The following is a 243,793-nucleotide window of genomic DNA, read 5'->3' on the forward strand; positions in this document are numbered from 1 at the left end:
ATGAAAATGATGGCCATGGTAGCAAAATCCAATTAAAAACATTTAAAAAAATATATTTTGCCAAAGAAAATACCAAAGTGTTTGACAAATATCAAGACATGAAAAAGAGCATGGTTAGATCATGAATTACAACTATGCAATGTGAGGCATGTGAAAGTCAAGCATTCAAAGAAGAGCCACATGTTAGGAGGCTTATTAGACCATGAATTTGGTTACACTGTGAAGTCAATGATCATCCTGGGTGCATAAGTTTCTCTCTCTCTCCCCCTCATTATAACAGAGACAACTTAAAAGATGCTCTCCAATAACAGGATTTCAGTGTCTTTAATTACTCATCTACACCAATGATTTTAGATCAAGCACAGGCAAAATATAAATTGCAGTAACATCTACAGATGGTGTGAACGTTTTAAAAAATAATACAAAGTTCATTCATAGTGCACAAGTAAAAACAAGGCTAAATTTTAAATATTTAAACACAAAGCCATGATTATTCAAAAGGTAAGCATATTTATAAGCACATTTCTATACTGCTGAAGTTCCGGAAACTATAGCACATACCAGCTTAGAGAACCAAAACTGGAAAAAAAAACCCCACAAAACTTTGATCCCCTTTATTGGAAAACTAAAACGTATTTCTTTTAGCACATAAATACATCTAAAATAAATAAAAATAAAATTATTGACTGGTTAAGGGATTTACCTTTTAAACCTACACTCTGAATCTTAATATATGCAAAATTCCCAAATTATAAGGTCAGGAAATACCACTCTCTGCAATGTTCCCTTCTCATTATTACACTATTCATTTGTATCTGGAGGCTAAATAATTTGTGGGAAGGAGTGTGTCAGAGTAAAGCCTGGAAAGAGGGGATAATACAGAGAAAAGAGGACATAATTAAGCAGCTAAGAAAGGCTGACTGCTCCGCTTGTAACTACAGCTCAGCTGAACTATGGTTCAACCGTGAAGCTGCAGGAACCGCTCATTTCCTATCATTCACTGCCTACATAGCTTGATTTCTTAAATTGATACCTGGATCGAGTAAATTTTAAATCTATTTATAGTTTTTCAGTCTTCAGTACAGAGCTTTGTTCATTCTATTCCTTGCAAATTCTGTGGTGAAAAACAAAACGATTCCTGGTCTCATTAGAATTTAACTTTTGTATATTGAATTTGTTTCTATTTGTTACATTTTAATACTTTTGCATAGTGATTTGTTTACATTTGAATCATTTGTGATTTTTGAACTACTGACACAACACAGTTTACTGTTTACTGTTGAGAATCTGAGGGTTTTTTTTTCTTTTAAAACATCCAATTTTAAGAAATGGCTAGCTTTTGGGTGGGGAGGGAAGCATGCTTAGCGTGAGATCAGCCATAAAGGAAAACAATATATAATCCATGAAAGAAGTCATATTACCAAGTAGGACAGGTAAATGTCTGGACTCTAAAATAGGATTTTTAATAACATTTTATTATTTATATATTTAAATCACAAATACTGATCTCAAAGAAATGGTGACATCTCCTTTAACCACCCCTTCTTAAATTTATAGAAAGAGTTGCAATAAAAGCACTGACTTAACATCAGCCTTTTGCTTGGGGGAAATCTGTAGAAACACAGCGGAGTGCATTTTTCCCTATCCATAGCTCATAGAAATAAACACGGTCCTTTTCCTTTTTTTAGAAATACATTTGTAGTTTTAAAGTTGCTGTGTTTTACAACTGCAAAAATATTAATTACTACCTGAATGATGTCTGCTTCAGTGAGGGTGTTAACCCACTGGCCAGCACTAGTTGGAGGGAGTTAACCAGTACGGTCACCTCTTAACCTCTGTACAGAGCATCAGGGCACTCTGTTCCCTCTCCATTCACCCAACCACTCATCACTGTCCCTAGGTCTGAAGGATACAGAAATGTTCTCGATGACTCAGCTCCCAAATAAAATACATTGCTACTCTCTGCTTAAAACTGCATCTACATCCTATCAAACCATATACAGCAACTAATTCCTGAATCGTCACTCAAATATTTTGTGCTGACCTTTACCCTTGCACATTGTGTCAGATCTTGACAGAGACCACAATAAAGAAGGTACTGATGTTAAACTTTAAAAAATGTGGGAACTGTTACCAAAACATAATTCCAAGAAAGTTAAAGATTAAGTAGACTGTAAAATAAAAACTGTCACAAAATGGACACTTTTATTAGAATACTAGAGGTGTAATGAAATGGCAGCAAGAAGCAGAGTTAAATGGCAAAGACATTGAGAGTCAAAAATGGCCTATTTCTTTGCTTTAAAGTCCTTTAGCCATTACAAAACATTTATTTAAAAAAAACATGAAAATGATATGAGGATATTACCATAATTGAACTGCAATGAATTAAACTTTATATTTTTCTTTAACATCCAGAGAAGGGAACGGTCAACATAATTCTAATTGTTGAAATAATTTCCATTTAAAACACAGTTTTATGAAAGAAGGCTTTTCCTGAGGCCTCAATGAAATGTTTGACAATAGTCTAAATGAATTAGTCAATTGATTATTCTTAATCTTCGCCATCAAAATCCAACAGCTCTGTCAACAGGTAAAAACACAAACAAAAAAACAGTTAACAAGAAAGCCTAGCTCAAGTATAAAACATCCAAAATGAATGAATTCAAATGGATAGACAGAGTATAAAAACATCAACTGAATCAAACAGCTAAGTTGCTACTGACTTAGCTTCTACGGCAACTTCTAAGCTGTCAATGAAGGGTTGAAATCTTTCACTGAATGTACACAGAATTGTATAAATTAACCTATTTGAAGAATTTTTCTGTTAACTCACTTTCATTCAAGTAAATCTAAACTGAACTATCCTGGTCGAATAGGTTCTGTACACAGAACATTGCAGATACAGACAACAACTCAGCAGGTTACCATCATTTTATATACAATTGATAGCCTTTAGAAAATTGCCATAAGTTTTATTTCAAAACACCTAACATTCTTTCTCTGGAAAAGAAATTACATCGAGTAACGTGGGCTAAAGAGTTAGTTGAACTCGTGCCACTAGAAATGAAACAACACGCAGGAGTGCAAGTTTCTTATCTTCAAGGACAGCCTAATGGCCACACCACTTAAATTATCCCAATTTGTCACTTAAGTACAATATAACAGAATGTTAATGGCATTTCCACTGTTCTTCCATTCAAAAGGCAGCTGACTGTTAAAGTGCCTCTAACACACATAAATTATTTTTATTCCATGACTTTATTTTATGTTTAGAAAGGGCAGAATAGCAGAAGAAAAAAAAAGGCAAGACAAAAGAGTTTTGAGTTTTCTTTCTTCAGGTGTATGCTGAGGTGATTATATGATGAGCAGGATTCTGTAAAAACAAACAGAATTTTCATTGGTAAATTTAGGTCTGGGGAGACAAATGTAAAATTTCTAAGTAAATTTTACTATTGTATGATCTTAAAAATACTGAAGCTTAACTGGCTAATTTGCTAGCTTTATTAAATTTGAAATATCCACCTGAACAATAAAAGTTTCATCAAATATGATGTATGAATCAAAAAATATTGGAATTCATCTTCAGCAAGTATCAGTTATTCAAAATGATCAGGCTGAGTAACTACATGCATCTCAAAACTCAGAGAGGAATACAAATTCCTTAAAATGCCTGGCAACTTTTATTAAATGGTCAAAATGAAGCAAGGCTACAGTTTTGCTAGATTTATTCCTTTACTTTTTTTTCCTAGCCTCGCCTGTGGCATCTGAGATCAGTTCCCCAACCAGGGAACCTATTGAACTTGGCTCCCTGCATTGGGAGTCCAGTCTTAACCACTGGACCACCAGGAAGTCCCAGATTTACTCCTTTAAGTGGATTTGCAGGATAAAAAATAGATCATCTGTCCATCTCACAGATAAACATAACACTTCACAGAGCCATGAATCCCAAGGGGTGGGAAGTGCCCTAGAGAGCAGGGACAAGCAGGGAACAAAAAAAGCTGGGACTGTTTTCCAGTACACAACCTGCCTCGCAGGACTGTCTTGGCCTTCACCTGGGACAGACACTTTGGCAGAAAAAGGCATGTTCCTGGCAGCAACAATTACTCCAGATGTCACACTGACCAGCTTAGGTAGGTGACACTGACCTGGCTGGCTCTGGGCTTCCTTATTTCATTAAGAGATGGAAATGCACCTGATATTTTTAATTGGGTTTCTGTGAATTCCACCCCCCCAAAAAACTATATTTGTAAACAAAAGTATCAAGCAAACTCTGATGCTTATGAAGAGAATCTCCAAATCCAGAAGATTCTCAAATGTTTCTTACATTAACTACTGATAGTAAGGAACTATGACAGTGAGGAAGACCTCATAACATTTCATGGTTTTAAAAGAAAATTTTCATACACTGAAACTGTATAAAAACGTTTATGAGCATAGACACTTAAAAACACTGTATTATTTTTGGCCTTTGTGAAAGATGATTAATATTTAGTTTCTAGGCACATTTTTGTATACATCCATATACCTGTCCTAGCTTATGAAAGAGAAACAAACAAAGTAACAAAGCATTATTCTAAAGCTTTTTACTCCTTCCTCTCTCATTCATTGCTGGTGTACTGTTTTGTGTGATGCTGGTCTGAGCTGTGCTTCCTTTTTCTAGCTTGCTTTCTCAAATATATTGCCTCGACAGTACACGAAAGTAGGGAGTCTGATTTAAGGGCCTTTTCTGAACACAGTGCAGCTAGGGAGAAAAACTTTCACATTTCTACTCTGTTTATTTCTGTGTTGCAAGCTGTCTACAGAGCAAGGACTCACATATAAAATAATTAAATATTTTAAATAAGTGAAAAGGTCTTAATTATAGCATTTTCCCTTTCTCAACTTCTTCAATAAAAGACTTCCTAATTATATTTTTTCAGCAATAATTAGCAATTAACTTTGCTATTAAGGGAAGTCTTCAAAAATAATATTTTATTAGGCACTGCTTATAATGCCACACTACAGAATTAGACAAGAGCCCATACATTCAGTAGAGTCCTAAATTCTACAGCTGTCGAGTTATTTTAAATTGAAAAAGTTTATTTAAATGTTTTTAAATACTGAAAATAAGATTAAGAACAATTATTAAAACTTTTAGTCAACCCAGTTTGCAAGTGAACATATATGTGATTATTCATTGAATATGAACAATGAGAAAATGAGTGCAACAGTTCAATTCTTTATAAACAGAAAATCTATGAGCCACTAGCATATCATGAAATAGTTTAGCTTTGTTCACCTTTTTCTGTTCAAAATGAGTTCTAGAGGATATTTTTAGTTCAACCACAAGGCGATTTTATTCAAAGGAACATCATACACAAAAGCTGTAGAATCTAGTTTTAGAAATTTCTGCTTTTTAAATTATTTAATTACATTAAGATTATTATTAAGGAGTAAGCAGGATATAGTTAAGTAGAATGATAAACTATTAAAGTAAGTTTTAAATATAAATTTTGTGTTTAGTCAGTACCAATGCAATAAGAGGGTTTTTTTTACTCACTTATTACAATTTATTTTTCCTGATGAAGAGCTTCAATAAATGCATCAAGTTTTTCTTGAATTTCTCTAACTTTTTCTGTAGATATAAAAAGATAACAAATTAATTAAAAACAAATTTATTTCTTGACGGCAATGGTTTGGGATACTTGAACTACTCAGGAAAAGGGGAAACATTACCTTCACATGACATACCATCTGATATCCAGATGAAGTTCAAACAGATTATAGCACTACCCCTTCTAATAATTTTTTGGAAAGGGAAGGAGTGTAAGGGACAGATCCTTTTGAGAATCTAATAAATGTTGCAGATTCTTACACAGAAAAAGGCAAATATAGATATAGATACACATACAATTATGTGTAGAATTTTAAGAAGTTGTTAAGATTCTCTGGGGTCTAACCAAGGACTCACAGTTAGCATTATCTGGAACAGAGGAAAATATAACATAATGAAACCAATTTTTTAAAATTAGAAGAGAATACAGGTGAGTATATAACTGGCCTTCAACTAGGAAATGACTTTCTAGGTGTGAAGTAATAGGAAGAGTTACAAAGATTAACCAATATGACCACATTAAAATGTACATTTTATATGTCAAAATGTCCTAACACTGAAAGACAAAAAAGAAACTACAGGAAGCACCTTCAACAAAAATGAAAAAGGCAATAACACTTAAAAAAAAAATGTACTTTTCTTTCTGTGAATGAAGAAAGTTAAGTTTTAAAACACCAGAGCCAGTGAAGACAGATTTACATTATTTTATTTGATTTCAGGTTTTCACTTTAGGTGTTCAAATAAAATCTACACATTTTCCCTGAAATCTAAAAATTTCCTTCAAAATGTATTCACATGGAATGCCAATCTCCTAATATTAAAAGCAGGAAGAGTCATGACTTATTCTACTTCACTACTAACTTAATCATGTAGCTCCTATTTTAAAACAGGTTAGGCATGCTATTGAACTGTGGTGCTGGAGAAGACTCTTGGGAATCCCTTAAACAACAAGGAGATCAAACCAGTCAATCCTAAAGGAAATCAACCATGAATATTCATTAGAAGGACTGATGACTGAAGCTGAAGCTCTAATACTTTGGCCACCTGATGTGATTCATTAGCAAAGACCCTGATGCTAGGAAAGATTGAGGACAAAAAGAGAAGGGGGCAACAAAGGATGAGATGGTTGGATGGCATCACTGACTCAATGGATGTGAGTTTGAGCAAACTCCAGGAGATAGTGAAGGACAGGGAAGCTTGGTGTGCTGCAGTCCATGGGGTCACAAAGAGTCAGACATGACTTAGTGACTGAATAACAATAGTCAGCATGATAACAAGTACTTTTATCCTGTTAACATAATACGTTACTGAGAATTATCAATTTAAGTGAAATGACTGGTTCAAAGTCGGTGACCTAAAGGCAAAGCTGCAAAGCCTTCTACCTGCTATTCTTACTCTTAACGATGTTTATATTCTTTTTTTCAGCTTTCCTTTATTTTTTAAAAACTGAAATATATTTGATTTACAACATTTACATCTTTTACATTTAAAAATAATCTGCAGTCAAATATATAAGTATCCTTTTTTTTTTAATCAATGAGATAGCATTTGTGATGAGTAGCCAATAAAAAGAACTGTTCTTTTGGTAAATTCTTGTTAGCACTGCAGGAACTCAGCATAGCCCACCAGAGTTGTATATAAAGAATGCAATGTCTTCATTTTCTTCTTCCAGTAATTTAGAACTTCTAATTCTTGGTACTAGACTGAGATGAATACACACCAAAAAGAGCCAGGGCAGAGGGGTCCCCTATTCTTTTAAACAAATTATTTACTGAGCAGATACGTTACAGTTGAATATAAGCAAGAATTCCTTGCTTCTATCTAAAAAAATCAGATTCTTGGAAATTTAGTTTGTACTTTTTGTAGTCTGTTTTTTTGGTGGGGTTTTTTGTTATCTAGCAGTCAAACCAGTAAACACCCTTCCTTTCACAAAATAAGGCCACATTTTTATTTTAAAAATTATTTCATATAGTTACTTAGGAACAGTTCACCTATCTTCTTCACTGAACATTTACAGAGTTTCAGATACTATAGCTCGGTTGACAACTTTCTTTAGAGGAGGCTGAGAAATAGGGGGAAAAAAGTTTTCTAAATTTACATCTCATAGAATTTTGGAAATGGATGAGGTCTTTAAAAAATCATCTAGCTTAAAGAGCACAAAACATGGAAATCTCAAACAAGTCTTCAGAGCCTTAGCAGCTCTCTGAACACTGTACTGAGAACTACTTCTACATGGGAAAACTGTACTGTATGAAGGAAGTAAATCGCAATCTATCTGCTCCATCATCTGAGTAAAATCAGGCAGCTGAAAGGCCAGCTCTAGCCGTCCTTCGCCCTGTCGATGACCTCTACGCTCAGCTGGACGGACAGACTGCTGTGAGTGTGTGTCACAAGACTGCTCACAGCAAGGTCCACTTGTACTGACAGAGACCAAGAGCCTCTCCGATGCGTGCGTCTGACTGTGGAATCTGAATCAAATTCAAATTCTTCCAAAATTCAAGATAAGTGATGTTTCTCATAAAGTTTTTTTTTTTTTTTAACTATATATGAAAACCACAGAATAAAAAATTACCAATTTTCCCTTTAAAAAGTTGTTTTTACAAAATATTTGACCACTGGAACATCAAGACACTGTACCTCTATGCCCTAAAACCTCAAGAACACCACAAAGAACACTAGGAAGTAACTAGGAAATAATGGGAGGAGACGAGAGAGAAGGGGAAGGAGGTAAAAGTAAAAAGAAAAAAGAATAACTGTGATAAATGTTTCCTTTTAATACTAAATTGGAAAACTCATTCATTTGTTCCTTCACTTACATAATGTACTTACTGAAGTGACATGGGGGCATATGATACCCTGCCTTTACGAATTCCTTGCTTACCTTCTATCTCTCTCTAAGTCTGTAAGTGTCTACTATGTTTTGTGTGATTTCAGATCCCACATTTCATTTGGTCCTCATATAACCCCACACGTTTCACTGCCAAAGACGAGGCTATTAAGCCTGGAGAGTTAGCCTTGTCCACAGTTCTCCAATTCAGAGACACATACTAGATCTACTATCATATGCAGACTCTAAATGGTAACAAAACAAATGCTATTATTGCAAGTGTATTTGTTGCAAGTTTTTCCTTCTGTGAAACAAGGTATTTTGATGATAAAAATAGGGAATAAGATAGTTACTGAGCACCTCTTAAGTAATTCTGTGTCTAGGAATGTCTTAGAAATGTATATTATGTTATCATAATATGAATATTATGATGAGTATTATTACTTCTTCCTCTTGAGATTAGATCTATACACATTTGGAGAGACCCTTGGAGAACAATATTAGAGCAGGAAACTGGACCAAAAAAGCTCAGCGTCTTCAGTGTCTACAACAATGTCTGACTTACTATACATACTCAATAAATATTTGATAAATGAAGTTACCACAAGTATGGCATGGAGAATGATGGCTACAGGTTATCAAGAAGTGGGAAAGAAGCACTTATGTTTCCAGGATGTTATGCTACGATCACAAGAGCTAGAGCAAGTCTGGGAACAAGAGGCAGGGCACACGTTGACAATGAAGATCAAGGAAAGCTGGTGGGCTCCCAACAACAAGGAACAGAGAATACTCAGGTCTTAGAACACAACAGCAACTGGTGGGGGAGTGGAGGGAGGGCTTAATTATTACACCTTACTTAAGAAGGCTAAAATATGATGACTATATAAGCACACACAAGCATGATTTCAAGCTTTGCAAGGAAGTTATATTACAAATAATAAGCAACATTATTTTCCGTATTTGAATTTTAAATTCTGATGTAAAGTTCCAACAATGTCTTGTATCTGGCTGCACAGAAAACTGAGTTATGCATAAAAATCAAGTTGGAATGTTAGCAACTAACACTTTCCACTTTCTGATCCTTCAAATTAATGTCTCACTATTACAGTGTTTTCAAATCCCCAAATCTTAACGGTATTTAATTTATCAACATTAGAACTTACTTTCCCATGGAAAAATGTGTATATATTAGCAAGGCTAATTATAGAGCAAACTCCTTTTTCTATTAAATATTTGCATTAAATATTTACATAGCTAGAGAATTCTTATAAATTTGTGATTTACTTGATAAACTAAACCAACTCAGGAAGAGATTAACAAACTGCTATTTCTGTACACTGAAACAGCCAATTCCACATGTAGTGAATACTGAGTCTACTTTCCATTTATCCAATGTTTACTTAAAAGATGAACAATTTCAAACATCAATTCATTGTGCTTCTTGATTGAGTCATGAATATTCCCATAATCCCCAACTCATAAACCATCAGTCTCTGAATGAAGTTCCTTCTCTTTTTTCTTTTCTTTAGATGACTTGACACCCATTCATGTTTAGGGTCTCTTTATCTCTACATGAAATGATACCACTACTCTCATTTTCTTTTTAAGTCTTCTGATACTTGCTCTAAAAGTCTCAAAAACACACTAATCTGTAATTAGGTTTTGAATACACTGTGAATCCAAAAGGCCAAACCCGGGAGAAGGTTCACTTCAGTGGTTAATAACAGTTTAGAACAGGAACAAAGAATCACACACAAAACACTACCACATGAACCGAAATAAACCTTTTACAACTTTTGATGTGTTTAGAGAAAGCACAGAGAAATGAGCTGCAAACTTATGGATGCAGTGTATTTTATACAAGCACACATCCAAAGATCCAAATGTTCCTTAAGAGAACTGTTTCATAACATGCTGCATGCATATTTTCTACCAAGCTTGGGGACACCTTGTAGGTGAAATTTTGCTATAAAAAGCTATTCATTAAGGGACTGAAAATTAAAGGAACACTTATTATGTTACATATGCTGTTCCTGAACAGGCTTGCTTTTTATTAGACAATTACACTGTAAGTGCTCTTTAGAAATTCAGTGTTTAAAGGAATCATTTAGGGAAACAAGGAAAGAACACCAACCAAAAGCAAGTGACTCGAGACCAGATTCAAGATTCTCAAAACTACAGTCAAAATCTTAGACTTAGCACCAGAAAACGTGTACACCTTTGACAGCTGAAAGGAAGGGCCAAAGAGATACAGAGTCAAAGATACACATTTAAATCTAACACTTATCTTCTGAGTCCTGGCCCTCTCGTTTTTTTTCTCTTCCCTACAAATAGGTATGATTATTTTTAAACATACTCATTAATGAAGACAAACACTAGACTTGTTTGTTACAGAAGAGGGAGGTGTCATCTCCTATGTCCTGGGGAAAGCTGTTTGAGACTGGGACAGTAATTTCAAAGCTGAGTGAGGTCCAGACTTCCAGGGGTCTGTGAGGTAGAAATAGAGTTCTCTGGGTTATTTCTATTGCTTCAAAAGTTCAAATGGAAATCTTTGTTTGGGCTAGAATTACATCTACTCTTGTAACAATTATTTGTTTGGCTTATTAAGAGATATAATTGCAATTCTATGTTTCAAATTAAAAATAAAAGCATATTATAGACAAATCTTATAAAACATGGACTTCACAAAATGAAGTATACAAAAATCAAACGAGTGTCTGACAAAAAACAATGTTAGGAATCCTTGGCCAAATGCTAATAATCAATAGGGTAGTTATTTCATATGATTTTTATAAAAATGAGACCATACTGTACTAACAGGCATATGATAATGTGATCAGGAGAACTAAGTTTCTAGTCCTGGCTTTACCTTTAACCTTACTATTGTGGACAAATCACAGTCCTGGTTTCTTTATCTATAATATGTCTTAAAAAATTCAAAGTCCATTATTATTGTACTTTAAAACTTAGGACTGAAATGTACTATTCTGATGTTATTAATAACTGCACCTTTTAAAACTTATTAATGGTCTTTTGTTCTTTAGTATCTTTTTATCTGATATTAAGCTACTAGCAAAAACTGCAACCACAAATGATAATATTTTTCTCAAAGGACTGCAGAGTTCATTTTAGAAAGATTCATTTTACACTGTCTCCGCCCCGCCCGCACCCAGGAATAGGACTGCTTATATGAATTATCTACTTACAAAGAAGTCTGTCATTTAAAATCACTCAGCAAGTGCTACACTTGCTGTGTAATAGATGCCCATGAATATTCATTCATTGTTCACTCATTTATTGACAGGTGAGTGATCTGAGTTAACCAATACTTAATTTAAACATTAAAGATTATTTTAGGGACTTTCCTGGTGGTCCGGTGGCTAAGACTCCATGCTCCCAATGCAGGGGACCCAGGTTCGATCCCTGGTCAGGGAACTAGATCCCACATGCTGCAATTAAGAGTTCACAAGCCACAACTAGGACCCAGTGCAGCCAAACAAACAAATAATTTTTTTTTTTAAAAAGATGATTTTAGAAGTTTAGAAGTTTATTTCAGACCCCAAAACAATATGATTTAGAAAGAAAGCTGCCATAAGGAAAGTCAGTGAAATAAATTATAATTTATGTTTTGTTTCACTGACTACACTGAAGCCTTTGACTGTACAGACCACAACGAACTGTGGAAAATTCTTAAAAGAGATGGGAAGTATCAGACCATCTCACCTGTCTCCTGAGAAACCTGTATGCGGATCAAGAAGCAACAGTTAGAATCAGACATGGAACAATTAACTAAGTGATTCAAAACTGGGAAAGGAGTAATGACAAGGGTATATATTGTCACCCTGCTTTTTCAACTTACATGTAGAGTACATCATATGAAATGCTGAGCTGGATGAAGCTCAAGCTGGAATCAATATTGCTGGGAGAAATATCAACAACTCAGATATGTAGATGATACCACTCTAATGGCATAAAGTGAAGAGGAACTAAAGAGCCTCTTGATGAGGGTGAAAGAGAATAGAAAAAGCTGGCTTAAAACTCAACATTCAGAAAACTAAGATCATGGCATCTGGTCCCATCACTTCATGGCAAATAGATGGGGAAAAAGTGGAAACAGTGGCAGACAGTGGCAGATTTTATTTTCTTGGGCTCTAAAATCATTGTGGATGATGACTGCAGCCATGAAATGAAAAGATGCTTGCTCCTTGGAAGAAAAGCTATGACAGACCTAGGCAGCGTATTAAAAAGCAGAGACATCACTTTGCCAACAGGTCTGTTTAGTCAAAGCTATGGTTTTTCGAGTAGTCACGTATAGATGTGAGAGATGATCCATAAAGATCGAGTAATGAAGAATTGATGCTTTTGAATTGTTGAGAGTCTCCTGTGCTGCCAGGAGATCAAACCGCCAATCCTAAATGAAATCAACCCTGAATATTCATTGGAAGGACTGATGCTGAAGCTCCAATACTCTGGCCACTTGATGTGAACAGCCAACTCAATGGGAAATATCCTGATGCCAGGAAAGACAGAAGGCAGGAGGCGAAGGTGGTGGCAGAGGAGGAGATGGTTAGAGAGCATCAATGACTCAATGAACATGAACCTCAGCAAACTCAAGGAGACACTGGAGGACAGAGGAGCCGGCGAAGACAGAGGAGCCTGGCATGCTACAGTCATGGGGATTGCAAAGAGCTGGATATGACTTAGTGACAGAACAACAACAACATTCCTTCACCACAACCCAGTGTCAGTTGATTGGCTTTGCTGTACATAGGGCTAGGGGTTCAGCAACACCAGTCGGAAGCTCCAGACTAAATCGACAGCTTGTTTATAGCAAAGTATGCAGAACCCTCGAGAGCAGCAACCCCATTCTAAGCTGCACATCACTGCATTGCCTGGATTTTCTCTTCCCTTCCACCCTTTTAATTTAAGTATTCTTACCTTTTTCACAGCGTAGATCGTCATAAGCTGCATCAAATTGTTTCAGGAATAAGGTAGGGAATTAGTAAACTAAGAAGCTAGTTTGTAGAAGATACACCACAGGCAGCTGATTTATACAATATACTATAATACTCTAAAAATGATCTTTTTATACCAGCAGCACTTTTAAAATCAGTAATTTAAGAACATTTTTGGGAAACAATATTATCACATTTAACCTTCTATGAACAATCTCTACATGAGAGAAAAAATATTTTCATTTCTGCTCAATTCTCAGAAAACTCAAAGATACAAATATCTATACTTAAAGTCATTATTTTCAGCAATAGAAGAAAATCATACATTTCTATATGATTCATGATCATTTTTTAAAAGTTAGATTCTACCATAAGATTATAATCATCTCCTGTGAGTTATTTCATTCTCTATCTAGTACATAAAATATTCCATATTCATACAACTATCAACTCAAAATTATGATGAAAAAATATTTAGAAGTTATTTTATATGCTAACTCATTAACAATACATTGATTTTTTTCCCTCAAGAAAGCTTAAATAAATACAGTATTTCAAAGTAAATAATTTCTTTTTTTCCCCCACAAGAAAGCCTAAAAATCAATACAATTTAACAACTATGATATAGGTAATTAATTGGGAAGACTAAAAAAGCACTAGCCTTATGACCAGTAAGATATTCAGTCTCAAACAATTAAGAAAGTATAAAAATAATTCATCATTTCTTTCTTTCCTATTTTCTTTATTCTTAAAAGTATATCTTACTCTGAATTTTGTTAGGAGAGACACTGAAACATTTTAAGAAAAGGAAAACCACCCAGGCAGCTCTTAAAGAGACAGGACATCATTTATCACTTGCAAAGACAGATTTATAAGAAGAGGGCCCCTTCTGTTCCTTTAAGACTGCCAAACAGATGGGAAGTGAATGGACAGTCAATGGGACAAGAAAACACATGGGAGGTGCTGCTCTATGTATGTTCCCAGCGTAAGAAAGAGGTCAAGATTGTAACTGCATGACTGGATCCTGGAAAGGGTCTTTCTTCAAGCTGTTACAAAGACAAACGCTGTTCCTCATCCTGCTGTCAAACTGTTATAAATATTGGTTTGTCAAAAGACCTTCAGTTCTGAAGGTTTAAAAGGGAGGAGTAACAGATGAATGAATCATGAGAATGATTCTTAAACAGTCAGCTCATTAATGTAATTTTAAAAGTAAAAGAAAAAAATACAAGGGAGAATGCAATTCTGATTTATGAACCAAACTAAAGTTTGTAGAAAGTATGGAATTAAAACTTGTAGACTTTAATAAAATTAAGAATTAAGTGAGATGAAAAACAAAAATGAAATATAATTTTATCTCTTAAATAAAATGTTGCATTAGAACAAAGTATTATTAATTTTATCACAAGGAGAACTAACAGGCATTCGTGTGTTTTTTTTAGGCTGATTACATAAGTTTTCAGTTATTTCTCACTATAACCCTATAAAGAGGTATCATTACTGACACTGGTTTCATAAGTCAGAATAAGGCTCAAAGACACAAAAATAACGTCAGAATTAATTTCATGCATTCACTAACTTAGAAAATCACCTTTAAATTATAATCATAATTTCTTCTACAGAAAAGGAAAAATCATAAAATTGAAAAAGCAATAAGCATGCATAGATTTATATGCCTGAGTTATCTTTTTTGAAGAATGAAATCATTACATGTCTTTAGGAGACAAACTTATTGTTCTATAGTTAGTGATTAGTTTAACTAGAAGAGCAGGGTCTGAAACCAACACACTGAAAATAATATAAAAAAGAAAGCCAAACTATATGAACTTGGTTATATACAGTCACCCACTAGCACAATCCCAGACTAAAGATGAAGAACAGAATCCCAAAACAAATCTAAAAAGATACTATCTCTAATACATGTTGTTAGTCCCAGCTTTGCCATAAATATTTTTGTGCTTGGCTAAACCATTTTCCTCAATGAACATCAATTTTCCCATTTGAACAATGGGGATAATAACTTATAAGCCTTATATGGCTTTACAAGGCAAACCTAAGAAACTGTAAAGTGTAAAGCGCTGTACACATTTAAGGGAAATATACAGAGTTCCAAGCAGGATTTGACTGGGATTCCAAAGTACCTAATGATGCAGCTACTCAAGAATACTTTCTTTTCCTAAAGCTTGCCTGGCTCATTGCTTTCTTGATTGTCAGCAGTCTCAGTGAGAATAAAAGGTTACAAAGTTAAGAAGAGAGTGGATGGTTTAAAGTAGAGGTAGCAGCCAAACATTCAAATCTTTTCCTGTTTGAAAGAAAATCATGAATTGACCCCACAGTTTTAAGAAGCGAAGCTTCAAGCATCTCTGAAGGAAGGGGAGACACAGTGAAGGCACAAGCATGTACAGGGAGTGCCAGGGTCCTAAATACAGATGGAGATTGACTTTAAAACAGTAATTTTTAATACATGTTTTGGTATAAGATAGCCTCTGGAATACCTCCTCTATTTAAAGTAATGAGCATCATAGTTTTTATTTTTACTAATGCTCCTTATTCCTCTCAAAGAATCTTTTTGAAGTAAGTTTATATGAAGAAAAGAAAAAGAAATTTAGCCTACTCTGATAGATGAGAAACCAGAAATAGGAGCAATGACAACAAACTGAAGACTCAGGGTATAGGTGGAAGCTAATCCAAGATCTCTTCATGAAAAATGTGTTCCAGATATGTGACACAAATTATAGCCCTAAGATCATATTAAAAACTTTATTAGAATACAGAGCTACAGTGGTTATTTCTGGGCAGTGGCAATAGCTTAAAAAGTTCTGCCATCTATATTTTCTAATTTTACACAATGCATATGCACTAGTTCTGTGATTTAAAAAAAGAAGAAAACAAAAACACCCCAAATTCTGACAGTTGTACTGGGTGAAAACAGGTACATATGACTCAGAACTGGCACCATGCAGTGGTGCCAATAAAGAGAGAGACTAAATAAGACTTGAATTCCTTGACCCAGAAAAAAAGATCTAACTTACAGCACTAAAACTAAAGGAACAGACTGAAAGAATTCTTAAGAGGAATTAAAAGAGACCATTTTCATACACCAGCTAACCAAGAAGCAGACAAAATCTGTTATCTTTAATAGGCTGCACAAGCTTAAAAACTTCACTAGTTCAACAGGAAAGGTTTCAGTTCATTCACAGATGACAGATCCATGAAGGAAATGAGAAGAATTCAACGTGAATTTCCCACCACAAAGGGTGATACTTTAATGATCACTTATTATGCAGCCCCATGAAATGTCTGTTGGTGTCACAATCACCAAGAGGTTATTTGGGAAGGTATCAGTCACTCTTAAGATTTATCATATCACAAACACAAATCACAGCTTTATCATTTCTATGAACATGACAGTTAAGAATATGAAATTTCTAAGGTAATTCTGAATTATGCTCATTTGGGCAAAGAGGCAGTAAAGGAATGTATAAAATGGTAAAGAAATTAAAATTCTTTTCGCCCTTAATGCACACACCCCCACACAACTATTCTGAGAACCCTATTTCATAAAGATAACCAGTTCAGTATCCATCAATTTGTCCTTCAAGACAATTTTTGAAAAAGATTATTCATATCTGCTTAATTTTATTTTTTAATATACTGTTACACATGTCGATGGATTGTTTCACAGTTCGATTTAGTTTTCAATGATTAGATTCCATTTTTCTCTCCATCTCAGAATGGAGAGAATAGTACAAAAGACATAATTAAAAAATAAAATAAATCAAAGTTTAATCCCAAATATAAAGATATTATTTCATTCTAAACTCTCACTGAAGGAGTGGTAAGCATTAATAACAAGGGGGAAAACAGCCTAATTTCTAGTTTTAAATATGAGCACTGGCTTTTTTATACATATTAATATATACACAAACACATAACACAGTAACACATAAATAGAATCCACTTTAAAATGATAACCAAAATTCAATTCATAAATTACTGAAGAGTCCTTTCTATCCTTATTCTGACTTTTATCAGTTAAAAATGTGGCTTTTAAGCAAAATGAACATACTTGCTAGTAAAGCATGGAGTACCAGTAGCCTGTTTAAGATTTTACAGAAGTAAATATCCTTTTAATCTTGTACCAATTTATCAATATCCTTCAATGCTGTCCTTAAAAGATAGACTTAGTGCATGAAAAATGTGCTTGATTCTAAAAGCCCCATTTTGAGTCTAAATTTTCTCATCAATAATCTGGAAAGCACACAATTTGGACTCATCGTGTGGAATCATGCCTGTAAATAACTACTTCTCTTAACACAGAGGACTCTCCCCGAGGATTACTTTCTTCTTTGTGTCAACTCACACACTCTCTCTCTCCCCCTTTTTTGGGCTATAACACAAAGGCAGACTCTACTTCACCTCTGCAGACTCAAGGTAAAAATAACTCTTCACTCTCTTTCTTAGCTGCTTTGTCAATTTCATTTTACCAGGAAAAATATTTCACGAAGGCAGAATTTAGAAACTCAACCACTTTTACCCTGAGAAGATGCCTGAATGACCTCAAACACTGATAACACAGGAAGCAGTTATTTATTCTGCAGTGAAGAAAAAAATTCCAATCTTTCCATTTTTCAAATATATTCACATCTACTAACCATTCCAAAAACTACTAAATATCAGAGAGAATAAAAATACTCCAATTGACTTAAGATTTCCTAATAAACACACACAAAAATGAAAACGCTTCAGTGAATTGGGTGGGCCAGTGATTAGGACATCACAGGTGACCTAGAAAGCAGGGGTTTTGTTAGGGATGAAAGCTAGATCACAAAATGTGAGCAAAGGAATGTGTGGATACAGAGCTGAATGCAGGAAATGTGAGCTGTTCCACAAGAGAAATGAGATGGCAGTTTCCTGGCAACACAGAGGAAAGAAAGCTTCCTTAGGATGAGAAAGCTTCCTTAGGATGAGAAAGCCTCCTTTTCTCTCTCTTTTAAGTTAAGAGAAGTGGGCTAATGAAGAATCGGTATTGAAGCAACATGACTCAACATTCAGCAAACATATACAATGTATGATTTACAAAGTAAGGCGAAATTAGGAAAGAAGCATATCACTTGGGCAGAAGAGATCATACATAACAGACATGAACAAAACTCTCTTAAATTGGTTATTTTGGTTGATCTACAGTTGTCTATAGTGGGAAGCCTGCCTTATGCTCAATTAAACAACACTGGCAGTACCTCAGTAAGGTTTCTAACCACTAAAGGAAGGTTAAAAAGCAGAGAGGAGGAAAACAGTAGTTCAGGACCAAGAGATAATAATGACATAGAAGAAGGAACAGTGAGAGATATTAGAAAAAGAGAGACAAAGGGAAAAAGACTGCTTAGAAACATGCTGGAAGCCAGCAGAGATGAGACACCAGTATTGAGGTTCTGTAATTGTTGGCCAAAACTCGCAATAACAGTATTTATATATAAATGATGCCACAAGGATTGTCTAGGTACCTAGAATTCTACAACTCAATACTATCCTCTTGTCCTTTAAATCAAATCCCTTCAAAATTAATTTTCTTTGGTTATGTTTACAGAAAAAATGGACATGCTACTACAGATGATAGTTCAAAAAATAAATTTTCAGTAGTCACATGCTTTGTCACAATCTACCAGAAGAAGATACATGATAATTCCACCCCAGTTACTAATTTGGCAGATTGTACTGCTGTAAACACGAAGAACTCTCTAGAGTACTGGTTTGAGGGCATGGCATGAGTAGCTGTTGTGATGCATGGCAAGAACCACCTACGGAGACTTGGCAAATTATCGCACGCCAGAGCCCTGGCTCTGGGAAAGGTAGTTTAAACATGACTTCCCTTTTCTACAGTTTTAAGTTTCAGATTCTGAGTATAGTCTTTCAAGGATAATTTTTAGTTTCACATTGCTGTGTGGCCGCTATTTTCATCCACAAAGGCCCTCAAAGATTCTGTAGGTATGGCAGAAGTTTAGGAATGTGGAGGAACCAATGAAAATTAAATTCAAGAGGTACCTATTTCTTTTTTCTAAATGAAGAACAACAAAATTATTCTTGCTGAAGCTTTTCTCATCTTGATATTTTCTGACTACTTTTTACCCAAGTTTTAACATGGTGTGAAGAAACTTAACTCTTTTAAATTAGAATTATATTTTAGAGATAATGAAGGTACTTCTTAAACTGGAACAGCTAAGAAGCATTTCTCTTCCAATTTTAGCTTTTAAATGTAGCACTGGATCATTCTGCTGTTGCTCCCTTTTTATGTAATTTATAAAATTAAATTATAAAGCCACTAGTATACTAATCATGAACAAAGTTTTCATTAAAAAAATAATTTGTTACTATCTGATAGCTCAGAGAAAAAAAGAAATTTCCATCTGTCATCTATATGTCTAAGTTTTTAGCATCAAAACTGAATCTCCTGCACACTAAGATACAAAACTTGTATCTTTACTCCATTCTAATTATCAAGAGAAAGCACAGAAAGGATAAGAGGAGAATGGGAAAGTGAGGAGATACAAAGACGAGCCCCACCAGCATTGTATACTCCCCAAGAGAAACAAACTTTAGGATTCAAGAAACAATTGCTGGCTGTCTGGGAGATGCTCAGGCATCGAACAATAAAGAACAGTCAACAGAGGCAAGAGGCCGAGCACGCTGCTGCGACTGCTACTCTAATCCCCAGAGCTCTAGTAAAAAGGCCAGCTGTTGCCACCTCGCGTAGGGAGTCAGCAGAGCAAATTAACTACAGGAGAGAAAAGCTGCAGATATTGGAAAATTCTAATTTACCAGCCTCTTTAATCTATGCTGTTTTTAACATTAAGGGCATCAAAATTATCATTAAAATAAGCCTGTGCAATGGTAGCCCAAGTAAAAAGTTTATGACTGTTTTCATATTTCGTTAGTAAATGAGATGTAAATATGAAATATTTGGCTTTGACTGAAGCATATCTTCTCTTCATGTAAAATACAAGAAATATGAAGAAATATACTGAAGCTTATTATAAAACATCTCAACACTCCCAGACAAGCTCAACAAAAAAGTTCAACTAAGAATAACAGCCATTATGCTCAAGTAAAGATTCTGTATCTGTTACAGTCAGATCTTAAGTCTCTAAGAAGTACAATCACACCGGATTGAAAAGCTGTGTCTAGATTTTGGGCAACTTAGATACTACGTACCTCTGGCGGAATCTGATCGAGTGCACTTAGAGACAGGTCTACAAGTCATATAAGGAAAACGAACTTCCTTCAATGTTTACTGGTGCCGTGCACACTTTAGTGTTCTCCTACCCAGACTCCTTCCTAATTCTCTAAAGGTTTCACACTGTTTGAAAGTTTAAGCTGCGATGCTTTTGTACTACAGGAAGTACACAGGATGGTAATGATCATGAGCATTAACTAGTATGTACATCTTTCTGACCCACTCCATGAGGGACACTCTAAACTATGGAAGCTTCCAAATATACAAGACCGTTTCATATAATTATATTGTCTAATGCCTTGGGGTTTTTTTTCTCCCCTCAAAAAAACAGTTCAGCATAGTAGTTAAACCTGAGCTCAAATCCTGGCTTTACCACTATGTGGTTGTTTTTAGGACTCTATTTCTTTATTATATATAAATGAGAAAAAATGACTTACTGAGAATATGAAAATGTGTTTTAAACACATAACCTAGTATCTGGCATAGGAAATGTATTTAAATATTAATTCATTTTCACAAGCAGAATCAAGTTCTGATACAAAAATGAAAAGGAATTGATTCTAAAATAAGGAGAGGAAAATCTAAACGACTGCTAATACCCCTTTAATTATTGGGTATCAGTGATTCTTTGATTATGTACACAAAGAATGAAAAGTATAACTCAGACTTTAGTGAATAAGAGTTGAAAAAGAAACCTAAGCTCTAAACTCCTTGCAACTGATATCAAGGTCCAAAAACTCACAATAATCTAGTTAACTGTTGATACGATATTCATAGAGCAAATAACAAAAGAATCCCATGCTGTACTGATGAAACTCAGTTTAGCAACACTATCAGCAGCTGTTACCAGTGCCCAGACACTGAAGTTTCTGGGCTGGAGTGGAAAATAAATTCTGAAGAAATCTATGAGGTTTTAGCAATATTATTTTATATAATGACAATCATAAAATAGATCTTATAAATCATAAACAGATTATAGAAAAATTCTGAATTGAGCTATATAACATGCTGATTTTTCCCTCTCCAAAGAAGGCATTTTAAAATTGCAGTCTATTTCAATAAATAGATAGGACACATTATTAAAAATTATGCAGGGAATCCAAATGGATTTTATCTAAATTAATGTTGTACTTGAATATTTATAAAAAAGAAATCCTGAGAAAATATTCACTACAAAATCAAAAGAATTTCATCAGTTTCACAGTGGATACCGGGCAGTTGCGAATATGAGTAAACATTGCAAAAAAGGGATTAAGGTGGAAAGATCAGTTATGTATTTTATTAAATTGTCCATAAGGTGACCCAGTCTTTCAACATCTTCACAGATGATGTTTTCAAAAGCCTCATTTTCTCTAAATTATTTTCATATGACCCCTGATCCTGTATCAGGATATATCCTTTTTAATCCTTTTTTCAGACTTAGGAAAGTTTTAAGAATACCACAAAGAGTATAATTTTCCTGAATCATTTACTGTCATTATGCCTCACAAGCCCCAACTGTATTGTGTGTTAGCAACAAATAAGATTATTTCCCTAAATAATCTCAATCTAACAATCAAAGTTTTAAAATTGATAATATTGACATATGACTACCATGTAACCCTCAGATCCCCACCAACTGTCCCATTAACATCCTTCAGAGCAAAAAGATTCAGTTCAGGATCACATACATTGTATTTTGTTTTCCTGTTCTTGGTCTCCCTCAAGCTGGAACAGTTCCTCAGTCTTCCCTTGTCACTCATGATCTTGACACACTTAGAGATTACAGGCCAGCTATTTTATAGACTGTGCTTTAACTTGGGTTTTCCTGATGTACCTTCATGATTGAATTTAAGTTATACATCTTTGGTGAGAAAATCACAGAAGTGACATTGGGTTCTTCTCACTGAATTCTCTAAGGTATCACATAGTTCTGATCTGACCATTACTGATAATATTATTTTAACCGCTTGATTACGGTGGTTATTACCAGTCTTTGCCACACATACAGTTACTCTTTTTTCCTTACACCGTGCTTCTTTACTTTGATGCCCAAATTGTCCTAGTGTTGGCTAGCAGGAATCTCTGCATGTTGGCTTCTGCATGTTATCTTGCTGACATGTCCCTATCATCCTTCAACTACTTCCTTACTTTCTACAGCCTCAGGATGCCCCAGGGTCCTCCCGACCTTTCCCTGTTCCACCAATGGAATCCACTGTGCTTCTAGAGTCTGGGTTCCTTGTACGACTCCTCAACCGATGAGCCTCCTGAGACTAGAAGAGGCAAATTCTTCTCTCATCTTTCTAATTCTAGTTTTGTGGCTTCATTTCAATATTGAACGTGGCATCTCTTCTTAAAATGAAAGAACATCACAGCACTTTTTATGTAATCATCTTAAAGTATAATCAGTTGCTGAACCTCCAAAGTAAAGTGGTGAAATGATTTGAAAATGGGCAAGCTTAAGACTGGCAAAATACATGATGCATCAAACTTGTACCAATTTCCATAATATTTCATCCTGTACCCATTTCAAATTGTAAAAAGCAAAACAAAACAGAAGCCCTATCTGCTTCCCTATCTCTAAATTTCATTAACCAACTTAACATACTCTAATTGAATATGCTATACTAGGAACTTTGATCTGTATAATACAGTAGTAACCATTAAACTCTGAAAGTTTTCTGGCTGAAAGTATCCATGACCATATTCCCAAGTGTTAGACTGAAGATAAACAGTAAGGAAAAGGTACTCTCAAGATTCTTTTTCAACTAATGGACAAAGTCATGTCTCATCTTCTTTAGTGTGACTGATAAGGCTGAGTCACTGGTCAAACACTTGCTTCCAAGGAAATTATTTGGTACAGAAACATGATGATAATTATATATTTATACACACACACAAAAGTGGTAAGTCATTTCAAGGGAGTCATGAGTACTTTTTCAGGAAAAACAGCAGGAAAACATAAGAATTGGCTTGACAGTACACAAATTTGTGTTAGCAATATGCTTTCTTTAAATAATCAAATTGGGAGTGAAAAGGGATGGGGTTGCACAAGACTCTATTAAAGGGACTTCCCTGGTGGTCCAGTGGCTAAGACTCCAAGCTCCCAATGCAGGGGGCCTAGGTTACACTGGTCAGGTAACTAGATCCCACATTCTCCAACTAAAAGTTTGCATGCCCCAACTAAAGAGCCCATGTGCTGCAGCTAAGATGCAGCACAGCCAAGTAAATAAATATTTTTTAAAAAGAAGACTATTCTAAAACTTGAGAAAAGGCACATCATTCTAATCACTTAAAAAGGCATATTTCAGGTAAAACACATGGAAGTACTTCACTGTCTGATAACTATTTCTTGAGAGATACAAAAGAAATAGGTCTGCATACTTTGTGAAACTGATACATCTCTTCCTGAACAGTACTAATTCAGCATAAAATTATGAACCAGGAACTTACAAATGTTTTTTGAACCAATTTCCCTAACAATCCTATATAAAAAAAGAACTACTGTAGTACCACTCTTTCAAAGGAAGTTAAGGCTGTGGGAGATAGCCTGCCTAAGATGGGTGAGACAGAGGATGAGATGGTTCGATGGCATCACTGACTCAATGGACATGAGTTTGAGCAAACTGCAGGAGATAGTGAAGGACAGGGAAGCCTGGCTTGCTGCAGTCCATGGGGTTACAAAGAGTCAGAGTACATGGTAGTTCAGATTTAAGTACATGGTAATTCAGATTTAAGTATAGACCTGTGAGTTAGCACAAACTTAACTATATTGCCAAAGTGGCGCGAAAATTGAAAGAAGAGCAACAGGAGATGGAAACAAAAGTTAAAGTGAGATATGTTTCAAAGAAAGATTACCTAAAGAAAAGAAGGAAAAGGCAAGGAGAAAGGAATAAGAAGCCGAGGTAAGCTGGGAGGAGAGAGGAGAGGACAAACAGTGGAGAAGAACACACGCTCCAGCACAGGGCGGAAGACAGGAAAACTCTGCCTGGTTTTTCTTGGATGTTCTGGGGATTGTGCTGTAGTGCTACATATCAGCTTAAAAACTGTTTTCAGATTTGAGTAACTGCTTTCTGTTGAGCATGTGCTATCTTTTGGACATCAGAAAAATAGATAGTAAAACTAAGTATACACTGAAAGGAAAAACTACTGTTTCATGAAGCTGAAATAAGGGAAACTTGTTACAAGGTTAACGCAAACAGTAGCACTGACCACTAGTATTTTTATTTAATAATATAAATCTTTCACTGATTTCCTTTCCAGAAGTATCTAAGTAAATCTTAACATGAAATCCAAACAGCTTAAAGTGAGGGATTCCCTAGCACCCAGGAAAGAACCCCGACGCCTACAGCCTGAAAACAAAGTGACAAAGTGACGAACAAGGCCCAGCGAGACTGGGGGCTGAGGGTAGGGAGCCATATCGTCCTGGTGTATGGGTTAAAGCCAGACCAGGTTTAAGAGGCATTCACATGGGGGTGTGGTGACCTGCCCAGGAGTGAGGAGAGGATCCATGGAGGAGGGTAGGCAGGCAGTGCAAAGTGCCAAAGCACAGACAGACAAAAACGGTGTCTCTACAAAAGGACGGTCGGGACTCAGGTGAGGAAGGTCCTTGTGTAGTCGGATAGGGAGGAGGAAAGACGCCTGGCGGTGTCAGAGCATGCGATCAGTTAGAAGGACTCCCTGAGGAAGGGCATCCTGGCACAGAATGTCACAACTGAGATGAGGGGGAAGGGTATTAACACAGGGGGAGGAACTGTGGTGATGGCCTGGAGTCAGGTGAAGAGAACCTGAGCTGGGCGAGGACATTTGAGCAATGAAGGGGACAGTGACAAGTTTAGTGGCATGTAAGAGGACTGATCAGAGTAAGTAAATATATTAAGGACACTAAGAGCCAGATTTCTCATCATCAGAAAAAGGAATTATAAACACGGAAAAGGGGAGATTTCTCTGGCTGGTCCAGTGGTTAAGAATCTGCCTTCCAAGGCAGGGCATGTAGGTCTGTTCCCCAGCTGGGGAACTAAGATCTCATGTGCTGTGGGGCAACTAAGCCTCCATGGCACAACTGCTGAGCCCGCAAGCCAGAGCAAAAGGTCTTGCATGCCCATGTGCGACAACTAAGACCTGATACAGCCAAATAAATAAATAAATATTTTTTTAATTACAGAAAAAGAGAAAATTAGAATGAGCTCAGTATTTGATTAGGAATACAGTTATAAATATGTGTATATATACACACACACAAATATGCACACATATGCATATTTGTTCCCTTGCTCCATTGAGCACTTCTGGGAACAGTGATATTTCAGTAACAATAAACATTATCTAGCTCCCAGCTCTTGATTTCTAAAGGCTGTGCTGTGCTTAGTTGCTCAGCTGTATCTGGCTCTTTGTGATTTCTAAATATCATTCTACAAAAAAGGGAAGCTGGGTCAGGGAAAATAAGAGATGCATATGAAGTACCTTGTGATACGGAAGGACACTGTAACGACAACAGGTGAAACCTGAATGGAGTCTAAAAATTAGATGTAGTAATTTATCCTTGTTATTAAAATCTTGATTTTGACGGCTGCTAGGAGAAAATCCTTGTTTCTAAAATGTCTACATCAAAATACTTGGAACGGATGGAACTTTAGGACAGCAACTTTCAAACAGTTCAAGGGAAAAAAGCTTTTTGCATACACTCTTCTGTAAGTTTAAAATGAAATGGAGAAATAAATGGACGTGGGGAAGGTGAAAGGAAAAGGCAGTGAGATGGAGGGAAGGCAGGATTACTTACTGAGGTCTTCGGCCAGTTGAACTCGTTTGCCAGTAAGCAATTTTACCTTCTTCTCACTGTCTTCAGCAAAATCTTCCAATACCTCTTTAACATTTTTCTCTAATCGCCTGACTGTTTAAAGCAAATAAAGGAACACAAGAAGCACCATTTTTATGAACGTACAAGAATGACAAAGTTAACAATACATATGGAGAGCAAGTTCTTATTTTTCTCATCATAGTAAATCTATTGGTAAGTTCAGACTTCTCAGTTATAGGGAGAATCTCTACCTGATATACAGTACTTTATATATTCTCAGAGACAGTCTTATTCTTAACCCCTATTACTTTCACGGAAGTACAGATTCCCCCAAATCCTAAGTGATGTTTAGCACCCCTTTCATAACAGAGTTTTTGGGTACTAAAGACTCCTGGTATGTTTATTTCCCATATTTCTCAATTATGATTTTATTTGCATTAATATTTTAAAGGCAAATTATTTTTGTTTTTTTTTAATAAATCTAATTTTCAGGAAGTATTTTGGCATCCTTTTTAAAATGAACATTACTGTTTTTTGATGTCAAATTAGAAAGCGGTGCCTCTGTGGCTTACCTTCAGTGTTTGTAAGTTGCTGTCTTAAAGTATTTGCGGTGATAGCAAGCATACGCTGTATTCGCCAAAACAGGACAACATCATTGCATTCCAACTGAAATATGAGGTGGTTAAGATTACCAGATGCAATTTAAAAATGAAAACCACAATCATGAACCCATACAACTACTAATGTCAGTACCTACAGCTTATGATTCAATAAAAATATTCAGATTTACCTAATATACATATTCCTCTTATAGAGAGAACCTAGTGATTTTTTTTCTGTATAGGATCTATGAAGTTCTGCATGATTTTGGGTTTTATCTGCTGCACAGCTACATAGTTTTGATTTCAATGACAAAGCAAAGTAAACTTGGGAGGTAGAGCATTTCATTATGTTCTATACAAGTAGAAGTCCACAAAATATATCCTTAATTAGCATTTTGTTTCAGCTAACAATCACATTATTTTAAATATGTCCTCAGGCTAACCTCTTTTCTTTGAATGTGCACTCAAGCCATTTTTGAAATTCACTTGCAAATGAAAATAAATTAGTGATATTTTTAAAAAGAAGCTTATCCTCTGGGTGAGGAGTAAAAGAGGGATAGGGATTAAGAAGTACTAACAACTGTGTATAAAATAAATAAACTACAGAATATATTGTACAGCACAGGGAAAACATTGCAGTATTTTATAACAACTTTAAACGGAACATAATCTTAGAAATACTGAATCCCTATCCTGTGTACCTGAAACTAATATAATCTTGTAAAATCAACCATACTTCAAAAAAAAGCTAGCATGCTGCTTCTCAACAGAGGGAGACATAAAGCTTATTCTATACAGAGAGGTCTTTCCAACAACTGTGTGTTAGCTGCATCTGTGCTTAGTTGCTCAGTTGTGTCTGACTCTTTGTGGCCCCATGGACTGTAGCCCGCCAAGCTCCTGTCCGTGGATTTTCCAGGCAAGAATACTGGAGTGGGTTGTCATTTCCTCCTCTAGGGGATATTCCCAATGCAGGGATCGAACCCGTGTCTCCTGTGACTCTCGCATTGTAGGCAGATTCCGTACCACTGAGCCACTGGGGAAGCCACATTCCAACAATTAAAATGATGAAAAAAACTTGTCAATTTTTACATTGTCACATTTAAACAAAAATTTTCTTTTAAGCCGCTCAAAAGAAAAACATTTTATGGATCTCAAATAGGACTGCTGATTAACAGAGCTCTCTCAGTATACTCTGAAAAGCATTTCTGCTTGCATGAAAATGTTCAAATACATTAGTCTACTGCCACCTAGGGGCTTCCCTAGGTCCATGGAGTCGCAGTCAGATAACTGAACAACACGCACACTACCACCTAGGGGTTACTCAGTAAAATGTGACATTAAACTGTGCAATTGTCCATTTTAAGAACTTTATACAGTTCTTTAAAGAATTAAAGCAAAATTTTCATGATATAAAGAAAGAATTATAATATGGAGAAAAAGAATGATAAAAATGTATTACATGATTATTTCCACTATGAAATGGATGATTATGTTATAAATATACACACATACAACATGTGTAGAAAGAACTGACTAAAATTACTTCTAAGTAGAAGGCAATGGCACCCCACTCCAGTACTCTTGCCTGGAAAATCCCATGGATGGAGGAGCCTGGTGGGCTACAGTCCATGGGGTCGCTAAGAGTCGGACACGACTGAGCGACTTCACTTTCACTTTTCACTTTCATGCACTGGAGAAGGAAATGGCAACCCGCTCCAGTGTTCTTGCCTGGAGAATCCCAGGGGCGGCGGAGCCTGGTGGGCTGCCATCTATGGGGTCACACAGAGTCGGACACGACTGAAGCGACTTAGCAGCAAGGGGATTATAGGCTTCCCTCATAGCTCAGTTGGTAAAGAAACTGCCTGCAGTGTAGGAGACCTGGGTTTGATCCCTGGGTTGGGAAGATCCCCTGGGGAAGGGAAAGGCTACCGACGCCAATACTCTGGCCTAGAGAATTCCATGGACAAAGAGTGGGATACAACTGAGCAACTTTCACTTTCAAGGGGATTATAAATTATTATTTACTTTTGTATGTTTTACATTTACTTATTCCATTTACTTTCCAAAATGGAAAAGTATATCTTTCTAACATAAAGTTAACGGTTAAAAAAAAGTCTTTCAAAAGTAGCATAGTGCCTATTATACACAGTTTTATAAGCACTGGAATGATAGCATGTAAAATGCAATTACTACCAAAGTGGCAAGTATCTTTGAAAAAAATATGAGTTAAGCTATTCTTTCTAAATAATGCATACTTTTTTTCTCAGAAGATCAAAAGACTTTAATGCTAAACCTCAAGAAAGGTTACTTTCAAGCACTTAAACAACTATCACTAAAAAACATTTCTCCTTGCTTTAGGAAACCTTACCTCAGAATCAACAAAATGCCTCTGGTAATAATAGAAGCCTCTTCGACAAAGGTTACAATGGTTTAGAGCTGTTTTTAAGAAATGTCTTCTATAAACTTGGTGCCAAGTATCCTTAATCTAAAATAAAAACAAAGAAAACCAAGGCCAAAAAGTTACTGTATACCCTCCAGATTGATTAAACCCATTTTGAAAAGTCATATACAAAGTTTATTTATAAAAAATTAAAAACAGCAATGTTGTTATTCTGTCAACTGTTTATATCCATTAAAAAATTTGTTTCAAGATAAAGATTAGATTACTACTAATCTGACTCCTTAACAGTCTTTGTATTTCAAAATTCTGTACTGTTTCTAACAAGCATTATTATTAATAATCCAGTAGAGTAGACAGGGTGGGGATTATCTTCCCCTAGTTAGAATTAAGGTGTCTGAGGCAAACGAGGTTGTGAGCCTTGACTGAGGTCAGGACTAGACTAGCAAGCTGGTCTTAGACCATGTCCATCAACCCAACGAGATTTCCTTTCTCATTATTAAATATCGTTACCTCAGCAACATGACCCCCATCGTTTTATTACTATATAGTCTGTCAGAGCGTTCAAGGTTCTCTCACACTACTGTCTTTTCTTGAGCACAACGATAATGTTAAGAAAGTAAACAAGCATCACCAACACCATCTGGTGGTTGGGAAGGGGGCTGAGAGTGTGTACCAACTGTTAGAGGCAGTAGTACTAGCTAATGGAGTGGAAATGTACCAGAAGTCACATCTCTTGACATCTCGCCCATCTAGATTACAGTACTTTGTTCCGTGAACATAGTTTCTCTTGGGGAAAAAACTGCTATTTTCTTACTCACAGAAAGTAATTAAGATATATAGCCAATCCACATCCTAAGATATGGACAGAGTCCCTCCTACAGTTCAAAAGTATCCAACCAAACACAATTTATTGTTAGTGAGAGCTAGGACTAATGTGGATAAATTACATTTATATTCAACTAATAACTGTGTGTAATCACTAGCTTTAACTTCACTTTCAATTTATAAACAATGAGATATATAACAGCTTTATCTGTTTCTTTTCATCAGTTTTCTTGTTCTGATCTCTGGTTAATTTTTTAAATAAGTATACTCTCTTCTCAAGTACAGAAACATAAGCAAATACTTTCAAAAAGAATCTATGTGTGGCTCTGAAATTTCTTAAATGATTATTTTACCCACTAAAGTCCTCTTCTAAAGGGAATTCACTTGAGCTAATATTAAAATGAAGTCGATCCTTTACACCCTAACTAGGGAACATAGATCCAGAAACACAATTGCTTTTCAAAGACTTTCTCCAAATAAGCATCATAAAAGTAAGCAAAAAAGTACTAAACTATAATTATACAGCCTCATATTTATTTTAAAAAAGGAAAAAGAGATAGAACTCAAAGACATTATCCAATTTACTCATACACATTAAGTATGATTAAAACACGTGACTGAAAAAACATACATATAAATGAACTATATTTAAGCAAAAATTTTATTTTGTAATCTGAGCCAGTGTAATGTGGTGTAGAGATCTGAATGTGTTTCATCCCCTTTTGCCAGAACTAACTGCTAAATTTGCCCAGATACTTCCCTTTTCTAGGTCTCAGGTTCCCCATTTACAAACTAAAGCATTACACTTAAAAAAATAATACTGAGAACAAAATTTCAAATTATTTCCACACTCAAAATCACTGAGTTCTTTTTGTCAGCAAAAGTACCCATGATCAAAATCTAATTAAGCACTTAAGTATCTAGGTAATATATCAGAAGTAATAACATTTTACTATAAGAAATAAAGACTTAGGAAGCAAACTCATGCTTTTCAGAAACGTTTATTACCAAGCTTGGGTCTACTTCCACTCCTCGTGCTTCAAGGTTCTTTCGGACTGTAGTTATCTCATCACTCGCAAGGTAAGCTGGGTGCTCCTCATTACACTTCAGCATCTTCTCCAGTTCATTCTTGGTTTCATTGTGGACACACTTTGAAACATTTAAAAGAGGTCTGTGTGTATTAGATAGTTCATGATTTGGCATAATTATAAAAACAGAGTCCCAATTTTAATATATATATTACTTTGGCAAGACTGGTGACACACGCTCAATCGTAACAAACAAGGAAGACCAGAACGGCACGGCTTACGAATGCAAAACCACCTGGACGTATGAAGGGCCACAGGGGTAAGGGGATTAGCCCTATTTACAGTATTTTACTTTGGCTGAAGTGTTTCACTGTCCAAATTACAGAACCAGACACCTTACTATGCACTTCCTTTCCTGACCTTAGGGTATGAGTTCAATCTAGGAAAAAGTACCCTGTATACATGGGAAGAGATAATGTTCTATGAATGCCTTATATCTAAGAACTGGATGACTATAAGGCCCTGTGCCTGTTGACATAGTCCTTTTCTGATAAATTAAATATAAAATTCATAGTTTTATTTTTTTAAAGTCTTTTCATTAAAAATCATTATTAGACTGCTTCTGTGAGGTATCTATCATTCTTAAATTCACTTCCAGTCTCTCCTTAACAATTATATTGCTTATAATCTCTTCACCAAATGAGGAAAACACACACACTAGTGATAACTTTGAAAGCAAAACTAGCATATGGTGTCAAAGTAACTTTATAATTTCAGTTTTCCACCCTTTCCAAGTTGCATGGTACAGGAAACTAGCTTCAAATTCACAAATTACACGAAACAAGTTACTACCATAGCATCTTGCCCGTAAGAATAACACTTAAACACAAAGAAATGGCTTGTAAATGAAACTACTAAATAGTATTCTCTGAAAACATGACACATTAAAAGACATTTAATAAAGAGAAATTTCACTGTTTTCTTAAACTTCTGCTATCTGGTCTGAGAGAGGAAGGAAATCTCTAATCATGACATCCTCCCACTCTTCCCGCCCTGTTTCACTTCCACTTGTCCCCATCACACTGAGTGCCCAGGAGACTACTACTCTCCCGTCTATCCTGACCAAGATTTCCATTAGTTTAGCTCAAAGTGAGACTGCTTCAAAGGAATGGATTTCCCCCACCCCACCAGATTAAGTAAAAGTAACAATACAAAAGTAAAAAATAATTTTCAGAACATGGATTTCTCCTCTTCAACACAGGACAATCTTAAGTTTCTTTTCCTAAGTCCTGCCAATTCAAAAAGAAATGAAACTGTTACACAGCTATCTAAATTTGCAGTATGAGACTTTAGGAATATTCTCAATCTCTTCTAGAATCTGTTTCTCACTAAAACCTCCAGGTACGAAGCCTAGACCAGTGGTTTTCAACTGGGAGTAGGAGGGTTAGAGAGACTAGAGGAGAACTTAATTTGGTGAGTCTGACAAGCTTTGTTTTGAAAGAGAAAACAAAACATTCATATACAAACACCTCCCCTGTGATTCTCCTGTCACTCCCCTCTCCAAAGTATGGCCTCCATTCATCTATGGATCTTATGCACGCTGCCCTGAAACCCTGGAAGAAAGTTTCCTCTACAGATCCTTGCTTTGACCTTAAAACTACTGGGTTGGCCAAAAGGTTTGTTCAGGTTTTTCCTGTTGTTGTTTTTTTATGGACAAACCTGAAGGAACTTTTTGGTCAATCCAGTAATTCCCCTGTTTCTCATTAAGGGATTCCCTTTAAGTTCAAGTTCCTGAGAAAGTAACATTTAACCAGGAACCATTCCTCTCTGAGAATGTTGGCTAAAGCATATTTACAACTAGTTGCTGAAGTAAGTTCTGCCATCATTGGTTGTTCTAGACCTAATTAAGCCTAACTAAGCCTTAAGGGTCAGACATCATTTTCCTTGGAGTTTATCTGCCTTACACCAGTTCTTTCTAATCAATGTCTCTTCTTGTCTCAAAGTCAGAAACCTCTGATGGATATCCTTGAAATTCTTTTTTGAAAGACTGCCTCCCCGCAGCCCATCTGGCGAGCAGAAGTAAGTAATGTACTCTGAACACAGGGAAGTGAGTGAGTGAGTGAAGCTGCTCAGTCGTGTCTGACTCTTTGCGACCCCATGGACTGTAGCCAGCCCGGCTCCTCCAGCCATGGGATATTTCAGGCAAGTATACTGGAGTGGGTTGCCATTTCCTTCTCCTGGGGAACACAGGCAAGACCCAAGAGTAATTCTGTCAACTTCATCAGCTTCTCTTCCTTCTCTTCATGACTCATTTTCCCAAAAAAATCAAATTAGAAAGAAAAAGAAAGGAGGAAGACTGTCCCCTCACTATTTTAAGACAACTGGGACTCAACATAGTCAGCTTATGAAACAAGAAATGCGTAAAACCAGAAAAAGTAATAGGGTGCTGATCATATAATTAATATACATAATTCTTTTTAAAATGAAAACAAAAAATAAAGAAAAAAATATGTGATATATCATTTGGTAATCTTTCATTCTCTTTATCTGCTCTTTCAGTATTTCCACATTTGATGGTCTCATTTTGCTAATTATATGGATTCAAAAGGAAGAAAGGAAATGAATTGTATGCCACCTCTTTTTCTTATCCATTACTTTCTTCATCTATGTATTTTGATTCTATAATCTATTTACAATCTTAATTTTAGGAAAAGAAACCATAACAAGGAAGGAATAAAAATGGGTAGAGGGAAGATTTTAATGACTACACATTTTCCTTCTATTTATTCACTTATAAAGTTACTTATATTTGCCTTATCATTTTGTTAAAGTGCTCATTAAGTGTTTATAAAATGAATGAATTATGTAATTCTACTTTTTGTCTAAACTTTTATACTTATTTTGTGAACACAGGAGCAAAAATGCAAAATAAAATAACTTGAATAGACAACAGAAAATTTCAGTGATAACAGAATAAAAAAGTTGTATCTTTTATTCTAATCACATTTATTCTATATCCTCTGAAATCTTTTATCATTTTTTTGGTCTGTTTAAACCTGACTATTTTACCTCAAACACTTCAAATGAACAAAATAATCAATCACTCTTTTTAATCGCAGCTACCTCACTTTTCAAAAAACTTTCTTTTGTAGTTTATTGTTTATTCTAAAGATTTATTAGATTTTAGAAAGGCTGATATAAAATATTTGAAATTATTAAGTTTGGTCTAGAGGCATTGAGAGATTATATTTTAATGCCTGAATTAAAATGCTAAAGATTTGTTTGTTTTTACCTGTTCTTGAGTTCGGTTCTTCCAGTATAACCACCTCTTTTTCCAATCTGGACCTACCATATTTTCAATTGCATTTTCAGCTAGAAAAATAAAAAAAATAAATTGATCACTTACCAGGCACATAACATGTAACTATCTTGTTTATTAACTACTTCAAAACACTGTGTCAATACAGTAGTTGGAATAAAGAAAAAAATGATATGATTGATATGGTGCATATAGAAGCTAAAGAATTTTATACGTTTATAATCTATGAAAACTATAATTGCTTAAGAAGTTTCCATAAGTATAGTAGCAAATACTAAAACAGTCTGAATTACAGCTTTTTAGAATATAACTACACATAAACATGTGTCCACGTTAACATTTTAGTAGTTACAAGCAGTTGACTGAAAAACTGCACAAATAATATTCAACTAGAGTAGTATTGACAAAGAACTTGAGATGTTAAAATTTTTTTAACCAATGTTCACTAAAGTTAGATGACTTTCCACTGAGAATACTAAGAATTTAATAATCCACATTCCTACTTACTATCCTTGAGACGAGCCTGAAGAGCCTCTTCCATAAAATAAATAGCTGCATCCCACTGCTGTTTATCCGATATGGATCGATCTTCTAAAGCATTGTGTTGAATAACCCTCTGAAATAACAAAGAAAAACAACTACTTTGATTTATGTCTTGTCATCTTAGTAACTTTTTTCTAACCAACAGCTCAGCAAATATCCAAACTAAGAGATGTATCTACAATAACGTAAAAGTATGTCCCTCCCATGCAAATGCAGAGGGCCCCATTATCTGCCTGCGTCAGCGTCCTGTATACTTCAAGTTACACCCTAGAATCCTGGTACTCAGGAGCTAATGGTTCAGATCATATCTACTGCTTCTTTTTGCCGTATGCCCTATGTGTTAGCATTTTAGGAAAAGAAGAAAAAAAGCATAAACATTATCTCACTGTTACTAACAGTGGAAAATATAATGGAAGGAGGCTTAAAAGATCTACACAATCTTAAGTAAATGTGAGCTACTTATTATAAAAAATTGGTTTTCAAATCTTATACTTTTAAAATTAATGGATGAATGAAAATGGCACCATTCTCTCTCAGAAAACCAATTTTATTAAGATGCTTAACAAGAATAAACATGGCTTTCAAATATGAAGACAAACATTTCTTAAAAAAAACAAAACAAAACACACATTATAATTAGGATTGGCCCACAGTAAGATATGCATTTCCAGAAAACAGAGCAACCTTACCAACAGTTCCTCTCATAACTGAGCAGAAGTCAAACTAGTGAAGGTTTGACTATGGTGATGAGAACATTTTACATAACAAAAGATTTATCAGGTGATGAAGGTCAGGAGCCAGGCCTTTCTTTGTAACTAAGACAGAGTGAGGGCATGTATCCCAGCTTTGCCAGTGACAATAATAGATATGCTTAAGAATGAAATAAAATAATGTTTACAAAATACACAGCCGAGCTTCTGGTACCATGTAAGCATCCAACACATTATGATTTTAGGAGTCTTAACATTTTGACTCAGTTCCACTCAAACACCAATGCATCTAATTCCTTTTGTTATCACTGAGGGTAAAATGAGAAGCAGCTATCTATAGCTCAGGCCCATGCAAATTTTGTGGAAGTTTATAGAAACCTGTTTACTTCAAGGTTTGATATTTTTTTCCTGAAATGATAGCCAAGGAAGAAATAGCAGAGGGTGATTTCAGAAGGGCAGAGAAATGTCAAAAGGCCGATTGCATTCTATAAATCTATTTCTTCCCTTCATTATTTTCAGTATTTTCAACTCAGAATCTAATTTAAACTCATATAAAAATAGTCTCCTATCAAAGAATATCAATTTGAGAAATCATACAAAAATGAGACTGGCACCCTAATATACAAATGACATACCAAGCTGTCCTCTGCAAAATCATTCCACTTGTGACGTTTGATACTTTCTTCCTTAACAGCCTCTTTGAGTTTATCAAATATGTCATCATGTTCTTTTCCTTTTGGTTCTGTCATGAAGCGGGAAAATTCTTCTTGTAGGGTCTCCCAAGCTACCTAGAATGATTTAAAAGAAAAAAGCTGTATTTATATTCATACTTTCATTTAATGTGTAACAGGAAAAATAAACACATGAATATAAGCCAGGTAGCTGTGATAAATCAGTCTATCAGAAAATGCATATGAAATCACATTTTTAAAAAAAGATAGCAAATATAAACTCTGCCCTAAAGACCTCATACTAGTAGCTGGTGGGATAGATTTGGCCCACTGATATGTTTTGCTACAACACATATATGGCCTCCTCAATTTAAAAAAATTAGTACTAACATTTAAAAACTGAGAGACTTCATTTAAAATCTGTTCCCAGTCTCACTTGAACTGTCTAGCAACACTGGGCCCCACGTTGTACACACCTCTGCCCGCTGGAGCAGAGAAAGCATTCAGCCCCCATCAGCCACCAGACTCAGTTCACTTACTTATTTACTTCACTCTCTACAACATCTGAGTTTGCCTGCCTCTTTCATACTGTAAAAAGTTTTAAATTTCTTAATGATTTTGTCTTTTTCACATCTTTTCCCTTATGCAAATGTATGAAGCAATGTGTCAACACTTTCAAACAAAGGTGAGTACTATTGAGTTTTGTACTGTTGCTAACTCCCAATGATCTGAACAGTGAAACGAGAGCACGGTGTCAAAAGCAATTAAGAACTAAACCTACTTAGTACTACGTGGGCTAGTTACTGTTGTACTTAATGTTCTGCCCTCTTCATTTTAAACATGAAGAAAGTATGGCATAAAGAAGGTAACTGTCCAAGAATACAGAGTGAGGTATTAAAATCTGTTTCCTGACCTTAAACAGGTTCACATCTTTCTACCACACCTAGGTGTGACGGGAGAAAGTAGCAAAAGAGAGTCACTTGCCATTTTTATGACTGCTTCCACTGCTTGAACCTTAGGATATGAAAATACGCTATCATGGGACATGGCCCATGTCAGGGCCAGTTGTGAGAAGATGTGGCAGCAGCTCTCTAATTACTTTAGGGGGAAATGTGCTGAGACCAAGGGTTAGGAACACCTGAAGGCAGAATGGCTGCAAGAGTTCTTAGAAAAAGAGACTTGAGGAAATTGAGAGCAGAGATAAAGCAGCAAAGACTAGCAGGATAGGAAAGGGTAAAGTACACTTGAGTTAGTAGATACTGACATTTTGTTTCTAGTAAGTATGAAAAACAAAATTATTTTTTACATGGATTCTAATTTTGTGAGCAACTTCACACAGAGGCAGAGGACACACTGACTCTGATCTACAACAATCACTCTTGAGAGTAACGTGCGTGGCAAGATCAATTTGGATGATGGTGGTCATCACTGTAAAGCAGCTGGCATTTACTGAGTCATTACCATGGACCACACATTGTCTATGTATTCTACATATGTTAACTCTTGACTCCTTATAACAATGTTTTATGTAGGCCACATTTTCACCCTTATTTTAGGGATGAGAAAACAGAAACATTACTAAGCAAATAGCCCAAAGATTGCACAGTGGTAGAACCAAGGTACACAGATATCAGAAATGCATTTTCTCTACAAGGAAAATGTAACTTTCTTATATTCCTCATCTAACCTTTTGGCAGGTTCTTAACTAAGGACACTATTTAATTAAAATTGAACCCTGCAGAAAACAAAGTTAAACATTTTCCTTATGGCATATCTAACCACAGAAGTTAAAAATATTTCACATTCAAGCAAATTTTGCTGGTTTTGTTAAATGCCACCTTTGGAAGGAGAAACAATACCCTCACACCAACACCATAGCAATTAGCAAAATTTTTCAATAGTGGTAACTGAGAGCAGCATTAAGGTTAATCCCAACACAGAGATCAGGAATAAAGAATAAAAGGAGCTTAAGATGCAAAGGAACTATAGAGGCTGTGATGGGAATAAATCATAAAATTCACAGCTCCTACTCTCTTCAGATAATGCTTCTTACCCATTTAATTAAATTATATCCTAACCTCGACTGCTTTATTAGGAAGCTGCTTATCAGTCCACTGTTTAAGCTTGATATCTACTGTTGTGTTAAAAGTCCCAGAATTCATGGTCTGTGCAGCTGGAAGATAGATGTTTTCAATCACATGAGTTGATACTCTTTCCCACAAAGACTGCTGAAGGATTTCCTCCCTGAAATTGAAAAAAAAAAGTTCCAAGAACATCAAATTCAAACATAATATCAAGTTTTTATAAACAGCTTCACTGAAGAATCATTAAAGTTATCATTAACTTACAATAAGTTGCATATATTTAAAGTTCTGACATACATACATGTCTGTGCATCACAGTAATCGAGATAATGAACATTTTCATCTTCTGCAAAAGTTGCAACCACTAGATTTACTTTCTGTCACTACAGATTGTATTTTCTACAGCTTAATGTAAATGCAATCATATACCATGTACTCTTATTTCATCTGTCTTCTTGCATCAGCATAATTATTTTGAGATGTATCCATAACATTGTGTATATTAGTATTTCACTTCCTTTTTTGCTGGGTAATAGATGGTTGGATGGCATCACCGACTCAATGGTCATGGGTTTGGGTGGACTCCGGGAGGCCTGGCGTGCTGTGGTTCATGGGGTCGCAAAGAGTCAGACACGGCTGAGCAACTGAACTGAATATTCCATTACACGAGTCTGTTTACTTATTCACCTTCTGATGAACATTTGGGTTGTTACCAGTTGTCGGTTATCACAAATAAAGCTGCTATGACCATTCACGTATCAATACAAGTTTGTGTAAGACATAGGCTATTATTCCTCTTGGGCAAATAGCTAGGAGTGGAATGTCTGGATCATACAGTAATTATATATTTAACTCTAAAAGATACTGTCAAACCACTTTCCAAACTGCCGGAACCACTCTACCTTCCCAGCAGAGGAGTATGAAAGTCCTACACACTCTACATCTTGCCAACATTTGGTATCATTAGTCACTGTAATGGGTGCACAGTGGCATCTCAGTATGGCTTTAATTTGCACTTCCCCAATGACTAGTAATTCTAAGTACCTTTTCATGTACTCATTTACCTAATATTAATACGCACTTTATATGTGTTGGCTGTGAAGCGGAGTCCAAGACTGTACACTTCTTGGCACAATTTTAATAATTTATCAGCACAGAGCACAGAGATGTTACGGTATCTTGCTAGGTAAAACTGCTCAACATTTCATGATAATATAAAGGATGAATGATCAAGCTGAAAATTGTATCTTAAAAGACATCTTACAAGAACACAGTTCTCTAAATAGAAAAAAGAAAATTATTTTAATCAAGAAAAAATTTGTAATCTCTAGAAAATATTTATTCAAATTCTCCAAAATTAATCTCTACTGTAAAATAGTCCAACAACATAAAAAAACACCCTGCTTATCAAGTGATCAGTTTTAAAAGTAATCTCACCTTTTAGGATACAGTTACAAAGCTCAGGGTAACAGAAACACCCTCTTCTGTCCAAAAGCCAAACTGTACTTTTCTTGGTTGGACACTCTCTACTGTGCAAGTTGACTCATATTCGCTCAACATTTTGTGTAACATTAAGTCTATTGGGTCAATGAGCTTAGCTGCAGGTTTTCCTTTGCTAATTTTCAGGTGTTTTTTCCATTACCACCAGGAAACAAAAGTATGCAAGGTAGGACCAAACAGGTGAAGAAGATGAAAATGTATATATACATCCAGTTGTAAAATAAGTAAGTCACAGGGATATAATATACAGCATGAAGAATATGACCAATAATAAGGTAGCAACTTTGCATAGGGACAGATGGTTACTAGACTTACAGTGACTGTTCCATTATGTATGCAAATGTCAAATCACTATGTGGTACACTGAAACTAACATAATACTGTACATCAACTACATTTCAATAAAAACAGAAGGGAGGGAGAAAGGAGACATAGAGACAGAGTGTGAGGAGAGGATGTACACTGAGGGTCAGAAGGATAAAGTCCATTTAGTCATGGCGATAATGACAGATAACAGGAGAATTTTAAGAGCAAGATGGAAGAAAAGAAGCTTATCAGGGTCATCTATTCAGGCAACTTTAAACACGAACTCAAGACTTCTGAAAGATGAACAAAAAGTCAGGAGTCAGCCTCTGACCACGAAGGCCTTTCGCTGCTCCTGCTGCAGTCTGTAACAAGAGTCCACAACCCATACACCTTTTCAAGGAGATCGTAACGAAATTCCAGACCACCAAATTCTGACAAAACTTAGGTAACTTTTTGCAAAGGACCCTCAATGATTATCTTCAAATTCTGCTGCTTGAAGCTCCTCATTAGCTGAACGTGCTTCAGTGTCAGGAAGAGGAAGCTATGTTCTCCCAATCCCACAACCTCTCTTCCAAATCATTAGTCCTCAGCTTACATTGGCCAATTCCCCAGTGAATGTTCTGGGTAACTGTAGGCTTCTTCTCTACTCTAAGTTTTGCAATCATCCAGGGATTTGATTCAGTTCAGTTTAGCCGCTCAGTCGTGTCTGACCCTTTGCGACCCCATGTACCACTAAAACACAAAATACAGTTACCATTATAGTTCTATTTATTACCCTCTTTATCTCCCAAACTTTACCTATATATTCTTTCTTGTAATTAAAAAATTTTTTCTTTCTTCTTTTAAAGCATAGGACTTACTCCATAAAATAATTTAAAATCAATACAGAAAAAGAAGTCCTTCATAATTTCTCTTTCACTGAAAGTAAAGGTGTTAGTCACTCAATCGTGTCTGCCTCTTTGTGACCCCATGGACTGCAGCCCATCAGGGCCCACTGCCCATGGAATTCTCCAGGCAAGAATACTGGAGTGGGTTGCCATGCCCTCCTCCAGGGAATTTTCCCAACCCAGGGATCAAACCCTGGTCTCCTACACTCAAGGCAGATTCTTTACAATCTAAGCCACCAGATGATCACTATTCACAGCTTCATTTATCATTTAAAAAATTTAATGCCTACATTACTATTTGTGTGTTGATGCAGGTGATATTACACATACTGTTTAATTAATATAGTATAAAGCTGTATAGTACATGGGTTTCCATGTTAACATCCTCTATTTTTCAATGGCTACAGAGCAATCCGCTCTATGGATAAATGAAATATTATGTAATTCCAAATAAAAACCTAGTTTTCCATTTTTTTTACACTTATACTATCACTTCTATCCTCTAGGTAGCCTCTCAAGTATCTCAAAAATGTAATCTCTTCTCCATCTGCACAACTACTATTCAAGTCACTATGCTCATCTAGACTATCTCCTATTCAAGTCACTATTCTCTTCTCATCTAGACTATCTCAATAGCCAACTGTCTCCTTGCTCATTTTTTTCCACTTGTATTCCACTCCCCCTACTACAAAAATCTTTCTGAAATGCAAATCTGACCTCAACTCTTCACTGGCTCTCACTGCTTGTAGGATAAATTCCAACTTTCTGAACATGGTTTCCAAGGCCCTTAATCATCTGTATTTTGTTTATACCTACATTTATTTCATCTTCTGCCTCTTGCTTCTTCTACGCTAAAACTATAAGTAACTGCCTTAAGTTACCTTGTCACTTTTCTTGCTCTCATCTCTTGGCCTCTGAAATATTCTGGTCACTGGCTTACCTAGCACCTATATATTCTTTAAATCTCATTATAAGAACATTTTTTGATTATTTACACCTGAGTTAGGGTGCTTATCTATGCATTCCTATTTTCCTTTCATTCTTTTAACTTCAACAAAATAAGCTTAATACTTCTCACCAAAAAATGTATGCACACCATGCTATCATTTTTTAAGTGTATTTCTATAAATCCAGCCAGCTATCCTTCTAAATAAGGATAAGTATCTCCTGCTAGTGTACATAAGCAACTCCTAATGATCAAGTGAAGTATACTATGTGAAAATGCTGAGAGTGTATTTCTCATTATAATGAATCATAAGTCAAATGTAAACTGCCAATAACTTTCTTAAAATATAACTGAAGTACAGTAGACAAAAAACTTGTAAGAGTGCTTCTGGATCACCAAATACAGATCAGTCTTCTGACTCAAATAATAATAAACATTATAAAGGTGTATCCTAAAATGTCACATAAGACATTGAGCAGCAGAAAGATACTACCTAATACAATATAAACTATGTCACAAAAATAAAACATTTTGGGTGCAATGCAGTTGATATCAATGTGGTATGAACAGCCAAGATTAGGACCTGCTATTTTGATCAATGTGGGGAAAAAAAGGGGTGGTGAAGAAAAGATCCAGCAACTCAAAGAATAAATCTCTAGCAACCAGATGTCCTACACTTCTCTCCTTGCTGGCTCAATAGGCAATCTGACAATATAGTTTTCTTGTGCCTCCACAATTCACTTTGCCACCCATGCGTTTATCTTCTAGGCTCACTTAAGTGTAGGTATACTTTGATTTCAAACCTCCTCTGTCCAAACAAAACTAACCATTCCATTTGATGATGCCAGAAATTTACAAAGGCACATTTTTCTCCATAAATAGTATTAGTTATTATAATTTTACAAATCACTTTTTTTGTATATTATCCTCATACAATCTAGTAAGGTCAATAGTATTATTCATTCTGAATGTATATAAGTATATGTTTACATACAGACACACACACATATCTATCTCTGGCAAACTTCAAAAGCTGGATGACCTACAGAAAAGCATTGCTGTTCAATTGCTAAGTCGTGTCTGACTCTTTTGCGACCCCGTGGACTATAGCCTTCCAGGCTCTTCTGTCCATGGAATTTCCCAGTTAAGAATACTGGAGTGGGTTGCCATTTCTTCTCTAGGGGATCTTCCCAACCCAAGGGTGGAACTCGTATCTCCAATAAAGACAACAAATTTGTTGTGTGTGTGTTGTGCACTTTCCTGATGGCTCAGATTAATCAACAAATATAGGTAAGATCAGAATTCTTTTTCGGACAAGGAGAAGAGATTAAAAATAGGCAAATTTTGATTACTTTGAGAAAATAGATTTTACTTTAAAATAAAAATCAAATTTTGATTACTTTAAGAGATTACTGAGGAAGAAAGGGCACCAACATAGGGAAAGTAGCACAGAATATAAACTTCAGGAATGGATACTACTGTCTACGTTCAATTTTGATAATCACCAACTGAGCATATAAAAGTTACAGAAAAAAAATATTTATAATAAATGGCAGTAAAGACAGTTCTACTCTGAGGTTAATAAATTCTTAAAATACTACAGATTTTATTATGAAGGTAATTTTTATATGTTATTTATTAATTAAAATACAGATTATAAAAACTTAAAGGATATTTATAGATAGTTTGCTTGAGATACATGGACCCTAGTTGTTTGGTTACAGTGCCATTCCAACATATTGACATAAAACATAAATTGAAGATGACAGTTGGCCTTAAAAGCAATATGCATGAGTATTTTTCAAGAGTACATTTATTTGCTATTTTTAAAACATCTCAAATAGGATTTATTTTCAAATGTGATTTGCACAAAACACATTAGACACATATTACAAAAGCACCAGTGTTCTTATGTATATGTGAGAATTTTAAAATAATATACTCTTCTCCTTTTACAAATCAATTTTCTCTGTAGTTTTGTTCTTTATGTGTGATCAAACAAGAACAACTAGTTTTTGACAGTTTTTGACAGACTGATACTTAGCTAAAAACACGATATAACATAGCTTTTACCTAAATGATTTTACAGAAATCAAAATAATGTATTTTTTAAGTATAAGTAAGGAAAAATCTAAGATGAATTAAGATTTCAAAAGAGCATGGAGAAAGCAATCTTTCAGAATATCTCTTCTCAGAGGTACTTAATAAATACCTAATTCATTATACTTAAAATATTTAGTTGGTTAGACTAAAATAGAGGTTTTACTTTATAAAGACATTTTTATGTTCTTGCCTGTTTACTAAGTGCTTGGGGGATGAGCCAAGGCTACAATAAATCTCTGGCTTATGAATCTAAATGTTAGTATTCCATTATAACTCACATAGTAAAGTCTTTGAGAAAAGGTCAAATACTCACCAATGTTTTGGGGTAACCTGGCTCAGACTGATAACTTCATCGAGGATTTCATTTTTAGCTTTTTCAAATAGTTCATTCTAGGCAACATAGATAAAAGTAAGTAAGATTTTCGTAAGACAGTCAATGTGCCCTGCCATGATTTTCAGAGATAACTAAAAGGAAAGCCTGTGACAGGCTACTGGTTGGGCTTAGGTTTGAAGCATCCATGACCTGCAAGTAATGCTCTTCTCATCTAGACTCTTTTTAGGAATGCCAATAACCAGATAAGGACACAAAAACTGACACAAATGCCTACCTTATTCACTCAATTCTGAATGTAGCTTTTCATGTAACATTTGTTTAGGTAAGTTTTTCATTTAATATTATGTGACAGCTGTCAACACATATTAATTTAATATAGTAGTGACAGTATCTGATGTTGTTTTACAACTGATGGCATTTTAAAATAAAGGAAAACCAATACTTAAGTCCTATTAACTTAGAGTATAAATAGTAAAAAGGTTAAAAAGCTGACGCACTATTTTTAAAAGTTTATATTACATAAACATGTTAATTTATAAGACCTTGAAAGAACAGTCTTCAACTTCTCAGAAAAAATTTTTTAAATACTTGTTTGCATATGCTAGAATCCCTAATTGATTTTTAGTATTATGTAATAAATGATTTAAATTATTATAGAAGTGACAACTGTTCCTCCAAATGTATTCCTGTAACTCTAAAATTAGTAATCATGGTTAAAAACAATTTAGCCTACCAGATTTTATTCATCAACTTAAATTCTGTTGGAGCACAATATTAAATTAGACACACACAAGATCCATAAGGCACACAAATATTACCCGGTCAAGTTCTCGCAGGCGAGGATAGTTATTCTTCCACTCAGTTTCGAGGTTAAAACGAGTTGCTGAGGAAGAAGGAAAGATGCTCAGGTTTGAGGAATCTCCTTCGTTCCAGTCACAGTGCTTAAAGGCTATCTCACATATCTGGTATATTAACTGAATTTCTGAATGTGCACTGATAGCTCCTGAGTACTCTGGGCTCTCAACATCTGCTGCTGCTGCTAAGCTGCTTTAGTCGTGTCCGACTCTGTGCGACCCCACAGATGGCAGCCCACGAGGCTCCTCCATCCCTGGGATTCTCCAGGCAAGAATACTGGAGTGGGCTGCCATTTCCCTCTCCAATGCATGCATGATGCTAAGTTGCTTCAGTCATGTCCGACTCTGTGCAACCCAATGGACAGCAGTCCACCAGGCTCCTCTGTCCATGGGATTCTCTAGGCAAGAATACTGGAGTGGTTTGCCATGTCCTTCTCCGTCTCAATATCTCAGAATCTGCATTATTGCAACAGTTTTCCAAAGTAATCCTTTTGACTTTAGTTTTTCCATTTTCAGTCCACAGATCACACAGCTGCTAAGAGCATGGGACTCTGAAGTCAAGTCACCAACTTAACTCTGATTTTGAACTCCATTCAAATCCCAGGTCTATTATCTGTTACTGTGTGATGCTGGGTGTGTTATTACTTAGGCAAGTTATTCTCTGTCTCAGTCTGCTCTTTGGTAAAATGAGAATAATACAAGATTGCTGAGGGACTAATGGGATAAATAGGCAGGATTTCCTAATGAGAAACCGGAAGGAGGGTATACTCTTGCCAAATGAAACTATGGAAGCAAGCCAAACCATGGAAAAGGAAGGCCTGGAATTCAGGAACCAGTACAATATACCTGAAAGTACACTGGCTGCTCTGCCTCCCAACACATTTCCTCTCATTCCTCTAACAAGGTGGAATCTGAGTTCTCTATAGTTTTCTAGGCTCTTTCTCTCAAACACTACTGCAAACTTTCTGTTTAAACTTTGTAATGTGCTCCTAGCAATTGTTCCTCTGAAAGGAAAAATCCTGGTCTCATACAACTGAAGATTGGTATTTTTCCATTTCCCATATACTATTATAGTAAATGAATGAAAAGCAACTGTTAAAGGAAGTCAAGAATCTGATGGATGCCTAAGTCTGTCAGGTAATAAAATACATAAATTTGAGAGCTCATTTTAAAAACCAACGTACCTTTGAAACTGTCAGCCTGCTGTTCAACTGACTCTCGTACCATTTTCCAAAAGCAGTCTGATACAGCAAGGCTTAGATTTCTTGTAGTCACCTGGTGTGCCTTTAGCATGCTTGTCCTACAAAACAATAACCAGAATTCAAGTATATTAAAGTAGCAGAAAGGACAATACTATCACCAAGTTTGAGAATGTGCTTGTTATAACCTAATGAGAACAACTACTTAATTGCTTTATACTAGGGCTGTCCAATGAACTTTCCACGATAAAGTAATCTATATCTGTGCTGTCCAATACAGCAGCTACTAGTCACATAGGTTACTGATGCCTTGAAATGTGTGACTAGTGTGACTGAGAAACTCCAGTGTTCCTTTAATGTTAATTAATCTGAATTCAAACAAGCACACAGGGTTAGTGACTACTGTAATCAATAGCTTAGTTATTGTTATTGTTTAGTCGCTAAGTAGTGTCCAACTCTTTGAGACTTCATTTACTGGAGCCCACCAGGTTCCTCCATTGAATTCTGCAGGCAAGAATACTAGAGTGGGTTGCCATTTCCCTCTCCAGGGAATCTTCCTGACCCAGGGATTGAACCCATATCCCTGCTTGGCATGCAGAATTCCTTACCACTGAGCCACCAGGCAAGCCCTAGCATAGTTCTACCCCCATCCCAAAAGATAATTCTCAAGATTATGGGTGAAAGGACTGCCTTGACTTACTATACTAATATAGAGGAAAACACACTCTTCCAGCTCAAGATTCTCTACATGTTACAATGTTTTAAAATTCAGCTTCTCTTTAGCATTTCCTTTTTGCTTTTCTGTTAGTATCTTATTTTCTGTTAACATCTGTTAGTATCTATTTAAGGACATCCCTTTGACACTGCCGCCTCTCACTCCCAACTTTCCCCAATACTCTAAAAGAAATCTGGACAAGTATTTAAAAATGAGTGTTGATTTTTTAAAAAACCACCTTGTAAGTAAAACAACTTAAGAGGTACTGGTGGTGTCTCCGGTGCCCATATGCCAAGGGGCAGTTGATTACGACACAATGTTTTGTACTATGTGATCAACTGCCCCCAACTTTGTCACAGTAGTCTGAGGACTTGCTTACTAGGGACAGATCACTATTTGAGAATTCATCTCTGGAAAGTCAACGTCAAACTGATAGCTATAAGAGAAACTTTTAAATTGAAAACAGCTGAAGTTACTCCCTCACTATCAATTCTTTAAATATTTCACCAAGATACTTACTTTAGGAGTTTTGAATTCTGAAAAAATTCTTCTTCATAGTCTCTTATAGCTTCAATGCTTTCAGAGCTGTTTCCTAGTGAAAGATGGTGGTAAAGTTCTCACTAAGTTCATTTTTATTATTTGAAATAAACAAAAAACTGTAATGATCCATCTTTGCATACCTTTTCCTGTTACAACAGCAAAATAACCTAGAGCTTTCATTGGGAAGAGTTTTCCTTCAATTATCTGCTGAATCTATTTTTAAAAGTAGGAAAAAATAAACATGACATGTGAGTTTACATAATTTCAAAGCATAATATGCTATTTAGAAAGCAAATTTAACAATGCTGTATATGTATATGTTTAGGTAAATGTATGTCTGTACAAGTGCTGAAATGTATTTCAAATGCTATTTGAGGAAAAAATAAAACATTTAATTTCGTTATATTAAAAATGTATTATTAAAACATAAGCACCAAAATTAGAACTTGGAATGATATACAGTGGCTTAGGGTCAGGCCTTAGTTTGAATTTCTGCTCTGGCACTAACTAGGTATGTAGCCTTAAGTAAGTTCCTTAACTTTTCAAAATGGTAGTTGTAAAGAGTATATGATATTTAACACAGTGCCAGGCATGCAGACATAATCAGTAAACAGAAGCTACTATTATTATTTCCCCAATATCTACATTCTAACAAAGTTGGATGGCCTTTATTTAATTAACTCTGAAAAAAACAAATTTGGATCCATTGGTCCTTAACTCTTTTGGGTCAAATCTCTTTTTCTAAATGTAGTAAAAACTGCAGACTCTGTCCCCAGAAAAATAAACATTTGCACAGATTTATCATTCACACACAATATAAAAGAATTCCTACTTCCAGAAACTCATTCAGATAAATATTGAGGTAAGAATCCCTCCTCTAAGATAAGTAACATTCTTAAGCTAATGCTAAATCTTTAGTGTAAAAAGGAAAGACTGATATAAGCTTCAACTGTATTCAAAGGAATACAAGCTCATTACCCTAAAGAAGAGAAGAAAATGAAAGAAAAGATGGGAAATGGGAAGGAAGCACAGAAGTTTGCTTCTACTTCACTTTCCCCCTTCTCCATATCAGGACCAACACTGCCATGGCAGGCCTTCTCCTTGAAAACAGGGCAAAGCTAAGGTCATGGAGACTGCAGAAAAGAGTTAACACAGCAGGCTTGAGACTGCTGTCCTCAGAAAGGCCTGCTTGTCCTTGGCTGGCATCTGTGAACTTAACTGGTAAACAATCCCCTACATTGATACAGAACTTTCCCTAAGTAACAGTGGCTTATTGTGCAATCAATGTGGTTTATGAACATCTGCTTTCCTTTGGGCGTCTGGAATTTTGGTATTTGTGGGTGCCTATGTGACCAAGCCTCAGTAAAAACCTTAGGTGCTGAGTCTCTAGTTAGTACCTCGTTGCTGGAGGCTTAAGCATTTCCTGTGTGACTCTACTGGGAAAGAACTCCTGGAAAATTGAGCCTGGTTTCCTTCAGACATCATCTCTTGCATCTTCTTCTTAGGTATAAGTATGACTGTGTACTGAGTCCTGTGAGTCTTTCCAATCAGTGAACCTAGGGGTGGTCTCTCTTGGGAATCCTTACCACAGAGGCATAGTCCCACAAATTTTCAGATTTGTGATAAAAAGAGAAGCTCTAAACAGAAGCACAAGGGATGGCTACTTATATTTTAAGCTCTTGTTCTATGGGGGATGAAGTTATAATAACAACAATGGATGATAGCCACAATTTACGTAACACTATCATGCTAAGCTCAACCACTTTACAACAAACATTTAACTCAATAAATCTTCATAAGCTATGAGATGTGCTTGTGCTTAGTTGCTCAGGTGTGTCAGACTCTCTATGACCCCCACAGACTACAGCCCGCCAGGCTCCTCTGTTCATGGGATTCTCCAGGAAAGAATATTAGAGTGGGTTGCCATTCCCTTCTCCAGGGGATCATCCCAACCCAGGGATGGAACTCAGGTCTCCTGTGCTGCAGAATTTTAGTACCATTAATATTTTCATTTCCAACAGGTGACAAAGCCTAAAGCACTGAAAAAGTGAAATAACTTACCCAATGTTACATAGGAACAGCAGAGCAGATGGGAAACTAAAGCAATCTGGCTTAGTTTGTACACTTTCACCCACTTTTACATTATGCCTTCACAATTAAGAACAGAGCATGCCCTAGTAAAACTTGCACACAATGGTACCTTGGAACAAAATTCTTTCCTTGTTAAGGGAGGAGGAGAAAATGGACACGGAACACCATGCATAGATGTCACGTGTGTGTGTTTCCGTGTATGCTCAGGGGCTAAGTCGTCTGACTCTTTGTGACCTCATGTACTGTAGCCCACCAGGCTCCTCTTGTCCATGGAAGTTTTCAGGCAAGAATCCTTCAGGGGATCTTCACAACCTAGGAATTGAACCCGTGTCTCCTGCATTGGCAGGTGGATTCTTTATCACTGAGCTACCTGGGAAGCTCATATAGAAGTCACAAGAATATCAGAAATGAAAATGACCCTAGAGATAAACTAGCCTAATAGACTAGATTGTGCACTTCCTAGATGCAGAACAAATTAACAAGATTTGCCCAAGGACATGTAGCCAGCTGTTGGGAGAGCATGGATAAGAATGCTGAGCCTAGACACCCCATCCAATGCCCTCTTTATTATGAAAATCTGCCACACGCTCCTTAATCAGTTAAGAAAGGTAATGTTTATCTGAATAAAAAATTTAAAAATTTAAAACAAAGAACATAAGTAATGTCCAGAAGGAATCTAAACTATCACTAGTTTTACACTAATTTATGAATATTAACTAATGTTAAAAAATACTGCAATGAGGTTAATGACTATGTCAGCCTACAAAACTTAGAGTAAGCAACATTAGTTTTAAGAATTTGAATCAAACTAGTTATAACTGTAGAATTACACTTAAACCTCAATTCTGCACTTACATAATTTACTATAACTTTACAATACTTTGCTTTTTTAATGAAAACCCAGAAAAATCCCATTACTACTTTTATTTCACAAGGAAATCTTTTTCCCCCCAATCCGTTTCTGTCATAACTAAAGCTTGCATAAAGAATTTGCCCTCACCCTGCTTGGACTAGTCACATTTTTCTCTGCCAGGTCTACTTTGGTCAAAACAAATATTGTCCTTCTTCCATGAGGATCCATTTGACTGACCAAGTCTGTAACAATGCTGCGTTCAGCATCCACAGATCCATCTGAAAATAAATTGAAAAATGACACTGTAATGGCTACAAAGTGGGTTTTAAAAACTTCAAGAAGCTACATCTTGTGTCTACACTATAGTAAAATCATCTTTCTTAATATTTTATCTTAGTTGTGAAAAGAAATTCTAGCCAATAAGAATTTCTATGATGCCTACACAGTGAAATTCATCAAAATATCACCAACTTCAATTCTACTTACTAATAAAATGAACAGGAGGAGAAAATAAACATTTATTTTATATTTTTATGTAAAGTGAAGTTGCTCAGTCGTGTCCAGCTCTTTGTGACCCCATGGACAGTAGCCTACCAGGCTCCTCTGTCCATAGGATTTTCCAGACAAGAGAACTGGAGTGGATTGCCATTTCCTTCTCCAGGGGATCTTCCTGACCCAGGGATCGAACCCAGGTCTTCCGTGTTGTAGGCAGACACTTTACCATCTGAGCCACCAGGGAAGCCCATGTTTATGCAACACATATGTAAAACAAACCTTCATTGCTAAATAAGGAAGAATACTAGTGCAATTAAAATCTTTGAATAAGATTTACCTTGAATACATAGTATGATGGCATTAGGGTTCTGCATGTAAGCTTTGCTGATACTGAAAATAGTTTCCTTTGTGTCAGGAGCCATGCCTGATGTCACAGTCTTGAAGAAAAAGGTTTTAAAGGTCATTATAGATGTCTGCCACAACAGAATAAGATAAGATACATGTTTTGTATACACTTACATTAATCACACCTGGTAGGTCAACAAGCACCATCCTCTGTAGTCCAGGACCTTTTACATTTAAGGATATGGTCTGTTCAGGGAAAAGAAAATCCAAAAGCCAAAAAACTGAGAGGCAGCTTGTTAGGAATTTTTTTGTTGACACATATCCTGAAAATTCTTTATCTCATTCATTTAGATATGTGGTTCAGAAAAAAAGTTATGCTTTTTCTGATCATGGGAGTAACTATTTCATAAAACTTTCCTACAAAATGAAACATTCTTTGGAATATTAAAAAAAAAAAAAGACTATCTTTGAACTGCTTCAATCTAAATATCAATGCTAATATCATGATTTTAAATAATAAAACACTGGATTTTCATAAAACATGGTTGAAATGAATTGCAGCCCTTACCTCAGGGCTAACAGTACAGCCTTCTTTCACATTTTTCCGCATTCGGAGTTCTATTTCATGTCTTAATGCTGCAAGCTGTCAATGGAAAAACAACAAAATCCTAAAAAGATTGTCAGTTAAATATTCTATTTAGTTATCTTTTATAAGTTTATACAGATTATAAAAAATTACACATATAAACCTCATACAAAACCTACTTACATCTTCCTCTTTAGTAAGATCAAACTCCCGAGAACTATCTTTAAATAAGGCCACGTGATGAGGGCCTTCACTGAGAGTCACCTGAAATTAACAGAAAATTGAGAAGACTGCATTTACAATTTCTATTAATTCCCACAGTACTTACATGGTTCCATTTCCTAGTCAATGTTATACAGAGAACCAAGCACAAAACCATCAATCTCAAAACTTAAAAAAATAAAAGGAAATTTTGCATTTCACGTCAACGGGTAAATTTAGGTAACAATTCATTTCTTTAACATCTATTTATTGAGAGTTAAATGTGTCAGAGGTTGTAGGTCTTCTCCATCTCCACTCACTCCCTAGGCGATCTCATCCATTAGGGAGTTAACTACCACTTTTAGATGCTTGATTATGACTCCTCCATTTCTATCTCTAGTCCAGATCGCCCTCCAAACTTGCATATCCAGCTGCTGCTTTGTTAACATCCCACAGGCAAGCCGCACACTCCTGATCTTTGTTCTTGTCTGAGGGGTGACTTCTACTAGTTTCTACACTAGGAATAATTCCAAACACTACATATCAATTATTTTTTTTGTCAAAATTCTTCATTTCAACACAATGGACAAACTTCGTTAAAGTGATTACTTCCCTGAAGAACTTCGTTTGGCCTTTTTCTTTTAACCGAAGTATGGTTAACAAACAATATTGTGTTAGTTTTGGTGTACAAAATAGTGATTCAACATTTAAACACATTAGAAAATGACCACCACAATAAGTCTATTAACCCAGAGGGCCTATTTTCTTACCTTAACTGGAGAACGTGTCATCATCTCCCCAGATCCTCTAGGAAATATTCGTGCTTGAGCAATCATTTCCAGCACACTAGTTTTTCCAGCACTTTGATCTCCAACCACAACAACCTTACCACAAAATAAATACCACATACTCAAATTAGTCTTTAAAAACTGTCCAGTTAAATGATTTTAAAATATCCAAAAAAAAATGATAGTTTATACATGGATGTGTACTGAAAATAAACAGTAAAACATTAATTGGATCCATTATTTCTAGCCAAATTTTTATTACTAATGCTAAACTACTAGTTTTAAAACCAGATTAACATTACTATTGTGTAAATCTCTTCCATAGTTAACTCTTTGCAAAGACATTTTCAATTCTGTGAGGTTATATTTCTCCTATGTACCTAATTTTATCTACCAATCAGGAATTTTAATATCATGGACATCATGCATATATAATGCCAAATATCTGAAAGCCCTCCTTCATTATGCATAAATATAAGTAAACTAATGGACCAAAATAGTCAAACAACATTCGATGCTTGAGACATCACCTAGAACACATGAATATTATAGAGAAAATTTTGTCTTTGTCTATGTATACACACACACATAACTTTTTAAAAACTAACGTGCTTTTCTGCTAATGGGCAACTTCACTGTGTACCAATTTTTCACTTACCCTTGGCAGATGATCTTGTGTATTATAACTGGCATCATAATCAGACAGAACATCAAGAACTTCAGAATACATATCAATCAAAGATTTCTACAAAATTCAAAAAATCAATATTATAAAATACAGAAAACATTTTTAGAAACCCACAGATGTGTCAGGATAAAAAAGCTGATAAATTCTAAGAGTTCCCATAATTATATTCTGAGTAAATGTTAAAACAGTACAGAATAAAATTCTTCTTATCCAATTTATTTCAAGAGACACTGAATTAACACAGTATGTTATTTCAGGATTTCCTAATCTTCCAATTACACACTAAAAGAGGGAAGTTACTGTTTAATATTGAAGAGCTAGGGACTTCCCTGGTGGTCCAGTGGCTAAGACTCCCAGCTCCCAATGCTAGGTGCCCTGGTTCGATCCCAGAGCCGGGAACTAGGTCCCACATGCCCACAACTAAAAATTTGCACACCACAACGAAATATCCTTCATGCTGCAACTTAAGAGCAACTAAGGATCCCACATGCTAAAACTAAGGACCTGGGGCAGACAAATAAATGAGTACTAAAAGAAAAAAATACTGAAGAGCTAATGTTAACTGCCCAACAAAGAAAGACCATGAACACTCAAAAGGTCCAATAAGCCAGGTACCAACTGAAAGGAATGTTTGGTGCATGCGTCAGAGAGGAAGAGAGAGACTGAAGAAAGAGTAGAGTAGAGAAAGAATCACCATGATTATTGTTAAATCGGTAGGAGCGAGCAGTGCATAGTGATACTTGGGCAGACTAAGACGTGAGAGCACCAGGAGCAGACACCCTGTGTTGTTCTCCCAGTAAAACCAGGGTCAAGCAAGTTTTCTGGAAAATAACGAACTTCAAGTATTTGAGGAATGACTGAACATGCAAACAGGCCTGGGGAAAAGGCTGCTACCAAGCATTTAATAATTAAAGGTAAGTTTTAATACCAAAGTAGCAACAAAATGAGGGCCTAAGTTCCTTTCATCTCCTAACACCTAAAAGTAATTAAAAGGAAAGCAACTATTATCCCTTCAACCTAAAGATAAACAACAAACTTTTCAAATCTTCATTACTATTTCACTTAAAGAGAGAAAATACAATTGCTCAGGTAAATTCTCTATATTTATTAACACTTGGATGTGACTTTCCAACTGCCATATATTGCTTATAAATAAAGTCACGCTAGTATTATGCAGTTGCAATTTGGAGTCAGAACTACTAACACATGTTGGTTAAACCAGGACTGCATATCCTTGGATCCTGGCCACAAAATGTACGTGTCATGATGTATTGCAGTTTTGCTTCATATACATTCTGTTTATTTAAATGACATTTAAGTTAAAAAAAGAATTACTTCAATTTAATGTAGCACATACAGGTAGGTTTAGTGGGGAATAATAGTATTTAATTTACTGATAATGGTAATTATCAATGTGCTGATAACAATACCAGCATTGTTTTTTCAAAAATTCTTTAAAATGCCTAAGGAACCTTCCAGAAGAAAATGTTAACTATTGTAAAACTGAAGAAAATGGGCTCTTCATGCAGTGGCACTACAAGTAAGGCAATAAAGATAGGACATATGTAATTTTCTATTAACTTACTGATTTTACAGCTGCAGAAATGAAGTAAGCCTAGAAGTAAAGTGTTAGTCACTCAGTCGTGTCCAGCTCTTTCCAACCCCATGGACTGTAGCCTGCCAGGCTCCTCTCTCCATGGAGTTCTCCAGGCAAGAATATTGGAGTGGGTTGTCATTCCCTTCTCCAGGGGAACTTCCCCACCCAGGGATTGAACCCAGGTATCCTGCATTGCAGGCAGATTCTTTACCACCTAAGCCACTGGGGAAGTTTCAAATTTTCAGAAAAAAATAAACAGACTCATTGACTCACAAGCATGAAGAATTTATGGATCTAGTAAAAAACCAAATGTTTGGAGACTGTAGTTTATGAAGTCTTTAACAGAAGAGGAGACCTCCCTTTCCCCCAAGGACATAAGATTAGAAAGAAAAGGATGATAGAACCCTTTGCAGTTCCTTAAAAACTGGTATTGATGAACACACAACGTGAAATGGCAGGGTTTTGAGAGCTAACAAGTTAAGACACACTTAAAATACCTTAAGCTTTCTATGATGGATGCCTTTGTCATCTTTCTGTAATACTAATTTTCTCAATTCTTTGTTCTCCTTTTCTAGCCGTTCCAAGATTCTCTGGTACTTTAACTGCAACACAGTAATACAAGTAACTTCATAAGAAACCAATCGGTTAAAAAATAACATTAAGTATAAATTAAAATCTTCCTTGATCCTGAAGCACTTAAAATGAATTATTTCATTTAAAATCATCTATGAGAATGTTGAACAAAATAATGATGAATATTATCTAAAACAATGAACTTTATAGTCTTCTGTTATAATCGGCATCTTATTGGAAAATTCTTTGCTGTTTATGTTGCAGAAATTAATAAAAATACTAACAATAAAAGGAGTTGAAAAGGCAAGCTCTTAAGTATACTCCATGAAGCACTATTTCCTGCATCAAAATTTTAAATCTTCAGTTTAGGCACATTTGACAAAAATTCAAATTTTCGTTATGCTCCTATATTATTAAAATGGAATAAAATAAAAATAGCTAACGGTACCTGACCATGTGTTACATGACAGGCCCTTTACTCAGTGTTTCACCTGTATTAACTCCTTTAACGCTTCATGTGAGACTAAGGTTATACAGGTTGGGAATCAGAGGTTAGAGACGCTCAGGAGCCTATCCAAGGTCACATGGTTTTGAATACAGGTCTGAGTTGAGGGCCCAAACTCTTTTCAGTTTTGGTAGGTTCCTATGGCCAGAGATTACACATTAATTTTTAAAATATTGACATAAGAACAATTTAAAAGACTAATACGTTTATAAGCTTTTTTGTCAAATTAGATGCTTGGCTACACACTGTTCTCCAATAAATGAGATCCTTTTCTAACTGGTCTTCTCTGTTTATACTCGATTCTATAAACATTAACCATCTTCAGAAAATCATTAAGAATTATGCTTTCTTACAACCAACTGGATTTTTAAAAAGTTTATTTTCAATTGGAGGACAATTACTTTACAATATTGTGCTGGTTTCTGCCATACATCAACATGGTGATTGGTATACACATATCCCCTCCCTCCACAACCTTCCTCCCCATCCCACCAACTGGATGTTTTTGTCCAATTTTACAGTAACATGTCTTTTGTTAATGGAAAGAAAGAAATGGAAAATTTTCTTGGAAAATATGTTAGGCTGTTACAATCTTCCAAGCACAAAGTAAATAACAAGAGATCATGGCTTTATCCTCAGAGAATGTCCAACTAAAGATAAATTTAAGAAATTATACAGTATGAGACAGGTAGAACTACAGGCTAGTTTATATTATAAATATATTTTTACAGAACTTATTCATTTATATTCAGTAACAGTACACACAACAAACTTCTGGTAATTATCTAAGAATTAGACCTATGCTGTCTAATAAAGACGGTAGCCACTGGCCACATATGGATACTTAGCACTTGAAATGTGGCTAGTCTGCACTAAGGTGTGTGTTAAGAATAACAAACATCAGATTTCTGTAATTCAGTAAAAATGCATAAATACCACATTAATATTTTCATACTGACTAGATCTATAACTATTTTAGATCTGCTGCTGCTGCTGCTGCTAAGTCGCTTCAGCCGTGTCTGACTCTGTGCGACCCCATAGACGGCAGCCCACCAGGCTCCCCAGTCCCTGGGATTCTCCAGGCAAGAACACTGCAGTGGGCTGCCATTTCCTTCTCCAATGCATGAAAGTGAAACATCAGAGTGAAGTTGCTCAGTCATGTCCGACTCTTAGCGACCTCATGGACTACAGCCTACCAGGCTCCTCCATCCATGGGATTTTCCCGGCAAAAGTACTGGAGTGGGGTGCCACTGCCTTCTCACTTTGTTAAATATATTATTAACATTAAAATTCTACCTATTTATTTTTACCCTTATTTTAATGCAAAAATTTTTAAGTACACATGGCTTGCATTTTATTTCAACTGGACACTATTAATATAGGTAATGCCATTATTATATCATGAATTCTCCATAAAGTACTTTCATCAATGCCTAGCACCTTCCAACAAATGGAAGGATTGATATCAATAGGTATATACGGTGGTAGGATTTCTACTGGTTCACTTGGTAAATACGGAATCAATTATGGGGTCTACATTTTCTGGGGCTGGAAACACTCTTTGGTATATGTCAGTCTGCAGGCTTCCTGCAGAGATGTGCTACTGGGCCATCCTGCAAAGTTCTAGGCCAGTAATTCTCAAGAACTCATCAACAACACTTGAAGGTTTTTAAAAGAACAAAGACTGCTAAGTTCCATATCCAGAGTTTCTGAGTCAGTGGATTTGGGATGGGACCGATAATCTGCATTTCCAACAAGTTCCCAAAGAGTATTACTGATGCTAATGCTCCAGAGATCACATTCTGAGGCCAGTGAGTCTTAATCTCTGGCTGCAGACTATAATCACCCAGCTGTGAAGCCATAACAATGTTAGGGCTGCTCAGAGCACCCTTGATTCTAACATATAGTTGAGTATAAGAATCAATACATAGATATTAAGAAAACCTGAGACTCAATATACACTGGTTCCTAATTTCATTTAAATTGCTTTGTCATACTTTTCCCTAAAAAGCGACCCATTGAGTCTTTTTAATTTAAACTTAATTACCACATATCATTGCATCTACAGAGAATAATTAATGATAGAGTGGATAACGTGACAATTTTTCACGAGAATGTTCTCTACTCAATTACATTGCACAGAACAAGTCTTTAAAATAATAATTGTATCATCAACTATAAGAGAATAACTCTTTAAAGTAGTGTCAGAAATATTAATACCTTTGGAAAGATTACTATCTGATTGGCTTTGGACTTTAGAGAACTGTGATAGATTCCACCCCAATTTCTTTTAACTGTTACTCTAACTAGCCAGTCAATGTAAAAATGCAAGCACAGGTTTACACAAGGACAAGTCACTTTCCCCAGTCTTCTCTGCCACAGTCTTCCTCAAAAATTAATAGCATAAGATTCACTCAACAATAGGTTTTACACATAAATGAGTTAATTAAACTTATCAAGTTCCTTCATTATTCCTTGTTTCTCAATTAGCTTTTGCACTTATGGGGGCATCTATTGATAAGGTTCTATCATTAAATCACTACAAACTTTGCTCAGTTAAAAAGATAAATTTCCACATCACCAAATTTAGAGTACAAGACAAACTCTTTGGTTCTTTTTACCCGACTATGAATTACATTAGTATTACCTGAGTATGCAGAAGCTCTTCTTGAAGTTGGTCAATTTTCTCTTTGTCTGACACCTAAATATTTAAAATAAAATTTTTTTATTTGAGTATAATTATGTTTATACAGAATATACAGTAAGTTAACTTTTAAAATAAACCATTTGAAGAGTAAAAACTATATACTTTATATGGATATTTAATCAAAGGAAATTTTAAATCAAATGCTTATTTAAGAAAGTAATCTTATTCATCAACAAAAACAGCTCATGAAAAGTTTATATAAATGAAAACCTTAAAAAGAAATCATCTTCCTATTGCCATTCTAGTAATTTCTTATGACTGGCTTGTTAGAAAAATAAGAGATCGACACATACATTTACTACGTCCTTGGCAGGCTGTTTTGTACTCAAGCACAGGGACTTGGATGCTTGAGAAATAAGGCACTGAAATCCTTACAATAATGTTTTCAGAAGTCAGACGCGTTATAATGTACAGCTACTGAAAAAATTCATTGGTCATAGTGTATCTTTTAAGCAAATACTTATCCATTTTCATTCCATAAGCAGGAAAGTGTTTAATATATGCAAAGAACAACTGTATTTTCAGAACTTTAAGTGGAGCCAGATACTTGTTTTTAAATTTAGTTCCACTGCAAGATCTTCTAACCCATAATAAAATGAATGCAGAGGCAGTGAAGTTGAGTACAGCAAACAAAATTGATTTGAAAATAAAGTAGGATAAAATCCACAGGTATTGGGGAAACTACTCCTAATTATTACTAATGCTAATAGTTCTAAGATAAGATATTCAAACTAAAGAACTTTATTCTATGAAAAGTAATCACAACTCTAAATATAAAACACAATAATCAATTGCAATTAAAATGATGTCATTTATGACAAATCCATATAACTGCTTTGACTCCTTAGTGAGATGCCAAAGTTGCCATTCTCAATCTTAAAATAATTATCTAATTTCTGTACTCAAAATTTTTAAACATGATTTTATTCCACAGGAGACAAAAATCAAGTTAAAACGCAGGTAAATCTTTATTCATCCTGATTTCACCGGCTACTTAAGCAGCCAAGACTTCATGGTAGCAAACATATATGAAAATATTCTAAATGATCTGCTTATTGAAGTGGACATTAATAACTCTTATCCATGCAATAAAATGTTATTTTGAGATTTTAATTCCTATTTCCAAATGCTTTCTCAAAACTCCCCCCAAACTTCTTTTAAATAAAAATGACAATACTTACTAGAAATGATAGGTACATAATCCATAATTGCTTTTTCCTAAAAAGCCTATGTCTAAAAATTTCAAATTTTATTTTGCAAATTAGAAAAATGCAACATAAAACAAACTTTGTATTACTGCTTCTCACTCCAGTACAGCAAGCAGCAACTTGTGGATAGAAGCATTTTTCATTTGACTATGTGTTTGTGTAAAATGGACAAGAATTATTAATCATCTCCTAAAATGTGAGAAAACAAGCATGTTGAGGAGCCCACAATCCAAAGAACAAAATCCTGAAGGCCAATGAAGAAATAAATTCCATATTTTGATCATATGGCATGACATCACACTGTAATAATGTGATCGCAAAAATTGTTATGCAGATTATAATCCCAATTCATCTGGAAAGTTACTCTGATTTACTGTTCCATTAAATATTCATCCAACTGAAGTTAAGTCGTATGAAATGTATAAACAGCATTAGTATAGGATGTGAATACTTAATGATATCATGCAATATAATCTAAGTTACAGTAGAAAATCCAATATATCTCTACAACTGGGGCAATAATTGAGAAAGCAATATAATTACACAAAACAGAATGTTTATACAAGCCAAGGACTATAAAGGACTAACCTTGACAATCTGGTAAAATAAAAAAGACATATAACGAACTAAAATGATATAAGGTTATTAGAATATTACAAACACAATTTTTATGCTAATATTAGTATTTAGTAACAATGACTTAGGATTTTTATAAATTTGTATTTTTAGGAGTATTTAAATTTATCATGTGCCCTTCTGGGCTGACTGTTAGGAATAACTCATGCACAGTTTCACCAATACACTTCCTATCTGCTTAACGTTAAATTAAAAGGTTAATACTATATTATATAAAAGGTTGATGATGAGTCAAGAATTAGATCTAGGATTTTACAGGAAACAAGATTAAAACCTTCAGGTTCACAAAATAAATCTTAAAGATTAGTGATAAGATACTTTGACATATTTTAAGAGAATAATACATGCTATTGTTAGTCTATCACTTATTTGAAGTCTTAACTAGCAACCTGGGATATATTTTATTTCGATGCACTTTACTAGCAAAATTCAGCTACTTACAGTAAGTCCTTGTCTTATGGTTTAATGTATTTAGTTTTCATTATGAAATTAGTTCAAAACTCACCCTGACAGAAATGGGTATCAATAGTCTTGAAACCAGAGCTTTCCTACAATTCCAGGGCTGTAAAACTGATGGAGAAAGAGCGGAACCCTCTGCAGAAACAAGCTAAAGCTGAAAGAGAAAAACCTTTACTAGCTCCTAACAAAAGCAAGCCTGATTTTTAAATTTTAAGTATCTCTTCCTACTAAGCAATTGTAGCCATTCTGAAATATGGAAATGTATAAGACTCGCAAACATTTCTACGTATGCGTACATACATATTCACAGGAGGCAAATCTACCAAGGGCAGTTTTAATCTACCATCTCTGCATGAGCTCCTCTGCTTGGATGATACAGGGAAAATCTACTAGCTGCTACCAATAAGATATAAATAGGGACTTCCCTGGAGGTCCAGCGGTTAAGATCCTTGGAGAGGGTGCGGGTTTGATCCCTGGTCAGGGAGCTAAGATCTCACATGCTGCACAGTAGTACCAAAAAATAAAAGCAAGCATTAAAAAAAAAAAAAAGAAGGCCTACTAATATTTTCAAAACGTAGTAGGAAAGAATCATCAAAAAATGACAAAAAGTAGCTGCGGTTTTGTACCTCAAGTAAACCTCAAATGCCTGGAAAGATAAAAGTCTCATCAAATTAGCACTTTGGTCATTATGACAACATAAGGCTGAAGTCACCAGTGTACTAACTATAAGGGGAACAGAGGGAAGATACAGTAAGGAAATCATCTTTAAGGACAGTAAAAGAATGATACTATTATAGAGGTGCACAAATTGTTTTTCGTCTCATTTACTTTCACACAAGGTAAGTGGGCAGGAACAAGCCCCGTTTTGTGCCCTTCTAAGTATATCTTAATAAACAAAATAGACAGAGGTACAGCCCTGTCAGTAGCTCTTTCACAAATATGGAGAGTGAGGAATAAAAGAGGAGTTATACATGGATTATCCAATAAATATTAGGATGAGGAAGGATAACTCTAGGTCTGAAAAAAGGCCCCAAATGAACATTAACCCTTGGCAGTGTAGAAAATAAACAGTATTCACTATTGTTTTCATTTAAACTGTCAGATTCAATAGGATATTAATAATCTTAAACTGTATTAGAATCTTAAAATAGCAGATCTATGGGGCTCACTGTAAATTATTTTACCATTAAGAAAAAAACAAGATCTACTGGTCTTGAAAACAAGAGCTATATTCATATTTCTAACTAACACACCAAAACATAACAGTTTCTTTCCCTCTTTTGTAATGAAGGACAGAAGCTGAGCCTGAGCATTCCAGCTTGTTAGTATACTTAAGTGGTACTCTGTGATTTACACTAAGTCCTCCTGTGATTTAACACATGTAGGAAAATAATTTGTTTCTATTTCCATCTATATTATTCATTTACTGAAGGCTAAATGACATATAGCAGTTGATTTCACAGCCATGGAATTGAGAAAAGCCAGGAAGCTACACTGACAGAATAAATTATGATTAGTACTGTGCTAACCACCACCAAATGTGACAGGGTTAGCCAGCAGGATCATTTCACTAATTATCTGTAATATTGGTTGATTTCACTATCAGAATGTACAGGAAACTAATTATATGACCAGATCATTTTCCTTAAGAATTGTACCTAACTGTAAACACTTTTCTAATATATGTAACTAGCTGATGTCAAGATCTTACAATAAAATTTTTAAAATCATTTTAAACACTTCATTTGACTCTAGTCTCTCTAGGACATTAACCTGCGGATCTACATTATAGGATCATCTAAAGCCAAAGCATTGTTTTTAAGGATTTCTTGGTGACACCTATAAGCAAATATTTGTACAGTGTTACACTGAGTTTTATTAGAATCTGTCCTTTAGTGACCAGAATTATATCAAATTTCCAATGTTCAGTTTTTCAGTGGACAAGGTGAAAATCTGTGCTGACTTTGTTAATAAATGTCAAAAGTCTTATTAAAAGTTAATCAAAGTATTTAAGAATAAGAGTCCAAAAGTTAGGTCAAAATAGCTTTCTTTTGTAGGAAACAAGAATTCTATGCTGAATCATTTTAACTAAAAACCATTTCATTCTTTAATTTAACATGGTCATTCACAGTAACCCTTTTCAATTTAGAAGTGAAAACTTAGAGAATAGACAAGTTGGCCACAGATTTAGGGTGACTCAATAACTGGGCCAAGTACACTGCAATTCACAATTATCTAAGTACAAGTCCATGAACCCTCACAGATAATTTAATTTTCAGAAAATAAATTACTATGTTTAATATTTTGGGTTTGTTTGCATACTCAAGAAAGTTGCATATCTGTATTATCTTTCATATTTTTATCTTGTCAAAACTAATTTCTCAAAATTGTAGTCCATGAATGGATTAAGGTGACATGATATTGGTAGAAATGGCTGATTAGTGTAAGCAAATCAGTAGCCCCTTAAACCATCCATCACCTTGCGCTTCTGTTGGGCATAGCTCGTGCTATATTGGCCAGCAGCTCTGCGTGCTTCCTCTTCATGCTCTTGAATTTGCTGTTGTAAGAGAATGAGCTCACCAAGCAGACCCTGCCATGAGTTTACAGCCAGGAGAAGAGGAAAATTGGGGAGAACAATGTTAAACCAAAGGGTACAAGAAAGGAACAGGTGTAAGTTAGGGAGGAATGGATAGCTTGTAACAAAAATGGAAACTCAGTTATGTACCTTTAGAGCCACTATATAACTGGGCTCTGTACCACATTTCCACTTTTCCCCTCAGTAAAATTATGTCTCAAATATAAAACACCATAGTCTAAAAAGTGAAAAGGAAAATGCAGTAAGTGACTGTTTGCTGAATAAAATGAGCCAGATATAATATCAACATACAGTAAAACCTAGACTAACTGGAATGCTCAAGGAAGGTGGCACTACAGTTAACTAAATGAGTAACAAGAACACTGAGAAAACAAATACTTTCACCCTTAATTTTGAACTGCCAATATGAACCAGTGTATGTTCCTGACTTGATACGTAGGGGGCAAAAAAAAGCCCAAACTGATTTTTCATTTGTTGATATACAGGCCTGAATCTAATTCTCAACTGCTAAGCTTCTTAAGACTAAATGGAGAATACATAATAGCTTAATTACTTATTAAATCATTACTTTTAAGTAAATATTTTTCCTTAACATCTAATGTCTTCAGCTAAAGATCCCTTAAGGGACTTCCCTGGTGGTCTAGTGGTTAAGACTCTGCCTGCTTCTATTGCAGGGGGCACGGGTTCAATCCCTGGTCTGGAAACTGAGATTCTGCATGCCATGTGGCATGGCCAAAAAGTAAATAAATCAATAAATATCTCTGAAAACTTAGTTTTGAGCATCAAGTTAATCAAGGTTTTACATTAATTCATAATTTTACATGCCTACACACGTAATCTTATTTGATTAAAATTTAAGAGTTTTTTAAATTAAAAAATGTTTGAGGTACTATTTTAGTTTTATACAACAACAAATAAGAACTGTGACTGAATTTTCACTTTTTATGAGCTGTTAAGTAAAAACGGCCTGTGAGAATATAACCAAGGGTACATTAATTACTAAAGCACAAGTTCCATTAAAGAACATAATTAAAATATGGAGATAATACAATTGTTACAGAAACAATAAAGAAAAAAAAAAACTCAGTTTGGACCTATGTACAAAGTAATCACCATTTCTATGCTAAAATGTCATTCCATTTATAATAATGAAATGTTCATCTAATGCACTGCATTCACTTGTGGAATGAAACTAAAATACATGTCATTTTCTATACAGCGTTTTTAACTGCTGGTCTATTAGATAATCAACCTCAAGCAATGTAGGAGAAGTAACAATTGGGAATTGACAATGCTACGAACCTTATATTTTCTCAATTAGAAACCCTAAAAAGGTAAAGTTGCAATGAAGTCACCCTTTAATCTTCATAAGAATAGTTTACCTGGGAGAACAATGGGCTCAATTTTTACCAAGTCATAAAAATTAAAAGTTAGGAAAATTAACACTCATTTAAATAATCTAAGTTAGGAGTTTCAAATAGCCTCAGAACTTTATAAATAACTGCCAAAAATATTTTATTTTTTTTAATATAATCATAAAGCTTCTTAAAATGAAATACTGATTAATGTTACATTTACATTTTAACTAGCAGACCCACCCGGAAGCTTAATAAGTTAGTTTACAGAATCCAAACATTTATATAAATAAAAATATTTAGCAGAAAAGAAATAAATACAAAAAGAAAAGCTGTATTATATAGTACAGCACTTTAAGGAAAATATTAACAAACAATTAAGGGAATTTTTACCTTGATTCTTAGGTTTAACACATTAAGCTGTACCAATATAATGAACCTGGTTAACTTACTATAAATCAAAGGATTAAACTAGTTGATATTTCTGCATGACAAGAGAACATCAAAGTGGCAAGTAACATAACTGAAATTTCGACATCTGTTTCCAAATTCAATAGTACAAAATATACTTATAAAAAACTGCAGTTATCTTTTAGATATATTTTTTAAATAAACATTTTTATGGTCATTGATAAATCTAAAAGAAATGCAATGTCAACTCACTAGCCTCATCATTCGCATAACTTTTTACGTCCTTTTCTTTCATTTCATGTATTCCTGCTTTTCGTCAGGCAAAAGAAATTACTCAGCTCATTTTTATTCAGTCATTTATCATAATAGTTTGTACTCATCCAAGTGTTTAGATTTCTCAAAATAGCTGTCTTTTAAAGAAGGCATCCCATGTTGGCTTACACATTAATGTGCCTGTGCTTTAATTAACATAATTCCCATTATTATAGTTTATAAAATGCCAAAGCAGTATGAAAATATTCCACACTTCTAAACTGTGCTGGTCTCTCACGCACAGGTTTCTTATTTATTGATAACTTAAACACCCCTCTCTAATCCATTGCTTACATGTATATACAAACTGTATGGTAAATACTCTAACATGTATTAAAGTATAAGAAAAACATCCTCTTTCTAGTGACACCTCACTTTCCTTCCAAGTCTGTTACTGAAGCACTGATATGTGAAGGTAGTTGAAATTAACTGTTACCTCCTGAAAAAAGTAGGAAGAAAACAAGAATTAGACACAGAAAAAAACTATTTACACTATACTATACAACTAAAAATGGCTACTTTTATTTTAGGCATCACATCTCACTTATCTAAGCACTGCTGGGCTAGCTTTTAAAGCCAAGGCCATGTTGAATAAGGAGGAAGAAAAATGTGTGTGCCTCCTGTGTCAGATACATCCTTATATGAACAAAACACTTAATAAATATTTTCCCAAGGTCAGACATTTTTCTCTCAAGCAACAGCACATACTTTTAAATGACATATATTAAAAACGCAGTACTTGTGGCCTATAACAATAGTCACTGTAAACGACCCCAGGTGATACACTCTCGAAACATTTCTTGGTTACTGTCAGTTTGACACCGCTGCTCTCACGGTCCCATACTGCATGTACAACGTTCTCGGGTTTTTAAAAAAGCATAGCATCAGACCAAGAAAACCAACTCCAAAAACCAAGACATAACTGAAAGTGCTGAAAGACCTCTGAAAGTTGATGGTTGTTATTTTTTAAAACCTCGAAATTATGACTCATTTTTATGTGAATACATTTAAAATACTATATTTTGCTAATTCCCTGGCTGCCCAGTAGTTAGGACTTGGAGCTGTCACTGCTAAGGCCCTAGGTTTGATCCTTGGTGGTCAGAGAGCTAAAATCCTGTAAGCCACAAGGCATGGCCAAAAAAATAAAAATACTGTATCTTTAACAGTATTCTAAACATCAACAGCAGAGGAGGGTCTACACCTTGTTTGTTTTTATACCTAGCACATAGAATAAGGTCTTGACGCTTCAGGTGTGTTACGGCCAGCACCTAGGTTAGGGCTCGGCACATGTGTGTTGCAAAAATACACAAAGTTTATAGCATAAAATCCAAACTGGGTTGTCTAAAACTTGCTTACTCTGTAAATAAGCTAAACATCAAGCCTACAATCCATTTTCCCCACTTATCACAATTCCCAGAACATACTCAACAAGAAATAAGAAAAGAAGAAATTAATCAAATAATATTAATATGCTGTTAACTCATGCAACAATTCAAAATATAACATAATATCATCATATTAATATTTATTGACTTTTATTATGTGCCAGATCTTGTGCTGAAGGGCTTTACGAAATGCCCACACTAACCATTATCAGGTAACATGCCCCTTATTATTGAAGGGGAAACCAAAAACTTGGAGAAACTAAGGAACTTATCCAAGGTCATACACCTCAGAAAACCAGAAGGGCAGGGTCTGAATACAGGCAGTGTGACTCCAACGTCTGCACCTGACAGCATCCTGTGAGCTCTACAGTCTCACTATTTTCAGTGTCTGACCCTTCAGGTTCAATCTACATGTAAATAAGGAAAATGGTAAAACTACAACACTTCAGAGGACATGTGTAAATTACCCTTTAAGGAAGGAGCTGGCAAACTATAGTGGGCTGCCTGAGCCCATAGGGCTTGCAAACCTAAAATATTTTCAATCTGGACCTCTAAGAAAAAGCTTGTCAACTTCTGTTTTATTAGTTTGGGGTCCAGAAAACAACTTTTGTGAAAGTAAAAACTTCTCCCCGTTCCACTTAAAAAATATTTCTAGGCACTAATCTACTTTTCAAAGTTTGAATAATTCTGCTATTAGCTATAAAGATCTATTTTCCTATTTTTCTCCTTCCTGCTGCTGCTAAGTCGCTTCAGTTGTATCCAACTCTGTGCGGGTCTGGCAGCCCACCGGGCTCCCCCGTTCCTGGGATTCTACAGTCAAGAACACTGGAGTGGGTTGCCATTTCCTTCTCCAGCGCATAAAAGGGAAAAAGTGAAAGTGAAGTCGCTTGTCCGACTCTTCGCGACCCCAGGGACTGCAGCCCACCAGGCTCCTCCGCCCATGGGATTTTCCAGGCGAGAATACTGGAGTGGGGCGCCATCGCCTTCTCCTTTCTCCCTCCTAGTAATATATAATTCTTCTCAAGATATTCAGAGCCAATCAAAATATGTTTAATATTGGAGATCAGAAGAAAATAAGTCTTTCTACTTAAATTATTTAACTTGCCCCAATTCAGAAACACCATATCCTATTTTACTGTTTGGACAATTTCTACAAATGATAATTTTTAAAGATGGACAAATCAGTCTATTACCAATAGTTTTTATCAAAATTACAATTTCTACCAAATCCCCTTTTTTCCAAATTATTACACCTAAAGACAGTGTTATGTACACAGTATATATTAAATGTAAAAAAAACATAAAAATGCAATATGCTATCATTAAGGAATAAAATAAGTATCTAATCACGTACAGTTGCTAGTTGTTAGCTGTTCAGCAAACTTAAGCTTCCTGAATCTGTGGCTTCTTGATGGTGCTGGTTCTGAGAATTTCATTTTGCCACAGTTTACATCATTTGTTGCATGAGGATTTCCAGAAATGTAAATCCCACTTAAGCAATACTGCTTTGTTACAATTCAGAAATCCAAGTACATGTGCTCCTTCACATTCTTATTCTCCTCAATAGTTGTTCAAATATTGAAGCCCAAGAGAAATTTACAGGTAATCAGAGCAAAAAGACACATAAAAATCTGGGCCCACTCTTGTTAGCATTAGCCAAATTTACTTACTTTAAATTAGCCTTTTACCGAGTTAAATAAATTGACAAGATGTTTTTTTTCAGAGTTCAGCAATATCCTAGGTGCTTTGAGAACAGAGATTTTGTGACAGAAATAGCCCATTAAATACTAAGAATGGAACCCAGAGTAAATAGTGTTTCATCTGTCTAATGTCTTAAATGTTAAGAGTATAATTATTGGGACTAAAATGGTTACAGAAGGCTTCATAAAGCTGAACTTTGAGGATGAGGAAAAATTAGGCAGAGAAAAGGGAAGAGAAGTGGGCAAGTTTTACTTACAAAATAAGTAAAGCCACACAAATAAGAATTACAGTAACATGTGGAAAGGAAGAACATTACTCTTTAATGATTATTTTTAAAATGGTAACAACACTTTGATTTGGACTTCAAGTATTTTCTATAAATATAAATGTACTTATAACCTTCAAAATAATATTTACTACTTCTGTGAAATGTTTATGACCAATCAGAAACATGATAGAACAAAAGCACAGATAATGTCTCATTTAACAAATTTTCACTAGAACACATCAATGTTAATGAATCTAAAAAGAGGAGATACACTATGTGGTCCCGTTACTATACATATTATGACTGAATACAGAAATCTGGGGATTTACAAATCAGGTGAGTCCATTAATTCACTAAAGAAGGCTTGCTACTCCAATTCTGAATTTGCCTTCAAATCTCCAGGTCTCAAAAACATTATTAAGTTCACACTAAGGGCTCTTTCCAGTATTTCTCTATATTGGACACAAGTTTAAAATTTTCTGATTAAAAGCATTTACTAAAATGTAGTTTCAGTACTTTCCCACTTTTATTTATCAAAAATACATAAAGAACTTTTGATCGACATAACTACTGTCCACAAACTGAATAGATATAAACCCAGGCAAAATCAAAGAAATCTGATTGATGTTTAGTTAACCTGTGCAGCATTATGTGGAAATAAATGCTTTTTGACTTTCTGAAGACCTCAATTACAATTTTTCAGAACACCTAAAGTCTAACAACTCCAGACTGGGAACAACAGGTAATCTGTCTATTTTGTTTTCATTCTGTTGACTCAAGTCAATTGACCTCTATGTTCCTGCAACTCCCTGTCACTTTCACTTAAGCTGACTTACAAAGGCTCCTAACTGTCCTTCTACTCACCAGTATTTTTCCAGATGTGTTCTCTTATTAAAAAGAACAAGTTTTTCTTTTTAGTTCCATTCATAGAAATGTGTTTTATTACATTAAAAAATATCCAATTCACATTTACATTTCTAAGATAAGTCCAGCTAGAAACTTTGGTATAAACCAGTCGATCATTAAGCTAAGTCATGACCATTATTTTAAATCTTGAGGCTCTCAAACACCAGACTAAACCAACCAAAAAGGCACCACCTGAACTCTGGCTACCATCCTGCTGCTGCTGCTAAGTCGCTTCAGTCGTGTCCGACTCTGTGTGACCCCAAAGACGGCAGCCCACCAGGCTCCCCTGTCCCTGGGATTCTCCAGGCAAGAACACTGGAGTGGGTTGCCTGGCTACAATCCTACCACCTCTGATTATTGCCCAAATTTTCAAATTTGATGTTTTAGAGTAATTTCAAGGAGGCTTCTGCTAAGGTCTCCCTTTCCATGGTTACATTCAACCATCCATTTACAGACAAGTTTCTTACAATCCATGTATCTGCATCTTGTCTGCGTAGTTCATTATTTTCAAACATCACAGGTACACACTTAAGCCTTGAAAAAATGCTGCATATTAATAAAATTCAAAACCACCAGTTGAGGCTGACAATACTTTCTCTATATAGTAAATATTTATACTACATTTAATACTATTTGATTTAACCTATGAAAATGGCTTAATTAGAACTTGATGTAATATTTATAACAAATAGTTAGAAATAACTGATGAGTTTTTAATGGAAAGATAATCACCATAAATTATGGAAAAATTTAAAAGAAATAGTCTACTGCAGTATTTATCTTCAAGCAAAGTGAATTATAAAATAAAGCAATAAATTTGCTCTCATGTCTACTGTATAAAATAAAATCTGTAAATATAAATAAATTTTCAGAGATTAGTTCTCTTGTTTCTTCTATACTGCGGAGCTTCTGACCATTTATCAATTACTACTACTCATTTATCACTTTAGCAGGATTATAAGGGAATTATCTGTCAGGTCCAAAACAGGCAGGATTCTCAGGAACCAAAACAATCATAGGCCATGTCAGAAAAGAACAGAGATGCAGACCTCGCCTAACTGATCTAGGCAACAAGAAATCTTGGCACTTGAAAATCATACTACCAAAAAAAAAAAAAAAAAGAAAATCATACTACCATCTCTGTAACAGAGGTTCCTTCTCTTCATATACATTCGTTTCTCTCTGTACATTAAATCTACCTGCATCAAGGGTCAAGCCTTTGGCTCAAAAAAAAGTTGATCATCATAGGCTAATTTCTATTCAGATTTTTCTTCCCAGTAGCATGCATAGTCAAGGGTGTCCCTGGTCAAAATAACACCAAGGGTAAAGGAAATGGAAAAGGATATAAAAAATGATCAAGTTTAAAAAATACACACACACACATATACACACATCTTGAAAAATGTTTTCTCCAAAAGATCAAGTTAAAATAGAAAAAAAAAAATCTTTTGAAATATAATTGACACGTGGAATATCACATAAGAAGTTCAAAGCTGAAGGATAAGAAACCAGATGGAAATCTACACAAAGGAATTATTTTCTTCCTGCTTCCCCCAAAAGCCGTGAAATTATTTACCTCAATGCATTAAAACCACAATAACCTTCATTATTTGTTAAATGTTTGCACTTTAAACATTCATAGAGTATTTTCCAGATATCTATTTATCTAGGTATTATTTTGAAAAAAGCTTTCAAGGAATCACTTATATCACAATTTTGAAAAGATGAAAAAAGGGAAGATTAAGACAATATCAGGCTAACACGAATACAAATACACAACAATGCATGTTATTCTATATCAGCAAATCTCCTAAAACTTTATATGGATTTTAAAGCATGTATGGAAATTAGCATATCCTAAATAACTCCACACATAATTTTGTTGACTACCAATGTAATAGAAATCTATATCCCCCAGTAACAAACTTGGTATTTCCTTAAGATTTCCCCTAAGTATATAACATGAAACATTGGTATCTAGAAGATATTTCCTGGAAAAAAGGGTTTTGTTGGTAAATATATTTAGAAAACTACATATTTTGATGAATCTCTTATAGCTTCACAGTGCACATGCATGTATCAGGTCTGAGAAATCCCAGAGAAAAGAAGCCTGCTTGTTTTATTTACACCAGTTTTCCCCCACACATATTTAACAACAAAACCTTTTGTTGCAAAAACCCTGGAAACTAATAATTCTCAAATATATTTGAGGGAAACCGGATTATCCAATTATATTTCCAGAACTGTTGCATAAATGCCTTGCATTTTGTACCAAGAATAATAACAATACCTCCATTGGATAATTTTATGTTTGCTTCTCAGATGTTACCATTTTAAAATCTCCCAGGGTAGGTAAAAATTTAAAAAAATCTTTCAAGACTATCTATGTGAAGAGTGCTCCTTTATACTTACCTTTCTGTATCGCTTGTCACTTTCAGATCCGGGATCTGTTGCTCTAAAGGCCGTTTCTCCAGGTGAACCTTAAAGATAAATATTCAGTCTTATAAATTCTCCAGTGAAGCCAAGAATCTAAACTAAATTCCATATCATATTTAGTCAGTTGAAAGCTAAGTGGATTTTTAGAGCAAAAATCATTTTGGAAAGCTATTCTTATTTTAAGAAACAAAGTGGTAACCTAAGAAAAAAAATTTTCAAAACAATTACAGGACCTGTTTAACTGATTTTTAAAAATGTCACTGTAAAGTACAATTAAAAAATAAGAATCTTTGGTAAGATTATTTTACACAAGAATACTTACAGTTCGGCCATACACTACTGCCATTAAGAGACCACATACAGTAAAAAAAAAAAAAGTAAAAATGTCAACTGGGACCAGACAGATGAGACAAACTAAAATGGCTTTGTTTCAGTTATGAGAAACAACCAGATCTGGTTCAAGAAAATAGTTTCATTAAGTAAACTTTCTTTTTAACAGTTTTAATCTTATAATATAGATACATACTTAGGAATTTTAATTTTATCACAAAATAATTATTTTATTATTTCCACCTAAATTTAGGATAATGAATTTGCCCAATATAATTCTGACATTTTAAAATTCAGCACAAGCAGCATTATAAATTTGGTCTGTAATTTTATTTGCAACTAGTTTATTAGAAGCATTTAAAAGACATGTTAAGATCAGCAAAAATATCTGTTTACACACCTAACAAGAGAAGTAGGTCAGAAGCTTCTATGACTTCACTAACCAATTTGTGACCTGTGAAAAATCAGCAAAAGGGGAAATAGAAATGTAAAATTTATCAGAAATGAGCAAACAAAGATGTCTGAGACCTCAGATTTATATTATGGTAGGGCAGAATTGGGCAAATACACCAGGATTGACCTTAGTAAATTCTACTTATAATGGTCCATTATGATTAAATGTTTTAAAATCGGCTCTAATCAATTATGAAAAGCAAACACACAGGAAGTCTCATCTGCTTGTCAAGAACAAGTGACTTACTTTCCCCTCATTGACTAAAGCCAAGATGTTTAAGTTCTTGAAAATCTTCATTTTGCTGGGCCAAACAAAAATTAAAACCACGGGAATCTTCCAGAGTGATAAGACTCTGGTTCCACTGCAGGGGGCGTGGGTTCAATCCCTGGTCAGGGAACTAAGATCCCACATGCTGTTCAATGTGGCCAAAAAATAAAAATAAATAAATTAAAAAAAATTAAAACTATGGAGCAGCAAAATTTTGTTTTATCTTTCTAATAAAAAAAGTGGCTTTTATTTGTAAATAAAAGCTACTAAATATTTTCATTTAAAACACGGAAAATATGAATGTATCTTAAGTATCTTTCCTCTGTGTTTCCTGATATTTTAAATGAGATCAGACACAGGTCTTTCCTTACCTGTGGTGAAAAAGTCCTTCAGTAAGCTGAGGCTTTCAGCAATCTTGTCAAAGTCAGGTGCCAATTTTGCAAGATCCTCTGAATTAGGAAGGGCTTTTCTAATTTTCTCTGAGGAAAAGAAAAGGATAGTCTCCAAATTAATATGTGACTACTGAACCATTCATACAATTTAGATAATCATATACAAACTTAAATAGTTTTTCCATTTTTCTCTCTATTCCAATTATAACTGCTACATGTATCTGAAACAATGTGTTATTCTGATAATATTCTATAAGCCATGAAAAATTTTTTAAAAGACTCAAACATACGGCTTGGATATTTTTGATTCATAAGTTAAATGCCTTGAGACAGAAACAAGGTATAAATGTTAACACTGGATTGGAATCAGAAGTACTTTAAAAATCTTTTGTAGCACCTGGCCCAAATTCTAAAAAAGTAATGTCAGTTTAAACTCAAGAACAGAATTTCATTCCTTCTCTTTCTCCTTTTATGTTACCATTACATTCGAAAAAACTGTGTATGAACCCAAGACAAGCCTTTATTTTTGCTAGCCTTATTTATAAAGTGACCAAGTATTTACTTTTGTTTACAAATACTCAACAATTCTGTCCCAGTTTGGTACAACTATATAGTATCTTCTGATTCAAGAAGGGCTTTTCTAACTTTCTCTGGAGAAGATAAAACACAAACTCTCTCAAAATAAAAATATGTATTACGTCTTATTCTAAATGCAATGAAAGCATTAACTTGTTCCATCTTCGTGGAAATGCTACAAAACAGTTCTCATCAGCCCCATTTTACAGATAAGGAATGGAACACAGAGATGTAACAGGACCTGTGCACCCAGCGAAGTGAGGCAGTCAGGTTTAAGCCTAGGTAGCCTAGCTTCAGAACCGAGGCCCGTGGCCATTACTGTGTATTACTGGTGAATCTATCAGGTTAAAAAGCTCTCCTCACAAATGTTAGAAAAATAATTTGAAGGCGTGCTTTTCCTGTATATATCTTTATCAGTGCAACAATCTTTAAGAAAGTGTTGTGAATAGTGCATGCAGAGATTAAATCCATCCCTGCATACACCTAAGCTAAAGTCTAAAAAAAGTCTACACAAAGTCTATAAAGAGAGACCTGAGGAAAATAATTTCATCAGACAATTTTTTTTCCCTAAAGATCACCATGACTTACTGGCAATTACAACTATCAAATATACCTGTTTCTCATCTACCTCTAGAAAAAGGGAACAATGGCAGACTAACAGGAGAAATTACTCTGGCCACTAGCAGGCTTTTAAGGAACTTCGTAATAAAAAGTAGAGGTAACCAAGGTACTCAAAGAGAGTTAGTTAGGTGAAGCTGTTCTGAGTAACATACAACACTGAAAATGATGTTCAAGAAGGCTGCTTGGCAGCGTAGAAAATGCTGACAAATGTGTTAGCTAACAGAAGACAAGATAGCAAAGTGTTTGTTCACTATGACTATACAATTTTTAAAAAGGAAAGTAAAATATTAACCACATACACAAAGTAGGTACAATCAAAAGAAACTACACTGGCAGCTGTATTGAAGTGATGAACCAGTGGATTATTCTTTGTTTCTTACCAATTTTTCCCCTGCTAGTCTATTACTTTCATTATGAAAATAAAACTGTTGCAACCTTAGAGTTAAGGAGCTATCTCAATACAACTATTTTTCTCTCCTAAAGAGATAACCAAGAAAAGGACTCTAATGTTGATACAAACCCAAATCGATATACTCATCAATCTCCCACACGATGTCAGGCACAATCCATTTATAGTCACTAAGGTCAGGTATCATGTCTTTCCACTGATCAAAAGTCTAAAAGATAAAGTATGCCAATCAAATGATCTGAATGCCATATAAAATATAAAGAAAAACTAGCTGAATTTATTTTGTTAAAACTTGCTAAGCTGCTAAGAGTAATGTATTATGTTCACAATTTTGAGAAACAAAGTGGTCTTTGCTCTTCTAAAAATAAATTAACAGACAAGTGTATAAAGCATGTAAATGTTTCTTTACTAAATACAGAAAATGGAAAAATTCAAAATACACTTTTATTTCAAATAGGTTTCATGATTTGACTTTAAACATGATTCGAAGAATAGAGGGAAGACAAACCAGGGATCAGGAGACCCTGCCTCTGGTCCCAGAGTTGCCACAAAGTGGTTGCAGGAGCATGCCACCTAACTTCCCTTCCTGGGCTACTAAATGGCAGAGCTGCAAATCAAACCAAGGTATTCTCACTCCCAGGTCAGTGCTCCTTCCATTAGGCCATTTTCACCTCTTATAATAACTAAGATTCTGAGAGCATTTTCCTATTAGCACCATTAAAACAGTTTAGCACATGACAGAGACACACAATAAATGTTTAAACATCTAATTATATTCTGTTGCACTAAAGAAAAACGACATATGCTATGAAGCTTTAAAATATTCGCTGGAATAACTGGAAAAGCAGTAGCAAAGTGAAACTCACCTTTTTGGCTGTATAGCCACCCCCAACAGCAGATCCGAGTATGAGATACCGGAGTTTCAAGAGTCTTGCTGCTAATCTGGCTGGCCAAAAATTCCTATGGGGCTGGTAGCCATATTTAACTGGAGAAAGTTTCAGTTTACGTAAAGGAAGGCTAGTTAGAGAGGAGAACTGCTGCAATGACGTCCTTAACTGGGGTCTTTGAAGCTTTAAGGTAGGATGATGTGTATGGTAAATACTTCGTGAAACCAGATGTAGTTTTTGTAGTGGTAAACTTCCTTTTGTTCCAGGGCTGTGTTTCACTAAGGATTGGCAGACCTCGCTGCAAGAAAAGTAGGTGTGGGAGAAAGATCAGACAGGGAAACAATGTAAAGAAATGATATTAAAAAAGCAATATGCAAAAGGGAAAACACACAGGGCACACCTGACCAATTACACCATGTCTCACAATAGCACACAGGCACTAACCATTCACTGTGTGCCAGACACTGCAGCAATGGGAGCTAACTCAGTTAATCCTCCTGATAATCCTATGATAAAACTACCAGGATCGTCCCCATTTTATCAACAAGAAAAAGGCAGACCAATATAAGTAAGTTACTGAGGCTCCCAGAGGGACTCAAACCTAGACAGAGGGACTCCAGAGCCTGTCCCTTGATTTACTATATGTGGGTAATGCTCATGGCCCCAAAAATCAAAACTAAAGGAAAAAAGAGACTTATTTTATTAGCTATTGACAGCTACTTGCTGTCAATAAATTTGAAAACAAAATATCTTTATTTAGTGACATATCCAACCTAGACTTTACCACTGTGATCATTTTGAAATGGTATAGAAATAATAAAACACTATGCTGTGCAATAGGACCCAATGTAGTGTTGTAGGTCAATTATACTTCAAAACCAAACATTCACACTTAGGAAAGAGATCAGATTTGTGGTTACTACAGGCATAGTGGTAGAAGGGGGAAATGGAGGAAAGCAGTCAAAAGGCACAAATTTACAGTTCTAAGGCAGAAAGTGAAGAAGAACTAAAGAGCCTCTTGATGAAAACGAAAGAGGAGAGTGAAAAAGTTGGCTTAAAGCTCAACATTCAGAAAACTAAGATCATGGCATCCAGTCCCATCACTTCATGGCAAATAGATGGGGAAACAGTGGCTGACTTTATTTTTCTGGGCTCCAAAATCACTGAACATGGTGACTGCAGCCATGAAATTAAAAGACACTTACTCGTTGGAAGGAAATTTATGACCAACCTAGACAGCATATTAAAAAGCAGAGACATTACTTTGCCAACAAAGGTCCGTCTAGTCAAGGCTACGGTCTTTCCAGTGGTCATGTATGGATGTGAGAGTTGGACTATAAAGAAAGCTGAGCGCTGAAGAATTGATGCTTTTGAACTGTGGTGTTGAAGAAGACTCTTTGAGAGTTGCTTGGACTGCAAGGAGATCCAACCAGTCCATCCTAAAGGAGATCAGTCCTGGGTGTTCATTGGAAGGACTGATGCTAAAGCTGAAACTCCAATACTTTGGCCACCAGATGCGAAGAGCTAACTCATTTGAAAAGAACCTGATGCTGGCAAAGATTGAGGGCAGGAGGAGAAGGGGACGACAGAGGATAAGATCGTTGGATGGCATCATTGACTTGATGGACATGGGTTTGGCTGGACTCCGGGAGTTGGTGATGGGTAGGGAGGCCTGGTGTACTGCTGTTCATGGTGTCGCAAAGAGTTGGACATGACTGAGCGACTGAAGATAAATACTAAGACTGTAGTGTACAACATGATAAATACAATCAGCACAGCTGTTGTGCTATATATGAAAGTTAAGACAGTAAATCCTAAGAATTGTCATCACAAAATGTTTTTTCTATTTAATTTTGAATCTATATGAGACTACAGCTGTTCACTAAATTTACTGTCATAATCACTTCATGATGTATTTAAGTTAAATCACTATGCTGCTCATCTTAAACTTATACAGTGATGTATGCCAATTATATCTCAATAAAACTGGAAAAAAAGATGTGTTATAATAGCAAAAAATAATGTTACCACTTAAATATATAATATTAAGAGCAAAAATTTATCAACTATGGCATATAAACAAAAGAGGATACTGTATAGCCATTAAAGTGATAAGTATGAAGACCATGTAGATATACCAAAAGACTTCATGTAATGTTAGGTTAAAATAGGGATGAAAATAAATGTGGGCTTCCCTGGCGGCTCAGTGGTAAAGAACCCACCTGCATATACAGGAGACATGTGTTCGATCCCTGGTCTGAAAAGATCACACATATTGGGGGACAACTAAGTCCAGCGCTACAACTACTGAGCCCATGTGCCCTAGGGCCCTCACCCTAGAGAGTAGACCCCACTCACTGCAGCTAGAGAAAGTCCTGTGTGGCAACAAAGACCCAGCATAGACATAAATAAAATGAATAAAAATTTTTTTTTAAAGGAAAGAAAATAAACATGAATTATGGATGTAGTTATACAAAAAGGGGCACATAAACTTTTACTTTTAATGACAAAAGTTCCAGTAGCTTACAATATCTATTCTTTGCCTTCTCATGTCTCACAATCCAGGGATGGAAATTAAGAAAAAATTAACACCTCAGGTACCAGGCTCCCCAGAAACAGAAAGAGAACAAAAAACACCCCAAAGAGAAAGGATCTAAATGCACATGTTACTATCTGAGCCCTTCCCTCTTGTTCTTCCTGGCAGAGAATGAAAGTCTCCTACCAACAAACATACACTTGATTATCTCATTCAACACACAGTCATAGTGCTCACTACGGGCCAGGGCCCATTCTAAAGAAATAAAATATTTCATTTAATTACATGGGACTCTAATTTCTAAATATCTTAAGAAAAAGGAATCGAGAAACACTGAAATTATGTTGTGAAGAAAGACAGTGAGGGGAAAGGGGTACGTAACTGACAGGCATTATGTCGGATGTTTGCACAAATGCTACTGTTAACTCTCAGAAAAACCTGGTAAGGATCCTTATTTTTCCAATTTGCTTTTTTAAACTGTGTCTCACCTAAGGTAGAATGACTAGTGAATGGTGGAAAAGAATTTGAATATATACTTCTATATTTAGGCCAAACTAAAAATCAAATGTGATGCAAAACAAGGCTCCCCGATCCTCACTCCAGAAATCATCTATTCTCATTTATCTTCTTTTAACCTATGCACTGTATCCTAGCATGTAATTATTTTTTCAACAATTTTATGCAAATACTTATTGCACCTAAATAAATGTTGGTCATTATTCTTCTTACATGTCTATGAGTATGTACTTAGATATACACATCAAAGAATGTTTGTTAAAGAGTGAGAATTTAAATGTACTCCTTCATAACGTTCACAGGAAATACATCAAAAGACAAACTCCAGAACATGGGGCATCTGACCTTCCTCATCTCTACTTGGGCAGGCAGCTAAACTGTGCAGTCAACATAAGATATCTTAAACCATGACTATGGAGTCAATAGTAACTTTAGAAACAATTTAGCTGACAGAATCCAACTGAATAAATAATTATCAGTTGATATCTAGTTTGTTTCTAAACTCAATTTTTAAAGCATTTCCTAAATAACTTAATCAATTCAACACAGTGCGCTATTTTCCGAAAAGTCTTTCCTCTTCTTATTTAAAGAAAACTAGATATATTTCCCTAGTAAATACTGAGAAGTAGAAATAAAAATGTTGTAAATAACTTAGTTTAGTACGAAGGGCTGTGGATATACTCGGAAATTAAAATTCCGTGAGGTCAGAAGTAACTTATCCAAGCATTCTAATTGACTAAAACTACAACTATTGTATGCTTTTTTCAGTTCTAAATTTAGACTCCAGGTTAATCTATATAAAGCAAATGGATTCCATAACTTACAAACACTATAAATTACACCACTTAAAACAATCCTAAAAAAATATTCAGGACAGGTGTTTAGAGACTGAGTTAATTCAGGAAATCCAGGTTTTTCCAACTTTGCTTGATACACGTTACTTATCAAATGCCTGCAACAATGAGTTAAATCTGAAGGTATTTAAGAACATTAGAACACAACTACGTGTAAAAATTAGAGCCAAATTTAATTTCGTTAAAATGCACATAGCAACCCATAGAAATGTCAATACTGCTATCATTTTCGGTTTAGGATTAAGTCAGACCAGGTCAACAGTAACACGGTGATTAGAAAAGTGGCGCTACATTCACCACCTCACATCCAAAAAGCAACTCTCCCTCCAAGAACACTGAAAAGAAAGCTATTATTAAGAGAATATCTCTAATCACCATCTCTGACACTGTATGCTTCACTGCTCCAAATCTGACTCCAAATCATGTTCTTCAGCGGACTAAGGAAAGAGGCAGAGTCCTCTTTACTCGAACAGAACAGCTCGGGTACCTGCAAAGGCAATGTAAACCTAGCGTGGAGGTAGAAGAAACAGACGCAGAAAAGGTGACACATGGATAGCAAGCACCGAAGCCCGGGGAGAGAGGGGACAGAAACCAGAAGCCACCAGAGAGAGATAACAGCGAGGACAGAAGGGTGAATGGGGCAGACACAAAAGGACAACAGAAACAGGCCAAGACTGAAATGGGCCCAGAATCTTCCGAGAGGAATAGGGGCAGGGGCCACTACTGGGGCCAGCATCTCAGGTAAACCCAGTCCGGGCTCCTGCCACTCTGGGACCTCAAAAATATCCCGGAACCATCTAACTGCCCTCCGCCTGGCCTGAGAGTTACCTGCACACTCCGGAGGTAGTGATGGGGCAGCCCCGTTTTCTGGACGCCCCAGAAATAACGGAGCCAGATCGGAGCCCGGACTTACCAGGCCACGGCAGCCCGGCGTACTCGCCACATCCCGCCGGCGAGGAGGTCACAGAGGCGCCGAGGCGGCCAGCGGGGAGCCCGGGTTTAGCCCCAGTCCGGCTCCTGCTCCGGGAATGACCCAGGAAGAGGCCCGCAGCAACAAGGGCACAGAGCAGCCTCTGCGGCCCTCCCAATGGCGAATGGACTTCCGTAAGAGCCTGCTGGGCACCCGTACTCGGTCCGTCGGTCAAACCTCCACCCCGCTCTTCCAGGAGGGCAGCAAAAACGGTCCGGCGGAGGACTCGCGCATGCACTCAAAGCCTCTACAGGAACCCTCCCTTCTCCCCACTCCGCCCTCTGTTTCCGGGGCGGAACTGGGAACTTGTGCCTCAAGTTAAATTCTTGAGGAGCGGAAGAGTGGAGGTGTAGGGCAGGGACTGAAAGGCGTGAAATACAGGTGATAAATTCTCACTGGGTGGCTACCGATTTAAGAAAATTTAATATTGCTTGAGCATAGTGGAGGCTAGGGAATACAGAATGACTTAACACAGGGATAGAGCAATAAAACAGAGTAATGAAAACCCACTGCTGCCTGCTCCTTTGTATGACGTCTTTGTTTAGGAAGAACTTTCATAAGTTTAGAGCAATCTTGGCAGGCTGAGAGGAGTATTGGACAGGTTAAATGCTTTAGAATCTGAAGGAGAGCCAAGAGAAGCTCATGAATTCGGCGAGCTGAAGACTTGATACAAGCATGTGCAGTTTATAAAGGCATCAAAAATAATTTCATTCATTCACTCCTTAACTGGCAGTCATCTGGCTTTTAATCTCACTAATTTGTTGATATTGCTGTTGTCAAAAGTCACCAACAATGGGTGGTGGTACTGGACTGCTCCGCGTTCAGCTCAGAATATTGGATACTCAGCACTCTCCCGGCTTTCAGGACCCACATTAACCTTTTCTCCAGGACCTGCTACTCCGCAGTCTCCTTTGTTGTTTCCTCCTCCCAGCATTTCAATGAACGGTTCCAGATCTCAAGAAATCCTGGACCCCATCTCTATCTTCATTATCTCTGCCAGTAGTTTGAGGAGGTTCTATAACTTTAAATATCTTTTTCCCCCTTACAACTCTTGCCATTCTATGTTTTATGTGGAAATGGGCTCATACGAGGGACATGGTCTGTGAAAGGTAGTGATGTCAATTAGTGGTATAGCCAGAACCAAAATCAAAGGGCTGGGTTTAAAACTAAGAGCACCCTTAGTTTTAAGGACTCCACCCCCACACATGCTATACACAAAGAAAATTCCTTTGCCCACAATTATCAGAACCCACAATGGCTGACTATTTTGGGGGGGCTCCAAAATCACTGCAGATGGTGATTGCAGCCATGAAATTAAAAGACACTTACTGGTTGGAAGGAAATTTATGACCAACCTAGACAGCATATTAAAAAGCAGAGACATTACTTTGCCAACAAAGGTCCATCTAGTCAAGGCTATGGTTTTTCCAGTAGTCATATATGGATGTGAGATTTGGACTATGAAGAAAGCTGAGTGCAGAAGAATTGATGCTTTTGAACTGTGGTGTTGGAGAAGACTCTTGAGAGTCCCTTGGACTGCAAGGAGATCCAACCAGTCCATCCTAAAGGAGATCAGTCCTGGGTGTTTGTTGGAAGGATTGATGTTGAAGCTGAAACTCCAATACTTTGGCCACCTGATGCGAAGAGCTGACTCATTTGAGAAGATCCTGATGCTGGGAAAGATTGAGGGCAAGAGGAGAAGGCGACGACAGAGGATGAAATGGTTGGATGGCATCACTGACTCAATGGACATGAGTTTGGGTAGACTCTGGGAGTTGGTGATGGATAGGGAGGCCTGGCATGCTGCGGTTCATGGGGTTGCAAAGAGTTGGACATGACTGCACCACTGAACTGAACTGATCTGAAATCAATATCCATTCCTTCAAACTGACACCAAGTATAGCCCCAGCCTTTGGTAGTAAACTTCCCACATGAAGGACTCTGGGAATTTTATTATATTTAATGCGGTGACTGTGTTAAAAGAGCAAATAGGAACTTACTATACTGATCTGTACAAACTATCTTTTTGCAGGACTGTAAAGTCCCAGTTGTTTTAACGGAGAAAAAAATGGAAACCAAATAATGGCAACTCCTTTCCTGTATGGGTGATTTTTACATCTTACAAAACTCCTGTTTTGTGATTTTACTTCTAGGCATTTAGCCTGCTGAATCTGTTCCCCCAACAATTGGGTTCTCCTCTTGGTGAATGTCGAGCCAAAAGACACAGTCAAGCCAAAGCTGGGGAAAAGGGAGAATTTATTACTTGCAGCATGTGATGAGACACCTGGGAATCTATTCCAAAGCAGTGCATCCTTTCTTAAAAAGCTGGGGAAGTTTTTAAGCTAAGGGTACATGCATATTCATGAAGGGGCTTGGCGAGTTAACAGAATCTAAGCTTTAGTTGATTGGAGTCACATGGGTCAGAAAAGGTCAACATCATCATCCCTTAGGTTCCAGTTGATCTGATGGTTGAGGCTTCAGGCTAACCTTTACCAGTGAACTAGAACTGGAAGTCTTTACACCTAATGCATTGTTGCTTCTCTTGCCCGATAACAGTTTTGTTTCTGCATTCTTTTGCATTGTTCCCTTTTGTTGTTATTGCTGTCTAGTCGCTGAGTCATATCCGACTCTTCAAGAGCCCATGGACTGCAGCACGCCAGACCTCCCTGTCCTTCATTTTCTCCCGGAGATTGTTCAGGTTTATGTCCATTGAATCAGTGATGCTATCTAACCATTTGCCTTCAGTCTTTCCCAGCATCAGGGTATTTTCCAGTGAGTTGGCTTTTCACATCAGGCGGCTAATTGGAGCTTCAGCTTCAGCATCAGCCCTTCCAATGAATATTCTGGATTGATTTCCTTTAGGATCGACTGGTTTGATCTCCTGGCAAGCCAGGGGATTCTAAAGAGTCTTCTCCAGCATCACAATTTGAAAGCATCATTTCTTTGGCACTCAGCCTTCTTTATGGTCCAGTTCTCTGTTCCCTTAAGATCATTAATTCTGAGACCTGAGGACAAGTTTTGTGGCCAGGCTTAGATCACAAAACAGCTTAGGCCAGAAATGACTTCTCATGCCAAGAAAGCCACACCTGATTTTCTGTTCAGACCCTCTGCCTTATCTGCTTACAAACTGTGCAAAGATGTATGCATGATGTTTCTTTCTGCACTGTATGAAATAGCAGATTAGAATCAGCATCATTAAAAAATAAACTCTTTAAATATTTAATGACTCAGTTTATCTTTTAATCCCAGAGATCTTCAGAAAGTGAGATGTTAATGGAAACTGAAATGTTGCATTTATTTTTTTAAAGTTTTATATTAAAAATTTCTATAATAGAAGTTTTTGTTAAGTTCTTCCTGCTCCTGCTGCTGCTGCTAAGTCGCTTCAGTCGTGTCCGACTCTGTGCGACCCCAGAGATGGCAGCTCACCAGGCTCCCCCGTTTCTGGGGTTCTTCCTGGAAGATGCCCAAATTCCCTGACACTGCACTCTTCACCTGCAGTTTCCTAGGGAGAGAAACTAGCTAAGTCATGCATAACTGCACCATTATGGTTATCAAACTATTCTGACCCTTCAGAAAAGGATGTCATAATCCTCATCAATAAACATTTATAAAATATTTTCTACAAATCCTCATTTGGGGATTTAAAGAAAAATGATATATATTTTTGAAAAAGAGTAAAACCCAACCGTGTTCTCAAGTGCCCATGGTCTGGCTACAGAGACCCATACCTAAAAAGGTAAACAATATAAACAGTGTTTACAAAGATTGAGTTGAGTAGACACTGAGGACCAAGTAAGGAATGGAAGTTCTGCTACAGGCAGAACTATAGCATAAGCAAGTGGGCTAAAGAAAGATAATTCTGGAGAAAACAGAAAAGGATGAATTTGTAAGCAGAGACTGAATTTTGGGAAGGCTAGATAAGAAGCTATGGAGAAATGTAAGTGTGAGAGGTCCAGGTGCAACAATGGGGATAGAGGTGAAAGATTATCTAAAAAAATATTTCTGAGCATTTAAAGCAATGGAAAGCTGAATGTATAAATTCAGGACAGGAATCAAAGATGATTGGTATTTCAATCTGTAGTAAATGAACAGTGCTAGTGATAGTCACAGATACTGGGAACTTATTTTGGAATAGAGACGATCATGTTGCTTTTGGATTGATGATTAACGCTGAGGCATTAATGAGTTATCTAGGTGGAAAAATTTATGAGGCTCTTGGAAATCAAATCCTGGAATTCCAGAGGGAGGTAAAGCTTGCAATACAGGTTTGAGGATTGTCTTTATAAATGTGAAACTGAATCACATTAACCTTTGTAAAACCGTGCAAGAACTTGAAATCATTCATAAATTATTAAATCCACATTATTTTATAATGTTTATATTTTAGGACTAAAAGTATTACCTGCAGTGAAATAATGCAAGAAAAAGAAATACAAGGCATAACATTTTCAATTGATTGCTTACATTGTAAACCTTAAGAAAAAAAATAAGCCAGTAGAAATATTCAATGAGTTGAGTCCCAAAAAAGTATATATAAAAAACAATTGTGTTTTTATATACTTGCAAAGACACCTGTGTATTTATCAGGTCCAGATTCTTGGAACTTGTAAATGTCACCTTAATTGGGGAAAGGGTCTTTACAGATGTTATAGTAAGGATCTTGATCTGAGGAGAGTATTTTAGATTATTCAGGTGGGCCCTAAATGCCATTACATGTATCCTGACAAGAGTAAGATTTCACACGTACAAACAGAGGAGGAGGCAATGTGAAGATGAACCAGAGATCGGAGGATCTAATCAACTAGAAAGAGACCATGCTGGAACCATGATCTTGGACTGTCTAGCCTGCAGAACTGTGAAAAATGTTTCTGTTCTTTTTAAGCTACCCAGTGTATGGCATTTTATTATAGCAGCCCCAATTGACTAAGTAAGTGAAGTGAAGTCGCTCAGTCGTGTCCGATTCTTTGCGACTGAGGAGCCTGGTAGGCTACAGTCCATGGGATTTTCCAGGCAAGAGTCCTGGAGTGGGTTGCCATTTCCTTCTCCAGGGGATCTTCCCAACCCAGGGATCGAACCCGGGTCTCCTGCATTGTAGGCAGATGCTTTACCATCTGAGCTACCAGGGAAGCCCAACTGACTAAGGCACAACCCAATTAAAAATGGGCAAAAATTCAAACAAACACTACATAAAGGAATATATATATGTGTGCATGTACATATATAGTGTATATATATGTATATATACACACACAGCTTGGTGGTGGTGGTTTAGCTGCTAAGTCATATCTGACTCTTGCAACCCCATGGACTGTAGCCTGCCAGGCTCCTCTGTCCATGGGATTCTCTAGGCAAGAGTACTGGAGTGGGTTGCCGTTTCTTTCTTCAATTATTACCCATATTTGATGTGAAATCAATGGCCATGGGTGTGGCGTTAGTGAATTTGCTCAAAGAGAGTGCCAACCCACAGCCTGAAAGTATTTGAACCAAAGGATCAAACTGTATCTTATTCAAAGTATAAGATAAAGGAAGAAGTCATTAATCCAAAAATTACAGCACACACCATAGAACACATAAACGAGTGCTCAGCATTATTAGTCATCACTATCCGTCACTTCACTGGTGCCCGACTCTGTGTGACCGTATGGACTGTAGCCCACCAGGCTCCTCTGTCCATGGAATTCTCTAGGCAAGGATGCTGGAGTGGGTGGCCAAGCCCTCCTCCCGTGGATCTTCCTGATCCAGGGGTCAAACCCGCATCTGTTGTGTCTCCTGTACTGGAGGTGGATTCTTTGCCACTGCTGCTGCTGCTGCTAAGTCGCTTCAGTCGTGTCCGACTCTGTGCAACCCCATAGACGGCAGCCCACCAGGCTCCCCCGTCCCTGGGATTCTCCAAGCAAGAACACTGGAGTCACCAGGGAATCCCTATTAGTCATCAGGGTAATGCAAGTGAAAACCACAAGATACCGACTATTTTTCCACTAAGGCTGCTAAAACTAAAGACTTACAATGCTGCATTTGATGAAGACGTGTAGCAACCAGAACTCTCAGGCACTGCTGATGGGAATGTTAGGTGATGTAGCTGAAATGGAGCAGGACCCTATGGTCTTTGCCCCCTCACCATGTCATCTGTCTGCCTTTTGTCTGTGGAAAACTTTAGTCAAAGAATAAGTTTAATCAGAGAAATGAGAAATGCGGAAACAAAGGAAAACAGTCAAAGGAAACAAAATAATAATAATAATGTAGTCATCAAGCATGATCAAGGACCTTCAGTTCTTTCTCCAGGGCTGTAGATAATATTCCCAGCCACATCCTGTGAGTGGTCCTGTAGATACTGAAACACAAGTGGGGAAGTTAGCTACATGATGACTAGACTGTATCTAGGACACGAGCTGCACAGTTATGAGGATTGGCCTCAGAGAAATGGAACAAGTGGACCTTGGAACTGAAGGTAACTGTACCTAAAACAATCAAGATGACTCTGGTCAGACCACCGATGACCAGTGTGATGATGACTGTCAGAGCTGACTGCTGTTTCTGCATGTAGCCCCCTCCTTCTGCCTATGAAAGCTCTTGCCCCACTGGTTGCCAGTGGGATGAGTTGGCCTTTGGACAGATGTCCTCCGCCCATCACCCTCAGTTGCCAGCATCTGAAGTAAAACAAACTTTCCTTTCCACCAACCTAGCCTGTTTATTGGCTTTTTGGACGGCGAGCAGACAGACCCCACACATTCTTTTGGTAACACTCTGACGCTAACTCTTCTCCCTCTTCCACGTTTAGGGGCCCTTGTGCTTACATTGGTCCCACCCAGATAATCTACATTTATCTTCCTATTTTAAAATCGACTGATAACAACCTTAATTTCAACTGCATCCTTAATTCACCTTTCCATAGTCACAAATCCCAGGAATTAGGATGGACTTTGTGGGAGGCATTCTCCTGCCTACAACACGGCTCCATTTAAATTTTTTGACTGATCTCTCTCTGATACTATGGGATGTATGTGTGTATGTGTGTGTCTGAAGTATCATGCTCCACCTGTTCACCCAGCTACACCTGGGAATATCTGTAGTTTTAAATTTGTACTTCTAATCTTTGCTTACAAATTTATCATTTTCTTATTTTTAATGTTTGTAAACATTTGTCATATTTTTTCCTGCAGTCTAACAGGAAATCTCAAGTGTGCATTCCATGTCACAAATGTCATTTTCTGCAACAGTACTGTTGCGTTTCCTGCTTTCTAAGTCATTTTTAATATTCTTTTGCCTTGTAAATCTTGAGATATTGCCCTTACTTATCTTTACTGCTTTCTCTGCCTGTACCTTAGAGGTCAAGTTTTTTCATTATCTTAAAGATGCAAAATTATGTCTAATTTTTTTCCTTGTCCCTGTCGTAAATAATCTCATAGATAGTAAAATAATGGACATCATCTTCCTCTCCATCTATTATGACTGTTGTGATTACAGTCACCAGTGGATACTCTTTGAATGTGCTGGGCACCAAGCTCCGTCTTTACGGATACCTCCTTCCATTCTTTCGTACCTTTTTTTCACAGGCTTCACTTTTTCTTCCTTGCTTTTCTAGGCTAGCAGGTTTACTTTGCTTTCTATTGCAAAGTATGTATTATTCAACAGAGGCTTCCCTGGTGGTTTGGTGGTAAAGAGTCTGCCTGCCAATGCAGGAGACGCGGGTTCGATCCCTGGGTTGGGAAGCACCCCTGGAGAAGGAAATGGCAACCCATTCCCATATTCTTGCCTGGAAAATCCCATGGACAGAGGAGCCTGGTGGGCTAGAGACCATGGGGTCACAAAAGAGTCAGACATGACTTAGCAACTAAACAACAAAAACAATGAAAAAACATGATTGGAAACAGCAGATCCATCAGGTTCAAAGGCATGATGAAGATTAGGAAATTGTAGGACTCCAGAAGTTATCTATGACCACTTAGTGTAAAAAAAGGTTATTTTCTACACATGTGGTTACTTATTATGTCTATTATTTATGTCTGACGGAAATACTATATAATAGTGTGCTACTGTGTATCTTTCCCCAACTCTTCTTTCAGTGACATCTTGCTGGGAGGTTGAAATTAGTTATATTAGTTATTATAAATCAATCAAGACTTGATTTATTGTTTTGTTGACTGCTTAGTCTGAAGTAGGTGATAGAGAAATGGCAATACTGCAAGTTCGATTTAAAAACGTGTTGTGTCTGTGGCTGTTCCATTGTGAATAGCACAGAACATTGAGGAAATATTCTTCCAGTATTTAAAATCTGTTATCTGATTCATGAAAGAAATCTTACACAACATCATGGATGATCTAAGTTCTGACATGCCTTTGTCATTTCACATTTCTCTTACTTGTTAATGAATAGAGAATATCAACTTATATTCATGTCGAATCTGAACTCATAGGCCAGTGCTATAAGCAACTTCTTTAGTACATTTAGTAATTGATAGTATGTTATTCAGCATCAATAGTAATAAAGATAATAAAGCACTTATTCCTAGTAAAGTTTATAATGACCTTATGCATATGGATGCATGCTTTTTTGGAAGAGCTATTGCTAAACATTTCCCAGGACAACACTGGCGTGCACATGTATGCCTGGGTAACAGGCACACCTTTCATCATTGAAAACTTGTGCCACTTATGGGACTTCCCCAGCTGTCTAATGGTTAAGACTCCGTGCTTCCTTTGAAGGCGGGGCACGGGTTCAATCCCTGGTTGGGGAACTAGTATCCCACATGGTGTGTGGGGTGGCCAATCCCCTCCCCCCACCCCAAACAAATAAACAAAAAATCGTGCCATTTAGCTTTTTTTTTTCCTTCGTTTTGAAGTTTCCTGTACCTCTGGCCACTTATACGGCTGTGTCCTCTTTTGGGCTAATGCCATGTCTAAAGCCTGCACAATATTCCTGTCTCCATTCCTAGGGTTCTGAGTTTTCTTCCTCCTGCTTAGAGATATTTTTTCTCTACACTTTGAAACATTTCCTCCTTTCTTGTCTTTTAGATGAATAACATATCCCCTACCTCCCCCCGATTTCCAAGCTCAGCTGTTCTAGAAATATTCTAGCTGTTAAGTAACATTGCATGGTCACCCAGGTTTTCGCTTTCTGGTGTCCTTCTCAGCAGAAGTAGATTGAACTGTGTGCCTTGCAAAGGGATAAGCTCCCACCTGCTTGCTATTGTCGACGGCCTCCTAATTCTCTCATACTTCGGTTCGCCTTAACTTTCCTTCATGGCAGGAAGGGCCAAAATGGGTGGTTGAGGCAGCAGCCTGCTACAACAATGCTGATCCAGTTTACAAACACCACCAGAAGAGAGAGATCCACCATCCCGTGGTCAGGAGACCATCTTAGCATCAATGGTGCTTGCCTTTAAAGAAGGCAGACTGAATCTGTGTGCAGGTGATTCAATTATCAGCTTGTACTGGTAGGAGAGATGATAGGAATGCATAGCCTCCAAGAAGTTCTCAATAAGCAGAATTAGATTTACCTGTTTGTATAAAATGAACACAAATTAGAACACCTTCTTTTGTTTCCTTTATCTTACCCAGCTTGCCATTTTGTTCTCTCCTAGGGGATGGGTGAGATTTAGACAAGCAGAAAGGATGAGGGGGAAGAAATACAATAAGGGTGTATGTGGTGAGTCTGGGGGTCAACGACCATTTTAGGTTTGTACTTCTGCACCGTTCTGAAGTTCCAGTACTTTGGCCCCCTGATGCGAAGAGCTGACTCGTTAGAAAAGACCTGGATGCTGGGAAAGACTGAAGGCAGGAGGAGAAGGGGATGACAGAGGATGGGATGGTTGGCATCACCGACTCAATGGATTTGAGTTTGAGCAAGCTCTGGGAGATGGTGAAGGACAGGAAGGCCTGGCGTGCTACAGTCCATGGGGTCTCAAAGAGTCAGACATAACTGAGCAACTGAACAACAACAAACCAGTCTGTCACTCTGACATTACAGTACATGCTGATGTATCTATCTGAGTACAAAATGAGTTAATGCATAGGAGGCATTTAAAGCAAAGCCTGGTACAGAGCAAGAACATAATAATTGTAGGTTGAAATAGGTTGAGATGGGCTGCTCTAGAAGATAAACTTCCAAATCTCAAGGACTTAATCCCAATAGAGTTATTTCCTTCTTACATGATAGTCTGATGTGCCCTGGGCAGGGAGGGTCTCCTGAAGGCAGGTGACTTGGATGCCCAAGTTGCTTCCCACTTGACCCTATACCATCTGAAACAAGTGGCCTTCAAGGCCACTTTGGTGAGCACGGAGCATTGTCTGGTATTTTTAAGGGCTAGAAATGATTTCATAGTATGACCACTATGTGAGTGGTTAAGAGGGGCAAAGTTCACTTCTGCTCATATTCTGTTGGCCAGAACATAGTCCCTTGACCAACGTGACCTCTAGTAAAGCTCAAAACTACCAAGGAGGACACGGACAGTTGTTCTGAGTGCCTATCTTGTGGCTAATGCTTCTTGTTATAAGCATTACCTACAATAACAATAATGTCATTCATTACTTGCCAAAAATGAGATTTTTTTTTTCTAAATATTGCTATCTATATTTCCATTGAACCTATAGTTTTAGGTTACTTTTTAACCCATGTCCTTCTGTTTCTAAAACCTACTTTTATTATTTTTATTTTCCATAAAGAGAGAATAACCTAATTTTATTTTTTATTTAAATAAGTTTTTTGGTCACACTCTGCAGCATGTGGGACCTCAGTTCCCTGACCAGGGATCAAACCTGTGCCCCCAGAATTGAAAGGCAGAGTCTTAACCACTGACAACTGGGTAAGTCCCATAGCCTAGTTTTATTTTACTTTGCGTAACAGGACCATCATATTGAAAGTGATTGAATTTCTCAGAAACCAAATATGTGAAGGCTCATAATTAAAATTCAGTTGATTTAAATAAACACAATATTTATCACATACCTGAGTTTACAGTCTGTGATTTATACCTGCTCCATTAAATACACACTTTATGCAGAGAGATTGAAAGAGACTGAAGTATTTTCAACTTTCAGAATTGTTAATAAATCCTAGTTCTTTTAAGAGTCCTAACAGAAAGGTTTTTGTGGGATGTAGACATCTACATGCTGGGTTGCAACTTAGAGATCCATTTGATAAGAGGTTGGACTTGGAAATGAATCCCATTGCATCAGCTGAAAGACACGAGAAAGACTGTGCTCTAATGTTCGCCTTCCTGTTATGTTGGACACTGGATTTAGGGCTACCAGTGAGACCGGTAAGCAGTGTAGACCGCATGGTTTCCACGTTCTAGTCTCCCAAGGAGCAGTGGAGACTATATGACTTCCATGTTCTATTTTTATGGGTTCAGAGAAACATGTTCATTTTCTCAAGCTCACACTTGAACTTTTTCAAGTTCAAGTATGGTATTAATATATTTACAGCTCCTTTTGCAAACCATTTGCCTAAAAGAGTAATGGAAGAGAAAACAGAAAAATAGGTTCAGAGCAAAACACAAGAGTGTTTTGAAGATGTCAAATTATGTTCCGGTATTTTTCTTTTGGCAAAAGGAACATGTAATTTCTTTGTGGGGAAGCACCATGATCCATATGATGCTCTGTGGAGGTTGATCTGCCAGTGGCTGGTAGTATTGGTTAAAGGTGGGAGACAAAAGCAGAGAGCCCATTTAGGAGGATATTTTAATCATCCAACGTGTTCTGACTTGGATTAGGATTATGAGGTCAAAGGTGACAGTGAAGCTTTTAGCCTAAATGGCTGAGGATTTTTTTTTTAATGTTAAGGCTTAAAGATAGTTGTATGCTTTTTTTAAAGTTTTTTTTTAATGATGTGGACTGTTTTATTTGTTGCAATATTACTTCTGTTTTATATTTGTTTTATTGATATGAGGCATGTGGGGTCTTAGCTCCCTAACCAAGCATCGAACCCACACCCCCTGCATTGGAAGGTGAAATCTTAACCACGGAAGTCCCAGTATTTGTATGTTTTTGTAATAGACTCTTTTGACGTCATGTTTCTTTTTCCTTTTCTCTTTTGAAGCATGCATTCTATCACAATTGCTAGTACCTCCATGCTTCCTCCCTTCATCCCAGCAGTGTCTGTGCTAGTGACGGGAGCACCACTGTCTCCATAGACCCGTTCTGCAGTACGCATTTATGACTGTTCTTCTCTGCATAGCCTGTAGGCCATATTCTCCACCTCTTCCAGAGACTCTATGAGCTACCCACTATTGCTTGATACATTCCTTTCCTGCTTAATTTTCCAAGAGTTTCAGTTTCAGTTACTTGCAAATTAGAACCATAACTAAACCAATTTTCTTATTTGATGTTATAACCCAGATGTTGGCTAGAATAACCCTCCCCTGATAATATAGATAAGATTGATTGCAATTCTACTCCATGGATTGCAGAGTCTAACACCTTCTCCAAGATTTCTGTTAATTCTGTAGGAGATTTGGGTTCTCACAGACACATCGGACTCAGAATTTTAGTGTCCTCTAAATCAAGATTTCTCAACCTTGGGACTATTGATGTTTTGGACTGCACAATTCTTTATTGTGCGTGCCTGTCTAGTACATAGAAGGAATTTTTGGCAGCATCCGCAGTATCTACCCACTTAATGCCAGTTCGAATGTCATGACTGCCGTGTCCCCAGTCATGACAAAAGTGTACCCAGACAATACTAAATGTTCCCTGTAGTTCATGGGGTGGTGGTGCAAGTTCACTCCCTGTTGGGAACCACTATTCTAACTTAATACCATGTAGGAACTGCCTGCCACCTGTTCTCACCAAGTCTGTATACATGTGGCAATCAGACATTTTTCTCTATTTCCACCAAAATTTTTTAATGTAAATTTTTAGAATTTTTTTTACCTTTAATTTCATTTCTAATCTAATACTAATACCAAATTTGATGGAAGTTCTGGAGAAATAGATTTTCATCACAAATATGTAAACAAATAAAATTTGTTAGATGCTCATGTTTTCAAAAAAATCTTTTGGTCATTTCTGCAACTTGCTTTCTAGCTTCTGACCACATTATTTGCCCCTTTTCCCATTTATCTTCCTTTATCACTGCATTCTTCTCTCTCTTTTTTTTTTCTCTTCCCTGTCTCCAAATTCCTGTCCATTTTCAATTCAAAGTGGTTTAGTTATATCTTTTTATTTCTCTGTACCAACTCATCCTCTTAGGGACTTATCTTGGCTTATTAAGGTAATTTCCTAAAAAGAAAAGCCCCCCATAGAAATTCTGGAACCTATTGTGAAGATAATTCTCACCAAAGCTCCTCCTAGAGCTACTGTAGTATTAGGCCCCTTTTATTGGAAGGAATCTTTTCTAATTATCCATCGCAGCATAGACGCTACCCAAAATTTAGTGACTTAAAACAACCACCCTTTCGTCCTCAGTCAGTCAATCAGTTCAGTTGCTCCTTCTTGTCAGAATCTTTGCAACCACATGCATGCCAGGCTTCCCTGTCCATCACCAACTACCAGAGCTTGCTCAAACTCATGTCCTTTGAATTGGTGATGTCATCCAACCATCTCATCCTCTGTCATCCCCTTCTCTTCTTGCTTCAATCTTCCCTACCTCTCTCCAAATGGCATATCACATGGTTAGCTTGGGCTCCTTGCCACAGAGTATTTATTCTCAGACTAGCTCACCTTTCATGTTGTGGCTCAGGACTCCTAGAGAAAAGATTCCTCCTGACAGAGGTAGAAGCTGCCAGTCTCTTAAAGTGTGACCCCTCGGTGTCACGTCTCGCACACTGGATAAAGTAGTCACAGAGCCTGTCCGATTCAAGTAAGTGTGCAGTCATCTTTATTACCATAGTACAGCCTCTGGCCACAAATTTAGACAGTACTCCTTCAGGCAGATTGCCCTGTTTCCCTCCAAGAACCTGCAAGTGTCTCATTTTATTACAGCAACAGACTCAGAATTGAGGTGGATAAAAGAACTCGGAAAAGAGCCAAGAGACCTTGGTGCTCTGAAAGCTGAGGAAAAGAGAGGATTCAGGAAGAGAGTGGTCAAAATTGTGTAGCACAGAGACTGGAGAGAAGAGGCCTTTGGGTGAGGCCAACAGGTGGGTTGGGTACCATCCTTTTCCTCCTCCACTGCGGGTGGTGATGCCGGGAGTCAGAGCCTTTGTTCACTGATTCATTTTTATATACCATTTTATATACTATTCTATATACCATTTTCTTTTTCTGATGAGTCGAAGCCTATTCCTTCTAGGAATTTGGGAAATGTGGGGATAAATGTATAGGTAACCATCAAAACCTTTTGTTGAATTGATTTTCCTATTCTTTATGTAAATACGTATGTTTAAGCATCTATATATGTTTGTGTATGTGTAGATATAGTCACTTCTTTTTCCTCCTATCCTTTCCCCAATTGCTTAATCACCAACGAGACTTTTCCACGGGCCACGGGCAGTCAGTGTAAGTTTACAACAGGAAAGCAAAGAGAAAGAAACGAGACAATCATCAGTACTTAAGTTTTAGAAATAGACTTGAAATTTCTGAAAGATACTTTACTTAGAGAAAAAGGATTTCTGAGTCATTTTTCCCCCTTTTTTAAACAATGATTTTTTTTTTTTTCCTTTTTGGCCATGCTGCACAACATACAGAATCTTAGTTCCCTGCCCTGGGATCAAACCTGTGCCCCCTGCAGTGGAATCATTGAGTCTTAACCAGTGGACAACCAGAGAAGTCCTTCTGTGTCTTAGAGTCTGATTTTTTTGTACAAAAGCTAAATTTTACTTTATAAATAGTAGACTTTGGAAGAACGAATGATGTAAGATCCAGTTTTCAGGTCACAGATTTGACACACATTTCACAGCTGAGGAAGGAGAGGTTTGGGAAGTCTGAGTTTCCTGCTGGTGTCAGTGCCAGAGACACGCCTGTACCTTGTGGAATGACAGATGGCTCAGAGCAGTGGGGCTGGACACCTCAAGCAGAGAACTGGATCGTGAGCCCTGGGGAAGTCTGAGAAGACAGTGACATTGACAGAGAAATCCGGAGTTCACAGCAGAAGTGAGGAAGCGAATGAGGCAGGAAAAGCCTAGCAGGGGCCCACCCCCTACATTAACAGTGGTCCAGGAGGCTTGGCAAGTGCCCTAGTGTTTCATTTGGCCTAAAGGTGTGGAGCAGGGCTGAGAGAAGGCTGAGGTACAACCCACAGTGGAGCCACAGATGTCTCCAAAGATGCAAGCCTAGAAATGCAAATGACTGTGTATGCAAATGATGGCTCAACCTGTGCCAGTGAAGGGTGGAGGACAGTGTCTTCCTTCACCTCTCCGGGACACGAACATCTGGGGAATGGAATCTGATGGAAGGAAGCGGAAAGCGGGAAATCCTTAACTGACTGTTTAAACACAAAGTACCTGGGAGTATCCTGGAGTGACTTAGCTAACTCATAGTTGACTGGATTCATTTTCTGCCATCAGGCAAAATGAGGTAGTAAAAGAAAAAATCAAGTTGAGATATAAAAACGTAAAGTTACATTTCCTGCACACTGCGACCTAAGAAATACGTATCATTGTTTATATATATATGTATGTGTATGTGCGGTCACCTATGCTAGTCCCTAAAGTTTTTATCACACTGTTTATAGAGTTTTACTGAACATTCTATCACAAGCAGTTTAAGCATGCCATTAAATATTCTTGGGCATGTTTTTACTGACTGTGTAATAAAACTATCATGTAGGTATAGTTTCCTTTCCCCTTCCTACTTTCCTTCCTTCCTTCCTCTCTTACCTCCTTTTTTACTTCCTTCCACACTTCCCTGATTGTTTGATATTTACTTTGTTTCTAATTTTTCACTGTTATATGAAGCATTTTAAAAAACAGCTTAAAGCTTTTACTATAACTTGTATTACTTTCTAAGGAACAATTTCCAAAAGTGGAATGACTGGGTAAAGGTATATAAATAGTTTTGAAATTTTCTATTCACGTTGTCCAATGGTGTAAAGAAGGTAAAGAATCTGACTGCAATGCAGGAAACCTGGGTTCAGTCCCTGCATCTGGAAGATCCCCTGGAGAAGGGAATGACTACCCACTCCAATATCATTGCCTGGAGAATTACAAGGATAGAGGAGCCTGGCGGGCTATGGTCTATGGGATCACAAAGAGTTGAACACAACTGAGTGACTAACACAACTCTAGCCTGTTCATGCCATTTATGTTCCCATCAGCTGATTCCTTCATGTCCCTTTCTTCAGATACCACTCAAAGGGCAGAGATCTATGTATCTGAATGAAGTGGAGACATGCTCCAGGAGGTCAAGGGTTCTGACTCTTGTCTAGGCTTTGAAACATCAAAACTGGAGCTAAAGGCTGTCCTTTGACACAATTGTAGAGATTATATTCAGCCACTAGAGGGCAAAGCTATCCCACTAAACTAAGGTACTATTTGTTTCTTAAACCAGTTAATACTATCAATTTAGATCTAAATCCTGACATAGCCACCAAGGTGGCTTCAATTATCTTAACAAGATGATAAAGGCTGGGTTGCTATATATTTAAAATAAGCAGTTTCCAGTGACTCAAACTTTTATTCATACTATTTTTTAAAGAATGAGCTTTTAATTTTAGAATAGTTTTATATTTACAGGAAAATTGTGGAAATTGTGTAGAGAGTTCCCATATGTTCCAAACCCAGTGTTCTCTGCTGCTAACATCTGGCATTAGCATGGTACACTTATCACAATTAATGAACCAGTATTGACACATTATTACTAACCAAAGTCTAATTTATTGAAGTCTCCTTAAGTTCAGTTCAGTTCAGTTGCTCAGTCGTGTCCGACTCCTTGTCACCCTATGTACCGCAGCACACCAGGCCTCCCTGTCCATCACCAGCTCCTGGAGTCCACCCAAACCCATGTCCATTGAGTCGGTGATGTTCTGTATTTGTTCCAGGATACCACATTTCACGTAATTGTCATGGCTCCTTAGGTTCCTCTTGGCTGTAACAGTTTCTTGAGATTTCTTTGATGATCTTGGAAGTTTTGAGGTATACTGGTCAAGTATTTTGTACATTGTCCCTCTATGGGGATTTGGCTAATTTTTTTTCTCATTATTAGGCTTTTATTATGAATTTGAGAGAAGATTATCACAGAGGTAAAGTATCACTCTCATCTCATCTTATTAAGAGTACATACCGTGAATATGATTTAGGACTGTTGATGTTGACCTCGATCACCTCACTGGGCTAGTATTTGTCCAGCATCTCCACTGCTAAGTTACTCTTTGACTCCTTCCCTCACTTTGCAGTCACTGTGAAAGGTAGTCACGATGAGCTGCCCACACTTAAGGAGCAGGGAGCTGTGTAACCCTCCTGAAGGAGGCAGTATCTACACACATTATATGGATTCTTTGGCTTCAGAAACTTGTCTCTTCTTCCCCATTTATTTATTTACTTTATCCTTTGTTTATACTAGTGTGGACTCATGGGTCCACATTATACTTTGGGTTATAATCCAAGTCCAATTTAAAAATTTTGTTTCTCAGATTGTTTCTGCCCTTGAAAACTCTTTCTGTTTCTCCAGGGCCCTTTCAATGTTCTTGGCATGTTTCTTTTTGTCTTTGTTGTATGTTTTTGTGTGAGTACTTCATAGCTTCCTGGCCATAAAAGAGGCTCCCAGCTCACCTTGTATATTTGCTGCCTTAGTTCTGGAAAAGAAAAATTATGTGCTCAGTCATGTCTGGCTCTTTGCAACCCCATGGACTGTAACCCGCTGAGTTCCTCTGCCCATGCAATGTTCCGGGCGAGAATACTGGAGTGGGCTGCCTTTTCCTACACCAGGAGGTCTTCCCAACCCAGGGATGGAACCCATATCTCTTGCATCTCCTGCATTGGCAGACAGATTCTTTACCACCAGCAACATCTGGGAAATCCTAGTTTGGGAATCAGCCATTTTTCTTCCCATGAAGCCCTGGTCCCTGTTGTTGGAGAATGGTATTAGAAGCTAGATTTATGTTCACTTAGCTATACATTTGTATAATTCTATTCTTCCAACTGTGGCTTCCCTGGTGGCTCAGCTATAAAGAATCCGCCTGCCAATGCAGGAGACACGAATTCGATCCCAGGGAATTCCAGGGAAGTTCCCTGGAGAAGGATATGGGAACCCACTCCAGTGTTCTTGCTTGGAAAATCCCATGGACAGAGGAGCCTGGCTGGCTACAGTCCACACGGTTGCAAAAGAATCAGAATCGGACACAATTTAGTGACTAAACAACAACTTATAAAGTTATTAGTCTTATTTTATAGATGAGCATTCTTCACAGCCATGCAAAAGCTCCCCCTGCTTTTATAACAGAGCCTGGCCTCATGTCCGGATGTGAAGTGACTACAAACCCATATTCCTTTCAGTATGCCCAGAAATAATGGTTAAAGTGGAAGAGGAATATACATTATTCCCTGTAGTTGGATGAAAGATTTTCCCTTTAGTTTTTATCCCCCCAGAGAAAGAATTTGTCTTGCAGTTAGTTGTTCACTGAAGCTTCCTGGCAGTTAAAGAAAAGTGGTATTTCTAGCACCCCCGATTTACTGAGGGCACCATCATGGACCCAGGACTTCAGTTAGGCTATGCTGACCTGGCTTACAAGATTAGAGGGAGATGGTCTCTCTGGAGGATGCTTGGCAGGCTTCGAACCAGGACCTGGGCCAGTCTGATTTGGAGGGTCAGGGGATGGCAGGGAGGAAAGAAACAAAGAACATCACTGAGGGGAAAAACCCGGAAGGAGGAACCATTCTTGCTGAAAAGAGAGAACCTAATGCGTGGTAGCTAAATTTCCATTTCTCTGGGCAGTTAAGGAGATTCAGTGGCTCCTTAATAAGGATAAATTCTCTGCCAGCCACAGAGTGAGGTACATAGGTTCTTTATTTGGATATTTTCTGTGTAATTGGAATAAATTTGCATTACCTTTCCAAATCTTTATCTTTGGTAATAATATTAACTTCTAGCAGACGGTCCCATCAAAGACGTTAACAATGCAAAGCTCTCAGTGAAGGCAAGTAAGAGGCTTGCTCTGCTCTAGTAGAAGTTAAGTAGGACTTGAAGAAATTGTGCTACAGCAAAAGATACTTTTAATACATTTACTTTTTTCTGATTATGACTTTAAGGCATGTTTGTTGTGGAAATTTAGAAGAATTTCACTTTCCATTTTTTCCCAGAAGACGCAGACAAACAAAAATTCTCCCATTAGAGGTATTTGCTCTTAAAATTTTGCTGTGTTTCCTCTTCTTTTTTTTCTTCGTCTATGCATCTGTGGATAAAAACCATGAACATGTGGTTCATGTTGCATGTAAAAATTTACGTCTTGCATTTTTTAAATAGAGTTTTTAATGGGGACCATTTTTAAAGTCTTTACTGAATTTGTACAATATTGCTCCTGCTTTGTGGTTTGGTTTTTTGGCTGTAAGGCATGTGGATCTTAGATCCCTGACCAGGGATTGATCCCACATCCTCTTCACTGGAAGGTGAAATCTTAACGACTGAACCACCAGGGAAATCCCCTACATCTTGTTTTTCACTTAATATTTGACTACCTTTTCATCTTATTAAATATTTGTGAAAAATTTGATATCTAATAAATGTATAATATTACATCATATTAGATACATTCACTTTTAAGTACGCTCTGGTAAATTTTTTGTATATGTACATTTTTAATATGGCCAAGATTGTTACCTTAGGAAAAATTTCTAGAATTGGAATAAAGTGGTTATAACAAAAGCTATGGATTTTCCAGTAGTCATGTACGGATGTGAGAACTGGACAATAAAAAAGGCTGAGTGCCAAAGAATTGATGCCTTCAAACTGTGGTGCCAGAGAAGACTCTTGAGAGTCCCCGGGACGGCAAGGAGATTGAACCAGTCCATCCTAAAGGAAATCAACCCTGAATATTCATTGGAAGGACTGATGATGAAGCTGGAGTTCCAATACTTTGACCACCTGATGCAAACAGCCAACTCATTGAAAAAGACCCTGATGCTGGGAAAGACTGAGGGCAGGAGGAGAAGAGGGTGACAGAGGATGAGATGGTTGGATGGCATCACCGACTCAATGGACATGGGTTTGAGCAAGCTCCGGGAGATGGTGAAGGACAAGGAAGCCTGGTGTGCTGCAGTCCATGGGGTCACAAAGAGTTGTTCACAACAACAACAAGAAAAGTATGTGTTCCAGAGAGTTGATGTCAGGAAAATGAGATCAGAGAAATTAAGCCACTCACCTCAGTGTTTGGTACATGGCAAACATTCAATGAGTATTAGGTATAATTGTTGCAAGTATATTCCATTTGGTCAATATTAAAAACTAACCGTCCAGAAGACCCCTTGTCATTCTTAACATAAGAATGTCATTAAAATATTTTAATAGTAATTGAAAATACTGTGAACCAGAATGCTAAGATTTGTGAATGACATCTGGGGTAAGAAATGGGGTTTTGGCATAAGGGAATTGAAGAAATTAGCAATAGGCCTTCCAAGACTCGATTAACAGGTTGAGAAATACCATGGAATGGAATGGTGAGACAAATGTCCCCATTGCATCTTGATGGAAATGTGACCAGGGTTTATGCTGGAATTGTGTGTGTGTGTGTGTGTGTGTGTGTGTTACACTGTGGCACCTGAGGGAAAGAGATGCAAGGCTCTTGTGATACCTAACATCTTCCTGGGGCTGGGGGTCCCCAGCAGATCAGGTTTGGGGCTGTGCACCCGGGAGCAGTCACAGATTATTGCCGGCAGAAAATAAGCCGAATGGGGTCAGTTCTTTGAGGAAGGAGGCAGACCAGCTGTTGTCCAGATCGGAATGGAATATTCAGTTGTGGAGAAGGTATATGCTGAGGACCATCTGTTCTAACATAGACGTTAAAAGATCACAGCAAGGAAAATCCAGGAAATCTTAAACTAAGGATGATTGTTGAGAAATTAAATTTCAGTAAAGGATACTGGGATTTAGGAAGGTATCAAAAAGAGTAGGTTAAGACAACAAGGGTGGGAGCATTGCCTCTAGGGACTCACAGTCTAAAATGCATCTGGCTTGGCGGACCGAGATTGTAAGGGTTGTATAGGGTATTTAGGGTGGAGCGTATGGTCAGGCCATCCAAGATGGCTGTTCTTTTGTTCTCTGTGTATCCCTTGCCCAACCAGGGCTTGCTTTACCTGCACCCTACTCACATGACTGACTTCCCTGCATATGTGACCCAGGCCCCAGCTAAAGATGGCTTATCAATGCAGTGATGAGGGGCATGCCCCTCTGCTGGTTTCCCTGGTAACTAATGAGCCTATCTGAGTTCAGTTCCCCCTGTAACTGATAATCTCCCCTCTCCTCCACCCCATTCCCCCTGGGAACAAAGAGTGCCACCATATCCTGCCTGCTGTGCCCCGCACATGGTGGGGTGTTGCTCCAGGACCTTGCTTCGGATGTGTAAACTGCCCCCATCCATTAAATCACTGTTGGCTCTGTTGCTGACTCTGGGCTCTTTCTTCAATCTTGAAGCTGGGCAAGTACAGGCCTTGTAGGTTTGTGCAGCTCAAACCCAACACCACCACTACTTATAAACTAGATAACTAATAAGGACCTAATGTATAGCACAGGGAATTCTACTCAATGCTGTGTGATGGCCTCTATAGGAAAAGAATCTAAAAAATAGTGGATATATGTATAACTGATTCACTTTGCTATACGCATGAAACAAACACAACATTGTACTTCAACTGTACTCCAATAAAAATTGAAAAAACAAAATAAAATGAGTCTGTGTTTCTTCCCCTGGAGGGGAAGAAAGTGCTTTGATTTGCCCCTTTCAACAGCCACACAGGTTTGTGAACTGAGGACTTGGACACTCCCTTCTGCGTGGATTTTACCTTTATTACTTCCCATGATGCCCATTCACTGTGGTCTTGTGATCTGCCCTTCATAGAGTGCTTGATCCTATTCTGAGCAGTACTAAGTGCTTTACAAGATCAAAAGGATGAAGCAGATTATAGCTTTCATCAAACAGACGAGGATACTGAGGCTCACGGCAGTGAAGTGACTTGTTGAGATCACGTAGCAAGAGAACAAGAGACAGGAAGTTAATGTGTTTCCCACCTCCTGTCCCAAATACTTGACTATTAGTAGGCACTTCGTATGTGAGCTCCTGGTTGCCAGATGCCAGAAGAGGCTGACCAAGGAAGGTGCCCTGTGCAGATGCACCAGAAGTAGAGAGGAGGGATAGGCTGGGATGCCTCATGTACACAGTGGGACGTGTAGGTTGGAACTGCACCAGCCAATCCCTAGAGTTCCTTCTAATGGAAAGATTATCTCACTCTGAATTCCTCTCATTTAAAAAGCTGAGGTTGCCCACCTTGGACAGTGATGCTAACAAACTTGGCTGGGATTCTTCCACTTTACAGTGCTCTTTGTTGGCCTTTCAAAAGTCTCTGGAAATCTACCACCCCAGATCTGGCCCCTGCTAGGCCTGGCAGGAGGCCTTCTGTGAAGTTCGAAGGAAGCTTCTAGGCAAATGTTTGCCACATTGATTCTGCACTGAGCACTTTATATGCATTATCTCACCTATCTTCTTATCAAAATGCAAGAGATTTATTAGACGTTAAGGAATTTGTTTTAGATCACACTGAATTTAAGTGGCAAGGCAATAATTGGAGCCCAAGACACTGGGCTCATAAGCTCATAAGCTTTTTTACTTTATTGACATAAATAGACTACAATACACTGAGAATGTATAAAGTATAAAATATGTCAAGTGTATACCTATGAGATGATCACCAAAATCAAGAGGTCTGAAGCCCTTTTTCATCAACACTGGATAGCAGCTTCTCTCTATTAATCCTAATTCTTCTCTTGGCTTCACCAGTTCAATGTCAGTTCCATCCTACATGACAACCAGTCAGATGACCAACCTGTGCTTCCTAAATCTTCTGTTCTTCTATTCCTCAAGTACCTTTGAGAGTTCTTGCAAATACACTTCATGAGACTTAACTGAGTTTCTCTTATGAGCTCGTTAACCCTCCCAAACTGATTTTGCCCAGGTAATTGAATATTTGGATGATTCTTCAATCTGCAAAAAGCCACGCAACAATTGTCACAGGGCACACAGGGTGCAACCAGGCCTGTAGGTGGCAGGCTGCGGTGCCCAGAGCAAGGCCTAGTGAGGCAGGCTCAGTGGCCAGGGCTGGGATGTCTTGGACTTCACTTGGCCTGCTCCAAATGATGACATCTTTCAACCAATTGGTTTGTGTGTGTGTTTATTTTAAAAGATTAATAAAACTGTTTTATCTTATTTATTTTTTATCAAAGTATGGTTGATTTACAGTATTAATTTCAGCTATACAGCATCGTGATTCAGTATTTTTATAGATTATACTGCCCTTAAAGCTATTACAGAATAATGGCTGTATTTTCCTGTGCTGTGCAATGTATCCTTGTTGCTCGTCTATTTTATACATTGTAGTTTATATCTCCTGATCACATCCCCCTATCTTGCCTCTCCCTGCTAGAATAAAAAAGATTTGTCTTTTTCCCCCATTTTCTGTGTCTATATAGAATAAATATACAAATAGTATTGATGATATGCTTTGTATTTATATGTGCTTTGTATATGTATATATATTATACATATATATCTGTTTCATATAAAAATATTTTTAGGGAAGAAAAAATTCCCAGGTACAGTTATCTTTAACTTCCACTAATTTTTCCTTTAGAAAATATTCTTATAATTTGTTTGACACTAGTCCGGGTATGTATACATTATCTTACTCATCCTTACAACCACCTCACAGAGTAGAACATGAGTATTATTCCATTTCACAAATGAAAAAGTAAACTAATGCCCTATAGGGTGAATGGGATATAAACAAACAGAGCAACAAAGCAGGCAGACAATGACAAGTGTCCTGGGACCAGAGGGAGACTAAAGGGGGAGTAAGCTCTCAGGCCCCAGTGCAAGAAGTACAGGGACATTCCTGTGACAGACACAGGAAGAAAGCAGTGTTTCACGGAGCCTTGCAGAGGAGGTCAGCGGCAAGACAGAGAAGGCCCCCCAAAATCCTCTATTAGAACAGAGATTGAGCTGGAAGCTGGGGGACTTGTTTTGAAGTTGCGTTTGCATGACAAACTCAGTTTTTCCTTAGATTATTAACCTAAGATGATTGAGTAGAGTTAGTGGAGGGCCTGGGCAAGCTGAAGACCTCAGCAAGCCCCCTTTGATACCTCACAATGGAGGGGCAAGTCTGAGTACTAGAAGTGCTTCAGTTCCAATTTCCACTCAGTTTCCCATCAGGAAATAACACTTTCCTCACCCATTTGCTTAAGGCATTGGAAGACACCTGTAAGATGAACAAATACAAGCTCTCAACTTTATGAGGCATTCATTGCAGTCTCTTCTCCCTTCCCAAATATCATTGGTTGATACACTCGAGAATCTCTTTCCTTCTGTGCAGTGTCACTTGCTGATGAGTCATGGAAACCATTACTAGCAAAAGTTATCCGAAAGTGGACCTAAGGGAGAATGGCAAACAACGAGCCCCAGGAGCCACTCTCAGTTTTGCCTTTCTCTTTCCATCTCCACGGGGGAGAGTTCTGACAGAATGTGGTCCACTGGAGAAGGGAATGGCAAACCACTTCAGTATTCTTGTCTTGAGAACCCCATGAATAGTATGAAAAGGCAACAAGATAGGACACTGAAAGGTGAACTCCCCAGGATGGTAGGTGCCCAATATGCTACCGGACATCAGTGGAGAAATAACTCCAGAAGGAATGAAGGGATGAAGCCAAAGCAAAAGCAACACCCAGTTGTGGATGTGACTGGTGATGGAAGCAAGGTCTGATGCTGTAAAGAGCAATATTGCATAGGAACCTGGAATGTCAGGTCTACGAATCAAGGCAAATTGGAAGTGGTCAAACAGGAGATGGCAAGAGTGAATGTCAACATTCTAGGAATCAGCAAACTAAGATAGACTGGAATGGGTGAATTTAACTCAGGTGACCATTATATCTACTACCGTGGGCAGGAATCCCTCAGAAGAAATGGAGTAGCCATCACAGTCAACAAAAGAGTTTGAAATACAGTACTTGGATACAATCTCAAAAATGACAGAATGATCTCTGTTCATTTCCAAGGAAAACTATTCAATATGATGGTAATCCAAGTCTATGCCCTGACCAGTAACGCTGAAGAAGCTGAAGTTGCATGATTCTATGAAGACCTACAAGACCTTCTAGAACTAACAGCCCCAAAAGATGTCCTTTTCATTATAGGAGACTGGAATGCAAAAGTAGGAAGTCAAGAGACAGCTGGAGTAACAGACGGAGTACAGAATGAAGCAGGGCAGAGGCTAACAAAGTTTTGCCAAGAGAATGCACTGGTCATAGCAAACACCCTCTTCCAACAACACAAGAGAAGACTCTACACATGGACATCACCAAATGGTCAACACCGAAATCAGATTGACTATATTATTTGTAGCCAAAGGTGGAGAAGCTCTATACAGTCAGCAAAAGCAAGACTGGGAGTCGACTGTGGCTCAGATCATGAACTCCATATTGTCAAATTCAGACTTAAATTGAAGAAAGTAGGGAAAACCACCAGACCATTCAGATATGACCTAAATCAAATCCCTTATGATTATACAGTGGAAGTGAGAAATAGATTTAAGGGACTAGATCTGATAGACAGAGTGCCTGATGAACTATGGACGGGGGTTTGTGACATTGTACAGGAGACAGGGAGCAAGACCATCACTGAGAAAAAGAAATGCTAAAAAAGCAAAATGGCTGTCTGAGGAGGCCTTTCAAATAGATGTGAAAAGAATAGAAGCAAAAAGCAAAGGAGAAAAGGAAAGGTATACCCATTTGAATGCAGAGTTCTAAAGAATAGCAAGGAGAGATAAAAAAAGCCTTCCTCAGTGATCAGTGCAAAGAAATAGAGGAGAACAATAGAATGGGAAAGACAAGAGATCTCTTCAAGAAAATTAGAGATAGCAAGGGAACATTTCATGCAATGATGGGCACAGTAAAGGACAGATATGGTATGGACCTAACAGAAGCAGAAGATATTTATTAAGAAAAGGTGGCAAGAACACACAGAAGAATTATACAAAAAAGATCTTCATGACCCAGATAATAACAATGGTGTGATCACTCACCTAGAGCCAGATATTCCAGAATGTGAAGTCAAGTGGGCCTTAGGAAGCATCACTATGAACAAAGCTAGTGGAGGTGATGGAATTCCAGTTGAGCTATTTCAAATCCTGAAAGATGATGCTGTGAAAGTGCTGCTCTCAATATGCCAGCAAATTTGGAAAACTCAGCAGTGGCTACAGGATTGGAAAAGGTCAGTTTTCATTCCAATCCCAAAGAAAGACAATGCCAAAGATTGCTCAAACTACCGCACAGTTGCACTCATCTCACATGCAAATAACACTCAAAATTCATCAAGCCAGGCTTCAACAACACATGAACTGTGAAATCCCAGATGTTTAAGCTGGTTTTAGAAAAGTCAGAGGAGCTGGAGATCAAATTGCCAACATCTGTTGGATCATCGAAAAAGCAAGAGAGTTTCAGAAAAATATCTATTTCTGTTATATTGACTATGCCAAACCCTTGGACTGTGTGGATCACCACAAACTGTGGAAAATTCTGAAAGAGATGGGAATACCAGACCACCTGACCTGCCTCCTGAGAAATCTGTATGCAGGTCAAAAAGCAACAGTTAGAATTGGACATGGAACAACAGACTGGTTCTGAATAGGAAAAGGAGTATGTCAAGGCTGTATATTGTCACTCTGCTTATTTAACTTATATGCAGAGTACATTATCAGAGAAGGCAATGGCAACCCACTCCAGTACTCTTGCCTGGAAAATCCCGTGGACAGAGGAGCCTGGTAGGCTGCAGTCCATTGGGTCACAAAGAGTCAGACACGACTGAAGCGACTTAGCAGCAGCAGAGGCAGCAGAGTACACCATAAGAAACACTGGCCTGGATGAAGCACAGGCTGGAATCAAGAATGCTAGGAGAAATATCAATAACCTCAGATATGCAGATGATACCACCCTTATGGCAGAAAGTGAAGAGGAACTAAATAGCCTCTTGATGAACGCAAAAGAGGAGAGTGAAAAAGTTGACTTAAAGCTCAACATCCAGAAAACTAAGATCATGGCATCCGGTCCCATCACTTCATGGCAAATAGATGGGGAAACAGTGGCAGACTTTTATTTTCTTGGGCTCCAAAAATCACTGCAGATGGTGACTGCAGCCGTGAAATAAAAAGACGCTTACTCCTTGGAAAAAAAGTTATGACCAACCTAGACAGTTGGTAAAGACATTACTTTACCAACAATGGTCATATAGTCAAGGCTATGATTTTTCCAGTAGTCATGTATGGATGTGAGAGTTGTACTATAAATAAAGAAAGCTGAGCACATAAGAACTGATGCTTTTGAATTGTGGTGTTGGAGAAGACTCTTGAGAGTCCCTTGGACTGCAAAGAGATCTAGCCAGTCAATCTGAAAGGAAATCAATCCTGAATATTCACTGGAAGAACTGATGCTGAAGCTGAAGTTCCAATACTTTGTCCATCTGATGTGAAGAACTGACTCATTTGAAAAGACCTGATGTTGGGAAAGATTGTAGGCAGGAGGAGAAGGGGACGACAGAGGATGAGATGGTTGGATGGCATCACCAGCTCAATGGACTTGAGTTTGAGTAAACTCTGGGAGTTGGTGATGGACAGGAAGGCCTGGCAGCTGCAGTCCATAGGGTCGCAAAGAGTCAGACACAACTGAGTGACTGAATTGAACTGAACTGAACTCCACCTCCAGCAGGGACCTGTTCTGGATTCCCACCAGGAGGCTCAGCCCTGTTCCTGGGTCATCCCAAAGTGGGGTTACCAAACCCAGACCAGCCTCACTCTACACCAGGAGCTCCAAGCGACACTACCCATCAGTCTGACCAGAGGCAGTTCTCTTGATAGAGACAGAGTAGGAAGGTCAAATAGTTAGCTTAGAAACCCTATTAGGGAATTGTAGATAGAGAGGGAAATTTAGGGGATTGGGGAGACCACAGTAGGATTAGTGATCACTCAAGAAAGTAATGGAAAAATTCTGAAACAATGTGGGCTTGCTTGACTCATAAGGCAAAATAAGTCACTTAGTATCACAGTCAGATAGGCTTGCTTAATGATAAAATCAAGCTAACTGGCTTAGAAAACAAAACCATGCAACAGAAGCGTGAGACATGATCCAAAATAAAAAAATAAACTATGGTGACATGAGAGCTTTATCCTCCTCAGTGAGCTCAGTGAGCTGGTAACACCCTAAACATGTCCTTTGGCCCTAAGACATGTTCTTTGCACCATGCGACCAAAACAATAAAACAAGAGTAGAAAAGAAGGACTACGACCTGCCCAGTGGTGTCATCAAGTTAATGACTCCCAAAACAGGGTCTGCGTACACAAAAAATAATCACTTATGGGAAGGCGACTTTTCAAAATGAAAGACCCTCATTGCACTGAGACTTGAAAGTATTTTTTCCACAGTGCTATGACAAACCTGGCCTGACCATACAGGGAAGGACAAGCAAACTTTCCTTGCTCTACGTGGTGGAGGAACTGATGATGGAAATGTGATGTCTACTCAAGAGAGACAGTGAAGACCTTTTCCTCCACCTCTCTCTTCCTCTGATTATAAAAATGTAGCTCACTGAGTACCCAGGGCAGCACAACACTTGCCTTCCCATTTGTGAACCTTATAAGCATCCTATTCTAATAAATCACTTCTTATCTATTACTTTGTCTCTTGCTGAGTTCTTTTCTGCACTGAGACATACAGGACTGTGGGGCCAGAGCTCTTTGGAGCCCTAGAAATGACATGTAACAGTTTCACTCTGATCCTGCTAATTGGGCTTCTGTCTCATCCCCAAACGTAAGAGCCCCTGTGGATACCACTGTTCCCAAGTTCCTGTTTGGCAGCCTGCCTCAAGCCCCAGATCCCTCTTAGGAGTAAGAACCAGGCTTTCTCTTCCCAGGCTCCTACCCAGAATTGGAACACTCCCCCAAGGCTCAAAGTCTCTGGCTGGGCTTGGCCACTAGAGAATAGACTCCTGGAGCCAGCTTCCTGTTTGGATTTCCAAGTATCACCTGCTCCATGCGCCTCACGGCTGGACTTAGCTGCTTTTTGGAAACATTTCCACTTCTGTCTTACGGCCTCCTTCCTATGGCCAACTGCTCTCCTGAGCTGTAGGCAAAGATTGCCATAGACAATTGGCTAGATTGAGCTTCCTTTGTTAGCACCTACAAATTCATCAGTTTGCCATGTACAGATATCAAGTCCATTGGGTATGTTCACAATTCTTTCTATTCTGCCTAAATCAGTAATTGGATACATCCTACAATTCTGTGATATGGCCATGGCTTTACCTAGTTAGTGGATTCTGCAAATGTTCTATTTAAATTGGACTTTCCAAATGAAATCCTCTTTTAAATACACTAGAGAGACTGTTCAAAGAATCTTATTCTGATTCCTTCACAAAAAGTGGGTGGCAATATGGTGCAGTGTAAAGTACCTATGGGCTTCCCTAGTGGCTCAGTGGTAAAGAACCCATCTGCAATGCAGGAGACACAGGTTAGCAGTGTCTTCTGGAGAAGTGTCTTCTTGAGAAGATCTTCTGGAGCAGGAAATGACAACCCACTCCAGAATTCTTGCCTAGGAAATCCCACAGACACAGGAGCCTGGTGGGCTACAGTCCCTGGGGTCACAAAGAGTCAGACATGACGGAGTGACTGAACGATAATACCAATAACAAAGTACCTTATATAAGACTCAAGTTCTTTATTTGAGGCCCACCTCTCATAGATTGTGACCTCGGAAAATCATTATACAGTCTTCTTGGAACTTTTTCTTCATCTGAGAAAAAAATGAAGGTAATTTAGTAATTTCTAAGGTCCAGTCTACTTGTAACAATCTGTGATTCTTAATAATTCTACCTTAGCATGCATGATTTTGCATATTCAAAATTTCTGGTTAGAAGTTCTCAAAAGTAAGTACACTGGCATGAAGTTTCTGCCTGGGGATTTACTCTTTTGGCTTCCATTTTTATAGACTGTCCTTAATGACCCAGTATTGTTGTAATAGTTGCCAACTGAGATACACTTCACAGAAGAGAAGCTGCCTTACCTCCAGAGAGGAGTTTTTCATTTTTGAAAATAACAGAAAGCCAGGTGGTTGCTTCTGAAGGTGGACCAATGGGCCAAATCACCCTAAGGAAGGTCAGAACCCGATGCCAAGCAGGGATATTTGAAAGCAATACTTCTGAGAAGTAGAGAGAGTGGTAACCTCTTCTTTCCTACTGTAATTAATGGGGAGTCCCTGTATCCCTGTATTAGACTCTTTCATCTTAGGGCTGCTAAATGTTTCACAAATGAAATTAATTCAATTAACCTTCACAGCACCACCCTGAGGTAGGTAATTCCTCTGTGGGACATCACATCTTTGCTTGCTACGATGTCATGTGCAGATTAGACAGTAGTGCAGATTAGGACAACTAATAATACGATGAGTTTAGATAAAGTTCTAGAGTTAAAGGTCTCACGTGCTTTGCAAATAAGCAGACTGGAGGAATGAAGACTGGAGATGAAGCTTGAGGCAGCTCATTGCCAAGGATGACAAGCAGAGACATCACGCTCATTTTGATGTCCACTTTATGTTGAGGACACATGACCTTGAACTGGTCTTTGTGACCCCTTTGTGACTCAGCTCCTACAGCTCTCAAGTGGGGGCAGTAATATTACTCATCTTCTTACTTCGTAGAGATGTTGCAAGGAATAATGTTTGTAATCTTCTGTGGAGTTCTCAGATGAAAGGTGGAGGTTAATACATGATGAAACATGATTACCACTTATCTTCACACCATCTAAATGGGTTAGGATGTGAAGAACCACAGGCCCAGAGTCCTGGCAGAAACTGGAAGTGTCATTATTTCTATTTTGCATCCATTATATTCATCCAAAGAGGTTGAGAAATAGAGCAGTGGACATGGTCCTGGGATAAATGAAAGCAAACTGAGACACCAGATCAGCAAAGAGGCGCTAATTTTTGGTTTTCTTCTTTTTTTCTTTTCCATTCTTATTTGAAATGGAGTATTTGAGAGGGAATGGCTGAAGCAACATTTTCTCTTGGGGATTCCTCCCAATTCTAAGTTATCAATATATAAATACGTGTGTATTATTCAGATTCCTAAGAATGGGCTCACATGTATGCTTTTCAGTGGGCCTTTGCGTTCAGTCTTGTCAGTAATGTTTTCTCTCTCTTGATCTCCATTTATCTAGGTTGGCATGGAGCTTCCTACCTCCATGAAGTCTTTTTGTCCTTACTCTACCTGAACTTTCTCTGCCCCTCTTTTGTAATCAGCACTTGTTTTGGAATTCATATTTTGATGTTTGTCTTGCTTCTTAATGACTTAGCTCTTCCAAGGTATATCAACTCACATTCTTCATCTAGCACAAGTTGGCACAATGAAGTGAATCAAACAAGTGTTAAATAAATGAATGAATGGTTTCTGCTAGGAAAGTATCAAGATTTGAATTCAGATCACGCCAAAACCACATCTGCTGCGCTCACCATGTCACACTATACTCTGTGAGGTACATCCACTGGAGAATATATTTCAAATGGGTGATATTAAGGGAAAGAGAGACTGATTTAAACAATGAAACTTTTAACTCCTTGGGTAAATTCTAGAGAGTGTAATAACTGAATTGTATGATAAGATGTTTAATTTTGTGAGAAATTCCCAAAATGTTTTCCAAAGCACCATTTTGCATTCCCAGCAGCAATGAAACCTTCTCCTGTTCCACATCCTTGCTGGTGTCTGGTGTTGGCAATGTTCCAGATTTGGGCCGTTTTGATAGGTATATAGGGATAGTTCATTGTTGCTTTAATTTACAATTCCCTGATGGCATAATCAAATGAGGTGATTATAAATAACAAACACAAAAGTTATTTAAATTATTTCTTGGTTAATTAGTTTAGCCTTGATTGTTAAATTCCTTGTTCCTAAACGCACGTTTGAACTGAAACGTATGTCTCCACAAAAACCTGCACATGAACGTTTATAGCGGCCATTCTCATAGCCAAAACTTGGAAGCGACCGAGACGTCCTTTGGAAGGTGAACAGATAAATACACTGTGGTACATCCAGACAATGGAATAATATTCAACTCTAAAAGAAATGAGCCATCAAAACAAGACCAGGAGAACTTAAGTGCATATTAGTGCATATTAGAACTTAAGTGCATAAGCAAAAGAAATCAACTTGAAAAGGCAACATATTGTATGATTCCAACTATGTAACGTTCTAAAAGCAACACTATGGAGACAGTGAAAAATCAGCCAGTGCCTGAGGTCATTGGAAAGTTAGGGATGAATAGTGGGAGGAGGGAGAATTTTTAGGGCAGAGAAACTATATGATACTATAGGAGTTAAAACTCACAGAACGGAGGCCAAAAGTGAATTCTACTGTAAACTGTGGACCTTGAGTAAAAATGATGTGTCAGTGTAGGTTTAATAGGTAACAAATATACCAGTCTGGTGGAGAATGCTAATAGGGGAGGAAAGACGTATATTTTTTAGAAGTATATGAAATATCTCTCTACCTTCTGCTCAGCTTTAGTACAAACCTAAAAATGCTCCAAAAAAGTCTATTGAAATTTAAGTTAAAATTTATTTAATAAATAATAATTAATTTTCTAACAATGTTGTACAAGGAAGTACATTTAACTTAGAAGGTTCAAAAAATCTTTCTATTGTCTAGAAAGACTGAGTTACTTTAGCACTTGCTTATTCAGTGATTCCTATAATAGTCAGGTACAGGCTGATCAAAGAAAATATGCATATTTGTGATGCCAGTTTATGTCCACTGACATCATTACTTATTGTATTAAGCTCAGACTCAGGCCATTCAGGTAATGACCTTAGTCTCTATTTCCTGCCCTATCTCACTCCCTTTTTCTTTCACTCACACCTTGATTGCAGCAAAGGCGATGGACTAATTCTGGACCAGCTTGTGTGCTTCTCCTGAAGGCTCCCTTGCTTTAGATGCTCTTTCCTATGACCCACTTCCAGTCTAAGCCCCAGTATCTCCATCTATTGAAGCTTTTCCTATCTGACTTCAAGGTCCTTCTCAAATACTTCCTTCCCGAAGAGGCTGTCCAGGTCATATAGAATTAATATCTCTCAGAAAGCAGTTAGATTATGCCAAATGAACCTATAGAAGCTGTATTAACCTAATAATGAGGATCGTGGATTGGGAGAGCTGCATTGCCATGTCCAAATACTCGAATGGCACTATTTGTTTTCTGTTTTGGCATTTCCCAGTCTGCTAAGTGGGAAGGTCCAGAATAGTACTGACTACGGAGAAGGCAATGGCACCCCACTCCAGTACTCTTGCCTGGAAAATCCCATGGACGGAGGAGCCTGGTGGGCTGCAGTCCATGGGGTCCCTAAGAATCGGACACGACTGAGCGACTTCACTTTCACTTTTCACTTTCATGCATTGGAGAAGGAAATGGCAACCCACTCCACTGTTCTTGCCTGGAGAATCCCAGAGACAGGGAAGCCTGGTGGGCTGCCGTCTCTGGGGTCGCACAGAGTCGGACACGACTGAAGCGACTTAGCAGCCGTAGCAGCACAGAGGTCTCTGTAAGGACTGTAAATATGTGTGTAAGATGCTCAGAATAGTGCCTGGTATGTGGAAGTGTTCTGTAAATGTTCTGTCTCCTTTTCATGGAAGGTAGCTCTGTTTCTAGGTACACTCATGCTCACACACCAACAGTACTAGACACCGGAGGCTGCCCATGAGTCATGTGGGCTGTAGAGGCACTTGGATATTTTATCATTAGAGCTTCTGGAGGGATGTGAGGAAACCCATTGTTTCAAAGTCCTCAGTCCTCCTGGACCATGTCGTTGAAATGATTTTCCACGAACTTCTGGTTTTCAATAACATTTTTTTTTTTTACATTCTTAAGGACCGATTTTGCTATTCAATTGCCTTAAATATTGCTATGGCAATAATCAGATCTGTTTAATGAGGTTAAGTTCGTGTGTAGTTTTTCCTGAAATTCTTAATCAATTACACACTCAACCCCACAGTGGCACATGAATTACCAAGTGTATTCAGGAACCCAGTCAGAAGGAAAAAGTGCAGGAATTGCCAGTTCTAGACAACAGAATGAAACACTTGTTTCTCACTTGCCCACTAGCACTGGTATAGTTTTACCACTTCACATACAAACATTCCTCAGTCCTCATAAGTTGAGATAACGTTTGAAGTCTCTTAAATATTTACATGACTCTTGCTAGAGCTCTAAAGAATTCACTTACCCTTTTTTGAGATGTAATTTTTTTGTTGTTGAGATACAATTCACATTTATAAAGTCTACCCTTTAAAAAGTGTACAATTTAGTGAGTTTAGCATTTTCACAAAGTTTTGTTGCCATAACCACTCTCTAATTCCAGAAGATTTTCATCCTCCTAAAAAGAAATCTCATATTCTTCATATTTTGATTTTGTGATAAAATGTTTTATTTATGTGGTTAAGTTGCACTAATAATTTTTAGAAATTCAGACAGCTGCATGTATGTATAAATATAGTAATTAATATAATAGGCTATTTTTTAAATGCTTATCTTAGTGACACTTTACCATTTGTTCAATGTTTCACACACACACACTTCAGTCTTTGACCTGCTAGGATTTTTCATATCTGGTTGGTGATATCAGTGCCAACGTTTGTGGATAGCTTGAAAGAGAGTGGGTGGACACACTGAAGGTAAAAATAACTCTCCTTTATTGAACACACACTGTTTCCCAGGCACTACCCTTCACACAGGAGGTAAGTTCTATTGCTATCATTTTTTTTTATTCTACATGGGAGCGGATAGAGGCTTCTGGAGCTTATGAAACTTGTTTTCCCAATGTGGCATACCTAGGAAAGGCCAAATTTGAACCCAGGCCCTCCGAAGAGGGTGGCAGAGAATGAGATGGTTGGATGGCATCATCACTGACTCAATGGACATGAGTTTGAGCAAACTCTGGGAGATAGTGAAGGACAGGGACCTGGTGTGCTGCAGTTCATGGGGTCACAAAGAATCACAACTTAGTGACTGAACCTCCAAAGTCAGAGCACTGTGCTCTAGTGACTGCTGTTAAATTGGATGTCTAGCTTAATTATGATGGCAGTCCTTGATCAGAGCTGTATAACATACTTCCCCAAGCCCCCATTCAATTCCTCCAGTTATTGGTTGAGAAGAGCCAGCTCCTGCAGGTTAAATGCTTACAGTGAGGCTAGCACAGATGAGCAGTCAGATTGCTTTTTTTTTTTTCTCTTTCGGAGCAGGCATGAATGTGTTTTCCTTCCATAGCACTGGGACTTCTGACAGTTATCTTAGACTTCTAGTTCAGCTCTCAAAATAACTAAACACCTTTTACCACATTTGTTTGTGTATTTGAATACTTACATTAGTTGGAGGGTAGCAAATATGACTTGATTTATATATGTGGTCTCTGTGCTCAAATAATGTATGTTGAATGAATGTGTGAAAAAATTTAAAAATGAGTCTAGACTCCTTATGAGTTCAACCACCAGTATTTTAGTGAGAGGAGACTGCATGGTATAGTTTGATTATACCTTTTTTTTTTTTTCCTGCAAGTTTCTCAAGAAAGTAAACTTAATTCCACATACACATTGAGTGGAATATTTTTTTACACACACAGAGAAATGTGATTTCCAATACCTTTTGAAGAGGATTAGTCGCAATTTTTACCTTTTGTAAGCAAAATGAATGAAGATCCTATTAAAAATCGATGGATTAGGGCTTTCATGAATAAAATAAAACCTGCAGCTCTGTTAGCTTCCCTCCCACACAGTTCCTTAGCATCTGTGAAGGAATCCGGGAGTCCTTTTGCCTGTTGCCCACTCCTCGGAGAGGTCCTGCCAACTCTGCATTGTCCTGCCGGATTTGCAGTCAGATGTCTTGGGCTGGCAGGCACTGTGCAGGCAATGAGTTCTTTCCCTGTAAGTTGGGTACAAAAAGACCAGCATGGGAGCAGCCTCCTTTGGGACAGCGGCTTAGAGAGAATGCAGTTAGCCAGGAGCCGGCAGAAATTCCTCCAAGCAGAGGGTGGCTCGTGGGAGGAGTTCAGTTTGCTAAGTACTGTCATTTGCTGAGAGAAGGTGTGTGCTCCAGAGCGAGTTTTAACCTGGAGGATTGTTGACGCATTAACTCTTTCAGTCAGCTGGAGAGGGAGAGCGGCGGTGGCTGGGCGAGTTCAAACTCAACCTGGACGCATCTGTTCCGGAAGGGCAGGGAGGAGTGGAATCGCTTTTCCATGGGGGACCACTTTGAGAAGGGCCAGCACGCTTTGCTCAACGAAGGAGAAGAAAATGAGATGGTAAGATTCCAGCCACATTCCGCCTCTTTCCATTCCCACTGCCCAGCCTCCAACGCTCAGTCACTCGCACACACACACACACATACACGCACACGCTGACACGCTTATGTACACTCATACACACAAACACATGCTCATACACACACTTCTCTGCGATTTGATTTTGGCACGATGTGAGAAAAGACAATGTACAAGAAACCTTCCTTTCCCATAAATGTAACCTCTGACACCAGAAATCTGGTAGGCTTAAACATATTGTATTCATTTTATCAAGAATATTTTGAAGTAGAATTGAAAGGGAGAGAAGTACAATGCCACCTTATGATCTGTTTCGTGTCTCATCAATAGAGCCAGTTCTGGTCAAAACCTTCTAATTTTAGCAAATCCCTGATGTTGGGAGCAGCATATTTCCTGATAGAAAGAACTGGCACATCTTCAGTGAGGTAAGAGGGCAATGGGGTCCTGACCTCCTCTGCCCACATATCTGTGTTCACAAAGATGTCTGGGCAGAAAACACATAAAAATAGTAACAAGTATCAGCCTACGTTCGTTTCTCTTTACTTCTAGAATTTTACTTGTTGTTCCCTTCATACAGTTTGGTTACAGAAAATTTTCTGGAGTTCACAGTCTCTTTTATTTTAGGTATGTTCCCATCTGAGAAACTGTAGGAAAATGAAAGATGATTCTTATGCTCTTGCTGAAATTAAAGCTGTATTTCTCAATTACAATCTAATCAGGAGAGAGTTAGAAATGTGTACTTCTGTTAATAAGGCTGTTCTGCTAATTGTGTAAGCATAGTCTTTTATGCCAGTAATGGTGTAATTAAAATGTTAAAATGTGAAATTCTCATTCTACAATAGTATTTTTATTTTCCTGGAGTAAATGTATAAGTAACAAACCCAAAAGATATTTACTTAAAATTGTTTTCTTGGTTAATTGCTTTAGCTCTGACTATTAAATTCTTTGTTCCTAAACTGGTCTTTCAAGTCTAATCTGCTTACCTGTTCCTATAGCAACAACATTTTTTGGAACTTCAAAAGTAGATCCCTTCTACTATCAAAGCTGAAACATTTATAAGGGAATCAAAGTCTCCCAAGTTTATGTGGCTTTCTTAACTGTCTCCTTACTTCTTTTGGATTTGACTACCAAATAACAATTGCCTTTAGGCCCTACACAAATGTCACCAGAAATGACCTTCTGATCCATGTTTTTGATCTATCCCTTTTTCTGATCCATCCTTTTCCCTCCAAAGTGTTTTCTCTATGTTAAGAAACTTGAGAAAATTCTCTATACTAAGTTGAAAATCTGATCCTCATTTTTAATATTATTCACAAGAAGGCAAAGTCTGCTTCCCTCGAAGGGTTTTTTATTCTCCCTCAAATCCTCAGCTGGAAATACAGCTACTCTTTTCCTGTACACTCATTTTTCCTCTTCCACACTTGTCATTCCAGAGTCATGAAGAATCATCTGCTTGCTGGCGGGACGTCTCTAGTTCCCGGGAAACTGGTCTCCCTTTTGTAGCCTACATATTCTACCGAAGCAATGTTGTCAGTAGGTCACCTTCACAGTGGCATCACTCAGTCAACACATTCGGGTGTCAGCTTAGTTTTGCATGCAACTGAAAGCCCGGCTGGGAAAGGGCCTTTGACGTGGAAAGCACACTGTGTTTTCTGGAGAGGAGTCATCTAGCCGCCAGTCTCGGCGGAGGTGCAGCAATTAGTATGCACTCTTGAGCTCTCTAGCCTGCTCAGCCTGGAGAAACCTGGCCACCTGCCTATTACTGTGTCTGACACTGTCCATTTTAAACACACCACCCTACTCCTTTCACCCAGAACAGCAAGCATCAAAAATTAGCAAGATATCTTAAATGTACACCACACATTTTAAGAGTGATTTTTAGTTTACAACATAGTTTTTTGCCCACTAACTAACTTAGTTTTCACTACACCCTGTAATGCCTTCTTCAGCTTTTGCAGAGGCTATAGCACTCCTTTTCTTTTTTAAGTTGTACTGCAAGGCATGTGGGGTCTTAGTTCTCTGCTGCTGCTGCTGCTGCTGCTAAGTCGCTTCAGTCGTGTCTGACTCTGTGCGACTCCACAAGCGGCAGCCCACCAGGCTCCTCCATCCCTGGGATTCTCTAGGCAAGAACACTGGAGTGCTCTGACCAGGGATCAAACCTGCGCTCCCTACAGTGGAAGCACAGAGTATTGGCTGGACCAATACTGTAGCCAGGAAAGTCCTGGATATGGTACTCTTAATGGGAGAATACATTTCCTCCTTTAACCGAATGAAGTTTAGGAGCATCTGATCTGCTTAGATTCCCCAGGATTTGTTATTAGATATGGCTTGTATTTCCTGAGTCAGTCTGTCTCCTTTGGCCTCAATGGTAGTTCCTTTTGGCAAATCAACATTGTCTAGAAATGTGTCACACCAAGTATTTATAGTTTCTGGCTTTCTAATTACTGCAAGTTTCAAGGGAAAGTAACATTCTAGGGTTTAGCCTTCATGTCAAATAAAGAAGAACAGAATACTTCCAGGCCTAATGATGCCTGGGACTATCTTCCACTCTAGAACTAATAAACTAAAAACTAAAGAGACACTCTGCTACTGCTGCTAAGTTGCTTCAGTCGTGTCTGACTCTGTGCGACCCCATAGACGGCAGCCTTCCAGGCTACTCCGTCCATAGGATTTTCCAGGCAAGAGTACTGGAGTGGGGTGCCATTGCCTTCTCCAAAGAGACACTCTAGGTGACCTAAAATTAATATCCTCAGGTGTAAATTGAGACAGGAGCCCATGGAAGAAAGCACTTGTTAGGAGAAGGCAGAATAGGGGGAAAAGTGAACTTCAGAGAAGATTTCCCCAAATGACTGCCTCTGAGAGGCCTCAAAAAGGAGACTGTCTCCCAGACATCATCCGAGTGGGACCAGAGATCAGGCCTTCACTAGCCTTGGGCTAGCCACTTGCCTGCTCTAGCCTCAGTTTTTGTGCCTGTAAAATGGGTGTAGTCCTTTTCTTACTTGTCTCACAGGGTTCTTATGTGGAAGTGTTTGAAGAAATTTAAAATTCTGGAAAATCGTAAGCTGGTATCTATCCAAAGATAAAAGTCAGGGCTTCAGCAGTTAACCAGTTGAATGAATATTGCCACCTCCCTCCCCACCGAATGAGGTCATCTCTTCTCATTAAATAATGACAAGTGAAGAATATACTATTCACAAGTTATAGAAAACATTTATAAATGGAGAGATGCTGAGTTTCTTTATTAATAATCAGCTTTGTAGTGCTTACTTTGGAAAATACCCACCAGTCTTAAGACCCAGTTTCCTTATTTGTAAAAGGAGAGTATCAGATGGCCTGGGATCTCAAATTCAGATGTTACATATTTATATTTGGAAAGGTCTTAGAAACACTGAGTGCTCATTTCCTTATACCGTAACTGTATAAAGATATGATTTAATTGATTCAAACTTTGCTGCTGCTGCTGCTGCTAAGTCGCTTCAGTCGTGTCCGACTCTGTGCGACCCCATAGACGGCAGCCCACCAGCCTCCCCCGTCCCTGAGATTCTCCAGGCAAGAACACTGGAGTGGGTTGCCATTTCCTTCTCCAGATTCAAACTTTACTCCCTGTTATATTTAGTTACACTCTAGTGAAATCAGACTCCTTCATGGGGAAGTGCTTTATTCCAGTGAGATGTTTTTCAATAAATATTTTTGTTTGTTTATTTAGTTACTTGGCTGTGCTAGGTCTTAGTTGCGGCATGCAGGATCTTCCATCTTCACTGTAGCATGCGGACTCTTTATTTCTGACATGTGGGACCTAGTTCCCTGACCAGGAATCAAACCTGGGGCCCTTGGATTGGGAACTCAGAGTCTTAGCCACTGGATCACCAAGGAAGTCTGAAACTTGTTTTAAAAATTGTGTTCCCTGATTTTTTTCCTTCCTGGATTTTAGCAATTAAAAAAGAAAAAAAGCCTTGAAAATATTTTCTGATTATAAAGGTAGCATACGTTTATTGTAAAATATGTTGCAATGACATATAAAAGGTGTAAAGAATGAAGTAAATATGATTCATGAACTTTCCAACCAGACATGATCAATATTATATTGGTGACTCTTCTTTCAGACTTATAAAAAATGCATGTACAAAACTTATCACTTGCTAGCATTTCACTACATTTTAATGTTATCTATGTTCTTACAATTATTTTTATCTGTTGTACCTATATCATGGAAATAGTACATAATGATATGCTACTGTGCATCTCTTCTCAACTCTGCATTCAGTGATGCCACATTAGTAGCTTGAAATTAATAATGTTGGGAGTATTTATGCCATAGAAATTGGAAGGTGCTGCAGAGAACTTCTGTCTGCTCCACCTGAAGGCTGGTTGTTAACTTTATACCCATACACTACAGCACATATTATTTCTTCAAGACTTCTCCCTCCTCCATACATGCCTGAATAAAATAAGAATACTGAGATTCCCCCGGTGGTCCAGTAGCTAAGACTCCACACTTCTCAGGCAGGGGCAGGGGTTTAATTCCTGGTCAGGGAACTAGATCCCACATGCCACAATGAATATTGAAGATCCTGCATGACACAACTAAGATCCGGCCCAGCCAAATAAATAAACATTTTTAAAAAATAAAATAAATAAGAATATTGTATTTGGATATCATCCATTTATTTGCACTATTATCATGCTGAATCAAAAGATGGTCACAATCTACTCTTAAAAGAATATATACACATTATCTTAAATACATTTTTTAAAACAAAAATGGAGTTATTCCACTTATACTCTTTTTTAAAGCTGGCTTTTTCATTACACTTAAAATGTGTTAGGGACATATTTTCCTTTTGATATTTACAGCTTCATATAATCATTTTAATGTTTAAATTATGTTTGGATGGACTACATTAAACCAAGTACATCTCTCATGTTGCACGCTTAGGTCATTTCTAAATATTTTTTGGCTGTGACAGACAATTTTGTGCGTGTATTTTTATATATTCATCAGAGCATTTCCTCAGGGAAAAGTCCTAGAAAAAGGTACTGCTGCTTTAAAGGGGATGTGTATTATAAATTTTGATTGATACATGATTTTAATACGAAACTGCCTTCCCTAAGATTGTGGTTGTACGAGTTTATACTCTGATTAGGAGTCTTCGGAGAAGGCGATGGCACCCCACTCCAGTACTCTTGCCTGGAAAATCCTATGGACAGCGGAGCCTAGTAGGTTGCCGTCCATGGGGTCGCAAAGAGTCAGACATGATGGAGTGACTTCCCTTTCACTTTTCACTTTCACGCTATGGAGAAGGAAATGGCAACCCACTCCAGTGTTCTTGCTTGGAGAATCCCAGGGACAGGGGAGCCTGGTGGGCTGCTGTCTATGGGGTTGCACAGAGTTCAACACGACTGAAGCGACTTAGCAGCAGCAGCAGTCTTTTTTGAGAATGCTTCCTTTCTCTACCATACTTGCCACTGTTGAGCACTGTCAGTCTTAACCTTTGTCTCATCTGGAATGTGAAAGTGATACTTTGTGGCTGTGTTATATTTTCATTTCCTTTATTTGAAAGTTATCACACATCTATATGTTTGTCAGCATTTATTTTTACTAGATTATCTTATTATTATCACTGATGTTATATCAACCAGTAGACTGGGTAACTAAAAATTTTCCAGTAGACTGGTAGACTGGGTAACCCAGTAGACGGGGTAACTTTTCCCATTGAATATGGAAAATCAAGAGCAACTCTTTCTGAACTTCCAAGTCATTGGGAGCAGCAAGAAGCTAGTGCCATAGGCACATAATGTGGCAGCAGAGTGGTGTGTGGTCTTTGCCGCATTGGAAGTCCTGTCGTGCCTTCAGCTTGAGTCAGGGGCATCTGTCCTCAGCAATTGTTGGGCTCGCTTTGATAGTTGATGTTGGCCCTTTCTTCCCTAACGCCAGGGAGCAAAAGCACCTCCCCCACCTCAATAGCTACTTATTTATTATGCTTGTTGAGCACCTCCGAGTTGGTTGCCAATGTTAACTAGCAAACCCACCGATCTCATAGTGGAGGAATTGTGTTCAGACTGAGACATTTTGTCAGCTGAAATGTTCAGGAAGCCGGGCCACTGGCCAAGTCTAGTGTCTTTATTCTTGATTCATTGCTGTAGAGCTCCCATGAAGTCAACTCATCTTTGATTGAAACTCTTGAAGAGTAAGATTTAATGGCTTCTTGAAAATAGGGGACCTGTTTGGTTCACCTTTCTATGGTCTCCTTCTCCCCTTTCCCCAGTCCCGAGAATATAATACAGTGCTTGGTGCAAACATTCAGGGCATAGCTCATGGCACAACATCAAGCTCCCTTAACCTGCAATTTTGTATTCTGAGAAGAACAGGGGGGCAGTGGCGCTCAAAGGGTGAGACGGTTTGAAGAAAGAGAAACCTAAGAAATTTATGTTGTTTATTGGGGATTGTCAGTCATCTTGTGAATTTATCAATTGACTGCTCTCTCCATCAATCATAAACAAAGCTTATTCTTTGGAATTAATTAGCCATACTACACTATTTTCCTATGAGATATCTTATTCTACTCTTTTATTCATTCATGTATTCAACAAATATTTACCAAACCCTTCCTCTGTGCCAAGCATCCTCTGTGCTAACCAAAGAGGATTTCAAGTGAATAGCAAACAGATTTCGTTTTCAAGGAGTTCAAAGATGAATGGGCAGGACCAAGTATGTAATTCATGGGGCCCAGTGCAAAATAAAAATGAGCAACCTCTGGCTCAACAATTATTATGAACTTTAGGATGACTCTAGCAGAGCATGCTTCCAAGAGCAGGGCCTTTTGTGACTGCACAAGCCACATGCTCATGAAGCTGGTCCTACAATTGGGTCAAGTAGGGGCGAAATGTAATGAAATTATCCTGAAATAGGTATTGTTGTGAGACGTATGCATACAGAGCTGTGGGAGCACAAAGAGGAACAACTCAGTCAAAGAACAATCCAAAGGGAAAAGAGGGCATTCCTTTTCTCTGGAAGGGTAGATTAAGGCCAGATTGTGAAGGACTTTATGAGACATCCTAATGAGTGTACATTTCGTCTTTTCCACAGATTCCCAAACATTGGTCCATGAAAAACAACATACCAGAATCAAATTGGAGAGTGCATTTAAAAAATAGATCCATAGGTCCCCATTCCAGATCTACTAAATTAGAATCTTTGATGATCGAGCTGGACTTATTGTGATATCAGCCTGATGAGCACAATGGGGAAGCCACTGGAAAATTTGAAACAGGGAATTCATATGGTAGGATTTTCCTTTCCAAAGGATGTTACATCAGGGGTGAGGAAGTTTGGTTGGAGGAGGAAAGGCAAGGAAGGAGTGTTTGAAACAGTCCAGGTAAGAGATTCAGGGTGGAACTACAGCTTGTTAAAGAGGATGCTGAGTGGAGAATGGATTTAAGAGATATTTAGAAATTAGAATTAAAAAAGACTTCATGAACCATAGATGGGATAAGAGAGAAGGGGTGAACAGGATGAGTAGTTACTAAGGGAGACTTTAAAGTTCTTACTCTTCCAATGGGAGAAAGATGCTGCCATCCCTTAATCCCACAGGGAAAAATAGGAACAGGTTGGGAGTGAGGATGGCAATAGCTGTAGCAAATACTTACATGGTGTTTGATCTGGACTGGGAACTTTACAAGGTAATGACTTCTTTAACCCTTTCAACACCCTAGGAGGAGTGAGCATCTCTCTTCTGCAAATGAAGAAATAGGCACAGAGAGATTAAATGATATGTCTAGGTTCATCTGGCTCAGGAAATAGAAGGCTATAGCCTGGGTTCCTGCTTTAAACATGTAGCTGACTGCCTCTGGTTTTGTTTAATTTTGGACACACTACTTTAGTTGTTAATGGTTGCAAAACAGCAGGGCATAATTTAAAGAAACACCACATTAGGAATCTGGAGATCAGCACCATGGTATTTGTTCTGTCATTATTAAAGTAGATAATGGTCACCTCTCTTTGATGTCACTTCATTTGCACAATGGAGATAATAATACTTTACTGATTTGAGCCAGGGACCAATGCAGATGGTTTCTTGGGGTCCTTTCCAACACACATAAAAATATGGTTTAAAAAGTTTTAAAGCAAGTGGATAAAATCTCTGTGAAACGTCTTAAGAAATTTAAGTGATATTCTTGAGTTTTTAAAAGTACTGTGGATTGTTTTAAGTCATGAAAAGAAGGACATATCTGGAGATATTACAGTAAGTGGGAACTGGAAATTTATGGCCATTGCTTTATGAATTACTCATGAATAAAGGAATCAAGAGTAAAACTATCAGTAGATAATTAACCAAGGCTGAGTCTACAGCTTTCTTAGGCCCACAGAAGACACAGAGCACAGGGACTTGGGCTTCAGAAGAGTTGGAGATCTGGTGTTATGTCCAGAGGAAAGTCACCCCTAGACGCCAGTTTCAACACTTTGTGGCTGTTTCATAGCCTTATGAAGACCAGACAGAATGAGACCACCTATCTCAATGGGCTACAGGTACTTCTAGATGCCCATCATGTAAACCTTGGTGAACTGCCTGAAAATCATGGCTGGGTAGAGTTGGAAGGCATCTCAGAACATCGCCTCCTCAAATCTGTCCTCAGCTTGAGGCTATGAGCATAGTTATGCCCTAGATATCCCTTCAGATAAAGAGCAGAAGGAGGCCCAAATGTGCTGCGTGCTTTCCAGAGAAATGTTATGTCCCTCAGGCCAGGACGCTGTCTGATTTTTAATGGTTGTGCACACAGGGCTCTGGCTGAGACTATAATCACCTTAGTATTTCCATAATTTACTAGCTTCTTGGGGGGAACCATGGCTGCAGGAGTTTGAATTTCTGGATTTTTTAAACTTTGAGTCTCAAGATCAGGCTTGATCACCAAGCATGATAAGGATCTCTTAGCTTAGATGCCACATTACCCTGTACAGGTCTTTCCCTTAGTCACTTCTAAGACAATTTTTTACTTTCTATTTTCTCTGATCACCTTAACATGGTCTTCTTGCTCTTCCCAGAATATTTTATATACTTTCTTTGCCAGGAAGGTGTCTTCACCCTAATATCTGGTCTTCAGAGTTCTGCCCATCCATCAGAACTCATCCCAAATCTGACTTCCTTCTTTAAGCCATCTGTGAGTCCCTGGGTCACAGTTGGTCCCTTCCTTGTCTGGAATGTGTTTCAACTCTTACTATAGCAATTTCACTCGGTTTTGTAATAGAGTGTTTTATTGCATTTTGTAATAATGTGTTTATCTTTCTCTTCCAACAGATTGTGAGTTAGTATGGGCAGGTACTGCATCTTATTTCATGTCTATATCTTACATAGAACACCAACGTTACTTAATATGTTTCTGATAAGATGAACTGAAGACTGCAAATATTACAAGTTTTTTTTCTTCTTTCCTAACTGAATTAGGTTGTTACACCGAATTTTACAAAAGCAAGTACTGAGAATATATAATTTTTCCAAATCTGGAAGCTAAGAAGCAGTAGAAACAGATCTTGAAACTTGGCAGGTTGATTCCCAAACTCCTACTCTAACTCCAATAGTTTCCTGGCTGCTGTTACGGTTACCACCTCTGTTACTCCTCTCACTAACCATAACTATCACTCCTACCACCAGCACCGCTACAACTAGTAAATAAGCCCAAGCCAGTGAGTATTAGTTTAGCTGCTATTTCACACTTAGGGTTCATTTTGAACTTGTGAGAAACAAAACCTCCAGGTCTCTTTTATAAAGTCATAGCTTTCTGATCTTTTGGGCCTAGAAGTGAACAGAGGCACAGGCTATGGAATCAGGTCACCCAGATTCCCCTGTAGTTTTCAGCCATCCATGCCTGCCAGCATCACAGAAGTGGTGATGCTCCACCAGTGTGGCTACTTGGCTTGGTGCTAGGCTTCTAGTAGGGGCACAGAGGGTGAGCCTAGCCAGTCCTTTTGTATTTGGGCTTCAGGAAATGATGCTTTGTCAATATTCTTGTCTGTCCTTTCCATGGCAGCCACTTCTGTCTGTCACTGGCCTTGGGTGGTGTTTTCTTGCCCCTCCCTTCAGAGTTGCTTGAGTGTGATTTGTAGACCCATGCCTGGTAAGTGGTAGAGGATCCACCCAGCATCAATGCATTTTTGCTTCTGTCAGAGAGGATTTCCTACTTTCAAGTAAGTGACCTTTGTCCATTTGGTCCTGCTTGTTTTAGTCTCAGACTTTGCATGGCGTTTTCTAACAACTCCAGTATTACATATCTCCAGGTACTAAGTCAATGGAAAAAATACAATTATTTCTCAATAATATATAGAATTGTTCTCTTTTCTCAATAAAATAACAGAGTAAAACGACTCATATTTTCTCATGGGCTCTGATCGGATCATCTCCTCTTTTCAAACTTCTTCGTGTGGACAGGAGAATATCATGGTTTTAATCACATTCCCAGTCCAAGAGTCAGGGTCAGAGGCAATTCTACACAAAGCACATCAGCAAAGGGTGGTAGGAGGAGGTTTGACAGAAGAAAATTGGAGTACTGGATGCTATTACCTGGAGTAAAATAAATGGGAATTGGAAGGTCTAGACAAAAAAGTACAAATGGACAAATAGGATTTCCCTTCTAGTCAATAAATAGTAGTGTAGCTGAAGTGAACAAATAAAGTGTAAAGTGGTTGGATCCCCTGTGATTTTTGCCTGAGCAAGTGTAAAATATAGAGCTTCTCTGAAGGTATTTTACATATCTAAGAAGAGGAGGAAAAGGACTTTTAAAATACATGTTTGTTTTTCTAATTTTATTTTTATTTTTAAAAGGTATTTAAATTGAAGTATAATTGATATGCAATATCGTATTAGTCTCAGGTATACAGCAGAGTAATTATGTTCTCTCTCTCGGTATATCTATCTTTTCCCCAATTCTTTTCTTTATAGGCTGTTATATTGAATATAGTTTCCTGTACTATACAGTAAATCCTTTTTATTTAACTATTTTATATATAGCCATGTGTACCTGTTAATCCTGTACTCCTAATTTATCCTCCCTTTCACATTTGGAAAAGATAAGTTTGTTCTCTATGTCAGTGTTTCTGTTTCTATTTTGTAAACAAGTTCCTTTGTATTTTTTTTTTTAGGTTCCATGTATAAGTGATATCGTATAATATTTGTCTTTGAATTACTTCAATTAGTATGACAACCCTTAGCTCCATCCTTATTGCTATTTTTCTGATTTTAAAAGTTTGTTTAATCATATTTACTTATTTACAAAGCAGAAACAGATTCACAGACTTAGAGAACGCATTTATGGTTACCAGGGATAAAGGTGGGGAACGGAAGTTTGTGACTGACATGCACACACTAGTATACTTAAGATAAATAACGAACAAGGACCTGCTGCATAGACCAGGGAACTCTGCTCAGTATTCTCTAATAACCTAAATGGAAAAAAAATTGACAAAGAAAAGGTATACATATATATATATATATATATATGCATAACTGAATCACTTTGCTGTACACCTGAAACTAACAACATTGTTAATTAACTATGCCCCAATATAAAAAGAAAATTAAAAATAAAATAATTTTTGTTATCAAAAAGTTCATTTAATTGTATTCAATAATTAAAATGTGCACAATATAAAAATAAAAGAAGAATCACAATGATGCCATCACCCAAGGCAAATACCACTAGTATTTTATTTTATACATTTATATTTCAGACTTTTTTGTTTGTGCTTCACGATTTTTCAGTTAAATTTGAAATCATACTGCATAATTATGTTGTTTCTCTTCACTTAATATTATTAGATGTATTTCTTCCATGTTATTAAAAATAGTTAAGCATTATTTTAATGGCTATATAATATTATTTAATAATTACCTTATTCTTATATACATAGGTTACTTATTCTTATATACATAGGTTAATTTCTACTGCTACTACTAATAATATTGTAGTGAATATCTCTGCAGATAAATCTTCTCTGTGTTTTGTATGTTAGAGGGATATTTTTAAAGACAAGTCTTTCCTAGTTCCTAAAATCATATTTTTTGGGGGGTCTGCGCATTTGTAAGGCCAGATTGGCTAACCCCTCTCAGTAGCAGAGATTTAGACTCAAGTGGAGCTGCAGAAAGGGATATGATTTTGATGCTCAGAAATGCCATTTTTGCCATTCTCCACTCAGGAAACTATAAAGAGGAAGTATGTAATAGAAAGTTGTGATGCTTCTATTTATCCAAAGGCTTTTCAGGCAAAAGACATCATGTGCATATGAAGGGCCAGTTCTGTCCACAAGGAGTCCCATGTTGCAAGGGTGAACAGGGCTGGAGCAACAGGCTAGGGAAACTTCATATTTTATTTCAGAAAATTTTTCTTGTAGCTTCCCCCCGCTCTTTCTACCCTAGGAGAAATAAATAAAAGCTAGAACCCTTAATATCTTGGTAACAAATTCTAATCCCTTTGCCACAGCTATAGTATCTGTTCTTTAATAAATGCCTGATTATAGGGCTTTCAAACCATTGGGAGAGAAAACCAATTATCTTCCTTCTGAAATTTTACAAAGATCACAGAGCAGGAAAAAAAATTATTGGAGTTAACATCATTGAAATAATTGTCTACAAAGGATCCATATATAAATTAATTGGCAAATTGAAATAAAAGAATATGCAAATAAAATACTTTTTAATTATCCCAAGGAAAATATACTTTTCTATTTAATTTCTCATAGCTAATTAATCAACTCTTCACTGCTGTATGTTCAATGGTTAGAAAAATGCCTGGCACATAATAACTAAACAACATGTATTTTTTAAAGACATAAATGAATGAATGAAGCTTGTTACAGTTAAATTCCAAAACAATATAAAATAGCATACAAATTAAAAGATTAAAAATGTTGAGAATTGAGAGAAATAGATGCCTGGTTTACTATACTTCACTTTTCTTGTTCCACAGCATCTCAGGCCAAAATCTTCTTCAAAGTTTATCTGACCTTCTCCTGCCCCTTACTTCATTCATCCAACCTTTCTTGAAGTGCCCTCAGAGAGAAGGAAACTTATAATAAGACAAATAATTTCCTTATAAGACAGAGCTGACTATTTAAAAAAACAAACCAAAAAACTCTTCCTTGTGTTGAACTGAAATATGTTTCTATTAATCTGAATGTATTAGTGCTGTGTGGTATTAGTCTTACTTCTTTTGCTTTTGGTGACTTCCTGGAAAAAAACCAGTTTCCAGTTCTACAAGTCAGGTATTTAAAAATTGTTCTTGTATTTCCCCTGCCCTACCCTTCCAGGTATCTCTTCTCCAGTGTATACAGTTTCTTCAGTCATTCCTCATGTCCTTTGAAATCTACCTCAGAAAATCTTGGAATGATAATTAGAAGCAGCTACCTTCTCTTACGTAATTCTTTCTTTGAAATCAACAGAGATTCTTCGGTAAAGGTGCGTCTACCAGGGGGAACACAGAAGAGCCGCTTACTGGGTCACTAAGGCTGTTGATGGTAAGGAATTCAGAGCAGCCTGTTCAGATCCAGACAGGTCTTAGAGCAGGCTTATTCTGTTACCAAGTTCTGTTCCTCTGCTTGCCACTTGAAAAATCAATACTCAAGAGACAAGTCTTGGTTTGAAAGGAAAGTTTGCTTTACTCAGGAAGTTGGCAGTTAGGGTGGAAGGTGATTTTTGTGTCCCCAAGTCAACTGAAGATTCTGCTTGTCCTGAGTAAAGGGAAAAGGGGGGAAAATCTCAGTTAATCATTAAGGGGGTCAGATTCTTTGTCATGTTTCCATTCCGTGGAGACTCCCCCTGAGCTTTCTTTTGATGCTATCTTGCCTACAGATTAGCTAAGGGGGATGGAATATATAACCAACTGAATGCCAAGTTCCAGAGAATAGCAAGGAGAGATAATAAGGTCTTCTTAAATGAACAATGCAAAGAAATAGAGAAAAACAACACAATGGAAAAGGCTAGAGATCTCTTCAAGAAGACTGGAGATACCAAGGGAACATTTCATACAAGGATGGGCACAATAAAGGACAGAAACAGTAGGGACATATTAGAAGCAGAAGATATTAAGAAGAGGTGGAGAGAATACACAGAAGAACCGTATAAAAAAGGTCTTAATGACCCAGATAACCACAATGGTGTGATTGCTCATCAAGAGCCAGACATCCTGGAGTGGCAAGTCAAGTGGGTTTAGGAAGCATTACTAGGAACAAAGCTAGTGGAGGGGATGGAATTTCAGCTGAGCTATTTCAAATCCTAAAAGATGATGTTGTGAAAGTGCCGTACTCAATACACCAGCAAATTTGAAAAACTCAGCAGTGGCCACAGGACTGGAAAAGGTCAGTTTTCATTTCAATCACAGAGAAAGGCAATGCAAAAGAATGTTCAAACTACAGTTCAATTGCACTCATCTCACACACTAGCAAAGTAATGCTCAAAATTCTCCAAGCTAGGCTTCAACTGTACGTGAACCGAGAACTTCCAGACATACAAGCTGTGTTTCAAAGAGGCAGAGGAACCAGAGATCAAATTACCAACGTTCACTGGATCATAGAGAAAGCAAAAGAATTCCAGAAAAACATCTACTTCTGCTTCATTGACCACACTACAGCCTTTGTGTGAATCACTACAAACTGTGGAAAATTCTTAGAAATGGGAGTACCACACCACCTTACTTGCTTCCTGAAAAACCTGTGTGTAGGACAAGAGGCAACAGTTAGAATCAGACATGTAATAACTGACTGGTTCCAAACTGGTAAAGGAGTAAGACAAGGCTGTATATTGTCACCCTGCTTATTTAACTTATATGCAGAGTATATCATGTGACATGCTGGGCTGGATGGATCACAAGCTGGAGTCAAGATTTCCAGGAGAAATATCAACAACCTCATATATGCAGATGATACCATTCTAACTAACAGCAGAAAGCAAGGAGGAACTAAAGAACCTCTCCATGGGAGTGAAAGAGGAGAGTGAAAAAGCTTGTTTAAAATTCACCATTCAAAAAACTAAGATCATGGCATCTGATCCCATCTCTTCATGGCAAATAGGTGGGGAAAAAGTGGAAGCAGTGACAGATTTTATATTCTTGGCATCTAAAATCACTATGGACAGTGACTGCAGCCATATAGTTAAAAGACACTTCCTCCTTGGAATGAAAACTATCACAAACCTAGACATATATTAAAAAGTAGAGATGTCACTTTGCTGACAAAGGTCCACATAATCAAAGCTGTGCTTTTTCCAGTAGTCACATACAGATGTGAGAGTTGGACCATAAAGAAGTCTGAAAGTGTCAGTCACTCAGCCATGTCTAACTCTTTGCAACTTTATGGACTATAGCCTCTGTCCATGAAATTCTCTAGTCAAGAATATTGGAGTGGGTAGCCATTCCCTTCTCCAGGGGATCTTCCTGACCCAGGGATTGAAACCAGTTTTCCTGCATTGCAGGCAGATTCTTTACAGTCTGAACCACCAGGGAAGCTGAAGAATTGATGCTTTTGAATTGTGCTGGAGAAGACTTTTGAGAGTCTTTTGGACTGCAAGGAGATCGAACAAATCAATTCTAAAGGAAATCAACCCTGAATATTCACTGGAAGTGTTGCAGGAAGAGGGACCCCTTCCAGGGCCCAAAACTGGGCTCTTGTCTAACACTCGGCAATGAATTGTCCGAGGAGACACATGTGCTGGCCAGGGTGGGCGGTTTCAATCAGTGTGCTTCCCCTAACAGAAGCACTGATGCTAAAGGTGAAGCTCCAGTACTTTGGCCACTTGATGGGAAGAGCTGACTCATTTGAAAAGACTCTGATGCTGGAAAAGATTGAAGGTAAAAGGAGAAGGGGTTGGCAGAGGACGTGATGGTTAGATAGCACCACTGGCTCAATGGACATGAATATGAGCAAATCCTGGGAAATAGTCGAGGACAGCTGAGCCTGGTTTGCTGCAGTCCATGGGGTGGCAAAGAACTGGACATGACTTAGCAACTGAACAACAGCAATGCTGTGGTTAAAGTCACTCTTTTTTCTTTTATTTTAAACTTTTTATATTGTATTAGATATAGCTTATTAACAAACAATGTTGTGATAGTTTCAGGTGAACAGCAAAGGAACTCAGCCATACATTTTCATGTATCCATTCTCCCCCAATCTCCCATCCCATTCAGTCTGCCACATAACACTGAGCAGAGTTCCACATACTATAAAATAGGTCCTTGTTGGTTATCCATTTTAAATATAACAGTGTGTACGTGTTCATCCCAAGCTCCCTAATTATCCTTTGCTCTATCCTTCCCCAACCTCATACCTGGCAACTATAATCTCTTTCTTGAAATCTGTGAGTCTCTGTTTTATAAGTTCATTTGTGTTATTTCTTTTTAGATTCCACATGTAAATGATGTCATATGATATTTCTCCTGCTCTGTTTGAAGAATCAGTCATTCTTTAACTGCTTAAGTTGTCATTCTTACTCCTTTTAATCCAGGAAAGAAATCAATAAGTTAGACAAAGCATTGTGTATATTCTGTAGAGCATAAAACATGTGTTAGGTTAAATGTTACCTAGTGATCTCATTTTTATAATTAAAGTCTGACGGAAATAGAGATGGACAAACAGAAAAGGGGTAAAAAAAGAAAAGTACTTACAATTCTTGCCTAATAACTGTAACAGTAGCATTTATTGACTATTTACTAGTAACTATGTCCTTTCATAAGCAGTTTTTCAAGTGATACTTCATTTTGAATTTATGAAAACCCTATTAGGTAGGTACTGTCTCTACAGGTGCAACCATTAAATGTTTCTGATGGTCTCCTGTGGCGGCGGTCTCCACACTATGGACTGTGGGTAAAATCTGGCTCACTGATTGTTTTAGAAATAGACTTTTGTTGGAAAACAGATCCCTGCTTTTGTTTATAGATTGTCTCTAGCTACTTTTGCCCTACTCAGCAGAACAGAGTAGTTGTGAGGGAGTTCTCATAGCCCACAAAGCTGGAAATATTTTCTATCTGGTACTTTATAGAAAAGCTCTTTTCCTTTCTTTTCTTTTCTGGTCTCATTCTTTATCATTATTTTTTTTAAAAGAACAACTTTTCCTTCACTGCTATAGTAAAATGTTACTTGTTAAGATTGCCCATATTTTCTTTATCTACCAATACTGGTTTCCACCAATACTGGTTTAGTAGAGTTCCAAAAGGCCTGGGGTTGGGTGGTGTTAAAGGGTTTGGACAGGCTGCCTGTGTGAGCAGTAGATATTTACAAATTGTTGTAGTTGAAAGGGCCTGTTTAGAAGTCCAGTATCTTTCCAGTACAAATACTTCCATTAATCATTCATTTTGTGAGAGAAATGTCCCTTGTCTGGCCTCTGTTTCTTCCATCTCTAGAGAGATGTAGACGTGTAAGATCTGTCTGGTTCAGTTTCATACCTGTCTTCATTTGAGGTTGCTTAGACTCTTACCAGCATGAACACAGGGCCCAGATCTATAAGATTTGCCTGCTGGACATAGTGTAGCCATTTATCGCCAAGAGTCAAATGTATCCTTAGACCCCTCAAATCATGGAATTTCAAGTACAGAAAATTACTCAGAAATATTCTAGTCTGACATAGTCATTTAAAACACGAATTTTTTTTTTTTGGTAAAGATAATTGTAGGTTCACATGCAGGTGTGAGAAATAATGCAGAGAGATTCTGTGTACCATTGATAATATCTTGTAAAACTACAATACTGTCTCACAATCAGGAAATTGACATTGATATGATCAAGGTACAGAACATTTCTTACCCAAGAGATCCTTCATTTGCCTTTTTATAGCTGCATCCATTTCTTTTTTATCTGGACTCCCTCCTTATTTTCTGGCAACCACTAATCTTTTCCCTATTTCAATAATTTCATCATCTCAAGACTGTTATATAAATGTAGTCATACAGTATATAAACTTTGAGATTGACTTTTTAATTCACTCTATTTCTCTGGAAATTGATCCAGGTTGCTGTGTGTATCAAGAGTTCATTCTTTCCTTATTGCTGATTAGTGTTTCCTAGTTTTCCGTGGTGCCATGTTTTATTTAACCATTCATCCATTGAAGGTCATCTGAGTCATTTCCAGTAGTAGGCTGTTATGAACAAAGCTTTCTATAAATATTTGTGTATAGGCTTTTGTGTGAAAGTAACTTTTCATTTCTCAGGAACAAATGTTCAGGAGAACAATTGCTGGGTTGTATATAAGTTACATGTTTCTTTTTTTAACAAAAGTACCAAATTGTTTTTTAGAAAGGCTGTACCACTTTATAATCCCATCAGCAATGTCTGAATGATCTAGGTTCTTTATATTCTCATCAGCATTTACTGTTGTTACTATCTTTTTAAATTTTAACTGTTCTGATAGGTATTATGTAGCAATACCTCACTCTGGTTTTAGTTTGTCATTTCCCTAATGGCTGTTGATTTTGAACATCTTTTTGTGTGCTTGTTGCTGTAGTTCAGTCACTCAGTCATGTCCGACTCTTTGCGACCCCATGGATTATTGCACACCAGGCTTCCCTGTCCTTCACCATCTCCCAGAGCTTTCTCAAACTCATGTCCATTGAGTCAATGATGCCAGGTAACCATCTGGTCCTCTGTTATCCTCTTCTCCTGCCTTCAATCTTTCCCAGCATCAGGGTCTTTTCCAATGAGCCGGCTCTTGTGGCTGAAGTGGCCAAATTATTCAAGCTTCAGCTTCAGCACCAGTCCTTCCAAAGAATGTTCAGCATTGATTTCCTTTAGGGTTGACAGGTTTGATCTCCTTGCAGTCCAAGGGACTCTCAAGAGTCTTCTCCAATACCACAGTTCAAAAGCATCAGTTCTTTGACATTCAGCCTTCTTTATGGTCCAACTCTCACATCCATACATGAGTACTGGAAAAACCATAGCTTATTAGCCATCTACATCTTCAGGTCTTTTGTCTTATCTAATTGAATTGTTTGTTTCTACTGTTGAGCTTAGAGGGATCTTTATACATTTTAGATATTAGTCCTTTGTCAGGTGTGTGGCTTGCAAATATTTTCTCCGAGTCAGTAGACTCCTATCCTCTTAACAGGCAAAAGTTTTCACAGAGCAAAAATTTAAAGTTTTAATGAATCCCAATTTATCATTTTTTTTCCTTTGATGGATTGTGCTTTTGAAGTTAAGTCTAAGAATTCTTTGGGTAACCATAGGTCCCAAAATATTTTCCTACTTTTGTTCTTTAAGTTTTATGTTTTATCTATAAGTGTGCAATCACTTGAAGGTTAATTTTCATACAAAGTATGAGACTTAATGTTGAGGATCATTTTTGGCCTATGGATATCCAATTTCTCCTGTTCCACTTATTGAAAAGGCTATTTTTCTCCATTAAATCACTTTTGCATACTTGTCAACAGTCAATTGGGCATATTTGTATGGGTCTATTTCCTGATTTCTATTCTGTTTCACTGAGCTATGTGCCAATGCTACATTCACTGTCTTGATTAAAGCAACTATATAATAAGTTTTGAAATCCCACTTAATTCTTATTTTTCAAAATTGTTTTGGCTATTATAGTTCATTTGCATTTCCATATTCCAAATCTTAGAATAATTTTATTTACATCTACAAAAAATTCTTATTGAAAATTTGATAGAAATTATATTAAATCTGTATATCAATTTGTAGAGAATTAAAATTTTCACTATTTTGAATTTTCCAAACCATCAACATGACGTCTTTCCATTTATTTAGATCTTCTTTGGTTTATTTCCTTACCATTTTGTAGTTTTCAATATACAAGTCTTGTACATATCTTGTTATATTAACACCTAAGTATTTCTTTTTTTTTTTTTTGAATGATTGCAAGTTGTCTTATATTTTTATTTTTGGTGTTCTTGTGTTTAATCACTGGAATATAGAAATACAGGTGATTTTTGAATGTTTACCTTGTACCTTGTGAATGTGGTGAATTCATTTATCAATTCTAAGAAGTTATTTTCTTGTAGATTTCTTGGAATCTTCTATATAGAAAATCTTGACATATACATGTAAAAATGATTTTTATTTCTGTACGCTGTTTATTTCTTTTTCTTGTTGAACTGCAACTCTAGTACTGTGTTGAATAAGAGTGGAAAGAACAGATAGTTTGTCTTGTTTCTGATCTTATGGAGAAAACACTGTCCGTCATCATTAAATATATTGCTACCTATATGTTTTTAAGATGCTTTTTGTTAAATTGAGGAAATTTCCTTTTATTATTTCCCTGAGAGTTTTTAATCATGAATGGGTGTGAACTATTATCAAATATATTTTTTGTATTGATTGATCTGATTCTGGTTTTTTTTTTTTTTTAACTCTCTTAACAGGATGGATTACATTGATTGATTTATGAATGTTGAAGTAGTCTTATATCCCTGTAATACACCCTGTAATTATACATTGCATAATTCTTTTAGCATATTGCTGATTTTTCTTTGTTAATATTTCACTTAGAACTTCTATATTCCTGAGGAGTATTGGTCTGCAGTTTGATTGCTTTCTTTTTCCTTCCTTCCTCTCTTTTTAAAAATACTGTCTGTCTAGTTTTGTTATCAGGATAACACTTGCTTCATAAAATGCATTAGGGAATGTTTCATCTTTTTTTCATTTCCTGAAAGAAATTGTGAAGAATTGATGTTAATTGTTCTTTAAATGTTTAGTAAAATTTTTCAGGGAAACCACTTGGCCTTAGATATTTTAGATATTTAAAAAGTATAAATTCAATTTTCTTTATAGTTCTAGGGTTATTCAAATTATCTATTATCCTTCTAATGATATGAATAATGAGATCTTTTGTTATAGTTTCACAGGTCTTATGGTTCTATTCAGCATTTATAAGACTATTTTCTCTCTGTAGTTCAGTTTGGGCCACTTTTATTAATCTTTCATTTCACAGATTATTTCTTGTCCCTCCATTCTACTATTGAGCCCATCCTTTGAAATTTTTTTTTTTTTTTTTTTCAGGCATTGTGTTATTCAGTTCTAAAGTTTCTATTTGGCTCTACTTTGATATTCTACTTCTTGCTGAGATATTCTTTTTTTTTCATTTGTTTTCTATTTGACTATAGTTGTTCCTCAAAGTATTTTTATGATGGCTTTAAAGTCTTTATCAGATTATTTTAACATCTCTGTTATCTTGGTTTGGCATCTATTGATTGTGTTTATTCACTCAGTTTGAGTTCTTATTCTTTTTGGCATGACTTTTAAAAAGTAAAACCATATATATTATGTTACAAACTCTGGATCTTATTTAAAACTTATATCTTAGTCCGCTTCTGTTGCCAAACTCTTCCAGCAGAGGAAGAGTAGGGCACTAGCTCATTACTGCCAGTTAGTGGGAAAGTCAGGTAACCTACTCAACCGCCACTGACACTTGAGGAGGGGAATGCTTCTCATTATTGCTGGTTGAGGGTGACAGTTTCAGTACCTCTAGGCTCTACTGATAACTCTCTGGCTTGGAGAGTTAGAAGTGTCTCATTGCTCTTCTCCTCATGGCTTCCACTGATGCCATGGAAGGGAGTCTTACCACTGCTAGGTGATAGTAAAAAGCTTTGATTCTCCATAGTCTTCATCTGACAGCACCCCAGCATGGAGGAGGAGGAAGTGAGCCTTGTTACTTGATCGCTGGGAGTGGGTTGAGCCTTGTTCCTTGATCACTGGGAGTGGGTTGAGCCTTGTTACTTGATCGTTGGGAGTGGGTTGAGCCTTGTTACTTGATCGGTGGGAGTGGGTTGAGCCTTGCTACTTGATTGGCGGGAGTGGTAATCCAGGCTCCACATGGTTTCCACTGATACCACAAGGAAAAGGGTGCTTGCTACTACTTGCTGGAAATGAAAGTCTCGGCTCCATTATTTAGCCTTATGTGATATCATTCCTGCTGGGGGGTTAAGGTTCCTTCTTTACACATGGAGAAGAACAGTCTAGACTCCGAACTTGGCTTTTGCTGGTATAGGTGGGGTGGGGCCAGTTTTTTAATGTGTGGACTTTGACTTCTTTCCTGGCCATTCGGATAGAGAGATAAGGCTTTTGGTGTGTGTGTGTGTCGGTGTGTGTGTCTGTGTTTCTATGTCTTCTCCCACTGTCAGTCTCTTTTGCTCCAAGCCATAGATGAGGCAAAGAGAAAACCCAGGGAACTCACTACTGTGTCATTGGTTCCTTGGTTTCCAAGTTTTGTAGTCAGTCTGGCTTTTCTCCCTCATTCAGTCTTCTTAAGTTTGTTTTCTATATAATGTTCACAGATTTTTAGTCGCACTTATTGGGAAAAATAGGGGAAAGTAAGTCTACTCCATGTTTCCAGAAGTAAAAGTCTCAGTTGTTTTTAAAGAAAATATTATATTATGACTTTATTTTTAAATGGGCTTACCTCATAGCTCAGTTGGTAAAGAATCCGCCTGCAATGCAGCAGACCCTGATTCAATTCCTGGGTCGGGAAGATCTGCTGGAGAACGGATAGGCTACCCATTCCAGTGTTCTTGGGCTTCCCCTGTGGCTCAGCTGGTAAAGAATCCACTTTCAAAGAACTTTCATGTCATCCATCTTTTCTCAGACATAGACAATAGATAAGCAACATCAATTGATAAATGTAATGAATCTCTGCAGTGTGCATGCTATCAGTTCAGTTCAGTTCAGTCGCTCAGCTGTGTCTGACTCTTTGAGACCCCACGGACTGCAGCACGCCAGGCCTCCCTGTCCATCACCAACTCCTGGAGTTCACTCAAACTCATGTCCATTGAGTCGGTGATGCCATCCAGTCATCTCATCCTCTGTCGTCCCCTTCTCCTCTTCCCTTCAATCTTTCCCAGCATCTGGGTCTTTTCAAATGAGTCAGTTCTTCGCATCAGATGGACAAAGTATTGGATCTTCAGCTTCAGCATCAGTTCTTCCAGTGAATATTCAGGATTGATTTCCTTTCAGATTGACTGGCTGGATCTCTTTGCAGTCCAAGGGACTCTCAAGAGTCTTCTCCAACACCACAATTCAAAAGCATCAAATCTTATGTGCTCAGCTTTCTTTATTTATAGTCCAACTCTCACATCCATACATGACTACTGAAAAAACCATAGCCTTGACTACATGGACCATTGTTGGCAAAGTAATGTCTTTGCTTTTTATACGCTGTCTAGGTTGGTCATAACTTTTCTTCCAAGGAGCAAGTGTCTTTTTATTTCATGGCTGCAGTTACCATCTGCAGTGATTTTGGAGCCCCCAAAAAAGTCTGCCACTGTTTCCACTGTTTCTCCAGCTACTTGCCACAAAGTGATGGGACTGGATGCCATGATCTTAATTTTCTGAATGTTGAGCTTTAAGCCAACTTTTTCAGTCTCCTGTTTCACTTTCATCAAGAGGCATTTTAGTTCCTCTTCACTTTCTGCCATAAGGGTGGTGTCATCTGCATATCTGAGGTTATTGGTATTTCTCCCAGCAATCTTGATTCCAGCTTGTGCTTCATCCAGCCCAGTGTTTCTCATGATATAATTGATGCTTTTGAACTGTTGTGTTGGAGAAGACTCTTGAGAGTCCCTTGGACTGCAAGGAGATCCAACCAGTCCATTCTAAAGGAGATCAGTCCTGGGTGTTCTTTGGAAGGAATGATGCTAAAGATGAAACTTCAGTACTTTGTCCACCTCATGCGAAGAGTTGACTCATTGGAAAAGACTTTAATGCTGGGAGGGATTGGGGGCAGGAAGAGAAGGGGACGACAGAGGAAGAGATGGCTGGATGGTATCACTGACTTGATGGAAGTGAGTCTGAGTGAACTCCAGGAGTTGGTGATGGACAGGGAGGCCTGGTGTCCTGCAATTCATGGGGTCACAAAGAGTCGGAGATGACTGAGCAACTGAACTGAACTGAACTGAACTGAATCTGCATATAAGTTAAATAAGCAGGGTGACAATATACAGCCTTGGCATACTCCTCTCCCTATTTGGAACCAGTCTGTTGTTCCATGTCCAGTTCTAACTGTTGCTTCTTGACCTGCATACAGGTTTCTCAAGAGGCAGGTCAGGTGGTCTGGTATTCCCATCTCTTTCAGAATTTTCCACAGTTTATTGTGATCCAAACAGTCAAAGGCTTTGGCATAGTCAATAAAGAAGAAATAGACATTTCTCTGGAACTCTCTTGCTTTTTTGATAATCTAGCAAATGTTGGCTATTTGATCTCTGGTTCCTCTGCCTTTTCTAAAACCAGCTTTAACGTCTGGATGTTCATGGACATCTGGAAGTGCATGCTATAGGGCTAGATAAAGCCTTCAACAAGCTAATGTTTTAATGGAAGAGGCAAACATTTTATTCAGCTAATCCAAATATTAGTTATACACAGAAGGTAAAGTGATCTAAGGAAATGCCTTTTCTTCCTTCCTTCCTTTCCTTCTTCCTTCATTCCTTCCTTCTTACTGAGCACTTATGTGTATGGGTCTCTGTGCTTTGTTGTTGTTGTTCAGTAGCTCAGTCATACCCGACTCTTTGTGACCCCATTGACTGCAGCATGCCAGGCATCCCTGTCCTTCACCATCTCCTGGAGCTTGCTCAAACTCATGTCCGCTGAGCTGGTAATGCCATCCAACCATCTCATCTTCTGTTGTCCCCTTCTCTTCCTGCCTTTAGTCTTTCCCAGCAGGAGGGTCTTTTTCAATGAGTCAGTTTTTCTCATCAGGTGGCCAAAGTATTGGAGCTTCAGCTTCAGTATCAGTCCTTCCAATGAATATTCAAGATTGATTTCCTTTCAGATTGACTGGTTGGATCTCCTTGCAATCTAAGGGACTCTCAAGAGTCTTCTCCAACACCACAATTCAAAAGCATCAATTCTTTGGTGCTCAGCTTTCTTTATAGTCCGACTCTGACATCCATACGCGACTACTGGAAAAACCATAGCTTTGACTAGATGGACTTTGTTGGCAAAGTAATGTCTTTGCTTTTTAATATGCTGTCTAGGTTTGTCATAGTTTTTCTTCCAAGAGGCAAGAGGCTTTCAATTTCATGGCTGCAGTCACCATCTGTGCTGATTTTGGAACCCCAGAAAATGAAATCTGTCACTGTTTCCATTGTTCCCCATCTATTTGCCATGAAGTGATGGGACCAGATGCCCTGATCTTAGTTTTTTGAATGTTGAGTTTTAAACCAGCTTTTTCACTCTCCTCTTTCATTTTCATCAAGAGGCTCTTCTTCACTTTCTGCCGTAAGGGTGGTGTCATCTGCATAGCTGAGGTTATTGATATTTCTCCCAGCAATCTTGATTCCAGATTGCGCTTCATGCAGACCAGCATTTCTCATGATGTGCTCTGCATATAAATTAAATAAGCACAGCCTTGATGTACTTCTTTCCCGATCTGGAACCAATCTGTTGTTCCACATCCAGTTCTAACTGTTGCTTCTCATCCTGCATACAGATGTCTCAGGAAGCAGGTCAGGTGGTCTGATAGTCCCATCTCTTTAAGAATTTTCCACAGTTTGATGTGATCCATGCCTAAACCAGTAATGCTGAAGAAACTGAAGTTGAACGGTTTTATGAAGACCTACAAGACCTTCCAGAATTAACACCCCCAAAAGATGTCCTTTTCATTATAGGAGACTGGAATGCAAAAGTAGGAACTCAAGCAACACCTGAAGTAACAGGCAAATTTGGCCTTGGAATGCAGAATGAAGCAGGGCAAAGAATAATAGAGTTTTGCCAAGAAAATGCACTGTTCATAGCTAACACCCTCTTCCAACAACACAAGAGAAGACTCTACACATGGACATCATCAGATGGTCAACACCGAAATCAGATTGATTATATTCTTTGCAGCCAAAGATGGAGAAGCTCTATACAGTCAACAAGAACAAGACCAGGAGCTGACTGTGGCTCAGATCATGAACTCCTTATTACCAAATTCAGACTCAAATTGAAGAAAGTAGGGAAAACCACTAGACCATTCAGGTATGACCTAAATCAAATCCCTTATGATTATACAGTGGAAGTGAGAAATAGATTTAAGGGCCTAGATCTGATAGATAGAGTGCCTGATGAACTATGGAATGAGGTTCCTGACATTGTACAGGAGACAGGGATCAAGACCATCCCCATGGAAAAGAAATGCAAAAAAGCAAAATGGCTGTCTGGGAAGGCCTTACAAATAGCTGTGACAAGAAGAGAGGCAAAAATCAAAGGAGAAAAGGAAAGATATAAGCATCTGAATGCAGAGTTCCAAAAAATAGAAGAAGAGATAAGAAAGCCTTCTTCAGTGATCAATGCAAAGAAATAGAGGAAAAGAACAGAATGGGAAAGACTAGAGATGTCTTCAAGAAAATTAGAGATACCAAGGGAACATTTCATGCAAAGACGGGCTCGATAAAGGACAGAAATGGTATAGACCTAACAGAAGCAGAAGATATTAAGAAAAGGTGGCAAGAATACACGGAAGAACTGTACAAAAAAGATCTTCATGACCCAGATAATCATGATGATGTGAGCACTAATCTAGAGCCAGACATCCTGGAATGTGAAGTCAAGTGGGCCTTAGAAAGCATCACTCTGGACAAAGCTAGTGGAGGTGATGGAATTCCAGTTGAGCTATTTCAAATCCTGAAAGATGATGCTGTGAAAGTGCTGCCCTCAATGTGCCAGCAAATGTGGAAAACTCAGCAGTGGCCACAGGACTGGAAAGGTCAATTTTCATTCCAATTCCAAAGAAAGGCAATGCAAAAGAATGCTCAAACTCCCGCACAATTGCACTCATCTCACATGATAGTAAAGTAATGCTCAAAATTCTTCAAGCCAGGCTTCAGTAATACGTGAACCGTAAACTCCCTGATGTTCAAGCTGGTTTTAGAAAAGGCAGAGGAACCAGAGATCAAATTGCCAACATCCACTGGATCATGGAAAAAGCAAGAGAGTTCCAGAAAAACATCTATTTCTGCTTTATTGACTATGCCAAAGCCTTTGACTCTGTGGATCACAATAAACTGTGGAAAATTCTGAAAGAGATGGGAATACCGGACCACCTAACCTGCCTCTTGAGAAATCTGTATGCAGGTCAGGAAGCAACAGTTAGAACTGGACATGGAACAACAGACTGGTTCCAAACAGGAAAAGGAGTACATCAAGGCTGTATATTGTCACCCTGCTTATTTAACTTATATGCAGAGTACATCATGAGAAACGTTGGACTGGAAGAAACACAAGCTGGAATCAAGATTGCCGGGAGAAATATCAATAACCTCAGATATGCAGATGACACCACCCTTATGGCAGAAAGTGAAGAGGAGCTAAAAAGCCTCTTGATGAAAGTGAAAGAGGAGAGCGAAAAAGTTGGCTTCAAGCTCAACATTCAGAAAACGAAGATCATGGCATCTGGTCCCATCCCTTCATGGGAAATAGATGGGGAAACAGTGGAAACCGTGTCAGACTTTATTTTTTTGGGCTCCAAAATCGCTGCAGATGGTGACTGCAGCCATGAAATTAAAAGACGCTTACTCCTTGGAAGAAAAGTTATGACCAACCTAGATAGCATATTCAAAAGCAGAGACATTCTTTTGCCAACAAAGGTCCATCTAGTCACGGCTATGATTTTTCCTGTGGTCATGTATGGATGTGAGAGTTGGACTGTGGAGAAGGCTGAGTGTCGAAGAATTGATGCTTTTGAACTGTGGTGTTGGAGAAGACTGTTGAGAGTCCCTTGGACTGCAAGGAGATCCAACTAGTCCATTCTGAAGGAGATCAACCCTGGGATTTCTTTGGAAGGAATGATGCTAAAGCTGAAACTCCAGTACTTTGGCCACCTCATGCCAAGAGTTGACTCATTGGAAAAGACTCTGATGCTTGGAGGGATTGGGAGCAGGAGGAGAAGGGGACGACCGAGAATGAGATGGCTGGATGGCATCACGGACTCGATGGACGTGAGTCTGAGTGAACTCCAGGAGTTGGTGATGGACAGGGAGGCCTGGCGTGCTGCAATTCATGGGGTCACAAAGAGTCGGACACGACTGAGCGACTGAACTGATGGAACTGAACTGATGCAGTCAAAGGCTTTAGCATAATCAATGAGGCAGAAGTAGATGTTTTTCTGGAATTCTGTTGCTTTTTCTATAATCCAGTGTTTGTTGGCAAATTGATATCTGGTTCCTCTGCTTTTTATAAATCCAGATTGAACATCTGGAAGTTCTTGGTTCATGTACAGCCTAGATTGGAGAATTTTGAGCATTACTTTGCTAGTGTGTGAAATGAGTGCAATTGTATGGTAGTTTGAAGATTCTTTTGCATAGCTTTTCTTTGTGACTGGAATAAAAACTGACCTTTTCCAGTCCTGTGGCCACTGCTGAGTTTTCCAAATTTGCCGGCATATTGAGTGCAGCACTTTCACAGCATCATCTTTTAGAATTTGAAATAGCTCAACTGGATTTCCATCACCTCCACTAGCTTTGTTCATAGTGTTCCTAAGGCCCACTTGACTTCTCATTCCAGAATGTCTGGCTCTAGGTGAGTGATCATACCATCATGATTATCTGGGTCATTAAGATCTTTTTTGTACAGTTCTTCTGTGTATTCTTGCCACCTCTTCTTGATATCTTCTGTTTTTGTTAGGTCTATACTATTTCTGTCCTTTATTGTGCCCATCTTTGCATGAAATTTTCCCTTGGTTTCTCTAATTTTCTTGATGTATCTAGTATTTAGATACAGATGAAGATCCAGATACAAATGATGTATCTAGTCTTTAGATACAGATAAAGATGTATCTATTCTTTCCCATTCTATTGTTTTTCTCTATTCCTTTTCATTGTTCACATAGGAAGGCTTCCTTAACTCTCCTTGCTATTCTCTGGAACTCTGCCTTCAGGTGGATATAACTTTCCTTTTCTCCTTTGCCTTTCACTTCTCTTCTTTTCTCAGCTATTTGTAAAGCCTCCTCAGAGAACCATTTTGCCCTTTTGCATTTCTTTTTCTTGGGGATGATTTTGATCACTGCCTCCTGTACAATGTCCTTGTGCTTGGTATTAGGGCTACAGAGAAAAGTCACAGGGCCTAGGGATTTCAGTGGGCTAGTGTTATGAGAGCAAGATTCTGTGGGAACATAGAGGAAGCAACAGCCAACTCCTGGCTGATTTCAGTGAAAAATTGCCAATGAAAATAATCGAGATGGACAAAGAGGAGTTTACCAGTAAGCCCAGATAAGGTAAAGAACATTCTAAATCAAGGAGACACAATGTATGAAGGTACCAAGGTGTAAAGAGACAAAGCACATTCCATTTGGAGAACTGAATGCAGTTTGGCAAAGTCGGTGTGTCATGTATCTGCTGGAGTGGGACAGGAAGAACAGAGAGAGATGAGGCTGAGAAGATGGTGTGGGGAAGGTTAGGAATGGCTTTGCTTGCCATTCTAAAAGGAATGAAGGGGTCTAACAAGGTGGCCAACCATAGTGGTTTGGTTGGACCTTCTGGTCACTAGCACTGAAAGCCCACATCCTGAAAAACCCCTCAGTCCTTGACAAACTGGGATGGTTTGTTACTCTAGTAAGAAATTGAAAGCAGATGTCTGCTTTGGGAAGGTACAGTGTGGACAACACTATAGGTGCACGTTGAACCTCAATGGGGCTCTTGTAGTGATTCTACTGAGCATAGTGGTTGAACTAAGCGGAGAGATATATCAGGGATGGAGCAGAGGAGACCGATTTGAGAAAAATCTAGGAAACACAGTCCGTGGTCTTTGAACTAGTTAGATGTTGAGGGAGGAGGGGGGAGGATATCCAAGGGAATCCCTAGATTTCTGAGTCATGTAACTGGTTGTGTGGTGGTGGTGGTAATTCAGAAAGAGAAGAGGGTTTTAAATTTGTGATGAATTCTGATTGAGGGAATCCCTAGATTTCTGAGTCATGTAACTGGTTGTGTGGTGGTGGTGGTAATTCAGAAAGAGAAGAGGGTTTTAAATTTGTGATGAATTCTGATTGAGGAGACTTCATAGAGAAAGTTTTATTTGAATAAAATCCATTTATCTAAAGATCAGTAGGATTTTATTTTCCCTAGGAGAAGGAACAACAAGATAGGGGCTGGCATTTGCAAAGTAAAAACAAAGAAAAACCCTGCTTGAATAAAGGCATACTGATAGGTAAGAGGGTGTTTCTAGGAATGATGTGTAGTTGTAGGACATACTCATTTTGTTTTATTTATTTATTTATTTATTTTTTGACATACTCATTTTAAATACAACTTTGCTTATTATGACTCTGATTAGACTGAGAGAAATAAGAGGAAAAAAAGGTGGTGTTCTACTATGAATATAGGTTAAGGCAGGGCTACCCAGTAATATGTCATGGATGGCACTGGGGTGCTAGAGATAGATTATAGGTGTTCTTAGGGGAAGGCTGAGATATTGATTCCTTCCAGCTTTAAGCAGCCTCACCTACTTATCTGATCTGCACTGTGAAAATATTATCATTTTTCAATGGGTCTCACTGTAGAAAAAAGATTTAGAAGTACTGTGCTAAGGAAATGTCTTTTTTTGGTTTGGTTTATAGTCAAATTGGAGAAGGAAATGGCATACCACTCCAGTATTCTTGCCTGAAAAATCCCATGGACCGAGGAGCCTGGTGGACTGCAGTCCATGGGGTCGCAAAGAGTCGGGCACAGCTGAGCAGCTAACACTCACATAGTCAAGCTAATTTAAGTATGACATAAAATCATGCCTCTGTTTTTATTAAAATGCAAGATAACAAAACAAAAATTATGTTCTTTTTTTCTTTCTTGCTCATAGACAACTTTTTCCCCAGCTTTATTGATACATACTTACATATAACATTGTGTAAGTTTAAGGTGTGTAATGTGATGCTTTGATATATGTATATATTGTGAAATGAGTAAGTTCTTTGTAAACAAAACTCTTTTTTACCATTTCTTTGTGGGATAGATGTTATTTTTCTTTAAAAAAATCTATTAAAATAAAATCAGCTGAAGATTAGGTCATTTTTCTGTTGTCTTTGTGTAACATCTGATATCAGTGGAAATGTAGCTATTAGCATTTGAACTCTTGCAGAAGCACTGTCTGTTTCATAAGTTATTATCGTGAAATAGGGCAAGAACTAGATTAAATGAACCAGCAAAAGTACAATGGTGAACATATAAGACTATGTGACATTTCCCCTTTTCTTTTATTGTGAGATATTATATAGTACCTATATAAAAGCACAAGAAATATTTTTATATAGCTTAATGGATAGTTACAAGCAGTGTGTGTGTGTGTATGTATGTGTGTGTGTGTATGTGTGTGTGTGCTAGTCACTCAGTTGTGTCCGACTCTTTGGGACCCCATGGACTGTAGCCTGCAGGCTCCTTTATCCTTGGAATTCTCCAGGCAAGAATATTGGAGTGGGTTGCCATTTTCTTCTCCAGGGGATCTTCCTGACCCAGGGATCAAACCCGGGTCTACTGCATTGCAGGCAGATTCTTTACCATCTGAGCCACCAGGAAAGCTAACTATAAGGTGAAAAATCTATTAATTATCATCAAGATTAAGAAACAGAATAATGCCACTCCAGTTTGGGGAAAAAACAGTTGTAGTGGACATTAGTGGAGCCATTGAAAAATCTGAATATAATTTGCATTCTAGTTGAGATTAAAAACTCATAGACATGGAGAAATAGAGGTTCGTGATTGAAAAAGCAAATTATAAAAGAGTATTTATAGTACAGTTCATTTTGATAAAAGAAACCTATATGCAGTAAGTTGTTAACTGTGACTTTGGGTTATGGGGATTTAAAATTATATTTTTCTTTTCTGATTTTAAATGAACAAGTACTGCTTCTGTAATAGCAAAGGCATAAAACAAATACCTGCGAATATATCATAACTATCTGGCCCAGCTTAAGAGTACTGAATTACCCTTTAGTTGGGTGTGGCATCTCAAGCTATTTCAACAAACTAGAAATTCTGGCCTCCCTTTTGTTCCACTACTCTTCTAAACTTTCCATTTTTATTGTGGTCCCTCATTTCCCTATCACCCAGCCTAGCTTCATCAACTTCCACTTTGGTCCATTATTGCTTGAAATTCTCCAGCAGATTAGGAAGCTTCTTTTCTGTCAGTCAAAACTCATGGCATGATGGTGCCATCTTACAGAACTGCGAGAAACCTTCCCTAAGGAAGTGCTCAAGTCTGAACACCAGTTATGGAAATGAATAATGTAGTTTTGTCACACTGGGGAATTAAGATGCTCAGTTGATGAATAAGGCACAGTGGCCAGGAAGTCACACAATGTCACAATGGGGTGGTGTGCCAGCCTCCATCCTTGGGGCCAGGCATGGGGCTTCTTGCATGTGGCATGCTCCCTTTTTCAGAGGGCTGTCTGATGGTCTCAGGCAAGTGGTCTGCACAATATGTTGGCAGTAAATTGCACAAACGTTACCGTAGGAAGCACCCTCTATTTTTCCCTTAAAGGAATGTTGAAGCTTGAGTGAAGGCCACATGGACAGCTATGAAGTAGGGGCAGGTATTTCCATGGAAAGGATTTATAACCATAATGTGCACCTATGAGGGGACTGCAAGCTGATCATATAAGTGATATTTGCAAGGTTCCTATTGTTATAAGTACTACAGACATCAAAATTTAGAGGGACTTGAGAGATCATATAATTCCATCACCTCTGTGACAGAGTGAAACTGAGGCCCAGACTGGGGAAAGGAGTTATTTAATAGAATCAAGGTTCAGACTAGAGCCCAGGATTCCCCATTTCCAAGCCAGTGCTTTCCCCTCTGCATTGGTGTTTGCAAATCTATGACTCTCAAGAGTTATCACTATAGTCCAAGGATTTGTATGTCCAATAAGCTTTCACAGCTTCCATAGGCAAAAGCAGAAACCAATCATTTTAAAAGCTGTCAAATAAATGTGCAGAAAAAGTGTACAACCAATTTAATAGTAAATCAAAACTCATATGGCCATTGCATAAGTCAGAAGACAGAATACTGCTAGCACTGCAGATGTTTCCTGAGGCCCTCCTTAACCATAACCCATCTTTGTCACCCAATATAGAAATAACCTTTTGCTTTCTGTAATTCCCTTTTTCTTCCCTTCAAAATGTTTTTTCTAACCATCCCATGACAATATTTTTGAAACTTATACAGTTAAATCACATTGATTATACTCTTTTGTCTTTTGCTTCTTCTGTTTATTTTTGAAATATATCCATATTATTGCATAAAATTAGAGTTTATTCATTTTCATTGTATCCAAACAGATCATTATAAGACTGTACTTTAAAAATGTCGGTTTCGTTGTTGATGGACTTTTGGATTGCTTTCATCTTTGATTTTTTTAATATTCATGTCTTCTGGTACACACATGCATACGTTTCTGCAGAGAAGGTTCTTACCAGTGGAAGACATGCAGGCTGGATAGCACAGCACTGCTAAGAAAGAGCTGATGCTAAAAAGATGGTAAGTAGTGATTATGGGCATGCTTTCTACCCACCTGCTCTCTGTGGAAAAGATTTCAGGCCATCTCAGCAAAAGAGCTTAGTAATGTTCAGAATGAAGATTTTCCAAATTATTTTTGTCTATAGACCACCTTGTTTAGGCATGTACCTGTAATGGAAGGTCAATATATTTATACTGATTTTATATTGTTTGAACAGATAGAAATGGAATTGTTCAGTTTGAGAGGAAAATGTTTGAGTTTAGAATACCAGCTTCTGGGTTTCAGCCCACTTTCTGGTACATGATGTAGTCATTAGTAAAGTTGTCTGAAAATGAAACAGGCTTACCCAGGAAGTAGGATTTGCTTAATTGGTAGTCTGGATGTTTCATATTGTGAAAGAAATGCAGGATTATCTATGACCCTTCCTTCTCTCAGAGTTCAGATAGCATACTTCCCCCATCTTTCATTTATAATATCCTATGGTAAGTGACAAACAATCATATCTGGGGATAAAAGCCAACAAGAATCCTTGAGGATACAATCTATTGTCAAGATAAATTCTCCACTGATCGAGAGTGGAACTGTAACTTTGGAAGGAGATCATTGCTTTTTTCCTATGCTTTCTCTGTGTGTGCCCTTGTTTGAGAATTCTCCTATGGTCTCAGATTTCTCCTCTTAAAAAATACTTGACTGGATGTTTGCTAAGATTCACCACACGCTAACAGTCTGGAACTTTCATTCTTGGCATCTCTGTTTAGCAGTCTAGTGATATTTAATAATGTCATCAGAGCCATTTGTTCACTCAAAAAAGTATTAGAGGGCCTATTTTGTTCCAGGATGTATTCTGCTGTGTACCAGGGATTCAGCAATGAACAAGACAGACAGAAGCTCTGCTCCTGTGAAACTTACATTCTAGGAACCTATCATGAAAAAAATAAACAAACAAACAAACAAAGATAAAAATAGGGGCTTGTAGAGATTTAAAAAGAATGATGGGAAGAGCATGATTGGATAGCGTCTTTAGACTGTGTGGTTGGGGAAGCTGAGATCTGAGTGATAATGGGGGGCGGGCAGCCACGTTAGGGCATCTCTGAGGGTTTATCAATTAACCTTAAGTCTAAAAGCCCTTGTAATAAGAGCAACTTCTATTTAAATTGTGTGTTTGCCACTGTTATCCCATTTCCTTGTCAATAACAATCTTGTGAGGCAGGCATTATTATTTTTATTTAGGTGGTGTAGTGACTTCCAGATGCTAACATTAGTAAGTAGCAGAAACAGGTCTTGAACTCAAGAGTTTGGTCTTTGCCTGTGGTGTTTCCCCCGCTCTGCTGTCTGAGTCTCTCTTCTGTGCACTGAGGAGGCTTCCCAGATGGGATGGTATTTCGGATACTGATCTACCTGTGGCCTACCGGTCTTAGCACTACTCAGACATCACCAGCAAGGAAAGTTTTCATTTCAGCATCACACGGAAATCTAGAAAATGCATCTTGCCAATGTTACCAGACCAGAAAATGATGTTGATTGTGGAAACCACTGTCTGGTTGCTGGGTGGTGTCCCTCTGTGCTCTTTCCTCTCTCTCTGCCGTTTGAAGCTTGTGAAAACCTGTTTAAGAGGAACCTAAGAACCTGTCTGGGTGGTGCATCCATTAGCTCAAATGTGAATAATCAGCAAGGATTCAAGCACTATCCCCCGCCAGATGAGACTATCAGAGGGCAGGGGCAGGAGTGTCTTCATGAGAGGTAACCCTATTGGTGGAAAGACTTTTCCCTGTTGCCTACCAGCTGGGTGACTCTGAGGACTTTCCTTAACCTCCCTGAACCTTACCTTTCTTAATCTCACCTGCAGATGATATTACCTTCTTTGTAGGGTTGTGAAGATTAAAGCAGAGTGTGAGAAAATAGATACTGAGGGTGACTGGTACACACTGACAAGTTATTATTTATATAAACTGTATGTCTCATGAGCTTTAGCCAAGCTTGGGAGGACAATTATCTACAGGGCAGGGTGTCACTAATGGGTGGAACAAGTTGCTTCTCTGTCAACTAACTGCCCTGACAAGGAGCTGTTTCCACAGCCCAGGCTGGCAGCCTCCTGGTCTGAGAAAAGGAAACCCTGATTAGGTTGAAGGACACTGAAGCCCCAAACATGTTTGTTCTTCCTCCTTCCAGAACCAGACTGCTGCCCACCTGGAATGCCCAGCTAGGCAGAGGCCTCGGTCCCTGACTTTGCCCAAGGGCCCCAGCTTTAGGATTGTCACAAGAGGTCTGCCTGCTGTTTGTGGAAGGGGAGAGATGCAAGTGTGCCTTTTAAGGGTTTGGCAAGCTCTCTTTTGATCAGTGGCTTAGAGGACATGCCCTAGAATCCCAAAGTCCCACCCAAAGTTGCATTCTTTGTCCGTACAAGAGGGGGTTGATTAGAACGCCACAATACACGGACCTGGACTACCTTAAACTGGAATTTTGTTCTTCAATGGACTCTGAGGTCCTGAGGTAGGATAGGGCTCTGTGAGTTTAAGGGAAATGTCCTGGTGGCTGGGGCAGAATGAGAGTGAGGGGATGGATCAGGTCCGAGAGGGATGTGGGTGCAGTCCATAGGGGCATTTGATTTTCTCTCTTAACTCCTATTTCCTCATCTGCAGAATGAATTGTTGTGACCACTACTGAATTTAGTGGTCTTTTGGCATTAAGTCCTTTTTGACAATAGATTTCAATGTCAAAATTTCTAATTCTCTTCTGAGTGCTGAGGATGACGTCTGAGGCACTAGGACTTAGAGACCTGCTTAGCTGGGGGAAGCTCAAATCCTAAAGCACGCTTCTTAACCTCCTCACTACTTTGGGCCACATAATTTTTTGAGGGTAGCTGTCCTCTGCATTGTAGGATGTTTAGCAGCCTTCCCGCCCTCTACCCATCAGGTGTCTGTAGCACCTCTCAGCCCGGTGAGAGTGACCCCAAATATCTCCAGACATTGCCAAATGTCCACTGTAGGGCAAGATCAGCCCTGGTTGAGAACCACTGACCTACAGTGAGAGGCTGTATTTCCAGTGAGGAGGACCTGGATGAAATGAAAAATAGAAGCTGGCACAGACCCTCAGTGCTGGGGAAAAGGGAAAGCCTGGCAGAGACCATGGGACATGAGGAGCACCTGCTCATTTCAAGGGGGGCATCTCCCATTTCCTTCCTTTTTTCCTTAAGACTTCAGGTCTCACAATTAGTGGTGCATAATCTTTGGTTCGTGACATATTCGTCCTCTGCCCATTCTGTCTAGCATTAATTTAGTCATTTAATTAATTCCTTATAATAATCTGATGACCCCACCACTCAAATAAAATCTAGAATTTTGACAATAGCCTACATGTGACAGAGTGGTCCCTCTTTCCCTATCTCACCCCAAGAGAAGCAACCTGTACCATGTGGTCATTACTCCCTTATTTCCTCTCTATGCAGTTTTCTTTTCTCTAAGTATATCCTAAAAGTAACCTTAAAATTTTAGTTGTGTTTAACTTTATAAAAAGATTGCCATGCTGATGTAAGCCGTTGCACTGACTGTTTTCATTTACTATTGTTTTACTGAAGTCATCCCTACCCTTCAGTATTGCTGGGAGCTGATTTATTTGAAGTGCTGTATCAGGTCCTTTGGGACCTGTCATGTTCATAGCACCTCTCACCAGGTGAGAGCCAAATGGTCCTGTAGTGTGAACACACCACAGAGTATCATCTTCTGTCTCCCTGGGTGGTATTGGGTTAGTTCCTGGACTATTTTGTACAAGAGTCTTTGTGCTCCCTAGTTGGTTCTTTTTTAAAAAATTATTTTTATTGAAGTAATAGTTGATTTGCAATGTTGTATTAGTTTCAGGGTTACAGCAAAGTGATTCATATATACGTGTGCGTGTGCATGTGTGTATATATGTATATATACATATATACATATATACTTTTCAGATTCTTTTCCCGTATGAGTTATTACAAAATAGTGAGTATAGTTCCCTGTGCTTTACAGTAGGTCCTTGTTGTTTATCTATTTTATATACAGTAGTGTGTATATGTTAATCCCCAATTCTTCATTTATCATTCCTTCCACACCTTTCCCCTTTGATAACCATAAGTTTGTTCTCTGTGTCTGTGAGTCTGTTTCTGTTTTGTAAATAAATTTATTTGTGTCATCTTTTTAGTCCCCAGTTGATTCTTCCAGTGCAAGAATGTGAGTACAGGATGGTCACAATTTCTCATTTAATTTTAAAGAAAAAGTAGAACTTCTGTGTGAAAATAACTGGGGCACCAATTTAAAGTTTTAAGAAATACTTACAGGCCAACAAGAAACCTTTCTGCAGGCCATTCGTTTTGAGCCTCCAGTTTAAGATTAGGTCATTCAGGTTGAGAATTTCTCACCTGAATGGAGAAGTTAAATTAATTTAGGGGACACTTAGGAAATCATTCTTTAGCACTAAAGAATGGCAAACATGAAACAACCCAGGCAGAAATTTGAATAGAATGTGTGGTTAAGCTCAGCAGGGAGTTAAACCTTGTTCTTTCAGTACAACTTATTGTACTGCTTGGAAATGTAACAAAACATTCTCTTCACGTGAAACTTCTGAAAATAAGGGAAAAGAGAGTATCTTTAGGGCAGTGCTTTTAAAAAATGAATCACTTTAACTTTCTAATATTTAATGAAGCTACAAAAGAAAAGCAAAATTGTCGTAAGGAGAATAAATGGCTCCCAGGCCAACAGGATCTGACTGTAATTGATCAAATATATTTAAAGAAAGCATGTTAGTCAGGGTGAGAGGAGATTCCAGAGCCCAGTTTAAGCGCTATGTTTGCATATGGCTCCACCAGCAGGACAATCACAATTGTGGAGGTGGTGCCACTGGAAAGAGAGCGAACTCCTAACGCCCACACATGCATTTACCTGGTCCGTGTGACAGGTACGTACGTCTCTCTCTCATGACACCCCTGTCTCTGGGATCTGTTTAACTGGAGACTTCTCTGGGAAGAGTTCTGTCAGTCTCTGGGTCGAGAAGGCTGACAGCCATTCTCAGGACTCAGTGGCCCCCGGGTGACCAGAGCACCTCATGGAGCTTCCTGGAGTCGGCCAGTGCTCTGCTTTGGTGGCCCCCCTCTCACCCTCCCCCGAATTTCTATGAGATCCTGTCCTCACTCGTCTCCTTTCACTAAGTGCTTGCCTAGTATCAGGTCCCAAGTTCACATACAGAGTGTAAATTCTTTAAGATCAGCCTTGATTTAGACTTAGCCCTCTAGTGCAGGGTCTTTTCTAGACTCTAGGACCCCCCTGAATCTCTATGGGGAAATGTTTGTGTGTGTATTTCTGAGGAGAACATCTGTAGACTCTTACGGAGTTCTGTTGGCCAAGGGGACTTAGATCATTGCCTGGGGCTTCCTTGGTGGCTCAGACAGTAAAGAATCTGCCTGCAATGCAGGAGACTCAGTTCAATCCCTGGGTCAGGAAGATCTCCTGGAGAAGGGATTGGCAACCCACTCCAGTCTTCTTGCCTGGAGAATTCTGGGCAAAGGAGCCTGGCGGGCTACAGTTCATAGAGTTGTAAAGAGTCGGACACAACCAAGGAAGTCACACTTTTCACTTTCAGGGAACATAGTTTGACTTTTGAGCACAGGGGAGAAGGGAGAAGACCTATACACCTAGAAGTCTGACTTTTGGTCCTTAGGGGTAAAAGGATGTAGATGCCCTGGGACAGAGGGAGGAGGAGAATCTGTGGGTTGGAGGGGGATGAAGAAAGGGATAGCTTGCTATTCTGTAATGCAAGAAGACTGCCAAGAGGGTAGTATTTCAGGGACAATTGCCCAACAATTTTTTTTTTTTTTGGTCTGATGGACTCTTTTTTTGTGGGACAAAGTGTGGGTGGAATGAAGGATAGTAGGAACCATCCCCTCAAGCATTTTCAGAGACATGGAACGCACTCTGTAATGCAGGAAGGAAATTGCTATGGGTTGATAAGAAACCTCACTGAACACATTTTTACCATTTTAAACCCAGTATCTATGAATAGTCCCTGCAATGCCTGCAATTTGCTGTACACTTAAAATTTTTTTTCTTAAATTGAACTTAAAAGCAAAATGAAGAAAGGCCTTAGAGTAGAAATGGTCAGCTCACATTACCTTCAGTGTGCTGCCTACACCTGGACTTGAGGCTCAGTTCTGAGTTACTTATGAATATTGTGCATTGAAAAATGTATTTAGATCTTTTTCAGTGAGATCAAAGTGTGTGTAAAGTGCACGGTGAAAGGTTTTGCAGTGCTCCATCAATGTTAGCTACCATCATTGTTTCCAAATCATTGAAAGTTTGAAAGTGAAGTCACTCAGTCGTGTCTGACTCTTTGCAACCCCGTGGACTGTAGCCTACCAGGCTTCTACGTCCATGGGATTCTCCAGGCAAGAATACTGGAGTGGGTTACCATTTCCTTCTCCAGGGGATCTTCCCGACCCAGGGATCGAACCCCAGTCTCCCGCATTGGAGGCAGACGCTTTAACCTCTGAGCCACCAGGGAAGCCCCACATCATTAGTTGCTAATAAAAACTATTACTATACTTGTTTAAAACTCTAGTTTTCTTAGCTGGAAATTGAAGGTCATCATTCTTGCGTTACTTTGATAATGAACATGAAGACACTTGGGAAACTACAGAAAGCTTTCCCTGAATAGCCTGTAAAAGAATGCACAGTGGTAAGGAGATTTGTGCTTGTATTAGGGACAGAACTGGCCTAGCTTCAGCACAGTTAACCAGCGGCTTAGTTGAATGGCAAGATAAGGATGCATAGAAATGTAATATTTTAAAAAAGGTGAAAAAATGGCTGGATGGAAAGGGTGGGTAGAGTTGATCTGTTCCACTGTGTAGCAATGTAATAATGTAATGGGATGGACTCAGGACAGGTCTGGAATTTAGAATTGGTACCCTGCTTGGTATGAAGCCAACGAAGCGTTGCTTCCAGTGTGGTGAGGGTACAGAAACATTTCAGATTTGGCATCTGGGGAGCGGCAACTGGAGTGTGGGACAGAGGAGTATTTATGTCAGGATAGACATTCTACTTTGCAAAGTCAGTCAAGAGCTTGTATTTCTGCAGTGAGGTGAACATTTTATCAAAGGCATTCCAGATGTGAACACTACCTAAGGAAGCTATCAGCATCTGTGTGCACTGCTAATAAGAGAAAGGAACCCAGTAATTACATCTGCAAGCAGCTTTCAGCCAAGGATCACAGGAACTTTCCTGCTAATACATCTTTATCAAGTTGAGACAGGAAAGTTGGAGGATTTAAAGTTGCATTTTCCAGATCCCCCTTTTTTTCCTACTTTTTGTTCTTCAAAAGTAGAAGAGTTGATACCAAGAGTTCTTAGATCTAAATGCCTGTAAGCTATGTCAAATTTCCAATCGAATTTTAGGTCTGTATTCCAGGAAATGGTAATGTAGCAGCAGCAGCAGTAATTACTCATGTTAGCACTTTAATATAGTAACTCATTTAAACTTCACAGCAACCCTGGGAAGTGGGTGCCGTCACCACCCTCATTTTATGGATGACAAGGCAAGAAATTAAAAGGTTAACTTACTTGTTCAACCTCACACCCAGTAAACCAAAGACTAGGCTTTGAACCCAAAGTATCTTGATCCAGAGAATGTGCTTTTAAACCAGACATGCTCCTTCCTCTCAACCTTAGTTATTATACTTAATGTGCAACATACCTATGCCTTTGTGGGCTATAGCTGTGGCATAGAGACCATAAACTTCAGGGGAGTTTTTCTGTTCTGTCCCAGGCTTTCCTTGGAAGGGGAAAGTTTGTCCAGATTAGAAATTTATTACAGGTCAGACTCTTACCTTGTTAATGTTTGCGTTCTCCATGAGCTTCTATTCCCCTCATGGCACATAGCAGCTGCTCAATAAGCAGGAGTTGAAATAAATCAAATAGTCTCTATGGATTTCCCCCCCTTAATATAAAATTCTTTTTGCTACTAAACAAGAGAGGAGGGTGGAAAAGCCTAACTGTCTTTACCCTAAATCCCCAAAGGCAAGCTGAGATTTAGTTGTTCATTGCCATTTCCTTCTCCAATGCATGAAAGTGAAAAGTGAAAGTGAAGTCGCTCAGTTGTGTCCGACTCTTTGCGACCCGATGGACTGCAGCCTACTAGGCTCCTCCGTCCATGGGATTTTCCAGGCAAGAGTACTGGAGTGGGGTGCCATTGCCTTCTCCTCATTGTCAAACAGTTTCACCAAATCCTGACTCCTAAATCAAGGCCTGGTTCCAGCTCCCCCCACTCCATTCCTGCTCTTCCTACAAAGCTGCTGGTCTCAGCTAGGGAAATCATTCACTCTCGCTGTCTCCCACATGGCTCATGGTCACATCTGTGAAGGTTGTGGATCAAGTTCAAGACTTGAAGGCTGATGAATCTGGGTTTGAATCTTGACAGCAGAACTTGCCAGCTCCGTGACCTTGGACAAATCATTGCATTCAGCCTTTCTGAGCTCAGCCTCATCATTTATGAAGTGAGGGTCATATTATCCTATTCAGAGGATGCTTGGGAGACTTAAACAAGGTGATGTATTGTGTTTGGCTCAGCGTAGCCAGATGCTGAAATTGTAGAAATCGAATTTCCCCGGTTGGAATGCAACTTCTTGGAAGTCTGAAATCACAGCTTATGAAGAATTTTTGTCAGGGATCTTTCTCCACTTTCTCAACCCCTCACTCCGTTCTGTTCTCCCCTCAGCCTCTTCAGTTTCTTCACACTCTGCAGGTCCCCCCACCAGTTTCGTCAGCAAAATTCCAATTTGTTCATTTGTTGTTTATTGTGTTTAACTAATATTTGGATTCATTTTGGCTTTGCCCCAGGAGATATTTGGCTACCGGACTCAGAGTTGCCGGAAAACCCTCTGCCTTGCTGGATCCATCTTCTCCTTTGGGATCCTTCCCTTGGTGTTTTACTGGAAACCCGCTTGGCACGTGTGGGCAAATTGCATCCCGTGCTCCTTGCAAGAGGCAGATGTCGTGTTGCTGAGGACAACGGTAAGTGTGTCCCTGGTTCTCTACCTGGCAGCCCTTTCTCCTGATCATCTTGATATGGGATGGCTGTGGGGAGATGAGCACAAGGCAGGCAGTGGCTAGAGGTCCAGCCTCTGGATCCATCTTAGCCTTACAGTTATATACCAAAAATTTAATAATTTGTATGTGATGTGATTTCATTAAGAAGAGCTAATTCATAGGGTATTCCTTTTAAAATTATGATTGTAGTGAATGTCAAATTAGGGAGTGACACCTTAAGTTTGTTACTTAACCTTTCGGGACCTCAGTCTCTCTATCTGTAAAATGGAACTAGTAAAAGCACATGTTCTCTCTTGGGTTGGTGTGAGGATGAAGTGAGATTACATTTGTAGAAGCCATTTACAAAATGTAGATGGTTTGATCACTCTCATTTACAAATTGTAAATGATCTTTGGTCATTATCAAAGATTGTTTTGTGTGTCTGTGTATGCATTTTTTTTCTCTTTCTTTTTTACTTTTTAAATTATGAAAATATGATAACATTTACAGGAGTATTGGAAAATACAGAATAAAGTTATAGTACAAAATATACAGAATATATTTCCACTATATATTACAATTTTTAAAAAGTAGATAAATTTAGATTTTTAGTTAGAGTTTCAATATCATACACTAAAAAATTAATAGAATGATTATACAGAGATGTAGAAGGATTCAGTAGACCTGAAAAGCACTGTGAACCAACTTGTGCGTGTATGTGTTTTTTATCCAGCAACTTTACAGGCTTACTGAACGAAAGGGCTTGCTGTAGCCTAGATGCATCTACCTATAATGGCCTTGCTCATCTGGGTGCTATGTCCTTCCCTTACTAGCCATAGGCATTTCCTTGTAGGACAGGATACATGGGGAAAGTACCCTTTAGCTAGGAATCCCCAACACTCATCTACAGTTAATCAGGTCTCGTCTCCTAGTTACATGTTGGCTTTGCAACTGAACATACAGCAGAAAGTCCAAAAAGGCATTGGTGCCTCAGGAAATTGTATTCCATCACTCCACCCCTAACTCTTTGAAAGGCTTTCTCTCATTTCACTATCCTCTTCTACTAATCAGAGCTGTTGAAACCACCTTCAATCTTGTCTTTTTCATCTTGATTTCAACCTTAATTTTTAATTACCTGCTCTTGTGAGTCATTTTAAATGGATTTGCTATGCCAGAGGCTCTCCAAATAAATGAGGTGCTAAATTAGTCTTTATGTAATTAGAGGAGAACTCAATTATTTCAAACACCTCTACTATGTGAGTCTTAGATAAAAATAAGCTTTTGGAGTCAAAAGTTTAAAAGTCTGCTGTTGGGTTATTCGCATTAAAATGACACTTTAAGAAATATATTATTTGAATTATATTATAATAGCTGAACAGTAAAGATTTCCCAGTAAGGAAACCTGGGTGACTCCTACTTGAAAATGTGTTGTATACCTGTTTTTTGTGTTATTAAAAAATCAGTACTTGGTATTTATCATCAATCTCACACTGGTAAGATTACAGATCATTATCCTAGCTACTGATTAGGTAGTCATTTTTTAACTGAAAAAAAAATAGTAGCGTGATATACTGACTAGAAGTCTTTAGCACGTAGTTTACTTTCTGTTCCCCTCCTCTTATTAAGTGCCTCGAAGAGTGAGATTTTTTTCTAAATGATAAGAGTAATTACATTTCTATTTTATAATTTTAAAAGTGGCATTTTATTTATTATTCATCTACTCCTGGATTTTAACCAACATTTGTATCAATGCCACATTTCTATGCAAATAACATGATTTACATTCCTTGGTGTTTTGAATTCAGATGCTCTTGATGATTTCTGTAGTTTTTATCTTTATTATAATCACAAATACGTTTTTTCCCTTCATTGTCATTGTGTGTCACGTGTTGCCAAGGAGGATGTGCAGAAAACTTTGTGATGATTGACTATTAGGCCTGACTCTAGGCATATCACTTCTATGTTTTCATGGGGAACATTTTCCCTCCAGTTTTACCTAAAGATGTCAAAGGTAGGGGCTTTAATTTGAAAACTTCAAAATCCCACAAATCAGCCATGCAAATAACACCTGCGGTCCACCAGACCACCCGGATGCTCATGTGTGATCATGTTTCCTGGATCCCTTATTTCCTCCCGTCCCTCTTCCTCTCAGCCTCCTCTCTCCAAACCCAGGCTCCCCACATCGGCAACATTTTCTAAGATAATCAGATAATTTGTCCATGATTTTACTCATACATTTCTTCTGATATTCCCTATTTCCTCCATGCATTCTTTCACTTATTTGTTCATTCATTGTTTGTTGAGCAAGCACCAATCATCTACCAGGCATTGTTATAGACACTGGGAATACAGTTATGAACAAAACAGATAGCAATCCCTCTTCTTACTGAGTGACATTCTGGAGAGGACTCAACTCATTTTCACTTGCATGCACTCATCCTGACATTCTCTATACAGTAAATATAGAGAGTAGGCATTCTATCTCTACTTATTAAACCTACTCATTCCTGGGCCATAAATCACCTTGTCTATTCAATCTTTGTTGATCCATTCTCTGTCCTAAGTCTGGAAGAAATTAATCACCTTTCCTTCATTCTTTTTTAGCTCTGTATTTTCAAGTCTCATTGCTATAATGCTTTCTGCAGTCTGCCTTCCATTACAGTGCAATTCTCTTTACATTTTACAAAACAGCATCTCCTTGATTATGCTATTTAATTCTCAGAAAAGCCCTGGAAAATGGCATTATCATTTTTATCTTAGAGATGAGGATACAGAGAGGACAATAACTTTGCAACCTGGTAAATGTCAGTCAGGATCTCCCTCTCCCTTCCTTTTTGTCTCTTTCCTTTCCTCCTCCCTTTATAAATTTGATGAGCACAGGTTGTATGTCAACCATAGTGCTAGCTCATGGGCAGGGCAAGGAGCATGAAGTGTTATAGTAAAATCAGGGTTCTTCACAGAATTCAACAGATCGCTATACAAATAAATGCAAAAATCCAACAGTTACAAGTCTTACTGGGTTGGCCAAAAAGTTTGAGTTTTTCTGTTATGTCTTATGGAAAAACTTGAATGAACTTACTGGCCAACACAATACTTAGGAAAGTTTCATGGTTATAGGATTAGAGGTAAGGAATTGACGAAGTCAAGAAAACCAGGAAAGACTTTTCTGAGCATCAGAGGATGACAAACATTAAAAGGTGATGGTGGCTGATGGGGAGGAGCACATGGGGAATGGTCCAGGTAAAGGGGATCACATGGATAAAGAAGTGGAACCTGAGTTCCTAATCTCTAAGCCCAGAGCTTTCCCCACTATGTTATAGTTCTTTTTATAGCTTTTTATCCTGTTAGACTAGAAGTATTTTGGAGACAGTGACCATGGCTTTTCACTGTGTGTAGCACCTAGCTTGTGGCCACAGCAGGTGCTCAATAATTATTTAAACTAAATAAATGAGTTGAACATGCAATAAATGGTTTCACAGATTCTACCAAAACTTTATCAAGACAGTAAAGTGAAATACCATGATTGAGAAAGTAAGAGAAGATAGTATTATGCTTCTTTTAGGTATGCATTCCTTTCTCTGAATTCTGTTTCCCTATCCCCCTACTTTAAACTACTTTTTGGTTAAGAATCTAGCCAGAAATGCCTGAAATTTCATAAGCTGGAATCTCTAAGATGATTTTCTTGTTAGGGCAAATAGTCTTGAGGCTACTATCTTTTATAAGATAGGGTTATTTATATTGTGACTTATGATTTGCAAAGCATTTGCATATATGCTGTCTTATTTGGTCCTTACTGGTAGAGACTATATTTTCCCTATTTTACAAATGGAGACATAAAGAAGTTAAAAGAAAGGCTCATGGTTCCAGAGCTGTAAGCAGTGAAAACAAAATTTATGGTGAGTTGTTAAGGATTTCTGTGTTTTTTTGTTTGTTTTTTTTTTGCATATAAACATGGATACAGCCTATTTGAAGTCTCAAGAACTGCAATTCTGGAGACAGATTTGGGTACCCTGACAGAGTGTTCTGGCAAAGAGAGAGTGAGGGGTAATAAGAATAAAAAGTCACCACTGTTGCCTGGGGACAATTATGATTGACTCTGACACAAGTCAGATTATGTCTGTCCTTAAGAAATCACAGTTGTTTCTGGGTAGAGGTCAAATAAATAAATAGACTGATGTAAGTTATCTTAGGGTAAGGGTCTGATAAGTATTTTGATTTGTGGCAGGTGTTGTGGATGACTTCATCAGATCAAAAAGTCAAATTTCATCCAGGGTGAAAGGTGCATAAGTCACACTTCCTTAATAGTCTCCTGGCTCCATTTAAGAGTGCTCTCTTAGCAATACTGACTCCATTTTGGTTTTCCATTCACAGTTCTCCAAATTTCTCCCTTCTGATAGAGACGTTTCTTTAGAAAGCATTAATGATCAACCACTTGGTTATTTGACATTAGTATTAACCCCCTTGGCACTGGGGAGACTCATTCCCAGACAGCCATGTCCCACAGAGGAGAAAGAGAGGTGATCATGCAGAAGGTATATGATTTTAGAGAGTTTAGAGATCTCATAGCTTGAATTTTAAAACTTTAGTCATGAATCAGGTACAATAAAAAAAAAGCTCACTAGTTTATAAATAACAGTTGCAACAAATTATATCTGCTTGCTCAGATGGCTGAAGTCTTTTATTTTGTGTGGGAAAGACTTAGAAGATTTGCATTTGCCCTTGACAAGCAATTTTAAGGAGGCTGTTTGGGCCAGAGAGTCCTTTTAGCAGTTTGAATTAAAAGACCTCTTTTCCATTTTTTTCAGTCTTATGAATTGGAGATGGTCTAGACAGGAGTTTCCTGAGAAGATGAGGTAGAACATTTATATCTCAAAGAAACAGGGGGAGAAATGCACAACTCCTCTGAGGACTTTTGTTCCCTTAGGGTCAGAATTAGGGCCATTAATTCAAAATGACCACAATAATCATAGACATTTTCATCAGGTCCTTACAGTTATTGTTGTAATAATCAATCAACAGCGCTATAAAAAGAAAGTTCAGAGAGATATGGATAGCAAGGAAAACATTGTGATGAATCTTCAGAGGAACAGAGAGGAGCAGAGTGAGCGTGAGAGAGTCAGAGAGACAAAGAGAGCTCTCAGAAGCCTCAGAGGAATTTCCAGTTCTGAAATCCTTCAACAGAATTGTGAGCAGTTTCTCTGAGGGAAGTGGATTAATTATTATGTTTCCCAAGTCCTCAAAAATGCTTGTTGAGATATGCTTCCATTTTTGCCTTACATTTTTCTAATTGACTCTATGGGTGAAAATGAAAGTGTTAGTTGCTGAGTTGTGTCGGACTCTTTGTGACCCCTTGGACTGTAGTCCATAAGACTCCTCTGTCAATGGAATTCTCCAGGAAGAATACTGGAGGGGGTAACCATTTCCTTCTCCAGGGGATCTTCCCTACCCAGTGATCTAACCCAGGTATCCTGCATTGCAGATGGATTCTTTACCATCTGTGTCACCAGGAAGCCCTGCATAGGGAAACTAATTTAGGAATTTCAAAGAGGCCCCACGTTGGCCAATTTTATTATAAATCATCCCAAGTAATTGTAGTCCAGCAAGACAAATACTTGCAGAACTCAGGTCCATAGTTCTTATATAGAAGACCAGCAGAAATTCCAGAAGGAGACTGCCCTTAGAGAGTGAACTTCCCATATTCCAAGAGTAATTACTTACCAGAAAGGAAAAAAGAGAACCAAAATCCTGAGAACAGAAGCTAGCAAACCAAACAAAACAGAAAGTGAAATCTTGAAGGCCACTGGGGCAAAATAGAGAAGATAGGGAGAAAGATCCTAGAGGGCAGTAGCTGGTAACAAAGGACAGCCTGACTCCTACCAAGACAGGAGGTTCCAGTACAGGGGACTTACTGCCATGTCAGGGCAATGGTCCTAGGTCTCCTTAGGGCCACTGAGGAGCCCACAGAGCACACTGGAATCTTGCAGTTGCCTTACTCAGATCCAAGGTAATATATGCAACCCCAGATGAAAAATACTGATTCCTACTACCTGTTTGGAATTTTGCAATGGGTAACATTTTTTTTAAGGCCATCTTAGAGGTACTGCATTTTGTGAAGTGAACTTCTATACAAGAGGATAAGCCTGAACTTGAAGTGACCATTACACTGTTCTTAAACTCCAAGAGATGAGGTGCTTACAGCAGAAGGTTGGAAAGAGATAAGCAAGGTCACTCACTTCATTCAATATAAAAGTTAGTCTGGTATTTCCAAGGTTCAAAAAGTACAAGTCCACAGGAGATAAAAATTGTCCAGGTTTGCTTCTCTATCTTTCTGTCCAGGTCAAACCTAAGTCTTCTGTGTACATTCCTTCTTTGAAATCCACTCAAGTTATTTTAAATCTTATTCTTTTAGAGTTCAAGGACTGGACAGGTCTGATTCATTCCCTTGGTGAAGACGAGGTAAAGACGACACTTGAGTGTTAAAACATCTAGATTTGCCAGGCAAACAGTTTGGATTATATGCATTCAGTTCAGTTCAGTTCAGTTGCTCAGTCATGTCTGACTCTTTGCAACCCCAGAATCGCAGCACGCCAGGACTCCCTGTCCATCACCAACTTCCAGAGTTCACTCAGACTCATGTTCATCGAGTCCGTGATGCCATCCAACCATCTCATCCTCTGTTGTCCCCTTCTCCTCCTGCCCCCAATCCCTCCCAGCATCAGAGTCTTTTCCAATGAGTCAACTCTTCGCATGAAGTGGCCAAAGTACTGGAGTTTCAGCTTTAGCATCATTCCTTCCAAAGGAATCCCAGGGCTGATCTCCTTCAGAATGGACTGGTTGGATCTCCTTGCAGTCCAAGGGACTCTCAAGAGTCTTCTCCAACACCACAGTTCAAAAGCATCAATTCTTCAGCACTCAGCCTTCTTCACACTCCAATTCTCACATCCATACATGACCACTGGAAAAACCACAGCCTTGCCTAGATGGACCTTTGTTGGCAAAGTAATGTCTCTGCTTTTGAATATGCTTTCTAGATTGGTCATAACTTTTCTTCCAAGGAGTAAGTGTCTTTTAATTTCATGGCTGCAGTCACCATCTGCAGTGATTTTGGAGCTCCCCAAAATAAAGTCTGACACTGTTTCCACTGTTTCGCCATCTATTTCCCATGAAGTGATGGGACCAGATGCCATGATCTTCGTTGTCTGAATGTTGAGCTTTAAGCCAACTTTTTCACTCTCCTCTTTCACTTTCATCAAGAGGCTTTTTAGCTCCTCTTCACTTTCTGCCATAAGGGTGGTGTCATCTGCATATCTGAGGTTATTGATATTTCTCCCGGCAGTGTTGATTCCAGCTTGTGCTTCTTCCAGCCCATGCATTACAAAGCAATTATTTAAAGTGGTAGGTCTTCAGTGTATTTAAGTATTTTGTAGCTCAGTAAGTGCTTGAGAGAGCTAGGAAACAGACTGAAGAGGAAATAGCCATTTCTAGGTAAATATACTTCTTTTCTGGGAGAAGGCAATGGCACTCCACTCCAGTACTCTTGCCTGGAAAATCCCATGGACGGAGGAGCCTGGTGGGCTGCAGTCCATGGGGTTGCAGAGTCGGACTCGACTGAGCAACTTCACTTTCACTTTTCACTTTCATGCATTGGAGAAGGAAATGGCAACCCACTCCAGTGTTCTTGCCTGGAGAATCCCAGGGATGGGGGAGCCTAGTGGGCTGCTGTCTCTGGCGTCACACAGAGTCAGACACAACTGAAGTGACTTAGCAGCAGCAGCATACTTCTTTTCCAGAAGGAGAAACAGACTCTTAGAGATTCTAAATTTCTTTAAAGGGAAAATAAGTTCCTAGTTATAGCAAATCTCAGGAACAACATACTAGGGAAATGAGGTTCAGCACTGCACCCAACCAACATTTGTCACAGCAGCTAGAGGCCAGATTCAGCCTGGGTCACATACATTATGCCTTTAATCCTGAAAACATCCATGAAGTATGTATTATGACCCCCACTTCCTGGATAATGAAAATTAAGTTCAGAGAGTGGCAATGATTTTCCAATTGGGTTTGGAGCTGAGATTTGATCTCATGAAGGAGCCCATGCCTTTTCCATACTGGACAACACCAAGTTGAAAATGGAGAGAAGTTATGAGCTCACCCAGGGTGACCACTCCACAGTGACACACTTTCCTTCCCTTTCTTTGTCTTATATTCTCCTTAAAAAGTTGGGTGTATTTCTTTTTTTTAATTATCATTTTTAAAAAGTATACAATATTTCAACGTTACTTTTCATTTACAGTTATTAAAAATATGCAGGATTTTACAGTTTTTAACAGAGTAGTAAACAAAGGAAAAGTCACGTGGCATCTTTATTTAGCATATAGAGTTCTACTTTGCATTATAGAGAATTTGAATTAAATGGCCCTGGGAGTAAACGGGATGACAGGAAGGGGATGAGGTTAGAGACAATATCCAAGCACCTTCAGTTTAGTGATACTTTAGACTAATAAGAAGAATTTCAGCCTTTAATACTTGCCTAGACTAAGATATGCAGTCAGTACATTGGATTAATACTGGCCCGTGAGAGCTTGGGAGTTCCAGTATTCCAATTTGCCTTTTCCCTTTTAGGGATTAAGGTCTAGAGGTCTGTTTGCTGTCACACTGAACCAGAGGGTGACAGCTTGATTTTGGGAGTCAGATTCTCTGTTGCTAGGAGATCAGAGATTCTGAGCAACTGATGCTATTTGATACACAGTCTAGAAATCAAGGTGATTTCTATACATGAACCACAAACACTGTTGGATGACTTGTTGAAACAAACAGGAAGGAGACAAGATTAGCATGAGAAGACCTGGTCTCAGGTCTCTGTTCCCTCTTGCTCCCCATACCAGATTGGCTTGGACAATTTTTAGCCTTATTGATGGAGAATTTTCTCATGTGCAAAATGGAGATTTTAATATCAACTTTGGAGATTTGTGAACCTAAAATATGACAACTGGCACAGCAATTGCTTATAAACTATCAAGTAATCATTTGAAAAGTAGTAGTTAATATTATTTTGCTTCATTTAAGAGGACCAAGAGGACCTTTGGAGAAGGCAATGGCAACCTACTCCAGTACTCTTAGCTAGAAAATCCCATGGATGGAGGAGCCTGGTGGGCTGCAGTCCATGCAGTCTCTGAGGGTCGGACACTACTGAGCAACTTCACTTTCACTTTTCACTTTCATGCATTGGAGAAGGAAATGGCAACCCACACCAGTGTTCTTGCCTGGAGAATCGCAGGGACGGGGGAGCCTGGTGGGCTGCCGTCTATGGGGTCGCACAGAGTCAGACATGACTGAAGCGACTTAGCAGCAGCAGCAGCAGCAGCAGAGGAACTTATTTTCCTAATTGTCCTCACTTGGTGGTCTGAGGTCTCTGATCCTGAGGCCATTTTTGTAATTTGTACTCCTATTTATCTAAAAATTATATACTTTCTTACCAAGGTTTTCACTGATACTTCATTTGATACTTTGTCCTTTGGCAATCTTAGCTCAGGCTGGGTATAAAATGGCAATTCAATCAAACTGTATTTTTAAACAAAATGTAGACTAGAGCAGAGGGTAAGACAGGTTCTAGAAGGTCTGGGGGATGAGGGTGTCAAATCTTTGCTCTAATGGTTACCAACTGTGACTTAGTTTCCTCCCTGTAGAATGGGGATGGTGATGAACAGTAACTACCTCCTAGGGTTTTCAAGCTTTAAATGAAAGCATACGCATGTGGCGTTATATGTGCCTAAAACATAATAAGTGCTCAGTAAATATTCACTGTTGTATTACTGCTATTGGAAACACAAAGTTTTTCTCGTAACAGAGCCCTTGACTCTTTCATGTGATCAAAGGCAAAGCTGGATGATGTTGAGCTGTGTTGAGTTGTGTTCTAGGGAACTGGTGGCGTATTCCACAGTACCTGGAACATGCCCTAGTTCAGTGGCTTAGTACTGGAAATGCAGCCACCTTCAGTCATTCTTAGGCTGTGAAGGTAACTCCATGCAGATATGATTTGATTTAGTAATTAAAAAAATGAAATATAGCCAACTTTACTGGTTTTTAATATTAACTCATTAACTTTCAAATTTCTACTAAGGTTTTTCCTTCCTCCCCTCCTCTCTCTTTAAAATTTCCTCTCCTTTTCTCTTCTTTCCTTCTCTTTCCTCTCCTTTTTTCTCTTCCTCTCCCTTCTTCTGTTCTCCCTACTTCCTTTGTTTTGCCTTCCCTGATCATCTCCCTCCTCTCTCTCTCTCTCCAGTTGTTTCTCTCAGAATCTGTGCTCAGCCAGGCTGGAGCACAGACATCCATCAGTCATAATCTCTACCTACAGTCTGAGAGAAGTGATAAGGTGAGGGGACAAAAGATGATGAAGTGAGGTAGTATGTGGTAAGAATCTCAAGTACCCTGATGATTTAGAGGAAAGATCAGAGAAACTAGGAATGTTCCCATACGTGAACTCTGAGTCAGAAGGATGGTTAGGATCGGGCCCCAGGGAGACTCCAGGCTGAGGAAACAGCAGGAACAAAGGCATGGAGGTGGGCTTTGCCTGAGGAGAATCATTGTAAGAGACTTAGCTACAATAATTACTAACGCTTCTCACTGCCTTTTGCAGTCAGCTCACTCTTCATGGCAAAAGTGGTTGTGATGGAGACAATCTCTGGTTCTGACCTACATTCCTAGGCCTCAAATTGCTTCCCAGGCTTCACTTTTCCTGGCCATTCTTCCCAGCTCCTGAGGTTTACCAGACATCCAAGTGGAATTTATGTGTGCCATTTGCCCATTCAGATGATAACCACGGTTATTATCAATCAGCCTCTAAGGGACCATCATGGTTACTCAGTTCAGAGCTGCTGCCTGTAGTTCTATGCTGTGATGGAGTCATCAGTGAACTGAAGCGGAAGCAGCTTCAATTAGGGTCATGCACAAAGATACCTTCCTCAGTGCTGCCTCTGCCAACATCTTGACAATTACCCCTGGGCATGTTCTGCTCACACTTTCCATACTTTTCTCATCCATTCATCAGACTCTCATTGAGTGAATCAAAATTCCCCACGCAGATGGGGTGTAAGCGACAGTGAAATATGGCACCTACCTTCAAGACAGTCTGGAAGAACTAAGGGAATGTAAGGCAGAAGGTAATTGGGAGCACGAGAGAGGGACAGTGGCAGTCTTCTGAAGTTGGTATAGTGACGGTCCTCCCCACCCCCACAAGAAGTGTTAAAGGGGTTGTTGTGGAAGCCGTGGAATTGAAGTTAAGCCTCAAAATAAGAGGATGGTTCAGTTCACCTCGTCTCTTAGCCCTTTAGAAACACTTTGGAATGCTTGCTTGTTTGAGACTTTCTTTTCCCTGTGAAATTTGTATGTGGTCATAGCCCCATGGTTGGAGGGTAATAGGGAAAACTGGTTCTTACCTGAACATCTGCCTCAGGACTCTTGAGTGCTGTCATATGCCACGGCATCATATTCACCTTCTGATTCCTCAGTAAGTCATGACGAGACTTTGCCCCTTAAAGCTCTAAATCTACCAGCTTCCAAAGGCATATAGTCCCATCAAGAGGGTTTATTAACTCTGCTAACTTACACACTTATATTAAAACAATGCTTTTCAGGTTGAGTTTTAGCCTGATGACTTCCTTAACTTCACGGGAGTTTTGGTATTTACTTCCTCAGGATGAATTCCAGACTTACTCTCGGAAAAAGGTAATGTGGATCTGCCTGTCAGCCTTGGACAGCGCGTTTCGGCTCAGTCCTGACAATCCTTTCATCACGGACGAGGAGAGTATCATACATAGAGCCGTAAGAAAGCCAGACCTAAAGGTAAGTGCGATTATGGCTCCTGCACATGCCAGAGAAGTTGAATCTTTTTCCTTCCAAATACAAGATTAAATTCATATATAGTCAATACTTTAAAGTAACTAAAAATGGAGTATAACCTTTAAAAATTGTGAGTCACTATATTGTACACATGTAACTTACAGAATATTGTACAGCTGCTGTATTTCAATAAAAGTGGTTAAATTCAGATCCTCCACTGGGCCAATCTTTAATTTACAGTATAGAACATTATAAAGAATATGGCTTTTGGAGCCAGAGCTCAGTTCAAATCTCATCTTCATCCTTTAAAACTGCAATCTTGAGTCAATTACTAAACTCTGATAATGCCTACTGCTAATATTAATTGATGAAATTCAGTTAATTAAGAAATGCAAAGATCAATATGGTTGCAGGTATGTAGTAGATGTTCAGTGCATATTAACTCTTAGGAGTATCATGCCCTGTATTATAACCTATGCAACAGGATTTGTCTTACAGGAAAGGTTAATCCCCAAAGAATATCCTAGGAAATTTGTCTATAAGATCATCTTATTTTGAATTCTGTCATTCAAATGTATTTGGGTTACTCTTTTCCCATCATATTAAATTAGTATTACTTAAATTATGACTAGTTAGCATTCATATTTGAAACATATTTATAACAGACTTCTTTCTCTTAAATTTATATAGGTGCAGGCAACTGTTTAAATTGGTTATGAGCTCAAGGTCAGTTTTTGGAAATAATAAAATCAATTGCTGAGCAGTTTCTCTGCTGTCAATTGTTACCACTCAGTTGTCGTAATTGCCAAAATAAACAAAAGCAAAAAAGGTCAAGCACCCAGCTGACAGATTGCTTAACCTGTTAGCTGGCCATGAATCTGGAGAAGTAGGCATCCCAAATCATCCCATGGATACAACCTCAGAATATTATTGGCCTCTACGATCTTTAAATTTTAAAAAAATATTTATTTATTTATCTGGACTTCCCTAGTGGCTCAGGGGTAAATAATTCACCCGCCAGTGCAGGAGATGTGGGTTCAATCCCTGTGTTGGGAAGATCCCTTGGAGAAGGAAATGGCAACCTACTCCAGTATTCTTGCCTGGGAAATCCCGTGGACAGAGAGCCTGGTGGGTTCCAGATCATGGGATCACAAAAGTTGAGCTCGACCACAACAACAACAGCATAATTTATTTGTTTTGCTGCACCAGGTCTTAGTTACATGGGATCTTTAGTCTTTGTTGGTGTCTTTAGTTATGGCACGTGGGATCTAATTCCTTGACCAGGGATCAAACCTGGGCTCCCTGCATTGGGATCTCAGAGTCTTAGCCGCTGGACCACCAGGGAAGTCTCTCCACCATCTTAAATTCCGTCAAACAAATAAGTGGACTGAAAATGAAGACACATGTTCAACAAAATGTGAGGAAGGGGCAGAAGTCTTAAAAAGGAAAGTTCTGGGACCTAGGCTCAATATCTGCACTTATCAGTGTTTTTAAAAGTGCCTTAGTTGGCTCCAACTATTGCTGCATGACAACATGACAGTCTTACATTTCTCTTTGTGCTTAATTAGACCACCAGTTAAGGGAAGTTCAGATTCATAGGTAAAATTGCTTTAAAAATTAGAAATAGAAAGTCATAATGTCATAAGCATTAACCTTTCTTCTCCTTCCCATTGCTAGTACCCTCGGATGCTCATTTCCTAGAGTTCTTTTTCTTGCAATAATGTCCTCAAAGACTTCTAGAACCTGTCAGTCTAATCTTTTTTTTTTTTAGTGTCTCTTCCATAGGTTATTCTGTAAATCTGCTGCTTACAAAATTAAGTTCTAAATATTTACCCCAGCATTTGAGAATTCATACTCTGATCTTTATTCATCCTTCCAGCCTCTTTCTCCATTCTGCTGTCAAATAGGTCCCCTCACTTGCCTTCCCCCACAACTAAATTGTACAAAACCTCTTTGAAATGTCATCTTCTCGTCTGAACAAAATTCTTCCAATCCTTTAAGAATGCAGCTCTGATTCTTCTCCATGACACCTTCTGTCATCTACCCTCTATATTTCTACAGTATTTCAATCCTATAATTTTTGCTTTATTATGCATTCATTTCTTTGACATTTATATAATTTGATTATATGATACAGTTTTCCCTTTTTATAACATATTTCCTTCCCTTGTTAGGTTATCAAGCAGTGGAATGCAGAGGCTGAGTTTTACTTATATAGTAAGTCCATGGTACACATTGATTGAATGAAGACTTCAAATAAAGAATGCCATTTCTGTCATAGCCAAGGATAAGTTATGCTAGGAAAGGATAAAATCTGAAGTATGTTAGATTTGCTAACATACTTCGCTTCTTTCACAAATGCTTCTTTAGTCTCTGGGTTGTGTGTATCCATTGATCCTCAAACTGGAGATTTCTTAGCACTTTTCTTTTGCAGGTGAGATGCATAAAAGTGCAGAAAATAAGATATGTTTGGGACAACTTGGAAGGACATTTCCAGAAAATTGGGTAAGTTGTTTGAACAATTATATCCAAAAAGAAAAATACTATCTCAGATATATTTTACTAATATGTCTTTCTCAATATTATTATTATTTTAGCTGTTTGGAAGACTGCCTAAGTTCTGCCAAGATACACCTAAAGTTTGGATCTGGTCTGACAACTGAAGAACAAGAGATTAGGTACCAAGTTTCTTGTTATCATCTACGTACCTATAGATGCATAGATGCCTATACTGTTATCTATATTGTTATCAATCTATATTGACAGCTGGAAACGACTGTCACCAGGTAGTCTAAAAGAGGGCCCAGGAAATAGCTGTCTTAACTGGTTATTAATAATATCAGAATATGTTGTAGTTCTCTATTTAATATTATTAAAACAAATGCTTTTATATCCATTATCTTACTTCATCAGAGCAACTTTGTGGGGGAGTTAGAACAGACACCCTTATCATCTCAATAAAACAGATGAAAAATCTGAGACTCAGAAAGGTTAATGGCCTAGACAAGGTCACACAGATGGAAGTGACAGAGGAAGAATTACATCTTTGACTATAGGTTTAGTTATCTTTCTACTCTGCACGATGCTTCTCAATGTTACTATAATAAGGTTGAACCAGTTTTGACTAATCAGGAGATATGTATTATATAATGTAGCAAAATAATAATTATAGAGTAGTAGAAGAATATCACTCAAGACTTGTAGCTCTTCTACAGTTCCATATCAGCTACTGGGCATAGAAGTGATGTTTGGGAAGGGCATTGTGTTGAATGTCAAGAGCCTGTTACTAATTTCCTGTGTGCTTTAAGCACATAGCTTCTCCTTTCTGGGTTTCAGTTTCCTAATTGTTAAAAGGGGGGAAGGAGAACTCTATACACACCTTGCTAGTCCTAAGTCACTATGATCCATGCATTTCCCTCCTGACCATTTTAGAGTGGAGCCTTGGTGGCACTTTGCATAGACCCACAGTCTACATACAGTATCACCCTCAGTTGGATGCTTGTTAGAAATGCAGAATCTCAGACCAAATCTCACCCTTACTGAATCAGAATCTTGCCATTAACAAGACCACAAGGTTATCTATGTGAACATTACATTTGGGAAGCACTGCTGTAATACATTCTGTTAAGTTCTTTGATCTGAGCATTTACATAGAAGCCACAGATAAAGTGTTTTAGTGTTCTTAACAGCAAAATACTCACAGAGAGTCATTGTTCTGTAGAATCAAGGAAACACATCTCTGAGTTTTCAATTAAAGGGCTGTGTATCTGTGCAACTATTTTTGAGAACTCAACATCTTTTCACTCACACTAAAATAAATTCTGCAGCTTCCCAAAACTGAATAGCAGGAGGGAAGCAGGCATGGTATTTCTTATCAGTAAAACTGTTCTCTTGTAATGAACCCCCGTCTCACATCCATGGAGCCAGAGTTGGGGAGAGACAGAGTTGAGAGGGTGCCAATCATGAAACTGAATAGAACAATGACTAAAACTAAATATCCAAATTACCATCAGGAAAAAATTTTAACTTCATGAAGAGTCTAGTTCAGTAAATGTAATAGGATCATGTTTATTGGTTTTGCACCTGGAAACCCTCCCTTTCTCCAGTTATTCTGAGAAAGATGGAGGTATTATGTTACAAGAGAGGCTTATATCGATCTGACAAGTGAGAAAGTGAACATGGACCAGACCTTTTTATGAATGGATGAGAAATCGTTCATTTTTATTTAGTAGTGACTGAGTGATCTGTGATCTCTCCCCACAGGAGGTTAATATGTGGGCCAAATACTATCGATGTTGAAATCACACCCATTTGGAAGCTGCTCATCAAGGAGGTATCGTTATTTTCTCTTGGTGCTGGCTAGAAAAGTTTGGTTCTAGTCAAATGATCAAGAATGCTATTTGTCAATGGTAACCATAATTTGGACTATCTTAAAAGAATGGTAAGCATATTCACATCCCTACTCTTTCTTGGGGTCCATTTTTACATACACATTGCCTGTTATAGCATAAGATAGGATGGTCACGTGTCTACTTACCCTTTAATGACTCAGTGAACATAGGATTTTCATTCTATGTTTCCTTTTGAATCCTTTGCTTTTATCTTCTGTCTCATCTTTGTGACACTGTAATAATAATTAAAACTTAACCAACTCAATCCCTTTCTTATGGACAACATACACAATTACCTCAGCACCTAAAATTGTAAGGGAAAAGCGTTTGTTCAGCCTTATTAGTTCTATTGATCTCAGTGTGTGTGGGGGAGGGAAAGAAAGATTTGACCATCATTTACTTCCTTGAATTTTTTCTCTTTGACTCTATCCCTGGGCTTCTTCTTCATTTTACAGTGATTATTGACACTGTAACTGTGCAGCTATACTCTGGATCCTCTCCGGCACATGACCTCTGCTCCTCGTTGCCTTAAAACAGGCTTACTAAACCCCAGCTTCTTTCTCAATAATTTTTAGCAAGCTCTAAGGCATGAATGAGAGCAGAAAAAACCGATAAGAAAAGTTTCTCTGTGCTTATTCCCTAGCCAGAGGCAAAGATTACGATTTCTGTTTTAGAAAGATGAAAATCAACTAGAAGGAATTTGAGTAAAGGCACAAAATGTTTTTAACCCGAGCAGGATTACGACTATTGGAGTTAAATCTCTACTTTCTCCCATAGTGTTCTAGATGCTCAGCTACAGATTATCCCTTCAGCTTGCCTCTCTATTTATGAGAAAGTTTAGTCTTCAACTCATACAATAAAGTACTTGAAAGGCTTTAGATATGACAATGTTTGTCATAGAGAAGGACAGTAAACTAGAAAGAATTTAAACTTTGTAAACCTGACCTACTACTTCAGTCTTCTGAAGGCCAGTAAATGTAAACTGGACATGATTCTACTACTACATACACGTGATAGACATACAGTGTGTTAGTTACTCAGTCGTGTCCAACTCTGTGCAACCCCTATGAACCGTAGCCCTCAAGGCTCTTCTGTCCATGGAATTCTCCAGGCAAAAACACTGGAGTGGGTTGCCATTTCCTTCTCCAGGGGATCTTCCTGACCCAGGGATCGAACCTGGGTCTCCTGCATTGCAGGCAGATTCTTTACCACTGAGCCACCTGGGAAGCCATGATATTATGTACTCCTCAAAGGACAGTTGTCATGGTCAACATGAGGAAACATTCGATGATCCTTTGTAAGTTAATAAGGTCCAGTGGTGATTAACGGAGAAGGCAGTGGCACCCCCCTTGAGTACTCTTGCCTGGAAATTCCCATGGATGGAGGAGCCTGGTGGGCTACAGTCCATGGGGTTGCTGAGGGTCGGACACGACTGAGCCACTTCACTTTCACTTTTCACTTTCATGCATTGGAGAAGGAAATGGCAACCCACTCCAGTGTTCTTTCCTGGAGAATCCCAGGGATGGCAGAGCCTGGTGGGCTGCCGTCTATGGGGTCGCACAGAGTTGGACACGACTGAAGTGACTTAGCAGCAGCAGCAGCAGCAGTGGTGATTAAAAGTAAATTGTTCTGGGGCCAGATTGTCTGGGTTCAGGTCCTGGTCTATGATACTTGCTTCTCTGTGACTTTGGGCAGTTTCTCAATATCTAAGGTCAGTTTCTTCATCTTTACCATGGAGATAAGTAATGACTTCTGTTTTAATGAGATAATTATGGGAATTAAATGAGTAAATTCAGGTCAAGTTGCTTAGTGTAGTATCTAGCACATGGTAATTGCTGCATAAATAAAATAAGAATATTTTATAGGATGATTTGTGTCATGGAAATGATTATGATAACAAAAAAGCCAATGAATAGCCAAGTGTAAAGCCTAAATATCTCCTTTGTCTTCCTGTTTTTATGTCTGCCAATAGGTTTTAAATCCATTTTATGTATTTCAACTCTTCAGTGTCTGTCTGTGGTTTAGTGAAGACTATAAGGAGTATGCTTTTGCCATCATAATCATGTCCATCATTTCCATCGCTTTGACTGTATATGATCTCAGAGAGGTGAGTTTAACCACTAAGTCTCAAAAGGGAAGAATTCTGACTTTGTTGAAATTTTGTTAGAAAAGAGTACAATGGGGAAATAGTCATTGCCCACCATGCGTGTGCTCAGTCGTGTCTGACTGTTTTGTGACCCCATGGACTGTAGCCCACCAGGCTCCTGATCCATGGGATTTTCCAGGCAAGAATACTGGAGTAGGTTGCCATTCCTTTCTACAGGGGATATTCCCAACCCAGGGATCAAACCCAGGTGTCCTGCCCTGCAGGCAGATACTTAACTGCTGAGCCACCTGGAAGAAGTCACTGCTCACCCCATAACAAATGAGACCACATTTGTAAATATCTAGCACAATTGCTGATATTCAACAAGTACTAGTTCTTTCTATTCCTTCACATCTCAATCCCTAACCTTTCAACTTATTTTTCCCCTCTGTTTAGTTTATTTTTACTAGAATATGTATATAAAAATAAGTGAAAAATATGTGGAGAATACTGATGAATCTTAAAGGTGGTGGAGGTAGAGGAGTCTTTAATGTCTAATAGAGACTTCTGTGGCTTAGTCAGTAAAGAGTGCCTGGAGTGCAGGACACTGGGCTGGGTCAGGAAGATCCCCTGAGAAGGAAACGGCAACCAGCTCCAGTACTCTTGCCTGGGAAATCCCATGGGCAGGAGCAGCCTGGTGGGCTACAGTCCATGGGGTCTCAAAGAGGTGGACATGACTTAGTGACTAAACCGTCGCCACCAGGGAATGTTTAGTATCTCTACTCTTTACGTTGAGTTGGCACTCACTTGTCAACACCCCAATCTAACTCTTGGTTTTCCTTATACCTATACCAGGGGATCCAGGTGCTGTTGGAAAAAAGTATTACACAGTATAGGTTGGTTGATTGTGTTATAAATCTGATGCAAGCTTTCTATATATCTCTAGTCAACATGCTCTCCAATTCTCTGAAATTGAAGTTTCAGACCAAACCTTCATTCGAGTTTCTAAGATGCCTAACTATTCACATTCTACCTTTCCTCTAACTCAGCTAATAGTCTGTTTCATTGCTTTTTTCACAAAGATGGAAACCATAAGACAGGAATTTGCTCCGTTCCCCGTTCTCCAACAACCAGATGATTTTTGTCTCCACCTTCCTCCTGCCTTGATCTCTCTTACATGTGAGGAAATGCCATTGGCCTGCCTTCTTCTTCTAATTTTTTTTTTGTATTTATTTTTATTTATTTGATTGCACCAGGTCTTGGGAACTCTTAGTTGCTGCATGTGGGATCTAGTTTCCCAAGCAAGGATTGAGCCCAGGCCCCTTGTATTGGGAGCTCAGAGTCTTGGCCACTGAACCACCAGGGAAGTCCTCTGCCCGTGCTTTATAGCATTCTGTGCTACCTTCTCAGCCTGTATATGTGGTCAGTGAACGACTGCTTCTGGCTCCCCCTCCTTAAGAGCTTTCACATCAGCATTTAAACAAGCTCATGTTTCTCCATCAGCATTTAAACATGTTCAAGTATTTCCCAACTTAAAAATAGAAAAAGAAACAAATGAAAAAAATCCGCCCCCCCCCTTTTTTTTTTTACCATGCCTTAAACTTCAGCTATGACTCTGCCTCTTTTCTCCCTTTGAAGCAAAACTTACTGAGCTCATTTTGCTTCTTTCTTCATTTACTCATCTCCCTCTCATGTCTCACCCATACTGAGCTGGCTTCCTCTCTTGTGATTCCATTCAAACAACTATTGTTAAGGTCATCACTGTAATCCTAAAATAACTTTAAAATTAAAGGACAATTCTTTTCTTTAAATTAGGTGGTGTTGGTGTTTCTTAATAGAAAGAATAACATATGGATATAATAAAAAAATTCACAAGGACAAAACTGTAAATGAGGAGTAAATACTCCTCCTTCTTTCAGTGTTTGGGTCTCCTTTTAAGAGGCATTCACTGGGACCAGATGCTTTACATACTTTTAGCACAGTTAAGGGAGAAGGCAATGGCAACTCACTCTAGTACTCTTGCCTGGAAAATCCCATGGATGGAGGAGCCTGGTGGGCTGCAGTCCATGGGTCGCGAAGAGTCGGACACGACTGAGCAACTTTACTTTCACTTTTCACTTTCATGCATTGGAGAAGGAAATGGCAACCCACTACAGCGTTTTTGCCTGGAGAATCCCAGGGACGGGGGAGCCTGGTGGGCTGCTGTCTCTGGGGTCGCACAGAGTCGGACACGACTGAAGTGACTTAGCAGCAGCAGCAGCAGCAGCACAGTTAAACACATCTACATTAATTTGTTTTGTGCGAATGGAAATATGCTGTATATACTGTTACACAGTTGCGATTTTCACCTAATATATCTTAAATATCTTTCACCTAATGTATCTTAAATATCTTTCCATATCTGCACAAATATGCTTTCTCTAAATGTATCATAATTTTAAAGACAGTCATATTGATGGATATTTAGATTGTTCTTAGTCTTTTGCTGGTAAAACACTGATACACTGAGGATATTTGCACATATGTTTTCACACATCAATGTATATGTGTGTTTACAAATATGTATAAATCACAAGTAAGTGTAATTTATATCACATGTAAGTGTGTGTATAATGTATCTGTATTGATAAGGAGATATGAATTTTCTATATTTGAAACTAGAACTACTTAATCATAAACTGTATACTATTTTAGTAGACATTGTCAAATGTCTCTTAAACAAGTAATACTAATATTCCCCCAAGAGTAGATGAGTGTTTTCCTCATTTTTGCCACTATAAGTGAAAACAGAATTCTTTAACTTTAATTGCATGTTTTCCATTGAGAGTTGAACTTTTTTTCTTGTTTTAAGCTATTTGTTTTTCTTTTGCTGTGAACTGTATTCATGTCCCTCATTAGTTTTTATTGGGTGGCTGGTTATTAGTTTGCAGATTTTATGATTCCTTTCCTACAGTGAATACTTTTTCCGAACTGTAGATTTCACTAAACCTCTCAGTTGCATTTGACTATGTTAACTACTTTCCCTTTGGCTTCACTGACAACACACTCTCCACTTCTCTAGATGTTCCTCCATTCTCCCCCCAACCCCTCCACCCCCACCTCTTTTTCTTTTTCCTTTTTGGCTGCTCCTTTCACGATGAGGAACTTCCTTGACCAGGGATTGAACCTGTGCCTCCTGCAGTGAAACTGAGGAGTCTGAATCACTAGACCACCAGGGAAGTCTCTTTTCATAGTTCAACCCCCTCAACCTGGCTTTTCAAAACATGGATGTCTAAAAACCAAAACAATGTGAAAATGTTTACCCACTTAAAGTCTTCCTCTTCCTCCATCCCTCCACTTGTGCAACCTCTTTTATTAACTTCTTGTGCTTTCTTCCAAAATTTTTTTGAAATATACATATATTTTATTTTTCTTTCCTATGTAAGAGGGAGCATAATTATGTTATTTTCTACCTAGCTTTATTGCTATTATTAATAATGATGTCTTGATGGTCTTTTCATGAGAATACAACTGAGTCTTCACTATTCTTATATTGTATATACTAATGAATTCTGAAAGCATATGCTAATGACTTTCAAATTTATGTATATATTTCCAGTCCAAATATCTCTTTTGAATTTGAAACTCATAGTTCAAAAACCTATTTATTTCAATGTCACTAAGATTTCTATTGGTTCATTAGCTATATATGCTCTAAAAATACTTTACTTTTTCCATTTTATTGTTGATCATAATGATATATTTATGTGCGTGATTATTTGATTAAATGTATTTACCCAGTAGGTTGTAAATTTCTTGATGGTAAGAATCATTTCTGCTTTGTTGACCATTCTACTGCTATCTCTTAGCATAAAGATTACTCAATAAATGTGGAATGACTGCATAAATAAATAAAATAATAGATTAATAGCAGAAAACTTTTTCACCTTATATTATTCTGTTGACTATTCTTAGGACCTATTAATCAAATCTGTAAATGATTTGAAGCTAGGAGATTGAAGGAATGTCTTAAATAACAAAATCAGAAAAAAGAAAATGAAAAGACCAAATGATTGGGACTTTTTAATCCCCAGAACCATGTAAAAGGTCTTTCACACAATAGTTTCCTAATAAATGTGAAATCAAATATAATTATATTACTTTTTTTGTCTGCTCTTATTTTTTCACTGTCAATGTCCCATAGATCTTATATATTAAAGTATATAAAATTCTATGAGGAAAGAACAGGAACCATTAAACTCTTTATGAAGTTAAATTAGAAACTCTGATGTAAGATGACCCAAAGCTGAAATAATGCTTGGTTCTTGAAGCTATTTAGGTATAAACATAAATCTTGAATGATCAAAGTTCTTTTGAGTGGACAGAGCATGCTGGGAAATTTCTTTCTACTAAGCAACACATGCTTCTTATCACTGGATGAAGACAACCACAAGTTGGATGCTTTTTCAGTTGAGTAGCAGGCTACTCCGTCTTGTTTATAAAGAGTACGTTCAGTTGGCTCCATCTCTAAAGAAGGTTGAGACTCTACTGGCTATTATCTAGGGCCTATCCTAAAATAGAAAAGGCTTTTTTTTTTCTATTGTCTGTTCTTCTTTTTCAGCAATCTGTAAAGCTCCACCGTTTAGTTGAAGCACATAATAACATTACAGTCTCTATATGTGGGAAAAATGGTAAGTCACTTCATTTTAGATCTATGTGTTGTCCATATGAAATCAGAAAGGGATTTAAATTTTTATTTCTGATTGTTTCTACTACTCTCCTCTTCATATGTCTGTTTTGCTGTGCAATTACTTAAAGGGCTGAGGAACTTTACATTTTTTCTCACTTAAAAAATGTGAAGTAAAATTGACATACCATACACTGAACATATTAATATTTAAATTGTACAATTTTGTAGGTTTAGACATTGTACCTACCCATGAACTATCACCACAATAAAGATAATGACTGTCCATCACCTCTAAAAGCTGCCTCGTGCCTGTTTGTAATCTTCCCTCTCAACTTCTTACTGTGCATCCCCATCCTCAGGCAACCACTTTGCATGTTCAGGATATTTTATAAATGGTACTGCACTGTATGCATTTTTGCCTTTTAAAGTATCAGTTCAGTTCAGGCGTTCAGTCGTGTCTGACTCTTTGCAACCCCACAAACTACAGCATGCCAGGCTTTCCTTTCCATCATCAACTTTTAAAGTATATCTTGGGTTTAATTTTGCAGAGAACAAAGTTTATAATAATTGTGAAGTTCATCCATTTTGTTAAGAACATCAATAGCTTATTCTTATTTATAAGTGGATTCCATTGTCCAGGTAGACCAGTTAGTGAATGGATTTAGTTGTTGATGGAAATTTGAGTTATTTCCACTTTGGGACTATTACAAATAATTCTACTTGAATGTTTGGATTCAATTCTTTCTATGGACATGCATTTTCATTTCTTATGGGAAAATACCTGACTGTAGAATGACTGAATCATATGAAAAATACATATTTAACTTTTAAAGAAACTGCAAAACTGTTTTCAGAAGTGGTTGTGCCATTGTGCATTCCCACCAGCAGTGTGTAAGAGTTCTAGTTTCTTCCCTTTCTTGCCACTGCTCAGTATGGTCAGTCTTTTTCCTTTTAATCATTTAAATAGGCGAGTGGTAGTATCTCATTGTTGTTTTAATTTGCATTTTCCTAATGACTAATGGAGGGCTTCCCTGGTGACTCAGAGGTTAAAGTGTCTGCCTGCAATGTGGGAGACCTGGGTTCAATCCCTGGGTTGGGAAGATCCCTCGGAGAAGGAAATGGCAACCCACTCCAGTATTCTTGCCTGGAGAATCCCATGGACAGAGGAGCCTGGTGGGCTACAGTCCACGGGGTTGCAAAAAGTCGAGAATGACTGAGCGACCTCACTTTCACTTTCTTTCAATGACTGATGGCATCGAGCACATTTTCATTTGCTACTTTTATATCTTTGGTGAAGTGTCCATTCAAATCTTTTTATTAGATTATTTTCTCATTATTAAATTGTGAGCGTTCTTTCTATATTCTGAATGCAAGACTTTTTACAGATATAATTTGCAAATATTTTATCTCAGTCTGTAACTTATCTTCTCATTCCCTTCATAGTATCTTAAAAGGGTAGATGTATTTTTTACTTTTGTTAAAGTCTAGTTTGCTGATTTTTTCTTTTGTGGATCACGTTTTTGTGTCATCTAAGACATCTTGGCCTAATTTGAGATCATCAAGATTTTCCACTTTGTCTTCTAGAGGTATTATAGTCTTAAGATTTAAATTTAGGTCTCTACTTTATTTTGAGGGTTTTCTTTAGGATTGAAGTTCTGGCTCAGAGGTTAAAGTGTCTGCCCACAATGCGGGAGACCTGGGTTTGATCCCTGGGTTGGGAAGATCCCCTGAAAGTAAATGGCAACCAACTCCAGTATTCTTGCCTGGAGAATCCCATGGACGGAGGAGCCTGGTGGGCTACAATCCATGGGGTCGCAAAGAGTCAGACACGACTGAGCAACTTCACTTTCACTTTCATTTTTTTGTAAACAGATATCCAAAATGTCCTAATACCATATATTGAAAGGGCAATCCTTTCTTCACTTAATTGTCTTTGCACTTTTGTCAAAAATCAGTTTCCTGTACTTGAATGGATCTATCTGGACTCCTTAACCTATTCATCCTATTCTAATATTTACCTGTCTTTATATTAATTCCACATAATGTGACTATATAAGTCTTAAAATAGAATAATATTAGTCCTCCAACTTTGTTCTCTTTCAGAGTTGTTTTGGCAATATAGGGCTCTTTGCATTTCCATATGGTTCTTAGAATCAGCTTGTCGATTTCTACCAAAAAAAATGCTGAAAATTTGACTGGGGTTGTGTTGAATCTGTAGATCAATTGGTGAAAAATTGGTATGTTAACACGTTTGGGTCTTGTGACCTGTGGACATGCTATCTCTCCATTTAATCTTCTTTGATTTCTCTCAGTCATGTCTTATAGTTCTCAGTGTAGAGCCTTTTACATTCCCTTTCATTACTGGGTTTTTACTGCTCACAACCCCTCTCAGAGAACAGAATTAGAGAAACTACATATAGAAAAAGGCAAGCAAATATATTTGTATATATTCTTATATATACACACATGCACATCTATGTTATTTTACTGTCTGTCTATTGAAAATCCTCCATTTACACTATCATTTCCAATTCCAGTCCAGTACCACAAAGTTCATTCTGATTTTATTTCTGTTTCTTATAACTTCGTTTCTTCAGTGAGAAACCTGTCTCTCTTCAGCCTCATTATATCAACTTATAGTATCAATCCTGCCTTTCTCACCCTGGCTGGACTCCAATATCTCAAACCAGACCACTGCCACTATGGAGATCTTGTCTCCCTCCTTGGGCTCTGACACTCTGCACCCAGCCACGTAAGCACCCACTCGTCCAGTTAAGGCTCCACCATGTGGAATGTTCTACTGCTACCCCTATCCGCACTTTACCCAGCCCCCTGCATGATGTCTATCTTGCTTAACTGCTTGTAGCTTTGGGGCTTTGGGACTGAATAAGGAAGGTAAGAAATAAAGGAAGGTCAGAAAGAAGGACAGAAGGCAGAAAGGATGGATATATTTTTCCATTTTCTTACTATGAGTAAGAATAAATGTCTTTTCAAACACCATGCCCCTTGTAGTACATATGTGTGTCTGTTTGCATGTGAATTATATGGTAACATATCCAGCAATTTTGCTATACAGTCATTTGCTTTGCATCTTTTTTTCTCAAACTCTCTTTTAATTAGGAATATTAATCTTTCGTCTGCAACGTAAGTTTCAAACATGTTCTCTGAATTTGTCATTAGTTTTTTCTCTATTTTTTTATTGTCACACAAAGGTCTGCATTTTATGTAACATAATTTATTACCTTTTTTTCTTATTGTTTGCAGATTTAGAGTCAATGTTGTGGAATTGCTTCCTTGTCATATATGCTTTGGTTGCTTTTTCATTGATTTCCAATTTAGGTAGATGTTGTACTGTGTTTTTGTGGGAAAAAACCTGACTCAACTTTGTTTCCTCACGCTTTCAGCTGGAGTCCAGGAGCTAGAATCACGCTTCCTGGTACCTGGAGATCTATTAATTCTGATGGGGAGCAAAGTGCACATGCCATGTGATGCCATTCTGGTTGATGGCAGCTGCGTGGTGAATGAAGGCATGCTGACAGGTACAGTTCTATCGCCTCACATACAGCCTCTGCTGGCTCTCCCAGGTTTCTCCTGAATGATAATGGCAGAGCCTGCGGCTGCTATGGGACCCTCCTACTCTCACAAATCTCACTAATAGTCCTGCACCGGACAGACCTGAGAGTTCAAATTAAAGCTGATTTCTATATGCTAGGTTTAATAACAGTCCCAACTTTTTGAGTGTTTAGCATTTCTTTCCTGCAAAAAAGATTATTACAATCCTGTCATTTTAAAGATTTAAAAAAATTTAAAGATCATTTGATGTTTCAGAATCACTTGTGGCTTTTATGTTTAGTGTTTTTCTATAAAATGTATCTTCAGATAAACACAGATGGTTTGAAAACCGTTAATGACATCCTGAAACACCCTTCCTGCCCCAGGTCAAGTTCAAGCTCTTTCTAGCTTGGTTTGAAAATGTTGAAAAGTAGTTGATGCAGGATTTGCCAAAGCTGCTACTTTGAAAATGCACACTGGATATTTTTGAATAATTGTGTTTCATTTTTACTTTTCATTGTTATTTATTATAGTTTTAAATAAATAAATATTTATTTATTTGGCTTCACTGGGTCTTAGTTGCGGCTCATGGAACGTTTTGTTGGGTCATGCTGGATCTTTGTGACACATGGGCTTAGTTGCCCCAGGCATATGGAACTTTAATTCCCCAACCAGTGATTGTACCCGCATCACCTGCATTATAAAGTGGATTCTTAACCACTGAACCACCAAGGAAGTCCCTGGATTTAATTTTTCAATTGCATGCTGGAGCTGGGAGAGATGTCATATCAGGGATATGGGAGCTGAGGTTCAGAGAGAAGGTCTTGCTAAAGGTCACAGTGCTTTAAGTTCTAACTCACATGTGCACTTAGGAGGAGATGTTATAGCCTTTCTGTAAGAATCACAAACACTTTTTCAGAGATGGAACTGGAGGCTGTAAACGTATTGATGTCCTGTGATTCCCATTAAAGTCCAAATCAAACCACTTTTCCTGGCAGACCAGGAAGGCATGAAATGCAGACGGCAGCGCAGATTCCCCTCCTGTGTGAACTTAACGAAAAAACAAAAACAAAAACGATGTGACAGGTCAGGTTTCTTTCCCCAAGTAATCCATAGATTTGATAAAAACCCCTTTGTGCTGGGACACTTACAATACCAAATATCATTTTGCTAATGAAAGCAGCTCTAGTATACTGAGACATATCCCTGACTTTATATTATCCTTTCTATGAATGGAGGTAGAGGATTTTAATGAGCTTTCTCAGAACAGGCCCTATTATTTACTTTCACAATTCATTCACCACCATGTATTAGCACTTCAATCCACTGAAATCTGTCCTTCCCAGTACTCTGGCGAAAGTCGCTAAAGTCTCAATTGGCGAATCCAATGGATTCTTTAAATTTCTCATCTTTTTAGCCAACCTGCGGCATTTGACTATTCTGACCACTTCTTTCTGAAAACATGTCTCTCTAACCTTCCCAGATAGCACTGTCTCTTTCTGAATAATACTCCAGTGTCCTGTGCGGCTCCATTTCCTCCACCTCTTCGATTTCTGAAGCTGTTCAGGGTTCTTTGATTTTTTCTTTTTTCATCTTTCATGTGATCCCTAAATAATCTTGTCTCTTCCCATAATTGTAATCATTGTCTACAGGGTGATGAACTGTGACTAAATATCTCCAGTCAAGACCTCTCCCGTGAGCTCAGGACCCAAATAAATTAACTACCTACAAAGCGACTCACCGTGGTCCTTCCACAAGTCACCTTTAACTCAGAGACCAAAAGGCAGTTCCTCCTTCCTCCTATAAGGATTCCAACAATCTTTATGTTCATGATTAATACCCACCCTCTGCTCACTCTTTCAAGTCAGAAACCAGGAAGCCACTTAAAATTCCTCTGTCGCTATGATCTACCAATATAAAAATCTCCCCAAATTTGGCAGCTGCTCACTTTTTTATTTCTCAAAACCAGTTCTTTCCTACTCCTACTGTCAGCTGCCACAGTTCAGACCTTGTCCTCTTCAACTGGGACCCTTGCAATGGTTTCCCGACTGTATGAGCCTGTAGCCTCATCAGTCTTCCAATTCATTCCCTGTATTGAAGAGAGAATACACTCTCTTGTATGTAAATGTGATGGTACTCTCCTGAATCGAACAACGAAATACCTCCCTATTTCTCTCCGGCCACCAGTGCCTAATGAAAGGGATTTAAACACTCAAGTGTGTGCACGCAGGGCTCTCCAAGCTCTGGCTCCTACATAGCTCTCATGACCTCTTATTCCCCAGATCCTGCATTCTAGACTGCACAACTTGCTATTCCCTAAATGGTTGTTTCCAATCTATTTCAGCATCCCTGTCTGATTTTATAAGTCTTAGAGTATTTCTAACATGACATTATACTTCATTTTTTTAATGGCTGTCTCCCTCTCTGGACTACAAACTTCTTGAACACAAGAACTATCTTTCTCCTTATATCGTCCATACCAAAGGTTCCTGCTACGAGAGAAGCTCACAAAAAAATGCCTGGCATGTGATGGGTTGGTGAATGCATGATTTAAATGAATGAAGGTCTCCCACCTCACAAACTGAGACGCTTGTTTTCTGTAGGAGAAAGTATTCCAGTCACTAAAACCCCATTACCTAAGATGGATGGCTCAGTGCCCTGGAAAACACAGAGTGAAGGGGAGTACAAGCGGCATGTCCTCTTCTGTGGAACGGAGGTTATCCAGGCCAAGGGGGCCTGCTCCAGCACCGTGAAAGCAGTGGTACTGCAGACAGGTTAGTTAGCATCTCCTGCATTTTATTATTTTCATGAAATATTTTCACTCCATTTATCTAGTGCCTTAAATGAATTAGGTAAGGAGCAGTCTTTAGATGACAAACCCCATATAAGTAGTAAAGATATTTAAAATGTGAATTTAACTATGGCATATACCTTTCAATAAAACAATAACACTGGTGACAATAAGTATTATTCACGTGCTTTGTAATTTATAAACTATTTCCTGCTGCTGCTGCTGCTAAGTCGCTTCAGTCGTGTCTGACTCTGTGTGACCCCATAGACGGCAGCTCACCAGGCTCCCCCGTCTCTGGGATTCTCCAGGCAAGAACACTGGAGTGGGTTGCCATTTCCTTCTCCAATGCATGAAGGTGAAAAGTGAAAGGGAAGTCGCTCAGTCGTATCCGACTCTTAGCGACCCCATGGACTGCAGCCTACCAGGCTCCTTCGTTCATAGGATTTTCCAGGCAAGAGTACTGGAGTGGGGTGCCATTGCCTTCTCCGTTACTATCTCTGGGATGCACTGAAATTAGAAATATAAGGAAGGAAAGCCAGAGAGGAACAGGCTCTGAAAGAGCTAGGATATATTCTTTCTAGCATTTAGGTACTTTGCCAATCATCCTTTGATTGTGTTTGGGCTTAAGCACTGTTTAAGTTTCTCTAGAGGAAACAATGGCCCTGTTGAAGATTAGAAGAGCACTAGCAGAAGGACTTGTCATCCTGAGAGTGTGAGGTGTGTGTTTACTGCTTCAGGATTCAACACTGCAAAGGGAGACCTCGTGAGGTCCATTCTCTACCCCAAGCCGATGAATTTTAAGCTCTACAGAGACGCCATCAGGTTCCTCCTGTGCCTCGTAGGGACAGCCACCATTGGGATGGTCTATACTTTGTGCATCTATGTGCTCAGTGGGGTAAGCTGCTTTTGTTCTTTTACTACAGCGCATGTACGCTCATTTATATAGTGTCTCTTATTCTCCTGTTGACCTTAATCTAAGGGGTGGTTTTCAAACCTGGGAAAACAAAGCCAAATGCTGAAACCTGCCTACATATTCCCAGATCCCCAGTATAAGCAGTTGATCACCAAGCTCGATAACAGCCATCGGATCTAGTGGAATAAAACACTGTGTTTATAGAGAATCACTGACTCGATGAACGTGAGTCTGAGTGAACTCTAGGAGTTGGTGATGGGAGGGAGGCCTGGTGTGCTCTGAGTCATGGGGTCGCAAAGAGTCGGACACGACTGAGCGACTAAACTGAACTGAACTGAACTGAACATGCCTCTACTCTTGGATTTTGCCTTACTCTATTTTTCATCTTCAATGTGAGAATATGTTTATTCCAATAATGTATTTTATAGCTGTTAAATGAGGAATTTTAAATAAAAACCAGGGTTGATAAGGTTGTGGCACACTGGCACATTGTTCTCCGCTGGTAGCAGTATGAATTGTTACAGACTTTTTCATTACACTTTGGCAAAATATAGAGAGAGCCAATAAACATGTTCATTCTCTTTAAACCACATTTGGCCAGCTCATATGATTTCTAGAAATCTGTACCAAAATAGAAAATAAAGAGGAGGGGAAAAGTCATACACATTAAAGTGTTCATAATTGATTTCTCTGTAATAGCTAACTTTGTCCTCCCAGGAAACTCCCGGGGAGGTAGTGAAGAAAGCCCTTGACGTCATCACAATTGCAGTTCCTCCCGCTCTGCCTGCTGCTCTGACCACAGGCATTATGTATGCCCAGAGGAGGCTGAAGAAGAGAAGCATCTTCTGCATTAGCCCCCAGAGGATCAACGTATGTGGACAATTAAACCTGGTCTGCTTTGACAAGGTATGTATGTTTCATCATCACCCTCAGCGCCGTTTTTATCATCACTGTCATCATGCATAGGTGCTTTACATTCTTGTGAGGCAGGAAACCTTGGATGTGGGTACTGGGTACCTGATTTCATTTAGTCTCTGATTGGATATGTCATCTAGGACAGATACATCTCTTGATCTCAGATTCTAGGGTTTAGAGAAGGGAAAGTAGGAGCTGAGTAGGTGAATCTTTTAGGGTTCTTCCAGCTCCAATATTCTATGAATCACAATGAATTAAAATAGCATTCTGTCCCTCTATAGTCAAAACCATCATACAAAATTTAAAGCTTTTACACTTCACTTTCACTTTTCACTTTCATGCGTTGGAGAAGGAAATGGCAACCCACTCCAGTATTCTTGCCTGGAGAATCCCAGGGATGGAGGAGCCTAGTGGGCTGCCGTCTATGGGGCCTCACAGAGTCAGACACGACTGAAGATACTTAGCAGCAGCAGTAGCAGCAACTATGGTTACTACTGAATCCCTAATGTTAGGTTTATTGCCTGGCGTATAGTCAGTGTTCAATAAATATTCATTGACTTAACGAATAAAAAAGAAAATGTTTATCTAGCTGTCTCTTACTATGAGACTAGGTTAAAATAAATCCCCAGGAAATCTTTCTTTTCTATAGTTTTCCATCTGCAGTAAATTGCTTAAAATAATCCTTGATCCCATACCAGTTACTCCCAACCAGCCTCTTATTCTGCCTTCTCCTGAATATATTCTTTTCATGTGTATACACATGCTGGTATGAAGGTGGGAGCTATAAGAGGGTAAGATGGATATGAAGGGCTGTTTTGCACCCGTGTCTTAATTTATAAAGGTGACTAAGTGCCTGTTGGCAGAAAATGCCATTGAAAAATGCATTTAATGTTACAGTTCCCCGACAGAAGAGGTGTGTCCTACCAGGCAGGGCCAGAGAAGGAATGCCAGATTTTGATCAGGAAGGAAAGGAAGATTGAGGGGAGTGCTCAGGTTATGGCCTTTATAAAGGAGTTTCCGCAGGAAAGACAAGACAGGGCAGGGTACATAGATGACAACTAGCTATTTGGAATGATTTTGATGGGTTTTGGTCTATAGGATTGATATCTAGTTGTCTAGTAGCTGGCCTTGGGGTGAAGTTTCCAGGGGAGTGTGGCCAGATAGGGAAGATATGACTCCTGACTGGTTAGTTTGCATATCAAAGGCATGTTCTTGGCTGAGACTCTGGCTATTTCTAACAACTGGCTAGCTCCAAGGAGGCAGTCTCTCCATCAGAAGGGTTTCCTAAATTAAAATTTTGGTGGTGAGCATACTGAAAACGGAGAAGGCAATGGCACTCCACTCCAGTACTCTTGCCTGGAAAATCCCATGGATGGAGGAGCCTGGTGGGCTGCAGTCCATGGGTCACTAAAAGTCGAACACGACTGAGCAACTTCACTTTCACTTTTCACTTTCCTGCATTGGAGAAGGAAATGGCAACTCACTCCAGTGTTCTTGCCTGGAGAATCCTAGGGACGGGGGAGCCTGGTGGGCTGCCATCTCTGGGGTTGTACAGAGTTGGACATGATTGCAGTGACTTAGCAGTAGCAGCATACTGAAATAGAAATATAATGTTGGCAAAACTTATATAATGTTATTTATAATGTAATGTAAACCACTGTCTTGGCAATTAAAAATAAATTGAAAAAGAGAAAGTCCTTTTGCATGTCAAATGTCATAATATATACAAAAAATTTTTAAAGATAAACAATTTGCAGACATTATAGTCATGTGAATGTGGGCATGGAGTCAGGAGAGAACAGAATGACTTTGATCAGAGCAGAACCTTAGTGATGGGAAAGGGTGTGGTAGACCTGGAATATCTGGCTAAGAAATTTTTATGTGTGTTTTAGATAGTGGGGAGACGTTCATTGAAAGTGTGTTCTTCTTTTTTATTGTTTCCTTCCATTTACTTATTTTTTATTGTGGCAAAAGATTTATAACATAAAATTTACCATGCTAACCATTTTTAAGGGGCTTTAAGTGCTTTCATGTTGCTATGCAGCCATCATCACTATCCATCTCCAGAACTTATTCTCTCTTCCTCAACTGAAACTCCATACCCATTAAACAGTGCTGGGAAGGTCTGGGATAGCAGAAACTTACTGGGATCAGAGCTGTATTTTATAATTACTGGAATATCAAAGAGATTTATGAGGAACAGAAGGTTAATATGGTTCATGCCACCATGTCAATGTTAATTTGTGATCAAGCTAGCATCACACAGAAAGATGTTCTGTTTCTAGGATCATATTATCCTTGAGCTTGGAAAGGGAAACAGGGGTGGGAAAGATAATTGTGATATGAATTTGAATAAAAAGTAACAATTGTGAACAATTTTCATTATTCTCAGCTTTTACTCTTTACAGACATTACATTCAACACTATATTATCTCATTTAATCTTTGCAACAACCCTATATGATTATGACCACATTACAGATAAGGACTCTGATGTTTAGGGGGCTAAATAATTGGCCCAGGTCACACAGCCTGTGTTTTAAGCCAGCCCAAACTCTTCATCACTATACTGCACTAAGAGAAAAACCAACAAACACCTTTTTAACAAATAGATGTCAAAATAGCAAACTATTTCTTTAGAACAGTGAAAAATTATACTTCTATTATTTCTGATGACATACTTTTAACTTCTGCTATAAAAGCTGGGACTCACCCATTTTTTTTTAAAGTTATTGAAGTATAGTTGATTTACAATGCTGTGTTTAATTTCTGCTGTACAGAAAAGTGACTGAGTTATACAAATATATTTTTTTCATATTCTTTTCCATTATGGTTTCTCAGAGGGCACTGAATATAGTTCCCTGTGCTATACCGTAGGGCCTTCTGTTTATCCATCCTATATATAATAATTTGCATCTGCTAATCCCAAGCTGCCAGTCCATCCCCCTCACCTCACCTCCCCACTGGCAACCACAAGTCTGTTGTCTATGTCAGTGGACACACATTTTAGCTCTCAGAGCAGACTTACCAATGCCTCTCCCATCCATTCAGTCTTTCATTAAATTCTCAAAACAGGCCTCTGAAATATGTAGGCAGCAACTGTTTTCTTTCCTTTATCTCTGAGAACACTGAAGTTCAAAGAGATTAAGAGCCAGTTTGTCCCACAACTGGTATGAGTTCATCAAAGCTTCCACCCAGGACTCCAGATACCCATCTGATCGTGTCATTCCTCAAAGTGCTGATCTTGATCATGGGTTTGTGACATACATTTCCCTGTTAAAGCATAGCTTACTGGTGTCACTATGGGCTGCTGAATCTTCAGAGTAAAGTGAGCTGTTGTTTCTGTTTAGACAGGCACCTTAACAAGGGATGGCTTGGATCTCTGGGGAGTCATGCCTTGTGATGGGAACGGGTAAGTACTCGGGACCAAATGCGTTATCATTTCCTGTTTCCCAGCTTTATCCTGAACACTAATAAAGAAGAGGTTCTGGCACTGGCTTTGGTAAGCAGTGATTGCCAGAGTGATGGCCAAACTTCTTTTAATTTCTCTTCTTCACTATTTCCAGACTCACTAAAATGTGCAGCCTCCCTCCACCCCTGTCCCAGCCCCAGGATTCTCACAGAACCCAGGAAATGAAGGGCACGTTTTGACTCTGCATTCATCTTGCTAACGTGTGATTGGCTGTCGGCGTATTAGTCAGAGGCCAGTGTATATCATTTGGGCAATACCTGGACACTGTCCTTCAAGGAGTTAAAGTTCATAGCACAAGCTGAAGCCCTTCCATGTGCTAGGAGGAACGTGGCCCTGACTTGCAGACACTGAATTTCAGTACAAGCAGTATCTGTGGAACCACAGCTAGTGTACTTCATTTTCCTTTATATTCTAGTTCTGGCTCCTGGAAACTCCTCTATTTCTGGCCAGAAAGGATTCCATTTTGACAGTTTTCAACTCAAGGTAGTAAAGATTTATTGCCTGTCCCTCTCCTGGGGCTCTCTCGTTTGAGTTTGTTTCACAGCCTCCTTTTTCTTCCCACTACAACTTCCAGTCTGATCTGAACATGAACATTTGACAAATTCAGGTTTTGAGTTTGTTTGCTTATTTTTAAATGGAGGTATAGTTGATTTCTTGGCTCAGATGGTAAAGAATCTGCCTGCAATGCAAGAGACCCAGCTTCCATCCTTGGGTCAGGAAAATCCCTTGGAGAAGGAAATGGCAACCCACTCCAGTATTCTTGCCTGGAAAATCCCAAGGAGAGAGAACCCTGGCAGACTATATAGTCCATGGGGTCACAAAGAGTCAGACATGACAGCAACTCAACAGCAACAATAGTTGATTTCAGGTTTTGTGTTTTTAATGAGAATGTTTCCCTCTCATACTTGCAATGGAAGTCACAAAGCATTTTATACATACTTGTTATACATTCTTCTGCATTATGCGAATGCAAGTGACTTATCCATAACATATTTTAAATGAACTGGAATGGGTGAATTTAACTCAGATGACCATTATATCTACTACCGCGGGCAGGAATCCCTCAGAAGAAATGGAGTAGCCATCACGGTCAACAAAAGAGTCCGAAATGCAGTACTTGGATGCAGTCTCAAAAACGACAGAATGATCTCTGTTTGTTTCCAAGGCAAACCATTCAATATCACAGTTATCCAAGTCTATGCCCCAACCAGTAATGCTGAAGAAGCTGAAGTTGAACGGTTCTATGAAGACCTATAAGACCTTTTAGAACTAACACCCCAAAAAGATGTCCTTTTCATTATAGGGGACTGGAATGCAAAAGTAGGAAGTCAAGAAACACCTGGAGTAACAGGCAAATTTGGCCTTGGAATGCGGAATGAAGCAGGGCAAAGGCTAACAGAGTTTTGCCAAGAAAATGCACTGGTCATAGCAAACACCCTCTTCCAACAACACAAGAGAAGACTCTACACATGGACATCACCAGATGGTCAACACCGAAATCAGATTGATTATATTCTTTGCAGCCAAAGATGGAGAAGCTCTATACAGTCAACAAGAACAAGACCAGGAGCTGACTGTGGCTCAGATCATGAACTCCTTATCACCAAATTCAGACTGAAATTGAAGAAAGTAGGGAAAACCACTAGACAATTCAGGTATGACCTAAATCAAATTCCTTATGATTATACAGTGGAAGTGAGAAACAGATTTAAGGGCCTAGCTCTGATAGATAGAGTGCCTGATGAACTATAGAATGAGGTTCATGACATTGTACAGGAGACAGGGATCAAGACCATCCCGATGGAAAAGAAATGCAAAAAAGCAAAATGGCTGTCTGGGGAGGCCTTACAAATAGCTGTGAAAAGAAGAGAGGTGAAAAGCAGAGGAGAAAAGGAAAGATATAAGCATCTGAATGCAGAGTTCCAGAGAATAGCAAGAAGAGATAAGAAAGCCTTCTTCAGCAATCAATGCAAAGAAATAGAGGAAAAGAACAGAATAGGAAAGACTAGAGATCACTTCAAGAAACTTAGAGATACCAAGGGAAGATTTCATGCAAAGATGGGCTCGATAAAGGACAGAAATGGTAGGGACCTAACAGAAGCAGAAGATATTAAGAAGAGGTGGCAAGAATACACAAAAGAACTGTACAAAAAAGATCTTCACGACCCGGATAATCACGATGGTGTGATCACTCATCTACAGCCAGACATGCTGGAATGTGAAGTCAAGTGGGCCTTAGAAAGCATCACTACGAACAAAGCTAGTGGAGGTGATGGAATTCCAGTTGAGCTATTTCAAATCCTGAAAGATGATGCTGTGAAAGTGCTGCACTCAATATGCCAGGAAATTTGGAAAACTCAGCAGTGGCCACAGGACTGGAAAAAGTCAGTTTTCACTCCAGTCCCAAAGAAAGGCAATGCCAAAGAATGCTCAAACTACTGCACAATTGCACTGATCTCACATGCTAGTAAAGTAATGCTCAAAATTCTCCAAGCCAGGCTTCAGCAATAGGTGAACCATGAACTTCCTGATGTTCAAGCTGGTTTTAGAAAAGGCAGAGGAACCAGAGATCAAATTGCCAACATCTGTTGGATCATGGAAAAAGCAAGAGAGTTCCAGAAAAACGTCTATTTCTGCTTTATTGACTATGTCAAAGCCTTTGACTGCGTGGATCACAAGAAACTGTGGAAAATTCTGAAAGAGATGGGATTCCCAGACCACCTGACCTGCCTCTTGAGAAATCTGTATGCAAGTCAGGAAGCAACAGTTAGAACTGGACATGGAACAACAGACTGGTTCCAAATAGGAAAAGGAGTACGTCAAGGCTGTATATTGTCACCCTGCTTATTAACTTCTATGCAGAGTACATCATGAGAAACATTGGACTGGAAGAAACACAAGCTGGAATCAAGATTGCCGGGAGAAATATCAATAACCTCAGTTATGCAGATGACAGCACCCTTATGGCAGAGAGTGAAGAGGAACTAAAAAGCCTCTTGATGAAAGTGAAAGAAGAGAGTGAAAAAGTTGGCTTAAAGCTCAACATTCAGAAATCGAAGATCATGGCATCCAGTCCCATCACTTCATGGGAAATAGATGGGGAAACAGTGGAAACAGTGTCAGACTTTATTTTCTTGGCCTCCAAAAACACTGCAGATGGTGATTGCAGCCATGAAATTAAAAGACACTTACTCCTTGGAAGAAAAGTTATGACCAACCTAGATAGTATATTCAAAAGCAGAGACATTACTTTGCCGACTAAGGTCTGTCTAGTCAAGGCTATGGTTTTTCCAGTGGTCATGTATGGATGTGAGAGTTGGACTGTGAAGAAGGCTGAGTGCCGAAGAATTGATGCTTTTGAACTGTGGTGTTGGAGAAGACTGTTGAGAGTCCCTTGGACTGCAAGGAGATCCAACCAGTCCATTCTGAAGGAGATCAGCCCTGATATTTCCTTGGAAGGAATGATGCTAAAGCTGAAACTCCAGTACTTTGGCCACCTCATGCGAAGAGTTGACTCATTGGAAAAGACTCTGATGCTGGGAGGGATTGGGGGCAGGAGGAGAAGGCGACGACAGAGGATGAGATGGCTGGATGGCATCACTGACTCGATGGATGCTGGTCTGAGTGAACTCCGGGAGTTGGTGATGGACAGGGAGGCCTGGTGTGCTGCGATTCGTGGGGTCGCAAAGAGTCGGAAATGACTGAGCAACTGAGCTGAACTGAATACATTTCCATATTAATATACTATTAAGATACAAGTTCATTTCCTGGGTTAAAAAGTTGATTCTGGTGCTTTTAGCCATTTTAGTCTATAGAAGAAGGCTGTTGTAAGTGGTAAAGTTTCTAGTTTTTTTTTTTTTTTTCTTTCAAAGGTAAGTTTGGATATATAGCCAGTTTTATTAGTATTTTTTCTGTTTCAGCTTCTATAAAAAGTATATGCATTTATTCAAATATGTGAGGATTTAGAGAGCACTTTTTCTTATTTATTAAATTTGTCCCTAGTGTCATATAGCTCTATAGCTGGCATACACAGTAGATGCACCATAAATGTTTGTTTATCTAAAATGAACCAAGTATGTTCTGCCTTTTGAATGCTCTTCTGCTTATTGAATTAACATCATCTTAGTCACAAAATTTTTAAAGCTTTCTGTTTCTAAAAGTGACTTGTCAAATTTAATAAAACTAATTGATATAATATTTAGATTATTGATGGATTAATTCAGCCTGTCACTCTCTTTCCCAGTCCCTTCCTTTCTCCAAATGCCCAAAGTTGGCTGCAAGTGACTAAGAGAGCAATTAGTTTTTTTTTAAAAATGACAGATTTAATTAGTAGAATAAGAGAAAACAGATTGAGTTCTAAGTAAGATGTCAGCACTTGATTAAAGCTATTAAATATATTATTGTAAAATGTAAGGTCATTTTGTAATAATTCTTATCTTTTCCAAAGAGTGCCAGGTACTTCAATGTGCCAGGTACTTCAAAACCATTGGAAATCTACCTGACTATAGGAGGACAAGGATGACAGAGAATTCTACTTATTTGTTGTACAAATCAGAGTCTGGCCCAATCCTCAGAAATATAGAACTATCTATTCAGAATTAATATGGAAGACAGTTTTTGTGCCGTGTTAAAAATAAGATTCTTTTTTCCTGATCTATTTGCTGCACAGTGTGAGCTTGAGAACCTGTTTTAATCCCTGATGGTGATTGGTTCCTTTTAGTTGTTTACTAAAATACCAGGGACACATTGTAACCGCTGAGGTACTTGAACTTTCAGGATATAATAATAGATACCACCATCAACAAGGTCAGTAATCAGTCAAGAGGTTTTTGAGCTCTTAAGGAGGCTTGAATGAGGAAGCCAGGAAGAAAAATGGCTTAGGTTATGAGTTAATATTCTGCCGAACCTGCTTTCAGGAACAAAAGGCTAGAGCAACCAAGGGAAACACAGTGTCCATATCATGAGAAATAATAGTCTGATCCTGAAGACCAAATTTTAAGACAAACTATGACAAAAAGTGAAAAATACCAACTCTTCCAAGAAAGAGTTAATAGGAAGTTCAGAGGTCTAGAAACTGTATATTGAAGGCACAGCTAGAGGTTCCTGTGGAATCCCAGAGGAAGGGAGTAATACAGCGTGTGCAACCAAGCTGCCCACAAACCTGAAAGAAGTGGATACATGGAGGAGGATGGGCAAGTAGATTCTGGCTGGTTCCAAGAAACAGATCTGGCCTCAATCTGGGAAGCACCTTCTGCTACTCAGGGTTCTCCAAGTAGGATAGACTGCTTTGTAAACCGCTTACTGTGCAGCACGTGTAAGAAGGGCCTGACCAATAAGAGGAGACCCTTTCATAGGCCCAAGGCCAAATTTGGTAACTTCAGTTCTGAATTAGTGAAAGAACCCTGCATGTGACATTTGAGTTGTGTCTTGGTAAATTTTTAAATGAGGCCACTTGTATAGGAAGTGATGGAAATGATGCCTGCAATATAGACCCTAGATGCTGGGGTAGAAGAGGAAAATGCAGTGTCCTTTTTTAAATGTTTTAAAAATTGTTCATAAAAAAAAAAAATTGTTCATTTATTTAACATTATGGTCTTTCAAATCTCCAGTAACCAACTCATTCATTTATTTACTCTTAAATTTGTCAACTGTCTGCCGTGGACCAAACATCAGATATGTTGAAAAGAGCTATGGAAGAAACAACCCTGCCCTGAAGGATAGATTGAAGGCGATATATACACAAGAAGCTATAGTATGAGCTAGCCTGTTCTGTCTCACAGCATAGGAAATAGTGGGTCCAGAAGTCCAGGTGGGAGTAGATGCAGTTGGAACTAAGGGTGATATTTATAGCTCTTTCTGTATCTCTGGATTTAAATCAGTGCCAGAGAGGGGCATAGGGAAAAGAGGGAAGAAAGAGCTTGAAAGAACCTCAGGACCTTTCTCATACTCACTGAACTCATATAAGGCTGATGGCTGAATGAAACACTATTCATTTGAGGGGATTCAAAAGTGAGTATGTGTTGCAACAAAGCATATTAACTTATATTTTTAAAGGATAATTACCTCCAGAAGCTTCACTTTGGCCCGGAGGAAGAGGACTAAAGTCCTTTCCCTTTTCTCCTTCAGTTTCCAGGAAGTCCACAGGTTTACCTCAGGCAGGACTTTGCCCTGGGGCCCACTGTGTGCAGCCATGACCAGCTGCCACTCTCTGATCCTTCTCGATGGGACCATCCAGGGAGACCCACTGGACCTCAAAATGTTTGAGGCCACCACCTGGGTAAGCCTCTGCTTTTCAGAGATTTTAAGACGCTTCTTCAAGGCCAGGCCAACTCAGGTTTTATTACAGCTCTCCACTGCTTATAGCATTAGAGGTCTCCAATATGGATTACATGTGGCAGTGAGGGGCAGGCTCATCTAAACCGCTTTCTGCTTGTACAATGTATTTCTGTATTGGGGTTATTGTGAGGTTTAAACGGACTGATGCATGTAAGAAATCCCTGGTACTGTGCCTGGAATCTATTACTAGCTCAATAGTGTCAGTATAATTATTATATAATTATGTTCTGCTGCTGCTAAGTCGCTTCAGTTGTGTCCGACTCTGTGTGACCCCAGAGACGGCAGCCCACCAGGCTCCCCCGTCCCTGGGATTCTCCAGGCAAGAACACTGGAGTGGGTTGCCATTTCCTTCTCCAGTGCATGAAACTGAAAGTGAAGTCACTCAGTCGTGCCCGACCCTCAGCGACCCCATGGACTGCAGCCCACCAGGCTCCTCCGTCCATGGGATTTTCCAGGCAAGAGTACTGGAGTGGAGTGCCATTGCCTTCTCCAAATTACGTTCTAATTCTTCTCAACTACAATATGAGCCATGTCTGATTTCAAAGTTGTCTAGAACATGGGGATTAGGAAGCATCACTTCCCCAGTGCTTAGGGTAATTCATTGTTACCAGGAGTTTTATTTCTATTACTTTAGCATACTTTTATCTCTAAGACTAGGCACTAAAAAGAACACCATGAGAGTTTTTGTTGAGACTCTGAAGTGGATTTCAGAGAAAATGATCTTGTTCGGGACCAAGTATCTGGCTCTCCCAGTTCTCATCTTGGCTCTGCTCTGATTCCTTGACTTCATGAGGTCATCTATCCTGTTGGGAATTTCCATGACTTTAAAATGAGGGAATTGAACTAGACCAGCAGTGTTCACATAAAAGAAAACAAAAAAGCTGGAATCTTTCCTTAAAAGGAAACTTTATTCAAAAGTACCCTACCCAAAGCAAATCATTGGAGTTACTCTGGTTGAGATAGAAGATGGGGAGTAAAGGTACAGCTTAGGGAACATGCGTCCCCACGTACTTAGCCACAGCCCACTTCACTCTCCGTAATCTGGTTCAGTTCCAGGTCTGTGTAATAACATGTGTAAAATCCTCACTGAAAGAGACAATCTTTAGGGTCCCTTCCAGCATTAACAGGGCCTCCCTGTGGCTCAGTCAGTAAAGAAGCTGCTTGCAATGCAGGAAACATGGGTTCAATCTATGAGTCTGGAGATCCACTGGAGAAGGAAATGGCAACCCATTCCAGTGTTCTTGCTTGGGAGATTCTGCTTGTGGGCTACAAAGAGTCCGATATGACTTAGCAACCAAACCACTACCACCTCCCATTGTTAATAGGGCATGTGTCTGTAGCAGTGTGATATAACTTTCTCCATCCTTCCTGGGTTACTGTTTCTGTATCTTTAAGTAGGAATTATAATTTCCTCTCTGAGATTTTCTTTTTTTCTGCCACTCCACGAGATGATTATAAAGCATTATGGCATCTTTGTGTAAAAGGTTCCTTTGCCTATAACTTAGGATCATTATTATAGCAATTACTGTTTACCAAAAGTTAACCATGTACATCACAGTCCCTGCCCTCCTGTACCCTGAGGACCGTCCATCCAAATTAGACAGAGAGGAAAGAGCAGGAGCAACAGTGAACCGGGAGAAGAAAGACAATAAGGTATTGGCTATCCATGCTCAGTGTTTTCAAGTTAAGCCCTCTGAAATGGAGAAAGCCTTTATGTCACAAATTCTAGCAGAGAAAGCAGGAGAAATTATATAACTAATTCAGAAGTGTCTGGCCTTCAAGTTCCATAGTATTTCTGATACATTATTTTTTTGTGGTGAATTAAAGTCTGGTTCACCTCCATGTAGCTGAGGGAGGAGAATACATTGAGACGGTCTGAGGATTTTCTCAAGGGGAGGATTTGAGCGCAGTATTCGTGGATGAAAGGGAAAGAAATCTCTACAATGAAATATCCTGTATGAAATAGGAAATGGTGGCTTCTGGGGACGATTTCCACCTCAAGGGAGTGCCAGGATGTGCCATGGTTGTTAAGCCCTGTGGAACATCCAGTCAGGTAAGCCTTGCCTGCTCTCTACCCCACAACACCCAACTCAGAGTGAAAGTCCTGTGAGACTCACAATTTTGAAAGTTCAGGAATGTGTGTTCTTTGATTTGTGTGAAAATTGGTGAGACCTTGTTTCCCTTATTTGCTAGACTGAGGACTGGGGGAGCAGTAGCTAACTCCCCGTAGCTAGAAGCTATGTGGTGTGTCTGTCTCCATCCCCCTCCCTCAACCAGGTCCCAGTGGAAGGAATTGCAATCCTGCATCAGTTCCCATTCTCCTCAGCGCTGCAGAGGATGACCGTCGTTGTTCAAGAGATGGGGGGTGACCAGCTGGTGTTCATGAAAGGTGCACCAGAGAGGGTGGCCAGCTTTTGCCAACCTGAGACAGGTAAGTGATCAGACTTACATTACAACAGGAAAATCTGTCCCACATATGTCGCTTCAGCACTGGATTGGCAAATCCAATAGTCTACTGGCCATCACCAATCTGATGAGTCATTGGTATTCCAAACTCAGTACCGAAATCAAGCTTATCTTTCTCACTCTCTGTATTTTCTAACTTAGTGAGTGAAAGTATTACTCCCCCACCCCAATTCAGGATTCTTCCTAGGTTCCTGTCTCTCCCTCAGCACTTCTATCTTGCCAATTGCTAATCCACGGCTCTGTCACTCCAGCAGCTCAGGCTCTCATCATCCTGTTCCTGGATCACTTCAATAGTTGGTGAATTGGCTTCCTCCTCCCCAGCATTCCCTACTCTCATTCATCCTTTGCACTATGCGCAGATCAGTTTTTCTGTCACGTAGCCTAATTATATTGTTATTTCCTACTTGCATTCTTTGGTTGCTTCTCATAGGCTCAGGATAATCTCAAACTCCTTTAGAATCATATCTAAAGCCTTCCTGATCTGACTTCTATCACACTTTCCAGATTTTCTTTACTACTCCTGTCGTCACATCCTGTGCTTCCCCTGAGCTGAACTGTCAAGGTTTACTGCCTCATGGCCCCATGCCCGAGTACACGATGCTCCCTCAGCCACATGCCCTTTTCCTTCTCCATCTGACCACCTCCTCCCAGTCTGGTAGATGCATAATGCTCCCAAAGTGTGCTGCCCAATTGCCTGGGTCATAGCAAGCGTCTCATTCAATTGTATTCTTAGTCTACTGGCTGTGACCCTACTAGACAAAGACCCTCAGAGCAGGGATTACAGTTCAATCTCTGCATAAACAATGCCTGATCCATAATAGACTCTCAATAAATTTTTGTTGGTTAAACTGAAGAAAAAAGAATTATACACTTACTCATTCTTCTTTTTTTTTTTCTTTTGAGTACTTCCTTTTCACTTCTGCTTAACTGGATCCCAAGAAGTCAATCATGACAACGTAGTGATATTTAAAGTTCCCACTGACTTGTTTGCATACCTTTTGTAGAGGTGTGTTTTCTTGGGCAAGTGTTGGTTCTGTTTGCAAGGAATTTCTCCGCCAGTACCAATTGAGTTTTATATTGCACACTAATCTTGTGTTATTTTCTGAACAGTACCAACTAGTTTTGTTAGTGAGCTTCAGATTTACACGACACAGGGCTTCCGGGTCATAGGACTGGCCTACAAAAAGCTGGAAATGGATCACCACATTTCTGCCTTGATGAGGTAAGAGGGGTGGAGGGGAGAATTTTGGTAAAGCAGAATGATTTCATGGGAAGATACACCAGACTGGGCAGTGGACTCAGCAACACAGCTTACTGAATTTTTATGTATAAAATCTCCTTGAACTTAGTAAACGGGGATATAGTCATTCCTTTCCTGCCTAAATCACAAAGGTGATGTGAACTTGACTGGGAGAATTGACCAGAAATAGCTGTAAAAATTGTAAAATATGGTTGTGCAGCTTTTTGAAACCAAATATATGAATATAACCTATGTTTCAGAGAGTTTGAAATTGTGGTCCTGCTCTCATTTTGGACCAAATATAAGTTTGATTTTAAATTATTTTTTTGTTTTTCATTACTTAGCTATTTGGGGATTTTATTATTTTTATTTTGTGTCAAAGGTGGTGAATTTGTTGAAAGTTAGAAAACATAACATTTGACTGAAAAAAAATCTTGATAAAAAATGCACAACTTAATAAAACAAATAAATATAGCTTGGGCCTAACATATAATCTAGGTAATACTTGTTGAAAAACAAGAAAAACTTCAGAGAATCTGTTATAAAGAGAGTTTTAAAGAGAGTTTTATTATAGATAGATTAAAATAAGGATGCTCAAAAGTTAAAATGTACTGGAGTGATTAGTAGTTCAAATTTATTTGTTGTTTTATTTTTCACTGTTTTCAGGGAATGGTATTTATTTCATTTTCAAGTCATGTCCAATACTCTCTGTCAGCCGCTATTGGTGACACTGCTATGAAGATAATCAAGGCTTAGTTTGTTATTTAGGATTTTAAACTTGGAAGGTCTGTAATTGTTTTCAATGTAATTGTTTTCAACCTTGCCAGATTCAACACTCTCTTACTATAACTATTGGGTATCACTTCTTTTAATGTAAGAAAATAAAATTCATATGTAACATGATCTGCACACATTCTGTTTAAGAAAGAAATATAATGCCCTCTATATAGCAAAAATAGAAGCACAAATTATAGTGCCTTACAAAAAGTAATAAATAGTTCAATAAATACTCAATCGACTCCATTAAAACAAAACGAAACAATACGTTGCTTATACCATATGTAGAATCATTGGGGATGTTAACAGGAAGAAATGCAAATTGATACGTGTTTTATTTATTGGATCTCAGATATCTCTGGCAGTCTGTCAATGAGGTGACTCTGTGAAATGACTAAAAATTCTTAGTAAACCTGAATATAATAGAACACTTTCCTCTCAATATACATTATATTCCTGGAAAACTCAATGAAATATTAAAAATATGTAAAAAATACTTTGTGTTTATATGTAAGACAGAGCTAAGGGAAGTATAAACAATTTTATATTTGCTTATTTCAATATATCCATGGATGTTTTTAGTGTCTGTGAATCCTGTAAAATATTCAAAAGGCATGTGGGATGCAGGGTAAAATTTTGCATGCCTAAAAAGTTTTCAAAATGTCCTCTAGAGGCAGTATACAGTGGAAGTGACAAATAGATTCAAAGTATTAGATCTGATAGAGTACCTGAAGAACTATGCACAGAGGTTTGTGACATTGTACAGGAGGCAGGGATCAAAACCATCTGCAAGAAAAACAAATGCAAAAAGGCAAAATGGTTGTCTGAGGAGACCTTACAAATAGCTGAGAAAATAAAAGATGCAAAAGGCAAAGAAAAAAAGGAAAGATGTACCCACTTGAAACCAGAGTTCCAAAGAATAGCAGTGAGAGATAAGAAAGGCTTCCTCAGTGATCAATGCAAAGAAATAGAGGAAAACAGTAGAATGGGAAAGACTAGAGATCTCTTCAAGAAAATTAGAGATACCAAGGGAATATTTCATGCAAAAATGGGCACAATAAAGGACAGAAATTGTATGGACCTAAACAGAAGATATAAAGAAGAGGTGGCAAGAATACACAGAAGAGCTATTCAAAACAGATCTTCATGACCCAGATAACCACAATGGTGTGATCACTCACCTAGAGCCAGACATCCTGGAATGTGAAGTCAAGTGGGCCTTAAGAAGCATCACTATGAACAAAGCAAGTGGAGGTGATGGCATTCCAGTTGAGCTGTTTCAAATCCTGAAAGACAATGCTGTAAAAGTGCTGCACTCAATATGCCAGCAAATTTGGAAAACTCAGCAGTGGCCACAGGACTGGAAAAGGTCAGTTTTCATTCCAATCCCAAAGCAAGGCAATGCCAAAGAATGTTCAAACTACCATATAATTGCACCCAACTCACACACTAAGTAATACTCAAAATTCTCCAAACCAGGCTTCAACAGTACATGAACTGTGAGCTTCCACATGTTCAAACTGGTTTTGGCAAAGTCAGAGGAACCAGAGATCAAATTGCCAACATCCATTAGATCATCAAAAAGCAAGAGAGTTCCAGAGAAAACATCTATTTCTGGTTTATTAGCTAGACCGAAACCTTTGACTATGTGGATCACAAGAAACTGTGGAAAATTCTGAAAGAGATGGGAATACCAGACCACCTGACCTGCCTCTTGAGAAATCTGTATGCAGGTCAAGAAGCAACAGTTAGAACTGGACATGGAACAACAGACTGATTCCAAATAGGGAAAGGAGTATGTCAAGGCTGTATATTGTCACCCTGTTTATTAAACTTATATGCAGAGTTCAGTTCAGTTCAGTTCAGTCGCTCAGTTGTGTCCAACTCTGCGACCCCATGAATCGCAGCACGCCAGGACTCCCTGTCCATCACCATCTCCTGGAGTTCACTTAGACTCACATCCATCGAGTCCATGATGCCATCCAGCCATCTCATCCTGGGTCGTACCCTTCTCCTCCTGCCCTCAATCTCTCCCATCATCAGAGTCTTTTCCAATGAGTCAACTCTTCGCATAAGGTGGCCAAAGTACTGGAGCTTCAGCTTTAGCATCATTCCTTCCAAAGAAATCCCAGGGTTGATCTCCTTCAGAACGGACTGGTTGAATCTTCTTGCAGGCCGAGGGACTCTCAAGAGTCTTCTCTAACACCACAGTTCAAACACATCAATTCTTCGTCTGGCTCAGCCTTCTTCACAGTCCAACTCTCACATCCATACATGACCACTGGAAAAACCATAGCCTTGACTAGATGGACCTTAGTCGGCAAAGTAATGTCTCTGCTTTTGAATATACTATCTAGGTTGGTCATAACTTTTCTTCCAAGGAGTAAGTGTCTTTTAATTTCATGGCTGCAATCACCATCTGCAGTGATTTTGGAGCCCAAAAAAGTAATGTCTGACACTGTTTCCACTGTTTCCCCATCTATTTCCCATGAAGTGATAGGACCAGATGCCATGATCTTCGATTTCTGAATGTTGAGCTTTAAGCCAACTTTTTCACTCTCTTCTTTCACTTTCATCAAGAGGGTTTTTAGCTCCTCTTCACTTTTTGCCATAAGGGTGGTGTCATCTGCATATCTGAGGTTATTGATATTTCTCCCGGCAGTCTTGATTCCAGCTTGTGTTTCTTCCAGTCCAGTGTTTCTCATGATGTACTCTGCATAGAAGTTAATAAGCAGGGTGACAATATACAGCCTTGATGTACTCCTTTTCCTATTTGGAACCAGTCTGTGGTTCCATGTCCAGTTCTAACTGTTGCTTCCTGACCTGCATACAGATTTCTCAAGAGGCAGGTCAGGTGGTCTGGTATTCCCATCTCTTTCAGAATTTTCCACAGTTTCTTGTGATCCGCAGAGTCAAAGGCTTTGGCATAGTCAATAAAGCAGAAATAGACGTTTTTCTGGAACTCTCTTGCTTTTTCCATGATCCAGCGGATGTTGGCAATTTGATCTTTGGTTCCTCTGCCTTTTCTAAAACCAGCTTGAACATCAGGGAGTTCACGGTTCACGTATTGCTGAAGTCTGGCTTGGAGAATTTTAAGTACATCATGAGAAGTGCTGGGCTGGATGAAGCACAAGCTGTAATCAAGATTGCCAGGAGAAATATATATAACCTCAGATATGCAGATGAAACCACCCTTATGGCAGAAGGCAAAGAAGAACTAAAGAGCCTCTTGATGAAAGTGAAAGAGGAGAGTGAAAAAGTTGGGTTAAAACTCAACATTCAAAAAAAAAACAAAAAAAAAAACCTCAACATTCAGAAAACTAGGATCATGGCATCTGGTCCCATACTTCATGGCAAATAGATAGGGAAACAATGGAAACAGTGAGAGACTTTATATTTTGGGCTCTAAAATCACTGCAGATGGTGACTGCAGCCATAAAATTAAAAGATGCTTGCTCCTTGGAGGAAAAGTTATGACCAACCTAAACAGCATATTAAAAAGCAGAGATATTACTTTGCCAACAAAGGTCCGTCTAGTCAAAGCTATGGGTTTTCCAGTAGTCATGTATGGATATGAGAGTTGGACTGTGAAGAAGGCTGAGCACTGAAGAATTGCTGCTTTTGAACTGTGGTGTTGGAGAAGACTCTTGAGAGTCCCTTGGACAGCAAGGAGATCCAAGCAGTCCTGAATATTCATTGGAAGGACTGATGCTGAAGCTGAAACTCCAATATTTTGGCCACCTCACGCGAAGAGTTGACTCATTGGAAAAGACCCTGATGCTGGGAAAGATTGAAGGTAGGAGGAGAAGGGGGCGACAGAAGATGAAGTGGTTGGCTGGCATCACCGACTCAATGGACATGAGTTTGAATAAGCTCCTGGAGTTGGTGATGAATAGGGAAGCCTGGTGTGCTGCAGTCCCTGGGGTTGCAAAGAGTCAGACACGACTGAGCAACTGAACTGAACTAAACTGAGAGGCAGTATCGCCCCTGCTAAGAATTACTGATCAGTTTCAACCCCACCTTTGTCCATGGTAGGTGAGGCCCAGAGGGGGAAGTGACTCATCCAAAATCATTGAGTGTTGACTCCCTGGACTTATTGGCCCAAGGACAGTGGGCCAGCTTACTGTGACCCTTAAAACTTTGGCTATTACAGCTCTGGGTCTTTGCTGTAATTTAACCAACCCAGGTCACTCAGGTTAGAGAGCTAGAAGTGAACTTGAGACTGAATCTCAGTTTAAAGAAGAGGACACCTGGGTCGGGGATGTGGCAGAATTGGGAATGGAGCTTTGTTTCCTGAGAGTCTTTTGACACATATATATCAAGATTCTGGCTGAGGCGCTGCTGCTTCTGATTACTATGATGAAATATTTGTGTATCAAGTTTCAGACTCATGACTTTGGAGCTTGTGAATATAACAAAGCGCTCACAGCAGGGACACATGGTTGGGAGGGGCGGTAGGTGAGGGCAGCAGCAGACAGGAGAGTACATAGCCCACAGCACTGAAATTCCAACTTTCCAAAATCTGGTAAGGTCTATATCCAAGTTCACTGGTAGAATCTGACCCTTGGTCGTCATTTGGCCCATCTTGTGTTAAAGCTGCATCACCACCGTATCTACTTCTGGCTAAGTCAGTTTACCTAATTAGAAATTTGCCCTAATCCGTGATTAGAGCAGAACATTCTTTCTGGTGTGTGTGTTTACTCAGAGTGCTTCCAGCACTGATATCATAATTTCTATGATGGTTCTTGGCTTTTTTAATGTCTATTTCATCTTTAAAAAAATCACACGGATTTTAAGAACATGAAGTGTAATCACAGGAGTGACAATGCTCCTTTGTATTACACTCCCTATTCTTCATTATTTCTAGGTGCTTCCGGAGGAGGTACAACGTTTGTGCAGGAAACAGGAAAAGATAGCATGCTATTCCAAGTTACAGATTGTGAGCCCCTTCAAGGGACTATGTCTTCTCCTCATCTCATTTTCTAGATCAGATTGAATGAAAAGAAGTATTGTGCCGCACTTGAGCTAGGAGAGACTTTGCAGATTCGTTATTTTCACCACCTGCTTTTGAAAAAGTAGAGATAAATTGCCAGGCAAAGAAAGTGATTTGCCCGTGGTAACACAGCAGGGTAGCCTCAGAGCTCGGATTGGAATGCTGGTCTCCTGATTACTGTGCCCTCAACCCATGTGCCAGAGGAACCAGGAAAACAACTGCCGAAGTGGGCTGCGACCTTGTCAGATCTTGACACTGCAGCCATTTTCTTGGTGCCTGGTGGCTTGTGGTTGGACCATGTCAGTGATCTCTGAAAATATCTAAAACCTGATGCCTGTGTATGAAAACTACTAGAAAGATGGGAGGACCTCAGTTAGGCATCAACTACATTATTCTTCAAAAAGCAGCTCAAATATCACCTCCTCTAGGAAGGCTTCTCTAGTCATTCCACCCAGAAATGATTACACCCTCCTCTGTGACACCAGAGAACTCTTACTTGTACATGATCACGATGCTTTCCCCAGCTTTCCATATAATCAAAGTGATCAGGATTAATCTTGTCCTTCCAAGTTGAATGTCAAGTTTCTGGAGTTAGGAACTACTATAATCCCTGTATATTCTCTTCCTCTTTTCTGAGCCCCATTCCTTGCATTTATTTCGTTGTTATTGTTTAGTCACTAAGTCATGTCTGACTCTTTTGTAACCCCATGGACTGTAGCCCACCAGGCTCTTTCATCTATGGGATTTTCCAGGCAAGAAAACGGGAGTGGGATGCCATTTCCTTCTCCAGGGGATTTTCCTGACCCAGAAATCAAACCCATGCTGCCTGCATTGGCAGGCAGACCCTACCACTGAGCCACTAGAAACGTTCTTGCATTTATTTAGATGTCCACTAACTGGTTATTGATCTGACAGATTTTCTGGCTTCAGTTCCCATGAGAACACTCTGGCAGTAGAATTTCTGAAAGAGGAAATGAATTTTCCAGGGATGTCTAGGAAAAACAGTTACACTAGGCAGTAGGGCATTTCAACTGGCAAATACTTGCTGAACACATCCTCTGTGCTGGGCACCACATGGGTGTTGTTGAACTTGTCATTGAACCAAGCAAGTTTACTCTTAAGGATCAGAGACAGAGAGATAGATCAAATAGCAAAGAATGACAAATAAAATACAAGCTGAACGTAGAAGTAATAGGTTGAGGCTGAAATTATTTCTATTTGGGGACGTCTTCATGGGAGGTGCATGGGAGTTTGATTTCAAAATATAGGAAGGGTTTCCATGGCAGATCACAGGGAACTTATAACCTTTTCTATGAAGTAAGAAGAAATGTCTTCTGGCAGTCTAGAGCAAATGTTTAAAGATGGTTGTGTACACACATACCCATGGTCTAACTTGGCTGGAATTTGGGGTGGATGAAGAATTTAGTGATAGATGAAGCTGGAAAGATCTTTTGGACTCAGATTATGGAGAGATTTAAATGCTAGGTTCAGAAGGATAGGGAGTGCTATCTCTCTGAGCCAGCTTTGAGGTGAGTAGTTCAAGTTATATCTACTTCCTGCCACTCCTGTAGAGATGTTAGCAGTGGCCTGGGGAGTGTCCCTCATTCTAGTTTGGGCTGCTGGTTGAAGTGAGGCCCAGCATCGAGACACACACAGCAAGCAAGGCAGTTTAGTTCTTCTGCGTTCATCTGTACTTGGGCCAGACGTGAGAGGTGCTAGTGCCTTGCTCTTGCGTCTGCTAGACATATCTGGGTCTCAGATAAATGAATCATGGAAGAATCATTGAAACCCCAACCCCAGATGTAGTCTCCTGCAATTAGTCCTGTGGAATGTCTTGGAAATGTTCTTGTGATGGGCAGGAGCCTCAGAGAATTCATTTGTTTGCAGAAACAGTCACGCTTTATGTAGAAGAGCAATGCTACCCACTGAGAGAGAGACACACACACAGAGAAAGGGAGAGAGAGAGAGAAGCTTGGTTTCAAAAGAAGGGCTCTTTTTAAGACTATGGCCTCATGCCTCTCGGGACCAAAACAGTATTGATGATAGCTTTGATTTCTAGAGAAACTAGTGTTTTATTTTATTTTTCTGTGCTGCTTTAGTTTTCATGATGTTTTGTACTGGAGCTAGAACTTCTCTCTGGTGGTTGCTAACAGGTGAGGTGACAAAAATCACGCCATCAGATGGAAGACAATTTTGTGGTTATTTTATTCCTTCTCTACCAAGATTAAAGTGAATCATGTACCGAATAAGCACCCTCTCTTCCTCTCAATTCCATCAGAGCAAATGTCTCCATATCCTTGTGCTCTCTCTTGTCTTTTTTCTGGAAGGTTCCTGCACATATTCAGGGCCTCAGCAGTGGTGCATGAATGAGTGAGTAGGGACCACTCTGAGAGGAAGATATCTGTCATTGTTTTTGTTTTGCTTCCTGTAAGAAAGACTATAATGGGCGATTTCTGTTCGGTCATTCATATACTTCCAGGGACCAGGTAGAATCAGACCTGATATTTCTGGGGCTGCTGATCTTGGAGAATCGACTGAAAGAAGAGACGAAACCTGTCCTTGAAGAGCTTATCTCAGCCCGGATAAGGACTGTGATGATCACAGGTATAGAACGAAATACGTGTGTGAAAACAGGAAGAATGTGATTCAGAAACAGACATAGTTCTCTCAAAAAGTAGCATATCTTTTTGACTCCCTAATATGGGCCAGGCACCATTCTAGATGCTGGAGATGGGCAACAAAAAAGGCAAAGTTACTATTCTCACTGAGTTTTCATTCACATGGGTTAAGATAGAAAATCAGTCAATCAATCAAACCAAACAAACAGCTAACAAGAAGTGTTATAAGCTACGTAAAACAAAACAGGCTGATGTGGTTAAGTGTGTCTGACCGGCTACTTTAGATGAGGTGCTCTTTCTGAAAGGGGACTCTCGAAATAACACTTGAATAAGAAGACTTAAGCCACGCAGAGATGTTGATTTCATTGTTAAATAGTCAGAGAAGAAGAATGCTTAGTCAGCGTGGTCTGTACACTATGCTGAAGGCCCATCAAATGAGATCTATGATTCTGGAAATTATGAAATGTCCCTCTAGTCTCACTCTCAAACCCCAAATCACAAACAATGGAATGATGAGAAGGGATCACGCAAGAGAAATGTGTAAAATTTCCTAATGAACACTTCTGAGTGGAGAGTCAATGAGTTCCTTAAGTATTTATGATTTTTGAGTGTGTGTTGCCTTCCCTTTCTCTGCTCTCAAAGTCAGATGCATTAGCTCTATGAATTGTGGCATCAAGATACAGTCTTTTCTCACCAAAGAATTCTCTCTCCAACCTATTACCCTTGAACTCAGTTCTATGTTGGGGACTCAAGCGTACATTCACCTCCCCTATGGTACTTCTCTATCCCCCTCCACTACCCACCCCTCCAAACCAAGAGATTTTTGGATCACTTTTACCCTCTCCTTTCTGAGCCCCTCAGTCCAACTTCTAGGTGTTGCTGAGTTAATTTACTACTTACTAGAATTCCCCTTCTGTTATGGCGCTTCTATTTCAAAATTTTTATGTAACAATTATTTTATGCATTCTCATAATTATTTTTAACCAGTTAGATTTATGTAGAAGTGAGAACTCATGGCTCACAACCTTCCCTCTTCACCTGTTTCCTCATATTGAAATTTCTGTCCTGCTTCTTCCCTTGCTTGGTTGTAATTTTTCTGAAGAGTTGTCTTTGGATGAGGTGAAAGGGAGATATGCTTTCTGATTTATTATATACCCTGAAATATCTTTCTTGGCTTTGACAAGGGAATGTGTCTTGCCTAGGTATAGGAAGTTTGGGTTAGAGTCTTTCTTTGAAAGTTTTTATTGGAGTATTGTTGACTGCAATGTTGTGTTAGATTCAGGTGTACAGCAGTGATTCAGTTATATATTTTCATGTTTACACATCATTTTATATATAGTTTTACACAGTTGAGAAGTATTTACATATAGTTTTCCAGGCTCTGCATGAATTGGTTCTGTCTCTTCAATCCCATTTTGGGGTACTCTTCCTTTCTAGGTGACAATCTTCAGACTGCAATAACAGTGGCCAGAAAGTCTGGGATGGTTTCTGAAAGCCAGAAAGTCATTCTCATTGAAGCAAATGAAACAACTGGGTCCTCATCAGCATCTATTTCTTGGAAACTACTAGAAGAGAAGAAACACATTGCATACAGGAATCAGGTATACCTAAAATCAGACCTTCTGCCATATTATCTAACTCATCACACAGTGTTGGCTACTGAGCAGCTTTGACTGGCAGAGGTGTACAGGTGACCTGGGGTCAACATACTTCTTCAGATGTCTAACATGTATGCAGTTCAAAGCACTCAACTATATCACTTTTCCATACCATTCATACTGAGTTTTAAAGTGTGGTGGTTTCCAGGATGTGGAAATAATACATTCTATTAAACTTTAAAAAGTCTTTAGAAAGAATATAGTAAGTGAGACTGCAAATCTAATTTCCCTTTTTGCCCTTGCTTGCCAGCTATCCCATTGAGTTCAAAGTGGATTTAGTCCCTAGGAGAGACACTGCTGTGTGCACTGGAAAATCAGACCATGTCTTCAAGATGGGGAAAAAAGTTTATTCCTTTATCCCCAATCTTGTCAGTATCCTATCTTTATTGTGTCCTTGTGAAACAATATTAATTCTGCTAGCAAAAAAAAAAAAAAAAAAAAAGGAAAGTTTTCCCTTCAGGAAGAGACTTATTAAGCTGCAATGCTTTCATATTTTACACTTAAAATGTGTGAAATGTGCTTTTCTCTGGGACTCACCGAGATCAAATCAGGATGCAGACAGGACATGAGTGTTATCCTTCTGTTCACTAGAGGCGGTTGATGAGCAAAGGTTGATCCAGCAAAGAGAAAGTGCTTCTCTGAGGAATTAAGGCTGGAGTGTGACTTTCAAAGAGAGACCCCAGACTGTCATAGTTGCCTTTGCTTAGATATGCTTGGGATCCTAACCACCTTATCAAGTCTAAAATAACTGTGTCTTGCTTTACAGGACAATTACATTAATATCAGGGAAGAAATCTCTGATAATAGCAAAGAAGGAAGTTACCATTTTGCTCTAAATGGAAAATCCTTCCAGGTTATAAGTCAACATTTCAGTAGCCTACTGCCAAAGGTAAGTTCTAAGATGGTACCTATCTCCTGGTAAAGATGTTAACAATGTCAAAGAGCACGATAGTAAGTAATTTCAAACCTTTAACTAGGTTAGATATAACTATAGAATGTATTATAAGGAAAGCAGATAGTTTTGCAGAGGTCCCTGTTTAATTTCCTGCTAGATTTCAAATAAGTAAACTTGATTAACCAGTTATCCATCAACTGTAGGATTAAAGCATTAGTAACTTCTCAAGTGATAAGATTGCTTTGAGGTAGCTGTCACTATATTGCCACGATTGAGGGGGGCTCACAGTATAGTGGAATCCAGCAATTATACAGGAAGGCAGGCCAAGGATGGGGCTTCCCAGATGGTACTAGGGGTAAAGAACCCTCCTGCCAATGCAGGAGACTTAAGAGGGGTGAGTTCGATCCCTGGATCAGGAGGGTCTCCTGGAGAAGGAAATGGCAACCCACTCCAGTATTGCCTGGCGAATCCCACGGACAGAGGAGCCTGATGGGCTATAGTCTATGGGGTTGCACAGAGTCAGACACAACCGAAGCAACACAGCAAGGGCAGACCAAGGATAGAGGAATTGCACTAGGCTTTTGATAGAGAATCTCTATACGAAAGAGTGTCAAACTTAAACCCATAGTGGCGGCTGGTAAGTCATATATATAAAACATCTGAACAAACTAGAGGAGGATTATGTTCATAGTAAAGCAAAATGATTTATTTGCATTCAATTGCTCATTATCTTGGGTACTGTTTAAGAAAAAAAGAATGAAGACTTAAAGCTGAGTGAACTCTAAGCTGAGTTTACTGCCAAGAAGAACAGGGAGCATACAGCTGTAACAGAAGAATTTAGACTCTGTCAGATGGGGCTCGGGTTGATGGAACTGGTAGAGGTTTTTATACAACAGTCAATTAATGTTTCATAGCCCAAATTAGGCTGGAGACATCTGCTGAGTTTCACAACTGGTCAAGCCCAGATAGTATGGTTAAGTCAAAGGCTACAGGCAATCACTCTCTCATCACTAGGTGGTTTTCCCGCTAGAGTCAAACGACTTTTCCAAAAAGCAGTTGCCTCCTTTCCTTCTTTCGGGATCCTGACCTCATTTTATCTTGCAGTTTCTCATACTCTACTGGTTTAAGGTTCTATTAAGCTCCAGATTTTTCAGGACCGCAATCTCCACGGCAGCTGAGTTAAATTCTTGTAGGTCATTGTTTTCATCAACTCTGTCTATTAAGTAGTCATCTTTACTGATTTTAATCTTCCTGATCGCTAACCTGATGACCAAAGTCTCAATATCTGTCTTAAAATCCGAAGGAGGACTTCTTAGAAACTCTGTTTTCTCACTCATGGATATCATTAACCAGTCAGTGTTCCGAATGCTATCAGTTATTTCAGGTATGACCAGCTGACATGATTAAAAATTTTCCCTTTTGCGTTTTTTACAGATACTGATGAATGGAACCATCTTTGCAAGAATGTCTCCAGGGCAGAAATCCAGTCTGGTGGAAGAATTTCAGAAACTAGAGTAGGTTCTTTACTAATTCAGGTAGTGTTAAGTGCATACAGGCATAACAGGTGGAAAGCAAGAAGTACAGGAAGTCACTCAGTTGTTTAAGGCAGTGTTTGTTTGTTTTATAATTTCTTTTAAATTTATTAATATTTTTAATTGAAGTATAATTGCTTTACAGAATTGGCTTCCCTTGTGTCTCAGCTGGTAAAGAATCTGCCTGCAATGCGGGAGACCTGGGTTGGCTCTCTGGGTTGGGAACATCCCCTGGAGAAGGGAAAGGCTGCCCACTCCAGTATTCTGGCCTGGAGAATTCCACAGGCTGAATAGTCCATAGGGTCGCAAAGAGTTGGACACGACTGAGCGACTTTCACTTTCACTGCCAAAAATCAACATGAATCAGCCATAGGTATACACATGTCCCCTCCTCTTTTATTTTTATATTTTAAACATGTATATATTTGGCTGGGCCAGGTCTTAGTTGTAGCACACAGGATCTTAGGTCTTCGTTGCAGCCTATGGGTTCTAGTTCCCTGACCATGGATCTAACCCAGGTCCCCTGCGTTGGGAGTGCAGAGTCTTAGCTCTGGACCACCAAGGAAGTCCAGGGCAGGGTTCTTAATGTAGCTACTCATGACAGTCACCTCAGGAGCTTTGAAAAATTAGCAATACCAGGACACCACCGTCTGGAGATTTTGATTCAGTTTCTCCTGTGGGTGCTTGGACATCAGCACTTTAAAAAAATTCCTTTCATAAGTCAATTTTGCATCCAGAGTTGAGAATCCCACTGAACTAGAACATAGCGGGTACAAGAAGTAACTCTGGAAAGGTCCTTTGAACTTGACTCCTGAAGGTACAATGAAAACGTACACTTTATTTTTACAAATTATTTTTATAGTTATAATATATGGGGGACTCCTATAACAAGAGAGAGATTCACATAACCCTGAAATATTAAAGCATTCTTATGCAAAGAATCCTATCCATCCTAAATTAGAAAGATATTCTTAATACAACATATCTCCACTAACAGAATCCCATCATTTGGGATCCTTTATTTCCTGTTACTGGAACTCCATTGAGACTCTGAGGCTTTCTCTACCTCTGGTACTGGACCACACCCATGCAACTCCAGCTCCTATTCACTTGATTCAGTCACTGAAAGGGCAAACAGTCCTTTCTTCTGAACATGGCTGAAAACCTCTGCAGTAAACTCCTTGTCTTAGGTAGCAGCGTGGAAGAGAAGTACAGCAAATTACACACACACTGTCAGATTGCTCCTACCTTAAAAAGCAGACTATCTTCATCAACAACTCAAGATAGCAGTATCCGTTCAGCTTTGAAAATCTATCCTGAAATAGAGATATATTTTGTTTCTTCAACTTTTGATCCTGGCAGCCCATTTTTAAGTCACTCAAGTGACTGCTGACACAGTGGATTTCCTCTCCAGTGACTAAACATTACTAACAACTAATTTTTATTTATCATTTCAGAATGCCCCACCTCACTGAATACTCGTAATGCTTTGCAGGGGAGATGAATGATAGTCAAAATGGAAAGTGATCAGGTTAAAGATCTAGGTCTCCTGGTTTCAAATCCTGTGCCCTTCCCACCATGCCATGCTGTCATAATGATGAACTTCCTATTTTACAGCTGACAGAGTTGTCTCCTAGGTAGTGACGTGCAGGGTCTCCTTGAAGCACCTGGACTTAGGACGGCCATGTTGGTTTTCTTAATCCATTTCAGGAACTGCTGAGTCAAACTCTACTTTTGGTCAAACCAGACTGTTAGGGAAACTCCCTTAAAATAAATAATAAGTTTGGGTCTTAAGTAATAAAGCTTATTTTATCTTTTTAATTAGAACAATTAGTAGGTAAGATTGCTTTGAGCTCCTCTACAATTGACACTTTGTTCCCTTTTAGTTACTTTGTAGGTATGTGTGGTGATGGAGCCAATGACTGTGGGGTAAGTAGCTGCCAGTGCGGGGCCAGCATCTTGCCCTCAACTGTATTTGCTCCAAGCCCAGTAAGAGATAGCATCTCTGGGGTTATGTACCATCTCCATTCCTCTTGATGGTGAAACTGATGGGAAGGATTTCGGAAGGTTTAGACCAGAGCCACACAATGACTCAATGACCAGTATGGACTGAATGGGTAGAATTTGGCTCTGGATTCTGAATTTCTTTGGCTAGGTGTCGGAGTGACATCTCTTTCTTATGTAGTAGGCAGAGCAAAGTATAATCATCTTCTGGCCAGAGCCTGGGCCTACAAGCCACCTTGTGGCAAGATTAACTCACCTTTCTTTTTTTTTTTAATATATATAAATGTATTTATTTTAATTGGAGGTTAATTACTTTACAATATTGTATTGGTTTTGCCATACATCAACATGAATCCTCCACGGGTGTACATGTGTTCCCCATCCTGAAACCCCTCCCACCTCCCTCCCAGTACCATCCCTCTGGGTCATCTCAGTGCACCAGCCCCAAGCATCCAGTATCCTGCATCGAACCTGGACTGGCGATTCATTTCATATATGATATTATACATGTTTCAATGCCATTCTCCCAAATCATCCCACCCTCTCCCTCTCCCACAGAGTCCAAAAGATTGTTGTATACCTCTGTGTCTCTTTTGCTGTCTCACATACAGGGTTATCGTTACCATCTCTCTAAATTCCATATATATGCATTAGTATACTGTATTGGTGTTTTTCTTTCTGGCTTACTTCACTCTGCGTAATAGGCTCCAGTTTCATCCACCTCATTAGAACTGATTCAAATGTATTCTTTTTAATGGCTGAGTAATACTCCATTGTGTATGTGTGCCACAGCTTTCCTATCCATTTATCTGCTGAAGGACATCTAGGTTGCTTCCATGTCCTGGCTATTATAAACAGTGCTGTGATGAACACTGGGGTACACGTGTCTCTTTCAATTCTGTTTTCCTCGGTGTGTATGCCCAGCAGTGGGATTGCTGGGTCATAATGCAGTTCTATTTCCAATTTTTTAAGGAATCTCCACACTGTTCTCCATAGTGGCTGTACTAGTTTGCATTTCCACCAACAGTGTAAGAGGGTTCCCTTTTCTCCACACCCTTTCCAGCATTTATTGCTTGTAGACTTTCTTTCTTATGCAGCCTCAGGAGAGATGTGTGTGAGTAGACAATAAGCTGACTCTTTGCTTTCAGGCTTTGAAAATGGCTCATGTGGGCATCTCTTTATCAGAGCAGGAGGCGTCTGTGGCTTCGCCTTTCACCTCCAAAACTCCAAACATTGAATGTGTACCTCACCTTATCAAGTAAGTAGGTACTTTCCTCCAGCATTGTTTTAACCTCTCTTGACTTTTAGGTGTAGATCCCTTTATTCTGCAAAAACCAGGGGAAATGTGTGTCCCTGGGTAGAAAGGGTGCTTTATGGGAGAAAGCAAAGATTCTACTTTGGGGTGGATTTACCTCCTGGGAAAGCAGTGGCATTTCTAACGAAAAGCACTGAATAGATTATTTTTAGAAGATTGGAATCTGGAACTTGCTGCTGCTTTGAAAATGTTAATCATACTCCTAGCACTGTTTTGAATATATATCCTTAGATACTTTCTTAATGGAGGATTTACAGAAACCCTCTTCTCCCTACCTGTCTTCCTTTCCTCTTGCGTCTTTAAACTTCTTTGGAATATCCTTCCTGTCCCCGGTTTCCAGAATATTTATTCATCTTTGCTGCTTCTACTACAGTTTCCCCTTGGTGCTTCGTTCTCCTCCCCCATCCCAGAACATGTACTTCTGTTGCATTTTGTTTGAATAATAGAGATGGTGAGCATTGTGGCTGCTTTTGGTTATTATAACTAGTATGTGTTTACAGTTTATGAAGTGCCAGCCAGCCTGGAATTGTAGGGATGGTCACTATTTCTTTTACAAACAAAGAACCTGAGGCTCTGAGAACTTCATGTAGCCAAGCTCACTGCCATATAAGATTGAAGATTGTATTAGAATTAATTTTGTTTTGATATGTTTTATGTACAAATGTCATACTCTTTCCACCACATTAAAATAATGTTTTGACTAGCTCCTCCCTATTTAAAAAATGTATTCATGCACTCGACAAATATTTATAAAACAGGGACTCAGTACCCAGAACTGTTGGAGGCACTAGGAATCCAGAAGCAAATAAATCAAACGTTCCTTGATCTCACTAAGCTTTCTTCTGGTGAAGAAGCCAGGCAGTAACTCATACACAAATAAATCAGGAGCAGTGTGAAAAGTCACGAGACAGCTCAGTGGATGGAATCAATTTCTTCAGATGTGGTTGTGTTGGGGCGCCTTTCTCAGGAGGTGAGGAAGGAGGAGAAACCACCTTCTAGGTGGAGTTAACTATAGCAGCAAAGCCCCGATACAGGAAAATGTCTGATTTGAGGATCAGGTTTTGGAATCCCAGGAAACTATTCCAACCAGAAGTAAATTTAAATTCTTTTTTTCCCCAAATGATCTACTTTAAGGTTTAAATTTATACCATTGACTCAAATTAATCAACAGTAACACAAATGAACATGCTCATTGATTCCAATCTCTTTAAGTTGGATGCAAGCCTTATTTGAGTGTGTATATTATTTTAGTTCAGTTTTAGAAAAAGTTGGGACTGCCAAATGAAATTTGAATGAGATGTTTGCCAAACCCCTGAAGCACCTGGAGCATGAAAATAGCCCCCAAACCTGCAATGTTATTTAAATTCCTTAGTTCACAGATGAAGAAACTGTGACCAAGAGAAGGAAAATGAGCTTCCAAGCCACATTAGTGAATGATTATGAACTCTGGGACTATTTCTCAAATCTCCTGATTCGGAGCTGAACTAATGCTCACAGACAGGACAAAAGTAACTCCATATCTGGGCTTCAAAGCTCGACCAAAGGCCTGTGGACCTTGGGCTGGAATTAGTCTTCATTGAAAATCTAGCATACTGACCACTGATTCCCACTGACTCAAGACTGTCCAGTCTGTTAGACAAACAATCAAATTATCAGGCTTTGATTTTTTCTTCTGAGCTCAGCTGAACAGCACAGGATAACTGACCTCATCTCCTCCTGTGATTTTCGTTTCATTCCTTTCTCATTTCTTTTCTCATGCAGGGAAGGCCGTGCCGCTCTCGTCACCTCATTTTGCATGTTTAAGTACATGGCTCTGTACAGCATGATTCAATACGTTGGTGTTCTGCTGCTCTACTGGGTATGACTTGGGACCTAGTCTCTTGGTTAGTGAGAGCTAAAAGTAGTGGTCACTTTCAATCTGCAATGCCTTTTAAAGAAAGAGTGCAAATAGGATATTTCAAGCTTCCTTGTGACTCAGATGGTATTTTTGCCTGGAGAATTCCAGGGACAGAGGAGCCTGATGGACTATGGTCCATAGGGTCACGAACAGTCGGACATGACTGAACGACTAAACACGCACAACTAACTTACTAAATTCCTGAAAATTTAGCAATTGACTTTCATGAGTTAGTACAAAGCAGCATATCACTGATTCCTTGAATATAGGGATTTGAAAATAGGCATATCATATCCCCCAAAGTACATAGATCTTGTGATAGCTTTTATTATTTAACAAAATATAAAAGAAGAAAAGACATACCTGTTTGGGAACTCAACCTATAGGCTTCTTCTATTGACTAACCCTGAAAAAGGGAATTCCACTTTTCCTGAAGGTATCCAGATTCATCTCTATGTCTTACCCTCTTGCTTCTGGGTTGAAGGTTTTACTTCTGTTATTTTCATATTATATAAGTCCTTTTCCTTTTACTGATGAATGGGCTGAAAATGGAGAGGCTGGTTACAGAAATCTGGCCATATTTTAGAATCCCAGTAACTCATTATCCTCAAAAGTAGAGTTAAAAGTAGAGATAATGGATAATCATTATTGCCTTTTCACTAAGGGTTTGGGGGGCAAGGAAGCAAGTTCCTTGAATAAGACCTGAATATTTCTTTCTTAAGAATATCAGCATGCTTTATCAGGACTTTCTAACAACACCCAAGAATGCAAATCATGGGTTTAGTTATTTTTATTTTCCCTTGATGAAATTTAAGTAAGATCACCCCATTTCTCATTTGCCATTTAGAAAGTCCATTTTGTTGTGCCAGACCAAACTCCAATCTTTCTGATAACAAGTAGAACAGAGAGAAGAGATGAATCTAATAGAGTGAGGTATTTCCCCTCAACAAGGAATGACAGAGATGCTCAAAGGACCAGCCCAGAAAGCACACAGCGGTGTCCCTACCGATTGGGGAGAAGTTCACGGGCTTGTCTTTGGTACTCTTGCTGACATGACCATGCCCCTGACCATATCGCCTTGGTCTTCTAATTGAAAATCCTATGTTGCCATGAGAAAATGGGTACAGTTTGTATCACATTTCATCCAGACGGTTCTAACTTTTTTGAGCCACTTTCGTTTTTATTTTCAGGAGACAAACAACCTTTCAAATTACCAGTTTCTGTTCCAGGATCTGGCCATTACAACTATTATTGGTGTAACAAGTAAGACATCTTTTTAATTTTCTTCTCAGAGATGCTCTCCTGCACCTGTGTCCCTCTCTCCCTGCAGGGCTGGTCCACCATGAGAGGTAGTCGCTATAGCAGCAGTGATGCGTGACTTCTTCTCAAAGGGATATAGTCTGCAGGGAGAGAAAGAGGAAACAGAATCGTCAGTTTTAAGTGTTGAAAGAGTTATCCAAGGAAAAGCTGGCTAGTTATTTTACTGTTTTCCACAAAATATAGAGCTTCTATAAAAGGTCGCTAAACATTTAAAATGAAAAAATGCACTTTGAAAATCAGGAACACTGACTTCCATGTGGTTTTAAGTATAGTTATGGTCCAAATGTGCCCAATTTATAGAAGCTAAATGGCTTTCATGGTTTCCATTTCCAATCCTAGCCTCTCAGGATTTAGAACAGAGATTAAATGTAATCTTGCCATTACGCTACTCTCACCCACCACCTCCAACTATCAATAATATATGAACTGTCTCCCCAGTTTCCCTGATGTGGGATTTTTTTCCCAACCTGACTGCTAACCATCATCTTGACCATATTCTCTGCTTTTCTCTGTTACATATGAATGCCACCAGTTCCACTTGTACTTTTAATCCTACCTGCCCCTACCTCCTAAAGGATTTTGTTTCTGTAAAAAATCTTTTTTTCCACCATCAGCTTTTCTTTGGTCTACTTGATCATTCCAGTCAGTGTATACATATATATTTTTGTATCTTCTTCCTTTAGAAAGCTCTTCCATGACCCCAAATCCACCATAAACTGTTGTCCCCTTTATTGTCAAACTTCCCAAATAGTTGAGTAGACCAAATTTGTCCACTGCCATCTCTAATTCTACTGTCATTTTGTTTTAATCGGCCAGATTCTAACATTCAAGGGAATGGATTTGGATTCTGAACCTGTGCTGTTGCTTGGTGGGAGGCAGTGGATTCCTGGCAAATATTTAACAACCAGCTCTTCAAAAATTGTATATATACATGTATATATTTGGGCTTCCCTTGTGGCTCAGCCAGTTAAGAATCTGCCTGCAATGAGGGAGACCTGGGTTGGATCCCTGGGTTGGGAAGATTCCCTGGAGAAGGGAAAGGCTATCCACTCCAGTATTCTGGCCTGGAACATTCTATGGACTGTATAGACCATGGTGTCGCAAACAGTTGGACTCGACTGAGTGACTTTCACTTCACTTCATGCACACACACACACACACACACACACACACACACACATTTGCATACGCATGTAAGTTTGGGCTTCCCTGGAGGCTCAGGCAATAAAGAATCTGCCTGCAGTAAAGGAGGTTTGATCCCTAGCTTGGGAAGATCCCCTGGAGAAGGGAATGGCTACCCACTCCAGTAGTCTTGCTTAGAGAATCCCATGGACAGAGTAGCCTGGTGGACTACAGTTCATGTACTGTAGAGCTGCTCATACAAGACCACAAGAGCCAACTGTGGCGAAGTTCAAAAGTCAGCTATTAAACACAGCCATGGGGTTGCAAAGAATCAGACACAACTGAGGGACTATCACTTTCATGCATATAAGTTTACTATAAGCTTTACTAAAAAAGAAAATAAGTAGTGAACAATTAACAAATAATAATAAAATATACATTACTCTTTCTTGCAAATTCCATTTAACCAGTTGATTCTCACAGAATGCTTTAACTGAGTTTCATCAAAATCTTGTATCCTTAGTCACTATATGGTTGTGATTGATGACTGAAATAGTTCCAATGTGATGATTGATTATGTTTAGTTGATGATAAACTATTGATGGTTTATCAGCCATCAATAGTTGGTTGATGTTTTTCTTTTCCTGAATGAGCAAAACAACAAAGCCTTATGCTGAAACTTTAATCATCATGTGATTAAACTTTAATCACATCCCATCAGTCATGTGAGCATCTCGTTTGCTAGTTGGACTAATAATTCTTGAAAACTGGAAGGATATTTCCTCAGTTAAAAAACAATTGTTCATGATGTAATGGCTAAGTTCAATCTCCATTGTTAACTTCAAGAACAGAGAGAGTTGTCATTACGACGTTATCAGTTTTGAGTATTCATTATCTTTGTTTTTAAGATATTTATTTACTTGCTCTTTAATATAATTTTCTTTTAATAATGGCTGTGTTTAATAGCTGACTTTTGAACTTTGCCACAGTTGGCTCTTGTGGTCTTGTATGAGCAGCTCTAGCCACCACTGGCTGGGAGGGTCCGCATTACTCATACATTCAAAAATACCAGAATATACACACTACTGTATGTGAAGTAGGTAAACAGCAGGGGTCTACTGTATAGCACAGGGAACTATACTCAATATCTTATAATAACTATAGTGGAAAAGAATATTAAAAGTATATGGGTATGTGTGTGTGTATGACTGAACCACTTTGCTGTACTAGCTAACACAACACTGTAAATCAACTATACTTCATTTAAAAAGATGTACCAGTCTTAGATTGCCACTTCCACATGGCTCCTGGTCTTGCTTTCACACTATTTCCACTAATACCTTCTCATCATCATATTAATAGCTATCACACCAACTTATCATTAAAAAATCTTGTTCAAAAGCTCTGCTTTCAGAGAACATACTGAAGGAGAGTAACTATTGTGTTCTATCCACACCTCTGCAGCCACTTCCCCAACACTGCTCTTGTCAAGTCCACCAAGGACTTCCTTGCTGTCAACAATACTGATCACTTCTCTTTCCTCATTGTACTTGAATCTCTCAACAGCACTCTCCTTCTTTAAAAGGTTTCTTCTCTTGGGTTTTGTGATGCCACTTACTCCTGAATTATCTGTCGCTTTAAAGAATACAGCTTCCCCATTTCTTTCCCCATTTCTCTGCTTCTTTAAGTATGTGTGTGTGTGTGTTTGTGTGTGCTTAGTCGTGTCCAACTCTTTGCGACCCCATGGACTGTAGCCTGCCGGGCTCCTCTGTCCATGGAATTTCCCAGGCAAGAATACGAGAGGAGGTTGTTATCTTCTATTCCAGGGGATCTTCCTGACCCAGGGATCAAATCTTCATCTCCTACATACCCTGCATAGGCAGGCAGATTCTTTACCACTGAGCCACCTACCTGCGCTCTGACTTTCAGAATGTTCCAAGGCTTGCTTGTCTTTTCAATCTACACCATCTCCCGAAGTGATTTCAACCAACTCTATGAATTTAATGTCACCCATATGATGATGAATCCCAAATTTGTGTCTCTAGCCTTGATGTCTATCCCAAGCTCTGGAAATGCAGCTGCTAAGCATCTAATCTTAGCTATTTAACAGTATGGAGACTTTAGAGGCCCAAACAGAACATTTTATTTCATCAGATCTGAGAGTCAACAAATTATTAAATATTTACTGAGTATCTGGTTTGTACTACTTACTGTAGTAGGCAATTGAAATACTTCAGTGGAAAAAAAATAAAAATTCTTTTCCTCATGAAATTTACATTCTGTTAAAATAATACCACAATCTAGCAAGTTGTTAAAATTGAAGACCCAGAGTCATCCTTAATTTTCCTTTTTTCTTCACCTTTACATATAATATATCTGCAATTCCTATTGGCTCTGCCTCCAAAAAATATCCTGCATCCTTGCCCGCCATCCCCAGTGTGGCTACTGTCATAAAGCCCTGTCACCTCACGTAAGGATTTCTGCGATAACCCTCACAATTGATCTTGCTTCCACTCTCGCTGCTTTCTCCTCACCCCAGTTTACCTTTTACACAATAGTGAAAGTGTTAACTTCTTTTACACGTAAATTTTGTTGTCATCCTTCCTATTTCCACCAAGTCTGAAATCTTACATGATCCGGATCCTGCCTACTTCTCTAAATTCACCTCTAACCATATTACAACTCACGTCCTTGTTCTAGACACCCTGGTTTTTCTGTCTTGTGAACATTGCCAGCTGTGGTCACCTCAGCATCTTTTTGTTTTTCTTTTTCTATTTTCTTTGCCTAAAATACTCTCCCAGTAGAACTGCCTATGGCTTTGGCTTTTTCTTTAGAGTCAGATCTTAGCTTAAATGTCACCACCTCAGAAAGGTCATTTAAACAGTGACCAAGCCAGTTATTCTCCATCACTCGTTCTGCTTTATCGTTTTCATGCTATTTCTGCAATCTGAAATTATGGCCTTGATCCCTGTTTTTATTTGTTTTTGCCTGCTTTCCCTCTCTCAGTGTGTACACTGCATGAGAACAGCACCTTATCTACCCTGATCACTGCCGTATTCCCAGTACTTCTAACAGTGCCTGACACATCAAAGGAGCTCATTAAATATTTGTTAAATCTACCATAAGAACCTTCTTGGACAGTCCTTATTGTTAACAGAGTAATCCTTCACATCAAGCCAGCTCTGTCTCTCTGTAACTTTCACCCATCTCAGTTCTCAGTTCTGCCATTTGGGAAGACAGAATAATCTGAGTTTTCTGCCGAAATAGTCTTTCAGATATTTGAAAACAGCTCTCATTTTCTTTTGTGATTCTTCTCTTGCCCATAACAAATATTTCCAGATTTTTATCTATTTTTTGATAAATATACTTGACTCTTTACTGTTTTTATGATTGATTGATATAATTCATTGTGAAAATAAAATGGAAAACATTACAAGATATAACAAAGAAGAAACCCATTTATATTCTACTATCCAGAGCTAACCAATGGAGGCATTTTGACATATTTCCTTCCAATCATATATATGTCTATACATATGCATGTATTTGAATTATGTTTCCTATATTGTTTTGCATCCTGATTCTTTCTGTTTACCTTTATGCCCACTTTTTAATGTCATTGAATATTTTCAACCCTTTTGATTGTATTAAATTATACATAATATAAAATTTGCCATTTTCACCGTTTTAAGTATACAATTCAGGTACATTAATTACCTTCACAACAGTGTTCAACAGTCACCACTATCTATTTCTCATTTTGCATCATCCCGAGCAGAAGCTCTTTACCTAATAAGAAATAATCATATTGCCCTTCCATCCAGTCTCTGATAACCTCTGCTCTATTCGCTGTCTCTATAAATCTGCCAAATCAAAGCGTTTCAAATAAGTTGAACAATTCAATATGTGTCCCTTTGTTTCTGGCTTATCTCAACACAATACTTTCATATCACCTATTTTGTAGCATGCATTAGAACTTCATTCTTTTATGGCTGGATAGTATTCCAGTATATATATGTATATATCACATCTTGTTTATCCATTTATGTTGGTGTGTTGAAACACAATTGATTTTTTTTATGTATTGATCCCGCAACATAGCTGAATTCATTTTTTAACTTTAGTAGTTTTCATGTGGATTCTTTGGGATTTCCAAAATATAGGATCATATCACCTGTGAGTAGAGATTGTTTTACTTCTTTCATTCAATTTGAGTGACTTTTATCTATTTTTCTTCTCTAATTGCTTTAGATAGAATTTCCAGTGCAATGTTGAATAAAAATGGTGAACGTGGGCATCTTTGTTTCTTTCCTGATCTTAAAGGGAAAGTTCTCAATCTTTCACCCTTGAGTGTGATGCTAACTGTAGGTCTTTTATTATATAATATGTAATTATGGGGATTACATGTAATAAGCTAAATGTATGGCAGTCTAGTTGAATAGGTACATTAACGTTAGTAGCAGGCAAAAACTGCTGCTTTATAGCTCTGTTTCCTTCTATATGGTTATTACAAATTAAATCTTTGTTCATTTTGTGTTCAATAACATATATAATTATTTCTATGCATTTGTCTTTCAGATCATGTAGGAATAAAAACTGAGGTTAAAAAACAAAATTGGAATAATATAGGATTTTATATTTGTCTAAGTATTTACCTTTACTGATGTCAAAAATGAATATGTCAATATAGAGAAGTTATTAAAAAGGGTTCTTTAAAAACAATGTCTTTTTGCTTCATTTTAAAATTTCTATCTATTAATACCCTCCTTTTGCTCATATATTATCTGCCTGACTTTGTTTAGTTTTTTAAGCATATTAAAGACAGTTGTTTTAGAGTCTTTTCCCAGTAAGTCCAGTGCTTGGGCTTTCTCAGAAATAATTTCTGTCAGCTTATTTTATTCCATTAAATACAATGTAACTCTGGAAATCAGATTCTTTCTCTTCCCTAGGTCTTGATTTTTGTTTTGCTGCTTTTTGATGGCTGTAGTCCTCCATTTATTTAGTAACTTTTCTGAACTATTTTTTCAAAGATTTGGATCATTTGTCACATGTGGTCAATAAAATCTCTATTGCTTTAGCTTTTGTTCAACTAATATTTTGATAGAAATATCCATGAGTTGAATTCCATGACATGAACAAAGAAATACCTCTCCCAGTATTGCAGACTGGTTCTGTACTGAGGCACTTCAACACAGTACCAAGCTTGTGCTGAGTTGAGTGATTATTCAGGGTTAAAAACTCAGGGTCTTTTCTGGTCTTTCCTGACCATTCATTTTGGCATGCACATGACTTTCTACATTCTCCAAAGGCACAAGTACTTTGGAATACTATAATTTTCCAAATAAAGGCTCCTTAACTTTTCTTTCTAAGCCACAAATGGTTATTTTATGTCTCAACTGCAATTTTTTGCTCCCTGTGACTGTGGGTTGCTTGTTAGCCTTCCAATATTTTCAAGGAGTATATGCTGCTTTTCTGCCTTTACTAAGTGTTGTATTAGATGAAAGAGAGATGAACCCCTTGCACAGTCCCCAGGTAGTCCCCAGACAGGTTAGAACAGGCATACGTAATAACTTGTCTATAAAGCTTACTTTTCCCTTCTATAACCAGGGACCAGGATCCCCTGCTGGGAATGCAGACAACCTTGTTCATGGTTGCCAGTAAACTAAGGAGGGAGTGGGGCAAGGGCAAGTAGAAAATGGCACAAAGCTTTCCTCCCATTTTTAAGCTATCTTTTTCTTAATTCAGCATCTGCTTGGTTGCTGGAGACTTTTGTCTGTCTTTCCAGAGTTCTGACAAGGCTGGTTCTTACAGTTTCCTTTGGTCTTTCAATGTTTCTGTGGAGGGATGAGATCTTGGAACCACCTAATCTGCCACTTTGCTAATGTCATGCCTTGTTTTGCTGTTAGTATTTGAAAACATTACTTCTTAGTGATTACCTGTTGTTTCATTGCAGAGATGTACCACAATTTATTGTCAACAATGCTGTGGTGAACATCTTCCTACGTCTCTATTTTTTTAGCTTAGGATAAATTTCCAGAAGTGGAATAGTTAGGTCACAAGTTATGAACATTTTTCAGTCTCTTCATATTTATTGCCAAATTGCCCTGCAGAAGGTATTTTTGTGTCAGTTTATGTTTCCACAAGCAGTATATGAGAGTGCTCATTTCATCACTTCCTCATCTATAATTTAATAGTTTGCTATTCATTAGGGGAAAAAAAAAGGTATCTTGTGGTTGTTCTATGTCTTCTCTTTCAAGAATTCCTCATATGACTTAAGTTTGCATACATTCATTGTTTTATTCCTTCCATTTGTGATATATTCCAATTTGTCAGTTTCTTCAAATACGTGGGACCAAGAAGTTATACCATACTTCTGATGAAGAATACAAAAATTGCCTCCTGTCATATACCATATAAAACCTGAATTTATCTTGTAGTGAATTTGAACGGTGCCTATCCCAAGCTGGTGCCTTTCAGACCAGCAGGACGGCTGATCTCCCCGCCTCTGCTGCTCTCCGTGATTCTCAACATTCTTCTCAGCCTCGCCATGCACACTGTGGGCTTCATTCTGGTTCAGAGGCAGCCATGGTATTCCATGGGGCTGCACAGGTATGATCACAGCCTTAGATTCTCGCCTTCCAATTTCTATCAAACGTCACCTGGCCCATATGTCGACAGGCAGATGGATCTTCATTCTGTTAAAGGTTCTGGCTTCCTTAATGCCCTTGGCACACAGAGTGTCTGTCTTTGTAGCTCTGTTTGGTAGCCTCATTCATTGGTATTTGTCTTTACTCATTTTGTATGACAGTGAACTATGACCATCTTTTATATCTAAGGTGAGCATACATTATAGTTTAGCTTGGCAGCCCTATTTTAAGCTTGACAATCCAATGAAATGGTTAAATTTTTTCCTTTCCCGTTGAAATCTGTGCCTGTTAGCTAATCAGCTGTACAGTCACCCTTCTTGTAAATGTTCATAATCTTAAGCAAACAGAGGAAAGAGTCATGACTTACATTTTTTTCTCCCACATAGGTTTAATACATGATTCATGCCCAATTTATTGAATAAGTAACTTTTTGAACCTGTTTATTTATCTATTTATCATCTATTCATCTACCGAGAATACAGACTACACATGCTGATTTCTTCCTGTTGTACTTTTCAGTATATTCTTTCCCAAAGTGTAGGCAATTATAGAAGCCTTGGGGGGCACAGAGTCATGGAAATACATATGCTTCAGAAGGGCTTGTCATCTCACTTCATTAGCCTTTTTGGTTTCCTTTTTAGTGCCTGCACAGTGCAAAATGACACCGTTTCAAAGTTAACCATTTCTCCAACTGCTCCAGTAAAGAATGGAACTAATGGTGTCTTCACAAGTTTTGAGAACACTACTATATGGTTCTTGGGAACAATCAACTGCATCATTGTGGCTCTTGTCTTCTCTAAAGGAAAACCATTCAGGCAGCCCACATACAAAAACTGTGAGTAGAATTACACCGAATCAGAGGAGAGAGCTCATTCTTTGGAGAGGAGAACAGACATGCCTGGCTCACTCAAGGTGCAGTTGCAGAGTTGGTGCTCATCTAGGGTCTTCTGACTTCCACTCCAGGGCTCTGTAAACACATGCAGCCTCATCTCCTAGTCCTTTGCTACCTCTGTCAAAGCTGCATTAAATGCTAGAATTTCTTAACCCACCTCTTCCCCTCACTAGAAGTGTCTCTAGGTATCTTTTCATGGGATTACTCCAAATTGGGGACCTTGTGCATGTATACTCAGTCGTGTCTGACTCTGTAAAACCCCGTGAACTGTAGCCCATCAGGCTCCCCTGTGCATGGGATATGCTTGGTAAGAATACTGGAGTGGGTTGCCATTTCCTTCTCCATGGCATCTTCCTGACCCGGGGATGGAAACTGTGTCTCTTGCATCTCCTGCACTGGCAGGCAGATTCTTTACCACCAGTTGGGAAGAGGCATTTAATTCTCTGCTTATCAGAATTCATCTCAGAGGAGGTGAGAAGGATTATAGCACTCAACTGGACATGTCTACTGACATGTACAGTACAATAGTCAGGTGGTCTGTGTGACTGGCAGTTCTGGGAGCAGGTTCGGCCTGAGGGATCTTGACTATAGATCACTGAGGCTGATGACCAAAGTCCCTCTCATCTCCTTACAGTCTGGGCTGGGGGTAAGGGAGCATGTAAGGAGACGTGAGTGATCTGGTAAGAGACATATATTTATATAGCATCACCCCTGCCCCCCAAGTGGGAAAATTTAGATGCACAATGTGAAGAATCAATATCCTCATATAAATCTGTTCAGAGAAAGTTATTTTGCTCTTCTTGGGGTGAGGAAGCCATGGAATGCTGACCTCCACATGACTGCAATTTAAACATTTCCTGCTGCTGCTGTCCTGTTTATTTACAGCCCTCCGTTTTTCCAGAAAAGGATTTGTATTTGCAAATGATTTGCATTAAAGAGACTCAGATACTTGGATATCCCCAAGGCATTTATTGAAAACATATTTTGTCAATATTACCCTGTATGTTACTAATTCCCATTTTTATTAATTAAAACATATAGCAAGCATGCTAAAATTTCCACTTAACTCAAGGGCATGCAAAAAATTGTAGAAGTGAGACTCATTTCATAGAAATGAGTACTTTTCATCTATTATGCATATTTCGATGGAGAAATCAAGTAAATCTAATCAGTGTTAATCAGTATATGTCTGTCAATGGATGTGAGACTTTCTACTTAGATTTCTCTAAATGATAACTTGTATTCTTATTTCCTCAGATATATTTGTCCTTGTGCTGGTCGTACAGCTGAGTGTGTGTCTGTTCATTCTATTTGCTGATATTCCAGAATTATATAGGTGCCTGGATGTAAGTCTTATCTCTGGGATATGGTGATATTTTATAGTTATATAAAACCCTGACTTCAAAAACTGGGCTGCAATCGCAACTGACATGGATTCTCGACAGCTATTATTCTTTTGAGATGGGAGGGTTAAAAAGAATGCTGAATTTATTCATTTTTTTAATTTAAACTAGTCAGGAGATGAAATTCTGTTTAGCCTTGACTTCAAGTATTTAAAAAACATTGAACACTTTACCTTTGAAAGATCCCTGTAAGATTGGAAATTCTATTTATACATTTCCTTTTTCAAATGTGAGAGAATTTTTCCTAAATGGTTTTGTTTTGAAGCTGTTTAAACAGTTTTGCCTGTAACAGTTTTGGGGTTAGTTCTCAAATCTGTATTTACATCTTTTTAAAACATCTTTAAAACATCTTTTTCTGTATGTACATACTTAAACGTATTCAAAACTTTTCAAAGATCCATATCTTATCTCAAGAATTCTCCTACATTTTGTGATTTTGAGACAACTTTGAAACTCTATAAGAGACAGAAATTTTACATAGTCAAGCAAGGGAAAATGTATATTTTGATTTATTCTAATTTTTTCTTCTTTTGAATTAGAAGTTAACCATTAATAAATGTCTTTTAGACCAATAAATATAATACAGAAGAGATGATAAAAGGAACTGAGGTTTTAGTTCTTTGCAAAATTTCCTGTCTGCTTCTCCATTTCAAAGATAAGTTTCATGAGGGCCAAGATACCATCTTATTCATTCTTGTATTTCCAGTGCCTGGCATAGTGAATGGTGCATAATGGCAATGACTGATGACTGATCTTGTAGATTAGGTTCCTAAATGCAGACGAGCCTTTTAAGTACATAGTGCATTCAAAACCAGCAATATCTTCACAAGCGCACAGTGACATCTGACATATATGCTAATATCTACATTCACTTTTTTATTTTTATAATTGTATTACTGTATTAACAGTGCAATTGTATTCATGAACTAGATTAAGTACTCATGGAGATAAATAGTCTTTGCCCACCGGCCTTCTAAGTGAGTTAAAATTCCTTAATCCTGAAGAAGTTACAGGTTGGGACATGTTGAATTTAATTATATTCTTTAACAACAAAGGGGCCTTCCCTGGTGGCTCAGTGGTAAAGAATTTGTCTGCCAATGCAGGAGACACAGGTTTGATCCCTGGGTCAGGAAGATGCCCTGGAGAAGGAAATAGCAACCCATTCCAGTATTTTTGCCTGGGAAATCCCATGGACAGAGGAGCCTGGTAGGCTACAGTCTATGGGATCTCAAAGAGTTAGAAACAGTTTAGTGACTAAACAACAACAAAATAGTGAAGACTCTTTTGCATGACTTCAAAAGATTCTGCAAAGAATTATTTCTCACATTAGAATAAATTTTTTATTATTCCATAAAATTATGGGTACATTTTATAAAATGAAACTATGCAGGTAAGGAAAATTATAACATTATTGAGTGGATCCCTCCATCTTTGAAAATTCATATATTATACATATGTATTTGACTGAGTTATGAAGTTTATTTTATTTTAAATGGAATCATGCTGCTTTGCAACCTAGTTATTGTTCATTTTAAAAAAAAATCATAATTTTTTTAAAATGGAGAAAACATTCTCGTAGTTTAAAATACAAAAGTTAGAGAAATTGTGTAGTGAAAAATCTCCCTTGTCATCCTTATTCCCAGGTTACCATTCCCTCTCTCTGGAGACAACTTATAACACCAGTTACTTTGCATACTTTTGGATATGTATTATACACATGTATATATAGGTATACATGTGTATTATACACAGGTTTCTTATAGGTATATTCTACTACATTTTTACACAAATAATAGCAAACTATTACATTTGTCCAAATTGTCTGATATGGAGATGTCCAGGTGAGATGAGATGTACAAGAAAGTTGTTGGAGAAATTACCCATAGAGGAAAGAGATTAGGCAGCCAGTGAAGGTGGGGAGGGAGCCACACTATGATATGAGTCTGATCCCTCTGAAGGACAGAGGGATGGAAGGTGAGCTGAATGAGTCAGATTTCAGACTGCAGCACAGTTCCAGGAAAGTCAAGCCAAAGTTGCCCATCAGAGGTGTCTCACAAGAATGAGTGTAAGTAGCAGCCCTGGTGTCCTCACTTACTAACTCTGAGCCGACCATGCATGCAGTGTGGTCACAGGGTGAGCATGGTGGTAGATTCCAAGCACGGTGGTAGTTGGAGTGTTTGCCTTTTATCCTCCAAGCAGCAGGAGATCCAGGTGAAGCATTTTCATGGCTTCCACAACCGCATACACAATCCTACACTTCGCTCTTTCATGTAACAGTATGTTTTGGTGATTGTTGCACATGAGCACATAATGTTTCCTTATCTTTTTTTATGCTAATGTAATATTTCAATGTCTATTTATGTATACCATAATTTATATGAATCCCCTATTGATAAACATTCAATTGCTTCTAATTTTTTACCTTTACCAGCAAAGCTGAAATAAAATAACTTTACACATACATTATTTCAGCCATGTATATCTCTAAGAGAAATTCCTTGAAATGGATTTGAACTTTGAATTTTAATATCCCTGCCCTTCATGGAGTCGCACAGCTTTTATCCTCACCAAAGCATAAGGCAATGTATGAGGCAGTGCCAGGTACAGAAGAGTATACTTGGCTTCCATTCACTCATTCATTCATTTGTTCAGCCATTCAACATGAATATGTAAATATTATGTGCCTGGGGAGGGATTAGGGAAGACAGAGACAAAGAGGGGCAAAAGATAGTAGTGACAATCTGTTTCATCCCTGATTTCTACATTGGTGAGAAGCCTTGTCATGACACAGCCTGGGAAGCTGTACGCACAGTACTGAGGGGGAAGCCCTGACTTAGGGATCAAACCAGGACTCAGCTGAAGGGAGATATGACACCACAGAGAAGAGGTTTGACAAGTGTACCCTCAGAATCTCCTGGGAGTAGAGCCACATTCCTGTATTCCCTCGTAAAAATGAAACAAAGCAAGTAAACAAGAAACACTTTGGGGACTTCCCTGATGGTCCAGTGGCTACAACTGTAATCCCAGTACCGAGAGCCTGGGTTCAGTCTCTGGACAAGGAACTAGATTCCACATACTACAACTAAGACTCAATGCAGCCAAATAAATAAAAATTTTAATAAAACCCCCAAAAAACACTTTTACTATTTTTTTTTTTTTTGCAAAATAACCAAATTTATTTTAGAAAATTTAGAAATTACAGAGAGGTAAAAAGAAGAAAGAAGGAAGATAAAAGAAAGCAACAATCGGTCCCCAAGTTATTGGAATCATTGAGTGTAATCCTTCCATATTTTCTGTGCATTGATGCATAGACATGTATATAAAATGTATATGTATGTATCTAAATGTAATACAATGTACACATCTATGCATGGGTTTATTACATACGTAATTTGAAACCTATGAAAAAGTTTACTATGAACAGCATGAACTTTTTGCAGCGTGATTTGTCTTCAAACTGAATCTACTTCATCTCCCACCAGCTGCTCTGCACTCCTGTCCTGTGGAGGGTCTACATCATCATTATGCTGAGCTCCAATTTCATTGTGTCCCTTGTCGTGGAGGTAAGTGCCCTCGAGTTGCTGATACCTGGTTTGGTTGGTGGGGGCCATTCTCTGGGAGTCCAAAAAGGAACAGCTTTAGCCAAAAAGGTTCGGCAGTGCAAGGGGCTCCCTTCCTTGGCAACATGAGCAATGATGGTTCCCTGTGATGAATTCCAAACAGAGCATTAGTTTTCCTGTCTGTAAAGTGGGGCTGGGGAGGATGGAATAAGGTCTTATGCATATCTGAAATTCACATCTAGAGAGCCAACTAAATTTATTTTTTGAAATTGAGATATGAGTCACGAATATTAGAGTCACTTATTTAAAGTGTACAATTCAGTGGTTTTTTGGTATGTTCACCGAGTTGTGTAACCACCACCACTTTCTAATTCCAGAACATTCTCATTACCCCAAAAGAAATCTCATACCCATTAGTGGTTGCTTCTTATTTCCCCTTTTTCCTCCTTCACCCTCTGTCTCTATGAATTTGCCTATCCTGGTCATTCCATAGAAAGGGGATCATATGATATGTGGCCTGTTGTGTCTAGCCTCTTTCCCTGAACAACTTGGATCATTTTTACTTTACTGATGGGAAATGAGATTCACAGTAAGTTTTTCTGGACTTTTATTCTTTATGCTCCATTTCCTCAGTAAAATGAGCTGGTGCTCCCCTTTCCCCGGCTATGCGTTTTACTCGCTGCATCTTCAGCGCTATCAGACAAAGCCTCCAGTTCTTAAGGCTTACTCTTGGGGAGAGTTAAGGCATCCAGTTTGAAGGAGGATGAGCTATAAAACTCCATCTGTCCTCATCCTGCTCTTGCAAACCCAGGATGGTTCCAGTGAGGGGGGATTCATGGTGGGCCGGGGGCCCCAGGGCCTGACGTCCCCGCAGTGTCTTGTAAGCGCAGAGCCTTCTTTACTGAGCAGAGTGAAGGCTGCGCAGGAGCTGGTGGCAGAAGAGAACATAGAATTAGGGTAAGGAGCATCTCTCTATACGCTAAACCAGGGCCTCCCAAACTTGAGTGGGCATCAGAATTCCCTGGAGGGCTTGTTAGAACACAGATTGTCCAGCCCTGCCACTAGCATTTCTGATTTGGTAGGTCTGCAGTAAACACGAGTTTTAGTTTTTCTAGTAGGTTGCCAGGTCATTCTGAGGCAGCTGACTCAGGAACCACAGTAAAGAGCCCTATGCTAACCCATACAGTTCCCAAAGCCACCAGATTAATCAAAGAGCATCACCACGAGAGTCCTCTTAAGAAGTTGCAAAAAGATTGTCCTTGCCCTTTAAGGAATAGTCTTATGTGTAGATCTTATTCCTGTCCATGACAACTTTATTTCCGCTGTTTCAAATATCTTTCCCCATTTCTGCATACTGAAATACCATCTCACCCTCTGTGGCACAGCTGGTATTATACTGTTCATGAATTTTTCCTGATCCATGGATCAGTTAGACAAGTAGCAAAGCTCAGCTCATGGTGGTTTAAACAATCCAGATATTTATTGACTCACTTAGCAAGAAGATTGGAAGCCAGTGGCTTCAGATCTAGTTTAGGGTCTCTGGCATTACTGGGAATCTGCATTCTTCCACCTTTCTGTCTCACCATCCTTAGAAGCTCTTTCATATTTGTGCTTGTTGCTTATGGTGCTCAGCTTAGCTCCCATGTAGCTGTGTTAGCCGGGCTTGAAGTATGTTTTCAGTGCAGGTTAAAAAAAAATGGAAGAAGAGGTACCAGCAAGCTTTTTTTCTCACAAGTATGAACCTTTTATCAGGGAACAAAAAATTTTCCTGCAGCTCACCAGTGAGCTTCCTCTTATGCCTCATTGCTTAGAACTATGTCTCATTGTCAGCTTTAGTAGAAAAGGATTCTGGTAAAGTGGATCTATGCCAAAAACTTAGACAAATTGTCCTGGACTAGTTATAATTTTTTTAAGGTGGCAAGGAGGAGCCAGGAGGAATGGATTGTAGGGTAATCAAGCAACAAAGCCTGCCATAATCCCCCTACAGAAAATCATTCTCCTTCAGTATATTTGCAGTTAAGAATACAGTTGCAGAATAGATTACTTGCCTTTGAATCCTGGCTCCACCCTTTCTTGCTGGCTGATTTTGGTTAAGTTTCTATACTTCTCTGAGTCTCTATTTCCTCATCTGCAAAATGATGATAATAATAGTAACTCATCTCATAGAGTTGGGCTTCCCAGGTGGCTCAGTGGTAAAGAATCCACCTGCCAATACAGGAGATGTGGGTTTGATCTCTGGCTTGGGAAGATCTCCTGGAGAAGGAAATGGCAATCCACTCCAGTATTCTTGCCAGGCAAATCACATGGACAGAGGAGTCTGGCAAAGGGCTTCCCTCATGCCTCAGTCGGTAAAGAGTCTGCCTGCAATGCAGGAGACCTGGGTTTGATCCTTGGATTAGGAAGATCCTCTGGAGAAGGAAATGGCAACCCATTCCATTATTCTTGCTTGGAGAATCCCATGGACAGCGGAGCTTGGCAGGCTACAGGCCATGGAGTTGCAAGAGCCAGACATGACTTAGAAACTAAACCACCACCAGATGAGCCTGGCGGGCTGAAGTCCATAGGGTCACAAGAAGTTGGACACTACTGAGCGTGAAGGTTTATTCAATTTTTAAATTTAAGAAGTGAGCCTGTCCACCTCCACTCCCACTCCCCCACCCCCACCCCACCCCACATATGGAGAGGGTAATTTGATATGCACAAAACAAGTCTGAATGTGACCTTATTATACTTGCTAATCTCACGATCTAACCTCCTTCTTAGAGGCAGAGGAGCTAAAGTGGGCAGCTTTAACAGCCCTCCTTGTATTACTTATGTGTTTGTGTGGATATGTAAGTGTGTATATATACGTATATGTGTATATATAGATATATATGAATTATTTGAATTGTTTGTCAGAAGAGTTCATGTGATAAAATTTTTGTTGTTTCTTGTTTGTTTGTTTTCTAGAGAAATGGTGTATTATCAAGGCTTTCCTTTTGTTTCTCCTTCTGTATCTAATTTACAATGTAGAATGACAAGACAAATATCTCAGTGCTTTCTTTGGTTTCCCCTTTCAGAGCAGCAAAGTAATACAGGTTATCACATTTCTAGAATTGTAACAAAATTCAAGATATGGTGGAGAGCACAAAAGTCTTTCTCTGTGTGTGTGTGTGTGTGTTGATTTGTTTTGTCTGAAGCCTGCTAAGATTTCCTGGATGTAAGTTGGATTTTAAAACCTTTAATTAGATACCCATGATCCTACCTTATCCTAGCTCTAAACAGAACTACTTTTCTCTAGTTAATTAAGGAGGACAAAAAAACTTTGGTGAGGTGTTTCCTAAGGTTTCCAAGATGCTGATGAGATAGCTATGTACTCATTTAACTGATCAGCAGATGATCAATTTTTAGAGGAATATTCAGACTAGCTCTTCTCTTTGATTTCTATAAGCAGTGGACTCAGATGTCAAAGATGGGTGGATTTTAGGAAACCACTGTCTCTAGCAAAATTCCTTGTAGAATCCCACAGAATTAACTCTTTCAGTTTAGCAAAAATACCACTGACAGACACCAAAACTAGTTCTAATTCTAAGGGACCTCTTAGGCCCTCATATTTTCCTCTTTGTTTCTTTCATGATAATTTCTAAGATGGTCTATCTCTGCGACCACACAGGAAAAAACAATGAAATTAACATAACCTCTTAGGCACTATGTGTTATAAGTTATAACTTGGGCTCTATTCAAGGTTCAGTTTAACTCATGACATAAAATGTTTTCGAAGAGACATATCTTTTGCTATCTTAGAAAAAGGATTGCAATGAAATATTTGTAGGTGAAGTTTAGAGGTTTATATGAAAAAGGCTGCAATGCCAAACCCTTTGTTAAATGAATAGTTCAGAAGAATAGTAAAGGGAGGCAGCTATGCAATGCCATGCCCTGCATTGTAACAGGAGTTGCTGCTGGTGCTGCTAAGTTGCTTCAGTCATGTCCAACTCTGTGCGACCCCATAGACGGCAGTCCACCAGGCTCCCCCATCCCTGGAATTCTCCAGGCAAGAACACTGGAGTGGGTTGCCATTTCCTTCTCCAGTGCATGAGAGTGAAAAGTGAAAGTGAAGTTGTTCAGTCGTGTCTGACTCTTCGAGACCCCATGGACTGCAGCCTACCAGGCTCCTCTGTCCATGGGATTTTCCAGGCAAGAGGACTGGAGTGGGGTGCCATCGCCTCCTCTGGTAACAGGAGTTACACAATCCCAATGACAAATATAAGAGGACAGAATTACTTCTAATCCCTGAGGCTCAGATGGGGTAAGTAATTTGCACACAGGAGGTAGATGTCAGAGATAGGACTTGGATCCAAATCTGTCCAACTCCAAAACTGTGGCCCACATTCCCAATTTTACCTGTGTTCATGGTTACACAATGATATGCTGGGATACACTTGGTTTCTATAAGGTCGATACCATTTGGTATTTTAAGTGTCATTTATATTAAATCAGCAGCAGCATATTAAACCATGTATAGATGTGATATGGAGTAAACTGCAGAATTTAGATGCTTTTACTGCTTCCCTGATAGTTCAGTTGGTAAAGATTCCACCTGCAATGCAGGAGACCCAGATTCAATTCCTGGGTTGGGAAGAGCCGCTGGGGAAGGGATAGGCTACCCACTTCAGTATTCTTCCCTTGTGGCTCAGCTGGTAAAGAATCTGCCTGCAATGCGGGAGACCTGGGTTGGATCCCTGGGTTGGGAAGATCGCCTGGAGAAGGGAAAGGCTACCCACTCCAAAACTTTGGCCTGGAGAATTCCGTGGACTGTCAAGACCATAGGGTTGCAAAGAGTTGGACACGACTAATCGACTTTCACTTCACATTTAAGATACACATGAAATTCAAAAGAAATTTCATCCTTGAGGTAGACTACTTCAAGCTATGTTTCTGTTTCAGAAACTCTCTTCCAGAAGGGTTTCTTAAATGTAAAGTTTGAGAGGCCTTGACCTCTTACATGAAATCACCTTGGGAGGCGGAGACTCAAGATCTTTGTCAAGCTAGATTGAAGCAGTCAATGCTGTAGTGCCTTATGAGGGCTATAGTCTGGAAACAACCTCTGATTGTAAACCATAACTCTTTTATTTTGCAGGAGGCCATTATTGAAAATAGAGCCCTGTGGATGATAATCAAAAGATGTTTTGGCTATCAATCAAAAAGCCAGTATCGGATATGGCAGAGAGCCTTGGCAAATGACCCCAGTTGGCCCCCAGTAAACCAGACCTCCTACTCTGATATGCCAGAATGTGGCAGGGGAGTGTCTTACAGCAACCCAGTGTTTGAGAGCAACGAGGATCAACTATGAAGACAATGTGATATCCAAGTTTATATAACATAGAAACAATGACAAAAGGGACCAATTTCAGTTATTTTATTTTTTTTAAGGAACAAGACTCTTATAATATCAGCTGGAGGTTTTGGAATCAAAAACCTATCCAATCATGGTGACAAATTAAAGTCTTTTTGATAAGATACTTTCTACAGAGCTGAACACTGCCCTAAGGAGAGCATTTTTCTCCTGGCTTCTGAAAGTATTGGAAGAATATCCCAGGGATGGCAAAGGGCCAAGAGATTGCCTGGCTGAAGGAGGAGAGTATGTAATCTTTCTTCTTAGATGTATATGTTTTAATGAGTTGAGGGCAAGTAGCATAGAACTATAAACATGTTAAAGATCATTTTTGAGTTCTTATTTCATTGATCGAAAAACAA

General features: G+C 38.5%; 2 protein-coding genes and 1 non-coding gene across 3 annotated transcripts; 1 reads left to right on the forward strand and 2 right to left on the reverse strand.

The window, feature by feature from the left end:
• Positions 1 to 2,975: 2,975 nt before the first annotated feature.
• On the reverse strand, positions 2,976 to 81,914 carry OPA1 (OPA1 mitochondrial dynamin like GTPase). Its single transcript, XM_052636370.1, has 31 exons — positions 81,804 to 81,914; positions 76,964 to 77,282; positions 76,209 to 76,305; positions 74,471 to 74,578; positions 73,779 to 73,832; positions 73,025 to 73,092; positions 64,158 to 64,268; positions 59,316 to 59,369; positions 56,088 to 56,192; positions 53,964 to 54,050; positions 53,288 to 53,401; positions 52,500 to 52,580; positions 52,299 to 52,373; positions 51,905 to 51,976; positions 51,723 to 51,822; positions 51,038 to 51,168; positions 48,087 to 48,159; positions 47,926 to 47,998; positions 46,677 to 46,792; positions 45,457 to 45,521; positions 44,618 to 44,694; positions 38,557 to 38,722; positions 36,443 to 36,595; positions 35,062 to 35,170; positions 34,528 to 34,607; positions 31,216 to 31,356; positions 29,350 to 29,466; positions 26,952 to 27,045; positions 26,362 to 26,472; positions 5,540 to 5,614; positions 2,976 to 3,373 (listed from the first exon to the last, which is right to left on the reverse strand). Exons 1-30 carry the CDS (start codon positions 81,833 to 81,835, stop codon positions 5,550 to 5,552), a joined length of 3,048 nt encoding a protein of 1,015 aa, XP_052492330.1. The 5' UTR covers positions 81,836 to 81,914; the 3' UTR covers positions 2,976 to 3,373; positions 5,540 to 5,549.
• A 5,000-nt stretch (positions 81,915 to 86,914) lies between these two features.
• TRNAC-ACA (transfer RNA cysteine (anticodon ACA)) lies at positions 86,915 to 86,986 on the reverse strand. The gene has a single exon. It is a non-coding gene; the product is annotated as a tRNA-Cys (tRNA).
• A 31,261-nt stretch (positions 86,987 to 118,247) lies between these two features.
• ATP13A4 (ATPase 13A4) lies at positions 118,248 to 243,389 on the forward strand. Its single transcript, XM_052639535.1, has 30 exons — positions 118,248 to 118,310; positions 160,571 to 160,744; positions 172,454 to 172,600; positions 175,032 to 175,102; positions 175,195 to 175,275; positions 176,861 to 176,930; positions 178,961 to 179,095; positions 183,675 to 183,744; positions 187,148 to 187,282; positions 189,899 to 190,069; positions 190,824 to 190,981; positions 191,717 to 191,905; positions 195,264 to 195,325; positions 201,512 to 201,662; positions 203,688 to 203,774; positions 203,999 to 204,152; positions 205,298 to 205,409; positions 213,677 to 213,801; positions 215,253 to 215,416; positions 216,240 to 216,362; positions 217,803 to 217,882; positions 219,787 to 219,829; positions 221,053 to 221,162; positions 222,981 to 223,077; positions 224,307 to 224,379; positions 231,996 to 232,167; positions 232,847 to 233,040; positions 234,355 to 234,443; positions 237,983 to 238,063; positions 243,177 to 243,389. The coding sequence occupies exons 1-30, from the start codon at positions 118,248 to 118,250 to the stop codon at positions 243,387 to 243,389; spliced, it is 3,594 nt and encodes a 1,197-aa protein (XP_052495495.1).
• The last annotated feature ends 404 nt before the right edge of the window (positions 243,390 to 243,793 follow it).

The sequence above is a fragment of the Budorcas taxicolor genome, chromosome 1 (genome assembly GCF_023091745.1).
Source record: "Budorcas taxicolor isolate Tak-1 chromosome 1, Takin1.1, whole genome shotgun sequence".
Lineage (NCBI taxonomy): Eukaryota > Metazoa > Chordata > Mammalia > Artiodactyla > Bovidae > Budorcas > Budorcas taxicolor.

Coding starts and splice junctions, on each gene's coding strand:
- OPA1 (XM_052636370.1), bottom strand. CDS start 81,835: ATGTGGCGAGTACGCCGGGCTGCCGTGGCCTG. Junction 59,370..64,157: donor ATGCCCAACAGAAGCGCAAG/GTGATGGATGGT, acceptor TTAAATATTTAG/GTGTCAGACAAAGAGAAAAT. Junction 45,522..46,676: donor GCAGGCTGACAGTTTCAAAG/GTACGTTGGTTT, acceptor CTTCTTCCTCAG/CAACTCGTTTTAACCTCGAA.
- ATP13A4 (XM_052639535.1), top strand. CDS start 118,248: ATGGGGGACCACTTTGAGAAGGGCCAGCACGCTTTGCTCAACGAAGGA. Junction 172,601..175,031: donor TAAGAAAGCCAGACCTAAAG/GTAAGTGCGATT, acceptor TTTCTTTTGCAG/GTGAGATGCATAAAAGTGCA. Junction 234,444..237,982: donor AATTATATAGGTGCCTGGAT/GTAAGTCTTATC, acceptor ATCTCCCACCAG/CTGCTCTGCACTCCTGTCCT.